General features: G+C 53.7%; 20 protein-coding genes and 1 non-coding gene across 38 annotated transcripts in view; 10 read left to right on the forward strand and 11 right to left on the reverse strand.

Moving 5' to 3' along the window:
• Positions 1-5,128: 5,128 nt before the first annotated feature.
• LOC117640720 (antichymotrypsin-2-like) lies at positions 5,129-16,197 on the reverse strand. 4 transcript variants are annotated; one of them, XM_034377544.1, is made up of 9 exons: positions 9,014-9,203; positions 8,800-8,892; positions 8,461-8,564; positions 8,191-8,379; positions 7,891-8,104; positions 7,586-7,800; positions 7,316-7,501; positions 7,064-7,202; positions 5,129-6,355 (listed from the first exon to the last, which is right to left on the reverse strand). In XM_034377544.1, exons 1-9 carry the CDS (start codon positions 9,081-9,083, stop codon positions 6,102-6,104), a joined length of 1,464 nt encoding a protein of 487 aa, XP_034233435.1. In that variant the 5' UTR covers positions 9,084-9,203; the 3' UTR covers positions 5,129-6,101. The 4 variants fall into 4 exon arrangements, with proteins under 4 accessions (XP_034233435.1, XP_034233437.1, XP_034233438.1 ...); XM_034377546.1 differs by lacking the exons at positions 8,800-8,892; positions 9,014-9,203 and adding an exon at positions 15,922-16,197; XM_034377547.1 differs by lacking the exons at positions 8,800-8,892; positions 9,014-9,203 and adding an exon at positions 10,723-10,869.
• On the reverse strand, positions 9,333-10,702 carry LOC117640721 (DEAD-box ATP-dependent RNA helicase 9-like). The gene has a single exon (XM_034377548.1). It carries the CDS (start codon positions 10,138-10,140, stop codon positions 9,463-9,465), a length of 678 nt encoding a protein of 225 aa, XP_034233439.1. The 5' UTR covers positions 10,141-10,702; the 3' UTR covers positions 9,333-9,462.
• A 2,338-nt stretch (positions 16,198-18,535) lies between the features above and the next one.
• On the reverse strand, positions 18,536-26,045 carry LOC117640369. Its single transcript, XM_034376836.1, has 3 exons — positions 25,826-26,045; positions 21,003-21,234; positions 18,536-20,163 (listed from the first exon to the last, which is right to left on the reverse strand). The coding sequence occupies exons 1-3, from the start codon at positions 26,027-26,029 to the stop codon at positions 19,838-19,840; spliced, it is 762 nt and encodes a 253-aa protein (XP_034232727.1). The 5' UTR covers positions 26,030-26,045; the 3' UTR covers positions 18,536-19,837.
• Positions 26,046-29,619: 3,574 nt separating this feature from the next.
• On the forward strand, positions 29,620-96,129 carry LOC117640037 (diacylglycerol kinase eta). 4 transcript variants are annotated; one of them, XM_034376229.1, is made up of 28 exons: positions 29,620-29,638; positions 38,322-38,432; positions 68,791-68,871; positions 72,054-72,179; positions 80,576-80,675; positions 81,853-81,989; positions 84,521-84,612; positions 84,915-85,045; positions 87,275-87,443; positions 87,535-87,637; positions 87,721-87,866; positions 87,962-88,141; positions 88,219-88,393; positions 88,465-88,533; positions 88,612-88,949; positions 89,031-89,991; positions 90,071-90,439; positions 90,531-90,696; positions 90,780-91,097; positions 91,184-91,283; positions 91,369-91,537; positions 91,611-91,711; positions 91,797-91,984; positions 92,067-92,331; positions 92,441-92,558; positions 92,646-92,741; positions 92,817-92,936; positions 93,027-93,326. In XM_034376229.1, the coding sequence occupies exons 2-28, from the start codon at positions 38,346-38,348 to the stop codon at positions 93,324-93,326; spliced, it is 5,205 nt and encodes a 1,734-aa protein (XP_034232120.1). In that variant the 5' UTR covers positions 29,620-29,638; positions 38,322-38,345. The 4 variants fall into 4 exon arrangements, with proteins under 4 accessions (XP_034232120.1, XP_034232118.1, XP_034232119.1 ...); XM_034376227.1 differs by lacking the exon at positions 29,620-29,638 and adding an exon at positions 29,758-30,295 and having other exon boundaries at positions 93,027-96,129; XM_034376228.1 differs by lacking the exon at positions 29,620-29,638 and adding an exon at positions 30,321-30,363.
• LOC117640755 lies at positions 86,672-86,775 on the forward strand. The gene has a single exon (XR_004587456.1). It is a non-coding gene; the product is annotated as a U6 spliceosomal RNA (small nuclear RNA).
• A 147-nt stretch (positions 96,130-96,276) lies between the features above and the next one.
• Positions 96,277-98,300, reverse strand: LOC117640040 (ZZ-type zinc finger-containing protein 3). Its single transcript, XM_034376238.1, has 6 exons — positions 98,038-98,300; positions 97,807-97,923; positions 97,537-97,731; positions 97,226-97,447; positions 96,870-97,130; positions 96,277-96,795 (listed from the first exon to the last, which is right to left on the reverse strand). Exons 1-6 carry the CDS (start codon positions 98,200-98,202, stop codon positions 96,535-96,537), a joined length of 1,221 nt encoding a protein of 406 aa, XP_034232129.1. The 5' UTR covers positions 98,203-98,300; the 3' UTR covers positions 96,277-96,534.
• Positions 98,301-99,499: 1,199 nt separating this feature from the next.
• Positions 99,500-108,643, reverse strand: LOC117640036 (proteasome activator complex subunit 4A-like). The gene is made up of 31 exons (XM_034376226.1): positions 108,259-108,643; positions 107,815-107,955; positions 107,620-107,721; positions 107,492-107,536; positions 107,192-107,408; positions 106,856-107,056; positions 106,620-106,774; positions 106,308-106,520; positions 105,919-106,198; positions 105,648-105,836; positions 105,334-105,558; positions 105,022-105,240; positions 104,783-104,940; positions 104,433-104,703; positions 104,118-104,348; positions 103,884-104,018; positions 103,621-103,794; positions 103,229-103,416; positions 102,993-103,125; positions 102,616-102,848; positions 102,208-102,503; positions 101,992-102,128; positions 101,825-101,913; positions 101,607-101,738; positions 101,373-101,521; positions 101,193-101,291; positions 100,883-101,088; positions 100,651-100,761; positions 100,442-100,561; positions 100,139-100,330; positions 99,500-100,059 (listed from the first exon to the last, which is right to left on the reverse strand). The coding sequence occupies exons 1-31, from the start codon at positions 108,459-108,461 to the stop codon at positions 99,925-99,927; spliced, it is 5,379 nt and encodes a 1,792-aa protein (XP_034232117.1). The 5' UTR covers positions 108,462-108,643; the 3' UTR covers positions 99,500-99,924.
• A 256-nt stretch (positions 108,644-108,899) lies between these two features.
• LOC117640038 (histidine--tRNA ligase) lies at positions 108,900-113,321 on the forward strand. Of its 2 annotated transcripts, XM_034376232.1 has the most exons (8): positions 108,977-109,135; positions 109,484-109,660; positions 109,770-109,979; positions 110,101-110,322; positions 110,403-110,609; positions 110,693-110,987; positions 111,082-111,356; positions 111,451-113,321. In XM_034376232.1, the coding sequence occupies exons 2-8, from the start codon at positions 109,553-109,555 to the stop codon at positions 111,694-111,696; spliced, it is 1,563 nt and encodes a 520-aa protein (XP_034232123.1). In that variant the 5' UTR covers positions 108,977-109,135; positions 109,484-109,552; the 3' UTR covers positions 111,697-113,321. The 2 variants fall into 2 exon arrangements, with proteins under 2 accessions (XP_034232124.1, XP_034232123.1); XM_034376233.1 differs by lacking the exon at positions 109,484-109,660 and having other exon boundaries at positions 108,900-109,135.
• A 336-nt stretch (positions 113,322-113,657) lies between these two features.
• Positions 113,658-120,322, forward strand: LOC117640039 (zinc finger protein 665-like). Of its 4 annotated transcripts, none has more exons than XM_034376234.1 (10): positions 113,658-113,788; positions 114,583-114,621; positions 114,698-114,999; positions 115,085-115,375; positions 115,469-115,783; positions 116,258-116,433; positions 117,646-117,752; positions 117,830-117,964; positions 118,055-118,273; positions 118,366-120,322. In XM_034376234.1, exons 3-10 carry the CDS (start codon positions 114,782-114,784, stop codon positions 118,375-118,377), a joined length of 1,473 nt encoding a protein of 490 aa, XP_034232125.1. In that variant the 5' UTR covers positions 113,658-113,788; positions 114,583-114,621; positions 114,698-114,781; the 3' UTR covers positions 118,378-120,322. The 4 variants fall into 4 exon arrangements, with proteins under 4 accessions (XP_034232125.1, XP_034232128.1, XP_034232127.1 ...); XM_034376237.1 differs by lacking the exon at positions 116,258-116,433 and adding an exon at positions 116,107-116,204 and having other exon boundaries at positions 113,661-113,788; XM_034376235.1 differs by lacking the exon at positions 113,658-113,788 and adding an exon at positions 113,996-114,182.
• A 291-nt stretch (positions 120,323-120,613) lies between these two features.
• Positions 120,614-128,369, reverse strand: LOC117640041. 2 transcript variants are annotated; one of them, XM_034376240.1, is made up of 6 exons: positions 128,243-128,369; positions 125,469-125,506; positions 125,199-125,319; positions 124,891-125,036; positions 122,581-122,640; positions 120,614-121,846 (listed from the first exon to the last, which is right to left on the reverse strand). In XM_034376240.1, exons 1-6 carry the CDS (start codon positions 128,244-128,246, stop codon positions 121,706-121,708), a joined length of 510 nt encoding a protein of 169 aa, XP_034232131.1. In that variant the 5' UTR covers positions 128,247-128,369; the 3' UTR covers positions 120,614-121,705. The 2 variants fall into 2 exon arrangements, with proteins under 2 accessions (XP_034232131.1, XP_034232132.1); XM_034376241.1 differs by lacking the exon at positions 122,581-122,640.
• Positions 128,370-130,752: 2,383 nt separating this feature from the next.
• Positions 130,753-141,787, reverse strand: LOC117640358 (facilitated trehalose transporter Tret1-like). Of its 2 annotated transcripts, none has more exons than XM_034376818.1 (5): positions 141,086-141,787; positions 135,299-135,351; positions 132,989-133,719; positions 132,427-132,663; positions 130,753-131,935 (listed from the first exon to the last, which is right to left on the reverse strand). In XM_034376818.1, the coding sequence occupies exons 2-5, from the start codon at positions 135,345-135,347 to the stop codon at positions 131,534-131,536; spliced, it is 1,419 nt and encodes a 472-aa protein (XP_034232709.1). In that variant the 5' UTR covers positions 135,348-135,351; positions 141,086-141,787; the 3' UTR covers positions 130,753-131,533. The 2 variants fall into 2 exon arrangements, with proteins under 2 accessions (XP_034232709.1, XP_034232710.1); XM_034376819.1 differs by lacking the exon at positions 141,086-141,787 and adding an exon at positions 137,675-138,252 and having other exon boundaries at positions 131,534-131,935.
• Positions 141,788-142,588: 801 nt separating this feature from the next.
• On the reverse strand, positions 142,589-150,176 carry LOC117640355 (E3 ubiquitin-protein ligase listerin). Its single transcript, XM_034376814.1, has 23 exons — positions 150,132-150,176; positions 149,524-149,706; positions 148,458-149,386; positions 147,872-148,373; positions 147,527-147,774; positions 147,278-147,425; positions 146,997-147,192; positions 146,722-146,921; positions 146,482-146,645; positions 146,100-146,400; positions 145,816-146,001; positions 145,621-145,739; positions 145,269-145,544; positions 144,948-145,158; positions 144,679-144,874; positions 144,394-144,598; positions 144,140-144,307; positions 143,908-144,054; positions 143,697-143,821; positions 143,397-143,617; positions 143,116-143,310; positions 142,855-143,022; positions 142,589-142,762 (listed from the first exon to the last, which is right to left on the reverse strand). The coding sequence occupies exons 1-23, from the start codon at positions 150,174-150,176 to the stop codon at positions 142,703-142,705; spliced, it is 5,193 nt and encodes a 1,730-aa protein (XP_034232705.1). The 3' UTR covers positions 142,589-142,702.
• A 148-nt stretch (positions 150,177-150,324) lies between these two features.
• LOC117640361 (NADH dehydrogenase [ubiquinone] 1 beta subcomplex subunit 2, mitochondrial-like) lies at positions 150,325-151,202 on the forward strand. Its single transcript, XM_034376824.1, has 3 exons — positions 150,325-150,547; positions 150,801-150,927; positions 151,010-151,202. The coding sequence occupies exons 1-3, from the start codon at positions 150,441-150,443 to the stop codon at positions 151,097-151,099; spliced, it is 324 nt and encodes a 107-aa protein (XP_034232715.1). The 5' UTR covers positions 150,325-150,440; the 3' UTR covers positions 151,100-151,202.
• On the reverse strand, positions 151,034-155,150 carry LOC117640356. Its single transcript, XM_034376815.1, has 13 exons — positions 155,103-155,150; positions 154,754-155,004; positions 154,562-154,679; positions 154,338-154,484; positions 154,080-154,258; positions 153,562-153,990; positions 152,892-153,084; positions 152,523-152,733; positions 152,253-152,427; positions 152,062-152,172; positions 151,840-151,988; positions 151,536-151,770; positions 151,034-151,458 (listed from the first exon to the last, which is right to left on the reverse strand). Exons 2-13 carry the CDS (start codon positions 154,769-154,771, stop codon positions 151,243-151,245), a joined length of 2,181 nt encoding a protein of 726 aa, XP_034232706.1. The 5' UTR covers positions 154,772-155,004; positions 155,103-155,150; the 3' UTR covers positions 151,034-151,242.
• Positions 155,151-155,265: 115 nt separating this feature from the next.
• On the forward strand, positions 155,266-161,250 carry LOC117640359 (RNA-binding protein squid). Of its 4 annotated transcripts, XM_034376820.1 has the most exons (9): positions 155,269-155,543; positions 157,670-157,710; positions 157,837-157,964; positions 159,374-159,520; positions 159,600-159,822; positions 160,090-160,158; positions 160,277-160,378; positions 160,756-160,853; positions 160,944-161,250. In XM_034376820.1, exons 1-8 carry the CDS (start codon positions 155,401-155,403, stop codon positions 160,821-160,823), a joined length of 921 nt encoding a protein of 306 aa, XP_034232711.1. In that variant the 5' UTR covers positions 155,269-155,400; the 3' UTR covers positions 160,824-160,853; positions 160,944-161,250. The 4 variants fall into 4 exon arrangements, with proteins under 4 accessions (XP_034232712.1, XP_034232714.1, XP_034232711.1 ...); XM_034376821.1 differs by lacking the exon at positions 160,756-160,853 and having other exon boundaries at positions 155,266-155,543; XM_034376822.1 differs by lacking the exon at positions 160,090-160,158 and having other exon boundaries at positions 155,270-155,543.
• Positions 161,251-162,004: 754 nt separating this feature from the next.
• On the forward strand, positions 162,005-167,900 carry LOC117640357 (ras GTPase-activating protein-binding protein 2). 2 transcript variants are annotated; one of them, XM_034376816.1, is made up of 10 exons: positions 162,005-162,187; positions 163,030-163,200; positions 163,295-163,478; positions 163,558-163,824; positions 163,914-164,286; positions 164,371-164,468; positions 164,551-164,713; positions 164,789-164,895; positions 164,977-165,132; positions 165,208-167,900. In XM_034376816.1, exons 2-10 carry the CDS (start codon positions 163,103-163,105, stop codon positions 165,550-165,552), a joined length of 1,791 nt encoding a protein of 596 aa, XP_034232707.1. In that variant the 5' UTR covers positions 162,005-162,187; positions 163,030-163,102; the 3' UTR covers positions 165,553-167,900. The 2 variants fall into 2 exon arrangements, with proteins under 2 accessions (XP_034232707.1, XP_034232708.1); XM_034376817.1 differs by lacking the exon at positions 162,005-162,187 and adding an exon at positions 162,722-162,861.
• A 994-nt stretch (positions 167,901-168,894) lies between these two features.
• On the forward strand, positions 168,895-178,450 carry LOC117640226 (SPARC). 2 transcript variants are annotated; one of them, XM_034376557.1, is made up of 7 exons: positions 168,895-169,079; positions 175,870-175,951; positions 176,256-176,457; positions 177,163-177,278; positions 177,381-177,730; positions 177,806-177,953; positions 178,030-178,450. In XM_034376557.1, the coding sequence occupies exons 2-7, from the start codon at positions 175,877-175,879 to the stop codon at positions 178,075-178,077; spliced, it is 939 nt and encodes a 312-aa protein (XP_034232448.1). In that variant the 5' UTR covers positions 168,895-169,079; positions 175,870-175,876; the 3' UTR covers positions 178,078-178,450. The 2 variants fall into 2 exon arrangements, with proteins under 2 accessions (XP_034232448.1, XP_034232449.1); XM_034376558.1 differs by having other exon boundaries at positions 175,873-175,951.
• Positions 178,446-180,365, reverse strand: LOC117640227 (histone H2A.V). Its single transcript, XM_034376559.1, has 5 exons — positions 180,208-180,365; positions 179,985-180,062; positions 179,281-179,394; positions 179,045-179,174; positions 178,446-178,968 (listed from the first exon to the last, which is right to left on the reverse strand). The coding sequence occupies exons 1-5, from the start codon at positions 180,208-180,210 to the stop codon at positions 178,907-178,909; spliced, it is 387 nt and encodes a 128-aa protein (XP_034232450.1). The 5' UTR covers positions 180,211-180,365; the 3' UTR covers positions 178,446-178,906.
• A 6,614-nt stretch (positions 180,366-186,979) lies between these two features.
• LOC117640053 lies at positions 186,980-188,434 on the reverse strand. Its single transcript, XM_034376272.1, has 5 exons — positions 188,278-188,434; positions 187,667-187,845; positions 187,401-187,580; positions 187,154-187,315; positions 186,980-187,067 (listed from the first exon to the last, which is right to left on the reverse strand). The coding sequence occupies exons 2-5, from the start codon at positions 187,750-187,752 to the stop codon at positions 187,004-187,006; spliced, it is 492 nt and encodes a 163-aa protein (XP_034232163.1). The 5' UTR covers positions 187,753-187,845; positions 188,278-188,434; the 3' UTR covers positions 186,980-187,003.
• An 18,785-nt stretch (positions 188,435-207,219) lies between these two features.
• On the forward strand, positions 207,220-217,612 carry LOC117640174 (cadherin-87A). Its single transcript, XM_034376464.1, has 34 exons — positions 207,220-207,291; positions 207,379-207,587; positions 208,027-208,173; positions 208,252-208,512; positions 208,597-208,789; positions 208,875-208,987; positions 209,078-209,275; positions 209,363-209,757; positions 209,857-210,130; positions 210,230-210,394; positions 210,479-210,602; positions 210,679-210,870; positions 210,968-211,065; positions 211,147-211,302; positions 211,414-211,546; positions 211,628-211,843; positions 211,934-212,091; positions 212,170-212,442; positions 212,514-212,694; positions 212,774-212,982; positions 213,105-213,302; positions 213,388-213,559; positions 213,649-213,851; positions 213,940-214,063; positions 214,151-214,265; positions 214,357-214,531; positions 214,607-214,782; positions 214,873-215,008; positions 215,086-215,210; positions 215,299-215,400; positions 215,506-215,608; positions 215,705-215,824; positions 215,920-216,071; positions 216,171-217,612. The coding sequence occupies exons 2-33, from the start codon at positions 207,417-207,419 to the stop codon at positions 216,067-216,069; spliced, it is 5,556 nt and encodes a 1,851-aa protein (XP_034232355.1). The 5' UTR covers positions 207,220-207,291; positions 207,379-207,416; the 3' UTR covers positions 216,070-216,071; positions 216,171-217,612.
• A 28,662-nt stretch (positions 217,613-246,274) lies between these two features.
• Positions 246,275-267,709, forward strand: part of LOC117639950 (opsin, ultraviolet-sensitive-like) — a 22,683-nt gene continuing 1,248 nt past the window's right edge. Inside the window, exons 1-7 of the mRNA XM_034376045.1 lie at positions 246,275-246,548; positions 261,446-261,576; positions 265,206-265,465; positions 265,992-266,131; positions 266,693-267,034; positions 267,175-267,229; positions 267,418-267,622. Coding sequence (XP_034231936.1) covers positions 246,355-246,548; positions 261,446-261,576; positions 265,206-265,465; positions 265,992-266,131; positions 266,693-267,034; positions 267,175-267,229; positions 267,418-267,622 — 1,327 coding nt within the window. The 5' untranslated portion in view covers positions 246,275-246,354. The remainder of the gene's footprint in view (positions 246,549-261,445; positions 261,577-265,205; positions 265,466-265,991; positions 266,132-266,692; positions 267,035-267,174; positions 267,230-267,417; positions 267,623-267,709) is intronic.

Below are 267,709 nucleotides of genomic sequence, written 5' to 3' on the forward strand. Positions count from 1 at the left end.
CCTTGAAGGGGATGTCCGGCAGCGGCCGCGGCGGCAGCGACCTGCCCATCACCAAGGCTGCAAAACGGAAAGCGGAAAAGCTCGTCTAAACCCGAAGCTTTCGAGGGTCCAGCACCACTGTGCGACATGCGGGCATGCAAAACCTACCTAAAATACAAAGTACAGGTTAGGGAAAAAAGAAAATGAGAAAAGTGACGCCTGGAATAATTTTTTCTAGTAAACTGCGAGAGAGAAAAACGTGTATCTTTTCATGTCTCGTGTGTACTCTGCAAAATTTAAAGAATATTTTCAACAATCATGTAATGGAAACTGTGACATGACGTGAATGGCCGAGTGTGATAGAGAATGTTTTCACGTTTGAATGGATGGCACCTCGCGGTGCAGGAAACAAACACAAGTGAATGCCACTGGGTTGCGTTTATTGACTAGACGGGAAGCGCGCGGGAACGAAGGGCAAGCGTTTTCGGAAGTGCGCGATGCGTGCAAGCGGAGCGGAAGACGGACGGTGAAGACAAGCGATGGAGTCAAGCCGAAGGCCGGCGTCAGGGGGCGGCGACGCTCCCCACGAACATGCAGACAGCCGGTGGGGGCGGCGGGGGCTGGGGGAGGACGGCGCCGGCCTCGAGGACGGCGTCGTCAGCCCGGGCGGCCCGGACGACCGCCACCAGGAAAGGGTGGTCGCACTGCACGGGCCGCGGCAGGTCCATGGACGGCGCCATCCTCAGGTTCATCCTCATGGCTGCAAAAGCACAAGCAAGGGGGTGAAGCGACCGGCCTCCACAGGCCACGTGAGAGGAAAAGAGAGAGACAGAAAGAAATGAAACCCGAGTAGCTGAAAAGGGACAACTTTATTCTCCTTATTGTGATACGACTCTCAAATGTGCAAATCTTAAAAGCTACAGTGGTCGTCGAGGCCGCGCTCGCGGCACTGCACTGTTATATCACAGTGTGGCGCTAGGCCTTGAGGGCCTGGAGCGGGTCGGAGACACTGCCAGCGAACACGAGGGCGCGGCCCGAGCGCAAGCGAAGCATGAACGGGTGGTCGGCGTCGAACTTGGGCGGCTCGGACTCGGGGATGAAGGCAGAGAGCGCCACCATCGCAAAGCCTGCAAGAAAAGAAAGGAGGAACGGTAACTCGGTGCACTACCCTACACAGCGAGCGCGCCGCAGGACGGCGAACTTCGAGGAAAAAGACTGCTTCAAAAACAAAACCAAAACAAAAATTGAGCTGACAGCAGAAAAGGCATTAAACGTAAAAGATTGAATGGCAATCTGCGCCGCAGTGGCGTGACGCGGGGCGCGTTTTGGAGTGGCGGCGACGCTGTGACTCGCCGCGTGACACGTGACGTGACGGCTTTGGCGCGATAAGATTTCAAGCAAGAAAGGAAAAGCCACAAGGCCTCGCTTCGGATACAGACAGATTACAGATTACAGTGGAGTGGGAGCGGGACAGCCAAACCGACACTAACCGCGCCAGGTGAAAAATGTTGAGTAGTGCACTGGGGAGGAACCAAGGACCAGGGCAGCCAACACCCAAACCGACAGAAGGCAGTCAAAAGAGCGGTGCTGAAATCCCACGTACACACGCACGCAGAAACACTCGCCGAGAGTCTGGCAGTCGCGCAGCGAAGAGGAGAGCAAGCGTGTCAAGGCGGCAGTGCGCAGGGAGCGCCCAGGCCGTAGGCAACCCAACGCACCGCGCGTAGCACTACCGCCGGCTGGGTAGGCAACCAATCCGGCTCGGCGAGGGAAGTGCCGAGAGTAGTGCAGACGGAGCGATCGTAGCGCCGAGGCGTCGCAGGTTCTGACTGTGTCTCTGAACCAGCAGCCTGATTCCGGGGGAGTCGCTTTCGTCGCTGTCTCTCTCGCAACTTCAGGGGATGCCCCATAAGTGCGCGAGAGACAGAGCGACGAAAAGGACTCGGAATGAGGCTGCAGGACTCCTCTTTGGATACGAACCCAACACGAGGGCGTTGCGAGCTGCGGGCTGAGGGGGCGCCGTGACCTAGCTGCTCGTCACAGAGTCCGTCACGCGGCCGCCGCGGCCACGTCGCCGGGCGAGACCAGCGACACGAAGAACAGAGTGACCACGGCCTCCCCGTGCGTGGCGTTCCTGTCGGCGTGGGCGGGCAGGGCTCGCTGCTTCCCCGTCAGGAGGTCCGCGATCAGGACACTGCTGGGCCGGTCGAGGCCGCCCACGGCGAGTTTGTACACTAGGCGCAGGAGCGCGGGGTGCCTGACGCGCACCCGCGGGATCGCGTTGCGGTTTTGAGCGAAGCCTGGAACAGGCGGCAGGGCTCCAGAGTCGGACGACAGTCGGACGACGGGCAGGGCAGGGCAGGGGAGAAAGGACACACAATGGGAAAGGCAGCAACTAGAGCACTGGCATGCCATGCAACGCAGAAACGCACCACTCCCAGAGACTGAAGGCTGTTCCCCATCCTGGTGGCGCCACAACCCTTGAGGATTGAAAACCCCGGCAGATATGTGGCAAGTATTGGCAGATGTGGGTGGGTGGCTGCAGTGGACACTGAGCCTCTTTGCATCAACATGTAAACACTCTCTTCAAGATGAGAAAATAAAAATAATCGAAGATAAGATGCAAGACGAGATAGTGGTGTGGCTCATTCAATTTTGTTTTAAGAGACAAGGTGATGGTCTGTCAAAATAAAATCCTTTATGACGATTTGCATTTATTATGAACGTAATCCAAATATTACCAAGACCTGCAAAAGGGTTTCGATGAGCATGGATTATGTACAATACTGACTTCATGGATCGATAGAAAGTACAGACTGGGAAAATAATACAATAAATATATTGTATGCAGAAGAGGCAAGTCTACCTACCCCTGTGCGACTAGATTGTAAAGCTAGTAGTAAGTATTGCATTGCATCTATCAGCAGTAAAATAATTTGACGAAGGTAAATCTTAGTTACTTGGACACATAATTAACATGCGAGATTTTAAAAAAAGAGTATGAAAATAGAATGGTGGACTGAAACTATCCTCTTTGGTTTTAATTATACATTCAACTTACAGGTGGGTTAATACGGTTCTTGGGGAAAACCACTCTGCACTGGTAACTTTAATCTTTGTACTCATAAGAAACAAAAAAAGTTGAAACAAGCCGAAACAAAAATTAAACAATTTATAAGAAACAACAAATAAATTATTAATTCTGATTTGAAGCGTAAAATGATTCCAGAACATTAGTAAAAAGTTAAGGCAAGGACAAGGCTTGGCGGAGTTTCAGAAGAACTTATTCGGAAGACGCAGGCTCCACAATGTGCCCCTGGAGCAGGCACACGTCAGAGGAACGCAGAATCACAAGGAATGGATGGTCCACTTCTAATTTCTCCAGATGGACGGCACTGCGGAAGCTTAGCATTACAGCTGCAACAAACAGCAGGCAGGGACACAGCGCGTTAGGTTCCACCCTAACAAATAAAAAGTCGCAAGGCACAGCTCAAGTACAAAAACATGTTCGTCCATCACAAACACACAAAAGATGCAGACAGCAACACACAAGACAGGAAGAGAAAAGAGCAAAACACTTTTAGACCAGCAGGCACAAATCTACAAAATGCGTGAGTGAGAGTAAGCGCCAAGGTAACACCACAAGGGACCAACCATTTGCTCTACATTCCCCTCCTCCTCCTCTTCGCTGCAGACGGCCGGCTGGACGATCTGCTGGAGGATCTACTGGAGGCTCTGCTGGAGCGGCTGTGCTGGCGCGGCCGGCCCCGCGAGCGAGGCCGTGCTGGCGACTTGGAGGCCTTGCGCTTGGCGGCGGGGGCGGCTTTGGCGGCTGACCGGGCGGGGCGTCCGCGGCGTCGCGACGCTGGCGGCGGGGCGGGGGTGGCGGAGGCGGCGGGGGTGGCGGCGCGTGGCTTGGCCCGGGTGGCCCTGGGCGGCGCGGGGGTGCTGGCGGCGGGGGACATGTGCACGCGGCCCGCCTTGCCAGCCGCCTTGCGCCGACCGCGGCCGCGACTGGGCTCAGGCGTCGAGGGCGTCCAGTCCGGGTCCGAGTCCTCGGAGGCCGTCGCCGAGGTCTCCCGGCCGCGTCGGCTGCGTCCGCGTCCTCGGCGGCGCGGGACCTTGGCGGGGGCGGGGGCGGCCTTGGGGTGGGGGGCGAGGCGACGCGCCCCTTGCCGGCCTTGCCGCGACCCTTGTCCTTGTCCTTGTCGCGGCTCTGGGCGTCCGGGTCCCTGCCGTGCTCGCGGTCCGACGCCTGCTCCCGGAACGAGGCCAGCCGGTAGGAGCCGTTCTGGTTGAGGCGCACCAGCCCCTGGTCCACGGCGGCCTGGATGCAGCCCGTCAGCTCGGCCCGCAGCGCGCCGCGGTCGCGACTCACGGGGTAGTTGCGCTGCAGGAAGTCCAGGATCTGCTCCAGGGAAGTCCCGCGCAGGTTCTTGTGCTCCAGGGACTCGAGCGCCTCCAGGATCATGTCCGAGTTGACGGCGGCCGCGTCGCTCTTCTCGCCGTCCTTGTCGGCGGGCTGGGACTCGTCCTTCTCCTTGGGCACGAGCAGCGGGGACGCGGGCGGCGCGGACGACGTGGACGGCTGCCCCTCCTCCACGGCCTGCCCGCCCTCCTCCTCCTCCTGCCCCTCGTCGTCCTGCTCATCCCCGTCCACTTGGTCCTCGTCCTGGTCGCGCTCCTCCGCCTCCATCGCCTGCGTCTCGTTCTCCGTCTCCATGGCTGTGGTTCTTCACTTCTTTAATTTGAATCTGGCAGCGCGGTGCCGAAAGGGTTGAAAAGTGCCGCGCGACCGGCCGGCAATGTGTGGCAAATGGCTGGGCGGCTGGGCCTGACGGCCTGCCTCCTGTTGCCCAGGGAACAGGGGGCTCTGTTACCACCTCGCTGCGGCCTTCCCTGGCTCGGCCAAGTCTAGTTGTCTCTCAAAGTCAAGCACCGCCCCTAGATCACCCTTCATTGGAGTGGAAAAGGCAATGCTGCTTTACTTGAGGCTGCCAAAAATCCAGGTGGGGTTTGCCACTTGTCTTAGAAGTGAAAAGAATGAATGGGAACCATGTCCAGCAGCGAGGGGAGAAAACTTCTTTTGTTTTTAAAGCATGCATAGCTTTAGGAAGTCACTGTGGCGGGTAGAAAAAAATAGCAATCGTCAGAAAGGTTTGAGTTTATTTCTTTGAATACGACTTGCACTGAGGCTCAGTCTTAAAGCTGTTTGTTGTACCCTTATTTTCCAATTAGTATAAATATGTATAAAATTACTCACAAGATCAATAATAAAACATGTGATTCACTGGTTTCACACCCTAGAGTGTCCACAATTCAAGCACATAAAAAACAACAAAAAAACATTCAAGACAACAAAACTTAAAGCTAATGATAATATTTAAAATCTGAAAATTGGAACAGAAAAGAACCTTATGATAAAAAACATCTTTGTCTAGCAAAATGCATCAGGGAATTATCTGCAATTGAACCATGTATTATCTGAGATCAATAAGTGGTTTCCCTGAGCAACTTTCCTCCAAGATAGCATAATATTCCTTCTGAGAACTTCCTCCAAAAGTAAGACTTAACAGCAGTTGGTTTGGTAAATAGACAACATTTCTGAAATGTAAAGATTAAAGTACAAAGCATTTATCTCTCTCATGAAGCATACATCATACAAACATGTGAGATTCTGATTGAGATTTTGATATTTAGGAGCATGGCACTACACATTCAAGCAGAGAGACAAAAGTACGACAGGTATTGAGAAAGATAAGCGAGAAAGCTAATACTGATAAAATTGTAGAATTGCTTACAGCTTGAACATATTAAGGTTTGTAGAGAATATTGACTAGCTGCATACAAAGATTCAAGTTTTTCCCCTGCTAATTTTATAAGTTCTAACCAAGCAATAGATATAAAATTTACCAGCAAAGACATGAAGTTTAAAAGTTAAGTGTTAACATTTTGGAACATTTACTTCTCAACAAGTAGTTAATAAAAAACTAAACTATTCAATAAATAACCGGCACCATGAGTTCAAATAAGTTAGCTTCACAAAGGAAGTAAGGACACTTGAGATTCTTGCAAGCAAGACATTGCACATATTGCACATAACACAGCAACAGAAAGGCAAATCATAACATTTCACAATGGCTTCGCTTATGATGGATGCGGTCATCATCTGACTGAGGATTGTCATTGAGATGTGAATCAACTTGCTCCTCAACATCATCCTCAACTGGGGCACAATCTTCACTCGGCACAGTGGGTTCAAAATGGGACCCAATAAAAATCAGAGAGTTGGAATGAACAAGCCTGAATAAAAATGGATGATCCACAAAAATTTCTAAAGGCTCCTCGACACAACGCTTCCTTCGGGCAACACAAGCTGGGAAACAGAACAGCAAAAAATATATTATAAGTCACACATAGTAAATCAAAACATTCATTCTGTGCATTGTAGAAAGAAGCCACTACTACTGGATATGATTTCCCTAAAAAACACAAAAAAAAAAAAAAAAAACTGACACACACCAAAAAAGAGAGAAAAGATGTTAAGAAAAACTTCCCCAATGAGGCAAACAATTTTTAACAGTGCATATCAACAGCCACTCACAATTTTAAGAAAAAATAAGATGCCACTAATTAATCAACCAAAGTTAAGTACAATACACAATGTAAAAATAAATAAAAATACAGAATATAAGAAACAAACACACATTAAACCCTGGTAATGAAAAGGCTTGAGATAATTAAAAGAAATGCATTTCAACAAACAAGCTAAACAGATTTATGTGAATTATGTAAGAAGATCTTCATTAAAAAAGAGGTAGGATGATGGAGGAAAAGGACAAGTTGGGGAATAGTTTGTGAGGACGCCCTTGTGATGACTTTGCTCATCTCTATCGGTACCAGTGACAACAGACTTGTAACACACTAGTGTGCATTGAAGCACCTGATAATTCAGCATTTTCAAAATCTTAAGCCATGCATAAATTACCCAAGTACCACTTATGTATTTCTAGAAAGTCAGGCGTGCATCCATAAAAAAGCAAAGCAAAGACTTAAGTTTAAAACAGGATGGAAGAAAGCTTACCAGTTGCTGCTGCAGCCTCAGTTCCTTCTTCATTGACATCCATAAAGGTCTTCTGAATTGCTTCACTAACAACTAATTTTTCTTCAGAAATTCCACTAAAATCAGCATCCCCAGGCTGGAACATCGCCTTCATTCCCATCTGATAAGAAACAGTCCAAAAAATGGCCACATGAGAAACAAGTTTTGTGTAATTTATGAAACATTAATGCTAATTTGCTTGTCTCCAGGGTACATTGAATGCCTCATATTTACCTTCTGGTAAACGTCTTTGATGTTAATGGTCTCTTCAAGCTTGAACTTTGGCATGCTGAGCTGAACTTTGGTTGGATAAAATTCAATGTTGGAGAGGTCAAAAGCTCCTTCACGAAGCTGCTTCTGCATCTTTTCCAGTCCATCTTTGGCGTCAGGAAGGATGATTTGTAAACAGACATCCTTATTCTGCAGGAAATCATACAAAATGTTTTAAATGACGGTTTTAAATTTCTGATGAAATTTTGGACAAGACAATATTGATTAACTTACAGCATAGCACAGCTCAACAGCTTTAGCTTTCAGTTGTGGTATCTCAGCATACCGCAAAGTTTTAGTCAAATGCATCATGGGCACTTTCACAGTCTTGGACTTGGAAACGAAAAAATCCTGATCGTAGGTTTGCTCACGGTCAAATGGTTCCTTCCACTTGCCAAAGAAATAAACAGCATTGACCAAAACCATGCTTGTAGCAGGAGTAACCATGCCTAAGAACAGTGCAAAACATCACAGCAAACATGAAATTAATGGCATCAATTTTGTTTCTTATCTAAGAAGGTGAGAAATTTTGTAATTACCTGGGGAGAGGAGATCCTTGATCTTATCATGAGTTTTTTTGAGGACCCAGTTATTAATTGTCTGTCTTTCGGATTCATGATTGTGCATGAAGTCAGCACTTTCAACGTCTGACTTGTGAACCTCAGTGACTGTTTTCGTATAATCTGGTTTCATCTTCGTAGTTTTGTCAAGATATATTCTGTTGGCTATTTCAAGTGTAACATTTGGGGTGTTCTGAAACAAGCCATAAATGAAACATTAGAGACAAAAAAAATTGGTAAACAGGGCTAACAGACAGACTATTGTACAAAAATACTGACTGCAAGAACTCCATGAAGAGCTCTGAAACCATCCTCCAAAGTTGCTTTATCTTCGGGGAAACGAAGTCCTTTAGTAATTTCATTTGCGGTTACACCTTTGGCTCCTGCATGTACCATTGCCGTGACAAGAGCGGCACTCAAGGGAGACACCAAAACATTTTTTCCAGGTCCATTTTTCTCAGCTGTGGTCTGTAAATATAAGTTGAAGGAAAATAAGAAACCACATCTCGTTTCAATCAGGGCTGCTTTAACACACATTGAGAGACTTACAAGGTAGAAGTCTAATGTGAAATCATTGACACCCTTGACAACGGCAGCTAAAGGCTCGGATGACGCCATAGTTGCAATAAATGGTACCAGGAAAATTAGAAGTCCTGAAAGAAAAGTCATAATTTTTAAGCAGTTCAACATTCGTTTACAAAGCTATGAGTCAAGGAACACCTGTAAGGCCATCGTAAGAAAATAGGCAACAAAAACTTCCAACAGCCAAAACAGCTGATCAAACATGAAGGGGAATAAACTGCGAGATAGTTCACTGATAGATGTGGCCCTGCCCTCCGTTGCGCCGGAACCCCGGAACGGAACAGAGACGCAACCTTGAAAACTCGCCTTGACATTCACAGTAAGGACGTCTAAATCTATTCGACGAAGTAAGGCGACGAGCGATTCTCAGATCCGCGTGAGAGTAAACGTAAACCGCACCTACAGTGTGACAGTCCCAGAGAGAGACGATGAACAAACAGACACAAAACAGTTTACACAGAGGTTAGGTCGCCCAATTGTTGCGCAGGAGGAGGCGACGGTAACAAGACAAATTGGGTACCTAAAGTGGTGCGGCTGGTGGATCCCAAGGTGCGCGGCAGACTACTGGCAGAGCGGACAGACCGTGTCATGCCCCTCGAGTGACAGAGAGTGTTCCACTTGACGAGATTTGATTTGTTTTCGAGAACTGCGGCCAGCCTTTGTGTGTACGCAGTGCGGTGCTCGCGCTGACACGTATGAGAATGTTAACGGGAGGAGGAACCGGGGAATGGAGAGGGAAGTTCAGGCGGAGGAGGAGGAGGGAAGTTCGCGGAAAGTGGCGAGGGGGTGGGGGAGGGGCAGCTCAGCGGTGACGTCATACCCCAAAGAATGCTTCACTTGGTCAGCCAATGCCAGCGGTGATTCAACAACGCGATGGATGGATAGATGGTACAGAGAAATCTGGTCGTCCCCTCCTACGAAGCGTGGCAACAAACAAGTTCACATCGCACCGGAAGTTCCTTCGGCGGCTCAGGGCCGTCCCGCGCGTCCTTGTCCCTGCACTGCCGAAATAACTTGACGCGGGTCGGGGCCGAAGGACTTGCCGAAGGACTTGCCGAAGGACTTGCCGAAGGACTTGCCGAAGGACTTGCCGAAGGACTTGCCGAAGGACTTGCCGAAGGACTTGCCGAAGGACTTGCCGAAGGACTTGCCGAAGGACTTGCCGAAGGACTTGCCGAAGGACTTGCCGAAGGACTTGCCGAAGGACTTGCCGAAGGACTTGCCGAAGGACTTGCCGAAGGACTTGCCGAAGGACTTGCCGAAGGACTTGCCGAAGGACTTGCCGAAGGACTTGCCGAAGGACTTGCCGAAGGACTTGCCGAAGGACTTGCCGAAGGACTTGCCGAAGGACTTGCCGAAGGACTTGCCGAAGGACTTGCCGAAGGACTTGCCGAAGGACTTGCCGAAGGACTTGCCGAAGGACTTGCCGAAGGACTTGCCGAAGGACTTGCCGAAGGACTTGCCGAAGGACTTGCCGAAGGACTTGCCGAAGGACTTGCCGAAGGACTTGCCGAAGGACTTGCCGAAGGACTTGCCGAAGGACTTGCCGAAGGACTTGACGGACGCGCGCGCGCTCGCGGATTTACCACTTCCGAGCGGAGTCGCCGCCAACGTATCGCCAACGGCGGGCATAGGCCGTGGCTTCATGCCGTGGTGGGAGATAGCGTGGATAGCGCCCCGAGCAACTGTCAAAAGCAGCAGTCAAAAGACCGCCGCCGTGGGCCACAGGTCAGCGTCGACTCGAACAAGTGCCTCGCCCACCTGTCTCTCTCGCACCCCCTGCGGGACGCCCCATGAGTGCGAGAGAGACAGAGCGACGGAGGTGCGGCTCGAAATCAGTCATTATGCACAGTGTAACGGTCGCGCCTTTACGGCAGCTCGTCGACGAGGACGACGGCGTGGGTCGATTCGAGTGGCGCCGCAGGCCGAGGGCGCCGGGGCCGAGCTGGAGTCAAACTTTGACTACCTAGCGCGGACTGCACAGGGGCGGCTCCAGAAAAACATTTCGGAGCGCGTCAAGACACAGTTTGCCCACTTCCCGGCGGAATGTAAGGGTTTGTTGCCTTCTGGCGACCTGACCTGATTGCCTCCTTGGCCTGTCTGCTGGAGCCGCCTCTGTGACTGCACTGGAAAGCACGAAGGGAACACGGCTGCTTCGCAGGGAAGGCGGGGAAGGCCACGATTAGGTTGTCGTTGTCCGGGACCAACCGCAAGGGAGACAGACAGTACCTGCTGGACTAGGACGACGAGGACGACGGGGACCTACACCGCCTCAAAGTGGAACTGCTCTAGCTGCGTCAGGCTGCTTCCGTTCCCGCTCGCCGCGCGCTGGTCGAACTCGAACTGACTGACTGGCGTCTGGGCGGTGCTGGGCCGGCCGGCGGTGGCGGCGAGGCGAGGCACCGGGCGTCGCGCGGGGCGTCCCACACCGCCAGCCAACACGCGGCGAGGGGGCGTCGGCGGCCGGCCAAAACAGCCGGGGCTCCGTCATCACGCCGGCCGCCCCGCCGAGGGCCCCGCCCCGCCAGATGCACATGCATCATGCCATTTCGGCAACGGCGTGGTGTTGAACCCGCGCAGCAGAGTCGTTTTCGTCGCTCTGTCTCTCTCGCACCCGGGGTGCATGGCACGAAGTACTCGAAGGACTGCTTACTCTACAAACTCAAGTGCGTACATAGTACACTCCACCTGGAGTGTACTTGGCAAGTGCATGCCGGTTCTGAGCACTCCGTAGCGCCTGTGAGGTAGGCCGTGAGCCCACACTGCAACACACCCGTGTGGAGACGGTGGCCTACCTCGCCCCTGTCGTCCCCCAGGCGCGAGGTAGGCCACCTTCTCCACACAGGTGTGTTGCGCGACGGGCCCATGGCCTACCTCACAGGCGCTACCGAGCCAGAGAGACGAAAGCACGGTTTGCAATCAGGCTTTTCAGCCAATAGAAACAATCAGGAAAATCCCGCGCTTTGCGGCCGTACACGTCGTCGTGCCATTCTCCGCCTGTTAGTCGGCGAGTGAGTCACAGTCACCACACCGATAAAGAAAGGGCCTAACGGGACGACAACGCGGCCCTACGATAAGGCGGGCAACGACCACCGCGCCAGACAACACCAACCACGACACACCCACGCACCGACATGGTGAAGCGAACCGCAAATTTAAACCGACAGTAATTATGAGTTATTATTAAGAAACGTTGTAATTCACGTTTGAAGCCGCCGTTCCTTTGGTAGGCAGTCAACTGACGCACCAAACAGGGCCAGGCCTGGCCAGACTGATTCCGAAGGTCGTTATCGTCGCTCGGTCTCTCTCGCACTCATGGCACTCGTGTGTCAGAATGTCAGAAGCATGTCTGAAATCCTGATGTTTTCTGAAAGTTTTCAGAATCTTAGCTTTCAGAGGTTTGCGAGAGCTAAGATTCTGAAAACTTTTTCTGATTTCTACAGAGTGTCAGAAAAGTTTTCAGCTTTCAGAGGAGTGCGAATTTTGATCAGGTTTTCAGACAGGTTTCTGACATTCTGACTACACGAGTGGGCGCGTCCCTTGCGAAGGAGTCAGAGCGACGAAAACGACTCTCGGAATCGGGCTGCTGATAAGGCGGCTACTCGCCGACGACGCCGTGACGGCACAGTGGAAGGTGGAGACGTCACCCATCGAGGCCCCACTGGGCCCCACTGGGCCCCACGGCCCCCGGTCAAGTGTTTTGTTTCCCAGGACACTAAGTCACGGAGAAGGGCAAACCGGACGCGGCGGATAAAAGAGACAGTGACAGGATAAGATAAAATCCAGGGATAATTGAAACACATATGTGTTCCTATCGGCAAAATATTGCCTGAACAAGACACTCATGCCGCCCCTGCCGACACGTTGAGCAAATATCCTGTGACAGTGCTCCTACACTAAGATGGTTAGGTTCAAAGAGGGAGCAATGCAATAGACAGGAAACCACCACCTAGCAGATGTGGTGGACCCCCCTGCCTCCAAGCAGCCCTCAATTTCCTCCCCTCCCCTTACAACCCGTCTCTAGATCCACCCTCACAGTATCACTCTTCTCAGTTTAGATTTCTGGTTTCTGGCCCCAGCAGTGGTCGCATTGAGACAGTCTTTTCCAAACGGAGAGACGCCACGCCGCTAGAAAGTCTCTCGCACGGAGAGGTTATCCCCCTCCCCCCGCGTGAGGCCGTCGCTACTCCAGTTCCAGACCTATCGAGATCATGGAGGCGGACATTGATGTCCGAAGCTCTATTTCGTGTCCGCATTCACTCTTTCAACTCAGACAGACAAAATTTTGTCGCAAATATCATCGCGTCGGTGCGACAAATCGGTTCGAAAATTGGACTAGTTGCGGTATGATGCAGAACGGCCGGCTGGAAATACCCGTTCCTTGAGGCTCTCCCGAGAAAAATGGAGGGGGGGGGGCAGTGGTGGGACCAAGGTGAGCCTGCGGTCACGGTCGTGACGGCTCGTCTCGGCGGCGCGACGAAGCCAGGCGGCGCGACGCGGAGCGCGAAAGGTTCAAATTGATGATCAACACGGGAATCAAGTCTCTCTATCTGCACAGTGAGTACTCTGAGCAAAATCAATCACACTATGCCGCCACCAAAACGCAGGAAAATGACACCACCGACACCGGCACTAACAAAACAAGAAAAACAACAATAACAACACAAAATCATCATCAACAACAACAAAGCTACTAAAATGACGACGACGCTAACGGCAACGACCACGACAAAAACAACAACAAGTGCCATAAACACACAGTGGGTCAGCGTGGCGACGCGTGACTGCGTGACCCGGCGTGACGATCCGCAAAAAAGCGCTTTGGGCGTCGCGTGTCCGCCACTATCGGTCGCCATCGCTCTGAACCGCTCTGAACGCGCGGAGGACGCGGCGAACGAACGGACGGACGGACGGACGGACGGATAGACAGACAGACAGACAGACAGACAGACAGACAGACAGACAGACAGACAGACAGACAGACAGACAGACAGACAGACACGGACAGACGGACGGACGGACGAACGGACAGACGGACAGATGGATATACGGACAGACAGACAGACAGACAGACAGACAGACAGACAGACAGACAGACAGACAGACAGACAGACCGACAGAGACACGGCGCTGGTACTTCCCCCTACGGCCGCCGCTCCCATCCCTCCCCTCCCCACCCACTCCCTGTCCGCCAGCCGCCAGCTGGATTTTGTTATTTTTGTCCGTCTCGTCTGATCGGCGCTGTCGCCGGTTCAATCCAACAAGTCGCAAGGCGAGTCGCAAGGCGCGCGAGGCCTTGGCCGGCCTCGGCGGAGCGCGAACGGGCTCGCCGGGCGCCACTTACGGATGCTGGAAACTCCCAGCTGTCCCGGCGGTGCCGGCGAGACTTGCTGAAAACATCATCACGACATGTGTCGCTGTCACTCTGTCTCACTCCCACGCCGTGCCGGTCGAGGGGGAATTCACTCCCGAAAATGGGCAACCGACTATTACCTTCCGAAAGTATTACAGCTATTACCTTGACATTACCTGCAATTACGCCATTACCTTGGTATTACGACTATTACCTTGATAATACACCCATTGCGCAGCAAATACACCATAATACATGACAATTACACAGCAAATACACCATAATTCATGGCAATTTCACAGCAAATAAACCACAATACATGGCAATTGCACAGTAAATACACCCTACTACAGTGCAAAGAGGGAATTTTCCTTTACTTTGGGTCACTATTTGCATCAGGGCATAGAGTATCTACGTGCGACGGTAGCGCTGCGGGTGGACAAATTGCGAAATATTCACAGTAAACAAAGCTGACAGGCAGAGGAAATTTTTGATTCATTGTGGACGGTTTGCATGTATGATGCAGTTTAAAACAGCAATGATATCACATCAGTTTTTGCAATTCCGTATATTGGTTGCGCCTTCCCTTGCAGTGAATAAAAAAATCTTTTGAGCTTCTCTGCCTACCCCTTAAATCTTACTAGCAGTCTGTGACACCTCATGTGTTTGGTACTTCACTGGATGTTTTACGCAGCCCTAAAGTGATTTTTTAATATTATTTGTCTAGTTACATTACTTGAATTACATTACCTGAAATTACTGTAAAATCTCAGATTTGTTGCATTCGTTTCAACAGGTGTGGGTCTGTGCACAAATAAATTACGACTGAGGGCATCATAACCTAAGAAAGCACATCGACCCACAATAAATTTAGTTTTATAAAAAGGAAGCATTTCAGAAAGCAGTAACATCTAAAAATATTATTCGAGTTCTATGATTAAGAGGTCTGACTAAGCATGTCCGAGCCTAAGGCAAGGTTAGAAATCCAACGTGCCTCTGGGCACCATGATTATAGATACCAGAAGATAAGTCTCACGTGAAGTAACAATATTTCAGCAAAAAGTAAGACGGAATGCATTATTAGTCCGGGACTCATCCCGGACTACAACAATTCTTGCAGAAAGAAACGCAAATTGCGTTACCCACTGATGGGAAGCAGCCAGAGCCAGGCTAGCGGTTTGGTTTGTGACGCTCGTCTCACCGCGACTCCAGCCTCCCCCACCCCACCCTACCTTCGGAGGGAAGGACACTTCCACGGCATGGGATATGTCTAAAACGCACATAATCAGCCACCGCGGTCTCTCCCGAGAGGCTCTCCGAAGCTGTCGCGAGCTTCAACGGAGACTTTTCGTTAAAAAAATGTGCCAATTACTCATCTAATACACCCTATTACACCAATTACAGCGCTAATACGACGCAAATACCACTATTACCAGTAATTACGGCCATTACGCAACTATTACCTAATACAGGCAGTATTACAGACCAATTACACACCCGACAACCGACTAATACCTGAGTGAATTCCCCCTCGGTGCCGGTCACGGAACTGGTCCTTCGCGTTGAGGGTGGCCACGGTTTCCGGGTTGGAGACGACACGAGTGTGAAGTCTGCGGCAAAACTTTGAGCCGATCTCTCGGAGAATCTGTCCGAGCCTTATCTGAGCATAGTCTGACCCAGGGTCTTTCTAGTCTTTCTAGTTTGTTATACGAAGAAATAGTATTTTTTTGTTTGCGCAGTTTTTTTTTAGTGGCTGTTAAAGTAAAATCTCGTTAGAGAGTGGCGAGAGTTACAGTGCGCACGCAGGCCGGGCGGCCGGAGGGACGGACACACGTGAACTGCCCGGCCCGACTTGTTGACTCGTCGGAATTGGGGTTGGCACGGCCGGCGCTAATGGGGCGGACGACGACAGCACACTGATTCCGAGCGTCGTCTCTCTCTCTCGCACTCATGGGGCGTCCCGGCGAGAGAAAGAGAGAGAGAGAGAGAGAGAGAGAGAGAGAGAGAGAGAGAGAGAGAGAGAGAGAGACGACTCTCGGAATCAGTCCGCGAGTCAGTCCCTCTCGGCTACACACCTGTTGTAAACGCCATGGCGCTCCCGGGCACGCAGCGTACGCAGCGGGCTCCGAATAATCCAGCAATGTTTTCAAACAACACAGCACACACACACTCACACCAACACAACACACACACACAGACGCGCGCGCGCGCGAAGCACTCTGACTGCGAGAGCGGTCGGTCGGTCGGTCCGCACACGCACACGGCCGCGCGGGGAAGGACCACGGCGAGGTGGAGTTCTTTGGAGCACTTTGCAAGCGTGTTTGCGGCGCGCGGCGAGGCACTGCTGGCGCTGTGTTGAGTTCGACAGAGTGTATGTGCCGCGTGGACCCCTTCCCCTCCCCTCTCCCCCCCCCATTCGGCTCCGCCGCGGCCAGCACCGCGTTCCCTCTCTTTTTTCCCGCGCTCCGCGATCTCCCCGCCATTACATCACCACCCTCCTCCCCGCTTCCCCTTCTCACCTCCCCTTATCAAATCCCGTTCAATTTGGCCCAGTCCCAGTGACTCGTCCACTGCCAAACCCAAATCAAGTCCCTGATTTTCGGGGGGGTTCTCGTCGTCCGACATGCTGGTACTACACGACGACGGGACAACGGTCCGCCCCGCCTGGAGGTTCACCCTGCCGAATACACGGACGCGAAGGTCAGGGCCGAACCCAAACCAACAACACGGCACAATGCCGTCCCCTTGCGAGTATTCGCGCAGGGAGTTTGATTTTTTCCCGCGCGTGTCACGCAGAATGTGGTCCGGAAAATGGTTAGGGCCCCCGTTCGACGAAAGGTCATAGCGTCATGGCATTGAGAGCGTTGACGGGGTTTTCGCTCGGTCGGCGAAAAATGCATTGACGCATTCCCCCCACCCCCTTTCCCACCAGTGGATTGATTATCCCTAAAGGAAAGTCGACAACAGCAATCTGTACCGAAGACGACTTTTGTCGCGGCAAGACCGTTCCTCTTCCTCCTTCTTGAAAAATGTCTCGACGTAGCGGCGCCGTCGTCGGATGGGTTATCAGCGGGCCGGCCAGGGTCAGGAAACCGGGTGAGCGAGCGCTCGAGAGTAGTTCGAGATCTCGAAGTGTGTTGACGGAGCGACACAGTTTTACAGTGTCAAAACAATTGGGCCTCACAGGAGGTTTGTCTGCATGCCAATTGAGGCAATGCAGCCCGGGCGTGAGATGAATGGAGCTGTGTGCTGTTGGGGAGTACTGTATTGTTGGCCCGGCTCAGGAAAAAAATACGACACTCCGCTGTCTTTACGCTGCAAGGTCGCCTGGACACCAGTGCATCAGCAACATAATTCATTTTGTGGTTGGGGAGTGAGAGAGAGGTTTTTTCGCAGAGAGAGAGAGAGAGAGAGAGAGAGAGAGAGAGAGAGAGAGAGAGAGAGAGAGAGAGAGAGAGAGAGATGGCGCACTCTGCAAAGCAGCTCGCTGCGCGTAGCTGCGCGGCCAAATGGCTCACAGCGCCGCCCGGTACGATGGGTTGCCTGTCGTTCCGGCGCCGGCCAAGCCGGTCATGAAGACTGCTTGCAGTGTTGCCACATAAGCAGGCAAAAATTTCCTTAGCATGCCTACATAAACTTCTCGGGAGCAAAGTCCAGAGATATTCGCGTAGGCAGGCTGACGTTGGCAACCCTACCGACGCGGGAAATTTTGGCTACTTAAGTGGCAGCACTGGCGGGCAGCGTCCTGGCAGAGGCGGTGGCTCCGTGGAGCTTATAGTGTGGGCTGGGGGTCACAGAGGTCGCCGCAGTGGCAGTGCCTGGCAGTGCCGAACGGGGCCTAAGGGCAGAGGGGACCAAAGGGCAGCGGCAAGGGCTCCAGCGAGCGGAGGAAGGGCCCCCGGAAGTTTCTCCGCGCTGACTTTACCGGGGATACAAGTTCAGCAAGTCCCGCTGGCCGGCATGGAGGTCCTGGTGATACACTATGTGGTCGTCCGGGGGCTCGTGCCGGCGTCCTGGAAAAGGTGGAGGGGGGGGGGGCACAGTGGGGCGTTTTGAGGTCCAGAGTCACCAAATGGGAGTCAAAACGAACGTGTTACCCCACCAACGGATTGCTCTTTGAACGAGGAATCCATGGTGGGGTCACACGTCTAGTCTGAGTCCTGTTTAGCGACTCTGGACCTCAAAACGCGTCCAGAGTTTTGGCCACCTCCACCGGTCTTCTGGCCCACTGTGAGAGGGAGCCACGCTGCTGCTGCCTCATTAAGACATTCAGCATGTACGTGGAACGCTCATTTACTTAGCCCAGCCCGGCCCCACTCCCGCACTCCCACACGCCCCCTCCCCCTCCATTCTTCCTCTCGCCCCTCTCACTCCCTTCACTTCTAATTGACTACAATTCAGCTTATTGCTCATCCGAGACTCGGCCCAGCCGGCCGACTTGTCTGGACCGGGCCGGCTGCGCGCGCGCGTGTGTGTGTGTGTGTGTGTGCGTGCGCGCGCGCGTCCGCTCAGCCCACCCGGCGGCATACTGCCCGTGGCAGCTCGTGGTCCCTGCTGTCACTAGGCTTAAAGAAAGATTAATTAACAAGGACGTATTGAATTTAAGTCCTCTAACAACCACTTTCTCAAAAATGTGATGTAGGTCTTTTCTGCGTAGGAGATGGCTCTGCGATACCAGAAGGGCGTTTGTCTGTTTAAAATATCGTAATTTATTGACTCTTGCTACATATACACTACAGCAAAAAAATAAATAATATATTATACAAAGGTACAAACGTTCACACCACAATAAGTGTCGCTGTAAAAAGTAAAAAAAATACACAATAAGTTTCTTCATGTTTGCCCCACACGGTAAAAAAAATTATTTGTTCAAACCCCTAACTTGAAACTTGAAACTTTATCGAAAGGACAAATCGTCAGATAGAAACTTTTTTTTTATGTGCCTTTAGAATTCATAAGGTAAGTCGGTCGTGGAAAAGCTTCAAGTGGTAAAAAACTATCTGGTCCCGTTGCAAAACGTCGTTTATCTAGGATAGATCGATCAAGACAGAGAGTCCACCTGCTTCCTAACATTGTTTTACAAGTGTCGTTTTACATACAAAAAAAAGTTAAGAGACATAATTTACAATTTAAAATATTCCGCAGCTTTTTCCCCCTAAAGGCTTTAAAGCCTAATTAGCGCGAGACACTTATGATTAGCGTTTATTCTTTCCCCTTTTAACTCGGAAGAGTTTCTTAAGTCATGGCAAATTCGGAGTCCCTGACTCCCTGACAACGCTTTGAGTTGTAAAGGCATTCCTACACAGAGAGACGAGTTCGACTAGTTTCTGAACCTTAATGGAAGTCTTATCTATACTTAAACAATAATTACATAAACCTATCTCCACTCGCTTCACAGTCAGAAAGCCGCTGTTTCCGAACTTCGAGCAGTTCCAATACTGTCACAGTACTGCTCGTAGATTATTTTCAAAAGTTGGTCGATTCAAGTCGAATCATGCCGTGTAGAGGACGGAAAACTCAACGGTATACAAACGTATCAACGACATTCCACAGATTTTGACGGTTTTTGACATGGATTTGAACATTATGTTCTGAGGCGTTCTGTTTAACGGCGGCGTTTTAGCACTCCTTGCGGCCTGCTTTACTCAGGGGCGGATCCAGGGATGAGAAGGGGGGAGGAGAGAAGGTGTAGTGGCTGTAATTACCCCCTTCTAGAAAGACCGCCCGAAAGGTAGTCAAAAACCACTGCTTTGCCCCTGTCACTAGGGTAAAGGCACCACATTTACCCCATTTACGGGGGGTGCCGATGAGGCCGAGGCCGCCCGAAAGGTAGGATATAAAGACAAGGTATCATCTGTTAAAAGGTCGCACTTCGCCCCTGTAAGAAGGCAACTTCTGCGTCTTCGCCCCCTCCCTGGATCCGCCCTTGGGGTCTTCCCTGGATCCGCCCGCGCCTGGCCTCTGTTCGTCCATACACCCCCCGAGTGCCGCCTAGAGGACGGAGTCCTTCCTGACGGCCGCCAGCACCAGCAGCGCGAAGGCGAGGCCGAGGCCGGCGCGCGCGCTGGTGGCCGCGTTGGCGCCGCCCCTGCACGCCACGCGCGTGTTGACCAGCCGCAGCCCCCGGTCCTGCAGCATCTGGTTGAGCGAGTGCAGGGCCTTGTCGTCCATCGTCTTGTTGCGTGACATCACCATGGAGTAGTGGTGCGACGCGGGCGAGCAGAACGTCAGCACCATGTCCGTGCCCACGGCGCGCATCACCTGCACCGTGCCGGCGAACTGCTGGTACGGGTACTCCTGGTTGTTGGTCAGCGAGCCTGCGTGCAGACAAAGGGGGCTCGTTAAGCCTACCAGTGTCTTGCGGCGCAGACGGCACAGGAGACTCGTCATGTTATGCACTCCAAGTGTCTTGCGGTCAAATGCCACAACAACACGGCATGTTAACGAATAACTCCAGAATAGAAATGGAATTCGACAAAATACCTATGATGTTCAGTGCGTGTTTAGAGGTGCGTTGCAAAGGCTGCACCTCCACAACATGGAGCATTTTCACTACAATATGGAGAACCTCCATGGGACTTTAAGAGTGTACCGCCGCTCTGTCGCTCTCGCACCACTACGGGACGCCCCACGAGTACGAGAGAGACAGAGCGACGAGCAGACTGTTCGCAACTTGTCTGGCTGCTGCTAGCGACCCTCTCTGTCGCTAGCTGCTGCCCGCGGCTACCTCCGCTCCACTCCAGCTCCGCCAGGTGGCGCGCCTGCGCGCAGGCCACGTGCCACACACGCGTGCAGGCGCGTGGCCTAACCCGCACGGCGCTCGGACCGAGCCACCGAGAGAAGGCGCTCTTGTTCTTTAGCCTGAAGGACGCACAGTGGGCCAGAAGACCGGCGCAGGCGGCCAAAACTCAAGACGCGTTTTGAGCTCCAGAGTCGCTAAACGGGACTCGAACCGAACGTGTGGCCCCACCAATGGATTCCTCGTTCGGAGAGCAATCCATTGGTGGGGTCAAACGTTCGGTTCCAGTCCTGTTTAGCGACTCTGGAGCTCAAAACGCGTCCGGGATTTTGACCGCCACCACCGGTCTTCTGGCCCACTGTGGAAATAGGGGGAGTGGGGGAGAGGGAGACGACAAGAGCACTCCCGGGAACGTACCGTTCTGCGACCCCATGGATATCCAGAAGCCCGGGTCGTTCTGGTCCACCAGGCTGAAGCGGTACTCGATCTTCCCCAGGGGCTCCTCCCAGAGCAGCCGCAGCTGGTCGCTCGAGTTGTAGATCTGCGAGAGGAACATGACGGGGCACAGCGCGATCTCCTGGTAGGACTGCGTGGCGCGGTCCTCGTCGCGGTGCCCGATGGTCTCCACGGCGTACCAGTAGCCCGCCAGCTGCAACAGGGGGACGGGCCACGTGACTTTCGGAGAGAGAGAGAGAGAGAGAGAGAGAGAGAGAGAGAGAGGGAGAGAGAGAGAGAGAGAGAGAGAGAGAGGGGGGGGAAATCGTAGGCGTGGGCCACACAATTGTATAATGCCCATCCGGTCATCGCTGCGTCGCTGCCCTCTGTGCATTTCCTTAATCTTGCCTGGAGGCAGCCGGACCGAGGGCTTAATTTGTTCTACAAGAGTCATTTAAACGGACCAAAAAAGAGGAGCGACTAGGCGACTGCTCTCGCTTGGGGAATCCAGGCAGGAATGCGACATCTCGTTGAAACGAACGTATGAAAATTAACGTTCCTTTTGAGCATTGTGTCATATTCGTTTGAAAAAGTATTAGCTAGATTCACACTAGCACGAATGTATGAAAATGATCGAAGGGGCGTGACATTCTGTCGGATTCGTTGACGTAATGCATCTTTCCTGGATTCCCACCAGTGCTCGCCAGGAAAAATGATATCTCATCCGTCACTCGCCGCAACCAGGCCAGAGATACAAGCCAGTGCATGCAAATAGCTTGTCTCCGTCGCTCTGTCTCTCGCGCACTCATACGGGGCGCTCCGCCAGTGCGAGAGAGACAGAGCGACAGAGCACTGTTCAGAACCGCAGCAGCCTGCTGGTGCGGCGAGCTCAAGGGTCGGCGGCGGCGCACAGTGGGCCAGAAGACCGATGGAGGCGGACAAAACTCTAGACGCGTTTTGAGATCCAGAGTCGCTAAATGGGACTCGAACCGAACGTGTGACCCCACCAATGGATTCCTCGTTCGGAGAGCAATCCATTGATGGGGTCACTCGATCGGTTCGAGTCCCATTCAGCGACTCTGGAGCTCAAAACGCGTCCGGAGTTTTATCCGCCTCCACCGGTCTTCTGGCCCACTGTGCGGCGGCGCGGTGCATGCATGCATTCGAGACGGGGTGACTGTGCGACAAGCCGATTCCGAGCAAGCACTGCTTTCGTCGCCGTCTCTCTCGCACCCGCACAGCGCACCCCATGAGTGCGAGAGAGACAGAGCGACGGGCTGCTGCGGCAGCCCCCGCCGCTGACGGACGGTCCGCGCGCCGCCCACGCTCATCAAGGCTCTCGTCAAGGACCGTGGCGGCCCGGCGGCCAGGCGGGTACTCATTGCGCCGAATCCCTGCCGCCTTGCCCCGCCTTGCCCCGCCTTGCCCCGCCTTGCCCCGCCTTGCCCACGCGCCGCCCGTTTAACGTTGCCGCCACTGCCCACGCGGGGAAGGCGGGGAAGACCCGCCACCGCCAACTCGCCGAGCAGGCAGGCAAACGCGACCGCTGCGCACTTTTCCGGCGCCGCACAGTGGGCCAGAAGACCGGAGGAGGTGGTCACAACTCTGGACGCGTTTCGAGCTCCAGCGTCGCTAAATGGATCCCAAACTAAGCGTGTGAACCCACCAATGGATTGCTCTCCGAACGAGGCATCCATTGGCGGGGTCACACGTTCGGCTCGAGTTCTGCTCAGCGACTCTGGCTGGAGCTCAAAACGCGTCCGGAATTTCGGCCACCTCCACCGGCCATCTGGCCCACTGTGCGTCAGTGGCGGATCCAGAGCAAGCTTAGGACCTGGGGGATTGAGAGCGCACACACACACACACACACACACACACACACACACACATACACACACGCGCGCGCGCGCACTCACACACGCACACCTGCCACATGGCTCACCGTCATGCATGTCGGTGTCACCAAGGCCCTGCACTCCCTGCAGTCTCATTCCAAACAGTCGTCGCTCTGTCTCTGTCGCACTCATGGGGCGCGCCGTGCGCGTGCGAGAGAGACAGAGTGACGAAGCCCCGCCCGGAATCAGGCAACCGCTCCGCATGGTCCGCCAGTGATGCGAGACTCTGGCGCCCCGCCCTGGACTGGAGCCTGCGGACTGGTTGCGAGAGTCGTTTTCGCCGCTCCGTCTCCCTCGCACCTTACCGGCACGCCCCAAGAGTGCGAGAGAGACGGGGCGACGAAGACGACTCTCGGAACGAGTCTGCCGGAGCCGCCTGCCGGGCGGGCCGCGGCCGCGAGGCGCGCACAGTGGGCCAGAAGACCGGTGGAGGCGGACAAGACTCCGGACGCGTTTTGAGCTCCAGAGTCGCTAAATGGGACTCGAACCGATCGAGTGACCCCACCAATGGATTGCTCTCCGAACGAGGAATCCATAGGTGGGGTCACACGTTAGGTTCGAGTCCCATTTAGCGACTCTGGAGCTCAAAACGCGTCTGGAGTCTTGTCCGCCTCCACCGGTCTTCTGGCCCACTGTGGCGCGCCTGGCTCCGCCTGGCCGTGACACTCGCTCTGATTGGATGCACACAACCGAGAGAGACAGCATTACTCATTAGTCTGGCGGCTCTGCCGCGGCTCTGTCGATCGCGACGTCGAGGCAGCAATTACAGACGCGCATAACTCACGTGTGTGGTGCTTTCCCGCCTCGAGAAATTTCCCGCGCAGTTCCAGTGTGCTAGCTCCCAACTGTCTACTCGCCACACACACACACACACTGGTAAGTGCATGCGCACACTTGCTGCGCACTGCTGGCCGCTTTGCGCGAGCCGTGGGGGTTGTACAGGAAAGCGACCATTGCTGCTCCTTGAGCAGCTCAAGGAACGAGGAACCCCAGCCGGTACACGGCGCTACACTACACACGCCACCCCACGTCACGCCAGGCAGCGCGGCGGCGCCAGCCGTCTGATTCCGAGCACTGCTTTCGTCACTCTGTCTCTCTCGCACCCCTACGGACCGCCCCATGAGTGCGAGAGAGACAGAGCGACGAAAGCAGTGCTCGGAATCAGACGGCAGGCGGCGCGGCCGGGCGGCAAGGCTGCACGCTCGGCGCTCTGTCTCTCTCGCACCTGCACGAGACGCCCCATGAGTGCGAGAGGGAGACAGAGCGACGACAACGACCCTCGGAATCAGTCTGCTGCTGGAGGTCTGCCTTAATGAAGACGCCGCACTGCTGCGCACTTCTGCGCACTGCTTGTAGGACGGGAACACTTCCAAGCCGGTGCGCTCCCAGATCGACTCGCGAGCGAGCACAGCCTGACGGCCTGACACGCGCTCCGCCGCGCCGATCTCACACGTCACGGAGCCGCGGAGCGATTCGGAAGGTCGGTCTCTCTCGCACCCTTATGGAGAACCCCGTGAGTGCGAGAGAGACAGAGCAACGAGCCTGGCACGCGCCAGCCGAGCGGTTCAGAGGATCGGTTTGTCGCTGTCTCTCTCGCACCCTTACGGAGAGCCCCATGAGTGCGAGAGAGACAGAGCGACGAAAACGACTCTCGGAATCGGGGTGCGAGACAGGTGCGCGGCGTTTCGGCCGCCAAGTCAGGGAAGCCAGCGCCGCGAGAGAGCGCGCGTCGCGGGGAGTGGGAACCTGAGGGAACCGCCACACAGTGGGCCAGAAGACCGATGGAGGCGGACAAAACTCTAGACGCGTTTTGAGCTCCAGAGTCGCTAAATGGGACTTGAACCGGACGTGTGACCCCACCAATGGATTCCTCGTTCGGAGAGCAATCCATTGGTGGGGTCACTCGATCGGGTCGAGTCCCATTTAGCGACTCTGGAGCTCAAAACGCGTCTGGAGTTTTGTCCGCCTCCACCGGTCTTCTGGCCCACTGTGCGCCACCGGAGCGGAGCGCCAACCTGCCGTCGCTGTCTCTCTCGCACCCCTACGGGACGCCCCGCCAGTGGAACGCAGACAGCGCGACGAAACGACCCTTCGGAGTCAGTTTGCAGAGGGATTCCGAACACCGCCGACTCGCCCTCGCGTCCCTTATACGAGCGAGAGAGGAAGAGTACCGTGAGGCTGTGCGGAATCAGTCTGATACTGCTGCCAAAGCTGAGCGGAGCACAGTGGGCCAGAAGACCGGTGGAGGCGGTTAAAACTCTAGACGCGTTTTGAGCTCCAGAGTCGCTAAGTGGCACTCGCATGGAACGTGTGACCCCACCAATGGATCGCTCTCCGAACGAGGAATCCATTGGTGGGGTCACACGTTCGGTTCGAGTTCTGTTTAGCGACTCGTGAGATCAAAACGCGTCGAGAGTTTTGGCCGCCGGCACCGGTCTTCTGGCCCACTGTGCGGGGCTGGGTACAGCTGGGCGAAGCCCGCCATGGACGCGTGGAGCTCGGCGTCGACAAAGCCTCCTGCCTCCGCGGTGCGGTGCGGCGCTACGGCGGGCTTGGTGGGACGGAAGGGCTCGGGATGGGTCGGGGCGTTTACATCCGACTTTACCGCCGACTTTACAGTGGCGCGTTCGACGCTCTTCGATGCGACGCGAGACGCGAGGCGAACGGGCCGATGCTGCCGAGGCATGGCGGCATGGTGGGGCACACATGCAGGGCACGTCGTAAAGGCCCATGTGATCAAAGCGACTCGCTGACTCGCTTCGACGGGGCGCCTCGCGACGGTCGTCGGACCATCGGCCGGGGACGGGGTCTGGGGTCTGGTCAATGAGGTCGGGTCGTCACTCGAAACGCGCGGCGCGCGGAGCTCTGCTCGGCAAAGGTGCCCGTCGACGACGACCTCCGGACACTAACCGCCTCCAGGTTGACGTTCTTCTGCTGGTCCAGCGGCTGGCAGAACCGTATCTCCTTGGGCGCGTTCCTGTTGCCGTTGAAGATGGCCGTGTTGGTGGTGGGCATGAGGGTGCCCTGCGCCGCCTGCACCAGCAGCACCAGCACCACGTGCGCCGCGGCCACCGCGCCGCCCCCGAGCCCCAGCACGTCCACGTCAACACGCATCGTTCGTTTTCGCGGACTCCCGGCACTGGACTGAACCAGGACGACGAGCACGGCGATCAAGCGGCCCTCGGGGCACCGCCGGCTCTGCGCCCCACCAGGCCCCCGCCGGCCCCCGCCCCCCGGCAGGCCGTCAGCGCCGGCCCGGCCCTCTGATAGGACCAACGACGCCAACCGGCGTGGACCGGCGACGGGGCGGGGCGCGGCGGGGCGCGGCGGGATGCGGGCGTTCCGACGCCGCGGACGTCGCCATGGACCGACTGCCGCGCGCTACCGCGCCGCAGCGGACCGGACAGCAGCACAGCGCGGCGGCCGCGGCCGGGACGGTCACCGCGTGCCCCGCGTGCACCAGCACCGCCAGCAGGCTGTCCGAGGGGCGGTCCCGTCGGTCTGTCTCTCTCGCACCCACACGGCGCGCCCCGCGAGTGCGAGAGAGAGAGGCGACCCACTCGGGACCAGCCAGCACACAGTGGGCCAGAAGACCGGTGGAGCGGCCAAAACTCTAGACGCGTTTTGAGCTCCAGAGTCGCTGAATGGGCCTCGAACCGAACGTGTGACCCCACCAATGGATTCCTCGTTCGGAGAGCAATCCATTGGTGGGGTCACACGTTCGGTTCGAGTCCCATTTAGCGACTCTGGAGCTCAAAACGCGTCTAGTGCTTTGGCCGCCTCCACCGGCTTCTGGCCCACTGTGCACCACTCCGGTCCATTGGGCGTGATTGGCCCGGCCGGCCGGGCTGAGGCCAGGCCCCCTCCTGTCGGCCTGTCTGCCTGTCGGTCCTAACTGCAGGCAGATTCCGAACAGTGCTTTCGTCATTCTGTCGTTCTCTCACTCATGGCGCGCCCCGTGCGGCGCGAGAGAGACAGACGGGGCACAGTGGGCCAGAAGACCGGTGCAGGCGGACAAAACTCCAGACGCGTCTTGAGCTCCAGAGTCGCCAAATGGGACTCGAACCGATCGTGTGACCCCACCAATGGATTGCTCTCCGAACGAGGAATCCATTGGTGGGGTCACACGTTCGGTTCGAGTCCCATTTAGCGACTCTGGAGCTCAAAACGCGTCTAGAGTTTTGGCCACCTCCACCGGTCTTCTGGCCCACTGTGCGGGGCACCGCCGTGTGGCCCGAAAGCCCAACCGGTAAGCGAGGGGCGAGCCTCCTCGCTGGTAGGATTTAGCAACCGTCTCGGTACAGTGACAAAAACAAAAACAACAACAAAAGCAACAAACCAAAAAGCACACGCAGCGACGTGACTCGGTGTCAGTCGCTGGAGGAACCTCTCTCTTTCGCAGTCACGGGGCGTTCAATGTAGGTGCGAGAGAGACAGGGCGACGAAACGCTGCTGTGCGGAATCGGTGTGCTGGGGGTGGGGCAGGTGGGGCGTACCACGTGGCCCCGGGTTCGAATCCATATCGCAGGCTGCGCTGCCTCCACCGCCAGCGGCCTGCACCTGGCCGGCCCCACCTGGCCTCACTCTTCTCCGGCGTCTCCTCCCCGCCGAGCGTCGCGGCCCGCGGCAAGGCCCGCGGCGTCGCCCAATCCGCGTGTCCTCCGGGGCCGCCTTATGTCTTATCGAGTCATCGTTCAATACGTGGTCGGCGGTCTTGAATGCGTTCCGTGTGACGTCAGAACGTCAGCAGGGCAGCCCCTCCGGCGAGCGAGACGCGCCTCCCACGCACGGGCGGCGCGGGACCGTCAGGACCGCGCACGCGACACGCCGCGACGCCGCGACGCCGCGCACGAGGAGGCGGGGCGGCGCCGGCCCAGACAGTCCGTCACGCGTGCGGGCCCCGGCGGCGGCGTCCCGGCTGCAGACTGATTCCGAGAGTCGTTTTCGTCGCGCTGTCTCTCTCGCACCTACACGGGACGCCACATGAGTGCGAGAGAGACAGAGCGCCGAAACGACTCTCGGAATCACTCTGCTGCAGCCGGCTGGGAATGGGAACAATTAATCTCTTATTTTTCTCTACGACGAGGATGTAGCATATTGTGCATGAATGCGGCGGGGGCCGTGGCGGTGTAGGCCGTGTAGGCCGCGGCCGTGGCCGAGCGGGGGCGGCCCGCGGCGACCGCCAGAAGGTCGCCGCCGAGGGTCAACGGCGGCGGTCACCGCCAGGGCCGAGGCCGCCGAGGCCGCGCTGCCAATTGCCGGGCGAAACATGAGAAATTTAAAGATCCGAATTCCTGTGCGGCCGTACATGCATGCATCTCCTCTTGGCGGGGCGGGGCGGCGTGGGGTGGGGCGGGGTGGGGTTCACAATGCCCGGAATGCAAAGGATGCTCCGGCGGGGATGAACAGAGCAGCCAAAGGCAGCCAGGGGAAGGGGGAGGGGGAGCAGGTGGAGAAGGCGCGCTGCGACCCAGTGCCCTACTTCCCACCAAACGCCTGCACCGCCCCCGCGGCCCCCGCCCACACGGCACCGCCCCCCAGGCCGCCGCCTCTGGCCGCCGCCCCTGGCCGCCGCTGGACTCCGGGGCTGCCTGCCCCCTGCACGTCGGGAAGACCCCCCTGGAAGCATTGTCCCACGGCTACACCGTCAGGGCGGCGCAGGGCGGCGTGCCGCCGTGCCCCGCCAACAGCAACAACAAGAAGGACGGCCTGACGGCCTCCACCGAGGCACGGGCCCTGCCCCTTTGCCAACGGAACCGGAAGCTAAATATTGACCAACGTAGCAGTCCGCGTCCTTCCCCCGACGGCATCCTGGGCTAGGCCGGCTCCGCCCCCAAGGTCCACGACCACGATGACGACGCCGTCCTCCCGAGGCCGCACCCAGTGGCTGGTACCCGGGGGGAGGCCGGCCTCGGGGCAGCAGCGATTTAAATTTAATCCCCTCCTTTTTGTTGCGGTTTAAATCATGTCCTGCGGACATGGACCGGACCATGCGGCGCTGCGGTAGCGCTGCTGTGGGGCGGAGCGCGCAGCAGGTACCCCCTCCACAGTGGGGTGGTTCAGCTGGTTCAGCTCGCCCTGCCACTTGCACCAGGACTGCACCGCACGCGCGACGCGCTGGCTGGCGGGCCGCACCAGCCCGCACACGCGTGCTAGGCCCGCCTGGAGTAACTTCCCCCGCCGGCCGGCCACGCCGCCACGCCCCGAGCGCCAACCCTCGCCTCGCCAGGCAGCCTCGCCTGTCCCACATTCTGCGTAAGTTGGCAGCGGCTCTGCCTGCTCTGCGGGTTGGGTTGGCTAGGCCGCGTTGGGTGGCGCGCGGGCCGGAACGGCGTTGGGACGGCGCGCGCTGCTCGGAGACCGCCCCGCTCAGCGCCCCGACGCGCGGTGCCTCGACGCCAGCACGACGCCAGGCCCCCCCGGCCAGGGCGGCCACGGCCAGGGCCCTCCCTACCTCGCGCCGCAGAGCCACGCGGGGCGCGGGGCGTCGAGCTCCTCGGAGCAGCGCCACCAGCGGGGACCAGCGGCGCCAGCCAGCCGCCGTGCCGACCAGCCTCCAACCTCCCCGCCATGGACAAGACCACCTCGGCCGCGGCCAGCGCCGCCGCGCCCCGGCCGCCGCGGCCCGACCCCAGCGGCGGCGAGTCCTCCGACAGCGACCAGGATCACGACGAGGCCCCCGGCACCGGGGCCTTCCGCCGGCACCTGCCCGTCAAGCGAGCCGTAAGTGTCAGTGTCACTGCCCCCCTCCATCCGGCCGCACTGTTGCTGCCCCGACCCTTCCCCTCCCCACCGCTGGTTCTTCCCCGCCCCTCGGCCCCGGGCCCCCAGGGCCCTGCCGCCCTGCCCCAAGGCGGGGCCTTTGTTTACGTTGTCCTCGATGCGGGTCGTAACTCCGCGGCGGCCGTTGCGATTTAACGATTACGAAAATTGCTTTTATTCACGAGATGCGAGCGCGCGGCCGCCATGATTGGCCGTAAACCTGCGAGCCAAGCCGCACTGGTTTAAGGTTATGAGGCGCGGCGCGCCGCGGGACCCTTCTACAGTTCACAGTGGACCGCTCGCCGCGACGCGAAAGCGAAACCCAGGAAATGGTGCGCGGCCGATTGGGACTCGGCAGTGGCGATGGCGCGAGGGTTCGTCCGGCCGGGGCTTTTGGTTTTGCTTGCCCCAGGACCGCTGACGCGGGAAGGTCGCCCTTGCGTTCCCGCCTTCAGCGTCGTCTGCTACTGCAGCGCGCGCTGCACCATATCGATTGTTAGGATGCACCGTAGTATTTGTAGGGATTAGTTTGTTTGGATGCGGCGGCGGTAGTTTGAGGAGACCGCCGAGGGGCGATGAACATCGACAATGCGGCACAAGAAGAATGTTTGTGTGACGGTGAGTGTTCATTCATTCGCCGCCGTGACTCAAGTTGTGTCGCTCGCAGAGAAGGCCGCGTTTGTTTGGTTGGTCTAGGTTATGTTGCCCTTGTGCTTGGCCTCTTATTGTTTCCATTTTGATTCTGTCGCGTTTGATTCTTCTCACAGCGTGGATAAAATCCATGGGGAAATTTCTGAATTTCGTTATTGTCTGTCGGTTTGGTAACATAACCGTTAACTGTTTCATTATTTCACATTGTAGTGTGAAGTCATCTCAGATCCGTTGCGGCTTGTCACTGGATTTGTTGTGAAATAAATCCAGCATTTTCCTTTGGAACTCAACCAACTGATATTGATTAAAACTATTAACGTGATTTAAACGCTGTTGATAAATAACCCTCAGTAAATAATCTTCCGTTTCTATATCGATGTCATAATCGTTCTCACTGTTGTTTGCTCATCGACGATGGACAATCCCTGTGATTGAGGTTTTCTGTCGCTAAAAATTATTGGGTTGGAAAGCCATATCCTGCTCTTTTCATTCAATGAATCCCCTTCAAGGTAGTTATCGAGATTATAAACTGGGTTGTGTGTTTTCTGGGCACACGTCACGAGCAGGGTTTGACTTTCTCAGTTCTTTTGTGAGCCTGCCGCTTTCTGAAGAATGGCAGACATTACTTTTTGACAAGTGATCTCACTGTGTGGAAAGCCTCAGCACCTGTGTGTAATTATTCCGTGATGAACACGCAGATGTTTGAATGGATTGTTCAGCTTGCGGCTTGGTGAATGTTTTTAGCCATACCCTCACTGAAAACTTAAGTGTGTACCGAGTACACACATTGAGCACATAAGTACTGAGTACACACTTAAGTTTTCAGTGCTGTCATTACAAGCCTGTAATACAAATTTCATGATCGAACACAACAGCTCATTAACGTCCACAGAGAGACAGCAAAACAAAAGCACGCTGGTCCAAATCCTTTGGAAGCCTGCCCCTCTGCTCGGGGCAATGAGTGCGTAGAATGGTGTGGTCTCTCACAGGGGTGCTGAGTGGGGCTGGTGGGGCCTGGGGCGGTCTGTTTGTGTGGCCAAAGCTGCAACCCGTACCCGCACAGCAGGCCGGTTCCGAGAGTCGTTTTCGTCGCTGTCTCTCTCGCACTCATTGGGCGTTCCGTAGGGGGGTGGGAGGGAGACAGAGCGACTGTCTCTCTCGCACTCATTGGGCGTTCCGTAGGGGGGTGGGAGGGAGACAGAGCGACTGTCTCTCTCGCACTCATTGGGCGTTCCGTAGGGGGTGGGAGGGAGACAGAGCGACTGTCTCTCTCGCACTCATTGGGCGTTCCGTAGGGGGGTGGGAGGGAGACAGAGCGACTGTCTCTCTCGCACTCATTGGGCGTTCCGTGGGGGGGTGGGAGGGAGACAGAGCGACTGTCTCTCTCGCACTCATTGGGCGTTCCGTAGGGGGTGGGAGGGAGACAGAGCGACTGTCTCTCTCGCACTCATTGGGCGTTCCGTAGGGGGGTGCGAGGGAGACAGAGCGACTGTCTCTCTCGCACTCATTGGGCGTTCCGTAGGGGGGTGGGAGGGAGACAGAGCGACTGTCTCTCTCGCACTCATTGGGCGTTCCGTAGGGGGGTGGGAGGGAGACAGAGCGACTGTCTCTCTCGCACTCATTGGGCGTTCCGTAGGGGGGTGCGAGGGAGACAGAGCGACGAACCGCTGTGCGCGGAGTCACTCTTCAGCCGTCCCGCGGACTGCCACACTGCCACGCCCCGCGGCCGCGGCCCGGGCCCGCCCAGCACCCACCCCTTCCCGCGCCCCTACTGCGCCGTTACCTCCTCCCCCTCCCCTCCCCTCCCCATTTCCTCTCCCCCTTTATCTCTCGCTTTCAGCTCGCGCTGTCCTGGCCCCGCCGGCCCCGCCCCAGCCCCGCCCATGCGTGCGAACGAGACGGCAATCTTTCCGTTTGACTTCGGCCCGCTCCGCTTTCGCGCGTCGACCCCGCGGCCCCGCGGTGGCGGCAAATCCGAGAGTCGCTTCCGTCGCGCTGTCTCTCTCGCACCCATTGGGGCGTCCCGCACAGGTGCGAGAGAGACATCGACGAAAACCTCACTCTGGCGACGCCCATCCTTCCCAGCGGCCGGCGGGGATCTGGCTTTGGATTTTCATAAAACAGCAAACGGAAAAAGAAGAAACGGTAAATGGGGTTGATTCTCCTTTTTTCGCGCGCTGCCCTCCGGGCGGAGGGTGGGCGGGAGGGGGAGGCGGGCGCCGGCGGCTCTGCGGGCCCTAAGTGCTGCTGCTTGTCCTCATCTGTTGCTCCGCCACGCCACCCCTTAACCCTCTCTGTCCGTCTGTTTCCGTCTGTCTGTCCGTCTGTCTATGTCTGTCTGTCCGTCTGTCTCTCTGTCTCTCTGTCTGTCTCTCTGTCTGTCCGTCCGTCTGTCTGTCTGTCTGTCCGTCCGTCTGTCTATGTCTGTCTGTCGTCTGTCTGTCTGTCTGTCTGTCTGTCTGTCTGTCTGTCTCACACACCAACCACGCGCTGCCAGTCGGTGTAGCCAGGCAGCACCACCGCGGCCTTCGAGGCTCTATATTGGACATGGAATCCATGTCGCTGCCGAGCTGTCGCAGGCCGATTCCGAACAGCAGTCGCACTTTCGTCGCTCTGTCTCTCTCGCACTCGTGGCGCATTCCGTAGGGGTGCGAGAGAGACAGCGCTGGCGGCGCTGGCGCGTGGCTCAGCCCGGCTCAGCCGTGCGGCGCTAAGTGCGCGTCAAACTGTAGACTGATTCCGAGAGTCCTTTTCGTCGCTCCGTCCCTCTCGCACCTATACGGGACGCCCCGCGAGTGCGAGAGCGACAGTGCGACGTAAAGGACTCTCGGAATGAGTCTGCTGCCCGCATGGCGCGCCCCGCGGACGCGGTGGACGATGCTGGACCTCATTACTGCCACATTGACGTGATGCGAGGCATTAGGGTGTAGCACACTGTAGGACACGCCCCGCTTGATAAAAAAAGGGAAAGGCCCCCTTCCCCGCACTGTAAAAAAATTCCGTACTTTTGTACGGAAATGGTACAGAAAAATATAGTACGGAGGCACGGAGAAAAGTACGGAACGTTCCGTAGTTGGCAAGTACGGACGCTCCAGGCAAATTATTGACCAGACATCGCCAGACATGTTCCGTACTTTTTTCTCACAGCGCGCGCGTGCTTTGTCTCTGCAGGCTCGACGCACAGTCAAATTGGAGCGGCAAAATCCGGAACGGCTCTCGACGGAAAACGCCAGGAAGCGAGTCAGGAAATGAATCTGAATTTGTTGGTCCCGGAAACGAACGACACAAGCGTCCTCCATCCCTCCTGGTTCAACAGGTTCAGCCATTAAAGATTTAGTAAAGGGAATTCCTAAAATTGACCAAATTATTTACTGTTACTTACAGAAATGGATTTGTCTCAACAAGGCAAACTAAAACTTGCAGGATTATGTTGTGGACTTGGATTGTGAAATGAGGAAGGCTCATAGCTGTTTTGCACCGCCGCAGTGGGCCAGAGGACCGGCGCAGGCGGCCAAAACTCTAGACGCGTTTTGAGCTCCAGAGTAACTAAACACAACTCGAACCGAGCGTGTGACCCCACCAATGGATTCCACGATCGGAGAGCAATCCATTGGTGGGGTCGCACGCTCGGTTCAAGTCCTGTTTAGTTACTCTGGAGCTCAAAACGCGTCTGAGATTTGGACCACCTCAACCGGTCTTCCGGCCCACTGTGCGCCATGTGAAAACTTTCGAAGCTCAGGACTTTTGAACTTCGCATCCAAGCCTTTGCCATTTCCGTGCCGTTTTTAAGGACGCCAGTTATGACTCAGCGATCCCGCGAGAAAGACAGAGCGTTGCGTTAGTGCGAGGGATTCCTCGCTGTGCCTTGCTTCGCTTGCTTGCGAGGAGGTGGTGGTGCATCGGTCATTCACCAGCCCGTGTGTTGTGCCGGCGTGGCGCGGCGCGGCGTGGCACGGTTAAAAATAGCCACCTAATGGAGCGGCGCGGGGTATCGCCGTCGTGGCCTCCCCGAGGGGGTAACCACTCGCGTAATACCCTGTACACAAAAACCGTGTATTACGCGTAATACACTTAGTCGTTATACCTTTTTCGGGTCAAATGTGCCAAATTTTTGCATTTTAAGGCCGTAATACATGTGTAATACCTCCGTAATACAGCGTAATACCGAGTAGTCTGTACACGATTTCTTGAAGTGTTTACCCCCTCGGGCCTCCCCCACCCTTCCCTCCCCCTCTTCATCACCCTCCCCTTCCCCTCCCCCGTTTCCTCCTTCGCTTCGCGGGGGCTAGCTAGTTTGGGCCTTTTGTGGCGGACAGCTGACTGGTTCCGAGAGTCGTTTTCGTCGCTCTGTCCCTCTCGCACTCTTGGGGCGTCTCCTACGTGTGCGAGCGAGACAGAGCGACGAAAACGACTCTCGGAATCGGTCCCCGGGCCGACGGGGCCGACGGGGCCGAGCACGCCGGACGCGGAGGCGCGAGGGAGGCGGCAGAGCGGCGTTCGCGGAACACGAAAAGCGGTGAAAACGGCCAAAGCGGCCAAAGCGGCCAAAGCGGCCAAAGCGGCCAAAGCGGCCAAAGCGGCCAAAGCGGCCAAAGCGGCCAAAGCGGCCAAAGCGGCCAAAGCGGCTCAGCGGTCCGCGGAAATTCAATCGAGACGAAAGGCCGCCCTGCAGACCGATTCCGAGAGCCCTTCGCGTCGCTCCGTCTCTCTCGCACCCGCACGGGTCGCCCCATGAGTGCGAGAGAGACGGAGCGATGAAAACGACTCTCGGCCTGCTGCCGTGAAAATGAGAAAGCGGGCGGAATGAACAGCCAACGCGCTCGGGTCCTTTGGGTAGCCTGCAAATCGTTTCAACGTGGAGAACGATTAATGTGCCCCCCACCCTTGCCCCCCACCCCCTACAGGAAATTGAAATGGCAGAACCCGTATTGCTTCGTGTGCCTCAAACCACGGAGAAATCGACAGGTAAATGGGACCGCATTGATTTTTTTTTTGGCTCTGGAACGACACTGGTCTCCGTAGATTCTGGAACGGAATCCCAGTACTTCGTAGATTTTACTAGCCAGGGGAAGGCCTTCGGCCTCGATGCTGAGCTGGATTCTGCTGGAGATGGAAATGCATTTTCATCAGTAGTAAATTTGGATGTGTTTATTTTGAAAATGAGCCTTTTTTAGGGGTTCCCAAGAACCCCTATTGTCCGAGGTCCGTGGATTCTTCCCCCCCCCCCTCTCCGATTTTCAAATAAACAACTCTAAACTATTTCAACCATAAAAAAAACGAAAATTCCAATTTTTTTCGAAAATTCATCGTGGAAATTTTCCGTAAACGCGAAAAACATAAATTTGCAACAATCGAAAACGAGAACCGTTAATGATATGAAAAAATGGTTCAAATAAAAAATGTGCCACTCCTCAAAACTAAACCTCCTGGCTCATCAAAGTAACAAGAAATCATATATGTTCTGAGCAAATGGTCAAAACATGAAAAAAAATCTCCATGGCAACGGCATGGTCCCATCGTACCACCCGTCAAAATTTGAAGTCGCCCATTTAAAAAAATCTAAACGCCGTGAAATTCGAAAATGCTAATGCTAACACATTGCACGGTGTCTCAACGTTGGAACATCTTTAAAGTCTGTCACTACTAAAAAGTTCGTAGCAGAAACGACACATCAAATTAATTTTCGTCGGTTGGCACCAATATGCTTGCCGTCTGCGCCCTTTCGAAAATCGCGAGGCTGAAAGAACGAACAGGCGCGCATTGAAACTGCCCCTCCATTGTTGCTGAGGTTGGATTGTTTGGCATGCTCTCAAAGGCTGCGGTTGTCTTGTCATGTTTTCCTCGATTTTCAACCAGTTATGGAAACGGGAACACCGTGCAATGCGATTAGCATTGGAATTTTTTTTTTTTTTTTTTTTTTGGGGGGGGGGGGTGATAGCCAGGAAGTATGCTTTTGCGCGAAGGATTGTGATTCGGCAATGGTTGGTTTCTCCTTGAATCGACGGAAGGCTATTTAATAATCTAAAACTAAATGTTCCAACCAATCCTAACCTAACCTAACGGGCTCGTGACATATCTTACTCTACTCGTGACAGATCTTACCCTACTCTCGACAGATCTTATTCTCAAACTAAATGGTCCAACCAAACCTAACCTAACCTAACGGGCTCGTGACAGATCTTTCTCTACTCGTGACAGATCTTACCCTACTCTCGACAGATCTTATTCTCAAACTAAATGGTCCAACCAATCCTAACCTAACCTAACGGGCTCGTGACAGATCTTTCCCTACTCTCGACCGATCTTATTCTCAAACTAAATGGTCCAACCAATTCTAACCTAACCTAACGGGCTCGTGACAGATCTTACTCTACTCGCGAAAGATCATACCCTACTCGCGACAGATCTTATTCTCAAACTAAATGGCCTATGAAGCGTGGCGTATAGGGTTTAAAAATTACCGGTAATTTTCAATCTGGACGGTAAATTACGGTAACATTGGTCATTTACCGTAATTTACGGTAAATAACGGAAAAATTCGATCTTATGTTTACGTGCACTTTTGCATGTAAACTGTTAATAATTTGTTTTCAAAGGGAATTTTAGACTAGCGGAGTGTTTTAAAAGGCATATGAAAGTGGTTGAGACACTTTTATTGCCAAATATTCATGCCTTTGTGCACTCTGAGTAAATTTCAGCTGTAAAAACATCAGGAAGGTTAGGTTAAGTCGAAAATTACCGTAATTTACCGATTTTCGCAGAGTAAATTACCGTAAATTACCGGTATTTTACCCATTCTTACTGGTAAGTTTACCAGGCTTTAAATCCCTAGTGGCGTACGACTATGGAGCTTGGACTATTGAGCTTGGACTATAGAATATGGACTATGGAGCTTGGACTATGGAGCCTGGACTATGGAGCTTGGACTATGGAGCTTGGACTATAGAGCTTGGACTATAGAGCTTGGACTATGGAGCTTGGACTATGGAGCTTGGACTATGGAGCTTCGACTATGTATACGCATATGAATATAGTAAAAATAAACAGAGGAAGATACCTCTTGTAAACTAAAGGTATCGGGGGGGGGGGGTCGGACAAATGAGCTATTCAAAATCCCAAACAGGGTGCTTCGCTTCGCTCAGCAAAAAAGTCAAATTTTGACATTCTCTTCCTTTTCTGAGGACGCTTGTGTCACGGTCATAAAAATCAGATTCATAATGTGGCTCGCGTGAGAAACGTTTTCAGAAGAGAATCGTTAGCCTACGGATTCTGTCGTCTCACTTCTCTGAGCACACTTAATTCTTATCCATCACTATGGATGGTAAGTTATGTACGAATTTGTGTATTAATCACGAGAAGTCAGGTACGATTTTATAAATACTCAAGCACAATATGGAAATATTGCCCCTAATTTACGTATAAAATTGTGCCATGGACAATGAAAGTGCATAAGCATTTAGTGTGTGCAGTTTCTCCTGTTTATATGTTCTTTTTTCAAAGTTTTTTTTTTAAAATGTATTTTAATATTTTTGGCGGGATGGCCGTGCGCCGAACGAGACGAGACTGGCTGGCGGGTTCTTGGCGGTCGAAACGGATATATCAATAATGGCGGCCTGGTGTGCCTGCACCGTATAAGTGGGGCGTGTCCGACTCTGTCAATAGCACGCCGTGTATCGGCCGGCCCGAGAGTCGCTTTTGTCGCTCTATCTCCCTCACACTCGTGGCCCGAACTGAGGTGCGAGAGAGACAGAGCGACGAAAACGGCTCTCGGTCCGCCAGTCCGGGCGGGACTATTGGCAGATTTGGCGATGCTGGCCGGCCTTTGTGTCGGCGGACGCCATCGGGCTGCTGGCAGACCACCACACTGGACGATGGGAAAACAAAAACAAATAAAAGGCATTCGGCCGGTTGATTGGGGCTCCGGCTTCGGCTGTGAGATTAAACGAGGACAACGCGAGTTTGAATGTGGTTTTTTGTTTTGGCCGTTTTCCAGGCCGTGGCCAAGGAGGGCTTCCTGATGAAGCAGACGTCCTCCTTCAGCCGCTGGCGGCGGCGGTACTTCAAGCTCCAGGGGACCAAACTGTACTACGCCAAAAATAATAAGGTAGGTGAACAACTCACCCTCCCAGAAACAAAACTCCACACTTACGCCGTACTTTTTGCAGACAGTAAGAGTTACAGTTAGACCAGTGTAGTACAGAAAAACTGTTCCCAGAAAAATTGCTTCTCATATAAGTCCATGTAAATAAAAATCGTCCTATGGCTGGCCCATACTGTTTCCTGTGACTTTTTTTCACAGTGCACCCCCTATACTAAGAGGGAATATACTTCACACATTTCTTGCACAAAATTTGAACCAATTCCACGTGCAGCCAAAACGCCTGTAGGTAGGCATGCGGCGACACGTGTGGCAAAAGACGGCAGAAATCTCGCACATTCTTGCACGTTTCCGACGTCATTGTACACAACATTTTACAGTGCCTCACCCCTCGTCCCTCCCCCCCCTCCCCAATTTCGGCGTGTTGCGCAACGGGTCCCTTATCACGCGCGGGGCCTAGCGGGCGGGGCCTAGCGGACGCAGGGCCCTCGTCACCGGGCCGCGCGCTCGTCACGGCGTCACACCGAGCACACCTTGTTTGGCCTGACGGCCAAGGACGGCCCGCGTGGGTACCGGCCGAGGCAGGGGGTACAGGCGCTGTCAAAAGCTGTCACCGTGCTGGGTACACGGTGAAAACGGAACCTGGTTTTCCCAGGAACTCCCTGGAAACCGCCTGTGTCTCTCATAGGCTTCCTGGGAAAGCCAGGTACCGTTTTTACCCTGTACATTCCGTCAAGCCCTATTACGCTACACCGTAAGTCCCTTTTAGGCGTGCGATAATATTATCGAAATTTTACCACCGCGCGAGCGCGGATCCCGAGGGGGTCAAAAGGGTACCCCCCTCCCCCTCCCCTTTCAGATAGCCGCCTGAAATGTATACACAAAACGTGTGTACTCAGTACACTCCTCGAGTCGCTACAAGCTTGCACTTCGAGGCGTGTACTTGCCTAAGCACTAACTGTAGTCAATTGGGTAACTGTAGTCAATTCTGGGGTAACTTGACCCAGTTTTGGGTGTGCTTGAGGATAGTTTGAGACGATATCGGGTTGATTAGAGACAGGCCATAAACCACATGCTTGGTTACTCTGGCCTCCTGCAATGCTTAATTTTCAAAAGCTGAGCAGTACTATTTCAGGACCAGGCTTGCCAATGTGTGGCGTTTCAAAACGGCTTGCCAATGTTGTGGACCCGCGAACTAGCCCAGACTGGCCCATGGCTTTGCAGTGTGTGGTACCGTGGACAGGTGACCCGAGTGCACACCCCCTCTGTGCCGGGCGGCGGGGCGAGGCGGGGCGAGGCCGGCGGGGTGATGGCACACGGCACGGCGGCACCCTTCGTGCCCGTTTAGCGTTTCGCTCCGCCCCTGGGCCATGCCCGGGCCCTGCAGACTGATTCCGAGAATCGTTTTCGTCGTTCTGTCTCCCTCGCACTCACGCGGCGTCCCTTATGGGTGCGAGAGGGACAGACAGCGACGAGTCCGAGTCTCGAAATCGGCCCGCTGGGCCCTGGCTGCGGCAAATTAACGTGATGAGGCCCGGGGCGTGGCCGCCGCCTCGGCCGCTGCCGCTGGAGTCAATATTATGTCTCTAAATGACGTGCGGCTTGCGGTGTAGTAGTTCGCCGGCCAGGGTGGACCGCCCCGCCCCGGCCCGCCCCGGCAATCCACGAGAACAGCGAGGACATTGCCACGCGCGCCAGCACACTGATTCCGCAATAGTCATACTCGTCGCTCTGCCTCTCTCGCACTCATGGGGCGTCCCGTCTAGGTGCGAGTGAGACGAAACGACGAATACGACTCTCGGAATCAGCCTGCTGGTGGTAGCAGAGTACCAGACGGTTCGGGGACCCTTACTTCTCGCGTCTATTCAATTTGCCCCGTGTCGTACTTTCCCGCCCTTTCCGTCGCGACCTTATTCGGCAGTGTGGTGCCCTCGTCGCTCCGTCTCTCTCGCACTCGCAGGGCGTCCCGCGGGGGTGCGAGAGAGACAGAGCGACGACGACGCCGTTCAGAAAGAGCCTTGCCACTCCGGCCGCGCGTCTCTTTATGGAGCTCGATTTCTATCGCTGATCGGCGAGATGACGTGGGCTGGCTCGCTGCGCAGGGCCCCACGCCTCCCCGGGGGGCACTGGAATGGGATTACTGGGAAGCGGAATGGAGCCGTAAAGGGGCGCGACGTGTCACACAGGGACAGTCAGGCCGCGCCGGACGGACAGGCCGGACGGACAGACAGACAGGCGGGCAGACAGACAGACAGACATTGGCGAGGGTGGCGTGCATGGTGCAACAAGAAGGCATCGGCGTGCCCGTCGGACAGTCTGGCCGCAGCGGCCGGTTCGTCTTGTCTCGTCTCCTCCAATCTGCAGCAGACTGATTCCGAGGAGAGTCGTCCTCGTCGCTCTGTCCCTGCCGCACTCATGGGGCGTCCCGTACGGGTGCGAGAGAGACAGAGCGAGACTCTCGGAATCAGTCTGCAGAGACCGGGACGAAGGGACGTCGGCCGCCTCAAGTGCAGTGCACACTGCATTCCCCAAGGCGGCCCGCTGCGCCTTGGCTGCGCACAGTGGGCCAGAAGCCGGTGGAGGCGGCCAAAACTCTAGACGCGTTTTGAGTTCCAGAGTCGCTAAATGGGACTCGAACCGAACGTGTGACCCCACCAATGGATTGCTCTCCGAACGAGGAATCCATTGGTGGGGTCACACGTTCGGTTCGAGTCCCATTTAGCGACTCTGGAGCTCAAAACGCGTCTAGAGTTTTGGCCGCCTCCACCGGCTTCTGGCCCACTGTGCTGCGCCTTGGCTGCGCCCACGCGTCCTGCGGGTGCCTGCGGGCCGCCCCGTCGGTGCGAGAGAGACGGACGGCGGGGCGGCGAAGGCTCTGCAGGCCGAGGCTCGCTGAGGCTGGCCTGTAATGGCGTACCCGATTGGCCGCTTTGTGCCCCACTCGGTTCCGAAAATAGCCTTGCACAAGTTTGTGCGCGTCTGTCGTCAAAATGGAGGCGGTCACATCTAGCGTCCCCTCGCTGTACCCCACCCGGCCTCACTCCGCCCCGCCTCACCCCACCCCGCCTCGCCCCACTGGTCTCGTCTCGGCCGCCGCGATCAGAGACATGCCGCAGCAGGTTCTGCGCACCACATGGACCTCGTCCACCCCCTCCCACACTGCCCCGTTGCGGCGCGTTGCGGTCAATCCGATGCGGGATGTCCAAGGCAGCGCCAGGCGCCAAAACGGTCACAAATGTCTGAAAAATCGTGTATTGATCAACTTTGCGGCAATACTGCTCCCAAACTAAGGTAGATTCGCACTCCGTAACAAAGGCATGCTAAAGGAAGGTCCAAAGACCAAATGCCCGTTGAGGGAGGACGGCATACCGCCTCGGATTAGACGCAGTGGCTGCTTAAAGTCGGCTCAAAACACGATTTTTCAAAGACATTTGTGACCGTTTTGATCATTTTTGCTGCAATACTGCTTCCAAACTAAGGTGGATTATCGCACTTTGTATCAAAGGCATGCTAAAGGAGGGGTCGCGTGGGGTTGCGAAATTTTTCCTAGGGGTCGCGGAAATTTTTCGCTACAAATTTGGGGTCGCGAACCGAAAAAGGTTGAGAAACGCTGGCCTGTGGGGTGATGACGAGCGTGGCGGCGCGACAACGCGGTGATGGCCGTGACCCTCGTGGTGATGACGGCCAGTGCGACGTGTGGACGGGGCGGGGCAATGCAGCAAAGTGGGAGTTTTAAAGGGGGTGGGACGCTGCGGGGGGTAGACGGGGCAATGGCGAGGAGGGAAAAGGGGGGGGGGGAGGGGGAGCTGCCCACGGCCTTCATAAACTGGGCAGTATTGTTTTACAGCCGCGTCCGTTGCAGTCCGCTGCTTCGCACGGTGGTGGGGCCCGGGCCGGCTGGCTGCCCGGCCGCCCCCAGGCGGCGCGTGGACGCTGCTGCGTCGCAATTTGAAAAAAAAAATGAACGAAAAAAAAAAATTGCATGATAAATGCCTGTGGTCTGCCTCTTCTCGTGCGCATCGTATACGCCGAGCCTTAACTGTACACTCGAGCTGAAACGTTTCGCCTAAAATTTCAGCAGACCTTTGCGCCCACCCCCACCGCCCCACGGCTGGCCAGAAGGCTGTTGGTGGCGGTCAAAATCCCGGACGGATTTCGAGCTCTAGAGTCGCTAAGTGGGATTCGAACCGAACGTGTGACCCCACCAATGGATTGCTCTCGGAACGAGGAATCCATTGGTGGGGTCACACGCTCGGTTCGAGTCCTGTTTAGCACTCTGGAGCTCTGCACGCGTGTAGAGTTTTGGCCGCCTGTACCGGTCTTCTGGCCCACTGTGCAGGGGAAGCTCCTCCCTCTCCGCGCCCGGCGTGCGTCGAGGTGCGTCACACGTAGTCGGCTCGTGGCACGCACTCTGACCTTCCATGATTCCAGCGGCGCGACAACTTCATCGCGCGGTTCGCACCCGCAACAAGGGTCGGATGGGCCGGCCCTTAAAGGTCACGTCGACACGGGTCGGGCCTGTCGGGCCGAGAGGAAAAGGGGGGGGGGTACCTAAGCAGCGAAGGGGCGAAGTGAGCGCCCCCGCCCACCTGGCGAGCGATTCCGAGGAGCGTTGATGCGTCGCTCTGTCTCTCTCTCGCACGTCCCCGGGTCCTGCGGGTCCTCCGGGACGCGCCGCGAGTGCGACAGAGACAGAGCGACGCGGAGGCAGCCTGCGGCGCCACGTGCCCGGACTGGAAACGGAGCGGGGCTGCTCGTCGTCTAGACCGCGAGGCAGCGTGCGCAGCGTGCGCGCCGTTATGTTGTTGTTGCTGCTGTTGTTGCTGCTGACGCCGTGTCTTGTTGTGCGTTCTGCTGTTGTTGTTGTTGTTGTTTTTTTGTTGTTGTTGTTTTTGGGGGCGAGGGGGAGTGTAGAGGGACGTGGCGGCGCCGTGCCGCGCGGCGGGCCTTGCGGTGCGCGGCGGAGCGGGCCTGCCGTGCCTGCCGGGGATTGCCGTTCTGAGAACACGGCAAGAGGGGAGGGAAGGGGCGCAGACACGCCACTGGGAATTTGTTTCCCAGGAAACGGGAGGGAACGCAGCGGAGCGCGCGTAGCTCGTGGTCTGCTGCTGCTGCTGCTGCTAGTGGCGCTCCAGCAGACCGATTCCGAGAGTCGTTTCCGTCGCGCTGTCGCTCTCGCACTCATGCTGCGTCCCGTAGAGGCGCAGAGAGACAGAGCGACGGAAACGACTCTTGGAATCCGATTGACGGAATTTGCCCGCTCGGCCAATCACTCTGGCGATGGCATTTCCCCTTGCGGTCGGTGGGAATGTGTTCCCGGTATGGCCTCATCATCGTCGGCCGCGCGGCCGCGTTGTTTGCGTATGGATGGCACCGTCCAAGTATCACGTGTGCTCTGCCTGTGATTTCCTCCATTTCCTAGAAAAGCTTGCGCTGCTCTCCCTTTTTCCCTTTTTCCTCCCTCTATGGGGGTTTAAAAACCGGGATGGTGTGAACGGGACCCATCCCAGCCACTTCGTCCCCCCCCCTTCCCCCCTTTCAGTCACTGTATCCCCCCCCCAGTGTGTTCGGTACAGGTTTCTGTTTCCTTTTCTCTTCTTTTTTTTCTTCTTCCTTTTTTCCCTTCCCATGTGGGGCTCGGGGGGGTCAAGAAAGGGGATACCGTTCGGAAAGCCGAGGCTACCCTGCGGGGCATCAGGGATTTAAGGATAAGGGGAATTTACGCCCTACAGGGGCCCCCCCTTCCCGCTTCCCCCCCCCCCCCTTCCTCTTTTTTCCCCTTTCTCTCCCTCATGGGCTCCCCCAGGGTGCGGGGAGAAAGGGAAAGGGGAGAAGGAGGAGGGAGAAGAGGGCGGCCCCCCGGGCCGCCTTACGTCCTACTCTCCCGGGGGCTGGCGGCGCCGGGTTTACCCTGGCCCCCCCCCCATCTCCTTGGCCCCCCCCCGCCCGGGCCGGGGGTGGAAACGCCCCAAAACCGCGGAAATTAAGCAGTTTACGCTGCTCTGGTCCGACGTCGCATTGTGGCCGCCGCACACGCAGCAACGCGCGGGCGTTTCTTTTCCCCTTCTTTCTCATGGTCCCCGCTCAGAGAAACATTTTTTGACGGGTCTTGTTTGGTGAACATTTGCGTGGCTGTCTCCCTTGTCCGCTGACAAGTTGTTGATGCAGTTTTAAAATGCGAAGCCGAAGCCGCCCGCCTCCGGTCCCCCGGCCTGCCTCGGCCCACTCCAGCGCTCCCTCCCCTCCGGTCCCCTCGCCGCCTCGCCGCATGGCGGCGTTCTTGGCAGCGGCTCCGGCCAACTTTGACTAATGGTTTGGATACAAGAGCGCGCCCAGGCCTCGCCGTGCCGCGCCACGCCGTGCAGTGCCGTGCCGTGCCGTGCCACGCCACCGCGAGCCGGATTCTCAATCCGTCATTCAAATTAAGCGCCCAGCGCCTGGAGTAACAAATAGCGGTGCCGCCGCGGAGCCGCGGCCGGGCTCTCCGTGCTCTCCCCGGCGCGTCCCCCAGCAGACTGATTCCGAGAGTCGTTTCCGTCGCTCCTGTCCCTCTCGCACTCACGGGGCGCCCCGTGTAGGTGCGAGAGAGACAGAGCGACGGGAACGACTCTCAGTCCACAGCGTCCCAGCGCTTCCCTCCCCCCGTCACGTCGCGTCCCTCCACTGTACAAATTTGTTGTCGCTCGATGGAAAATAAAATCGTTAATGACATTTTCATCTCTTGGAAGTGTGACAGTTTAATCACGAATTGATGAAATTTTCACCAAAGCTCTTACTTCATTGCATGGGCAACAATGTCATCATCCAGGTTTCGCGACGTTCTTGTGCAGAAAATTTGCGAAAATTCGCCTTGAAATTGTCATTACACGACAACCAATCCTTTCACAGCGTACATCACCAACATAGACTGCACTTTTTAATTGTGGTTTTACATTTATTGTTTGTGGGAGTGTTGTCGCTGTCGAATTCGGTCTCGTTTTCGCGCTGCGGGGCGCCGTTTCGAGATGACGAGGCCGATTCGGCGACGCGCGACGCGGTGCCGCTGCAGACTGATTCCGAGAGTCGTTTTCGTGACGTTCTGTCTCCCTCGCACTCATGGGGGTGTCCCCCGTACACAGTAAACTTCTTACGGATACATCCTATCTGTATTACGGACATTTTTGTGCAATTGCAATTACGGATAGATTTTGCTTGTAATACGGATGAAATCATCCGTATTACAAAGAGTTTTACGTCCGTAACATACAGACGAAAATATCCGTATGGTACGGACGTAAAACTCTTTGTAATACGGATGATTTCATCCGTATTACAAGCAAAATCTATCCGTAATTGCAATTGCACAAAAATGTCCGTAATACAGATAGGATGTATCCGTAAGAAGTTTAGTGTGTAGGTGCGAGAGAGAGCGACGAAACCGACTCTCGGAATCAGTCTGCTGCTCCCAGTTTGTATGGCGAGCGCTTTCTGTAATTGGAGCAGGCGGGGCAGGCGGGGGTGGGGCCTTGCCTCCGCCGTCCTCCGAGGGGCCCTCGGTGGGCCGCGCCGCATGCACCCCTCCCCTCCCCTCCCCCTCGACCATCCCCCCTCCCCTCTCCCCCCGCCTGGTGCGGGTGTCGCAAGCGGCCGCGCGGCGGACCGACCGGAGATGAAAAATCATTTACTCGGATCGCACCGGAGGGACCGGATCGTCGTCGGCACCGGAGGCGTGCCGGAGGCGAGTGCCGGTCGGCCCGCTCAGCCAATCACGTGCTCCAATTTAAATTTGCCGGCGGAGGGTAGCGTCGTCGCCGCCTCCCGCCTCGCCTCGGCCGCCGCACAGTGGGCCAGCAGACCGGCGCAGGCAGCCGAAACTCTTGACGCGTTTTGAGCTCCAGAGTCGCTGAATTGGACTCGAACCGAACGTGTGACCCCACCAATGGATCGCTCTCCGAACGAGGAATCCATTGGTGGGGTCACATGGCTTGATTGGAGTCCTGTTCAGCTACTTTGGAGCTCAAAACGCGTCTAGAATTTTGGCCGCCTCCACCGGTCTTCTGGCCCACTGGGGGCTGGCGGAACGAAACAAGACGATCAGCAAGCGGCGCCCTGCGGGAGAGTCGTTTTTGTCGCTCTGTCTTTCTCGCACTCATAAGATCCGTATCTGTGCGAGAGAGAGAGAGAGAGAGAGAGAGAGAGAGAGAGAGAGAGAGAGAGAGAGAGAGAGAGAGAGAGAGAGAGAGAGAGAGAGAAGAGAGAGAGAACGGCGAAAACGACTGTTGGAATCAGTCTGCAGCCGCGGTCGAGGCCTAGGGCGCCTGCGAGAGGCAGGGTAGGCCACGCGCTGCGCAGCCGTGCCGGCGGGCTGCCTATCCCGAGTTCCGCGGGCGCTAGCGGCCAAGTCACTCGCTCGGTGAAGTCGCTGGGTCGGAAAGATAGCCGGTGACCCCACTATTTTTGCAAACAAGGATCTGTTATATGCGTTTGAAAGGTCTTTAAATTCTTCATAAGATGGCTTAGAGTCTTCCAAAATCAATTATGGGGAAATAGAACAAAGTCGACCAGAAGTTTAACATTCTTAGAGCAGCTGGCACTTCTTCCCTAAGTGCCGTGCAAAGCTCCGACTCGGCGCGAAGTCACTAACTCGGTGTGAAGTCACTTTCTCGATGTGAAGTCACTATCTCGATGTGAACACGGCAAAAACGGAACCTGGTTTTCCCAGAAAGCCTATGGTGAAGGCATAGGCAATTTCCGGTGAGTTCCTGGGAAAACCAGGTCCCGTTTTTTCCGTGAAGTCATCTCGGTGCGATAGTCACTATCTCGGTGCGATAGTCACTATCTCGGTGCGATAGTCACTATCTCGGTGCGATAGTCACTATCTCGGTGCGATAGTCACTATCTGAGTGCGATAGTCACTATCTCAGTGCGATAGTCACTATCTCGGTGCGATAGTCACTATCTCGATGTGAAATCACTCGCTCGGTAGAGTCTCTCGCTGCGGCGCCATGCGGTGCTCGGCTGGGCCGGAGACATTCAATCATTCGATACGGTTCCGGGAATGCGACGCGAAACCCCCCTCCCCTCTTTTTGCCTCGCGCTCGTTGCCGAGGTGCCCTCGTGTCCAATTTGCGTCTTTCCTTTTATTATTTGTCTGTTTTTTTTTATTCGCAATGATCCGCCCCGTCTATTCCTCCCGTTAAACCTGAATTTTTTTCCTGCCGCTTTTTTATTCTTTCAAGCTCTTCTTCTTTTTTTTGTTGCCGTCCCGGTTTTTGCTGCTAAAGGCAGAGTTGGGTTTTATGAAACAAAAGTGACGGCGCACTCAGTGCGTTTGAAACTTTTTTCTTCTTCTTTTTCCCTTTTTGCTGATTGGTCTGTTTCTAACCACTGAACCGGTGCATCGCACGGGTGTACACTATTAACTTTTTAAACCCTACAAATTTGCTAGATTTGACTTTTTTAGACTTGTGGAGAACTTGTTGGGAAAAAATTGCCTTCAGTCCTAGGTATATTCGAAAAATTCGAAAACCTCATGCTGGCCGCAAGGGTGGATCCAGAGATGGGTTCAGGGTGGAAAGGGTGATGTCGCAGGGGCAAAGTGTGACTTTTTTGCCTACCTTTACGGGACGCCCCCGTCTCTCTCTCTCTCTCTCTCTCTCTCTCTCTCTCTCTCTCTCTCTCTCTCTCTCTCTCTCTCTCTCTCTCTCTCTCTCTCTCTCTCTCTCTCGCGATCCGCGCCTGGCTGGCCACGGCCGTAGCCATTGGGACGGGTAAGTGGCGAGAAGCCGCACGGTGTGGTCGCTCTGGATTGGCAGAGCCACTTTTGCCGGCTCGCTGCACCGGGCCACGTGCGGGCCGGTTTATATTTAGACACGGGGGAGGAGCGGCAGGGCACGGCGTGGCACGGCAGCTACTTATTACGCGACGTTTCCTTTTCCTGGCCGCTTTCGCCGCTTGACTTGATCGGCCGCGTCGTGTCGTCATCCCGCGCGGAAGGGCTGGTAATGGCCTCCAGCAGACTGATTCCGGAAGTCGTTTTCGTCGCTCTGTCTCTCTCGCACCTACTATAGGGGACGACCCATAGGTGCTGCGATTCCGAGCTACCGTGCTTCGTTCGGCCTCTCTCGCACCCCGACGGCACGTCCCAAACACGAGCGTGATGAGAGAGAGAGAGAGAGGGAGGGAGGGAGGGAGGGAGGGAGGGAGGGAGGGAGGGAGGGAGACAGAAAGAGAGAAGAAGAGAGGGTGAGACAGAAAGAGGAGCAGGCGGAGCGGCACTGAACGGAATCGCTCTGCAAGCGGATTTCGAACGGTGCTGCTTAGTTCTGTCTCTTTCTTGCAACCCTCGGGGGCGCTCCGCCGCGTGAGTGCGACAGAGATGGCGAAACCGCAGGCTGTGGCTTGCCGTAGACTGGCCGCCGGCCCGATGCGGGTGTTGACGGCCACCCTCATCGGCTGGTGAAAGGATCGGCTGAAAATTTCAACTCAAGTCCTCGTTGTCGAGGTAAAACTCTTGTCACTTGGACCAAAGTTAACTCGCATCATCGGTTTTTTTCTTCTTTTTAAACATGTCCCCGCTCTGTCCCACTCAAAATGAACCTCTGGAACCTGGAGGACCTCCAGGGGACCTCTGCTGACGCACGACAGGGCACGTGGTTGCGACGGCCCACCGCCAAAGTGACGTCATCCCTTTCGGTCATTCCGCGAAGCGTGCGCCTAACTGATTGTCGCTGTCACTCTCTCGTGACTCAGCGTCAAAGATGACCTTTCCCCACTGCGCCGCCGTCGGCTGCCGTCGTCTCAGGGCGTCCCGGGGCAGGTCATGCAGGCGGAAACCGAGTGGGAGGTCCCTGACTCCATCTCTCTCTGTGCCTGTCTCTCTATGTCTCTCTCCGTCTCTCTGTCTCACACAAACACACATAGTCACCACTCACTCACTCACTCTTTCACTCACTCACTCTTTCACTCACTCACTCTTTCACTCACTCACTCTTTCACTCACTCACTCTTTCACTCACTCACTCTTTCACTCACTCACTCTTTCACTCACTCACTCTTTCACTCACTCTTTCACTCACTCACTCTCTCACTCACTCACTCTTTCAATCTTTCACTCACTCACTCACTCACTCACTCACTCACTCACTACTCACTCACTCATTATTTCTTTCTCTCTTTCGCCCTCCTGGGGTGGCCCCTCAGGGGTGCGAGAGAGACGCACCGACGAACCTGCTGCGACGCAGGGCGGGTATTGCGGTCCAGGTGGCCTGGCTGCCCGGCTCGGAGCAAGTGCGCAGCGCCGTGGAGTAAGAGGGGGGGGGGGGGGCTGGCCGCACCGCGCTCGGCCATACACACCGCCGACGAGTTAAGCCCGCCTGACACAGCGCCTAATATCGCGCCGACGCCGTGCCGTGCCGTGCCGCGCGGAGGCGCTTAATGCCTGCGTGTCAATATAAAATGCACGAGGCTGTCGCCATGATTTCACACTAAAAGCAGGAGCACCAGCGGCGCCACAGCGTCGTCTTCTCGCTCGCCGTTTTAAAATATTATTTTTCTAAAAATGTAATCCGCGCTCCGAAACGCGCCGCTGCCTGCTTGCCCTGCCACCACCACCCACTCGCCCGCTCGCCACTAATGAATCTGTTAAGTTTAAAAGCTGCGAAATCGTTAATGAGGTTCGACCGTACTAAAGTGAAAACGGTTTTCGGCGTTGTTTTTGACGCGAGCTCCGACAGGGCGGGGCTCCAAATGGACGCGTTTAGGAAGCGGGCCTGCTGTGCCTTGCCGTGCCGAGCCAGGCCGTGCCGTGCCCTGCCGTGCACGCGCGGCGCGTGTTTTCATCTGGGCTCGGACTGCGTGGCGCTGCGTGGCGCTGCGTGGGGCGGACGCTAACGCCGACACGAAGATCGGGGAAAACTCCGACACTGGACCGGAAAACGGATTACATTATTCGCGTTAGAGTTTCGCTTCTCTGGCGTGTTTTTTTTTCCTTCTTCGTGCGCAGCGCGCAGCGCTCTTGGAAGCCGCCACGTGAGGCGAGCTCGCGGACTCGCGAGAGGGCGTGGGAAAGGAGGGGTGGGGGGAGGGGGAGGGCGCGAAATGCCTCTTTTCTCCCTCCCCCCTTTCCTCTGAGCAGCGCCGCTCGGATGGAGCCATTTTCCGCTAGATTAAAATGGGATCTTGTATCTCGTCGCGATGAGTCTCCCCCTCCCCTCTCCCTGGAGTGGCTTGCAACGCCGAACGCCCCGCTGGCCGCGCTGGGGCGACCTTTCACCTTTACCTCCCCTCCCCCTTTCTCCCTTTCGCCGCCCTGGAGACGTCAGCGCCTTGCGTAAGAGTGAAAACACCGCCGGAAGTGGTCCTGCCGTCTGCAGAACGGCGTCGCTCTGTCTCTCTCGCACCCGTACGCGTCGCCCCACGAGTGCGAGAGAGACAGAGCGCTGCTGGGAATGGAGCCAAGCAAACAACGTCTTCGTGGTCCAAGCACGTGGGGACTGCCGCCGAAAACACGGCGAAGCGGCGAAGGAAGACAAGGGTGGGGTAGGCAGGCCAAAGGCAGGCAGTCCGGGACGCGGGGGTTGTCGCCGACTTGGCCGCCGACTTGGCCGCCGACTTGGCCGCCGACTTGGCCGCGCTGTCGCACTCTGTGCCTGGAGCTGCAAGTGCTGTCGGGGATTCGGAACAAGAACAATGCTGTCGACGGCCGGGACGCCCCACGAGTGCGACAGAGAGGCAGGAACCCACAAAGCAGCTCTGTTGGGCACACTGCGCCACGCTCACCGCAGACTCATTCCGAGAGACGTTTTCGTCGCTCTGCGTCACTCGCGCCCACGGGGCGCCCCACCAGGAGCGCGAGAGAGACAGAGCGACGAAAACGACTCTCGGAATCAGCGAGCCGCGGTCGCGGTCCTTGCAGACGGAGATGTGTGCGTGCAGAGCGCCGCGGCGTGGCGGCGCGGACGCGGTGGGGGTGGCGTGGTGGGGTGCCACGCTGTGCGTACTACTCGGGGGGCGTGGCGGGGCCGGGGGCGGCAGGGGGCGGCAGGGGGCGGCCGCAGGGGCGGCGTCGCGGGGGGCACGGCAGGGCGCAGTCAGTCCGCCGCCAGCGGTGGAAGCGAGCGCAGGCCCGACCGCGGCCAGTGGAGGCGCCCCTCCGCCGCTCGCCGCGTCCCCCAACACGCCGCCAACACGCCGCCAACTCGCCCCGCCGCGCTGCAGCTCGCGGGCCTCGCTCCACGCGCACTGCACTGGTGAGCCGCGAAATACACCTCCTCGCTGTGTCCCTGTCGCCCTCATTGAGCAGCCCGCCGATCCCCACTGATTTACACTGTTGGAGAAAATCTGAGAAAATTCAAGTTTTAGGAAAAAAACGTCTTTGGAAAATTATTCATTCGGAAAAGAGTCCGCATCAGGACAAACAGTTTATGGAAAATATTCCAGGAAATTCTCACGGAGTTGGTTGACGAGAGGAGGGGCGGTGGGAGTTCTCGCGCGCTGGGACAGGCACAGTCCCGCGGCCCTTCGATGCGGGCCCCGCACAGTGGGCCAGAAGACCGGTGGAGGCGGACAAAACTCTAGACGCGTTTTGAGCTCCAGAGTAGCTAAACAGACCTCGAACCGAACGTGTGACCCCACCAATGGATTCCTCGTTCGAAGAGCAGTCCATTGGTGGGGTCACACGTTCGGTTCGAGTCCCATTTAGCGACTCCGGAGCTCAAAACGCGTCGAGAGTTTTGTCCGCCTCCACCGGTCTTCTGGCCCACTGTGCCCCGTCACGCCACGCCGCGTGCATCCGCGGGAATATACGCGACTTTGGCCTTTTCGAAACTTTTGCCTTTTGTGCTCACAACTCGCGGGGGAAAAATTTATTGCGTGCGCGCAATGTCGGCGCGATGTTGGGGCCGCGCCTGGCCGCGCCGCTGCGTCCCCAGAGCCCCGTGTCGTACGCAGGGGGCCGCACGTGCGCAACGTGCGCCGCCACTGGAAGGCGAGGGGCCGTGGCGGACGCGTGCCGCGCATGCAGCCACGCCACGCCACGCACGCCCCACCCAGAAAACTTGCCTCTTGTCCCTAGAGCATCGCGTGGTGAATAGTGAAAATACTTTCAAATAAATAAAAATAGAGTTCACCGGTGCTAGTTGCTGTAAATGTGTATGTTTCACTCTCGAATCGCAAAATATCCAGCCAACTTCAATCAAAATTCTTATTCTCAGTTTACTGAAATGGATTTCAATACCTATTCTAAAGCCATTCGAAACGTTGGAGCTAATTCGTCTCTCTCGCACTCGTGGGTGTCGTGGTGGGTGAGAGAGAGACAGAGCGATCGATGCTGTCTGGAGGCAGCCTCCGCACAGCGCGGCGCGGAATAGCGAGCGGTCAATGTCAGAAGCGCAATGCAAAATTAAGACGCGGCCGAACTGGAACTGGGGGTGGGGGGAGGGGGTTGGCCTGGCCGACATGACTCGCTCGGATGCGCCGAGCGGCGCCGAGCAAGATGGGCTGCGTAATTCATAAGTCCTCGGTAAAGTTTAAAAAAAGTAAATAATAAAGAAACGGTGCGCCGAGCTGCCGCGCTCCGGAGGCACGTCAGACTGCCGGAACCAAATAAATAAACGGCCGGGGAGGAAAAGTGGCCCGTCTGGCTCGTCGAAACGCCCGACCCGGACGGCCCGGAAGGAATGCCGTTTGAGTTTCGCTGTGGATATACGCCTCGGCGCGCTGCGGCGGTGCAGTGGGCCAGAAGACCGGTGGAGGCGGCCAAAATTCTAGACGCGTTTCGAGCTCTAGAGTCGCTAATCAGGCCTCGAACCGAAAGTGTGACCAATGGATTGCTCTCCGACCGAGGAATCCATTGGTGGGGTCACACGTTCAGTTCGAGTCCCATTTAGCGACCCTGGACCTCAAAACGCGTCTAGAATTGTGGCCGCCTCCACCGATCTTCTGGCCCACTGTGCGTGAGCTTCCGCAGGAATGCACGGCAAAAACCGGTCCTGCTTTTCCCAGGAACTCTGTGGAAATCACTGAGGGCAGTTATGCCCGGGAAAAGAAACTGTCTGTAATTGTTGTTGTTTTAAGGCGAAATTTCTTGTCGAGAAGGGCGGCTCTCTTGTACCGCGTCGCGTCCAGTCGAGTGATTCCGCTGCCCGGACTTCTCGCTCCGTCTCTCTTGCACTCATGGCGTGTGCCGTAGGGGTGCGAGAGAAGCAGAGCGAGGAGCTGCAGGCGGTGAGATCGCTCGACTGGACGCGACGCACAGTGGGCCAGAAGACCCCAGTGGAGGTGGTTAAAATCCCGGACGTGTTTTGAGCTCCAGAACCGCTAAGTGGGACTCGAACCGAACGTGTGACCCCACCAATGGATTGCTCTCCGAACGAGGAATCCATTGGTGGGGTCACACCTTCGGTTCGAGTCCTGTTGATCGACTCTGGAGCTCAAACAGCATTCCGAGGTTTGGCCGCCTTCGCCGGTCGTCTGGCCCACTGCGACGGCGGCCAAGCTATACCAGTGCTCGAAGCAGACCGCGCGCACTTACCATACCGCTCCACGGCAAAAAAGAAAAAGTGACTCCGAAAAGGGAGCGAGGCGTTGAGTGAATTTGATTCCGCGATAAAGGCAAGGATAAAGGAAAGGGACGAGCATTGAAGGCTGGAATTAGCTAGCCGCGGCTCAGCGAGGCCGACGCGGCCGACGGGGCCCACGGCGAGGAGAGGGCGACTTTCTGAAAAGAAAAGGTCACCTTGCGTCGCCGTGTCGCCGCGTCGCCGTCGCCCTGATTTGGTCCCCTTCACTGCATCAGGCTCATTTCGAGGAGTCGTCTCGTCGCCCTGTCTCCGTCGCACTCGCCGGCCGTCCCGCAGGGGTGCGAGAGAGCGAGAGAGAGAGAGAGAGAGAGAGAGAGAGAGAGAGAGAGAGAGAGAGAGAGAGAGAGAGAGAGAGAGCGACGGAAATCGCTCGGCTGACCCCCGCGCCTTCCGCTCTCTCTCTTTCTCTCCCGCGGTGGGTGAATGGGGATGGTGCAGTAGCCGTCCACGGTGCGCTGTGTGTCAAGTTTCGCTTTTTTTGTTTCAAACAACAACAACAAGAGTAAGAAGAACAACGGGCGGCTCTCATTTCCAAGTCGCGCTTAGCCGCTCTTATAGCGTAGTAGTCAGTCCGCCCGGCTGCCGTGTCTCCGCAGACTGGTTCCGGAGAGTCTCTCTCGCACCAAGTAAGGCGTTCCTCGCGACAGAGTGAGAGAGAGAGAGAGAGAGAGAGAGAGAGAGAGACGGAGCGACGAAAACGACTCTCGGAATCAGTCTGCTGCTTTCTCCGTTGTTCTGCCCCGCTGCCTGGAGGCTGCCTGGAGGCTGCCTTGTCACAGGCCGGGATGGAGACTTGCCAGAGCCTTGCCAGCCTTGCACAGGCGGGCTGCACGGGCCTCCGGGTCTCTTTTCTTCTGTCCTCTCTTTTTATTTTTCCCTCTCCCTCCTCCTCATTCTCCTCCTCACTCACTCATTTGTCGACTTTATCTCCGGAGCAGCCCCCCACCTGAATGTATAGCGCTCCTGCTCTCCCTTGCAGAATGACTCAGACAGTCTCTCTCTCTCTCTCTCTCTCTCTCTCTCTCTCTCTCTCTCTCTCTCTCTCTCTCTCTCTCTCTCTCTCTCTCTCTCTCTCTCTCTCGCACTCTTGGAGCGCTCCGCTTCGTTGCGAGAGAGACAGAGCGACAAGAGGGACTGTCGGAATCGGTCTGCCGCCCTACCGGGCCCGCCTTCGTCTGCGGATCCAGTACACTGATACCGAGAGTCGTTTTCGTCGCTCTGTCTCTCTTACTCTCATGCAGCGTCCCGTATGGGCGCGAGAGAGACAGGGCGCCGAAAGATTCAGCCAGCCCGTGACAAAGATTCAAGAGTGGAAGAAAACTAGTCCACACGCCGCGCCCATACTCTAAATGTTGTAGTATAGTAAAGATTCTCTATATTATAGTGAAAATGTTCTATTTTGCGGTGCTGCAGCTGACTTAAAACATACCGTCGAGAATTCACTGTACCTTAGCGTTATTTCGACGAAGTTCGTTTGTGTCATTGGAGAAAAAGTCCACCATAATATGCTGCTGCAGCCTTTCACCGCAAGACATTTACAGTGCACGAGTGTCGTATTGGATTAGATTAGCGCAGGGCTAAGAGTGCCACCGTCATTGGGGGGAGGGTGCCGTCGTCACGTAACCGGGAGTAAGCAGCCCTCGTCGGACCGAACTGGACGCCCTTACGTAAAGCACTCCATGTACGTCACGTGCGTGGGCAGCCCGAGCCGTTTTGGTCGCTCTGCCTCTCTCGCACCCTTGCGGGACGCCCCGTGAGTGCGAGAGAGAGGGCGGCTCTCGGTCTGCTGGAGGGGCACCGGCGGCACCCGTTGGCGTGGTCACGTGCCCCGGGGCCTCCGGTCGGCTGATTTCGAACGGTGCGCTTTGGACGCGCTGCTGTCTCTCTCGCACTCGTGGGGCGCCCCGTGTGGGTGCGAGAGAGACGGAGCGACGGCGGCGGAAGCGCTCTGCGGGGCGCCGCGCGTCCCGCGTGTGGGGCGCCTCGGGCGCGTCGTATGAGGCGCAGTCGGGCGCAGCGAAGATGGGCGGGCGTTTCTCGGAACGGGAACGGCTCAGCCGGAAACACCGTTTTCGATGCGATGATTCGATGACTCGAGGGGGGGCGGCGAGGTCGGCGGCGGCGGCGACGAGGTCGCGGTTATTCGCAGCGTCTCTCTCGCACTCACGGGGCGACGGCATGGGGCGAGAGACAGAGCGACGACGCGGTGCCGCACGGGCCGTCGCACAGTGGGCCAGAAGACCGGCGGAGGCGGCCAAAACTCGAAAGGCGTTTCGAGCTCCAGAGTCGCTGAATTGGACTCGAACCGAACGTGTGACCCCACCAATGGATTGCTCTCCGAACGAGGAATCCATTGGTGGGGTCACACGCTCGGTTCGAGTCGCACTAAGCGACTCTGGAGCTCCGCGTCTGGAGTTTTGGCCGCCTCCACTGCGCCTGTCGGAGCGAGGGTAGGCAATCCCGCCGCGCAGGAGAGTGTCGCGTCTTATTCTCTCTGTGCGCTCCACCGAGCTCACCGAGGCCCGGTCCAAGGCCGCGTCTTGGAGGTGCGGGAGGCAGCAGCAGACTGATTCCGAGAATCGTTTTCTTCGCCGATGTTTCTCGCTCGCACTCGTGGGGCGCCTAGTACGGGCGCGAGAGAGACGGAGCGACGAAAACGACTCTCGGAATGAGTCTGCGGCAGCGCCCCGCCGCGCTTAGTGCGATACAAGCCCGTTAATGCCCTGATGCTGTAACCGCACGCCCCGCCCCCGCCAGGCTTGCCGTCGGGGCGGCGCAGCCTGGGCGAACGAACGCATTTCGAGGTGTGCCAGAAGCAAGCCGCTTACTTTATCCTGCCGCGCTGCGCTTCAGACGGAAAGCGGCTTGCGGACGCTGCGGCCGGACAGACAGACAGACAGACGGACAGACGGACAGACAGACAGACAGACGGACAGACAGACAGACAGACAGACAGACAGACAGACAGACGGACAGACGGACAGACAGACAGACAGACGGACAGACGGACAGACAGACAGACAGACAGACAGACGGACAGACGGACAGACAGACAGACAGACAGACGGACAGACGGACAGACGGACAGACGGACAGACGGACGGACGGACGGACAGACAGACAGACAGACAGACAGACAGACAGACAGACGGACGGACGGACGGACAGACAGACAGACAGACAGACAGACGGACGGACAGGATGGGGGCGCGCCCCCCGGACGTACGCAGAAACACGCTGGCCGCGCTGCTGGCGCTGCTGGCCATGCCGGCCGGAAATGGCATTTGGGTAATCTCTGCCCGAGGGGCACTTCAGCCTGTGTCCTTCCCGTGCGGAAGCCTCAGCCGGGGCACGGCCGCACTGCCAAAATTTAGATTCACTTGATGACGACATCGTCGAAGGCAAACTCGACATTTTAAAATTATGACAATTTCGTCCCTTTAAAATATTGTGACGGTTTCGAAGCTTTAAAATAATGACAAAGCCATCGCGAATTGATGACAGTTTCATCACCACGAATTGATACGAATTGATGACATTTCCATCAGCAGGAATTGATGGCATTTTCATGCAAGCTCCTTTACTTATTGCATGGGCAACACTGCCATCAAGTGAGTTGTTCGATGGCTTTCTTGAGAGAGAGAGAGAGAGAGAGAGAGAGAGAGAGAGAGAGAGAGAGAGAGAGAGAGAGACCACTGTTAGAGAGACACGTGAGCTTAAACGTCCTTTAAGCCAATAAGGTCCAGTGTGTCCGCAAAGTGGCGCGTGCCAGAGTAGTGCTAGTTGCTTGCCGAGTGCCACTGCCAAAGCGGTGCTAAACGCGCCCAACGCGCCCTGTGTGCTCGGCGGGGCTCGTCGTCCCCGGGCCCCGGCCGGGGTGGCGTGTTTGCCCGCGCGCAGCCACTAGAAGCAGCAGCCCACGGTCTGCAGGGCCAGGACGTGCTGGTGGCCGTATTTCTGGACGTCGCCGGGGGCTGCCGGTCCCGGTCGGCTGCCGGGGCACTCGCTGTCGCTTTGACGTTTTTCTGAAAATATCAAGTGAAATGATTCAGCATCCGGCCCACTTCACTTTGACGCGTGGCAAGACCCTTTTTTTTTGGCCCCGCTCTCTCTTTTTTTTTCCTCTCTCGCTCTCTTTGTTTTTCTGGTTTGCGACGCTGCAGCCCCGGTTTTACAACCTTTTAGAACCTCGGACCACCACACTGCCGCGACAGTCCGAGAGTGTCTCCCTCCGCAGCACGCGACTAAGTCACGTCCTGCAGTGCTGCCTCCGAACGGCGCTTGTCTGTCTCTCTCGCACTCAGAGCGCGTCCCGCAGGGGTGCGAGAGAGGCAGACAAGCGCTGCCGGTCGCCGCGCCTCGCGAACAGATTCACCACTTTGTTGCGGTTTTTATGTCGGGCTCGTGTTCCGCGGCCGCAGCAGTGCAGCCAACGCCGCCCAGTTTGCCCGGCTCGTTTTTTTTTCGCGCCCGACAGCAATTTGTTAAAAATAACTATGGGTTCTCTCTCGTTTAATGAGGCGTCCCGCGCTGCCGGGGCGCGGAACCGCAAACCGACGACGACACGGCCATTCGAGGAGACGCGCCACAGTGGAATTGCCAGAAGACCGGTGGAGGCGGTCGCAAAATCCCGGACGCGTTTTGAGCTCCGAAGGCGCTAAATGGGACTCGAACCGAACGTGTGACCCCACCAATGGACTGCTCTCCGAACGAGGAATCCATTGGTGGGGTCACACGCCCGGTTCGAGTCCTGTTTAGCGACTCTGGAACTCAAAACGCGTCTAGCGTTTCGGCCGCCTGCGCCGGTCTTGTGGCGATTCCGCTGCGCGCCTTGACAGTGCACGGCCTCCAGCCCGGCCTGGTCCTGGCGAACCCTCATTGGTGCTCAACCTCCCCCACCTGGAGCTCCTGGACCTCCTGGACCTCGTGGACCTCCTGGACCTCCTGGACCTCCTGGACCCGGACCACCGCGCCCCGTCCCGGCCGTGGCCCCCGAGCCCCTCGTTCAGGTGGCTAATTGCTCCCACAGGCTCGCCTTTTGCTCGTGCACCTGCTCTGCCCGCCCGTCCGTCCATCCGTCCGCGTCCCCTGACAGCCTGTCACCTTTCCTCTCTCGACGTCACTTTAAATAAATTAAAGAGAAAAAAAACGACAAAAAGATAATCGGCGAGCGAATCCGCCTCGCTACGCTTCCCGCTCGTCGCTGACCGCTGCGTTCCCGCCGCTCCGGCTGCCGTTTGATTTCTTTTATTTACCTTTTTTTTGCCTTGCTCTTTTTCCTTCCGCCCGATTGTTCTAATTCCACGTCGTGCGTTCGCTCCACGTGGCCGCACCGCCGCGCCCCGCGGACTGATTCCGAGAGTACCTAGCGCTCTGTTTCTCTCGGCCCATCCGGGACGCCCCCGTTGAGTGCGAGAGAGACAGAGCGACGAGAGCGACTCTCGGAATGAGTCCGGACCGCGGAACCGCGCGCTCACACGGCCCCATTGATTATCGAGCCCGCTCCCCTTTTTATTTGCGTGACACGCAATTTGTAACTGCCGACAGGGAGGCAGGTAAAAAATGAAGCACGGAAGATGAGTCCCTCGGATAATCGCTTTCCTAGTCTCGCTCCGCTCTGCGCAGGTGACCTCTTGTTGTTGTTGTTGATCTTGTTGATGCTGGTGGTGGTGGTGTTTCTGCAGCAGCGGACTGATTCCGGGAGTCGTTTTCATCGCTCTGTCTCTCACGCTCCCATGGATCGTCCCCTATAGGTGCGAGAGAGACAGAGCGACGAAAACGACTCTCGTAATCAGTCTGCTGCCGCTGCTTCACCGACCGCGCTATCCGCAGCGACCGCGTTATCGGCAGCATTACTTGATTGCTTTTCGCTATCGGCCCGTCCCGGGCGGGGTGAGGCGGGGTGAGGAACGGCGGGGCGGGGTGAGGCGGGGTGAGAAAGGGCAGGGCGGGGCGGCCGCAGTCTTCCTGGAAGAGGCTCGCAGGGGCGGGGCGGCGGGGCGCGAGGCGGGCGGGGCGCTTGGAGTTGCTGCCCGCGCCCGCCCTGCTAGTCTTTGTTAATGAGAGAGCCCGGACCCTCGGCCCCGGCTGTTGGTGGTGCCAAAGTCGCCCCTCAACCTCCGCCCCCCCCCCCCTCTCTCCCTCTCTCTCTCTCTCTCTCTCTCTCTCTCTCTCTCTCACTTACTCACTCTAGCGCCGCGCTATCTTATCTGTTTGCAAGTTGGCGCGCGAGGCAACTCCCATCGCGGCGGCCGCCTGCCTCGGCCGCCACCGCCCCGGACCGTCCTGCAGACTGATTCCGCGACAGTCGTTGTCGTCACTCTGTTTCTCTCGCACCGATATGGGACGCCTCGTGAGCGTGCGAGAGAGACAGAGCGACGAAGACGACTCTCGGAATCAGCCTGCCATGCTGTGCGTGCACGCGGGCCGGGCACGTGAAGGTGTTGGGTGTGTTACTTTCAGACGCCACGTCGCTCACCCCGTCTGAGTGTGTGTATGTACGTGTGTGTGTGTCTGTGTGCGTAGCCGAGAGCGTGTCCGCGTCCTTGCCAGTGCTAATAGGGGCTAGGTGGTGCGCTTGGTGACGAAGAGCAAATACAAGCAGGTCGTCGCCGTCGTCGTGCCCGCCGCACGCCGTCGCAACCCTGCCCTCCCTTCCCCCCCCCCCCCCCCCCCCCCCCGCGAGCGCCACAGAGGTGGCCGCTGTTGATCTTGTCGGAGGCGCGGCGCGCAGTGAGGCAGAATCGGGTCAGATTGCCTGGAGACTGATTCTCCTCCAGAGTCGTTTTTCGTCGCTCTGTCTGTCTCTCTCGCGCCTGTGCGGGACGCCCCGTGAGTGCGAGAGAGACAGAGGAAAGAAGCGGCTTTCGGAGACAGTGTGCTTGCGAGGGGTGCGGACCGCCGGGAGGCAGAGGGAGGCACCTGTACGCGACGCCCCAGGAGCGTGAGAGAGACAGAGCGACGAGAACGACTCTCGGAATCCGTCGCGCTGCCCGCCCTGCCAGTCATCCGCCTGGCTCCCGGCTACTCCCGGCCTGCCCGGCCCGCTCGGCCCGCTAAAGCAAAAATAGGCCCGTTCGGCTAAAGCATAAACGGGCGTCGCGGCTGCCGTCGGCCCGACACACCGGCCGCCTTTTCCGCATGGCCCCTCGTGTGTGTGTGTGTGTCTGTGTGTTTGTGTGCGTGCGTAGAAAGGCGCGTTGACCCGTCTGGGTGCACGGCTTGACCACGTGGCGGCCGAGGAGAGCGATTCCTCGGCAAACAGATGCAGTGCTGCTTCGGCTGATTCCGAAACAGTCGGTCGCTCTGTCTCTGCTGCTCTGGTGGGCCGGCCGTGTACCGGACCGTAGCGGTGCGAGAGAGACATAGAGCAGCACTGTTCGGGATGAAACGTACGTACAGGTCGCAGCGACACCGCACAGTGGGCCAGAAGACCAGTTGAGCGGCCAAAATTCGAGACGCGTTTTGAGCTCCAGAGTCGCTAAATGGGACTCGAACCGACCGTGTGACCCCTCCAATGGATAGCTCTCCGAACGAGGAATCCATTGATGGGGTCACACGGTCGGTTGGAGTCCGATTTGGCGACTCTGGAGCTCAAAACGCGTCTCGAATTTTGGACGCTCCACCGGTCTTTTGGCCCAATGTGCACCGGCACCGGCTGCGCGACCGAAAAGCGCGACACCCGAAAAGCGAGAGGCGCATCTTGTTCGCAGCTGCGGTCTTTTCCCATCGCCATCCCCTGCTGCTCTTTCGGGTGGCCCAGGCCGAAGCAAATCTTAGCATCAGCCTCAGCGCCAGACAGCAGACTGATTCCGAGGGTCGTTTGCGTCTGTCTCCCTCGCACTCACGCAGCGTCCCGTATAGGTGCGAGAGAAACAGAGCGACGAAAACGACTCTCGGAATCAGTCCGCCGCCACACCCCCTTCCCTTCCAACAACAACACCGCCCGCTGCTTTCGCATGCACTTTGAGCCGCTGCAGCTGCAGGCACAGGCGGACCCCCGCAGCCCCCGCAGCCCCCGCAGCCGCGCTACATCAGCAGCAAGGCCAAACTACAGAGACTGATTCCGAGGGTCATTTTCGTCGCTCTGTCTCTCTCGCACTCATGTGGGACGTCCCGAATATGTGCGAGCGAGAGAGAGAGAGAGAAACAGAGAGAGAGTGAGAGAGACAGAGAGAGAGAGAGAGAGAGAGAGCGGTGGAAACGACTCTCAATTGGAGTCAGTCGGCAGGACTGCGGACGGCGCACCTTTTGTAACCACAGAGGTCCTCTGCCCGCCCTGCCGCCACCCCCTTCCCCCTCCCCTCCCCCGGGGCAGGGCGACCCAGGCTGTACATTTTTGGTCGGTACGTGCCGGCCGATACAGCCCCCCCCCCCCCCCCCCCCCCCCCGGGGTCCCCCTGCAGACGATCCGTTCCCTGCGGGCAGTATGTATAATCCATTATTCATCCGCCTGGCAGTGATTACCTGGCCGAGCGGCTGCGCCCTCAAACTACACCCCCTCCCCCTTTCTCTCTCCTCTCTCTCTCTCTCTCTCTCTCTCTCTCTCTCTCTCTCTCTCTCTCTCTCTCTCTCTCTCTCTCTCTCTCTTGCCCTCGCCCGCTGCCGTGCGGCCCGTGTCTGGCTACGCGGGTGATTCTCTTGGAAGGCCCTACTGTGCCCAGCTGCCGTGCCCGAGGCCAGAAGGCGAGGCCGGCCGGGTCCAAACGGGCGGCGTTCGCGTCGCTCCGTCCCTCTCGCACCGCCACGGCGTCACGGCACTGTGTCACGGCACGCCCCACGAGTGCGAGAGAGACGGAGCGGAGAGGGCGCCGATCGCGGAACCGCCCTGCAGCGGGCAAGCGGACCAGCTAGGGTTGCCCCTCGCCCCCGCGGGACTTGGCGACGACCGTCTCGCTGCACTCCACTGTTGGAGAGAGAGAGAAAGAGAGAGAAAGAGAGAAAGAAAGAGAGAGAGAAAGAGAGAGAGAAAGAGAGAGAAAGAGAGAGAGAAAGAGAGATAGAAAGAGAGAGAGAAAGAGAGAGAGAAAGAGAGAGAGAAAGAGAGAGAGAAAGAGAGAGAGGAAGAGAGAGAGAAAGAGAGAGAGAAAGAGAGAGAGTCTCCCCTTTTCGCTTTTTCCCTATTTTCGCAGGTCGCGGTCGCCGCGCTATGCCGTGACGGCCGTGACGTAATCGGGGAGGAGGAATCTTGAGCCGCGTTAATCGCTTGCGATGCAGTTTGGGCACGGCCCGACCCCTGGCCTTACACGCCCTGTCGCCGTGGAGATGTGTGTGTGTGTGTGTGTTTGTGTCTGTGTGTGTCTGTGTGTGTGTGCGTGCGTGTGTGCGTGTGTGTGAGGCGCGCGGGCGGAAACCTGCCCCCTCCCCTCCCCTCCCCGTCCAAACCGCGTCTGACGTCTCGGATCCCGGAATAGACATCCTCCAGCCGTGAAATAGACCGGCGCGGATTGTTTTAGCGGCGGGTGGATAAACTCGTCTCGGGCTGCGCCGCGCTGGCTGCGCTCAACAGTGGGCCAGAAGAGCGGAGGGAGGCGGTCGAAATCCCGGACGCGTTTTGAGCTCGTCGGTAAATGGGACTCGAATCGAACGTAGGATCCCACCAATGGATTCCTCGTTTGGACAGCAATCCATTGGTGGGGCCACACGGTCAGTTCGAGTCCTGTGTAGCGACTCTGGAGCTCAAGACGCGTCTAAAGTTTTGGCCGCCTCCACCGGTCTTCTGGCCCACTGTGCGCTCTGGCTGCGCTGGCGGGTGTTTGAACCCTCGCGGCGCTCCGGCACGGCGTGGCTCGCGTACCATACTCGGGGCCCACGCTGCGCCACGCTGCGCATCCACTTATCCCTCCTCGGCGTGCTGCGCCGCAGACGGCCGCAGACGGATTCCGAGAGTCGTTTTCGTCGCTCTGTCTCTCTCGCACTCATGGGGCGTCCCGTCAGGGTGCGAGAGAGACAGAGCGACGAGAACGACTCTGGGAACTAGTCTGCTGGTGCTGCTCGTCGGCATCGATGGCATTCACGAGGACCCCGCCACGCCACGCCCCGCCACGCCCCGCCACGCTCCACCACCACGCCACGCCACGCCCCGCCTCGCTTCACTATTTCTCCCCCTGGCTTGGAGGCAATCTAGCGCGGCGGGGGTGTCTCGGGCTGTTTCGGCCGGGGTGTGGTTTCGGCCCCACCAGAAGAAAGCCTCTCTCTCTCGCCTCGCCTCTTTTGGCCTCGCCTCTTTTGGCCTCGCCTCTTTTGGCCTCGCCTCTTTTGGCCTAGCCTCTTTTGGCCTCGCCTCCTGGCCCCCCTAGGCTAGGCCAAAAGAGGCGAGGCCAAAGGAGGCGAGGCCAAAAGAGGCTAGGCCAAAAGAGGCTAGGCCAAAAGAGGCTAGGCCAAAAGAGGCTAGGCCAAAAGAGGCGAGGCCAAAAGAGGCGAGGCCAAAGAAGGCGAGGCCAAAAGAGGCTAGGCCAAAAGAGGCTAGGCCAAAAGAGGCGAGGCCAAAGGGGCCTCGCCTCTTTTGGCCTTGCCTCTTTTGGCCTCGCCTCTTTTGGCCTCGCCTCTTTTGGCCTCGCCTCTTTTGGCCTCGCCTCCTTTGGCCTAGCCTCTTTTGGCCTAGCCTCTTTTGGCCTCGCCTCCTTTGGCCTAGCCTCTTTTGGCCTAGCCTCTTTTGGCCTAGCCTCTTTTGGCCTAGCCTCTTTTGGCCTAGCCTCCTTTGGCCTCGCCTCTTTTGGCCTAGCCTCTTTTGGCCTCGCCTCTTTTGGCCTCGCCTCTTTTGGCCTCCCGTTTAGGTGCGGGAGAGACAGAGCGACGAAAACGACCCTCGGAACCCAGTCCACTGTCTCTGCCAACTACTATCCATCAAAGCGATCGTCATATCAGCCGTCATGCTGTCACACCCATCTGCCGATGGCCGCTCGACTTGCTGTCAAAGCGAGCCGCCTGTAGTCTTCAAACTTCTCCGTCATCCTTTTGCCAATCTTCTGCCAACTCTATGTCGGCCCTGTCAATCGTCTGCCGATTCTTTCCCACACCTGCCTATCGCGCGCCCTGGCTCGCCCGCTCAGGCATCTGCCGACCCCCTCGATATCCCAGCCCCCCCCCCCCCCCCCCCCGTCGGGCACGGCCCCCTTCGCGAGACAGAGCGAGACTGACTCTGGATGGAGGTTGCCCCCAAAAACCAACGTGGCTGGCTCACAGACTGATTCCGAAAGTCGTTTTCGTCGCTCTGTCTCTCGCATCCGTACGGCGACGCCCCATGAGTGTGCGGGAAACACAGAGCGACGAAAACGACTCTTGGAATCAGTCTGCTGATCGTGCCTGGCCCAATAGAGTCGGGTTGGTTGGCTCCTGCCGTGAGGATTCGCGGGGAAAAAATCACCGTACTGAATCGCCTCTATTCTTCTTCGTCTTCTTCTCTTTTTGTACAGCCCTTTTTTGCGGGGATTCGAACCAGCGACAGACAGGGACTAAGCCGCAGAGCTGCCCCAGATAATAGAGACGCATTAGCGGAAAGAGGATGAGCGACTTGGATGATGTGATGGGGCTTATGGACGACTTTGGCTTTGGCACGCGGGACAGGCGAGGGGACAGCAAGGCGACGCACAGTGGGCCAGAAGACCAGTGGAGGCGGCAAAAATCCCAGACGCGTTTTGAGCTCCGGAGTCGCTAAATGGGACTCGAACCGAACGTGTGACCCCACCAATGGATTGCTCTCCGAACGAGGAGAGCCTCCTCATCTGCCTGTCTGTCTGCCTTAAGGCCTGTCTGTCTGCTTGTCTGCCTGTCTGTCTGTCTGTCTGTCTGTCTGTCTGTCTGTTTGCCTGTCTGTCCGCCTCCACATCTGCCCTTCTGCCTGCCTGCCCGTCGTCCCGCCCATCTGCCTGCCCTTGCGGCGACGCAATCTCTGTGATGAGGTTCGGATGTTTGCTTCCGGAGGAGAAAAAGCGCGCAGAAGGTCGCAAAGGAGGAGGAAATTGCCAGCAGAAAAAGAAATTAGCGCGGCGGGCGTCGCGGAGGCGTCGTCGCGAAGGCTTTGTTCTTGCGGGGTGGGGCGGGGCGGGCCCCTATCTCCGCGGGCAAAGACGTGCGGCGTGGCGCGGCGGGGCGGAGGAAATTTGAAGCGAAACGCTGATGCACGCCACCCGCTGTGCTGAGCTGTGGCGTTACGCTGCGCTGTGCGCGAGGCTGCTGCTGCTGGCTCCAGCACGCTTTGTGGAATAATTAGGCCGCGGGAGGCTGGCTCGCTTGCTGGCGGGCTGGCTGGCTGGCTGGCCGGCTGGCTTGCTGGCTTGCTGGCTTGCTGGCTGGCTGGCTGGCTGGCTGGCTGGCTTGCTGGCTGGCTGGCTGGCTGGCTGGCTGTCTTCTGGAATGCGATAAATTTGGAGGAGTCGCTTCGACCGCCGAGCGATTCCGAAGAGGCGTCTCATCGCTCCGTCTCGCGGGACGTGGTGGGACGCTCCACGAGTGCGAGAGAGACAGAGCGACGGAGCGTCGTCTCCTCGGAGTCAGCCTGCTTCTCGGGGCCACAGCATCCCTCGTCCATTAAACATGGTTCCCCCGGCGCCGTCCCGTTTCCACCACACCACGTGGTTTTTGCGGCCCGCCTGGTACACTGCGAGCTCATTTCCGAACGGCGGCGCTCTCGTCGCTCTGTCTCTGTCGCACTCCTTAGTGCCCTCCGCAGGGGTGCGAGAGAGACAGAGCGTCGCACAGTGGGCCAGAAGACCAGTGGAGGCGGCCAAAACTCTAGACGCGTTTTGAGCCCCACTGTCGCTAAATAGGACTCGAACCGAACGTGTGACCCCACCAATGGATTGCTCTCCGAACGAGGAATCCATTGGTGGGGTCACACGTTCGGCTCGAGTTCCATTTAGCGACTCTGGAGGTCAAAACGCGTCTAGAGTTTTGGCCGCCTCCACCGGCTTCTGGCCCACTGTGCCCGGCCGGAGTGCGTCACTCCAGGTGCCGTCCCCCAGCAGACTGGTTCCGAAGAGTCCTCGTCGCTCTGTCTCTGTCGCACCCCCGGGGCGTCGCGTCGGGTGCGAGAGAGACAGAGCGACGGCTCTGCGGCCACCGCGTCAAACTGCCACAACTCGTTGGGGCTGCCGAGGCTGCCAATACTCCGGCTGCAAACTCGGCGGGGGCGGCGCGGTGAGCGAGACGCTGGGCTTCGCGGCTTCGCCGGCCTGCAGACTGATTCCGAGGGTCGTTTTCGTCGCTCTGTCTCGCTCGCACCTCCACGGGACGCCCCATGCGTGCGAGCGGGGCAGAGCGACGAAGATGACTCTCGGAATCGGTCTTGCTGCTGGCGCCCTTCTTGGCTGGCAAAGCGAGCCGGCAAGCCAACCGAGGGGACCGCCTCCGTGATCAAACGCCCCACGCCCGCAAACTCTCTCCCACCACCGACCCCCGTGTTTCGTATTTTTCACGGTTGAAAAATGTGTCCATGGATTTTCTTTGGCGGCGTGCAAATATTACGTCACCTGTTTTAGGCCACTTTTTGATACCCCCTCCCCCCCACCATCACTCAGCGTCATCCCTGACGCAACCCCCTCCCCTCCCCCTATGATGACGTAGTTTTCTTATTTTTTGAGTTTTCGCAAGCGAGTCACACTGTAGGTGCAAAAACATTAGCAATATCTCAAAGTTTAATACAAAAAGTCTTCATTTGTAAAGACTAGTAAGAAAAAATCATAGTCATGGCACTAAAATCGAAGCAAAAAAAGGTCAAAATTGAATCAGAATAAGAACTTGGCTTGGCCGGTCGGGTGGCCGCAGCGTCGTCTACGCGAAGCCGACGCCACGCGGCTCTCAGCAGAAAACTACGTCATCTCTGCTCAACCCCCCTCCCCTCCCCACATCATCTACCATCACTTTCCGTTAGATCCCCTCCCCCCCCCTAAACGGGTGACGTAATATTTGCACGCCGCCTTTTCCCACATCGTCGTTTGCGTGTTACGCCCTCTGCCCCCCCCCCCCTTTGCGAGTGTTGCGAAGTGTCTGCTTCCGAACTCGTGGCACGCGACGCATTATTGTTGCATCGACCCCCCACCCCCTTTCACACACACACACACACACACACACAAACACACACACTCGAACTCGCGCTCCCGTAGTACGAGAGACGCGACTCGATGCAAAAGTGTCTCGCTCGACGGCATGCTAATGCTGATTCCGAGCGGGGCGCCCCGTCGCTCTGTCTCTCTCGCACTCGCGGGGCGTGCCGCGGTGGCGCACAGGTGCGAGGGAGACGGAGCGACGACGCCCGCGACTCTCGGAATCAGTCCGCACGTGCCCCAAAGCGAGGGCGAGGACGAGGGCCTCGACGACGAGGGCTGGCCGCGTGAAGTATGCATAGCACCCCCGGTATCCCCGGTGGCGCATCGGAGGGGGCGCGGCCCCGCGGTAGTGCGGGGGCGCCGAGAGTTAAGTAGAAAAGTTTTCCATGTGAGACAGATGGCGCGCCCGCCTCTCTGCTTTTTCATACTTTGGAGCCGCGCATTAGAATGAGCGAGATAGAGAGAGAGAGAAGGAGGGGGAAAAGGGCGCATGAATCATGTATGCAGGCGGACGCATCTAAAGTTGGGAGGGCTGCACGGTACGTGTGTACAGGTGTACCTACACTGCCGGACTGCTCGCCGCGCCTCATTAATGCCGAGCTGGTTTTTTTTTTGGTGGTGGTGGTTGTTGTTACTGTCGTCGTCGTCTGTTTCTCCACCGACTGCTCGTTTCTCACTAATTTCTAGGGTTTCCTCCTCGTTCTTTGTTGCACTGCCGACTGCTCGTCGCTGACTATTTCTTCTCTCCCTCTGTTGCAGGCTGTGATATTCGACGAGATCGACCTGTCAGACTCGACCGTCACCAACCTCGTCGTGAGGAACGTCGCTCACACCTTTCAAGTAAACAAACCTTGTTTCTTTTCGCCCTCTTTTCTCTTGATCTAACTTTAGTTCGGCGCTGCAGGCATAACCTTGGGCTTCGATCCCCCGCGGGTGGCATGGCCGCGCTAGGCCGCGCCTCCGCGGCGCGCGACGGCCCGGCCTGCCCAGGCCCGCCCGGCCCGCCCGGTCGAAGGGGTCGAACTCGGCGCGACGCGCGGATCCAGAAGGGGGCGACAGGACAATTGCCCCCCACTCCTCTCCCCTGACACCTGGATAGCCGTCTGAAAGTCAGGCAAAAAGCAACACTTTGCGCCTGCACAGTGGGCCAGAAGACCGGTGGGGGCGATCAAAATCGCGAACACGTTTTGAGCTCCAGAGTCGCTAAATGGGACTCGAACCGAACGTGTGACCCCACCAATGGATTGCTCTCCGAACGAGGAATCCATTGGTGGGGTCACACGTTTGGTGTCTAGAGTCTAGAGTTTTGGCCGCCTGCACGGGTCTTCTGGCCCACTGTGCCCTGTGTGTTGGCGAAAGGCCCCCCTCTGGATCCGCCACTGCGGACGACATGCCCACCTCGTACCGCATACACGATGCATGACACTTTGACACACACGCTTGCCCGCACGTCATGCCGTCTCTCTCGCACTCGCGCGGCGTTCGGTCCGGGCGCGAGAGAGACAGAGCGACTCTGCTCGGGGGCTCGCGCGCGTCACGCCGACAGCGCGACGGCAGTGGAAACGAAATTTTGTTGTTGCAAAGTTGCGCAAGGCGTGGAGGATGGAAAGGGGATGGGGGCAGGCCGCACGCGCGCAGCCCTGCTGCCTGCCAACAGACCAGCGCTTTTGTCGTCGCTCTGTCTCTCTCGCGCTCGTCGGGCGTCATGGCGGTGCCGGCGCGCTGCGAGAGAGACAGAGCGGCCACGAGAAGCACTCCTCGGAATGAGGCTCCAGCCACTGGGACGCCGGGATTGGGTCGGGTGCTACGCAGTGCCACGCCGCGCGTCGCTACGCCGGCAAATGGAAGATAAACTAGCGGTAATTGGAGCCCTGTTCACCAACTTGGCGGGGAGAAGAACCGCCACCAGCTGGCTGCCTCTGTGTGAGTGTGTGTGTGTGTGTGTGTGTGTGTGTGTGTGTGTGTCTGCGGTCGACGGATTCTCCCCCACTTTGTATCGAAAACATGGCCAGGGAAACACGTTTCACACACCGTGTCACGTGTCGCGCAATAACAAATTGCAAAGAGCGGCGTCGTACACACCCCTTGCCCCCCCCCTCCCCTCCCCCTCTCAATGTCTCTCGCGGATCAAAACGCTTCTTCTCTCTCCCACACCCTATTTCCCCCCTCTTCCCCCCCCCCTCTCTCCCTCTCTCTCTCTCCCTCTCTCTCTCCCTGGGGCGCTCCCAGTTCACAGAATGGCGGGCCGTGTTGTGTTTGTGTTCCAATTATAACGGCCCCGCGATTTGTGGCAGTAACATCAGACCGAGGGGGAAGGGGGGGGAGAGAGAGAGAGAGAGAGAGAGAGACGAGCGCGCGTGCCTACGTCCGTGCGTGCAAGACGGACTTGACAGGAAAAGTGCCCGATGGCCGCCGGGGTGTCATTTGGTCGTCGCTTGCCATGCACGCACGTTCCACGCCAACTCGACGACGCGGGGTGGGGTGGAGCGGGGCGGGGCGGGGCGGGGTTGGGACTCTTGGCGGCTTGTGGAGGATGGCGTAGACGGGGTAGTTGAGGCAACTTTGGAGACGACGCGGCGGCGCTGCTGCAGACTGATTCCGAGAGTCGTTTTTCGTCGCTCTGTCTCTATCGCGCCCGTACGGGACGCCTCACGAGTGCGAGAGAGACAGAACGACTCTCGGCGTCAGTCTGCCGCTACGCAGCGCTACGCAGGGAGACGCGGCAGACGTGGCCAGGTTGAGTGAGTAGGGAGTCGGTGCGCGAAGCTGCGAAGCCAAGCCGCTCACAGTGGAGGGGCGGAGGGGGAAGCGGCGGCATTTAGTTGCGAATCGGGATACTTAGCGACCGCAGAGTAGTTCCTTTGAGGCTGCGACTCGCCGGCGGAGAATGCAGCACCACCGCGTAACGCCGCAAACCACGGCGCGGTGCACTGCCGAAAAAGGAAAGTTGCAACTTGTGCGCGATTTGGCACAGCAGGAGAAACCATTCGAATTGGACTTCGAACCTGGGTGCGCTCTCTGGTAAGGAACGCTCTCTCTCCTCTCTCTCCTCTCTCTCTCTCCTCTCTCTCCTCTCTCTCTCCTCTCTCTCTCCTCTCTCTCTCTCTCTCTCTCTCTCTCTCTCTCTCTCTCTCTCTCTCTCTCTCTCACTCTCTCGCCATCATGCCCTTCCCTCCCCCAGCGCTACTACTTGTTGCCTGACCATTAAAAGTTGGGCGCGCCAAGCGCCACGTGCTCGGCTGGAGCCCCGGCTGGAGCGGCTGGAGCCTCGGCTGGAGCGCTGGCAAGGAGCAGCTCGCTCTGTCTCTCTCTTCCTCGGAGAAAACAAAAAAGACACGGCCATAGCCCGCCTGCCCCGAGTGTGCTGCGCCGTCAAGAGGTAAAAGCCTCATCAAAGTGGAGGGGGAGGGGGGAGGCGTCGGGGTTAACTCGGCGGCAGGCGTGCCCTTTGAATCTTGGCCGGGATGACGCGTGGGGCTACGCAGCAGAGTCGTCGCTCTGTCTCTCTCGCACGCATGGGGGTGTCCGTCTTCGGTGCGAGAGAGACAGAGCGGCGACTCTCAGTCTGCTGTATACGCAGTGCTATGGAGCGGTCGGGCGGCCCTTCGCCCTTTGCAGTGGCCAACCCTTCGCTGCGCTCCGCTGCCTTGCCCCTCGGCCCATGGGCTGTATCTCTCTCTCTCTCTCTCTCTCTCTCTCTCTCTCTCTCTCTCTCTCTCTCTCTCCCCCAAGCATAGGTGCAGCATCCCGCACGGGTTGCGAGCGAGACAGCCTGCAGAGCGTCTCCGCGTTCCGCCCAGTGCCCTTTCGCTCTGTCTCTCTCGCACCCAGGCGGGACGCCCCGTGAGTGCGAGCGAGACAGAGCGACGGCTGGACGCGTCAATCAGGGCGGACGGCTCCAGGAGTTTCCTCCGGTCTCCTCCGGTGTCCGGTATCGGCAAGCCGGCAGGGAATCCAGTTGGTACTTGGTAAGGTTTTAAGTGTTGCTGACGTTGATGCTGATGTGCTTGTTTACCTTCCAGGTGATCAGCCCCTGCCGGCGCCTGGCGTTGGCCGCCGAGTCGCGCTGTTTGATGGAGGAGTGGGTGTCGTCGCTCAAGGCGGCTTCGAACCGGACCGGCGGCGCCCGCCTCGGCAACGACTTCGAGGTGAGTTTCGGCATCCATTCCGCATCCATTCCCTGCCCTGCCGGGGGTTGGGAGGGTCCTGGATGACCCTGCAGGTCCGGATTAATCTCCTTGGCGAGGAGTCAATTGGCTGGCGCGGCGGCGGGGCCCCACGTCTCCAAGTCGGGTACACTGGTACAAAGCCCTTCGGAAAGGGCACCACCATAGCGCAGCGACCAGCCGCGGGTTAATTGCTCTCTCCTTTTGATCCTGTACGGATCCAAACTAAAATAGAAAGAAAAACGAGAGAGAGAGAGAGAGAGAGAGAGAGAGGAGAGAGAGAGAGAGAGAGAGAGAGAGAGAGAGAATGCGTCGCCGCTTTGCTGGTCATTATCGCAGAGCGCGTTACCGTTGGAATGGGCCGTTATAAACGGAACGAGCGGCCTGGCAGACTGGCGCACTGCCGTCAAATTAATAATCTGCCAATTTTTGAAAAATATTAAATTATCTTTTTTTTTGTTTCTTTAATTTTTTTTGGCTTTTGCGTTGCACTCCGGGGCGTGACACACCGACACAGCACCTACGTCGCGGGAAGGTAGTAAATCGAGTGACCCCTGTGGCCTGCGGCCGCGCCTGCGGCCCACAGTGGCAATGCAACGTCCTCTTCATCCTGACTTAGCAGCCAGCCCTTCGCCGCACCGGCCCAAATGGCCCCCGAAACGGACCCCGAAACGGACCCCGAAACGGGCCGAAACGGCGCCGAGGCCCGCCGCCGAACTGCCGAGCTCGCCAGTTTCGCACCTCTGTTCCGGGCCACTAGACAGCCAAGCCCCCCTCTGCCCTCTTCACCCGCGGAGCCAAACCCAGCCAGCCACCTGCGAGGGGCGGGGCGGGGCGGGGCGGGGCGGGGAAGGGTGAGGAGGCTCGTTGGCACGTCTCCATGGCTGGAATTTCATTTCTAGACCTCGTTCGGTGACTTCATAATGCTGCATCCCCGCCGCCTCATTCCTGGCCCCCATTGTGGTTCCCCCTCCCCCTCCCACTCCCCCCCCCCTCCCGGGGATGTCCCCCGTCGCGTCCTCGCACGAGAGCGCGGCTTTTGTTCGGTGTTATCATTCCCGCCCGCTTTCATAACCCTTGGTGCTCGCGCGCCCCGTCCTGCCACACCACGCGCCCCGCCCCGCCCCGCCCCGCCCCGCCCCGCCCCGCCCCGCCCTGCCCCGCCCCGCCCTGCCACGCCCCACACCTTGCGACCCGCTGCACACATAACTTTTCCGTTCGGCTGGCGGGGCGGCCGGGCCCTTGCTGGGCCCTTGGTCGGGCCGGGCCGAGGCGCTGGCGGTGGAGTGGTTGGAGGAGGTCCCCGGGGACTTGCTCGGAAGGGCCAGCAAGACTGATTCAGAGATTTTGTTTCGCGTCGCTCTGTCTCGCTCACGCTCATGGGGCGTCCCGTTTTGGCGCGAGAGAGACAGGGCGACGAGAACGACTCTCGGAGTCAGTGTGCAAGGGGGGGCTCCCCTGGGAACAACCGCCGCCGCCATGACGAACGCCGCGCGTCCCCGAAGCACGGCGCTGCCTGGCGCTGCGTGCAGGATGCCGCCGGAACGGCCCTGTCTCTCTCGCACCCGCACGGCAAGCCCCATGAGTGCGAGAGAGACGGAGCGACGACGCGCCTTTTCGGAATCCCTCGACGGGCGCTGCTGCCGTTTTGCGCGCGACGTGGAGTGTCGATATTCGGCGCGGGCTCGATGGCTCGATACTCCGGTGTGGCGTGCCGTGGCGGGGAGGCAGCGCGCTGTCCTTGCCCGAAGAGTCCTTGCGCCGCCACTGTACACAAGTAGCGTGTATACAGTGCACGGTGGCCAAAACTCTAGACGCGTTTTGAGCTCCAGAGTCGCTAAATGGGGCTCGAACCGAGCCTGTGACCCCACCAATGGATTCCTCGTTCGGAGAGCAATCCATTGGTGGGGTCACACGATCGGTTCGAGTCCGATTTAGCGACTCTGGAGCTCAAAACGCGTCTCGAATTTGGCCGCCCCCGGTCGTCTGGCACATCCACTGTGTGATTTGCGGGACGTGCCCGGCTTTGTTTCCTGCTTCCGTTCCGATGGACTCCGTTGTAAACGTCGATCATTAATCACCATAAAAATAAAGTGGCGTGTAGAGATGTGCGAACATGTTCGGCTCCGAACGAACACGAACGAACCGAACACATAATTAGTTCGATCGGTAACGAACACTTAGTGCTCGCACACGAAATGTTCGTAAAATTATTGTAAGGTGCGTTCGAGTCTGAACAACGACCCGATACACTACGCCCAGGTCTAAAAATCTCGTACGATCATACGGGATTTGAAAATTCGTTAAGGGATTCCCGTACTACTATACGAGATCCCGAGCCATACAGGATCCTGAGTTGGACGGGATCCCGTGAGGACACACGGGATCCTTTAACGAATTTTCAAAATCCCGTATGCTGGGACGGGATCCTGTACGCCAGGACGGGATCTCGTATGCCGGAAAGGAATCCTTTACCCACTAAAAGGATCCTGTAAAGTACAGATAAAGACGTGAAAATGCAACTTCTCCTGCAGTTAGAATCAAAAGATTGTATTATCTAGGGCGTTGGAACCGAGATCTATCCAAATCTGCAGTCAAAATTTGGATAGCTCCAGCGGTTTTCGAGATAGCAGAAAAAAGTTGTTAGATTTCAATAAAATTCAAATGGCACTGGTGAATTTTAGCCAATATACCCCATACAAATTTTGAGCTTAAAATGTTAAAAACTTTCCGAGTTACAGCATATCTAAATTTGAAATCACGTGCGTACTTCCCGGGATCTCGGCAGAGTGCAGGTTCCCGTACGACCCTCTCGGGATCCTGTGCAGCCCTCCCGGGATCCCGGCTACTTAAGAGATCCCTTATGACCCTCTCGGGATCTTGTGTGACCCTTACCGGATCCCGTAAGGTCTTAAGGGATCCTGTGCGACCCTCCCGGGATCTTGAGTGTTCTAACGGGATCCCGCAAAACCATACGAGATCTCGTAAAACTAGACGGGATCCTGCAAAATGATACAGGATCCCGCAAACCACACAAGATTTTTAGACCTGGGCGGACACGTGTGAACAAGCAGCGCAGAACCAGGATTCTATGCATGTCGCTCGACAAGTTTCGTGTCCCTTCTAAAAAAATTATAATGATAAAGACAAATCATAGCGATTTTTTTGCGGAAGCATATGAGAACTGAAATGAACCAATATTTACATTTGAGTCCACATTGTAGTATTTCTTGTTAAGAGCCTTCGTTCGAGCCTTGATCGTTCGGATTCGAACAACATTGTGTTCGGTTCGGTTCGTTCGAAAAAAATAGTGACGTGTTCGGTTCGGTTCGGTTCGAATTAAGTTTTAAATTTCCTGTTCGTGTTCGTTCGGATTCAAACACAGCCTGTTCGCACATCTCTAGTGGCGTGGCCGTTTTCTATAGTTTGTAAACTTGTAAACGGGGTTGTGGCCTCATGCGTATCGTAAAGTTTGTGCGACATGCAAATCTTTTGGGCGAAAGTTTGTTTCTTTTTCAGCATGTTGGCGCTGCCACCGCCGCCGCGCGTTCAATCACCCGATCGCCTTTTTTTTGTTTTTATGTGGTTTTTGTTGTTGTTTTGTTGGCCGTGATAATGGTATCGTGCCGAGGCGCGCAGCGTGACGTCGATTGAGGAGGCGGCTGTCGCTGCCTCGTCCTGCGTTTGACAGCGGATATGAGGAGGGACTTGACACTGTGGGGAGAGAGAGAGAGAGAGAGAGAGAGAGAGAGAGAGAGAGAGAGAGAGAGAGAGAGAGAGAGAGAGAGAGATGATTCGCGTGGGTGGAGAGGGGACGCGCTTCACGCGACAGGCGTCAGGTTGATTGCATTCACGCCTGCACTCAAGGCTAATGCTGAACGTCGCTCTGTCTCTCTCGCACCTTTACGGGAGGCCCCACGAGTGCGAAAGAGACAGCGTGACCGTGTTCGGAACCGGCCCGTTGTGAAGAGAGTGATGTGTAGGTAGACATGGGACACGTCCGGGAGTTGGAGCTGTGCCGCGCGGTTCCAGGTGCGCGCTTGGCGGGGCGGCGCACAGTGGGCCAGAAGACCGGTCTAGAGTTTTGGCCGCCTCCACCGGTCTTCTAGCCCACTGTGCGGGGGTGCGTTCCCCCGCAGAACTGGCCGCCAACTCCTCGCCCTGCCGTCGTCGCGGCCTGCTGCATTTCCCTCGCGGCGTCGTTGGCGGCGTGGGACTCGGCGGGAGGGAACTCGGGGACTCGACCGCCAGCAAGTTTGGCTGCCGTCCGCCCGCTGCCTCGCACCACGCACACTGTGGGACAAACAGACCGGCAGACGGGCAAGCAGTGGCGGATCCAGAGGCGGCTTATGGGGGTGGGGGGCAAAGTAGCACTTTTTGCCTACCTTTCAGGCGGCTATCTAGGGTCAAGGGGGGGGGGCAAAAACCCCATTGCCCCCCTGTATCCGCGCCTGCGGGCAAGCGGACAGACAGACAGACAGACAGGCGCAGTGCAGCGACACGGACGACACGGAGCGCCCGGCGTGGACGGGGTGGGCAGTGCGCAAGACTCCGCTGCGTGGCGGGCTGGCCTACCCTGACATTGACAGGCGCTCTGCCGCTCTGCTCCGCTAGAATGGTGTCTGTCTGCCTGTCTCTCTCTCTCTCTCTCTCTCTCTCTCTCTCTCTCTCTCTCTCTCTCTCTCTCTCTCTCTCTCTCTCCCTCTCTCTTTCTCTCTCTCTCTCTCTCTCTCTCTCTCTCTCTCGCTCTCCCCCCCCCTTGTGTGTATGTGTGTATGTTTGTGTCCTTGTGTGTGTATGTGTGTCTGCGAATAAAGCCATCCACACTGGCCGCGGCCAAATAGCCCGAGGCCGCCGTTTGGCCGCTTGGCGCGTTGCCTTTATCGGCAGTGGCGTTGACAAGCCGCGTCGCGCCCGGCCGCCCTGCTGCCGTCGCTGCTCTTGTTGTTGCTGTTGCTTTCACTGTTATTGTTGCTGTCATCGTGATTATCGGCGAGGTTGGCTGGCGATGGTGGCGCGATTCGTATTATTTCTGGTGGAGTCCAGCCGTCCCGGTATGGCGGGCCGTCGTTGATTAAAAAAGGGGATGCGGCCTTACAGTCCTTGACGTGCTCGGGGCGGCGCGCCTGGGCACGCCGCCGCGCCGAGTCAGTTTCGTCGCTCTGTCTCTCTCGCACTCGTGGGCCGTCCCGTGTGAGTGCGAGAGAGACAGAGCGCCGAAAGCGACTCTCGGAATGAGTCTGCTGCCGCGGTTCTAATCGGCCCGTTTTGCTCGCCGCGTTGCCGTGTTTGTTTCCATCATTCCGCGCCGCTTTGTGTGTTTGTGTTTTGTTGGGCTGTACTTCTCCGCCTGCAGAGCGATTCCGAACAGCGTCGCTCTGTCTCTCTCGCACTCACGGGCCGTGCCGTTCGGGTGCGAGCGAGAGGGGCGGAGCGACGAACCGCCCTGCCCCGCCTCGCCCTGCCACCCCGCCCCGCCCCGCCCTGCCCTGCCCTGCCCTGCCCGGCGCGCCGCCGCTGCGGTGGTTTGCACGGCGTGGGGTCGCCATCTCTCATACCGACTCGGTGTGCACGGACGACTTTTTCCCTTTTTTTGCCTTTTCATGCATCGACCCGACACAACCAAAAACGCCCGGCCTGTCAGGGGGCTGCGGAGGGGTTCACTCGCGGGGGACTTGGGTTCCGCCCCGCCCCGCCCCGCCCCGCCCCGCCATCCACGCGTCCCGCCACCGCCACACCCTGGCCGGCCTTTCCTAGAAGGCCCCCTGTGGCCGTTCGCGGCGTTCCGGCGTTCCGGACCCACGGCGCCCTGATTTCGCGCACCAGTCGCGTCAACCTCGTCCAGCAAGGCGTCCGCCTCGACGGCCGTCAGTGAATGAAAGAGAGAGAGAGGGGGGGGGGGAAGAGGGGAGAGAGAGAGAGTCGGAGAAGGGAGGGAGGGAGAGCTATTTTGTGTGTGTGTGTGTGTGTGTCATGATGTGTGTATGTGAGTGGGCCAGAAACTCGGTCTGCGGAAACGTCTCGATAAGGACCCGTCCCCATATCGGGGGTGCGATCTCTCCCCGGCCAGCGCGGCCGGCACGGGACGGAAGGAAGGCAGCGGTCTTATCCTTCATCCAGAGAGGCAGCCGGGGAAGGGGTGGGTGCTCTCTCTCTCTCTCTCTCTCTCTCTCTCTCTCTCTCTCTCTCTCTCTCTCTCTCTCAGTCACTCACTCACTGACACAAACACACACCACGCACACACGGACGAATGCAATTTCCGCCGTCCGCCTGTAACTTGCCCCTTAGCTCGTCCCGGTCATGGTCGGGCCGCGGACGGCGGGGCGGGGCGGGGCGGGGCGGGGTCGGTAGAGCTGTCCCCGATGACGGCCATTTTGATTGACGGGGCAGCGCAGGGCCGCCTCGATTTGTCAGAGTGTGGGGCCCGACGGCTCGGCGCGCGGAGGGAAGGGGGCGGCCCGCGGCCGCCACAGACCTGCAGGCGGATTCCGAAGAGTCATATCGTCTCTCTGTCTCCCTCGCACCCATGGGGCGTCCCGAAGGGGTGCGAGAGGGCAGGACGACGAAAGAGCGGGTCTCTCGGACTGGACGGCGGCTGCCGCGGCTTGGACTAAGCGAAGCACAGTGGGCCAGAAGACCGGTGGAGGCGGCCAAAACTCTAGACGCGTTTCGAGCTCCAGAGTCGCTAAATGGCACTAGAACCGAACGTGTGACCCCACCAATGGATTCCTCGTTCGGAGAGCAATCCATTGGTGGGGTCAGTCGTTCGGTTCGAGTCCTGCTCAACGACTCTGGAGCTCAACCCGCGTCTAGAGTTTTGGCCGCCTCCACCGGTCTTCTGGCCCACTGTGCGACGGACGAAGCCCACAGGCCGTGACCTAGGCCTCGCTTGCACTGGTAACTAAAGCGTAACTCTATGCACTGCAAACCTAACTGTCTACTAAGTACACACTTACAATGCGGCTTGCAAGTACACACTTCAACGCTGCTTAGCCATACACACTTACAAATGCAGCTTGCAAGTACACACTTACAACGCTGCGCCCGTAACTCCATGCGTCAAGCATGCGTTTGTAAGTGTGTACTTGCAAGCATGCATTTGTAAGTGGTACTTGGCCAAGCATGCGTTTGTAAGTGTGTATTGCAAGCACGCATTGTAAGTGTGTACTTAGTAGACAGTTGGTTGTAGGTGCTGAGTAAGCAAAAGTTACGCTTGAAGACGTTACGCTTGAAATCAAGCATAGACTAGAAATTCCCCATGCATTTAGATAGGGGGAATCTTGACGGAGAGCCTGTTACGCTTGTTTCAAGCGTAACCTGATTACGCTTGAAAACAGTGGGTAATACTACGCTTTAGCTTTACCAGTGTGCCTCCCTTGCATGACTGGGTCCTGACTGAGTCGAGTCCCCCGACCGGGTCGAAAGACCTTGATCGTGTGTGACCTAGACCGGCCGGCCCGGTTATGGCCCGGAACCCTCGACTCGATCGCAGAGGCAAGACACACCCTGCGCCCGCAGACTGCTTCCGAGAGTTGCTTTCGTCGCTCTGTCTCTCTCGCACCTGTGCCGGCCGCTCCAAGAGTGCGAGAGAGACAGAGCGACGGAAACGACTCGGAATCGGTCTGCTGCCATGGCTTGCCGCGGCACTCGGGAACGCATACATGCATATGCAAAGCAAAGCCAGCAAAGCCAGAGCGAGGGAGAGAGAGAGAGAGAGAGAGAGAGAGAGAGAGAGAGAGAGACTCGGAGTCAGTGTCAGTCTGCTCGGGGGCTGCTGCACGGGCTGGATACGAGCCAGCGTGGCGATTCCGAGGGCTCGTTTCGTGTCGTCGCTCTGTCTCTGTCGCTCCCAGGGGGCGTGTCGTAGGTGTGCGAGGGAGACAGGGCCACGAAACGGGCCTTCGGAATCGCCCTTGCAGATTCGGCACGATCCGCCGGCTAGCACGACCTCGCCCGGAGCCTCCGGGCCGGAGGGGCACTCTGTGACTCTGCGGCGCAGCGCGGCCCTAGCAGGCCCTAGCCCCGCCTGCAGGCCGCGCAGCTCATCACCATATTTGCTGTGTGTGTGTGTGTGTGTGTGTGTGTGGACTGGCACGCTTAGTGGCCTGATGGTTCTCGTAAAGCCACGAATGGCAAAGGGCGAAATGGGTAGAGAGGGTGGGGGGGGGAGCAGTCCGAAAGGGCAGAGGGCGCGGAAAAGCGCTTGGGTATGTACACGGAAAGGACACGAGGGGGAGGGGGTGGGGGGCTGACTGGATTTCCCGCGTAGTCACGCACCTGCGCGCGGCGCCGCCGGTTCTGCTGACACAGTGTTGCCAAAGTGTGTGTTTTGAATCGAAATAAAATGTCGTGTTTTTGTTTTCCTTTCTTTCCTCCAGAGCGGCGACCAGCATGACTTCCTGTCCGGCCAGCACCACTGGTACGCCACCTCACACGCGCGGCCCACCTACTGCAACCTGTGCCGGGACGCGCTCTCTGGTAAGGAACGCTCCCTCTCCTCTCTCTCCTCTCCTCTCTCTCTCTCTCTCTCTCTCTCTCTGTCTCTCTCTCTCTCTCCTCCCCCCCCCCCTCTCTCTCTCTCTCTCCCCTCTCTCCTCTCTCAACTCTCTCTCTCTCTCTCTCTCTCTCCCCCTCCTTGTTAATGGCTGTACTATTCCATACTCTAATTTTGTTAAGAATCTAGGAGTTCTATTTGATCCAACCCTCTCTTGGAATGACCACTGCATTTCAACAGCTCAAAAGATACTAGGCATTCTTGCCCAGTTGAGGCGCAATTTTACGTTCATTCCACAAAGAGTGAGAAAAATGCTTATTACCTCACTAGCTTTTCCTCATTTAGACTATGCATCAGTAGTATTTACTGATATGACTGTTATAAATAATATTAAATTACAGAGGCTCCAGAATGCTTGTATTCGATTTATAACTGGAACTAAAAAGTATGAGCATATTTCACAAGATCTAAAAATTCTCAAAATTGTGGAAAGGCGTAAATTAGCTGTCTCAACATTAGTGTGGAAAATTGTTAAAACTCATCAACCATCATACTTAGATGAGAATTATATTTCTACATCCATCTCAAACCATAGATCTACCAGATCAAGTAAGCAAATGTTCCTTGTTCCCAACCATAGATTAACTAAGTACAACAACTCTTTTCACATTCAATCAATAATGCTGTGGAATCAATTCAAACTCTATAACTTGTTACATCGAACATACAAGACTGTAAAGAATACAGTTTTTAACATCCTAATGTCGTGATTGTACTACAATACATTCTTTTGTGATTATAAGTATTATTATAAGTATTATTATTATTATTATTTTTCTAGTCACCTGCTGCTCAAAATTAAAACTACTGTAATGAGAGCGGGTTTATGTTACAGTGGGACTATTTAGTCCTTTTACATGAACCCTCAATAAAAACAATTTCAATTTCAATTTCTCTCCCCCCTCTCCCTCTCGGAAGGAGCCATAAAGCGGCAACATTGTCGGCCTGCAAAGTGTCGTCGCTCTGTCTCTCTCCCACGCGCCAGCCCGACGGGGAGTCCGGGAGGACGCCCCACGAGTGCGAGAGAGACGGAGCGACTTTCGCGGGGCGGCGCCCTGCCTGACCGTGGTCTGACCGTGGTCTGACTGGCGTGCCTTACAGGTGTCACCTCTCACGGACTGAGCTGCGGCATCTGCAAATGCAAGGCGCACAAACGGTGTGCCGCCAAGGCGGTCAGCAACTGCAAATGGACGACGCTGGCCTCCGTCGGCAAGGACATCATCGAGGACGAGGATGGGGTGAGCGTAGCACTAGCAAACTATTAAAAAGCGTAGCCCCAAATTACCAACGGCACGCCGAAAGCCAATTCGAAGCTCACAAAAATATTTTGGATTGGTTCAGAAAATTAGCTTTTTTTTTACGTTTTTTTCGGTAGTTTTGTTTGGAACGACGACGGAGCACTCAGTGCACAAATTCTCGCCAATCCGCGGCGAAAACTATCAAAACTCGCTGTTTTAGTCAGTTTGTTTTTACCAGTGCGGTAATTTGATTGGGGCGAGGGACGTCGAGAGCCCGCCCCCGCCTTGGCGCGCCTGTCCCGTCGGAGTATGGCGGTACAGGAAGGCATCGAGGCCGGGCCGGGCCGGGCGGCACAGGGCGGCAAGGGCGAGTGCTCGCCTGCGACCCTCAAACTCAATCAAGAGGTGGTGCTGGGCCTAAGCACGCCGAGAGTGCAGATCTCAGTCCGGGTAGCCGTTTGGTGCCGAGCTTGGGGCGCGGGGGTGGTAGATGGCGGCACAGCAGACTGATTCCGAGAGGCGTTTTCGTCGATCTCTCTCTCTCGCACCTGTACGGGACGCCCCATGAGTGCGAGAGAGACAGAGCGACGAAAGCGACTTACGGAATCAGACTGCAGGCACCACCGTGGCTCTCAGGCTGATTCCGGACAGCGTCTTCGTCGCTCTGTCTCTCTCGCACCTTAACGGAACTCGCCCCGTGAGTGCGAGAGAGAGAGAGAGAGAGACTGTTCGAAATCAGTCTGCAGAAGTGGACTCTGCCGCGTGAGTCCCTTGAACGGGGAGGGGGTGGGGGAGTCTTTCAATCGTCCCTTTGAGCGCGCCGAGCCTGCCGAGCCTGCCAGCCTGGCAGGCCGAGGAGCGCGGGCTACTTGAGGCGAACTTACTTTGAGGTGACGTCTGGGGGAGTCCGCGATGGGGGTTAACAGCGCCCTCCTTCTGCGCCCCGGCGTGGCCCGGCGTGGCCCGGCGTGGCCCGGCGTGGCCCGGCGTGGCCCGGCCGAAACTCATTTGGACCAAGCAAACAGGGGGAACGCAAAGGGCGGCAGCAGACTCATTCCGAGAGTCGTTTTTCGTCGCTCTGTCCCTCTCGCACCCACCGGGACGCCCCATGAGTGCGAGAGAGACAGAGCGACGAAAGCGACTCTCGGAATGAGTCTGCAGTCGCGCCCCACGGACCCGGTTGGGTATTTGTTTCCCACGCTTTCCCTCCCCCCCCCCTATATCGATGCCACCCTAGTCGCTTCGGACTTAAACCCAAAACCGCGGCCGAATGCATAAGTAATGCGGCATCTGGCCGCCCTGCAGAGCGGAGCAGACTGATTCCGGGAGCCGCTCTCGCCGCTCTGTCTCTCTCGCACCTATTCGGGACGGCCCATGAGTGCGAAAGAGACAGAGCGACGAAAACGACCCTCGGAATCAGTCTGCCGCGCTCCGAGGCTGGAGGTTTCAGCAGCCCGATGGATTGCAGGCGGCCGACCGGCCCGGCGCCCGGCCCGGGACTTAAAGTCTTTGCAAAAATATGCTGCCCGATAAAATAAAATAAAATGGAACAAAAAATACTCGACTGGAGAAACTTGAGGCGTTCCCACCCTGCGCTCTCCAAGCGGCCACCCCGCGTTTCCCCAAAGTGCGAAAAACGCGGAAAAACGGGGAAAACGGCCGCGGCTCGATGAATCGCTAAAATGTTTGCAAACTTGCAAAGTGTGTCGTCGTCGCCGCCGCGCTGCCGCCGTCGTTGGCGGAGCTTCGGAGCTTCTTCTTCATGTTTAATTAGTTTGCCCTCCTCGGCGACCCGGATAACTCTCAGCCGGGAAAATAATTGGAAAAGGGCTGGGCCGAGGGCTGTGTGTCAGAAGGCGAATAATTTTTAAGTGGCGTGCCACGCGCCACGTTTGGCGCGGAGTGTCCGGGGAGATGAGGGGCGAGGCGGGCGGGCGAGGCCGGCTTGCCTGGCATTAATCTTGCTCACCGTCCTGCAGACTGATTCCGAGAGTCGTTTTCGTCGCTCTGTCTCTCTCGCACCTGCACGGCACGCCCCGCGAGTGGGAGGGAGACGGAGCGACGAAAACGACACTCGGAATCAGTCTGCTGGCTTGGCCTTACCGTCGGCTGCCCGTCGACTCTGCCGTGTGCCTCCACTGCCTCCACCTCCAGCAGCGCAGCAGTGTGCCAGCAAGCGGCCCCCAGAGTCCCAGAGCCCCGGCCCGTCCGGGACTCAAGCGGTCCCGAGGGGGTTATCTTCCTTGATGGTCGAAGCAAGCCCAGCAAGCCGAGGCCGAGGAGGGCTGGACGCGCCGGCAGCAGACCGATTCCGAGAGTCTCTTTCCGTCCCGTAGAGGTGCGAGAGACATAGCGAGGAAAACGACTCTGGGGATCAGTTTGCCGCTGTGGCCGCTGCAAACGTGCCTTGTCGACCTCGAACAGCGTCGAACACCTACGGGACGACCCATGAGTGCGAGAGAGGCCGCATCAGTGTTTGAAACCAGCCTGACTCTGCTCTAACGCCGCGTTGCCGCCTTTCTGATTGGCAGAATATCGTGATGCCACACCAGTGGGTGGAGGGCAACCTGCCCGTGTCCAGCAAGTGCACCGTCTGCGACAAGACCTGCGGCTCCGTGCTCAGGTAACTACCGCGGCCATGGCCAGAAGACCGGCGCAAAACTCTACAAGCGTTTTGAGCTCCAGAGTCGCTAAATGGGACTCGAACTGAGCGTGTGACCCCACCAATGGATTCCTCGTTCGGAGAGCAATCCATTGGTGGGTTCACACGTTCGGTTCGAGTCCCATTTAGCAACTCTGGAGCTCAAAACGCGTGTAGAGTTTTGGCCGCCTGCGCCGGTCTTCTGGTCCACTGTGTACCGCTTGTCAACGTGTCCATTGACATTGAGACGGTGGAGTGACGGTGTTGGCTGGCCCCCTACCCAGGCTGCAGGACTGGCGCTGTCTCTGGTGCCGGGCGTGCGTCCACACGGCGTGCAGGCCCGCCTACCGGGAGCGCTGTCCGCTGGGCCCCGCCAAGATCAGCACGCTGCCCCCCACCGCCCTGCACAGCGTGGGTAAGTACACTGTCTCTCGTCCAGCCGAGCCATTCAGAAGATCGGTTGGTCGCTGTGTCCCTCTCGCACCTTTACGGAGAGCCCCGTGAGTGCGAGAGGGACAGAGCGACGAAAGCGCTCTTCGACCTTGTTGAACATTTGAGTGCCAACGACGTGGAGGCCTCTTTCCGACGAGAGGCAGCTGCCGTCTGATTCCGAAGGATCCCTTCGTGGCGCTGCCTCTCTCGCTCTCACGCGGCGCCCCCACGAGTGCGACAGAGACAGAGCGACCATCCTTCGGCATCAGGCGGCTGGCTGGGAGCTTCGTCAGAATAAAACGGCATGAGGGCAGCAGCGCGCCGGGAACGCGCGGGAACGCCAGGGCTTTTCCGAACTTAAAACAAAGCCCCGCCAACGCTTTGAGTAAAAAGTTGGTCGTCGCTTTGGCCGACGGTCGTCCTCTCAGCTGGGGTGAGTGTCGGTTCCAATCCGTCTGAATCTGCGTCTTCCGGCGCGGTGCTTAGCCCCGTCTGGATGAGAGAAAGACAGAGAGAGAGAGAGAGAGAGAGAGAGAGAGAGAGAGAGAGAGAGAGAGAGAGACAGAGACAGAGACAGAGAGAGACAGAGAGAAGGAGGAATGGCAATCAAACTTGCCGCACCGCTGCGCTGCGCTGCGCTGTGCAGGCAGACCGGCCAAGGCGGACCTCATTTCGCTTAAGGCACCTTTGCAAACAAAGAACTGGGTGAAAGGCCGCAATCGCTGCGATCCCGGCCACCGATATTCGATTAAATATTTGCTCTGGACTGATCGGTGCGCGCCGCGCGGGCCGCGCGGGCCGCTGGGACGGACGCCGGCAGGGCGGCAGCGGCGGCAGGGGTGCCGCCGGCCGGGCGCGGAGGGCGCGGGGGTCCCCCAGGAGGGGTCGCGGGCTGGGAACGGCGCCGGCTGCGACACAGACTAGGCCAGCGGCGTGGGGCGGGGCGGGGCGGGGCGGGGCGGGGCGGGCGGACACAACAGACTCAATGGTCGCGCTGACCTTTCTTGGGCGCCCCTTGTGTGTACGCCCCCTCCCCCTCCCCGCTCCGTCTTGATCAGACGACCGCACTGCAAGGCAGCCCCGCCCGGCCCGGCCCCGGCGCCGTCGTCGTGCTGGAACTGGGGACTTGTTTGCCGACGGCGTCCTCTGGCGACTGCGTCCTCCTCCGACGACGACGACTCTCGGAATCAGTCTGCAGGGCAGCAGGGCGGCGTCAGGCAGTCACTTTAGCGGACGGCAGACGACGGCAGCCAGCAGAGTCAGCCTGCGGGGTGGGCCGGCCCGCCCAACAGCCCCGCGTTCCGGGACGGTATCCTGTCTCCGTCAGGCGCTCTCGCCCGCAGCTCGGCGGCGCAGCGTGTGACGTGTAGTACCGTAGTGGCGGGGCTCTCCCTCTTCCCCCTTTCTTTCCCCCTCTCTCCCCTTCCCCCACCCCTCCGCTCCCCTCGGAGACAGACGATATAGCCGAGCAAGCGGAGCGCGTCCTGCCTGCGCCCAATTTTTCCCATTTGCGATGTCTCGACTGGCGCGACGGGCGCGTTGGGATTTATCGTGTGTATATGTGGAGCACTCTCTCTCTCTCTCTCTCTCTCTCTCTCTCTCTCTCTCTCTCTCTCTGGCGGTACATATACTAAAATTGGAACGATACAGAGAAGATTAGCATGGCCCCTGCGCAAGGATGACACGCAAAATCGTGAAGCGTTCCTCTCTCTCTCTCTCTCTCTCTCTCTCTCTCTCTCTCTCTCTCTCTCTCTCTCTCTCTCTTCCTCTTCCCCTCCCTCTCCCTCTTTTCCTGCTCGGGAAGAAGGGGGCAAACAATCGAGATGACGCACCGGGGGGTGGGGGGTGGGTGTAATCGGCCAGCGCCCCGTCCAAAGTTGTTGTCTTTCTTCTCGGACCGAAAGAAAGGGAGGAAAAAAGTTGTCGTATTTCTCGAGTCGCCTCAGTCGATTAAGTGCAAAATCCTTTTGTGTGTGTGGGTGTATGTGTTTACGCCACATCAAAATTCGCATTATTACAATTTAACTCCTGCTTGCCCCTGTGGACACTTTTTTGCACTGAGCAGGAGCAGCACGAGTTGGAGCTCCGCAGGAAGGCGAAGCGGAAGCTGTAGCATGGAATGATTTTGTTTTCCCCCTTTTTTCCTCGTTTCTAATTGGTTTTCATCTCCATCCGGGAAGGGGATTGCATTCCGCGTGGTTCTTGGTTCCAGGCACGGACGAGGCGTGGGAGGCGGTGCGTCCGCAGGGCTGCTCGCCCCTCCTGGTGTTCGTCAACTCCAAGTCCGGCGACAACCAGGGCGTGCGTTTCCTGCGCCGCTTCAAGCAGCTGCTCAACCCGGCGCAGGTGTTTGACCTCATCGGCACCGGACCGGGGCTAGGGTCAGTACCGCGTGGGCCGAAAATAGGGCCCCAACTTTGAAAATGGAATTAAGACTCTCTGACGCGGGGCGTTTTGCGTTTGTCTGCGCAGCTTGCGTCTCTTCCGGCATTTCGACCCCTTCCGGATCCTTATTTGCAGCGGTGATGGATCTGTCGGCTGGGTTCTGTCTGAGATCGATCGTCTCAACATGCATGTGAGCTTCCGGGTTCTCTTTCTTTGCCCCTCTTTATTTATTCTACTCTTCAAGTGAATTTATTTCGTCTGTCTGTTTTTCAGAAACAATGCCAAGTTGGAGTTCTGCCCTTGGGCACAGGGAATGACCTAGCCAGGGTTTTGGGTTGGGGTTCCTCCTGTGATGATGAGACCCTCCTGACTCAACTGTTAGAGCAGTATGAAAAGGCCTGTACCAAAATGCTAGACAGGTAAGTTTAGGAAAATATTAAATTGGCATCTAGGACATATCTTTGTAAGGGCTTTTAATATTTTATTTTTAAAAAAATATTGAAATCTTTTTTAGATGGAGCATAATGGCTTTTGAGAGAAATATATCCATTGGGACAGGCAATTTATCATTCACCACCCAAGTGTCTCCCCCAATGTCTACATCTGCCATGGCAGCTTATGACAATTCTTTTGCATACCACACATCAAAAATTCTCCAGTCAGACGACATTCCAATCATCATCAATGCTGCACAGTAGGAACACCACACCAGTATAATGTAATGTGGGGGTGGAGTCAGTATTTAAGTATTGTTTCATTTTTATTTTTTAGGTCTGTTTGTGAAAAGTTAAAATACTTTGCCTTACAACTACCTGACAGTAGCCCAGGTAAAGATGACAAAGATTTTGAACAGCAATGCAAAGTTGTTCCCGAGAAGCTTGATTTACTTCTGCAAACTCTTGGACCAGAAGGGCTTCTTCTACTCCGATCTGAAGAGGAAGATGATGTAAGTAAAATTTAAATTGTTTATTTGCTTGTATGATGTTTGTTCTATGTCTCATTATTTCTTGATTATAGGGTGTGCACGATGAGGAAAAGGCTTCTCTAGACAAATCGGAAAAGGATTATGGAAATCAACAACTGAGGGTAGGTTTATTTCTTATCTTTGTATTTAAAACTTTGTGCAGTTTGTGCATAAAACATATGATTTCTTCCATCCTGCAGCTGGACTCAAACAAGCGGCAACAGCTGTTGCTGAGGTCCAACAGCCTGAAAAAGGCTGTTCGCAAACTGGTAGAGCTGACTGAGCAGGCTGTAGATGACCAAAGCAAGCATACAACTAAACCTCCTATGGATACCCTCAAAGTTCATCACGGGACGGATTCTGGCTCCAGCTCAGATGGAAGTCGTTGCCCTTCACCTGCCCTTCTGGGCTCTCGGCTCACGGCCCTGTCCCCTCTGCCAGACCTTCGCAGGGACTCTGGAGGAGAAGATTTGTTTCCGATACCTGTGCCCAAAGAATTTGCTGACAGAAGACGCAGCTCTGCAATGTCTGTTGATAGGTAAAGTTTCATGCAACTCTCAGCTAAAGGAAAACAAATATTATATGGATTGTACAATTATTTTATCTTTCTTTTTAACAGTGTCACTGATTATTTGGGACGATTAAGTCATCGGAGCTCCTTGCAACCTCCTGATGGTGAAGAATCCAGACAGGATGTTCTCGATCCAGCTTCAAAAGTTTCTGGAGTCAATGAGACCCACATAGGAAGGAGTGATGCCCATGGAAAGGTGGAACCAAACAGACTCCCAATTCTACCAGAATTGAGCTCTGAGATGATTTGCAATACCACCAGCAAAGTGAGAAGAGCCGGGCTTGAAGGAAGCTTTCTTCAAGTTGCGGAAGATCCAAATCGAAGATTTAGTTTTGGTGGATTCAGTACTGATGGCACTTCTACCACAACAGAAACAGACACTGTTAAATTTGAGAAATGTAAACGTCCAAATAGAGGTCGGCACAGTGTGGATAGTGGTGAGGACCCTGTCTGGAGATGCTTTGCATTGGAGGCTAGTGAAATTGCTGATATCAAACACATAGACTCATCAGAAACGTCTGAGGAAAGTGCTGAAGGTGCCATAAGACTGACTAACACTACAGACGTGTCAAAAGATTCACCAGTTCTAAAACATGACTCGATTGATAGACATGTAATTGGGGGTCAGAATGGGTCTGAACATGGAGATGGCACTGACCCGTTAGTGACATCTGGAGAGGACAATGAATCAGAAGATGATGTGAAATTTGCAATCGGGCTCAGTGGTCATGCACAATACACAGAAGGTGATACAGATCCTGCTATCAAATGTACCTTGGCTCATTTTGTTGAAGGAAATGACATTGCTAGACGCTCCATTAAATGCCGTCACATAGCCACCAGGCGACCAGAGGCCCGCCGCAAGACAAAAGCCCATATTTGTGAAGAGAGTCACAAGACAACGTTAGATGTGCCTCTGCTTCAAGTCGATGAAAATTTTGATGAAGATGAACTTCTTCCAGCATCAAGTATAGGGAATTTATCTGATGAAATGGACCCCTACCTCAAGGTACAAATCTTTTATTTTCTTCACACTTGACAATATTTAAGTATACTTGAAAATTTACTTTGTTTTGTTTTGCCACCAGGGATTCAAAGTTTACTCACGGGATCCATCTCCTGAGGAGAAAAAATCTGAGCCAGAAACTGCAGAGGGCATTCTAACAAATTTAAGTGTCCCTGAGCCTTGTCGATCAAACCGCAGCCACAGTTTGGGAGGAGGCCCTACTCCTCCTTCGTCAGCTGCAAGTACAGGCAGCAGCACTGGGTGCCTCTTCCCTGAAAACGACCAAATCCAGATTCACATCCAAGGCTCCAACAACAACCTGACAACAGGTCATGATAGTGACACCAGCGCAGGCAGTGGAGGGGGGAGCACTCTACACATCCCCTCTCCATATCACCTCCAGCGTAAAAGTATTGCTACTTCTTCTGCTATTTATCAAGAGAAAGAAAGGGTGAGCTTTAAGCATTTTCCCCTATCCTACTGTGTAATAATTTAAAAAGTTACTATGTTGATTATCATTATTATTATTTCTGTTCTGCCAGATTCATCATAGTCCTTTAAAAAAACCGAATGCCAGGGGCTTTCCACATCCAGTAATCAGCGTTGTGGTAGACCCTCCTTCTCCCACCCAATCAGAAGAAGACAAGCATCATTTACCTGACGACAATTCATACCGGAGATACAGCTGTGACAGTGCTGGCGGCAAAGGTGGGTTTTCTTCACTTACTCAATCGTAGCTTTGTTTTTTACACTGGACTTCAACTTGAGTGTTGTTGAATTCTGGCGTGCAGCCTCACCACAGCAACTCTGGCGCTGCTCGCCCGCCGCGAGTCGCCGCATTTCCAGCGGCAGCCTCCTGAAGGTCCCTGCGGAATCTGGAGACCGCTCACTGTCCCAGGACGACTCCACACCGGGCCCACGACAACCATTCCGTGATCGCCTCCGCAGTTCGGTGGAAAGAGACCTGCAGGTCAGCATCGACCTCATGGCCTCGGTGTCGGCCAAGACCGGGGCCTCGTCCACCAGCAGTGCAGCAGAGTCGGAGGCAGTCCAGAAGGCCAAGAGTCTGCCCATCATCAATCCTCTTGTCCGGCTGCCCATGTGGCCAAGTACGTTTCTCAGTATTTTTTCTGTCTTTTGCTTCAACCTACTACTCACCTTTCAGTACCTTCAACCTTTTTGGATGTGTTTGCAGATGTGAGCAGTGCAGGAATGATAAGCAAGGCCCTCCTTGCAAATGCGGATGCTCTCTGTGCAGCAGCTTCCCCCTTGATGGACCCTGACGAAACTTTACTGTAATTAAAAGTTCAAGATACTTTTTGAGATATACACTTTTTTTAAACATGATCTTTTCTTGACTCTGGTGTAATTATTTTTCAGGGAGGGATTTTTTGAGAGGTGTGTTATGAATAATTACTTTGGCATTGGAATTGATGCAAAAATTTCCCTGGATTTCCACCACAAAAGAGAAGAGCACCCAGAAAAATGCAGATCAAGAGCAAAGAATTACATATGGTATGGTGTATTGGGCAGTAAAGAATGGTTGCAGGTAAGAGCTACATTTCAATCTTCTCTGGCATTTTCAAATGGGAGAATGTTTTCTAGAACTTATTGCCTTTCAGAAAACCTACAAAAACTTGGATCAAAGAGTTCAACTAGAATGCGATGGACAGAAAATTCCGCTTCCATCACTTCAAGGCATTGTGATTCTCAATATTCCAAGGTTTTTGCACATTTTATACACTTATTATGACTTTTTTTTTTGTTTTCTTTTTTGTTTTTTGCTGATAATTTGGTTTTGGTTTTAGCTTCATGGGAGGAACAAACTTTTGGGGTGGAACAAAGGAAGATGATGTATTCCTTGCCCCCAGCTTTGATGATAGAGTTCTAGAAGTTGTGGCTGTTTTCGGATCTATGCAAATGGCAGCCTCTCGGCTTATCAACCTTCAACATCATAGAATTGCTCAATGCCAAACTGTTCAAATTAACATTCTTGGTAAGGTTTTTACCCTCTTTGAGAATGTTGCTAAGGTTTATTCTTTTTCCTTTTAATGAATCTTGTGCTTTTGTGATCTCAGGAGATGAAGGGGTTCCAATCCAAGTTGATGGTGAAGCCTGGATACAGCCTCCTGGTATGATAAGAATTATTCATAAAAACAGGATGCAGATGTTGTGCCGTAACCGTGCATTAGAGAATTCCCTACGAGCCTGGGAGGAAAAACAGCGTTCACACCTGCCTCATCTAACTGCAGGACTCATTCCACACGATCGTTTAGCTCCTTTCAATGATGAGGAGTTCTCACTTCTCCTTGGCTTTATTGATGCTTCCACAACTCTTGTGAGGTACTTTGATAAATACATGTGTACTGTTGTTCAACTCCTATTTTAATGAAATGTTGCATTTTTTATTTACTTTGTCATTTACAATTGTGTCATTTATTCCATTAAACAGATGTGTGAAACTATTGACAATACGGCACCCTTCAATAGAAGCTGATCTCTATGATTTGGCGGCTAAAACTCATGACAGTTTAGAACATGTTCATCCAGGAGGAAAGCTTCTCACAGGAGTAAGGATTGGAATTTTCTGTTCTAAAGTGTATTTGCACTTTGACATGTTGGTAGTTTTAATTCTCACCCTGTGTTCCATTTTTCAGGGTGATCTACGCCCAGCTGTAACTGGCTTAGTTGCCAGTGCAAGGCAACTGCATGAAGAGTCCTGTCAACTGCTCAGAGAAAAGGCTCATAAACTGGTTGGTCATTTAGTATTTGTGTTGTCGTATTTTTTCAATGTGAATGCTTTACTGAATATATGTTCCCCGTTGTAGCGTCTTAGAGAAGATCTTGAGGGACAGCTGAGTTCAGCTCTATCTAACATGGAGGTTGAATTACGGAAGTGCAACAATGAGGATGGGTGTGTTACATTGCAGCCACTTCCCCCTGGAGAAGTAAGTTTCAAAGCCACATACTTTCTTTTTTTTCTGGTGGTATTTTACAAATGTTAAGGTATCTGACAGAGCAATGTCATCAATTTGCAGAATGAAAGAAAAGGAAAGGCTCGTGGGTTGTTCTGGTTACGTTTCCGCCGAGGAGAACGTGCATCTCATCCTGATCGTAGTCGGCAAACAGCTGCAGATGTGGCTACTTGGGGTACAGCAGAGGTTGCGTCATGGCTAGAATCTATACAACTTGGTGAGTACATTGATTCCTTCACATGCCATGACATTCGAGGGAAAGAACTTCTGACTCTAGCTCGAAGGGATTTAAAAGAGTTGGGTGTCACTAAAGTTGGCCATGTGAAGCGTATTTTACAGGCTGTAAGAGATCTTAACTCATGAGACTTGTCAGAAAAGAAAGGAAATTTTCATGTTGGCATTGACTTAAGCTTATAAGTGTAACAAAACTCCCAGAATTTAGCATTCCTTTGCCTGGAAAAAAAAATTAAATTAAAAAAAGTGTGTTTTCTGTTTACTTACTTGTTTTTAAAAGAGTGATATGCAATACTGTACCTTCTCTTCATAGCATTGAAAAGTGTCTTAAAAAATATGTTCACAGAGCTATGCAATATATTGTGCAATATATTATCTTGCAATCAAAGCAATACCCAAAATATGGCACTGCTGCAAATTTGTTCCAACTAATAAATTTTTACAGCAATCTTAAAAACTTATTTGATACATAGTTTTAATACTACATTTTTTACTCTACTGTATGTTCCATACACGGTGCTCTTCAGTACTAGTTGATTGTTATTCAAATTTTACATGTACTAGTTATTAAAAGATGTGTGTAGAATGTAATTCTTGAATTATTTTGATTCTATATATGTTGCCAACATGGTTTGTGAATTTTTACATGAAGCAATATTCTTCTGTATGGTCGTGCTCTGTTCAGTTCACGTCTTTGTAAAACTTAAAGTTTAAGATCGTCAAAAACGCAAGCAGAACGAACAAGAGATCAGTCATCAGGGCTGCAAATTAAGAGGAACATTATTTTTCTTCCTTTCTTAGTACTTAAACCTTAATTCGAACTGAAGCAATGTAGACCAATTACAATTGAGTTAGATTGTACATTAACTTATTTGCTGCGGCTGACCCTCAGAGGCCACTACACCACATGCATCATTCCACGGCATACTTATTCTGGTCCAATAGTTTGTTCATTATATTTTTTCTCTTAAAAAATTAAGACTTGAGTCATCTATGAACATCAAGGATGGATGCACTTGAAAACAAATCTGTGCATCTAGTTATACCAAAAAAAAAGACTTTTCTAAATATTTTAAATTTGTCATTCTGTCTTTGATCTTTAAATTTGTGCAACCTGGACCAGATGCACAAATGAGCAGCTACTTTTTGCTGTTATCTCTCTGCTCTTTGTTCTTATATGTACAGTTTTTCTAGCATAATGTTATCAGTATTTTTGTTTTGTAATCCTTAAACGTAACCTTCTTAAACATGTGATTCAAATTACTGTAATTTAATCTTCCCGAGTCTAGTTATCCTTCATGTAGTTACACCTTAATGTTGTGTATTGTGTCTGTGAATGTTTGGATGATGTGAGTTCACACAAGACATCTCCCATCTACTTGTACTTATGTTAACTCTTCCTTCATTTTATTTTGATATAAATCTTTAATGCACAGTACAAAGTAGTAAAATGAAAAATCAACATCTTTTGCAAATTTTAATGTGACTTAGAATGGAAGAGACAAATAGGTAGATTCTGATTTCTTGAATCTTTATCCCTCAAAATGCTTATCTTTGTTGATGCATTGTTGTATTTTGCATAGAAGTGTTTGCATAATAATATTATATTTCTTGTCATAGCAATATCTTATGAATCCCTTGTAGAAGTACTTTATGCTGACTGTTATGTGGTAATTATCTTCTTATGTTTAAGAGACATACATTCTTAGCTATTTCTTATGGCAAAAGATCATTACTTCTTGTAACTATGGTCAGGAATTTTCCTGTCTTTTTATTTGTTGCAAAGACTGTTCTTTCATCTGTGATAATCTTACTCTTGTCCCTCTAACATTTATGTTTTATACTTTGAGGTGTACCCTTGTCTTTTGTGTACTCTTCTTGTGTTATTAATTGCTCTATGCAATCGTAACTGGCAATTTAAAAGCAAGTTTTCTTAACAAGCCATATGTTTCCTCTATCTTAAATGGAGAATCTTCTTTTAAAATGGCTGTTCCCAAAGAATAGCATATTTCTATTATACTTTTGTTACCTCCTTTCCATTTTGCTGTATTTTTTAGCTTCTCTTTTTTACACTTTCGATTCTTTTAAAATTGGTAAGAGGATGTATATATATTACATACCCTATTTCAGGCATATTTTCAACACACACCCTCCTCAGCGTACCCTGGATATCCTAGGTACCCAAATATTTGATGGGCCGGGTCAAAATAGGGTACATAGTATATGGATGTCCTCTAAAACCTCTAGAAGTTCCAAAAATATTTTTGCATAGGATTTCATTTTGAAGTTTTCGCAATTTAAACAGATTGGTGACTGCGTCGAGTTCTCATTCTGCCTGGATTCTCAGTAAAATTAATTATTTTTCTCTTGTGTCATCATTTTATTCAAAATCTTTACATCACATGATGAGTAGCAGCCGAAGATTGATTTCTCTTTACCCGCTGTGATACCTAGGATCAAACAGTTATTCCTAATCTCTTTTGTTTTTCTTTCAAATCAGTATTACAAGCAAAGGGCAGAACATTTAGTCCTTTTTGTGCACCCTAATATATATTGATGATGTACATCACATGTTCCTCTCTAGTTGTCTTTTCAAGGCATATTAAAACTTATAACCAAGTGGTCTGAATAAACCTGCTTCATGCATGGTTAATTTGGATGCAACCCAAAACTATACTTGTATCAAAATTTAGAGTAGGTCATAGACCTCTATTATTTTGCAGTTCAATGTGTGTTAGTCTTTGTTGACGTTGATCATGAGGCTATACATCATTTTCACACTGTTTTTGAAATTATTTACCATTGCACTTTGACAGATTTGCATGAAGGCACAAAATGCATTTATGAATCTTACTCACATCAGTACTGTACTCGTTATATGATCTCAAGCCTGACTCGTGTGTGAAAATATAGAGATACAATAAACCATCAAGTTGGTCTACTTATTTATAACTAGTCTGCACAAAATGGACACATGACAGCGTAAGTTTCCTCATGAAAGTTTCTGAATACTGGCCAGCCTGACAACAACACTGACTCAAAAGAAACAAAGAGTTGAACAAGAATAAATATAAAAGCATTGGAATTCTTTTCTAGGTGTATTTCATATTTTCATCTCAAAGCATCATGCAGATAATCAAGTAAAAGAGTAATTGCTAATTTTGAATAACCAACATATTTTTTCACAATGCAAGAAAATTGGTCATCACAGATCAGAAATAGAAAAAAGTTAAGATTTTAGAAATATTAACAATACTCAGGACAAATTTGACAATTAAATAAGCATACTTAATACTACTAAAATTATATCACAGCATTTGTGGTTGCCATGATAACATCAGTGAGGCAGAAAATTGGGATCCAGATAGTTATAGCTTTGGGAAAATGACTGAGGTAGGTAATCTGGATCATAGGACACATCACTACTTGATGGAGTGACCTCGTTGATGGCCTCCAATCGGTGGGACAGAGGGTGGTGTGTAGCAGATTCCAATTGACTTACAACACAATCAGAACAAAAGTCTACAGACGTACTTGCTGGACAGTCAAAGCAATGCCAGCGTGTACCAGTAATAGGCTCCTCCTCACAGATGTCACACTGGAAAGAAATACATATTTAAACATTGATACTCCATAACTTATACTTCCAGGGAGCAAGCACAAAATAATTACCTTGAATCCAGAATGAATCCCACTGTGCATGTTGCCACTTTCTTTCTCTTTCTTTACTTTTTGTAACAACTGCAACTTTCTTTGTTCTTCACACAGAGACGCATCCATGATTTCTGTCTTGATGGTAGGTTGATTATCTACTATGTCTGGCAGCTCCTCTTCATCATATTCAGGCATATACACAGGTAAATCTTGATGTTGAGGGAAAAATGTAGACGGACGTGTAAGGAAATGATTGGAGCGTTGTCGACTGTGTGTACCCTGAAAGAAAATTAGCATGAACGAAACATGGTTTTCTATGAATCACTGGTTTAAGTAATGTTCACAAAATTATATTAAGATGAACTGATAGCTACTTTCTTCTGAGTATCAGCGGAAGCCCTTGGAGCACGGCCTGGCACAGGTAATCCAGCTTTCATCAATTTGAGGAAATATTTCTGAACTCTACTTGACACTTGCATTCGTGTGCGATTCCCAAGAGCTTCAGCAATTTTTTGAAATCTACGTGATTCAATTTCTTCAGGAGGATATTCAATGAGAAGTTCCTCTAATCGTCGTTGCTCATCAGCGGTCCAAAGCTTAAATTCAGAAATAAGTAGAAATAAAATTCAAATTAAAAGAAAACAGCTTCCATTATGTAACAATATGGCCACGAACAAAGAATTACCTGGTTGAATGTTTCAGGTTTACTTTGAGTGAAAGTGCGCCCACGAACAGTAACTTCTCCACTTTTCTCAAATTCCTTTAGCTTTTTACTGGCATTTGGAGCATTATTGTTGACAACGTTTCTCCTTGTTGCTGGTCGCAAAACAAGGGTGCTGGGTGCCGTTGCATTATACTCAGTCCAGTCAATGTTAGGTACCTTCAAAACAGAGATTCCAAAGTAAATACAAGATGAACACCAAGAGACGTATAAAAGATGCATGAATAATAATACCTCAGCCAAAATTTGTCGAGTAGGAACTCCCAGATCTCCTCCCTCCTCAAGTATTGCAATGAAACCCTCAGGACTATCAAGTGCTTTTTGTTTAATACTCTGAATGGTGTCCAAGTCCTGGACAAGGGAACAAACAAAAAAATGTATAAATAAGAGGTTTGCATCGATAGAGCGTTAGTTATACCACGGGGAAAAGTGCTTTTCTTGTCGTGTGCAACTTTAACTATTTACCTGTAGCGCCCGCGATCGTTGCGCTTGAAGAATTGCTAATGTTTTCAACAACGACAAGTAATCCTTGTTCCCTTTCAGTGCTAAGTGATCAGATTCAAAAAAGAATTCATCTGGTTCATCGTCTTCTTCTATTCCATTTGGAATCACGTCTCCGTTTACATCCATCCTCAACGTCAAAGAGAAACATAACCTAAACTGAAATATATACTGCCGACAGTGGGCTGGGCAGGGCAGGGGGTAGTCACAGATCGGGAACGGTAGGGGAAGGGGAATTACCTTACTGCCGCTGAAGGCAGGGAGTACTCCGTAGGCTGTGGACGATGGGTTGCCTACCTTTCTGGCTTACGCCCAAATAATTTCACTGTTTGGCTGGGAAAAGACTGTTTAGGCCCGAATAGTGCTCTAAATAGAGTCAGGAGTCTCGAGGGAGTGTTCCAACACAATATACTACAATTTGGGTGATTTTAATTTTTTTGCCCAAAACGTGAAAAAACCATGATGTATTATAGCCTTGGCTTTTTTTCGATGAAAATGGTCGACCTGCTCCGATTTGTCTGAAAGTGATATGGAACCTTCACATGGGTCTAAGAAACAGATGCCCCGTGCCCAATGGCTCTTGGCGCATTCCATTCGTGTGAAAAAGGCTTCGTCCCCCACGCTCTTTCAGTGGTGATGCGGTGAAGACGCGTCGCACGATGGGTTGCCTACCTTCCCGGCAAATTCTAAAATATGTTCTATGTTCGGTTTGTCGCCTGAAAAACATTGTTTAGGGCCGAAATGACCCTTGTCATGATGTTGAAAGCCATGAGGGAGTGCTCCAGCACAAAATACTCCAATTGAATTTTTTCCACTTAAAATTTTTTGCTTAAAACGTGAAAAACCATGATGCTTAGCTTTTTTTTTTGACCACCGCCGATTTGTCTGAAATTTTTATCGAGCGTTGCTATCGGTCTAAGAAACAGATGCCCTGTGGTCTTCAGCGCATTTCATTTGGTGTAAAATTTACTTTTCCTGTAAAAACACTTGATGAGTTGAACAAGCTGTGGACGATGGGTTGCCTACCCATAAGGCGCAAACCACTCCAGGTTTTCGCCAAATAAGGACCATTTGGGGACTAAATGGCCCTCGAAACACTAGTTTCAGGAGTCGGGTGGGAGTGCTCCAGCACAACATACTGCAGTTAAGGCTAATTTAAATTATTTTTTAGGCTGGGCACGGTGGGTTGCCTAACTGTCCGGCGTATGCCCGAACTATTCCAACTGTCTGTTAGGAAAAGGCTGCTAAGGACCAAGATGGACTCCGAAATGGTGAAGCCTTACAGGGAAGTGCTCTGCGACAACATACCTAAGTTTTCACGATTGAAAAGTTTTTAAGGTAGGTAAGAAGTGTTTCTTGTCTATGACATGAAGGCAGTTTGTTTTGTTTATTTTTTCTTGGGTATTGAAAAGATATATGGCAAACATTTGGGTAAAATTGAATTAAAAAGTATATTTTGCTTCAAAAATCTTAACATATTATTTAAGTGCACAAGTCCAACACTCAACAACCTCACCCATTAAAGCTAACAATACCAGGTGAGCTAGAAGCACCAATACATTGCAAGAAGTAGGTTTGGCATTACTATGCACTTGCAAAACATTATGATGCTTCTGACACTCCTGGTACATAAATTATCATACAAACAAAAGAAGCGTAATGCATTGTGTACTGACAATGATGATTCAATGAAAACTATTTTATTTCTCGAATAAAACCATTTCTGAAGCGATTTAAAGAGAATATGAAACAGGAAACAAGAGAAAACAGGACAAAGTGTATCTGTATGCTGCATAGACGTTAAACCACTGACAAATTTGACACAATACTGGATGTCACTTACAATGATGATTACACATAATGGGATGGCGGGAGGACCATGTTGCTCAATGCATTTAATTGCTCCTCAGTAAAGCATCGCCTATGTAAATGCCACTGACCAATGTGAGTACGCTGGAAACTACTCAAGGTGTCTCGAATGGTTTTCTGTGAAGTAAAAAAGTATTAACGTTATCATAAAATGTACCGTAAGAAACTAAGTGAGGGCGTGTAGAGTCCTACATACCGATATAGGATGAGGGTCATTAAGATGGTCTCCCAAGATTCCTATAACCTCAGGGACAAAATCAGGCACATCATAAGGGAATGCTCTAACATATGCACACAAACCAATTATGCCACCATGTCGCAATCGCAATTTGGACGGATCCGGTGATTTGCGTGACAGCCGAATACTGGCTTTCTCCTTGAACCTCTCCTGCAACAAGCAAAATTCAGTTTATTGCAGTAAAATGTGTAGAAAATTTTTACAACATTTTGTAGATAGGCAGATATACTCCATGCTAAGTAGATTTGATGAAGAGCTAACCTTTAGTTCGGAGGGATTAGGAATAAAGTGACAGTGCAACATTCCACTGAGTACTTCTCCAGCTTTGAGTTGAACTTCGACCCATGCATCATCCAAGCGCAGCACAACTAAATCAATTACCTTTATTTTGTGAATTGGAGCAGAAATAAACTTGTTAAAATGAAACACCACGTTTACAAATTTAAACAAATTAAATTTCAGAAACTAACCTTTTGAATCCAATTGGGTTGAGAACAAAATATTGGCATATTTTGAAACACCAGGACTTGGAGAAAGCCAAGACATGACACTCTCATAGACCAAGATGGATGATTGTCAACCTTCAAATTTAAAAATAAATTTTTTTGAAAAAAATGGGGTGGATGAATGGAATAAGTGGGTGCATTTCCAATATTTCAATTCAAAGAGTCCACAAGAAAGGACTAAATGACATTAAATTACCTTGTAGATAGCTTCTAAAGCAGCAGGCACACAACTTGGCATTGTGAAAGCTGAAGCAAGAAGTGCTAAATTTCTTTCACACACTTGTCTCAGCTCTTTATCCTTTGCAACATTTTCTAGGAGAATGCTAAGTTCAAGAAGCTCATAAAAACAAGGGAACATGGCTGCTGGAGAGTCTCTCAACATTTGCTGCATGCAGACCGAGACTGTATGAAAAAAATAACAATATAGTTTGAAAAGTTATAAAAGAAAATAACTTACTTCAGATGACTTTAAGAAAAGGAAACAACTTTGTTATGTCAAAACTAACCTGTTTCAAAAAGACGCAAGGCATCATCCTGTTCAGAGCTATCAACATCTACTTTTCCTAACTGTTCTGTGACTTTGTCAATTTCAGCATTTGATTTTCCTGTTGGCAAACAAACGGTAAAATCGGAACCAAATAAAATAGTTTAGCTGTAAAATTATTCAAAATTACAAATTTACTTGCCAGCATTGTTAGAAGTAACAGTGATATTGAGGGATTTCAAAACCTCTAATTGTGGTATCACAGATGCAAAGAAGTCAGCAATGTGAGGTCCTAAAGTCTGATTGGCACCAGGGAACTGGAAATCAGTGTGGAAAACTTTCCCCAAAAGCCTGGAAACACGAGTTTAAACCTATTAAGAAATATTTCAAAAATACTAATAGAATGGAACAACAGACTTGGAGACTGAGGCCCTACCTTCCAACACTGTTACGAACATTCTTTAGATGATGAGATAGGAATGGTTTCACATAATCTAACGCCCTATGTGACAAAGATATAACACGCCAATTTTTCATTGACAAAATACTGGCAATCAAATCAAGACGCCTGCACAGATCGAAAACAGAAACTTAATGAATATACAATACTGGTTTGAGAATAAATTTTTAATGAAGACAAGAAGATCAACTAACCGACAGCCAAGAACAGATGCATCCTCGCGCAACGGATCATCCATTAGTATTTCTATGAGCCAGTGTTGCGTGTAGGGGTCCCGCTTCCGCTGTAAATTTTAAATTAAACAATCAATTCAAGTTATTTTTAGCTTCCATGCATGCACTTCTATAACACAATTCCTTACCATACTGGGAATCAGGCTTAGAGAACGATCATCTACAACACACAAATTTTCATGGGCTGCCACAATCACTGGGGCAAGCCAGTCCCAGAGGGAAACAAGTTTAGCATAAGGCCAGCGCTTTGTCCCATGAATAATGCCTGCAATACAAAATTTTGTTTAACATTTTTCTTGAGTCAAAGATGAGGTAGTCATTGAACAATGATGCTATATATTCACCTGCTAACAATGCAAACAAGAACATTTGTTGAGTTTCTAGCTTTTCTTCTAACAGTCTGTCAATATGTGGTTGAAACAATGGGAGGTATTTGTCTCCAGTATTACGGAACAGCTTGCTGAACAACACGAAGCAATCATCAAAAGTTGCCTTTTCTAGTGCCATGTAGGACACAAGAGATGCTACATTTTTCTCATCCTGGAAAAATTTGTCCACTTCCATCTCTTCATTAGATAATATATGAGATGGGTCATCAAAGGGGGCTTGCTCATTGTTGGGAGATGGAATTTCTACTTCCCTGTCATTCAGAATAAAAAAATGATGAGTTGAAATTCAATGTCTAAAAATACAAACACCCCTTGAAAACAAAGGGAATTTCTGTAAACCATGCCAAGTTCCTGGTTACTCACTCTGGCCACTTGATGTAACCGAGATTTTCCTTATGAATAAATCTCAGAGCATTCCAATCAGCAGCAGACGCTGGACAGTTGCCCTTGTCATATTGAAGCCATTGGCCGTTGACCCTGTTGTCCCCAGTCCCCTTTGGACCTTCAGGGGGAAATAAACTTTCTCGTTTGTAAGACACAAATTTGGTCTTTGGTCTCTGCTGCTGCAATATCATTGCCAGGCCTAAAGGAGCAGCCTAGAATCAAATGATTTCTTAGTTAGGTTTGAAAGTATGGATTTGAAGATGCTGCTCAAATGCTTGTGACAAGAGGAAGAAGAGTGTAAAATCAAACTTTACAAAGACAAAATGTAAGATGTAGGGAATAAGATGTGTTCTTACTTTTCGAATGTGAATATTATCACTAACTAAACATTGGAGAAGGCACTTAACAGCTTTTGCACAACACTTCTCATTCACAGTGTAAATGAGACGTCTCAGGCATCCCACAGCCAGATAGCTCTGTCTCCAATGTCTGAAAAAAAAAACAGAAGAAAAAAACACACAAAGGGGTAAGGAAAATGCAAACTAAAACATTTGGTAGGAAATAAGAAGAAAAGGTCAAAATAGTAGCTTACAATGAACCAGACTCCGTTGCATCAGCCATCTCAATTTGAAGAGCATGCCATTTTTTCAGCCACATTTCATTGGCTTTGTTTTCCTCCTCGCGAATAGCTTCTACGTAGGAACGATCGAGTAAAGGCTCTGGTGATATCAAGTTATCACCACAAAGTTCCAAAATGGATTCAACCACCTTATCAGAAACCTGTAGTAAAGTAAACACTCCACATATATTAATAAAGCCATTTCAGGACATGAATAATTGATTAGTTCCACACAAAAGTTATTATTTTTAAATATAATAACACAGTAATGTATTAAAAAATGCGGATAACAAGCAAATTAAAACAAAAATATGTATGCTTTTCAGAAGCACACAAGCAAAGAAGCAAGGAAGCAAGCAACCTACCTCTCGCTTTACATGTTCAGTCTGACCAGAAAGCATTGCTTTAGTTATATCTCCAATTTTTTTAATGACAGACAGCTTTTCTGTTGGCTTTGCATGAACAAGTGCAACCCACAAATCACTTGACACCTTCCAATTGTAGAATGTGCTTGAACCAGCCATAACAAAAAGAGTGCCCTAAAACAAAACAAGTGGATAAATAAGTACTTCTGGAGAAGAAAAAAAGCATATAAAGATTTGCCGTATGTCAAAATTTGAAAGCCCACCTTGAAGAGCTCATGTTGCTCAACACTATCAACTTTCAAGTTTGACAAAAGGGATGGCTGTAGCATCATCTGTACAAGAACACCATGGTAGTGATCCTCAAATTCATCTAATAGAGCTTGAGCCCAAATCCGAACCTGAACAGTAAAGAATAAGGACACAAATTACAACTAAAAGTAGGAACAGGAAGGTATAAAATCTAGTACAGCTTTCAATCTCAAGGAAAATGAAAATACCTTGCTGTAGTGACTTGTTGCAAATTTAAGAACACAATTCAATCCTCTGGCGTGAGTTGCAGTAAGAGGTGCCGATGAGAAAGCACATCGCTTGACAGCATGTTCATGTGCGCCAAAGAGAAGAGTAAGGCGTGGGAGGTTTGGAAGGGCAATGGGATCCCTTTCCCAGGGAGTCATATGCCTGTATTCCCTCTCTTGTTTTACTGAAAGAAAGAGAAGTTTCCTCCAAATCTGAAATAAAAATTTAAGTTAATAAATAAATAAATTTATTACAGATATGAAGAAGGTACTACTAGCAGATAAGATTTCACATGCCTCAATAACAACACAGCAAGAAATGGTGTCATCTTCAGCACTCGAAAGTATCTTTTCCTGAAGTCGTTCCATTAATGCTATTAAAGAGTGTCGCATATTTGAACCATCTGGCATGGTTAATTCACCTCTCAGCCCAGTCTCAACTTTGAAGCCAACTAGATCTGGTACTAAGGTTTTGTCAAACGGTAAAGGAGTCTCATTCCAAAATGGCAACAGAAGCTGACATTCCAAAACTGCTCTTAAGATGCGAAGTGATCTCTGGAGAGCCTCCCTAGAACAGTTAACATGAATGACATTTACTTCACAATTCACTTCACAACATTAATCCTACAATCAAAGAGAAATATTACTTGGAAATCTTGTCACTGCCACTCATGAAGGCTTCAATTGTCTGAAGCTCTGCAGGCAAAAATTTGTTGATCAGTTCTTGAACAGAAGCAATCGCTTCCTTATCGGGGATGATCCACTCTGTTTTCATATCTTTGACAGAAACAGATTTTCCCCAGTCCTAAAAAAATATCCTTATTAGTAAGGGAAAATAATTAATTTTTACTCAACTGGTAAAACCAATTAAAAAGTGAACACTTACACGAATGTGGAGGTAGGACCCTGGAGAAGAATCATACGGTGCTTCAGAACTTCTGAAGTTAGAAATAATCATTTTTGATGCTAGTGTAACGATTCTTTCCAGAACTTGAGCAGCAAGTAAATGTCCATCTAAATTTTCTAGATGCAGGGTGAACTCCAAAACCCTGGACAGGGTAGGCATATAAGGCACCAATTTTATCAAGGGGCCTGTAGCCAATAACTGTAAGACCACAGAGAGAATGTTAAGTTTTGTTACAAATGGATTCTAATTTCAGCAAATAATATTCCAGTAAAATATTTCATGCCCGCATACGTCTTTCAGTAAACCAAGGTGGTGCATTAGTTCACTACTCAGTATTTCCTCCTTTTGAACATTCTCCGATTCTGTCACATTTAAAATTGCATCTGTCACTAAAGGAAGAAGAACTTTCCAAGTTTCTTCAGCATTTACATGTACAAAAGCTTCAACAACATGACCAAGCATTGGCCCTGGAGTAATGTTGTCAGTTATAAAATGATGCAGCTTGTTCAAAGCAGCCTGTTATAAAAAAGAAAAAAACATAGGACATAAGCAAATCAGAACATACCCATTTACAAATTTTGACATAGAACAATAAAGGAACCCGCCTTGAAAAACTCTGGAGGTGTTTGTAGAAGTGTCAATCGAAAAACAGATACAGTCATAGACTGGACCCGAATGTCAAAGGAAACAAGGGTTGAGGATGATGAGTAACGCACTAACGATAAAACTCTATCCACCATCAACATGAGGCAGTCTTTAAATTCGGCAGTTGAACGACAAATTTCTTCCTCTTCCTGAGGACGTACAGAAGGTCAGAAAACAAAATAAAACAAAGAAAAATTGAAAAAGACAGCAGATCCAATAAAAATAAATTACCTGCGTCATATCTTTATGCAAACCAATCTCTCCTGAGCAGTCTATCAGAGGTACAAACTTGAGCAGTCTCTCTAGAATTAGTATTGAGCATCTAGCTTTCATTGGATCATTGAAGTCAACCATAGGTATGATTGTGGTCAGAAGATTTGAAATTTGCAAGGGACCATCAGGATAACCCAATCGAGCTCCCTCTACCATTGGACGCACAACTGCACTCAAACAAGCTAAGGCAGCAGACACCCGCATTGGTTCTGTTTCACTTGTAATGGCAGTCACCAACCTGAAAATATGATTAATAATAAAACACCAGGGAAAGAAACAAACCTTTCAAGTCTGGAACTCACATTGGCCAACTGTGGCAGTTACAGTTCATTAAAATATAGAAATACCTTTCAAGAATTGGTGGGATGATGATGTTTGGACGTAACCAAGCCAAGCAATACAGGACACGCCTAAAGGCACTAGTGAGAGAGGCCAGATGGCCAATCAAAACTTGGTTAACAATAGGACACATTGATTCCACAAAGGCAGTGACGTCATCCTCTGTTAGACATTTCTCTTTTGGAATGGGAGCCTGCCACTTTAGTACCTTGGTCCTCTCACTAAAAATTTAATGAAAGTAGGATTTAACAAACAAAGGATTTGAGGTAATTGCAAAGAGTTTAAAAACCACACCTGAGACAAGGGATCTTCACACTTACTAGAATAGCCTTTTCACAACAGCATCAGGCAGGGAAAACACAACGTTCCTCAATTTACCAGCAGCCATCCAGCTTGCAGTATTGGCTGGATTGAAATATGACTCGACAGCCCGCAGAAGATCTGTCAAGTGATTCTGAGCAGAACTGCCTCCCCCCTAAAATGGTAACAGTCAGGTTGATAAGAATATCATGTGTAGTAGGTAGCAAAAACTTCCTATGCATTAAAAATAACTTACCAAACATGCGACAATCCAAATGGATGAGTGTTGTATATCAAGGCTTTCTGAGTAGGAAGATCTTGGTTGAGTTGAGGATTTGTAGAGAACAGGTAGCTTCATACTTCTCATTATGCGTGTGAACATCACATCCATGTGGGGCTCCCAATCAATGCGGCCAACATTGTGTTTAGCAAGCCTTGCCATCAGGCCCATCAAAGTCTAGGCCAAACAAAACAACAAGTATTTTAGCATGCAACAGTAAGGCACAGTCATTGGCATTGTAGCAATTTTGTAAATTAACAAGTGTTCATAAAAGTACTTTGTTTTTTTTCAATTAAAAGCAAAATTACTTACAATATTGACACTTGTAGAGTTGTTGCATGAATCCCACAACATCAACAAATCATTCATCCAAAGATGATAGCCTTGACCATTCACAGCATGATATGGTAATGTGGGCAAGAACAAACAGAGCTCACTTAAATGGGTGGATAAACTCTTCTTGTCTAGAGGAGATATGAGTGGCATCATGGTTGCAAGAATTTCTGCAGTAGAGTCCACTGTGAAGAATCTACACAAAGCATAGATGAAATTTGCTGCATTGGAATAGGTGAAGATTAAATTGATAATAAAAGCATCCAAAAATAAATTTACCTGTTGGAGCCTTTGATAAAAGTATGCAAGACATCCAAAAACTCTCTGTAACATTTTTAGATTGTTATATAGGTTAATAAGAAACAAACAGAAATATTTTACAAGACCATCAATGTCAAGTCGTTTACCGTGGAAAGAAGCGAACAGGCTGCTTGACAATGCCTCGATAAAATTCATAAAGAGGTTTCCATGGCAGTTGAATGTCATCAGGAGAGAGAAGTTCTTCATGCCTGACAGAGCAACAGGTCATTTAACGCTTTCAGTTTTTCCAGTATTGAGCAATTTAGTTTTACCAGTGTTGGTGTGCTCACTGTTTTACTTACTTCAATAGAGTCAGATAAGTCATAATAAGTTCTGAAGCAAGTAGTTCCTCTGTTCCATTCATAACAATGGTGTCGAAGAGAAGCTTGATAATTGACACATGATCTTTCTTTGAGATGCGGAGGCCATAAATACTAATAAACCTGGAAGGGAGGGACGCAAATCAAGCATGAGAGGAAAGATAATTTAAAAACTAGAGCCCTAAAATAGATAATGACAAAAATAACAATAGGGACCTGAGCCTATTGCACCTGACTGCAAGAGGATACATATCACAAACAATTTTGAAATACATGATAAGAGAGTGGTAGACGTAGCAAATGTTATTGGTTTCTTTTCATAAAAAATTAGAAACATGAAAGGTGTTTTAAAAAATTACTGGTGCAATCGAAGGGGAATAACACAGAAACACAATACAAAGAGTTACATGAAAGAAATCTACTTACTTGTTCAAACGAGCGGTCCAAAAGCTGATGGCAGCCCCCCCATGCAGAATCGCTTTCCCTAAATTGGCTTTAATTTGAGCAAATATTGTTTGAGATTCCAAGTTTAACATGTCAGAGTCGAAATATGGCAAAAGCCTGTCTAATTTCTTTTCCCTTTGATACCAAAAGGACTCCATTTTACCAGCCGGCGGACTGTCCGCCATCCCGAAATATCACTGCAGCACAAACGCTGCACTTTTTCGCGAGGGAATAGTCACTTCTAACGCAATGTCACCCAGCCAAAAAATACCGCAACTCATCAAACGATTTTCACAGCAATCGCCGTCTCACTGTTCCCCGGTCTAACAACCTCATCATCTCCTCCCAGCCCAAAACCACAACAGAGGTACGTTCCTTAACCCAATGTCAGTACTCGGTCAGAAATTCCTCCACTGACCACGACTTCTGTTGCCAACCTAACCATTCTCATTTGCTTTCGTGAAAATTCGCGGATGAGCATCGAATGGATTGATCATTTAATAAAATATAAAAATTAAAAATTTTCAGTTTTTTATTGTCTGATCTTCTTACATCAATTTGTGATTAATTACGGCTACTCGCGCTTGGTGGTCAGCCTGGAAAAGGTATGAGAAGGTTAGCGAGTTCCTAGAACTGAAAACTAGATCTAGACCACGGCCACGGAGCAGAAGCATCGTGCAGTGCACAGCTGAGATTCTGTCCATGTGCTTTTGTTGAACATATTTCAGTAAATATTTTCCCTGTTCCTAAGTTTTGTAACATCATGGGTGATGTCGCCAAGGAAAACTTGCAAGAACAAATTAAAGTGCAGGGTGATGTAGTTCGTCAACTGAAAACTGCCAAGGCTCCAAAAGAGAAGGTAATAACCAAGTCTGGATGAAATCTCTTTCCTGATACAATATTGCATCATCTGTTTTACGTATTACCAACCTTTTATACTCCCTCTTACTGATTTAAGTCTGGAGAAATTGGAGGTGTCATTTTAATTAGAAGTTACTACCACCAACTGCCTTTTATCTTTATGTTAGCTTAGTATGTGAATTTCATTGTCCTTGCATCAATTCCTCTCCAAGCCCCTACTTACTTTTTGAGCTTAGATTAACATTTTATGAGGTACTTTGCATTTTTCCCCATGAGGAGATTTCCTTGAAGAACAAATCCTCCAATCTCATTCATTTTGCACAATTTTTGTCTTGGTGGTTCTCAGATGAATTGACAGCTCCGCGTAATCTCCTTTTAAAACCAATAACTGTGGGCATTCAAACATCTCGTCACAATGCGACTCATTAGTTTGACTGCTCGCTTGGCTTCGTTTGGGATGAGGGTTGGAAGGTTTCAATCTTCTTGTGCTCAATATTCTAATTCAGCTCTAACGGTTCATCAGGTTGGTGATAGGTTCTCCAGCAATGGCTAGACCATTGCTTTCATTGTGTCAGGGTTTTCTTCATTTTTTACAAAGATACTGACAAACTATCTTTTGCTTAACCTTGTAGATTGATGAAGAAGTTGCAAAGCTATTGGCTCTGAAAGCCAAAATCACCACTGATGATGCTCCCCATAAGTTTACCCTTAAAACCCCAAAGGGTACAAGAGACTACAATCCTCAACAGATGGCACTGCGTCAGGAAGTCCTGGCTAAGATTGTTGATGTCTTTAAACGCCATGGCGCTGAGACTATAGATACTCCCATTTTTGAACTCAAGGTATTTACTACTTTTTATGTCTCTTGTGAGAAATGAGTCCCACATAATGCACCAGTTTGTTCTTTTATCTTTGTCACAACAGCCACACGATTACGTATATTTTTTTGTCTCTGGTTTGCAGGAAGTTCTTACTGGAAAATATGGTGAAGATTCTAAACTAATTTATGATCTGGCAGACCAAGGAGGGGAACTTTTATCCCTTCGGTATGACCTCACAGTGCCTTTTGCTCGCTATCTGGCTATGAACAAGATTTCCAACATTAAGCGATACACAATTGCCAAGGTTTATCGCAGAGACAACCCTGCCATGACTAAAGGCCGTTTCAGGGAGTTCCTGCAATGTGTAAGTCAATACTTATTTTTTAATGAACTATAATTTTCTTATCTGGTAATAAATATTTTTGTTTTTCTCTCTTATTCTAGGATTTTGATATCGCTGGCCAATATGATCCCATGCTGCCTGACATTGAATGTGTCAGGATTGTATCTGAGATTCTCAATGATATGCAGTTGGGGTCATTCAAAGTAAAAGTGAACCACCGTCAAATTCTTGATGGAATGTTTGAGGCATGTGGAGTGCCCAATGATAAATTCCGCACAATTTGCTCATCTGTGGACAAACTTGACAAGGTGAATAAAGCTCCACAAGCAATCAGACTTTGTTTAATCTTTAAGTTCTCTTCAATGTATTTTATTATTGATCATTTTTTCAGACACCATGGGAAGAAGTCCGCACTGAAATGATTCATGAAAAGCAGCTTGATCCGGAAGCGGCTGATAGGATCGGTGAATATGTGAGGCTTAATGGAGGATTGGAATTAGTAGAACAACTCCTGGCAGATCCTAAGCTTAAGACTTCCAAGGCTGCACAGGCAGGACTTGAGTCCATGAAGCTCTTCTTGAACTATGCAAAGCTTTACAAGGTGGACAACATCACTTCATTTGATTTAAGTCTTGCTAGAGGTCTGGACTATTACACTGGTGTAATTTATGAAGCTGTGTTGCTTGGTGAGTTGTAACTTATTTGCTTCTTGACTTGAAGTTGGCCTGAACTGTTCCTACAGAATATTCAACTTTATTTTCTGTATCCTCTTTTTTTCAGGTGACGGTGACGGTGATGTGGGAGTTGGCAGTGTTGCTGGTGGGGGCCGCTATGACAATCTGGTTGGAATGTTTGATCCAAAGAACAGAGCAGTTCCATGTGTGGGTGTTAGTATTGGTGTTGAACGCCTCTTCAGCGTGATGGAGGCTAAACATGCAGCATCAGGCTTCAAACAACGAACCACTGAAGTCCAAGCTTTTGTTGCGGTTGCTCAGAAGAATTTAGTCCAGGATAGAATGAAGATTTGTTGTGAACTGTGGGATGCTGGTCTCAAGGTAATTTACAGTTTAAGTGGTATTGGAGTGCAAGATATTCTGTTATATTTCTGACAAACTTGAAACTATGATCACATGTACTCACATGTTACAGGTTGAACACTCTTACAAAAACAACCCCAAATTGCTGGCTCAACTGCAGTACTGTGAGGAGTCTGGTATACCTTTAACAGTGATTATTGGTGAATCAGAATTAGCTCGTGGCATTGTCAAGCTCCGAGAAGTAGCTACTCGCAAAGAAGTTGAAGTTCCAAGAGACAAACTGGTGGAAGAAATTTGTGCGTGGTTACAGACCAACAAAGCGTCATTCCCAGTTCTTCCTACTAATGGCACACAGTGAAAACTATTAATCACAATGCAAGACAATATAAATTTTTATGAGCGAAATTTTGTATTTGATGCATTTTGTCCAGTCTTAGTTGTGATATACCTTTAAAAGACTGACATGAACTGATTTTTAAATTTTTAATTTGGCATTTCTACTTAGTGAGCCATTTTTTTTTTCATTTCCTTGTAAAAATCTCCAAAAATGGTCTTATAGCACTTCCAGCTTCTATCTGGACTCTGTTAAAACCTACAAAAATCTATGAACAAGCCTTCAATGTGTGCACCAAAGATCAACTCTTGCCAAAGGTCTCCCTACTACCTCTGTTATCAGTGAAATCCTAACTTTCTGTTTGATATCTTTTTGCCTTGTGGAAAAGATGTAAGAGAATTTCGCATATTTGATTGCTTTGTATGCTTACACTATTATATTCATGATACCACATTTCCACTCCTTCTTTACTCTTGTCAAACATAGGCAACAGGAGGTTGCTATAGGTGTTGTCTGCCTTCTTGGTCAGCTAAACCGTATATTGCAATAATAATAATAATTTTCTTAGCTATGCTAAGTCAAAATTACATACTTTCATCTGTGATTTTATCTAAAGAAAGTCTTTGTTGTCTAAGTTTTAGCTGGCATCGCTTGGAATGTGTGCATGTGTATTGAATAGAATAGCATTAATAAGAGCTGATGTCTTACATGTAAGATTTTGTTCTGACCTGTGATCATGAGCTGGAGTGGATCAATGACAGTATTTATTTACTATTTGGCTTCAATTCTGAATCCCCTCGACAATGTAGAATATTGAGGAAAAAGATGATCCACACTGTAACAGAATAAAGTTGCCTAGATAGTGCATATTTGGTGGCAGTGTTCCTGTAATTTAATCTTACTGTTCATATTATTTCAAATTAGTTTTGTGCTATTTCTTTAAAAATTAAATTTATCCTACCTATTCTGCAAAAAAGTAGTTCTAGTTTCTGGGTACAATGTCAACTTAAGTGTCCTTTTATATATTATTTGTATTTTTCCAATATTGATGAAAGGGTGGTACGTGGTCTTCAACTTTCAGTAGCGCTCTAGCTTTAAGTAAAGTGATACTTATGTAACTGGCAGACCCAGTGAATATTGGTGATGTGAACTCCAAGCAACTTTAAATGTATAATCATGAGAAATTAGTTCATATTGCCGAGGTCACAAGAACTGAATACTCATTATTTAACTCTGCTGTGAAGGTAGATTCTGTCTCAATTTCATGTGGTTGACAAACCAAATGGTGCTAAGTTATTTATTCCAACATAATACCTCCTCAATCTACTGTATGCACTCTTTGCTAGGTTATTATATATTTTATTTCTGTCGCACTTGGGTTATGGATGCTCTGCGCTCCTATGCTTATTTGCAGCTCTGGAGTACCATTTTTGTTGAATTTGGAGTGATCTGGGGTAGGAATCAATGTTACCCAATTCTTCTTGTATTCATGATTCATTTATCAGTTAAGAGGATTGAAAATATAACTATTTATTTATTTAATTTTATTGATTTTGTAGTTAGATAATTTTGTCTCATCACAAATGATTAGTTGTTGACCTTTCCCCAACTGTAAAAGTTTGCTAATAAAGCCCCATATTTTTTCCTGATATTTTGAGTTTGATTTTTATCATGTCTGGTCTGTAAGGACCCTCACTAAAACACAAACTTCAGAGAAAGAAACGCAAAATACGAAAACTGCTCAGTCCCGCCTACCGGTGCCGGATATAGACGCTGTAGTCGGACGCGGAAGTGGGGCTGCATGCCGACACGCTGCTGGAATCAAAATAAAATAATGCTGGGTATAGAATCCAATGATTTCAGCATATTTCCAAGGCATCATACCAAGGGAACTTGATTTTTGCCCTCCTCCTTGCAATTCATCCTTAATTTGAAACAAAACTTCCGCCAGACTGTCGTTGCATGCACTTCACGATCATTATGGCTGTTGGCAGCATTGTGACACACGCGACGTTGAAGAGAGAGAAGAAGAATGTTTTCAATGGTGGAATGGCGGACGCTGCGGTAGAGCGAGATAGGCGTATGTGGAAACTCTTCTGCACCTTGTTTATCGAAGGTACAACCGACTTTTTTGTGAAAGTAGTTTGTTTACGATGCCGGAACGGTTTTGCGTCTGTAGATAGGCCCACTTAGCTTCCCCTTGTCTCAGTTTGGGGGTGCTGTTTATCCGACAGTTTGGGTCCTCTCTTTCCTTGCGGCTTGACCCTGGGCTTAGGAGCATTGTTTGGTGACATAATATATCGCCGCATCCCCTCCGTGGCGGCTAAACACATTCGGAAATGTTCAGCCATGGGCGCCGTGTCCCGTTTTGTCGGTTTCGGCCCCATTAATTTGTGTTTTTCATGGGCTTATGGTTGAACGAAGCGAGGCATCACGGCATTTCCACCATACCCCCACCAAGCGTACAAGCCATAGGGTGGTCGGTCGGACTGTCGCCTTAGTTCTCGTAGGTTAGGAAATTCCCAACCGCTATGTTTGCTTTATTTACGACGCTTTTCAGAAAAACATTGAAATAAACTTGTCGCGGTTTTGCCTAGCATTCGATCTTTTACAGCGAATGCTCGTTTTATTGCGAAATTTATATTTAGTAAATGATGTGGTCATTGATGACAACCTAAAATCCATCTTCTAGTTTTTGCCTAAAACGATCACTTTTCCTATTTCACCTCTAGACTCTCAGTCTTAGCAATTACGAACGACGCTGTATATAATTTCGGTCTTCTTGGGTCCTAGAAGCGTTGAAAATTGAATACTTTTACATTATATTCTTTGAATTAACATGTTTTACGTCTAATGTGGCTTGGGCTATGATTTTTAATTCTTTCTTTTATCTTTCTTTACTGATCACAGCTTCATAAATAATGCGTTAATTTCTACTCAGCAGGAAAGGTAAGAATATTCCTCAAATTTCTTTTTTGGTTTATATTTTTATCAATATTTTTAAAACATCTTCTTTGCATCACAGGTTTAGTTGGTTCCATCCGAACAAACCATTTTTGATTTTCTCTAATCTAGTTGAAAGGCAGTTGCCTTTTTACCAACATCCACGATGTTCGACCCAAGTATGCAACAGCAGCAGCCGCAGCAGCAGCCGCCGCCACAACAGCAGCAAGCACCTGGTGCTGCACAAATGTACCAAACTGACAAAAGCAAAGAAGATAAAGGGAATCCTGTAGACTTTCCCTTCTGTTACAATGTTAATATGGTACCAAAAGGACAGGGTGATGACAAAGCCTGTTACAGATTTGATGTAGCTCAGCCATTTGGGTAAGCTTGTCACTTTAAGGTACCTTCAACTTTTAACCTAATAAGATCGAAACTTGAGATTGACAATTTTGTTCTGTTTCTTCAGGTACAATTATGCCCTTGTCAATCAAATGTCGTTAGCAGCAGCTGCATCTACTGCTACGTTCAAATGTGATGTGTGTGGACTGGTGTTTGGCCATTTAACGCTACTCAATCACCACAAGCGCATTCACACTGCCAACGCAAATCCTGCTGCAGCTGCTGCTCCTGGTAACTCACAGGTCGTCAATTCTGCTCAACAACCATCTGCTGGATCTGTTGACAGACAACAACACACCTGTGATATTTGCGGTGCGGTATTTAGCATGCCTGGTGAACTCAAAGCCCACAAGAATCAGTAAGGATCAAAAAATTCTTTTTCTTTTCTCTCTGTTGTTGTGTCAAGTTAATCAAATTACTTCTTTTTCTCTTTTTTTTTTTTTTCTTTCAGGATGCACAAGGCTCCTGCTGCGCCAAAGTGCTGTAATTCCTGTGGTGTGGAAGTGCCTTGTGACCAGCATAATAAAAAGAAGGGAAAATTTGTCAAATGTGGAAGTTGTCTGGAGTCTGCCGCCCAGCAGCAGCAGCAGCAACAGCAACCTGTCTTTCCTGGAAATGGTACAGCTGAAAATTCTGGTGGAGAGGCCTCTGAGGTCTCATCAGCAAAACCTGGCCATCATCCTGTGAAGCGCAGGGGTATGGCAACTGTGACCAAGTGTCAGAAATGTAATGGATCCGGCATCATTTTCGTTGGTGGTGCAAGGAGGTAAGCTTTTATTTTCCAAACTTTGCTCAGAATATGATATTAAAATGAAAACTGGTAGGGAATCTAGCTTCTGTTTTTGTTACTATTTACTTTAATCAATAGTTACTATGGTAGAGAGATATTTACTGTTTTGGTTGGTCTAAAAAGAATTTTACCCAGTGCATCCGGAACATCTATTTGTTTTAATATCCTTTCTCTTGTCTCATATGATTATTGTTTTTGTTGTTTTTTTCTGTGAGGGAAATTCTAATTTGCTGTAGTTACTTTAGCCTCTCTTTTTTGTACTAGTTTTGTAAATTTCTTAAAACCGAATTTGTTGATAGAGAGCTGATTGAAAAGCCAAGGCGACATGTATGTGATACATGTGGTGCTGCTTTCGCCCGATATTCCTCATTGTGGAGCCACAGGCGCCTTCACACAGGTGATTTTTTTGCAATTCTCTCATTGTGTACCTCTGTTTCTCCCTGCCTGCAGCCATGCGGTGGACAAACCATTCCACTGTAACGTGTGTGACGGCACCTTCAGTCGCTACTCATCTCTGTGGAGCCACAAACGCTTACATTCTGGTGACAAGCCATTTAAATGTGAAATTTGTGGCCTTGCCTTCGCCAAAGCCGCCTACCTCAAGAATCATGGGAGGGTTCATACAGGCAAGGATTCAATTTCGAATTCCCTAGATAGAGACTAGTTCTGCTTATATTTATTAAAATAACTGTCCACCTTGCTCAGGTTCAGTAAATTGTGTTTCTGTCTCATTTGGCTTTGCTTGGGTTCTTCCTATTCATGACTTTGGAAAGGGGCTTAATTAATTAATATTTATGCATTTACATTTTTCTTTAAGATCCTCCTACCATTCACTCAAATGTCTTAAATTTTGGTTTTTATCGGGTATGGAAAACAGCATTTCCAATGTTCCAAGACCAATTAACTGTTAATGAAAGGATTCAATTTAGAATTGCCAGTCAGATTAATAAGGAGGCTCTGTGTTCCATCACAACATTAATGGAGTAGTCATTTGGGAATGGCTCATTCCCATTGCATCTTTTCCTTTCTATTACTTCAAATTACATTTGTTTTGTGTATTTGTGAACCTAATTGATGTCTTGCCTTTCCCTTGGGTGCCTTTTGGGCTTAATCTATTAAATATCTGACTTAGTATATCTTTGAACTATTTGGCATTCAGTCATTTGTCAAGGACACCATTGGTTTTTGTTGGTTATCTGATAGGTTATTTACCAGAGATTTGCAATATTTTAAATGGAAGTGCACCCATCACAAGCATTTTAAGCTCACTAGAAACTGTTCTTCATGGCAATAATTCTTGGTTTCAAATTTATTGCTTAGTACCAATGGGCTGAAAAGGACAACAAAATTTTATTGATATTAAGATTAAGTAACCCCTAGCTGTTTGGTTTTGAATCTTACAAACCAATGAACACAAGACCGAATTCATGAGGTGGGAAGCTGGCTGAGGCTTAAGAGACGAGCGAGGACAGAGGTTCCTCATGTGGCTGTAAATAGTTTTGGATTTGTTTACTTAAGGATTTTAACTTCTCTTAAAAGAATTAAGTCTTGCTTCTGTCCTTCAGCAACCAAGGTTCAAATTCAGGACGTTTGTTGCTGCCAATCTTCTGATCTGAGTGCAAAAGATTGGCTTTGGGCAGTTTCACTTTAGTTGCTGGAAAAAAATTTGTTTAACCAGAAAATGAGTTAAGATGGTGGTTTCCTCTTTATGGATTTCCTTTTTCAAAATTTAAGTTAATTTGAAAACTAAGAATTTTATCTGTACTACTCTTTATCATTTTATTTGTTTGTTGTTTCAATTTTTGAAGGATTTCTCTAAATCTTTGTTACTCTTGCAGGTGAAAAACCTTATAAATGTGGAGTGTGTGGAATGCAGTTCTCTCAGAGTCCACATTTGAAAAATCATGAAAGAATTCATAGTGGTGAACGCCCATATCAGTGTGAGGTAACGGCACTAAATCTTTGTTTCACTTGAAGTCATCTTTCTCTGTCAACACCATTATAGCATCATCTTATCCCTAGGTTTGTGACAAAGTGTTTGCACGTCATTCTACTTTATGGAACCATCGACGTATTCATACAGGGGAAAAACCCTACCGATGTGAAATTTGTGGATCGTCATTCAATCAAGCCACACATCTCAAAAACCACAACAAGGTGAGGAAAGGGTGTATAAACAGTGCTAATGTGTAATGATACTGTCAAGTTGTGCAGACTACATTCATGTACATATTCGTATTCTTTCAGGTGCACACTGGAGAAAAGCCTCATCGCTGCGATATTTGTGATGTTGCTTTCTCTGATCGATTTGCCCTGAAGAGGCACCGTGGCATCCATGAAAAGTACGGCCGCACGGCCCCAAGCACCCCTAGTACCACACCTAATGGTACACCCCAACAACAACTGCAATCCACTGATCAGCAGGCTCAACCTGAGCAAGTAATGGAACAGTTATACAAATGTGAAGTGAGTACTAGTCTCATAAACTCCTCAGCTTTTTGTGTCTATCTTTTGTTTCTTTTCTTCATTTTGACTAAATGCATACTTTTCATTTTCAGGTTCAGGTCTAGATTTTGATCCAGGACATTTTGTAATAAGGAAAACAGGATTTCCACTTTTAGCCATAATTATGGAACGCCATACCTCTGCAGGCTCAAACATACACTTTATTTGTCGCCCTCTGTGCACTGTTAAGAAGTGTGCTGTGACTGCTGCTGATAGACAATGTCCTCATAGAAATGGGTGTTGATGATTGTCCAAGGAAAGCAATTTTGGTTAATGGTGTATATGGAAGGTTCTGAACTATTGTCACAGTGGACTGTGATATCATTATCAGATTACTGATTTATTTGTAACCATGGGACAGATAATAAGCTCTGGAATGTAAATTGATACATTACCTGTTGGTCCAATAAACATTGGTTCATATTTTATACTAAGAGTCTCTTTTAAAGTGTAATATAATGGATTGCATTCATGTTTGTTAAAGATGTGAAACCATGCCACTTCAATTGGCTTCTTTGAATAAAATCTGTTGCACTCATGTTGCTTCTTTTGCATTTTAACTGCAGTTTGAGGACATTGTTGACCACTTATTTTGAACTATGGATTCCAAGGTTTGCGAAGTTTCAGCCTAGAATAATTTCTGGAATAGAGATGAGTGAAGAGAGGATTTCCCTCCAAATCTTGCCACTATGATTTCTCCACTATCTTATTGCCTGTAGAGTGCTAATTCAGATTTTTATTTTATTATTTATTGAACTCTATTTAATTATTAAGGTTTTATGCATAGTATTGAGAGTTAATTTTTGTGTCTTGCACAAAGAAAGATATAGTATTTTACGTGTGAAACATAAAACTATTAATTTTCAAACATTTAACTGGTTGATTTGTCTGCTTGATGGACTCAGAGCCAGTTAAATTCTAGCTTTAGGTAGATGCAATGCACAGAAATACCAGCACCCATATGCTCTTTATAGGATTAAAATTACCCCCTCAGCATGCAAAGATATTTGCAATGAAATTTGTGGGTAATGTGATAATTCACCCTTTCTTCTTTGAGCTTCACATTGTGACTGAATATGTCTTTCCATTGTTTTTCGTTTTTAAGTGTATTTGTATGGAACTTCTTTAAAGAGCTTATCTGCTGTTGATTATTTTTAACTAGGGCAAAACGTCCTAGCATACCTTGAGCAGTTAATGATTTTCTTTTCCTCAATTTTATACTATACAATGAGGTTGTTATGCCTCTATCTTGATTTGAAACGGCATTTGGATCTTATTTGGTGTATTCTTTATCTCATATTGATCTTGATGCTGAGCACAGTTCTTTTCATTGCGTGGTTAGTGTCTGTCTGAGTAACTTCTGTATTGATTGTTCTCACAATTGTGCTGCCAATGAATGTTGGCTGATAACTAGCAATAGTTTTAGTGTTCTTTTATTTGGTTTCTTTTGTTTTTAAGGACAGTTCAATGTCCTGATTAGTGTACACAAACCATATCCTTCAGTAACTATGTTTTATCATCAATCATTTGGGGATTGTATGCAATAGTCTGTTGTATTGCTGACTTTAAAGCACGGTAGACTGCTCATAAGCTTGGTGTGCAGAGGGCAATAGATAAGTGGTTTGCAATGTGTTTGCTTTCAGATTCGCAGTGTATTTATTCTGTTGTATAAACAATATTGTGCAATATTAACAGTTGTTGGCTATGGCTCCTACAGAGCAGTGTGTTAAGAAAACAGTTTATATTTTGTACAAAGCATCACTAAGATCTCTAAATATCGCTGTTTTAAAAGAAGGCATCTGTATATAAGTAAGACACTCCCCTCCCAAGTAAGAAATAAGTATAAACCTTATGTTATTATGCTATGTACATTTGATTTTTATCTAGTGATGGACATATATAGGCCAGTTGTACTAATGATGAATCACAGACATAAAATCTCTATCAAATTCTTCCTGTGTAATGTCCTTAAATTAAAAAATTGATAAATAAACGAGTTTGTTATAAGTACTTGTCAAAGAATACTTATGAAAATTTTAGTGTTAACAAGAATCTGTCAACACAGCATTTTGCATCATGCTCATATTATCCTATTTGAACAGGACCACACAGTAGCAGTTATGAGCTTCACACGAGCATCTCTTCAGAATCTGAAAATTTCCTGAGAGTGTAGACTGCAAACCTCAGTGGGTGGCAATCACTCAGAGGCCCATGATGAGCAAGACTCTGATGACAGAGAAAAAAGTATTCTGAGACAATAGTGAGGAGGCCTGTTTTGGTGTTGTTTCCTTCTCTCTTTCCTTTTTTTTTTTTTTTGTTGTTGTAGAAATTTGGATTTAATTAAGCAAACCATCCATTTTTCACCCTTGGGCAAGACATAAGTTGGTAGACTAGATATTTTTCATTATTTTTTTACTAGATGAAGGAGAGTTGGCAGTGGCCACACGGCCTAGATCCGTGGTGGTCACCTTTACACTTTGACTTTCTAATTCAATTATTTATCAGACTTCAACTTGAAAGTTTGTTGTCAAACTGGCTTCCTTAAAAGGTGATAGAGTTCCTCTTTATGAAGTGCGTATCATGAGAGCCTCAAAACCCTCATATGTGGTTGAAAGTAATTTAGTTCAGCATATGGGGTAGAAAGCTAAGGTCTATAACTTAAAAAACATTTATTTATAAAGCAAAACAAACAGAAACATTGTATACTTCATTTATTGTATTATTAATGAATTTCTAGTTGCTTGAGAATTTTATTGTACTTGTGGAATGCCTGATCACTTCATTAATAATGTTACTTTTTTTTGTAAAAATAAAACAAATTTTCAGTTTGTTTTCATTAAAGTTTTAGAAATGTTTATTTAGTTTCATGGATTTAATTTTTGCTATGTTATGTACAAAAGATAATAGACAGCCTAGATTAATCAAACATTGTTTTTGTTGTTGTCAAACATCCTTAACTAACGCCTCAGTTGAAGTCGTAACAAGCCACTGAGACTTCATTGAGTCATATGGCTTGTTCTGCAGATGGCATAGAAATCACAGACATAAGTTACAGTTTATACTCAGCCACTGAAAACTGGTTACTTTCTAACGAGCACCACCTGCAGAAATCTTCAAATTTGCTGTGCAAAGCAAATTTGGTTCAAGTTCAAAGCTGAGGTACAAACCAATTAAGCTGAATTTGCTCTCTGGGAAATTCTTAATATTGATTGTAACCAAATGCTTGTCAGTTGTTGTTTCCAGTAGAAAGTATAGTTAAACTGTTCTTAACTAGTGTGGTTATTAAACAGAAAAGTTTTCTCTGTGATGTGCAAAAGCACTATAAGAGGACTGTTTCTTATGAAGATCATTCATAACTGGGGACCCAACTGGGGACCCTACATTAACAATTAACTAATTTTGATGCTTGTTCCGCCTCTTCTGAGTTTGACTCTTGCTTCTTGGGTTAGACTTTACTTTGATGACTTTGTCGTTGCTTCGCACAAACGGGTAGTGGTTATCTGCGTTGTCTGTCCCAGGAGGGTGCATCCGCATCTGCACAATTTAAAGTTGAGGTAAATTTCAAGTAAATTACTTAGAGCAAAATATGGTCAGATCATTCATGACCAAGGGTGATCAACTGATCAAATTGCAAATTTTATACAAATAATTTCTTAAATTTTGCTTACTTACCACGATTTAAAAAGAATTTTTAGAGCCAGCAGTTCAGACCAAACATGCATTTTTAGCAGACATCACAAAAGAGTTATATGAATTACCACCCAATTCATGCAAAGACATGAATGTTAGTCACTACACAGGATGCTTTTGTGAGAGGAAGAGATATGAGAAACATTTGTTTATGGTACACAACAGGCTTTCATAAATAAGATTGTCAGGGACACCATCCAACTGAAAGAGTTTCTAGAAGGGTTGTAACCAATGACCAAAGGTACACAGAAGTAGAGTGCAGTATAATCGACAATTGAAAAATCAATATAAGAAAATATTTGATTCATGCAAAAAGGAAAGGTCCACTAATGAATTTCAGCTTAGACGGAAGTGGAGCCACCGCAGATAGTGAAAAATATAATGACATGCTATATCCACAAATTTACTTTTGTTAGAACATATCCAGAACATGATCAAAGGGAGCTGCATACAATAGAAATACCCATTTCATTGGAATGCTTTTGGTCAAATATTCAAGTTTCTGATAAAGGTTAAAGTTATCCAAGATTCCTTCAAATAATTACAAATGTACATTTTTTTGCAACGTCTGGTCTTACCGTCTTCCGACCCCATTCAGAAGCACTGGCCTCCTCGTTTGTAAAAGCTTTCATGTATTTCTAAAAAAAGGAAAGAGAATGCAAGGAACATTTTACAACCATACGCAATAAAATGAGTTGAACTTCCAACTGTTCATCATCAAGCCCATGCAGAAGTATCAACAATACGCTAAAGTAAAAAATCAAGAAATATTGCGACCTTTAAAAGGGAGAAAGGACCTTTTTAACTCAATGTCAACAGCGGTAAAGATTAAAAGTCATCCAAGCAACTAGCAACACCTTTTTTGACTTAATGGTTGAAGCATGTTGTATATAAAGCATCTGAGAACGATAAGGATAGAAGAAACAGGGAAGGTCGAATGCAAAACGTCAGAGAGTTCTACGTCAATCAACCATAGAGAAAGGCGCAACCAGTCGGACACTATGGGACTTCCCTGAACGCGCAGAATAAAAAGGGACAATACGAGACAAGAAAGGCGACAAAGGAGGCACACGACAGGAAACACTGCAGAGACGTGCAGAGCGTGGCACGCACGGCTTGCTGCAAGCAACTGCAAGCAAACAGGGAATGGGATGCACTGATGCACTACGCACTACACAGCCATGACACAGCCTTGACACAGCCGACAGAGACAGAGAGTCCCACTGCTCGCCTGTTGTTCTGTTGGCAGGATTCTGATTGACCGTTGAGGCTGCACAAAACTCCAACATTCACAAGAGTCAAGACAGTGGACAGGCGAAAAAAAAGCACAGCGTTCTTTCCAGAACGGAGGAAAAATGAAGTGGAAAAAAATGAGATGGAAAGTGCAAAGAAAATGAAAAGGGGGGATGGAGGAGAACACGGATTGAGTAGGTAGTAGGTGGTTACCATATGGAGGACTAAGTTAGAGGATTTCAGCCGGGAGGTCGGACGCGTCAGACGCGTCAGGGATCGCTGTGCTCTCAGCGTCTGCTGACTTGGGCTTCACCAATCGCTTCTGTAAGACAAACCAGGAGGTGTTAGCAGCGCAGAGGCGGGGGTGTATGGCGCCGGACCGGAGCCGCTCGGGTTGGTTGGTCAGTCGGTCGGTCGCTGTGGGGTAGAACCAGTCCGCGAGCAGAGGAACCACCGCCGGAACGCCCCAGAGCGCCTCATCCATTTGGAGGGGGGGAGACAATTACCCTCCTTGACCCCTAGATAGCCGCCTGAAAGGTAGGCAAAGAGCAATACGCTGCCCCTGTAAGTAGGCAAAAATGCTACTTTTCCCTCGCTTAGGCTGGCTAGAGCCCTACATCCCCGAAGGGATAATGCAGGGCTCTACCTCAGGCCGGCTCTGGATGCTCTGGATCCGCCACGGGTTGCCCAGGGTGCCCACCCTCCGAGCAGCCAGGCGCTCTGGCGGTGCCTGCTGCGCCGCGTCGCTGCGTCGTTGGGTCGACAAGTTTGTAAACGTTGGGAGACGATGTGGTCGTTACGGCACTGCGGGCGGGAAAAGCAAAAGCTAGCGTCGCAACATTATTCGTCGTTCGATTTGAGTTCAAGTTGAAAGTGTTCGGGGGCAAAGGCGGAGGGCACGGTTTGGTCGTCTTTCCGAGTTTGATGTCGATCCGGGGCAGCTGGGATACAGCATCAGTCCAAACTGTCAAGTGGAGTCACAAACTGCAATGAAACTTGTTACTTTTCTTAACACTACGTCACTAACGACTGGACTACGGAGTTTACCCGCCATTCGGGCCAGGGAATTCCCTTTTAAGGATAATGAAGGAGTTCATTCGAGTACACTCCAGCCAGAAAACTATACGATCTAACTAGAATCTCACTAGCTCAGCCACTAGCAGCCCCTAATTTCGATCACTAGGCCCAACTATTTGTAGCTCTCATGCAGAACTCTCGAACTCTCAACAAATGAACAATATAATTAATTGAAGCTTCTGCTGACTGCGTTAGATGCGCGTGAACGCGGTGATGATGGTGAATAAGTGTTCAAATTATGATGATTATTATAATTAGTAGAAGTTGTAGTGGTGCTTTTCGCAACCGCCCATTTTTGTTTTTGTTTTTAAGGAAACCATTTACTGTACGTCGCGTCGTTTGCTACACGAACGGGCCTCTCTATTCCCACAGTCACTGTTAGAAATGTCACGCTTTACGATTTTAGGGCAGGACAGATTTTCCGCACTGCAAAATTTAAGTAAAACCAAACAAAAACACGTGTGTATGCACGTGCATGATATATTAGATTGTTATTACGAAAACCAAAACTCGCGTTCTGTTCCCGCCGCTCGTGAAGCAGACCCTTTTCTAACAGTGTAGCCTTGCGGGAGACGCACCATGATGCGCTTCTTCTCCTTGCACGCGTAGGTCGTCTCGTCCACGTCGTTGTAGCAGTCGCTCTTGTAGTCCTCGGGCAGCGGGTTGCCGTCGTGCTCGCAGAGCTTCTGCAGGGGCCGCGCGCGGACGATCATCTTGTCGAAGCCTGAAGAGAACAACAACACTGTTAGTGCCAGGCTCTCAGTAGTGTGCAAGAAAAGGTTTGCTCGTTATTGCCAGTACAACAATAGTAAAAGAAAGCAAACCATTTTTTTTGTCGAAACGAAAATAAATAAGAAATAGGTAAGCAATCTGGGGCGTCTCTCACCGGTTGGCTTGGACTGTGGGCAGTAGAAGACGTCGGGGGTGTTCTTGTCGAACACGATCGACTTCTTCATCATGTCCTTGGCCTTGGCGGGGTCCTTGGCCAGGACGGCGACGACCGCCAACTGCAATGAAAACGGGAGAGTGTCATAAACATTGGCACGCGCGAGTCTCCGCCTCTCTCCCTTGCACAAACAGGGGACGGGGGACGCCCCATGAGTGTGAGAGAGACAGAGTGAGGTTGAACTGCTCTGCACTGCAGCAGCGCACTTACCAGCAGCATGCACACGGAGGCGACGGCCCGGGACATCTCTGGAACAGAAAGGGGAGCGCCCTGTAGGGTGTACGCACGGCCAGCCTGCCGTCGCTCTGTCTCTCTCACACCCCTACGGACCGCCCCATGAGTGCGAGAGAGACAGAGCGACGAAAGCAGTGCTCGGAATCAGACGGCTGGCCAGCCTGGCCAGCCTACCGCCTTCGGGGACATGCAGGGCTCTGCCGCCTGTGAAGTCGAGGGTAGGCAACCCCACGACGGCCGAGCCGAGCGGGCGTGCCTAGCGCCGGCCCGGCAGGCGCTCGGCGGAGCCGTTGTTCCGCGCGAGTGGTTTTATGTCTCTCTCTCTCTTTGGCGCCCCTCCGGCACGCCCCGTGAGTGCGAGAGAGACAGCGAGCCTGGTCTAGCGCCGCTTTAATGAGGTAACGGTGCTTGCCCGGTATTGGCACCGGCCGGCAGTACTCCTTGCGCGCCTTGCGTGGGCCTGCGGGTATTGCTGCATTCTAAGCCCCCTCCCCCCTCTCTCCCTCCCTCTCTCTCCGCGGGCCGTACCGCCCGCCGCGACTTCGCGATCGGCTGGCCTTCAACAGCTGGCCGGGGAGTTGGCCCAAAACCGCGACACGCTCACTTAGTTTGCGAGGCTCTCTCGGCGAAATCCAGTTCGTTTAGCTTACCGTGTATGAAATACAAACAGCGTTACGTTATAAATGGACGATCCCTAGCGGGATCGACAGCCGGTCCGCGTTGCTGCGGATGACGCAAGGCGTGCTTCATGCACGGCAGCAGCGAGGCAGCAGGCTGATTCCGAAAGTCGTTTTCGTCACTCTGTCTCTCTCGACCCAACGCGGGACGCCCCATGAGTGCGAGAGAGACAGAGTAACGAAAACGGCTCTCGGAATCAGTCTGGGCAGGCGGCAGGCATATCCCTTCACCGGAATGCCGCTCTGGTTCGCACGGACTCGACTCCTGGACCTCCCCGACGGGACGCCCCAACCCAACACCTCGCGGCTCGCGCTTTGTGTCCGCGGTCTCGGCCCGCGGGGAAAGCTCTGCCGTCTCGCGGCTGCGGTCAGCCCCAGCCCGCCCAGGCCGAGACGTTCCACAGTGGGCCAGAAGACCGGCGGAGGTGGACAAAATCTCGGACGCGTTTTGAGCTCCAGAGTCGCTAAACAGGACTCGAACCGAGCGTGTGACCCTACCAATGGATTGCTGTCCGGACGAGGAATCCATCGGTGGGGTCACACGTTCGGTTCGAGTCCCTTTAGCGAGCGACTCTGGAGCTAAAAGCGCGTCACCACCTCCACGGGCCTTTTGGCCCGCCTCGGTGCGTTCCACACTCGACTCTGTCCACGCTGAGCCAGCCCAGACCCCGCGAGGAAGCCGTCCCAGTCTGCTGTTACGCGGACCGGACTATGCATGGCCGCACTCTTGTGCACACCCAGACCCCGCGAGGAAGCCGTCCCAGTCTGCTGTTACGCGGACCGGACTATGCATGGCCGCACTCTTGTGCACACACAGCATCCCGCGACGCGTTTCGGTGCCGCCCGTCGCGCCCGTTCCGCCCGTCCCGGCCTCCTTGGTCCTTGACGCGTTGCCGCGTTGCACGTTACGTGTTTCGTGCACGGCGCACGCCCGTCCGCCCAGCCGGAGGCGGAGGCTCACGCAAACAGTGTGCCAGAGTCAAGCAGCGCTCATTTTCAACTTTTTGGGCGCATCCGCTAACTGCTGCGATTGTTGCGCTTTCCAAGCGGTGGTTCGGTATTCGGCTCGCACCGAAAGACAAAGATGGCGTGCTCGGCGTCGCGGGGACGCAAGACGAGAGACGAAAGCAGCGAGTTTCCCTTGCGGTTCCGCTCCCACGCGCCGACATCCAGTCCGGCAGCGTCACGCCCGCGCGCCGCGCACCGCACCGCGGCCAGGACTTCCAGGACCACCAGGCACTCCACTTGGTGGACGAGGTTCATTTTACCACGGAGGGCGACGGCCAGCAATAGCAATCCGATCTGCCTCTTGCATTCGCGTCAGGCGCTATGCTGCCGACTCTGCTGGTGGTTACTCCGTAGCAGTGCGCTTTGAAATTCGCACTCCATGTCTTCCGACTTCAACCTGCACTGCAGAAGCCACAGCCAGGGACCGCGGTTCAAAGGTCCTCGAGGATCGGTCCCCTAAGTTTGATGGTTCGATCCCCGTGACCCACGACCGAATCCGAATAAAAAGTTTGCAGCGCGCGCAACAGGTTCCCGCTACGTTTGAGTTTATTTTGGCGCCCGTTGCCGTCTCCTGCAGAGGCTGCGGATCCAGCCAGACGCACACACACACACGGACACACACACACACACACACACACACACACACACACACACACACACACGGGCACGCACTCGCGGAGTGGGCGGAGCGGACCGCGCAAGGCTGCCCGTCCACGGTGAGTCGCGAGTCCTCGACGGCGACAGCCGCGACCAGGGCGCATCGCACGTGCACTATTAATGCATGCGACACACGCACACCACTACACGCACACGAGCACACACCCCGGCGCGCTCTCAGCCATCCGAGTGCTGTGAGTGTGCTGGCTGCGCCGCTGGACGGTGCAACCATCTGCCAACACCACCTGTCGGCGGACGACGCTGAGCTGCGCGGGCTGCGCGGCGCGGCGGCTGGTCAAAGACGGTCATAGACCTCGCCGCGGCCCCGGCCTGCAGCAGGCCGCGCCTCGGCGAGCCAGGGCCTCAGGCTCGCGGCCTCGTTGTAGTGGCGGAGCTGCGCAAACTCACCCATCGCGGCCGTGTAGGCCCACAACACAAAGTGGCGGAAGTTGAGGGCGGCGTGGAGCCGTGCGCGTGCTCTCGGTCCGGGCCGGGCCTTGCTACTGAGGGCTCGCTCGGCGAGGCGGCAGCGCGGCAGGCGGCAAGGCTGGGGCCTCAGGATCGCCGTCGTCCGCGCTGCCCAGGTGTGTTTCTAAAGGGGAGGGGGGCGTTGGCGCGCAGGTGAGGGGGGCGGGCGGCAGCCAGGCCCGCTGGAGGGGGCAGGGGGCAGGGGCCCGGAGAGCAGGCGGATCGCGTGGAGTAGGGAGCGGGGAAGGTCGGTCGGACTAGCCCGGCCCGCCGCCGTCAAGTCATCGCCGGAGGACGGCGTCCCGTCAGACAGTGGGCCAGAAGACCGGTGGAGGCGGACAAAATTCTAAACGCGTTTTGAGCTCCAGAGTCGCTAAATGGTAATAAAACCGAGCGGGTGACCCCACCAATGGATCCCTCGTTCGGAGAGCAATCCATTGGTGGGGTCTACACGGTCGGTTCGAGTCCCATTTTGCAACTCTGGAGCTCAAAACGCGTCTCTAGAGTTTTGGCCGCCTCCACCGGTTTTCTGGCCCACTGTGCGTTGCGCAGTCTGGCGCTACCGCCAACTACCTGGTCGCCGTTGTCTAAATTTCTCATCATCGCGGAGGGCTTCCCTCGCTTGTCGCGCGCTGATTGGCTGGGCCGGGCGCGGCGATGAGAACCGCACGAAAGTGCACCAAAAGGCGCGCTGCTTCGTGTGGCGCGTGTCCTGCCGGCACACTGGAAGAGGCGCCGGCGCTTCGCACGCCGGACAATCCAGATTCCAGAATCCAGTGACACTACACTGGCGCCTTTCTCCGCCTTTCTCCTCCCGCCCGCCCGAGGAATTTCTCATAGTTGGCGGGCACAAAAACAGTGCCGTGGTCAGAAAGGGCAGCACGAAGGTTGAAGGTTCCCCCGTGCCCCTCGAAAAATGCCATGTTTCGTTCGTTTGCACCCGCAGCGTCCGCGCTGGCCGTGTCCTCGGCGGGGCCCTTCGGCGCCGCGAGGATGAGGGGCGTCAACGTGCAGACCGTGGCGGTGGCCGGGCCCCCGCTGCAGCTGCAACCCTCGGGTGGGGGGCTGAGACGAAGCTGCAGATTGATTCCGAGAGTCGTTTTCGTCGCTCTGTCCCTCTCGCACTCCTACGGGACGCCCCACGAGTGCGAGAGAGACAGAGCGACGAAGCGGCGGCTCTCAGTTTTTTCAGTCTAATTAGTCGGGTAATTGAACTCACGCTTTGGATGAATGTGCAACCGGCAGAGTTGAGCCTCGGCCGCACGCAGCGGGCCGACGCCGTGGCCGTGCAGTCGGAGGGGGACGAGGAGGTCGAGCAGCAGGACGTCGGTAAGGTGCTGGCTCTGTCTCTCTCGCATTCGCTGTGCGTCGCCGTTAGGTGCGAGAGAGACAGAGCGACGCCACTCCGGAGGGATGCTTTTGCAGAGCACCCGCTCCGCGGGGGTGCCATGTGGGGGTTGGCGAGGCTGCTGCTCACGGGCTTCCTGATGGCGCTGGCCGCGGGGCTGGCCGTGTGCTTCGCCACGCAGCTCTCGGCCGTGTTCAGGGCGCTCAAGACCTTCTGCTGCCTCTGCGTGCGCGGCCAGGGGCGCAGCGAGGGCGACGCGGGGGCGAAACCGCCGCCGCCTCCGCCAAGACCCCCAGCCCCTACAGTGCAGTCCGCGTCCACCTCGACGGGGAGCAGCGAACCCGGAGCCAGGTCTCGGCACTGTGAAACCAAACGTGGACAACTCCACATTTGAAATGCAGAGGTGTGGAATTTTCAGTCTCCACACTTGGAAGTGCAGAGTTTGCGGCCTCCACACTTCAAAAGTGGAGTTGTCCACGTTTGCACCGTGCTAAGAGATGGCTACTTCACACTTGAAGTGTGGAGGCTGCGTACTCTGCACTTCCAAGTGCGGAGACTTACTCCACACCAGGAAGTGTGGACTTGTCCACGTTTGGTTTCACAGTGTGCCCGCTCTATGCACGGCCTCGGCCACTGCTGGGCGTCTAGAGCGATTGTCTTGTGTTCCGCAGACCCGCGGATCCCAGGCGAGACCTCCTGAGGGCCTCGGCCGCGCGCTCCAAGGCCTCCAAGCCGCAGAGGCTGACGCCGAGGTCCAGGCCCAGCACGGCGCGCCGCCCGGCCGCCAAGCGGCTTGGCGTCGACGACAGGAGTGCCCTGCTCTGCCCGTCGTCGGCGTCGTCGGAAGGCAGCTCGCAGGAAGACACGCTCTTCGACGCGAGGGGCGCCTGGCTCCGGTCCCTCTGAATCCGGCAGACTGATGCCGAGAGTCGCTCTGCCTCTCTCGCACTCATGTGGCGTCCCGCACAGGTGCGAGAGAGACAGAGCGACGAGAACGACTCTCGGAATCAGTCTGCGAGGTGTCCTGTCTCAGTGTTGGCCAAGAGAAACTCTCTTTGTTTGTGGGAGTGGGAAGAAGGTTGGCAAAGCAAGAAATAAAAGATTACCAATCACTTCTAAAGTTTAATACACCAATATGGTGTGCTCTTTCTTCCTTGTTTAAATAAACCCATCCATTGTTACAAACACCGATAAAAATTGTAAATTGCTACCCTTTGCAGATCACAGAACCGCTTTAAATAACAAGAATGTACAATAAATTTACAAAAGAAGGCAGTCTATAAATGCTTAAACGTATACAATAAATTTACACATTAAGGCAGTTTATAAAATGCTACTGCTAGGAAAGCAGTTTTCTGAAGGCACAACTTGAACCATTTCTGAACAAAGATGTGCTATAAATAATTATGGCACTAAATGCGACGTATACCTAGGAAAACTATTCTGGCATTATTATCGAGAGCTAATTCAGTCTTTTCTCTGCAGCCTTATGAAGTCTAAGCATCATACTGCTGCGGCGTCCTACTAGAATATGGAAATATTGCCGAAATGTTCCCATGGTGCACGAAATTTTCGGGTTCGGACCACGGATATGCAACGTTCATTACCGTTTGCCTGGGCGATGCCATTGAGGCTTGAGCGCCTGCTAACCGAGAGTAGGCAACCCAACTGACGCGCTGGCTGCGTCAGCCGATTACTATTACCATTACGGGCTAGATCGGCAACCGAACGAACCAGGCTTCCGCGCTCTAGACCGCGCTCCGCGCTGCGCCCGCGGTCGCCGTGGTGGCAACCCAACCAACAGCCGGCCCGCGGCGGAGACTCTGAGCTCCCTCTTCCTCCCCCTGTCCTTGACGACGACCTCCAGGGCTCCTGGCGCTTCATCACGCCATGATCTTGAGCGGCTCGTCGGCCTCGTAGGCGCCCTTCTCGCGGGGCAGCCCGTTGAGCTCGTCCTGGATCTGCTGGAAGGTCTTGCGCTTCGTCTCCGGCACGAAGGTGGCCACGAAGGCGGCGCCGCCGACGCACGACGCGGCGAACGTCCAGTACACGACGTGCATGCCGACCGCCGTGCCCACCACGTGGTACAGCTTGGTGACGACGAGCGACGCGATGGACAGCGAGATGGCCGCCGAGCACGCCGCCAGCCCCTTGAGGTGCGCGGGGAACAGTTCGCCCAGCAGCGCGGCGGGGATGGGCGCCAACCCCAGCGGGTACGCCACGCCGTAGGCCAGCAGGCCGCCCACCGGCAGCCACGTGGGGGCGTCCATCTTCGGGTCCACCCACTGTAAAGAGGAAACGGAAGCAGAGTGTTAGAGTCCGGACCGAGAGTGCTATGGATGGAAGTAGCTGCCGCACAGTAGGCTAGAAGACCGGTGGAGGCGGTCAAAATCCGTGACGTGTATTCAGCTCCAGAGTCGCTGAATAGGACTAGAACCAAACGTGTGACCCCACCAAGGGATTCCTCGTTCGGAGAGCAATCCAATGGTGGGGTCACACGCTCGGTTCGAGTCCCATTTAGCGACTCTGGAGCTCAAAACGCGTCTAGAGTTCTGACCGCATCCTCCGCCCTTCCGGTCCACTGTTTGCTGAGCTGCCTTTCAGAGGCGCGGGGCGGGCCCGAAATGCAGACGATCATTTGTGGTCCAGCCATTAATCGCAATCGCAATCGCCTTGGGGTAGGCAGTCCCGTCACGCAGCCGCGTGGAACTGGCTGCCGGGCTGCCTTTCGCAGGCGCCTGCGGCTGTGCACCTAGACGATGAAGATGATGATTACCTTGAGGAAGAAGTAGAGCCCCGCCGTCGACAGCGACAGCGCGGACAGGCCGCAGGACGCGAGGAGCAGCGGCCGCCGGCCGGCGCGGTCCACGAGCTGCGTGCACGCCATGGTGGCCAGGAACATGACCACGCCGATGGCGATCACGTACTCGTCCGAGTAGGGCGACCCCGTGCCGTGCAGCGTCGTGGCGGCGTACGCCACCACGGCGGAGTTACCAGACATCTCCTTGAGCACCTGCAGCAACGAGAGACGAGTGATGCTAACTGGTCCCCGCTTACAGGGGCAATGGGCGGCTAAAACTTTAGACGCGTTTTGAGCTCCAGAGTCGCTAAACAGGACTCGAACCGAACGTGTGACCCACCAACGGATTCCTCGTTTTGAGGGCCATCCATGGTGGGGTCACATGTTCGGTTCAAGTTCCATTTAGCGAATCTGGAGCTCAAAAGGGGTCAAGGAATTAGTCCGCCGCAGGGGCCTTCTGGCCCTCTGTGCAATCGGGGCCGATTGTCCGTTGGCGCCCCTCCACTGTCATCACAGAGTAGTTGTGCTGCTCTCTTACCTGGAGGGTGACGACGATGATGAGGGCCTTGCGCGGGCCGCGGCTGCAGATGACGTCCTTCATGGAGGCGCCGCCCTTGGTGTCGCCGGCCTGCAGTTCCATGGCGCGCGTCATCTCGCCGAGCTCGGCCGCGACGGACTGCTCGTCCGTGCCGCGCAGCCACCGCAGCGACCGGCGGGCGTCCTCGCGCCGGCCGCGCTGCAGCAGCCAGTGCGGCGACTCCGGCATGAAGAAGAAGAGCACCGCGAAGATGGCGGGCACGGCGCCGGACACCAGGGCCAGCGAGTAGTAGCTGACGTATGGGCCGACGCAGTACTCCAGCAGGATGCCGCAGTACAGCATGGCCTGCAGCAGCGTGCCGAGCGCGCCGCGCACCTCGGTGTCGGCGATCTCGCCCAGGTAGATGGGGGCCACGGTGAAGGCGATGCCCACGCCCAGGCCGCCCAGTACGCGCGCCAGGTAGAGCAGCGGCGCCGTCTTGAAGAGCAGCAGCAGCCCCCAGGACGCGATGAAGGGCACCGCCGAGCCCAGCAGCGTGGCGCGCCGCCCGATCCTACCCATCAGCCACCCCGTGGGCAGCGGCGCCAGGATGTTGCCCAGGTTCTTGAGCGACACGATCCACGAGCCCTCGCCGTCCTGCAGCTTGAAGGGCGCGTCCGCCGAGCCCAGGATCTTGAGGGCGGGGGAGGGCCAGGCGATGCAGCACCCCGCCGCCATCACCGACATGGACGCTGCGGGGCAAACGGGTTCAGTGAACAACGGCCAGTCGCAGTCTTTCCGGGACGGTCGCCAAATCTTATTCTCTTGTGCCACGAGGTGCTTGGCCACGAGGTGGCTTGGCTTGACCCGCGTGGCCCAGGTCCAGACCCCCAGCCATGCGGGTCGAGTGACTTTGGCCTGCCGGCTGCCCGAGTCCAGTGTAGCCAAGCCAAGCCAAGCTACATCGGCGATCCGGCATGCCGAGGACCGCGGCCAGTTTACACTGGTACACTGGTACACTGGTACACTGGTACACTGGTACACTGGTCCACTGGTACACTGGTACACTGGTACACTGGTACACTGGTACACTGGTACACTGGTACACTGGTACACTGGTACACTGGTACACTGGTACACTGGTACACTGGTACACTGGTACACTGGTACACTGGTACACTGGTACACTGGTACACTGGTACACTGGTACACTGGAGCACTGGTTCACGCCCTCACGACGCAGGCACCGCCGGCGCCTCGCAAAGCGTCGCAAAGCCATCCGGACTGCAGACTGATTCCGAGGGTCGGTTTCATCGCCCTGTCTCTGTCACACTCATGGGGCGTCCCGTATAGGCGCGAGAGAGACAGCGACGAAAACGACTCTCGGCATCAGTGTACCGGCCGGCCTCGAGTTGGCGCCGGCCGGTGCACCTCTCGACCCCGGCACCCCTCGCACCCCTCGCCAGCACCGGCCGGTACGCGTATAACGCACAACACCCGCAAACCGTGCGTCGTGTCGCGTCGTTGGCGAGCATAGTCCGTCCTTCCACGCATGACGCGCCGTGACGGCGACGCGGTGGCCTTCAACTGTTTCGTAATCCCCGCCGGCGGCACAGCGGCACCGCACTGCGAGGTTTGACCGCGGACCGCGTCGTAGCGCCGAGGAGGAGGGCAGGGCAACCACCCGCCCTCGCTCCGAGCTCGCTCCCTGCGCCACTCCGGCCAGCAGCCGAGCCATTCCGATGGATCCGGATGGATCGCTGTCTCTCTCGCAACCCTGCAGAACGCCCCGTGGGTGCGACAGAGACAGAGCGGCAGAACGGTCCTTTGGATCTGCAGGTGGCGGCGGCGTGGTCGGCGAGGAGGTATGGGGGTGGAAACCCGTTGCGGGGTTGTCACCCGACTTAGCGAGAACTCGAACCATCGAGTTCAACTTGCGGAGTCACCTAGAGCTCCGCGCCGAAAAACTTACGATTCCGCGCGAAAATCTGTACAGACATGCGCAACTCTGTGTCTCATCCTCTGCACAATCTTCGTATAGAATCTTGCTTGCTTGACTGCTCCTCACGCGCAGAGCTACGGCGGCGCGACTTCCCCGTACCATGAACATGAACATGAACATGAACATGAACATGAACATGAACATGAACGTGAACGTGAACATGAACGTGAACGTGAACGTGAACATGAACATGAACATGAACATGAACATGAACATGAACATGATAGGCTAGATCACGAATGATCCTCTGCCGATTCAGGCCGGTCCCAGGTCGCGTCAAACTTGCCGCACACGATGTGGGCAAATGTCAAAATCCGAAGCAGCCTTACCTATGACGGCCGCGGTGTACTGCGGGAGCTTCTTGCCCGGGGGCGCCATGGTCCTGCAACAGCGACAAGCAACAAGGTCAGTGAGTCTCAGTAGGCAAGTCGGTCATCGGAGCCGCGCAGATTCCAAATTGAATCCCCTTGGCTGACTCCGCAGGGCGCCTCGTCGCTCTGTCTCTCTCGCACCCCAGCGGAACGGCCCGCGAGTGCGAGAGAGACAGAGCGACTCGGTTCGCCATCAACCTGCTGCTCCTTGGCCTTGGCGGCAAGTGGAGCCAAGTGGCTAATCCGAGGCATCTTTTTGTTTCTTCCGGCCGGCGGCATCATGCCGGCATGCCGCGGCAGTGGTCTAGCAGACTCATTCCGAGGGTCGTTTTCGCCGCTCTGTCTCTCTCGCACTCATGGGGCGTTCTTACGTGTGCGAGAGAGACAGAGCGACGAGAACGACTCTCGGAATGAGTCTGCCGGCCTAGTCCAGCCCCACGGCACCAGCGGCCACCCTGGCCAGGCTTCTGTCAGTCCCGACTGCATGCCTGCATGTTTGTCTACCGGTGCAGCAGTCTGTCAGTCTGTCAGCAGGACTCTAAGCGCGCCTAGATAATTAACATCGGTCCAGCAGCCCGATTCCTGGAGTCGCTCTGTCTCTATCACACCTACACGGGACGCCCCGTGAGTGCGAGAGAGACAGAGTGACGAAAACGACTCTCGGAGGCCGTCGCGGCAGCAGACAGGCGGCTCCACTTCCCTGCCTCCAAGCTCCACGGCGCCGAGGTGGCCGAGGTGGTGCGCGTCGACGGCGGCGTCCCCGCCAACGCCCTACCTCAAAACGGGAGTTTAAAAGTGGCCCACGGTCACTGCCCATCCCGACTCCGGAGGCTTTGGGGCGTTATATAAGCTTCGCTACGCGTGTGGCTGCGCCAGCACCGTAAATTGGAATTTTCTGACGTTCTTTTCCGGACCAAAACTTGGAAAACACCAACTTTTTCAGCATCCGCGTACGTAAACAGTTGAAATGGAACTGTGACACGGTGTGCAAATTCTGTCTCGAAATCATCCTCTGATAAATCGTTTCTCGCGTAAGGATCGAAGTTCATTTGCATGCATCGTGCACGTAGTGCACGTAGTCCAGGGGGCAACATTGTCACCAAATTTATATCTGTGTATTGTGTCGTGCCAAACGTTTCTGCCCGTTATCGCATCAATTCGTCTCCTCCGGCTGACCGCGTGGGTTGCCACGTGATATCGGAACCGGTCAGAATTCACAGACACACACAGACGCAGACACACACACACACACACACACACACACACACACACACACGACTAGAAGGGAAAACGTTCCCTCTGCCTTCTTGACACCGTTCAATTAATTACATTAACCCCCCTCCCCTCCCCCAAGCACCACATCTACCATGGGGGAGGTAGCGCCCTGCACCGGGGAAAAATTAAAATTAAGTTTTAAATTTAAAAATTTTAATTTTTAAATACTTTTGTACAGAAAATGTACGGACGAATATAGTACGGAAGTACGGAAAAAGTTCCGCCAAGGCAAGCTTAGCAAAGCGGTCTTGCCGTGGACCGGCCGGGGAGGCCGGGCAGAGAGGGGGCAAGAAGGGTGGGGGTGGTGAGGAGTGGGGACTGGCGCGGCGAGGCGGCGCGGCGTGGCGGCGCAGGACGACGACAGACGACGACGACGACGACGACGACCAACACGACCATGCAGTCCCCTCCGAGCCCGAGCGCGCTGAATGGATGGATGGGTGGATGGGATGGGATGAGTGGGATCGGATGCAGAGCTAGAAGCGGTAGCAAGACCGCTTAAAAATTAGGTTGATTTGGCTTGATCCCGTGGAGACCTGTTGTGCACACCCACGCGGTTACGCGACGCTGTCTCACCTTCCCTGGGATAACTTTATTATCAGCGTCTCTTTGGTTTGGTTCATGGGCATGGCCACGCAGGGCACGGCGTGGCACACAACACGGCACGCCACGGCACAGCACGGCACGCCACGGCACGGCAAGGAACGGCACGGCAAGGCGCACATACCATCGGGGCACATGGCAACTCATCCCTTATCTGTTGTGTTGCCTTTCCTAAATCAAGTTGTCTGAGAGTGTATAGTCTAAGGAGCGTCACAGGAGCGCGTGGCAGAAGCCAAACCGCGCGATATGCCGGCCGGGCGGCGCTGCGACGCGCAAACGCGCACTCAAATTGTAATCGGCCGAATCGGCCACGCCGTTCGCGTGCACTCGCGCGCCAAATCGCCAAAGCGGAGAGCGAGTGGCCGGCCGAGACTTCACTTTTCGCAGCGAAAAATGAGTGATCTGACAGAGGCCCCCCCCCCCGGCCGCCTCTGGATCCGCCACTGCCCGCCTTACGAACGATCCCCAGTCGTCGCGTCTGGATGACTCGGTCCCCTTCGGTCCCCGCGCGGCTGGACGGTCGACCGACTCGGTCGACGACCGGTCGCACTGTGACTGGGTCAGCACCGAGTGTTCACTCTAAAAAACAATCTATGTGTTTTTCCATTCGGGGTAAACAATTTGCAAAGGCGTTACGACACACTGGAAGTGGCGACGCGACGCGACTGACTACAGAGGCACGCGGTGTGGCGAAACGCGTCGTCCTCGCCCGGCATGCCCCGGCGTCTGTCCGTTTCAGATAAAATTGATGCTGTGTTTGCCAGGCTTGGCCGGGCTGGGCTATCGGCAATAATAACATGAGCGCAGGAAAAGCGCATTGGCCGCGTGGCCGCGACCGGCTGCTAGTGTAGGTGCTTTCTGGGCGCCACCTCTTGCCCAAAGAACGCAAAACGCCCATCGTAAGGTCAGTGAGACGGCCTTCAGTCCAAATTTCGACGAAAATGGTGTCGTTTTTGGCCCGTCCCGTTTATTTTTTGTAAAAAAATGACGGAGGGACGGGCATATAGTATGATCCCTGCTGTGCGTCCGTTCGTTCGTCCGTCCGTCCGAGGACTTCCCGTGGTCCGATCTTGACCAAATTTGGTATGGAGCCTCCTTGGGTGACCCTAAGAACCGCCCGGTGGCAGCAAATCCGATCCGAGCCCCGGGGGCGCTGCTGCAGGTGCATCATGGTCTACATGGGGTCGAGGAGGATCTCGGCAACGGATGCAGCTAGGAGGGCATGTAGGGGTATTTTTGGAATCGGGGCGACGAGAGAAAACCAATGGTGCCAGTTTTGAGCGAATCGGAGAACTTCGGACCCGGGTTCAAATCCCAGCGGAGTATTTTTTGAACATTCTTTTTATTCGAGTTTTTGCATTGTTTTTGATGTTTTCGAGGGTGCTGATGACGAAAACGACATTTATTTTAACCCCAGACTCAGGTTTAATTCCCGTCAGGGTCAAACATAGGCGAAATTCGTACGTTTCTTAATGTACGGGACGGGCCAAAGTTGCCGATGTATATCGCTACTTTTCCTGTTATTGGTCATTTGGAACGGACCGTGCTGCAGGTACGTCGACCTGGTCTCTTGCGGAATCTGCAGGTTGTCAACAGCTGTGTGTGATACGGTGGACATCACTGGAGCACGTTTCAGTTTTAGGCAGTTCCGGACCGACTGGTGGATTGGCACGCGCAGGTCCCTGGGCGCAGAACTGGCGCAGAACTGGCGCAGACACGACCCGAAAAAAAGGGTCGCTTTTCGACTTCGAGACAGGCCGGCCCTCGTGGTCTGGGACGCTGCTTTCAACCGTTTTTCATTTTGATGGTTCGGGCCAAAGTTGCCGATATCGCTCCCGCGATCCGAGCTATTTGTAACGCACACAAGGTTACACAACCATGCAACAGTGTGCCCGGCATTGACTCCCGCCCTAGTGAGAATGACATCAAGTCGTGTCAGAATGACATCGAGTCGTGTCATGATGCACGCAGATCTGCGAGTTCTAAAAACCGAGGCTGTTTTTCCACTTAGCTATGCTGCTGCAGAGGTAATCGCTGCTCGTCAGACTGTTGAAACTTGGTGCGGAATTCAGGGACCCCGCGCCGTGAAGGGTCTCGACATGCACCTGCAAGGTCTTCCCCCAAGGGACAGAAAATTGTCACATTGACGTCAAGTGACTTGAATTTGACCAATTTTTGTCAAGCTCAGATACAGTGACCTCAAGTGATGTCAATTTGACCTGGTACAATCCTATGCAAAACAACTTGAATTACAAGATAAAGTCCAAATTGTTTCAAGTATTTGGTTTAGAGTTAAGGGAACTCAAATGTTGAACAATTTAATAGCTGAGAGAAGATTTAGTCACGATGACCTCTGTTTGATGTCATCTACGAACGCATTAAGGTTGTGTTATTTTAAGCAAATGGCGCGGCAAAATCATCCGTTCAATTTTTTTCTGAACATTCAAACTTTGTCCTGCGTGTTAAGATCGCATTTATAATACCTTGATCCGAAAAGTATCTGTATTTTGGTAACCCGCTTAGTACTCATATTATCTGAATATCTAAAATTTTGCACATTTTCAAACTTGGGTTGTCTGACAAGAATTTCCAGGCAAATCATTAAGTTTCACGCTCACACTAAAAAAATATTTATACATTACAGGCCCATACAGGCCTCAAGAATTTCAAACGACCTGCATCTTAGAATACGAGTCACAATTGTGGGGCTACATCGTGGGAGCTCCATCAAGGCTTTGAAGCGTTTGAGCCACGGGCGAAAACATTTCTTATGCCGCCCTCAAAGTAGCGCCTAGCTGGGAGAACAGTGTGGCAAGGTAGAGATACGCACAGCTACCATGTAGCTTCGTGGCGTAGTGGTAAAGAGCGCGCCTACGGAGCCAAGGAGTCGGGTTCGAATCCCGGCTACGGCGCAGCGGCGTTCGCCATTTGACAGAGAAAGCATACAGTAGGTGATATTCACCAAGTCAGGTTTCATCGGAAGGGAGAGTCGGAGTAGGTTGCTAGTCCAAACAAATAATTTTAACACCACTTGACACAATGACATCAACTTGATGTCAAAATTAACTCAGTCTGATGGTCCAGTATGATGTCATTTTGACGAACATAAATTTGACCTGAGTTTGACATCATGTGACGTCAAAGTGACAATTTTCTGTCCCTTGGGCGGCTGTCGCTAAGTAACCCAAACGGCCCAAACCGCGGGGGCTTATCGCACAAACAAATGCATGATAACCACATGGTGCCATACGGACCACACTAAACACTAAACCAACAAGCAAATACTAGGATGGTTGCAATCCAACGTCAGTCTTTTTTTTTCAGTTTCGCGGCTTTACACGTCACTAGCCGTGCACGCGAGCGCCAGTTTCTTAAGGAGATTTAAACCTTACATAACGCATGGACAAAAGGTACCGATTAGTTCGAAGTTTAAGAAATGAAAACGAACTGAGCACGCGAACAAGACAGACTGGGTGGACTATACTACTACTGTACCGCCTTGTCACACGCACAAGGACGCACACCATGAAACTACCCCAACACCCCACCTTCAAGGTCAGTGAGGGAATTCCCAGTTCTGTGGCTGCAGCCGGCACCTCACAACGGTGCGATCCACGGAGCTTTTCACCAGGGGGTGACTCTTCAAACGTTTAAACAGACGACATTTTCCAAAATGGGGAATTCCCTGGCCTTCCCTCCAATTTGAAGAGCAGACTGAGAGGAAGAGCCTGAGGAAGTTTCGGCGAAAGTGTAAACTCATATTCTGTATCTGAATGTACTTTGAAAGAACTAGCAAAGCTTTGTCGATTTTATTGGCTATAAGAAAAGAACTGAACTTGGGAGAGACAGCTTGCGCGCCCCGCTTACCTGGCTTCACTTGATCAGCGGCCGGCGGCTGGTCAGGTCTCGGTGTAACGGCGTGTCACGGCCGCGAGCTCCCCGCGCCCTTGAAGAAGGGCTTCGTCCTGTGGGTCCTCGTCGCGGTCCTCCGCGTGGCCCTGCTCGCCCTGCTCGCCCTGGGCGTCTCGCAGTGACAGTGTGCCGCGCGGCCCTCGCAGGGGACTCTGGCTCTGCCGGTTTCTCGTCGCGGCGTCGCGGCTTGGCTGGGCTTGGCGGCCCCCCGGGTGGCTGCTGCGCGTGGCTGCGCGCTGCGCGACGTCGTGGAGACTCCGCTGCTCCGCTGCCTGGCGGAGTGATGCGTGATCCCGCTCCGCTCGACTGGGCGGTCAGATTCAGATACCGTCCCGACTCCCTGCCGCGGTAGCGTCCACCGTCAAGTGGCTTGGCGTAGCCGTGGAGCGGCGTAGAGTGTATAGCGTAGCGGCCGGGGTGTTACGTGTGTGGCGCGTGTGGACGAAGGGAAGGGGAGGGGAGGACAATGAATGATTATGTAAATGGCACAAGTGTGGGGTGGGGGTCAGGTGTGATTGAACCAACTGGTGCTACCCCTATCGGCCCATCGGGAGGCCGGCGCCAAGCCCGGCACCAAGGCAGGCAGTGTAGGGGTAGGTCATGCACCCCGGCCCGGGGTCACCGAGGACAGGCGCGGATGCGCCTGAAGGATATGCAAAAAGTCACACTTGAGTAGGCAACTTTTGTGACCCCCCTCCCTTCCTTTTTTCTGAACCCGTCTCTAGATCCGCCCTGGACTGGAGACAGACTCAAAATGCGCGCCGTCTGAAAGTCGCGCGGTGCGACGAGGAGGAGGGACGGGCTCCGCGAAACACAATCTGTTGTGGTGTTAAACTCAATGGGGAAAATATAGGTGCGTATTGGAGCTGACCCAACTCCTCTTCTCGGTTGCAGCAGTTGCCCCCGACGCTATAAAAGCGTTTATGAACCCAGTCAGTCCTGAACGGGAGCTCATCAGTCATGCACATGAAAATTATCCATCGGACGGCGGCAATTTCAAACAGAGATTCATCTCCAGAAACTCATTTCCACTCAAGCTCTAACTCCCAAACCTCCCAAACAGCGACAGTCTGGGCCTTTTTTTCTTTTCGGCCGGTGGTGGGCCGGAGGGGCTCGGCCGTCTGGAGACACAGCGCGTGTCCGTCTTTCGCACGTAATGAATACCTGCGTTGATGAGCCACACTTTAATTGAGCAGGTGTACGAACTAACGAACAGCAGCTCTAGGCATGTATCCGTGGATTCTCCGCCTCGGACAACAACTGGGTTGCGTAACCCTCCCGAGCTACGGCCTAAGCGCGGCAGGACGGATGACGACCACGCCAAGGGTCTGTGGCATGTCATTGGCGTACGTGCACGCACATGTGTCCGAAATATACTTCACAGAGACCGTGAGATTCGGACGGTCTCATAAAGAGGACTTCCAATGTTTTAAAAATAAATAAAAGAAACATGACCCATTGACAGAATATAGGACAACTTTACTTACAAACGAATCAACAGGTAACAACACAGATTTTTCTTTTACCAAATGATTCCATTTACATCTGTTAGATTTTATAAAATCATTTGATCTAGAATAAATTGCGGCAAATTGGGCAGGTGGATTTGTTGCTTGTTTGGAACCACTTGTACTGTGGGGAAAAAAGAATACAAGTAGATTCTCTATATTGTTCTATCTAATTCAGTTATAATAATTTTGTAAATTACATTATTAGGTACTTACTAAGCATGTTGAATGGAATTTTTTGCGGCAAGTACGGCAAGACAGCTTGGGCAACTGGAAATTTGATCCAGATAGCACACAGAAGCAGATGTAACACTCCTCCACACCTTCATATTTGCGCACAACATTATTTCTCCACAACGCCAAACCATCCCATAGAGTCCCATTCTAGAGAGAAAACACACATACAATAATGAACAATAATAACTGGCAGTACCTCCTTAGTGTAATGTCAATCCCTAAACATATAAGCTGCTGTACCTGGTGAGTGAGGAACATAGTAAGTTGCATCAACCACTGTCGCCAGCGAACAGCGGCTGCTGCATTTCTCTTGCCAATCTCCACAATCATTGGGGTCAGAGGGTGATTTGTGGGTAAGCGAACTACTAACTCCATTGTCAAGTCATCAACAGTATATGTAGCTACTACTTCACGTACATTTGAATGAACACGGACCTGCAACATGAAAAAATCAAGTTACCATTGGAAAGTTCTTGAATAATCAAGGTGAGATCTTCACATTAATGGGCGTTCACACTAACAGCCATGTTCTCAACAGCCTTGTCCTGCATTTTAGCGACAGCTGACATTTCTGCAGCACATATGGAGGGGCTAATGTGTTGTGAGACAACACGATCAATAATTGTAGCTAATTTAGGTTCTGTGTTAGTCCACCATTGACGAGCCAGAGCAGGTAAGCAGCTCAGTGCACCATACAGCACACTGCAAGCCATATGAGACACCAAGACACTACTCCAGCAACCTAAAAAATAGCAAATAACATAACTTTACGGTATTAAGTTGAATAATTGCAAGGTGTTCAAGCACATAAATACACACACCTCCAAATGACAAGTTTGGCTGTTTTGTAAAGCAATCCAGAGTAATTTTTAATTTTTCATCAAACGCCTCTTGTGGCAGTAATCGAAAGACACTGTTTAGCAAAGACTCTACATAATTTTCTGACCTGTAAAGGAATTTTTCAGTGTGATTCCAAGAATTACATAACGAACTATTCAAAGAATGAAGTCATTATCATTGACGATAACTTACGCATTTTTTAACCAGATTGCATACTGACTCTTCAACTCAGTTTCAGCTTCTTTGCACATTTCCAGCATTAAGGACCACACAAGCAAGTACCCTGAAGTGTATGTGTATGAATCAGTGAAGGGTTGAACAGTGCAAGAAGTTCCCAACCTAAAGAAACAACATACACTTAAGTGTCAGAAAGGGGGAAAAAAAACATAACTGCATCAAATAAACACAATTGAAATAAACCTACTTGAATTCACTTAGAACAGTAGAAACAACAGTTTGTGAAGAAGCCAGAATATCTTCAAAATGTAAGAGGCTGATGCGGTCTTCAGATTTCATGCACTCTTTACCTTCTTCTCCTTCCGCTAAATCTGCTAAACTTGCTGCATCTCTTTTGACCATATAAGGAACAATCCTGAAACATAATAAATTATAAGTGCCAGTTCTTCTTTTGCTTCTAACAGTTTGAGAAATAAAAACACATTATAGCAGTTGACTTACTTCATGAGTAGATGATATGCAGTGAGTCTGACAGAGCCCAGGTTGTGTAGAAGGAAATGGGGTGCAAATTTAAGCAGGGGTTCATAAACCACTTCTGCATCCTTAGAGGGTTGGAGGAAAGCTATAGTTGAATGCTGAAGTGCCTGCCCAAGCCCATCTAGTACAGCTATAAGGGGTGGAGATTCTTCTGAGGGCTTGATGTTTTCTGTTGAAAGAGAATTGATTTGGCGATTCACTTTTTAATTACGACTTAATTCGTTCAAACATGATTCAGCATTAACTTACCAACAATATCAGTCCACATTGCAAGAATTTTGTGCTCACACTCTCCTGCAAATACGTCCCTCCATTCCCTGGGAAGCGTCTCTTTCAAAGAACCTCGCTGTGCATCAGTCAATTCAATGCTACCACTTTGCAGTTTTTGAAGATTCACATTGAAGGTCACAAACAACTTGCAAACTCCTTGAAGGAAAGCACAGACCTGAAAAGGAAAGCATAATGTATCCCTTTCCTTTTAAAAAATTCCATTAGTTCAAAGGACTATCTATATTCACCTTTCTTGAGAGTCGAGAAGAATTTCCTTGGTCAACAGGCTTCTCCATGATAGTTTCATAAGCACAATGAATCCATGTTGCAATGGCAATCAATACTTGATCCCAATTGGAACCAGCTAAAAGTTGAGGTGCACGAGAAACTACTGCGTTCAAAAATTTCATAACTCGGATAGTATCATGCACCACTGCAACGGCACAGGTGTCAATAGTGCTGGTAAAAAAATTAGAAATGCAATTAATTTATCACCCTTAGACCAAAAATTGGAGATCTCACCAGATTTTTGTGAAATAAAACGTAGAATGACAATTGTTGACACTCACATATTACTAACAAGTCGCTCATTGAAGCGGATATGGAGTTTGTACACAGCATCAAGCCAAAACACTGCCTTTGCCAATGTCACTTTACTAAGAAGACTTGTGGCAAGCAGCTTTTCAGAAAATGCATCAAGTGGAGACAAGTCAATGTCCCGGAGACAATCATCTTCAACAGATTTACGACTAGCAGGTGTTATTGAAACACATATTTCTGAAGAACTGAATGCATTGTCATGCCACATTTTGTGAGCCCTTTCATATGCAGCTTTCTTTTCAGACCTAAAAAAATAAGGTTTGGCAATTAAAGTAGCTTTGAATGTTTAATTAGTAAGGGAAGGAGTGGTAGTTAACTCACCCTGCCAAAAGAAGATCGTGAACTTTTTCTGCTCGTGTTGGTTGGAGGGTGGAGATTATTTTTTTTATTGAGTCCTCGGAATCTTTAGTGAGCTGATGGAGAGCACTTCCAAGCTCAGTCTAGATAAAAATGTGTTAGTTGTGGCATGAACCTTCAGTTAAATTAAGCATACCATGTGCAACAATTGCAACTTACAGTGGAGAAATGAAGTGCAATGTATCTGACATCGCAGAAGAGAATAAACATGTCTAGAAAGACATCCCATGAGAAAAAAGTTTCATCTTCGCCATCATAAAAGTTTTCGAATGATGATACTGAACTTAACTTGCTCAATACAGATGCCACAATTGCATTCCAATACCCAGCACCAACAAGTTCAGTCTATGAACAAACAAAAAGAAATTATTATAAACAAAATGTCATAAAACCAATCAAATTTCCTTCTTGGAAAAAGAAATTAGTAAATATTTATGTATTACCAGTGAACTCTGCGGTATTGTTTGAGAGCTATCAATGCCTGAATGGAAGGGTTCAACACAATCAGCTAGGGACTCAAGACCTTGTCGATGTAGCACAGAAATACTCCTGAGGCCTGAGGATTTGTTATCACTGCCCTCACTGTCATCAGGGCTATTGGAAAATAAAGCTGTTAACAATTGAGAGCAGACTGTCTTCCTCTCACAGTCTCCATCTACATCAGAGAAACTGTCAGTTACAATCTCCACAAACTCAGCCAGTTGTGAGGCAGCGTGACCAAGGACACTTTTGGGATGCAGAGGCCTAAGAGAAAGAAAAGGTGTTGGTATGAGAATAATGCTTACTTGTTTCCAAAGCCACAACACAATGGATTTTGAGACTTACTTTCCATACAATAAAGTTAAAACAACATCAACTAAAGATGCAGATAATTGAAGAATAGTTGAACTAGAATGTCCATGCATACGGACCAAAGCTCTTGTGCCACTCTTCCACAGTTTGGATAATGCTTCCACATCAGCAGAATGAGTGGAATCCCACAAACAGATCTAAGAGATACAAGTTGTCTTAAAACCACTGATAGACAACATTGACAGACACCTTTTTTTTTTTTGTGATATCTACCTCGAATGCCAAACAAAGGGCTTGCTGTGATGAGGATGAAGTACGAAGGAAAGATCTCTGTTCTGAGTAAATTTTGGTTACAATTTTTGAAGCTGCTCCAGTCCATGGAGGGAGTACAGAGCTTGAATGCCACATGTCATTCAAGTTAGTCACAATCACTCTAATAATCTCATCTAATGCAGAATTGCAAAAAATGTGATCTGAAACAAAACAATAAAAATGAGACATGATTTTAAAACTAGAAACATTTTAAAAACAATAAATTAAACAATAACCTTCATTAGCTCCTATACCACATCCAGACAGCAACAGATCCCAAGTTACAACAATATTTTCAGATGAACAAGCCTGTTCAGTTAGTGTCCTTAAAACCTCAGACAAATGTGGACTATGAAGCCACAGAGAGGCTGCACCATTACACATGTTACTCTCTTCCAAAATCCATGATAATTGGTTTACATCCACACCATCCTAAAATATCACAATAATAATGATAAAGTAGTGAACAGTTACACAGTATGGCAATAAATAAATGAATACTCATACAAAGACCGACCTTCAACAACTCATCAAATAGAAGGTTTTGTTGCTCTGCTGGTAACTGATTTAAAAGAGGAATACTAAGAGACACAGCAGCACGGCAAAAAAGGATGCTATGAGGTTTCAACCATTTTATAAAATGTTCTGAGAAGAGATTTTCTTTTCTGTACAAATGAAAAAGGATGGTTGAGTTAAAGCAAACTTAAAAGCAGTATTGTTTCAAATTAAATCATACAGATCTAAAACACTAAGTTATGAGGCTTACTTGGCGAGATTGACAGACTGTGCCATGTCAGCATAAATTGAGGAAGTATTAAGCAATTTTACAAGAGATACTAGTGGAGGTAAATAATCAGCAGATTCTGATTTCACAACTGACTGCATGTAGCAACAGCATAATGCTTTTCCAAGAGCAAGAAATTCACAATGAGTGACTTCACTAGATACTGTTTGGCTGTCTGATGTACTGATTTCCTCTTCAGCACCTTGAACTTTCAAATCAGCAAATTTAACCTGAAATTTTATTGTTTTGAGATTTTAATTTGCAAAAATACCTATGTAAGTGACACTTTGACACTTTGCAAAATGCAAATGCTGTGCAAAGACTCACTTTAAAAGAACGGCCTTGGCCCTGTCTCTGCAACATGGATGAGATGAAATCCACCTGGGACTTTAAGATGTCTTTCAATGCAGCCTGCACTTGCTTTGGAGATACAGTGTCTTTATTTTCTTCAGTTTCAGGTTCCTGAGATGAATCTTGACTATCTACTGGACAAACCACTAACTGTTCTTCACCCACAGCCATGGTTTGTAGTGCAACTGATAAATCAGAGCAGAAGGCATGCAATAACTTCCTTTGAAGAGAGCCCTCTGAACAGCGACCCCATGAATGAAGTAATTTGGAGACACTGGAGTAGAGAGAATCACTCGTATGTCCACGTCTTACAATAAGGAGAGTTTCCTTCAAACACGGAAGCAAGTGCTGTTGTAGTAGCTCCAGACCGAAAACCTCATCCTGATTTAACTGAATTACATATTGAAGACATTCCACAAAAGCTTTAGAAACAGCTTTACTTTCAGAAGAGCTAAGCTGAACACTTCGTTGAGAAAACCTGTTAAACATGGAAGGAATTGATTGGTATCCAAAAATCTAAAAACGTAAAGGTATTTTAAAAATTAAGAGAAATTATTCTTACCCTTCTCTTATGCTGCTGAAAAATTTGTTGTGAAAAGTGTGAGTATCTTTCACAATGTTGCTTGGCATCTTGCTCAGAAATGGAAGGAGGGATGGGAATATTGCAGCAGCAGACCCTCTGCCACCTTCTCTACACACTCTCAACAATTTTGGTAGAACAAGCTTCTCAAAAGAAACTACCTCTAAAAGCCCATCCATGGCTACCAAAGAAACTAGGGCAGCTTCCCATACAACAGGAAGAACAGTAGCATCACTTTCATCAAGGGAGCCGAAAACAGCCTGGCCTATCCGCTTTTCCTCCCCTGCCACCAAGAACTTTGAATGTTGACATAGGGCAGACAATGCACTGAACCATGCACTCCTCACTTGTGGAAACTGATGCTTGCTGAATTTCCAGAATTTTGAGTCTGAAACTAGCTTTAGGTTCAGTTCTTTGGCAGCCTCTAACTGTTCAGCAGTTAGCCGTGACAAATAGAGCCCATATCCCTGAAGACTACTTATCACAGTACGAATGTATTTAGACTCTATTTCTTCTGGAGTCATCGTTTTAGGATTACACAAAGTTTGAGGAGTGTGCACAACCAGGTTTTCATAGATATAGTTCAAGATTTCTTCTTGACAAAATGCAATAGCTTCAGAGAGCTTGTTGGGAGGAAAAGCTTCATTAAAGGCCATTGTGGCAGCAGATGCTGCAGGAGCGTAAGTATCACACTGAGCAACAAACCAGGGTCCTGCCAGTTGCTTTAAGTATGGTGCAATGTTGCGCTTTACTTTCGAAACAACTGAACGGTGGGCTATATGTGCAGCTTCCCTCACTCGATGCTCGACATCCAGGGAGAGTAGGGAATACAGTCTAGGCCAAAATGGTAAAATTGCAACCACCTGGTCTGGTTCAGAGGAACTACAAAGCTGGGAAAATTCTTGTAAAGCCTGAAAAACAGAAGACAGCAAAAGAAGGGTTTAGATTACGAGGTAACACCATCATGCAGGGAAGTCCCACTTCTTCAATTTAATTTTTGAGGTATGCAAGGCTCTGAAAAAGAAAGGAGTCAAGAGTGGTTACTCACTTTAAGTTTAGTTACTCCATCTTTTTTATTCATTTTCTTGAGAACAACTTGGAAGTTGGGATCGAGATGAGAGTCAGCCATTTGCTCATCCACGCCCATGCTTTCCTTCAGAGTGGTGAAGCTCATGAATGGGTTGATGGGGGCAGTACCCAGCATCTCTGCACTGCGCCCACTGCTTGACGGCTAGAACAATCAAGCAGTAAGCAACAAACATTATCATGCATCAACAATATTGTGGAGACAAGAATACAATGACAGGCGGTAAAACTAGCACTAAAGCACTAGGGCACCAAAATACACCAAGTTTCCTGGGTCGCCAAGAGAAATTAAACATTAAATAAGAAGTTTCAAGAACTTTTTTTTGTGGACAAGTATTGGTGGCAAGCAGTTCCAGGGCATGGTTGCAGAAAGCTATGTGACACTCTCTCCAGCAGTTAAGCCTGCTCTTTCACCATGTCTTTAAAAATGTGGGGATTTTTTTTTATCAGTCGATAAATTAAAACATCAAGGGCAATGGTTTGATATTGTTATCCAGCTCATCATACGTCATACAGCATAACCTATGAAGGATAACCCAAGCACTGACAGCACCGAAATAAAGTACTCACCCTGGCATTGTTCTTGGTGCGTTGCGCACCTTTATCTTTACCCATGTTGGCTGCGTCAAAATAGAAAAAAATACGATGTAACAAAGAAGTTTCTTGAAAAATATCAGTCAAAACAACATTTCGAAAGACATCACAGGACGGCCATCTTCACCTTCACCGCCTTGTCACACTTTCTCCATGTTTTTATTTTCTTCTGCTTGTTTTGTCGTTTCGTCTGTAGCAGTCTAACCTCTCAGCCCCAGCTGATGTTTTTCGGGTGAAAGGGTCACTCGCACATTAAAGTGAGATTTAGTCCTCGAAGGAAGCAAAATGCTGGTCTCCAGGGGTTTGCCTCTCCTCGGCCGCGCCCTTGTCAGCTCGGCGAAGAGCCCAGCTGTCCACCGAGTGGCTATTCAAGTGCGGAACTCTGGAGGAACGTGAGTACTACGTTCAAGTTGTTGAGTTTTCAATCGAGTATCAAGTCGAATAGGACTCATTTTAATGTTCCATCAATTATTTCTTGGATGACATGTTGAGATATACTTTCCTGCTGACTTGAGACATTCGAATCTGTGGCTTCACTTCTGTGGAATATTTGTTTTGAGAACTTAAGTGACATTTGGTTTTGATTAGTGATGCTCTTTTGAGGTATCATGCCAAACTACAGCTTGTTGGTTTGTTTCTTTCCAGATTCCGTTACCGTGGGATCGGTGAGGCCCCAGGCAGTGAAGCGCAAGAAAGAGCAGCTGATATTGCGTACACTATCTTTTGGTGGTGGGTCTGTTTCAAGTGTATAGTGAGCTACGACCACCTTATTGTAAGTTTTTGCCGATTTTGTGTTTATTATACAGCTATGTTCCTGAAAAGTTTGGCATATAGAGTCTTATTTTACATTTCAGGGAGAGTATGATTGGCCCGACGCATCTAAGTGGACTGACGAGGAACTTGGAGTCCCCCCAGATGATTATGAACCCCCAAGCCGTTCTTAGATTTTGTAATTAAATACAATTATTGTAAATTTTAGCCGGGCTGATAATAATGTACATATTTTCTGGTTTCACGCAACACATTAAATTTATTCAATGCTCGTAGGTTTGTTTAATTTCTGTTGAAAATAATTTCATATTTATCATTACACGGGTCTCCTTTTGTTGTTTGCAAAGATTATATCAAGTGCCTTCTTGAATGCACGGTAGTCAACTTCATCCCTCAGTCCTCGCTCAACTCCAAAGGATTTCTGAACCGCTGCCAATTCCGGCATTGACAGGAGAGTCAACATGTTTCGTAAGGCCAGTGCTTTGGTAAACTGCTCTTGTGTCACTGATCCAATGTTTTCATGATCGTAATCCTGTCAATTTCAATCATGTAATATTATCGTGTAACACACATTTTGAAATTGCCAATCCATATAGTTTCACTGCTTACCTTGAATATGTCCTCCAAGTTCTGGTGAGGTTTCCTAGCTAGTTTTTCCAATGCGCGTCCTGCAAGGGCCCTTTCTTCATAGTTCATGAAGTTCCTATTTGTTTCATTCGGAGGGACGTGTTGCAGAGGTGTTATGAGAGGAGCTCTCTGCAGTTCGTCCACTGTGAGTGCTTCATCCACAACAGCATTGAATCGAACATAGTCCACCCATCCAGGTCTCTTCACTGCTCCGAAACTGTAAGAAGTCCTTTAATTAAATTTCTATAATGAATAGTTTGATACAAAGTTAAACTGAGGAACTTACACATCACACAGTGTTGCAATCTCTGTTTTTGTGAGGCCAAAATTTAAGACATTCAGGACCCGTTCAAAGTCCTCTTTCATGATAACTGAGTGGTTGAAGTTGTCATAATCGTGCAATGCATCCTTAATTCGGACTCTTTCTCGCACAACCTGTAAAGGACAGTCATGGGGCATATAGTTTGGTCTTGGAATGGGAAAGCAAAACAATGTTGACTCTCTTTACCTTGGCCTTTATCTTTGCAAGTATCCAAACTATGTCTTTCTCGCGGCGTTCTGGATGGTCGTTCCACTCTTTCCAATTCACTAACTTACGGTTTTCGAAGAAGTCATTGTACTGGAAAAGAAAAATAGTTACTATTCCTAAAAACTTTTTTTTCTTGGTAGAAATATCTGCATTTTTGGTTGTGCTTTTACCAGTGGCTCTTCCAGTGTTCCAGGCTCCACTTCTCGCAGGAGTCTGTAGTAATCCACCCCCATATCATCACTGAACCGCTGCTCCAAAGCATACAGATGTTCTTTTGGCGGCAGCAACGAGTTGAACACCAAGCACTGGCGGAACTGGGCCCTGGTCACGTGGCCTTTGTTCAATCTGCGCAGGGAGAATTTGTCAAATGTACTCGGGAATGAATGTGTGGCGCACAGCCAGCACAGCGCACGGTCAGGGCTGGTTGGAGGTGGGCGTACGGATCGTAGTCGTGGAAAATGGGCCTCAAGTTGATGCGCCTCTTCCGGACGCGGTGCTTGAGCTGCTCGACGGCGTCCTCGCAGAGGTCCACGACGCGCACGCACGCCTTGAGCCAGGGCAGTCGACCGGGAGGCTCCACATCCCGCACCTCCTGGCCCGGAGAGTCCACCTCGAACGTGGGGGTCTTCTCCAGGGTTCGTGCCGAGAACACTGCCGAGCGAGACCAAACAAAGGTAGGGAACGACACAATAGTCTGGCCTTCCCTTAAGGAGTTCGGTTCCCGCTCCGTCTCTCTCGCACTCATGGGCCGCTGCTATGGGTGCGATGAGAGAGGCGAGGACGACTCTCGGAGACGGTCTGCAGTATACCGTGCTCGATGTCGTCCGTGAAGGCGGTGTGGATGACGCGCTGCTCGTCATTGGGGTCGGTGTACATGATGGTGACTATCTCGATGTCCGGCTCGGCGAGGTACAGCCTCTGCGTGCCGGCCAGCCCCATGGCGTCCAGGCAGCGCCTGAACTGCTCCTTCGTCACCCGGCCGCTACGCAGGGGGTCGAAGTCCTGCGCCACGATCGAAATATGTTACCCATCCTTTGTCCTAAACTAGAGCACAAGTTGGCGTTACGGGAAGGGTGTCTGCCCTGAAAGATGGGGAAAACGTCTCGCTTGCCGTTGGAAGTAGGCAACTTTCGCTACATTGCCCGCCAACTCTGGAATCCGCCACCGAAAAGCAAGGGGTGGATCCAGAATTGCCCCGAGGGAAGGACAAAGTAGCACTTTTTGCCTACTTACAGGGGTAATGTGTCGCCTTTTGCCTGCGTACAGTTCGGGTAGATCTCGAGGGGCAAGAAGAGGGCGGGCGAGGGCGGGGGAGCAAAACCTTGGCATCCAACCGCAGGCAGCAGACTGATTCCGAGAGTCGTTTTCGTCGCTCTGTCTCTCTCGCGCCCATAGGGAACGCCCCATGAGTGCGAGAGAGACAGAGCGACGAAAACGACTCTCGGAATCAGTCTGCAGGCAGGCGCCGCAGGCACGCACCTTGAAGAACTCGGCGACCCTGATGCGGTGGCGCCACACGTACTGCTGGATGCGGCGCAGCACGCGGTGCAGCGACTCGCGGTCCGCGGGCGGCTTGGACACGGGGTGGAAGATGGCCTGCGGCCCGAACACCGTGTCCAGCGCGATGTGGCCCACCTCGGGCCGCGGCAGCTTGGGCAGCGCGGCGGTGATGCAGCGCGTCGGGAAGCGCGCGATGAGGTCGCCGCCGACGTCCAGCATCTGCTGCTCCGTGAGCGTCTTGGTGATGCGGTCGATGACCTCCAGGAAGGCGACGTAGTTGACCGTGTAGCTCGACTTCATGAACTTCTTGAGCAGCAGGTGGAAGTCCACGTCGGCCACGAGGAGCCGCAGGTGCGCCAGGATGCGCGCGAAGTGGCTCACCGTCACCACGCCCTCGTTCTTCGTAAGCTGAGGAAGGTCAATTCATAGTATCACTCGACCCTGTGACACGATTTTAGTGTTTGGAAGGAACTGTACTGTCAGATTGGGGGGTCTACCAGTTCATAGTCTTGGAAGTAGGGTCGGAGCACAAGCTTCCTCATGTTTACAGCTGTTGCTATCTTTGTAAGAAGTATCTTAAGTCTTCGTTCCTCTGTGACACTGAGTGCGTTGACGTGAAAGGGGTCTTCCCATTCGTGTCCAGAAACCAGCGGGAGGTTCTTCTCAAAGTCCGGCACTGGAAACAGGGTAGCTAATTTTTGCTCCAAAGGGAATGACCTAGCTGGACACAACCTGAGAGTAATGGATGTATGTACCATTGTCATGAATAACTGAACAAAACTGGCCATAAAATATGCGTCCATCCTGAACTCTAAAGTAGTCAGTGATCTCTGCTATTTCCTGGTCTGATAGTCCGATCTCCCCGCGCAGTACTCCAGACAAGACGCCAACAAAGTTGGATTCTGCAAAGGTACAATATCAAATAATAAAATTGGATCGTACTCATCGACTTGATACAAAAATTAAAACAATTGTATACCTGATGTGAGATTGTTGCCTTCTGGATCAAGAGGTTTGAAGTATTTCCATAGATCTAAGTTGACCCGGAAAACTGCTGCTCTTATTTTATTCAGGGCTCGCCACACGTCGGTTAGCTCCTATACAAGATTTGAAAAATTTGAAAAACAAAATTAGGATGAGTACAGGATGCAAAAGATTACAACACCATTACCTTCTTGCACTGCCGCATTTTTGTTTCTGTGTATTGAAATTTACTCTGAAATTTAGAACCAAATAACTTTAAAGGGATTGTCTGTCAAAACAGATGTTTTTGTTCTTTCACATTATTTTTGTTTCCTAAACGATTTGGGTGAGACATTGTTGGGGGTTGTTGAGGGTGCCGCCGATTCCAAACGTTCGAAAAATCGGTCCCCGGAAGTCCGCGATCTTCGATTCCGGGCAGCGAATGAGGCATATCCGGAGCTAAACAGGAGAGCAACCACGCCACAGTTTTAATTGGTGTGGCTTGCGGTTGATTACTTTCAGTTCCGAAAATTTTCAGTCTATTGTGGAGTGCTTACAGATCCGTGGGACAAAGTCTTGAGGACAAGCATGTTGTTTTTTGTGTTGTTGTGGCGGCGTCGTGGTTTCTGAGTGCACTTTATAGGTCAATGTCGAATGCCCCCTCGGAACAGCCAATGGGAGGCCGGCGAGTTTGAGAGCCGCCACGGGATTGGCCGACGGCGAGGTTTCCCAGAGTGCACTGCCCGGCTGACCTGGCTGGTGACGCAGACGGCCTCATTTGCCCCTCTTCCACTTCGGCTGCCCCGTGAACGGCAAGCGACACTTTACTCCGAGTCGTCACTTCACACGCCGAAAATGGCAGAAAACCAGGACTACAACAACGGTTTTAACCAGGACATCACTGATCAAGAGTATCAGCAGGATGACCAAATGAACGGAGGAGGTGATGCTCCTCAGGACAGCGGTAGCGCGGAGGCCCCTGGCAAGGATGACGAGAGGTAAGTGAAGGGACTTGTACGCCATCTTTCAAGTACCTTTGCCGTTATCGCGTCTTTTTTATACCGGCCGGAATAGTGTTATTCCGTTAACGTTTGAACCATGGGCAGCAACTCAAGCTCACTGATACTACAGTTCAAAACGGTCTATTTTCCTAAGGCTAGAACTCAATGTCTCGTGTAGGCTTCATTACCCAAGCGTGTTTTTCTCTGAGGGCGTGACTTGTTTGTTCCTTTTTTTCGTTCATCACATTCTCTTATTATTCTTGGTTAACTGTCTGTCGCCTTTTTATACACTATTTATCGTTTTTGAAAGGAAGTGTTCTTTGTGCATGTAGTTATCGCCGTTCCTTTCTGGTATCGATTTTTCTATTTTCTCAACATGGCGTCTTATCCGAGACCGCTTGGGTTTTTAGCGTCGGTCAGCACTCTGGTAGCCTGTGCCTGTGGTCCCACCAAGGCGCATTAGTTTCTTACTGCGTGGGGCTGCCACTCGTCGGTCAAAAAAATGTTCTATTTTCAGCTGTTTTGAAACTTGGTTAAGTGAGAAGCCCTTGTAGGAATGTTTCCTTGCCGGTTTTCAATTTTGTTCCACGTTGGCGTGGCGGCCATTTTATTTTAATGTGTAACCTACATTCAAAGATTTAGATTAGTTCCTAATTTCTTCTTCTTTTTTTCCTACAAAATGTGTTCTTGATAAAGTGTGAAGTAGCTTTTCAGAGGGGAGTTCTCTCTGCTTGCATTACATTCTCTTCTTACTCAGCTGTCCCAGAGTGGATGTTTACATTAAGTAAATTTTCAAAGGATTAACGAAAGTTTCATAAGTTCCTTAGCTACTTCTCTTTCAGCAAGTAAATCAGTTACGAAGTATTATTTTGACCTGGTGCCTTGAGTCTAAGAAATGCCTCCATATATTCTTGATTTTGGTCTTGGTAATATCAGTGGTTGTTTACATTACAGGTCTAACGTTGGTGCATTCTTGGTACATCTTTTCTCGGGAATTTTATTTTAATTTATTGGGTTGTTTTTTTTCTTTGTTCATTTGTTTTGGGTCAGTTCATTAAATTTGTGGAGGCGTTTTATGGCATTTGGCACCAGTTTAGAATGATTCATCGAATGTAAATAACAAATTTTAAATTTTGACTCATTTTTCCTCCAGTCCATGCTGATCATAAACAATGTCCTTTCAGATTCTTTTTTTATATACCAAACTTCATGTTAAAGTATATAAAGTTATTAACACTAAGTTTTTTCCAAATCAATTTGTAGGCTCTAGCTTAAGCTTTTATTTTTCTCCTGTACTTCCTTTCCTTCAGTTACATTTTGCTCTTGTGGATTTCAGGTATTAAAGGTCAGCCCAATTACAAAATTTTTAGCTGTTCAATAATTTGTGTAGCACTAAGATTTGGTGGCAGTTTGATTTTCTAGTAATTATGTTCATGAGTACTGATTTTAATCTTAACTTAAATAGTCTTTCCAACCTGTGCCTGCTCTCAACGAATTCAACTTTGTTTGGCTCTCAAGCCCATTCTGTTATTTAGTTTTGGTGTCAGTAAGTACGTCTAACGTCGTTGGTTGTCTTCAAGACAAAATGTTCCTGAAGAAAGGAGGCTCTCGGTTCTGGAGCGGTGTAGACTAACCTGTCTTCCTTTCCTGCAGGTGACAAACCTCACCACAGCAGTCGGGGAGCTGACCGCGGGGAGCAGGCCCATGGTATTTATCCCTGGGTTACTTTCTTGTGGTCTAAGTGAAATCCTGTCTGGTCAGTTTGGGCCATTTTTTTGCTTTGCTTGTTGGGCCGCCTAAATCAATTTGACCAGAGTCACTGACAGTCTTCAATTTAATTGTCACATTTCATAATTTTGTCATCCAGCATCATTTCTCGTAACAACTTGCAGATGTTTTTTCTTCCTTCTGGAGATATTGCAGATTCCATTGAGCATTGAAGTTCAGTTTGCTGCCGTTCCTAAGGATTGCTCTTTCATTGACTGTACAGTAATTTTCTTGTTTGATACACTCTAGGAAATTTCTAGATTAAAGAGTAAAGCCAGGTTAAAGTAAAGCTTCCTTGGCTAGACGTAGGTCTCAGCTCCATGACCACTCTTCTTATAGTAAATCTATGGTTTCAGGAAACTCTTTGTTGGTGGTCTCAGCTGGGAAACCACAGATAGTGAGTACTTTCTTACAAGTAAATGCAAGCTAGTCTGGGAGGGGAGGCGTGGGCTTACTTTCTGAAAAGTCTTTCCTCCTGTTAATTCTCATGTTTCCTGATTCTAACTTTTGATTTTTCTTTCAGAGGAGCTCAGGGAACACTTCGGATCTTATGGAGAGATTGAAAGCATCAATGTCAAGACTGACCCCACCACCGGACGATCAAGAGGATTTGCCTTTATTGTCTTCTCACAGTCATCAACTATTGATAAGGTAACTTTTTTTAACTGATCAGTGCGCTTAAAAGTTAAACGGGGTCAGGAGTTCTTATGCATTTTTACAAAAGTAGGCTTGTTCCAATTCTGTTCGCAATGATGGGTTCATCCAGTTCTGCTGCTGAAATGCCTTGAAGAAACTATTACCAATGCATATACTGAGTGAACAGCTCTAGTTAGTGTTCCCTTGTGATTTGTCTTAATTTCAATGTATGGGCGGATATAAATTAATTGACCAGTTCCCAAAGATAAGTCAGTTCTGCTGTTGACTACGATGAGAGAATATCATGTTACCAGTAACTTTCCTCAGAGATCTGCTCTTTCTCATTGATGCACTCATTGTGTTTGAGCTAGAAGTATTGTTTCGTGTGATGTTGTTCATCCACAGCCAGTTTTGCTACTGAATAGCTATGATGAGCCCTTCTTTGCTGATGAAACAATGGCTTTCTTATTATTTGGTGTAGTTTTAATTCTGTTCACGATGATGGGTTCATCCAGTTCTGCTACTGATAGCCATTGAAGAAACTTTTACCATTGTACATACTGAGTGAACAGCTCATTCCCTTGTTATATGGCTTTATTTAAATTTGTCTGCGGACATAAATTGATTGTTCTCGTTGCCACTAACTTACCTCAAGAGAGCTGCTCTGTCATACAGATGCAAAATTCTTTTAGAACTAGAAGTTTTGTTTCGTGTGATGTTGTTCATCCACAGCCAGTTTTGCTACTGAATAACTATGATGAGCCTTTTATCCTGATGAAGCAAAAGATTCCTTAAAATTTGGTGTAGTTATTCTAATTCTGTTCGCAATGATGGGTTCATCCAGTTCTGCTGCTGAAATGCATTGAAGAAACCATTACCATTGCATAAACTGAGTGAACAGCTCTTATTAGTGTTCCCTTGTGATGTGGCTTAGTTTTATTATTTGGGTGGACATAAATTAATTGACCAATTTCCAATAATTGATTGAGTTCTACTGTTGACTTTGATGAGAATCACTAACTTTCCTCAGACCTGCTTTTTAATACAAACATACAAACATAGATGCAATCATTGCGTTAGAACTCAGAAGTTTTGTTTCTTGTGATGTTGTTCATCCACAGCCAGTTTTGCTACTGAATAGTTATTATGAGCCTTTTCTATGCTGATGAAACAATAGCTTACTTATTATTTGTTGTAGTTCTAATTCTGTTCACAATGATGGGTTCATCCAGTTCTGCTACTGATAGGCATTGAAGAAACTATTACCATTGTATACACTGAGTGAACAGTTATCTCTGTTTCTTGTTGATCTGGCTAGGAGCTCTATTTTGACTAAGCAGTCCTGTTAAGCTCGTTTTTAGAATCTCTGATAGGCTAGCAAGATCATGATCTGGTATTTAATTTGTTGTTCCATTTTGTTCTAGGTATTACAAGCTGGTGATCACATAATCAACAACAAGAAGGTCGACCCCAAGAAAGCCAAAGCCAGGCATGGAAAGATCTTTGTTGGCGGTCTTACTTCAGAACTCAGCGATGACGAGATCAAAAATCACTTCGCGCAGTTCGGCACTGTAAGTATTATCCTGTAGGCATTGATGAATGTTTTTATTTGCCTTAGTTCCATGCCTAATAATGCCCTTGTGTCTACAGATTGTTGATGTTGAGATGCCCTTCGACAAAACCAAGAACCAAAGAAAAGGCTTCTGCTTCATCACATTTGAATCAGAACAAGTAGTAATGGAACTCCTGAAGAACCCTAAACAGTCCATCAGCGGAAAGGAAGTGGATGTCAAGAAGGCGACACCCAAACCCAATGAGATGGGAGGCATGCGTGGAGGCCGAGGGGGGCGTGGTGGACGGGGGCGCGGCCGAGGTAATTATGGGTGGCCCCTTGAACCTGGGGCGTAGGGACGAGAGGGTACTGGGGGATTAGATCGGGATGTGCTGATTCTCTATCAAGGGACTAATAGCCTTGACGAGCTGTTCATAAGCTCTATAAGTTCATATTCTTAGAGAACTGCACCATTTAAAAGCCATGGGGATTTTTTTGCTCTTTGATTTACCAAAAAGCTGACCATCATACCAAGGTTCAAAGTAAAGAAAGGCCTTCAGCCAGACTAATTGTAATCTTTTTTTCTAGGAGGCTACGGAGGCCAAGGCTGGGGAAACCAGGGCTACGGGGGCTATGGCTATGGCCAGGGCTATGATGGTTGGTATTTAACAGTAGATTAACTAATCCTCATGTGCTCATGAAGTCCCCCCCTCCCGGCCCCAATAGAGCTCTAAGTAGATGCGTCGGTCTCACTGAAATGTTATGCTTGTTGCAGGTTACGGCGGTGGCTACGACTATTACGGTGGTGGTTATGGTGGTGGATATGGAGGCTACGGTGGATATGACTACAGCGGCTACAACAATTATGGAGGCTACGGTAAGAAACTTGGTATATTTCATGGGGTTGAAAGCATTAAGGGGTCTTAAGGGAAGCTTTGCCACCATTTGTTTCTCATATGGTACCAAATTCTCCTGAGTTTCTCACTTCTCACACCAGTGTATTATTTATCATTTTCATTTTGCCCACAATTGCTTAGATATTTTTAATTAGAAATCTTACAATTTATTTATTACTAGTAGTAACTAGTTTTAGTAATTAGCCTATCTTAGAGCAGATTTGGCTGAAGTTTTAAGTAAAATTAAAGTTTAACATCAATAACCATGTGCTTGCTTGGTGTATGTCTTGGGTTGATTGTAAAGCATCTAGTTACTGCTTCATGGCTAAATATTGCGACTTTGTGGTTGGTGTTGCAGGAGGAAGTGGTGGCTATGGAGGCAAAACAGGCAGGGGTCGGTCTGCGACGAGGCATCAACCATATTAAGGGACGAATCTTCATCATCATTCACTCATGGTGGGTCATTAGTGCTTCAGGGCATTACCCCAAAGGAAAGAAGGTACTCTCAAAGCAGTGTTTCTAATGTTTATTTTCTTTTTGTTACAGCATAAATCCTTGGGTTCATCATCTTCATTTTCATTTCATGTGCGCCATTGTCATTCCATTGAAAGCTGGCTGCCTCCTGGAGAGCCTGGCGAAGAAGTCTAAATTTTAGGACAAGACAGTGACAGATAATGATGCTGTGTACAAGTGGAATAACTTAATTTCTATTTTGATTTCTGTGAGAAAATTTTTTTTATTATTAAGTTTTAGTCTGTGTATTGTAGTACACTCATATTCCATCTTGCCACATGGCATATTAAATGTACAATGAAAACAAGTAAGATGCTTTTAATAAATTACTTATACTGTATTTATTGTATTTTTCCTACGGCAAGTGGCCTGACAACCTGCGGAAGCAGTCACTTAGGTTTAAGGTTTTCTATGATGTGCAATTATTGTGCTGTTATGTGTTATCTTCACAGAACGGCCTTGAGCCAGTCAGTAAACCAATGTAATCAGTGTCAGAAATTTATGTTTATGTGCTGTTGAGACATGAGGTCTAGTGGCATTTATTATTATTGTAGGAATTTTGGAAATAAAATTTCTACTGTACATTTTTGACTGAATCTTTCTTCCTATCCTTGCCCAAGCGTCAAGTACGCTTACATCACTACAAGTTCCATGCACTTAATTTTTTGTGAAAAACATAGACACTTGATGGAAACTTCATGAAGATTATTTCAATTTATTTCTATCGATGGCAACGAGACATGAATTTCAAAAGAAACATTCATTGTTTCGGTCACACGCATTGCGCAAGATAGATCTGAAAAAATGACAGCAAATGCTCTTTGCCAAAACGAGGACTGCGAGGACTATTCAAAGAGCGCGCGCTATGACGTAATATCCATGATGCCGGGCCGGCACCGGCTCAAAACCGTAAAAACGGACGAACTACCGATCACAGACAGTTTTTCATACAGATTTATTTCACTTTCAAAAATTATTGGTTCAAAGAAGTAGCAAACTTCAACTAATTTTCGGAAAGACGAATTTTAAAAAGCGACCACCGCTTGTCGGGTGGAAACTTCTCGGCGTTTGGGAACGCGCCGCCGCCATCTTTCATCTTCTGCGCACCTCGCCTGCGCAAAACACATGGTGACACCAGTGTGCTTGCAGAGAGTGCACCCATCACTTCGATTGCGTAGGCCTAACAAACGTAGCAAATTTGTTACTCATTACATTCTGTAGATACTAGTTTTAAGTTCGCAACGCAGACACCCCTTCACCCGTCTGACAGCGGAAAGGTGAGTGAATGAGAAGTACTTTCCATTGAAATGAGTGTGCGCTTGGTGCGGGTTGGGTTTCGCTCATGAAGGACTCGTACCTACGCGCTCGCGCTCGTCCTACGGCTTAGCGTTGGTGCGTCCACCGCTGCTGGGGCACCAGGGGCACTCGCCCTTGCATCGGTATCGTTCATTTTCACGTGTGTGGGCCACGCCCAGAGGACGGAGGCGAGTCTGGGAGCGCTTGTCTGGCCGAAAAGGGCAGGCGTGCGAGCAGTTGCCCGCCAAGTTGACGACTCGCGACCCATCCCGCCATGCTGCCCATTGTTCGTACGCAGGCCGATCCGATTCATTGGGCCTAGTTCTCCTTGAGACTCGGCTGCTCGGTGCCGATGCCAACAGGGGTTGAGGCCTTTCGGGGCGCGGCCGAGGGTAGCGACAGGTACCCGGTACCGCCCTCCCCGCGGGGCTGGCGTCGGCTTGTCGGCCTGGTGTTGCCGGTCGTCGCTCCCTCTCCCTCTAGGCTGGCCGCGGGCAGGCACAGCCAGGCCTCTCAGTGTGCAGGGCCACCTCGCGGTCGACTCGTTCTCGTCTCCGTCTCGTCTCGCGCCCAACAGGCGGCACGCTCCACCCTCCTGCCTCTTCTGGGGGCGAAATCGATCAAATTGGGGGCGGCTCTGATTCTGGGTCATTTGGTGTGTAATGTGTTATCAGTGGAGTGTGGAGGTGCGCCGAGTTGGGGGCTGGATTTGGAATTTTGGCACCTGACAGATAGCCTGATAACTAATCCATTCGTACCAAAGCTTATCTAGTGAATTGCTGTGCGTGACTAGTCTTTAACGCTTTATCTTGATCTGTTTCAGAGACTGATTCCAGTCTTCTTCCAAGGCTCAATTTATCCTAGTGGTTTACCGTCCTCATAGAAGTACCCAGGAAATGGTCATGGAGGCCCCTCCAACTCCGCAGTGCGTGGGACGGGAGTTTGTTCGCCAGTACTACACACTGCTGAACAAAGCTCCAGCACACCTTCACAGGTAATTTGTCTTGTTGTGTTTTTCCCTTTCTGCATTCTTAGATTGCCATCTTGTCAAATGGTTTATCTAAATTATTTTTGTTTCTGGTGTGCAGATTCTACAACAACAACTCATCCTTTGTCCATGGTGGCCTGGACCCCCCTAACCGGGAGACCAAACCAATGGTTGGCCAGCGACAGATCCATCAAATGATTCAACGACTGAACTTCCGTGACTGCCATGCTAAAATCAGCCAAGTCGATTCTCAGGCTACCCTTGGGGATGGTGTTGTGGTCCAGGTAACATTGACTTACAGCTGGTGACAAGTCTAGTTTGTTGTCTTTGTTTGGTCTGTTGTCATTTTCTTTGTCTGTTCAGGTGACTGGTGAACTGTCCAATGGTGGCCAGCCTATGCGACGCTTCACACAGACCTTTGTACTCGCGGCTCAGTCTCCCAAGAAGTACTATGTGCACAATGACATCTTCCGCTACCAGGACATGCTTGTTAGTGATGAGGACCTTGACCATGACTCTGGACGATCTGATGGTGAAGAGGATGTGGAATCTGGGGTGGATATCTCTCAGCCTATGCAGCAGCCGCCATCCCAGAACCCACAGTACTACCAGCCATCTCATCCTCAGCAGGTAGTAAAGTAGCTGGGTCTACCTATGGTACTGTTCTGCTATCATGCACATGCATCCTTTTGCTGACACTTTGACCCCCTTTGTTGCAGCTGATCGGAGGTGCACAGCCTCAGATTATGCAGCCCACCGTCAATGGTATGGTACATGTGGAGGAGATGTCATCTTTGCCACCCGTTGCTCCTCAGCCCATCACTCAGGCTCCAGTCCCGACTCCAGTTCAGCCCTCTTCAGTCACTGCCACTCAACAACCAGTCCCTAGTGCCCCTCTTGTGCAACCCATTCCTCAAGCTCCTGTTGAGGAACCCAATGTTATGCCTGAGGAGTCTACTGAGGATATTGACGAGTCGGCTGATGCTCACGGTAATGAGCAGGAGGAGGAAGCTGCATCCTTGGGTGCTACTCAGGACGAGAAAGATGAGTCTACCCTGAACGAGTCATTTGAAGACCAACCCAGTGAGGCTGGTGAGTTGAGTGCGCTGCGTGACGTGTTAACTGTGACTTTTATTTTCTCTCAGGAAAGAGTTTAAAGGCATTCTTTAATTGCAGTGCACAACGAGCCCAAGACCTACGCCACTCTTCTGAAGGGATTCAGTCAGACTGCTGGCTACTCTGCCATCTCTTCAAAGACATCGCCAACATCTCCGGTTAATGTCTTGCATCTTAATCTGTCAATTCCGTGAAACATGAAGCACCTTTTGTACTAACTGCCTCAAAACCACATTCCAGCCTCCTGCCCAGCGTACGGAACATAGCTCCATGGCATCTGGACCACCAGCTGCCCACCGACCTGGCAATGTCCGACCGACTCGTGGAGCCACCAATGTGAGGGGCATTGGCCGTCCCTCCATGGACAGGCAGGGTGGCCGTCCCCCATTCAGTGACGACTCAGGTGAGCTGGTGTCCAAAAGCGTTTTTGTGGTGGCTTGAGCTCATGAGTGCGTAGCTTCATGAAGAACTTTTCCAGATGGTGAACGCCGCCGATCCGGTCCAAGCAACACCGCTCCCTACCCTGACCACAACCAGCTGTTCTTGGGCAACCTTCCCCACCACGTAACAGAGGAGGAGCTGAAGGTAACACTGCCTTCAATGACTCCGAATGTGTTGCAAAGCAACCACTGTACATGTCGCTCAATTATTGTTCCTTTATTTCAGAAACTGTTCGCTATGTATGGAAATGTGGCAGACCTCCGCATCCACAGCAAAAACAACAACCTCAAAGGAAACGGCCCTCCTGGCAATAAAGTACCCAACTATGGATTTATCACATTCGAAGATGCTTCATCTGTCAAGGCTGTACTGGAGAAGAGGGTAAGTTTCGTCGATGCAGGTCCTGTGTGAGTCTGTGTGAATTTCAATTGACCCCGACTTGTCCTGCTGCCACAGCCGATCATGTTCGACTCCCAGAAATTGAATGTGGAGGAGAAGAAGCCGCGCAACCGCAACGACACTGGCAACGGTCCGGACGGCCGGGACCGGGACGGGCGCCCCGGGCCGCGCGGCGACGGCTCCATGGTGGGCCGCGGCGGCGTGGGGCCCAGCAACATGGGCAACCCCAGGATGGGCCAGCCCGGCTCTGCCCCCCGCGGCGGCTCCGGCATGCGCGGCGGCCGCGGCGGAGGCAACTTCAACCGTGAGCGTGAGGGAGGTCCTGGCGGCCAGGGCGGCCCCGGACGTGGCGGCAACATGAATGGCAGCAACCGAGGCGGCTACGCTCCCCGCCGTCAGTAAACCAGGTGCCGGGTGGCTGCAGACGACTCGCGGCCCACACCGGATCTACTAACAACAACCAATTATTTTCCTTTTAATTTTTTTTCTCCGTTCTGATACGAGCAGACTCGTAGGCGCCGAGTGAAAAAAAAACAAAACAAACAAACAAACCAAGACTGCATCGATGAGAGTTTGCACAAGTGTTAGTAACTCTAGTCGTTTAGGGGACATGAGCATTTAGACCTGCTTAGTTTCAGGGTGTCCTCTCTTGAAACTCCCAAGTTACTGAAATTGGACATTTTTCTCTGAGCTGAGACCTGTTTTAATGGAAGAAATCGTAGCTGATCTATTTTTAAGTGATGGATTCATTTCATTTGAAGTAAGATATTATTTTTAATGTGTCTCGATCCTTTTTTGTTTTTCTTGCTTAGGTGATGATAACTTGCTAGCAACTTGCAATTTATTGGCACCAACAACTCATGCAATTAGTGAGTTCACCACACTAGCATGATTCAAAATACACATTGTAATGGTAACTACTTCATTTTGTTGCCTTGCTGTCTCTTGAACCATTAATAACCTGAACTGCTCTTCTAAAGCAGGTTTCGAGAGCAGTATTACCTGTTAGACTGATAGTGGTACAAAAAGAAAGGGCGCCGACCTTTCCTGGCTTCATTCACTCCTGGTGATGCCTATTGCTGTTTTGTCAGATTTGTGGAAATAATGTACTTAGTGAGTGCCAAAGGTATTAAAGGTTTGCGTGGCTGGCCTAGTCCGAGTTCCTGTTTGGAGGTTTTGTCCAGGAGGGGAATTCTAGAGCTGCTTGGAGCAGGTGGCAGCCATGGGTCTTCAAAAAGTGAACAAAAAAAAATTAATCTGTACTCATTTATACTGTTGTGCCATCCATTGATACATGTGCACGTAAAAACTTGGGACTGCAATGGTATTTTTTTTTTATTAGTGTTCTCAGTGGTGAGAAGTAGACAGTATGTTGGTTATTGTCACAGTATTGGTTACCATAGAATGCCTTTTGAATTCATATCCCTGCCTCCAGTGAGGCAAAATATATTTTGGTCTTGGACCAAGCCTTGAATATTAGTCTGTTGCAACCAATCCTCACATTCCATCATATTGTGGCTTATATGTAACAAAGTTACAAATTGTATTTATTGTGAACAAGAAAAAAATACCGTTTCAGTTCCGCATTGAACTGAATGGTTGATGGGGAGGCTTAGTGGACCATCCCAGGCCAGCTGCCCCACCTCTACTCATTGTACTGTACTACCCTGTTGGCATTCTTTGGTGCTTTTAAATCTAACCCTAGCTTTTTTTCCCTGTAAACTGTAATGCGGGCCTCTTATGTGTTTTATAAGGTATTTTTGTACGTGTGAATGATGCTGACTGTGACATAGGCAATGAAAGTGACAACAGGGTAGTGGGGTTCGAGGCATTGATCTATTGATGACTTCAGTAGCTGCACTAGTTGTATGGTAAGAATTTTGTTAAGTTATTGTTTTAATTTAAAACAGATTTGCGGTTGAAGACATTCTTAGATCAACTAATCTAGCCCTTTTAATAGTGGTGTTGAGCAGTTGTGGAGGGGACCTGGACGAGTATTGGTGCTGAATTACTGGATCTGTGGTTGTCTGGGGTTAATTTCCTTTTTGTTATGCACTCTAAAAAAAAATATATTTATGAAGTCTGTTTGGCATTATTTCATGCTTCTTTTTATTAAAATAAAATGCTACTTGTTTTGTTTTAAAGGTCTAACAATTACTTCAGTGGGTCTTGCATAATGAAGGAAATTTTATGTTTCATTTCTGTTTTTATGTTTTCTTTACATGTGAAGTATCAAAGTTCTGTTGGTATTCTCTCTTTTTTTTTATTATTATTTAATTAGTCACTTTTGGCCTATCAGTTTAAAATGGTATAAAATGATCTTGAAATACTTGATAGATTGGTGTCTTCTTGGTTATGTAAAGGGAACTGGATATCTCTCAACTGATGGAGTTCTACTTTTTGTGAGATGAATTCCTGTGTTATTAGGGTCAACAATTTCATATCAGTTCGAGTGTTCTATTGAACGTATATTCTGTTTTGAGTTGGTGTACCAGTGCAGCTCATTGTGCTATCCCATCAATAGCTTTTCTAAATTTAGTTTTCATTTTATTTATTTCTTTAGAGCCTATGTGAGCTGCACTGCATTGGTTTTTAACTCCTCAGTTCTTCAGTGTCCTACCTAATACTGCAATTGCCTCAGGCATTATGAAATGCCTTTCCCAGTCTATCATGTTATTGTAGTTGATTTTTTTTTTAATTTCCCTGTGATAATTAGATGAAAGAAATAAAAAATGTTTCCCTTTTTGTAACAATTTGCAGTTTCTTACCCAGCCTTTTAACCCTTCCAATGGTGCATGAATACCGGTTGTCACAGACTTCAGTTTTTGCGAGGGTTCAGGGGTAGTGTCTAGACAATTCCTTTGACTCAGAAGGGAAAGAACACACAGTCCGACTTCGGAAGGTATTACATAACCTTTCAAACTCTCGCAGCCGCAATTGCGTGGGCAGTGGACAGACGGATAGACACCCCGCGCTGTGAGCGAACCCACCCATACCGCACGAAGGGTACGCTACGCACGGGTGCTGGAGAGGGGATTTTTGCGGTGCTGCAGAATGACATGCCATGCAACTGACAGACGGCGTTGTGGGGGGCGACTTGATGTGGCTACGCCCATGCCCGAGGGGGCGGGGGCACGGGGGCCGGGGGTCCCCAACGCCACGACCAGGCCACGGCCTGCCATGCCACGTTCTGCACGGCACCTCGCACGGCACAGGGCTTTGGCCTTGAAGCGTTGGGCACTTGGCTGGGCTCGCCGCCTTGGGCTCGACTTGCATCGCCTTGCCGGTGCCGGCAAACGCATGCCGCCTCTGTCACGCAGCAGCTCACTGGTTCCGAGAGTCGTTTTCGTCGCTCTGTCTCTCTCGCACCGATTGGGCGTCCCCATTGGGTGCGAGGGAGACAAAGCGACTAAAACGACTCTCGGAATCGGTCTGCACTGCAGTGTGCAGCCCTCGCGTTACAGGGACGCGGCCTGCGGCAGCCTGCAGGGGCCGCACCGCATCTGGAGCGAGCGAAGAGGAGCGAGAGAGGCCCGCCTTCAGCTTGCAGAGTGATTCCGAGTGTGTCTCTCTCGCGCTCACGGGGCGTTCCGTAAGGGTGCGAGAGAGACAGACCATAGGCCTGCCGCCTGCCGGGACGCGCGCGGAGGGAAGGGCTTGGGGGGCAGGGCTTGGGCTTGCTCCCTCCGCTTGGGGGCCCACGGCGTGCCCGCCCGGCCTACAGGCCACAGGGCCAGAAGGCCAGGGCACAGCCGCAGTGGTGTGGGACTCGCAGGCAGCGGCAGCTCGCGCTCGCAGTCGCAGTCAAGACGCGTCGGGCACAGAGTGCACATTGGAGTCGCAAAGGCAGTCAAGCCGCGCGCGTCCAGCGGTCCAGTGTTCCGTTCTACCAGGGTGTCCTCAAAGAGCGTCCGGGCTTGAGGAGAAAGGTACGGTTGGCAAGGTAGCGAAGAGGCTGTGGCGTTATCGGGCCGACGAAAGAGGCAGCCCCTCCAGGACGCCCTGGGCCTCCAAGGCTGCAAAAGGCATTGCCGGGCGTTGCGCTGCGTGTCTTGTGTGGGTAGTGGGGTTGTCGCACGTTACAGCAGCTGACTGATTCCGAGAGCCGTTTACCTCGCTCTGTCTCTCTAGCACCTGCAAGGAACGCCTCGTGAATGCGAGAGAGACAGAGCGACGAAAACGGCTCTCGGAATCAGTCTGCAGTGTTCGTGTCCGGCTGGTGCAGCACTGCAGCGCTGCAGGCATTCCCTTGGTGTGCATCGCGTCGCTACGCGTCGCCGGCAACAGGTCCTGGGCCCGGCACGCGGCACAGCGCGGCACTGCGCGGCACGGTGGATGTGATTGCCACCTGTCGGTTGGCAGAGTCTCTCTCTTCCTCTCTTTCTATTTAGCGCCGCAGGGCGCGCGGTGCCAGCTTGCTTTGCACTTCGCCCTGCGCGCCGCCGGGAATCTCAACGCACAAGGGGTGGCAAAGGCGAGCCGCAGGCTGACTCATAGAGTCGTTTCCGTCGCTCTGTCTCTCTCGCACTCATGGGGTGTCCCTTGCAGGTGCGAGAGAGACAGAACGACGAAAGCGACTCTCGGAATCAGCCTGCAGAAGCTTTGAGGTTTGCGGCACGCCGCACGCGTGCGGCTCGAGGAATGCCCTGCTTGGCGTGCTCGCCGTTCGTGACGAGTGTAGTAGATGCGCGGCTGTCCGGGGCCCTCGGGGCCCTCTAGGGGCGCCCCTGGCTGCGATTGAGTGCCCCGTGGGCTGCGCGTACTGCACGCACCACCTGAAGGACCTGCAGGCCGATCCGAACAGCGCATTTGTCGCTCTGTCTCTCTCGCACTCATGGGGCGTCCCCCGCAGAGATGCGAGTGCGAGAGAGACAGCGACGGGACGCCCCGCGTCGCCCATTACTGACGCTGACCGACGCATGAGAGGCTGTCGGTCGGCCGAGAGTCCTTCATGTCGCTCTGTCTCCCTCGCAGCTGTACCGGGTGCCCCTTGAATTCGAGAGAGACAGAGCGACGAAAACGACTCTCGGAAGCAGCCTCCGTCTCTATAGTGTAGTCTCGATGCGGCTCAGCTTGGAGGCGCCGCGGGGCGCGGAGCGGAGTCTGTCGTGAAACCGATCAGTTTCCTCCCTCGCCCCGGGACTCTGAACTCTCCGAAAAAGCTTGCCGCTGCGGGCTGCGCACACAGGACCCTGCGTCGGTACAGTCTGCTTCAGACTGACTCGGTGCCGCGCGTCTGGCTTGGGTCGCTTGTTTACTTTTCGTTCTATTTCTGCGGCCCCGCCCCCGCCCCTCCCCTCTCCCCCGCCCTGCCGCCCGCTTCCCACGTGCGTTTTGGGTCGGACTGTCAAACCTAAACTTACCCGCCTCGGCCAGGCAGTGCCGGAAAGGCAGGCCGACGGGGAAGTGTGCGAAGGAAGGACGTCGTCGCGAATGTTCCACGGCTGGAGGCTGGAGCGGAGTCCGCCAACGTGTCCTTATCGGAGTCCTTCAAAACGAGTCGGCAGGCTACGGGAGGCGAGGCCGCGCCGGGCTGCCGGGCTCGGCGTGGGTGGCAGGCCATGGCAGGCCAAGGCAGGCCATGCCGTGCTTCCGGAGCGATAACGACATGGGCTGCTGGGCCTGCTTGGCCTGCACGCTCATTCTCAGAGTCGCTTTTCATCGCGCCGTCTCTCTCGCACTCATGGAGCGTCCCGTCTACACTCTAAATATGGGGTGCCCAGAAACTGGGCGCCTTTGTCGCCTGCCCCACTTTTTTGGGTGCCAAATGTCGCCCAGTTTCTGGGCACCTTTGTCGCCCAGTCTCGGGGTGGACTAATCATGCAGTAACCGGCCCTCTCCCATGGTAGAGCATGCACAGATGTCTAGTTCCTGGGCGACTAAGGTGCCCAGAGTCTGGGCACCTTTGGCACCTTAGTCGCTGCTGAGCCATGGGTGAAGGCAGGTTCCTTAATGGTTTGCCCACCACGAGACTAGGCGACAAAGGTGCCCAGAAACTGGGCGACATTTGGCACCCTAAAAAGTGGAGCAGGCGACAAAGGCGCCAAGTTTCTGGACACCCTACATTTAGAGTGTAGGTGCGAGAGAGACAGCGACGAACGCGACTCGCGGAATGAGACTGGTGCGCGGCGAGCGGATAAGGGCGCACGCGCCGAACGCTCTGCTGTGCACCTTGTGCGAAACCTGGCCAAGTCAATTCGATCCAGGATCTGGCTGGCAAACCTCCGGCCAAGCCAGGGAAACTCGGAAAATGCAGAGAAAATAGAGGGAAAGTTAACGTTCGGAGAGCCCCTTCACTCCAAATCGAAAGGCGGTAATATTTCCACCCTTTACTGGCGGTAATTGGCTATTGGCGGGCTCCAGGTTTTACCGCCAATACGAAGGCGGTACAGAAATTACCGCCCTTACAGAACCGTTTGTACCGCCTTTGGAGAGCTTTACCGCCGATTTCTTGGCGCACTGAGAGAACGTAAAAGGCGGTAATATTTTGTACCTCCTTTTTCGCACCATCTAAATGGCATGCAATGGGCGGTAATACTTTGTACCGCCTTTTTCGTTCAATTTGTAGGGTGCGTAATTGGCGGGCTCCAGATTTTACCGCCAATAGAAAGGCGGTACAGGTTTTACCGCCTTTTCCACACCATGTGTACCGCCAATAGATTTGTAGTGTTTGAGGTTCGAGGTTCATCAAGACGTGGACATTGGGGGATATCCAATGCGGGAGCTGGGGAGATGCAGACAGCCGCCTGAAAGGTAGGCCAAAAGTGCTACTTTGCCCCCTGAAAGTAGGCAAAAGCGCAACTTTGCCCCCCGCCCCTCCCACATAGGCCGCCCCTGGATCCGCCACTGTTCAGTTAAGTGTAGTGTAGTAGCGGGCATTAACGAAATTCGGCCGGGAAAGGTATGAGGGAGTTTCACTTGACCGACCACTGATAGGGCGCCGAATTTCGTTTGGCCGTTTTGTGACGGACTGTACTGCGATTGAATGGGCCGCGGCGGTGCGATGTCTGACGGCGCGGAAATGCGAAACGGCAAGCGGCGGCCCCTTTTGCCTTTTGTGGGGGCTGCAGACTGATTCCGTGAGTCGTTTTCGTCGCTCTGTCTCTCTCGCACCTGTAGGGGACGCGCCATGAGTGCGAGAGAGACAGAGCGACGAAAACGACTCACGGAATGAGTCTGCTGGTGCGCGCGCGCTTTCCAGCTGATGTGGCCCCGTCCGGCGTTTCAGCGCGTTTTTCAGCACGCAGCAGGTGGGCGCGAAGCGCGAAGAAGGCGTCGTCGCCTGGTGCCGCGAGCAGTTTTCTGTTTTGCTTTTACCTTCCTGCCGGCCGTTTTGCAAGAGGCGCTGTTTCCATTTTGTGAGCAGGGGGTGTGTGCCACACTTTTAGCCGGACTCCCCGCACTTCCGGCCCCGGGGTCGCGAGCGTCGCTCTGCCCCTCTCTCACTCGCTCGGGGTGCCCCGTGAGTGAGAGACGGAGCGGTCGGTGCTCAGAATCAGCCTGTTGCCGGGCCGAGCCCTGCGCCCTGCGCACAGTGGGCCAGGAGTCCGGTGGAGGCGACCAAAACTCTAGACGAGTTTTGAGCTCCAGAGTCGCTGAATGGGACTCGAAACGAGCGTGTGACCCCACCAATGGATTCCTCGTTCGGAGAGCATTCCATTGATGGGGTCACACGTTCGGTTTCAGTCCCATTTGGCCACTCTGGAGCTAAAACACGTCTTGAGTTTTGGCCGCCTCCACCGGTCTTCAGGCCCACTGTGCTGCGGATGCGTGTTCACTCCGTGCTTCACGAAGCGTATTTCGAGGGAGCCTTCCCTTCCCCTCCCCGTCAATCCAGCCAAGATAGATAGAGTCGCCTCGGGGAGCGCTTTTCGGACGGCCCCCTAGGCGTATGCGTGCCACATCACTGTGAGCCCGCGTTGCGAAAGACGAAAATCGTGTCACATGATCGTCTCGGGTCGCCGGGAGGGCAGCAGGGAATCAGAGTTGACCCGCTGGGCGCTCAGCGGTCTGATTCCGAGAGTCGTTTTCGTCGCTCTGTCTCCCTCGCACCTTTAGGGGACGCGCCATGAGTGCGAGAGGGACAGAGTGACGAAAACGACTCTCGGCATCAGTCTGCAGGCCGAAGCCCAAATCCACGCGGAAGAGCAGGGAAGGGCACGAAGGCCAGGCCGGCTGGCCGTGGAACGAGGGGGTAAACACTTCAAGAAATCGTGTACAGACTACTCGGTATTACGCTGTATTACGGAGGTTCTACACGTGCATTACGGCCTTAAAATGCAAAAATTTGGCACATTTGACCCGAAAAAGGTATTACGACCACGTGTATTACGCGTAATACACGGTTTTTGTGTACAGGGTATTACGCGAGTGGTTACCCCCTCGCCGTGGAAGTCCACCCGCGAGCAGTATATTAGGCCTCTAGTGTTGCCACATAAGTTGGCAAAACTTCCCACGATGCACCACTGTCGAAATGAGGGTTGCCAAACCTCAAACTGCCCTACAGACTATATCTGGGCTTTGCCCTCGAAAAAATTGCCTTGTAGGCAAAGTCCAGGTTGGCAAACCTGTAACTGTGGTGCGGATTTTTCGCCTTCTTTTGTGGCAGCATTGCCCGGCACGAGAGACAAGCGCGCGCTCTGCGGTTCGTCAAATTCTTCGTCCCTCCCTGATGCTTTCCAGGGCTTTCAGGCTTTCAGGCTTTCGGGCATTCAGGCTTTCAGGCGATAAAGAAGGAAGAGCCCGGTCGCGACTTTCAGGGCTACGCGGACTGTGTTCCCGGTTGTGGTCGGGATGGTGGAACAGGGCACCGAAATCGGCGTTGGAAGGCGCGCCGGTCCTACATAGAGTCCCCAAGCACAGAGACTCGCCCTGTTTGAGAAGAGCAGCCCGCTCGTTTTTCTTTCTTTTCGGCTAACAAGGGAACCTATTCAGGGGGTACACTCAGATTTCGACCAAACTTTTTTTTTCGTAAGAATAACATATAAGATTAAGAATGCACCCCAAAGTTGGTGCCAAGATACATATCCACACCCCTCCTGACTTTTTTAAACCAAAAAAAGGGGTAAAATGGCCCATGATTTTACATGCAACGAGCTGATTTTCGGTCGTAATTGGGCAGTCGCACCAAATTTGTGCAAAATATGAAAATATATGAAACAGACCAAAATTTTCTCTCATTTTCGTCACAAGGGTACCAAACATTGAAGGAAATGACAAAAAACTCGACTTCAAATTTTCCGATTCGATGTCCGAAAATGACCCATACAATGCAAAAAGGCTTATTTTACCCCTTTTTTAGGTTTTAAAAAATTGGTAAAGGGTGTAGATATATATCTTGGCACCAACTTTGAGGTGCATTCTTAATCTTGTATGTTATCCTTACGAAAAAAAAAGTTTGGTCGAAATCTGAGTGTACCCCCTGAATAGGTTCCCTTGTAAGTGCGTGGCCGCATGCCGAGCATGGCGAGCAGGGAGCGAATGATCCGCAGCAGGCAGTGTGCTAGCAGTGTGGCAGTGTGCTGCCAGCCAGCCGCTCCGCCCATCGACGCCGCTGAAATCTGGAATTCACCGAACAGGGGAGGGCAGGTCGAGGGGCAGGCATGGCAGACTCTGCCTCTCTATCGAACGACTCAGCCCGTGAAACGAAACGAAAAACGAGTAAACAGCACCGTTCGGTTTTTCTTGCACAGGCGACCCACCCCCTTTCCACTTCAGCCCCGCGTTGTCCAGCCCCCACCGTGGCCTGCACATGACCTGCCCCGGCGCGGCCGGCGAAGAGCCTCCCCCTGCTCGGCCGCGTCCGCGGGGCCGCTGTGACGACGTGGTGGGTGGCTGCCGGGCAAGGCCTGGCAAAGCGCGAAGCTGCAGCTGCAATAGTGATCCACCGGCGTCACACTGCAAACTGCCGACAGCGTTCGTTCAGCGCGCTCTATCTCACTCTCGCTCTCTCCGGCCGGCGCAGCATCCCCTTCGGACAGGCCGTATCGACCACCTCGCTCCCACCCACAGCGGGGCCGGCTTGGTTCCCCCGGCCTAACCCCGGCCCCCGCGTGCCCTCGAGTCCCGCGACTTGCACTGGTTGGCGTCGCTCTGGGGGCTCTGCCGGCTCTGCGATGCCTCTCCGTACTCACTCCGTGCTGACGTTCTCCATGCATGCGGCGGCGAGGGGCGGAAAGGGGGGCAGTACACTGAGAGTCGTTTTCGTCGCTCTGTCTCTCTCGCACCCATACGGGACGCCCCATGAGTGCGAGAAAGTCAGAGCGACGCAAACGACTCTCGGAAGCAGTCTGCAGAAGGGGGGAACCGCATGGCAGTCGCCAATCAAACCAATCACGGACCAATGGGCGGGCAGGCCGACAGCGGCGCTCTGATGAATTAAACACGCCAGGCGCGATGACGGCCTCGATGGCCTAGACGGCCTGGTCGGCGAGCACAAGCGCTTCCTCGTTGCAATGCGGACTGCAGAGCGATCCAGAAGAGACGTTTCGTCGCGCGGTCTTTGTCGCATGCGAGAGAGACAGAGCGACAAACGGGTACTAGCAGCCAGCCGGCAGTGCGGCCGGTTGGAGGCCTAGGGTAATGTAGGGTCCTACGGGCACGGGCGGCAGACGCGGGGTAGACAACCCTTCCGACACGCCCAACCGTGTTGCTGCACGGCACTTGAAAGGCGGAATGGCCTTTCCCCTCCGGAAAAATAACGACTGCTTTCTGTTGCAGCAGCACCATGAAGCTGCAGGTGTTGTTGGTGGTGGCCCTCGTGGCCCTGCTGGTCGTCGATTTCGGCGCCGCAGAAAAAGTGGTAAGTGCTCGTGCGCACAGTGGGCCAGAAGACCGGGAATGCGGCCAAAACTGTGAACTCGTTTTGAGCTCCAGAGTCGCTATATGGGACTCGAACCGAACGTGTGACCTCACCAATGGATTGCTCTCCGAACGAGGAATCCATCGGTGGGGGTCACACGCTCGGTTCGAGTGTCATTTAGCGACTCTGGAGCTCGAAACGCGTCTAGAGTTTTGGCCGCCTCCACCGGTCTTCTGTCCCACTGTGGTGCGTCACCGAGTCCCTCCAACGATCTCACCCTGGCTTTCTACTCCTTCCCCTGCAGCACAAGAAGCACCGCAAGGGCAAGCGCCACCGCACCAGCACCACGACGGAGCAGCCCGCCGACGCCGCGGTGGCCGCCGAGGCCGTGGTGGCGGCCCAGGCCGAGCAGGACGTCATGACCATCCTGGCCGAGGACGAGAAGGAGGAGGAGAAGGAGGCGCGCCAGGAGGAGGACGTCAGGCTCAACGAGGTCGTCACTGTGGGTGGGTGCATCAACGGCTGTCCGAAAATGAGTGCCCGAGACTCTGCCAGCGCGGCCTGCTGGCTCATTCCGAGAGTCGTCTCCGTCGCTCTGTCTCTCTCGCATCCATACGGAACGCCCCATGAGTTCGAGGGAGACAGAGCGATGAAAGCGACTCCCGGAATCAGTCTGCTGCTGAGCAGCTCCGTCCTGAAAGGCTTCTCTTATCGAGGCGGGTCATAAATACGTCCCATTCTATCGGCTTCGGTCCCTATCGAAGCCTATCGCTTGATTCCGAGAGTCGTTTTCTTCTCTGTGTCTCTCTCGCACTCATAGCAGCTGTCCCCTATATGTGCGAGAGAGACAGAGCGACGAAAGCGACTCTCGGAATGAGTCTGCTGCAGCACGGCAGCACGCCCTTACTTACTCCCGCCCGGTGGGTAGGCAGCCCAACGTGCCCGCCGGCATGGCAGCCGCACTGTCATGGCTGCCTGCCCACTTCCGGAAAGGGAAGGGCGGCGTTCCGATTGGCTGCCCGTTTTTCCCTCGCTTTATGCAAGACCAATGGCCTGCTCGGAGCGGGTGCATTTCCCATTTTTAAATCCATCCCCCAAAGCCTTGCCTCTGCAGTTTCCTTCTTGTATGGTTAAATGCATTATATTTTTAGTTAGAAGTTGATTTTTTTTTTGGAGTTTGTATTATAAGCTTTTGTGTTCTGTTGGCACAGATCCATGCCATGACAAGTACTGTGGTGCTGGCAAAGTGTGCCAGCTCTCTGCAGCTGGTGAAGCCGAATGTGTTTGCATTCCAACCTGCCCTGTAGAAGTTGACCCACGAAGGAAGGTATGGCATGGCATACTTCACTTACCTTCGTTTATTTGAGAGTTCATTATTTTATGATGTCTGTCTAAAAGTGATAAGATAACATTTTTCCCCCCTCTGTAGGTGTGTTCCAACCACAATGAAACCTGGGGATCAGACTGCGAAGTCTACCAAATGCGCTGCTTGTGTGACCAGGGCTCTGAGATGTGCCGTGGAGAGAAATACAAGCATGTTCACATTGAGTACTACGGTGTGTGCAGAGACATGAAGGACTGCTCCCCTGAGGAGATGGCTGACTTCCCCCGTCGTATGAGCGACTGGCTTTTCAATGTCATGAGGGACATGGCTGATCGTGAAGAGCTTTCTCCTTACTTCCTGAAGCTGGAGCGTGAAGCTGAAACCAACCTTACCCGTCGTTGGACTAATGCTGCCATCTGGAAATGGTGTGATCTTGATGGTCACCCACATGACAGGTAGGTGATATCACCCATCATTCTTCTGTCATAATTTGCTTGATGGAAATGTTACGCTTGTGCTACATGTTATAGGTCTGTGTCTCGACATGAACTGTTCCCAATTCGTGCACCTCTTATGGCCTTGGAGCACTGCATTGCACCATTCCTGAACAAGTGCGATGCAGATGATGATCACATGATCTCTCTCAAGGAGTGGGGTAAATGCCTTCAACTTGAAGAGGTACAGCCTAAGAGTGATATTCTTTGAAATTAACGGTGTGCCCTTTGAAAACTAACGAATTGAAATATCTCGACAGGATGATTTGGAGGAGAGGTGTGATGAAGTCCGAGGAGAAGAAGAATGATAACTCAGTTTCTGACAAGAACTGAAATGCTGCTCACCAAAAATGTAACTTAACATCACTTGGTTGGTGTAGAAGTATTGTGTTCACTGCCATTAATTTATTCAGTATCAAACTATATTTAAATGACGTATTTGTACCTCAAATCATGATTAGATCAATGTAGAGCAATGAGGCTCTAATGGAGTATATGACAAATGAAAATAAATAGACAAAACAACAGTTTATAAATAAAAAAATGGTTTTATTTGAAATCCATTTACAATGTGGCTCTTAATTTGGTTATGGATATGAATGAGATCGAAGTAGAAGAGCCAAGACGTCTCAAACCTCATGATGCAAATTTTTGAAGTTTCATTAAAACAAATCTATTGAAGTCCACATTTCATTCAACCACAATATACATGAAGCTTGAGTACACACCTAAGAAGGGATGTAAATAATGAAAAATTCACAAATGATAATGACATCACGCGTCAGTCACACTACACACATACTTGCCAGAAATCAGGCACATAAGAACCAAGCTGCTTGGTAAGCACAAACACACCTCACATTCATTTGACTCTCATATAAATTCAAACATTCTGACACACAAAATATGAAATATAAAACACTAATAAGGTGAGGATAATAAGATATTTAACATATCCTCTACAGAACACATTTCATGCAAACTCTGCCCCTTTCCAAATAAATATTTGTCCGAAGTCAAATTGATGATTCCAGATTCTGGATTCAGCCAAACTGAGTAAGGTAACCGTCACAGAATGGTCGGAAAGGGGAAAAAGCACAAACACTGGTGACTTGTCCTCCGAATTAGGGAATAGGTTTAAGCAGGTTTCTGCGAACCCTTCTTTCCAATCAGGGACTTGTGGATGTGAGGGATGACACCTGAAAAGAAAGTTAAGAATGAACAGAAAATAATGATTCAAAAAAGGATTGAAAGAGAGGAAGGACAAATACGTACCACCACCCGCAATGGTGGCTTTGATGAGGGAATCCAATTCTTCGTCTCCTCTGATGGCAAGCTGCAAGTGACGGGGTGTAATACGCTTCACCTTCAAATCTTTGGAGGCGTTGCCAGCCAACTCAAGGACCTGCAGAAACAATATCGGAGCAAGTGTCAACAAACAGAACAATGCAGGGATCAACTTGACACTCTGAAGATGCATTGCTGTCAGAGAGAAGAGGTTCAGAATTTACCTCAGCAGTCAAGTACTCCAGAATGGCTGCACTGTAAACAGCTGCTGTAGCGCCAACACGTCCATGACTCGTTGTCCTGTTCTTCAAATGCCTGTGGATACGACCAACAGGGAACTGGAAACACACAGAACAAGTCTCTGTCAGATCTGGCCACAGTTAACAAAGATGACCCAACCCCAAACAAAAATGGAGGGAAAAGACGACACATACAGGTTAACTTTGTTTACAAAGAATTTTCGGGGGAAAACTAAGTCCGACTACGAAGCGCCGGGAAAGGAAACGATTCCAGGAAACTAATTACCCAGCAGCTAAGCGCGCACAGGGTGGAAAAACCGTATATGCAGAGAAATGCGACACAGAAAGTCCGAGTGCTGAAGTCAGCTAAATCGGTAGGCAACACAGAAGCTATTGACACGGATAAAATTCAAAATAGAACGATCGCACATTTATAGAGGACGAAATACGCAAGGGACAGCACACGAATCAAAAGTAAACTCAACAAGACATTGACTCAAGAAAATTAATAAACTTTACGCCGGCTAGGCTGTTGTCACAAATCCATTGCCTACGGACTAGCTCGGAGGCAAACGATCTTGTAACTCAGTTCTGACGTAAAGACCCACCAAAGTTGACGAACGCAAGCGGGACGAAAGTTAAAACTCTCAGATTTTCTAACCAATCGTCCAAAGAAATTTTAGGCTTACCTGCAGACCCGCCCGCGCTGAGCGAGAGACGGCTTTGGCCTTAGCCTTACCGGAGTCCTTTCCAGCTTTACCACCAGCCTAGAAAACACGACAAATATCATTTAATACTGGTCCTTTCGAACCCAAACTTCGCCAGCAGGCGTAAAAAGTCTTCCCGAATCCGAATGCACAAAAATCCGGGACCGATGGCAAATATTTCCGGGAAAATTATTGGATAACTAACCATTGTGCAACTGTGTTCTACGAGGGACCAAGCAACGCAGAGCGGACCCGCCAAATGCGACGGAGCGGCGACAAGAGAGTAACGGACAACGCCGAAGCCTGCTCGGGTCACGTGACGCGGCTCGGCCAATCGGAGCGCGACTCGGCCGCCGCCGGTGGCGCTCTCTAGCGGCGGGACCGCGAAGCAGCCTTTTTAAAGATGGGCCGCCGAGCTTGGCGTCGAGGCAAGGTGGCGCGCCTAATAATTTCTTGGCGGGAAGTGCAGCACTTTGCACTTTTAGACGAGTCTAGTTTCTTTTCGGCGTTCGCGGCGAATTTACGATTGGCTCGAAACCAAAAATAAGACCTATGGCAAACAGTCCTAGATCAAGAAAAGATTATCGTCTTCCCTGTTGTTTTTATTTTACGGCGTCTTTTACACCAAGGTCTCTGAGCAACTGCTCTGCATTTTGGAGAGCAAGACGGGAAAAATAAGACGATGACCTGCGTACGATCGACTTTACGTAGCGGAGTTGGTTCAAGCTTACTCGAGTCAACGTGCGGGGGTTTTTACTTAATAGTTTTTTACAAAAGAAAAGCGCACGGGACTAATTAAGAATTCGATCGCTCTACTTCAGGATTTAAACAAGTTAAATTCCTGACAGTGACAACCCTTTTAGGAACATGAACGACACTAAAAAACCTTTCCCCAGACTCGCAGTGTGATTTGTGCGAACCGAAGGGCCGCAAATTCCTCTCCAAACTCCTCGATCGCGTGCCGGTCATCGCAAGTGCGCCTCGCTGTCGTGGTCGAATCCGCGCGCCCTTTGGCCGATTTAAATGCTTCATGAATGAAAGCCCCCTTCCCTTCCTCAGCCCTGCCCCACCCCTCGTCTAAAGGGCCGCCCCTAAGCCACCCCTCGCGGGCCCGTTGACCCTCGTCAAGGCTTCCAGCCGACTCTAGCTCGACATGGACATGCAAAGGGTTGACACGTCGACGCCGAGGACGCCGACGACGGAACGGAAGCCGCAGCCCGGCCAGCCCGCATAGGGCCGTAGGCCGTAGGACGCGTCCCATCGCCGGCGTCCCCATTGCGGCGCGGTCCCCGCCACCCCCAACTCCCCCACCCCTCGTCCCGCGTAGCCGCGTAGCGCGTAGCCGCCGAGATGCAGCGCGCGAGACCGCGAGACGCTGCCGACACCGACAAGTGCAGCGCTCTGGCGGCGTGCGGCTGAACTCGGCCGTCACGAACAGCTGGCGAACAAGGCATTATTTCTTGGCGGCCGCTGCGGTGGCTGCCGCAGCGGCGGCGGCTGGGCCCGTACGCTGCAGCCGCGGTGGCGGTGGTGGCCGGCCGTACAAGCCGCGGCCCCCGCGCCCCCCGTGCCCCCCGACCCCCTGATGGCTGGCGTGCTGGCTGGCGTGCGGGCCGGCCGGAGGAGCGGAGTAGGAGTAGGAGTACCCGGCGGTGTCTGCAGCTCGGCTCGGCTCCGCAGCTCCTCGACCGTACGGCCTAAACGCCAAACGCCGCCAGTTTGAGTTTAGTTCCCCGGCGACGTCTCCGCGAGGCAGACACACACGACCGCGTCGCGGCGCCTCCACACTCTCGCCGGCGACCCCCGCCGCCGTCGTCCGTCGTCTTGGACCGTCGTGGACCCCCTCGCCGCCGGGGGCAGTGGTAGTGCAGTGTGGTGGTGTCAGTGTGCATTGGGATAACAGTGATGACAAAGGATACGTCGTCTGCAGCTCGCTGACCGCGGACTGCTCGACGGTGTGCACGACGCTGGAGCGGCCGGAGCTCCGCGAAGGGCCGTCCCCGTCCCGGCCGTCCGGCAGACGGAGGCGCCCGCTGGAATAACGGGTAAGTCCGGCCGGCAGGCCTGTGGCTGCCAGTGGCCCGGCAGCATGCCGGCGGGCCAGGGCCGCCAGGGCCTCGCGGTGCTCGCCGCGCCACCCATGCCACACCTGGAATGTGAGTCGCAGACGAGGAGAGCGCAGCGCGGATGGATGGGCCAGGTAGGGCCGCACAATGGGCCAGAAGACCGGTGGAGGCGGCCAAAACTCGAGACGCGTTTCGAGCTCCAGAGTCGCTAAATGGGACTCGAACCGAGCGTGTGACCCCACCGATGGATTGCTCTCCGAACGAGGAATGCATTGGTGGGGTCATACGCTTGGTTCGAGTCCCATTTAGCGACTCTGGAGGTCGAAACGCGTCTAGAATTTTGGCCGCCTCTACCGGTCTTCTGGCCCACTGGGCCGCCCCGCCGGCTGCGGTGCTGGTGCTGCGTGCGGCACTCCGGCACGGCCCAGCGAGTCCGACCAGGGAGACCAGGGCGGCGGCGTGGCGGCCACACCTGTATGACAGTCACCTGCAGCGGCAGCAGCGACCCGCGCGGTCCAGCCGGTCCATGCGGTCCATAGACTCGCGATGACCCGCGCCGCAGACTGATTCCGAGAGTCGTTTTCGTCTCTCTGACACGCATGGGGGGGGTCCCGTGTCGCTGCGAGAGAGACAGAGCGACGGAGACGACTCTCGGAATCAGTCAGCTGCTCGCCGGAGGCAGATGCGGTGTCAAACGTCAAACCCATTCGGCCGCCGCCGACGTGGTGGTTTGGTTTGGACCGCGGCTTCCATCGACAACTGGGAACGGCTGCCCCTCCCCCTCCCCGCACCTGTTTTGCGAAACACGGGGGGGGGGGGAGGTGTCTAACTGTGAAGGGGAAAAAATAAGGCACGTCCGCGTGCGTTTGCGTGCGTTTGCGTGCGTTTGCGTGCGCACGCCACTGCAAAGTTTTGCATGGAGCGAACAGGTTGTGGGTGGGAATGGATGGATGAATGGGCGGGCACGACCACAATAGAAAAACAAATTAAACCAAAAGCCGAAGCGGAGTGGATGGAGCCCGCAGCGGGTGGAGTGGAATGGGAAAGGGTTTTGCAAGAAAGGTAACAGGCTAATCTGTGCCTCAACGTCTCAAGTCTCCCGACAGCGCGCGCCTTGGAAAGGAAAGGCGTGCTGCTCCGTTTTCTTTCTCGAAACACTGCAAGGCAAGTGAAACAGGTGTTGTCAAAAATTGCGATCAGGGCTGGGCGCGTACCCAGGATTTTCCTTTACGTAGTTTGGTGAGGGGAGCGGGTGCTTTTGCATTGCACATTGCCTGCCTTCGGAGTTCTTTGAGGAGGTCATTCCCTCTGGGTTGGGTGCACTGCCACAGCTCGTCGCGCTGTCTGTCCCGGACTCTTGGGGCGTTCCGCGTCGGTGCGAAAGAGACGGCGAGTGACGGAAAGGACTCTCAGAATCAGTCTGCTGAACAGGGTACGTAGGTCATGACGGTCGATGCCACCTCGAAAGGTTGTAGCGCATGCTTGTGTGCCTTCCCTGTTTTTCCTTCCAGTGTGCGTCGTGATGCCTTCCGAAATGGATGCACCGGGTAGGGCCGCGGAGCCATGGCGGAGCCTAGCCGCGGACCGCACACGGCGAGGGAAAGGATAAAGGTCTTGCGTGTCCGCCGAGCCAGCCTGGCGCGGCCCGGCACAGGCAGGCCGTGACTGTGTGACCCTGGAGTCCTGGAGTCCTGGAGTCCCTGCCTCCAGCGAGCTGCCGGAGTGCCTGGAGTCTATCTGCCGCCGCCGCCTGGCCGCCTGCGCTTTGGACGGGGTGAAAGGAGATGAAGCGAATCCGTCTTAATCTCAACGCAAAAAAGAAAAGAAATCCGTACTGTATCTACGCCAACCATCGCCCTCCGGTCGTCTGAAAGCCTCTCGATTCCGATCTGCGCCGCGGCCAGCATCGCCTCCTCGGCGGCAGCGCGACACGATTCGAAACGGAAGCAGAGAGAGAGAGAAAGAGCACCGCGGTGATATCGAGACATCGAAGCCAGAAACCGCAAAAATGCCTCGGGCTTTTTGGAGTGGCGGCTGAAACGCAGACAAAGAGGGGAAACAGAGCGCGCGGGCCAAGCGGATCGGCAAAGCGCGCCAAGCGCCGTGGCACGCCGTGGCCGTGCCATGCCGTGCCGTGCCGTGCCGTGCCATGCCGCGGGGCCAAATAATGACCGAAAGGGGAAGTCATGCTTGTTGTGCCTGCCGGCCAGCCCGGCCAGCCTCCCTCCCAGTGCAGCGTCATTGTCCCTCCGTTGTTTAAACCGCGGCCACTACACTGCCGATTCGTGAGGCGCCAATTAGGGAGCGGCAGGCGCATCCTCTCTCTCGCTCGCACTCGTAGGACTTCCGGTACGGGTGCGAGAGAGACAGACCGACGGCCGCCCTGCGCGGGTTCACCCTGCTGGGAGTTCCGCAGGAGGCTCACCGTCTCTCTCGCACTCGTGGAACTTCCGGAATGGGACAGACCGACGGCCGCCCTGCCCGCTGGGAGGGCCGCCCGGGAGATAGGCAACCCACCGGGTGTCTTCGCAAACCTGAATGTGGAGCAGCGGCGAGAAATTTTGGTGCAGGTTTGAATCTGAATGTCTATTTCCCATGTGGTTCATCGAGCCTGCCTAGGGAACCCTCAGAAGGTAGGCAACCTCAACCAGTTGCCTGGTGCCTTCGCCTCGAATCTGGGCACACTGGACGTGGACACCTACAGTACAAAGCCTCCACTGGGTAGGCAGCCCACCAGGCCGTCGCAAAACTACTAAATGTCGTGCCTGATAGAGCGTCCTCTGCGTAGGCAATCCACCAGACGCAAGTCTGTGCCCGAGAAAGCTTCCTCTGAGTAGTAGACAATCCGCCCGGCACCTTCGGTTAGGCGACCGCAGGGCGTGACAGGTGGGCGCGGCCCCGGAAGGCGCGCGACCCGCGAGCATCGCGACAGCGGCGACAGACAGCCCCACAGGTTGACCCGGCTTCCGTCATTGCGATGCGAATGTGAATGTGAAGGCGCGCGCGGGCCGCAGGGCACCGCAGGGCACCGCAGGGAGTAGGACGACGACGACGGAGGAGGAGCAGAGCTGCTGCTTCAAGTGGAGTGGATGCGAGATGTGGCAACGCCATGGCAACGCGCTCGTTGCGCAAGGAGAAACATCTCCATCGGCCTGGCTGCAGTCTGCCTCATGGCCCGGCGCCCGGACTGGCCGGGTAGTACTCGGCGGCGCGGGGCATAACTCACGCGGCCGTGCCTCCCCTGGTCCCTCCTAGTCCCCAGTCCTCGGTGTCATTGACTCCCCAAAGCCGGCCGGCTTCCTAGAGGCCCTCGTAGAGGCCTGCCCCGCCGCTTGGCCACGCTTGACCGGGCTCGGCGGCACGCTGCGGGCTGATTCCGAGAGTCGTTTTCGTCGCTCTGTCTCTGCCGCACTCATGAAGCGTCCCGTGTAGGTGCGAGAGAGACAGAGCGACGAAAACGACTCTCGGAGTCAGCCTGCTGGACTTGCTTGACCGGTCCGCGGGCCACGCGGCCGCGCCAACAACCTCGCAAGTGGCGGCCGGTGACTCGAGGGACTTGGGGGACTCGGAGAGTTGCGGGGGTTCGCGGCGGCCGGGCATAATGAGGATCATCGGACCGTAATGGGCCGCGCTGGCGCTGCTGGCGCCACCTAGCGGCCGGGCCGCGAGGCGGACAGGTGGAGAGGGAGAGGCGCCCTTCCTGTATGCAGGGTGCACGGCCTAACTGGACCGCCCCACAGTGGACCAGAAGACCGGTGGAGGCGGCCAAAACTCTGGACGCGTTTCGAACTCCCGAGTCGTTAAATGGGACTCGAACCGAACGTGTGACCCCACCAATGGATTCCTCGTTCGGAGACCAATCCATTGGTGGGGTCACATGTTCGGTTCGAGTCCTATTTAGCGACTCTGGAGCTCAAAACGCGATTAGAATTTTGGCCGCCTCCATCGGTCTTCTGGCCCACTGTGCGCCCCGAAGGTGCCCGAAGACGCGTTTTGGCTTGTCGTGTGTAACTGGGCGGGGGCGTGGCGGCCAGCGGGCCGATTCCGAACAGCACTTTCGTCGCCTCGTCTCTCTCTCCCACACCCCTGCGGGACGCCCTATGAGTGCGAGGGAGACAGAGCGACGAAAGCCCCGACGACGTCGCCGACGACGTTATCCCCGTCTTCCTTTGTCTGCGCGTTATCGCTGTGGGAGTGCGGCCGCGACGACACTGCAGGGACGACGGCGTCCTTCGCCTTGGACTTGGCAGTGACCGCCGCGACAGCCGCAGACCTGGTGCAGTAGTGGTTTGGCCATTTGGCAGTGGTGTGGCCGTGGCCGGCCGGCTGGGCGTCGCGGAGCGGAACAGGCAAGCCGAGCGTCTTTCCGGCAGTGAGAACGCGGCAAAGACGAATTTAAGGCGTCCGTCAGCGTGCCCACTGACGAGCGTCATGCGCGGCAAATCAGGAAACCGAATTCGGAAATGAAGTTCCCCATGCAAGCTAGGGCGGATCCAAGCATCGCCCTGAGGAAGGCGGGCACTTCTTGCTGTACACTCACAGGTTCACAGTGTTGCAGTTGCACACGGTAAACCGTCGCTAGGCGGTTTCGCCTAGCCATAATTGTTACATGACTGGTAAGTCACAGTAGCACATTGGCGCCTAGTGGATGTCCAACTCGACTAGGCGGTTTGGAAAACCGCCTAGTCGCCAGTCTGAATTTTTCATACCGCCCGGCCGTCCTCCCGCGCGCTGGTCGGAGCTGGCGTTTCTGCCAGCAGCCTCTACCACATTTCGCCTAGTCGGGCAGGCAATGATGTGCAGTCGGGCGGGCCGTCCCCCGGCAAGCCGGGTGGGCAGTCCTGTTCACGTGACCAGGCTGGCTGAGTTGGTACATTGGCTCAGGATACAAAAGAGGAAGTAAACAGGAAATTAAAAAATTAGGTTTATTGACATCTAAATAATTTTAACACTTAAATTTTGTCCCTCTATTTTTAAATGACTCCTCTTCATCGGAAGCCTAGAACAAGGAAAATAAATTTACAATCGAACACCAAAAGCAGAAGTTAGCTCAATTTATATAAAATGGGAGCAACTTGTACTTACATATTGCTAAAATAGACCACAAAATAAGATGGAAAGTTGTAGGTTGTCTGGGCCAATTTGATTCCATGAAAGTTGGTAGCTGCTGCGGCAAGTGAAAACAGTAAACTGGTGTTCAGTATCCTTATCGAAGGCCAAGTTTCCTGACTTCTCTTGATCGGAAGTCTAGAATAAGAAAAATAAATTACACTCAAACACAAAAGACAAAAGTCAGCACATTTTTTATAAAATGAAAGAAACTTGTACTTACATTTTGCTTGAATAGCCCATAAAATAAGAAAATGGATTGTTGTAGGTTGTCTGGGAAAATTTTGAATCCAAGAAAATATTATTTCTATGTTTGATTGCCGCTGCGGCAAGAGAAAACAATGAACTGGTGTTCAGTATCCTAATCGAAGGCCAAGTTTCGTGACTTCTCTTCATCAGAAGCCTAGAACAAGGAAAATAAATTTACAGTCAAACACCAAAGACAAAAGTCAGCTCAATTTTTATACAACGAGAGCAACTTGTACTTACATGTTGTTAATATAGCCCACAAAATAAGAAGATGGAAAGTTGTAGGTTCTCTGGGCCAATTTGATTCCATGAAACAATAATTTCATTGTTTGGTAGCTGCTACGGCAAGTGATAACATTAAACTGGTGTTCAGTATCCTTATCGAAGGCCAAGTTTCATGACTTCTGTTCATCGAAAGCCTAGAACAAGAAAAATAAACTACAATCAAACATCAAAGACAAAAGTCAGCTCAATTTATATAAAATGAGAGTAAAGTTAATAACATATTGCTAAAAGATAAGATAGGAAGCCTTCTGCCCGCTCATGTATTTAAAAACATATTTGAGGACAAACTACATTATCCTGGCTAGAGTAAAGGTTAGTTTCCTGTTTTCAGAATGTTTACTTTTCAGGTTAGTTGCAAACTTATTTATCAAAGGTAAACCATTTTCTAAAACCAAAGCAAAGGCTCTCGGATTAAAAATTCAGATTGTGGCAAATTGAAGGGTAATATTAAGCAAAATAGGAAGAAACAGGACCGAGGCCAAAGTACGCTTCTATACATTTCACAAGATTTTTCGCCTTTCAAGGTTTTATTTTTATAAAACGAATACTACGAGTTTATCACTTACCTGCCCATCCTTTGTGCTCTCAAGCCTTGCGAAGTAGGCCACCTATGGCCAGTAAGTTGTTCACTTCAAATAGTTTTTCGATGAGACCGTGAATACATGACGAGTGAGTGACGCGCGCGCTTCAGGGAGAGAGACGCTGGAGCGGGCTGGAGCGGGGAGGAATCCGTAGTTGGGGAGGGTCCCGCCAGAGGGCGACGGCGCGGCGGGGCGCTCTAGGCGAAATCGCCTACTGGAGTTACCACAGTCGCCTACAGCCGCCCACTGGCAGCAGTTACGAGGTCCCGTGAAGATAAGCGGTTCTTCTTAAAATGTGGTAGACCTAGCAAAAGTGATACAAAATTCCGCCTACTCGACCTGACACAATGTGACAGTGCCGGCACATTCGCTAGCCGGGCTTGGCGTCTTACAAAACGCCTAGCGACGGTTTACCGTGCACTCCACCTTGAGAGGAGGGAGTCTCAAGGCTCCACGGAGTGCAAAAAAACCCGTGGCGGGCGTTGCTACCTTTGAATCCGCCCTCGCATGCATATAGCGCGGCCAACATTAGCGAGATAAGCAATGACAACTGTTAAACTCGCAGACATAGTCTTGGATTTTTGTCATTTTTTGCTGCAGTTCCGCATAGCGGCGCTCAAGCGAGGCTCCCCGGGACTAGTCCAGCCGCAGGACTCCGCAGGACACGCCGCCTTGCCGGCAGCACCCTTTTCTTTTTATTTCCCTGCGCGTGCAGAATTCACGGCCAGCGCGAAGGCGGCGAAGGGCACGGCGCGGCCCGGTCCTATGTAGGCCGCCAAGTACCATTTGTCATGGAAGGAGGAGGGCAGCGCACCGGCCCTGTCGTCTTCGTCGCTCTGTCTCTCTCGCACTCATGGGGCGTCCCGTATGGGTGCGAGAGAGACAGACTCGCGGCCTCCCTCCGCGGCTCCGCGGAGATGATCGTGAAAGACAACGGAAGGAAAGCGCGCGCTGCTTCGTTGTTTCGTTCCTGAAAGCGCGCGCGACGTTTTATGCGCATTTTTTCGCTCCGTTACTTTGCAGTAAAGATCTGTCGGTGTATATTTTACGGTGGCTCCCCAGATTGGCCGCCAGCAGACTGATTCCGAGAGTCGTTTTCGTCGCTGTCTCTCTCGCACCTAGACGGGACGCCCCATGCGTGCGAGAGAGACAGAGCGACGAAAGCGCTTTCGGAATCAGTCTGCAGGTGGTCGCGATTGCAGCGATGGTTGTCGCGGGGCGCACGACCATTGGCGCACCACACTGGAGGGTGACGGATGGCCTGACGTGCTTCGAGGCTTGGAGTAATACTGTTAGGGAGTCCTAACTAGAGCTGCACCTTTCTGTTTGCCAACGCCCTGAAGGCTTGATTTTCAACTTAGAGACTTTCCCAATAGCTCATCTTGTCACAAAAAGAGTGAGGATTTACGGGATGCAAACAGTTTGGAGCTAACCCATACCGTTTCGGAGTTCAGGGCGTTTCTGTGTGTGGCACTAGGTGTCCGGCGAATCGTAGAGAGAGAAAGAGATAGTTTCTGAACTTTGCCACCATATAGCTCCTGACTGGGGCAACTTAGAAGGTTCTGGTTTTGAAAAATGGATTTAGAAGGCGAAGGAGATGGACGGGATGTAATCAGCATCGATGAATTCGGTCGGTTTCATGGAGTGCCGTTCCGACCGGGTGGTTTTCTCTCTCTAGCATTCGTCAGGACAGCTCGGCCCACCGCCGCGCCAGTTAGGACTCCCCACAGTATTACTCCAAGTTCGAGGCACGCCGCCAGATGGCGCTTCGATTGGAAAGAGATGGAAGGGCCGACAAAAGCAGCTTTCTTGGGGCCCAACCGCCCGACGGCCCAACGCACTGGTGTTACGGATTAAACACTTTCTCGGTCCAATCAAGACGGTCCGGTGGCGAACCTCGAAGACAAAAGCCGGCTCGGCTCACGGCCTGCTGCCAACAACAAACCCACCGACGGAGAAATCCGAGGATGTAATTAATTAAGAGTGTGACCGCACTGGAGGCGCCGCGCGAAAAGAGAGAAAAAAATAAACAAAAGCAAACCGACAACGGGTCTAACGGGATGGCGTTTCAGCTTCAACGGCGGGAGCTCCGCGAATCGACAAAGAAATGGACGAAAATGCAGGCCAGTTAATTAATGGAAAAGAGATGACTGCCTTTAAAAGAGCCCAAACTGGGGTAACTGGAGACAAATTAGACAAATTAAGGATAACTTGGGACAAATGTGAGGAACTTGAGACAGATTTGGGGTAACTTTTAACCCGCGTGTTTCTGTTTGGTCGTTTGGTCACTGGCTCCAAAAAAAACCGTGCACTTTTCTTGTTTACGTCTACTACTTTTTTTTTGGACGGAGCTAACGAGGGAAGAGTCATCACATGAATCTTGATCAAGATTAAGATCTAGTGTCTCATGTTGCTCATGTTACCCGGCTGCGCCTAAAGTTACCCCGGTTGGCGGCATCGTGAGCCTGATCAAACCACGTCGACCCCAGGAACACGGAGGAAGAAAATTTCTTTTAAGCTATTTAATAGCCCATATCCAGCAGACTGATTCCGAGAGAGGTTCTTGTCACTGTTTCTCTCGCACCTTGAAGGGACGCCCCCATGAGTACGAGAGAGACGGAGCGACGAAAACGACTCTCGGAATCAGTCCGCAGCTTGGGGTGCGTGCCAATAGTGCACTGCAGTGACTTGTCGTGGGATGGACTGTTGCCTGCTTTCCTGCGAATAATGACTGTTCGGATTCCGATGCCAAGGCTGTCGCATGGCTGTCGCATGGCTGTCGTCCAGTCCGGGGCAGTCCAGGGGGTTGGGAGTGAACCGAGAGCTCGGATTCCAGGATGGGTGTATCCAGCACGCGACCTGGCAGGCGAGGCAGGCCTGCCCACGCAAACGGGGCCGCGGCAGTGGTCCGGACGGCCAGGGGGGGGCGGGGCGGGGCGGGGCGGGGAAGGGCGGCGGCGGTCCAGGCGTCGTCGCCACGACGGCCAGCGCAGCGCAGGGCAGGGCCTTGCTGCTGCGGCCACACCTGTAGCAACAGTAGGAATCGCTTTGCAGGAATGCTGCAAGCCGGCGGAGCCGGCGAAGCGGCAGACTGATTCCGAGAGTCGTCTTCGTCGCTCTGTCTCTCTCGCACCTGTTACGGGACGCCCCGCGAGTGCGAGAGGGACAGAGCGACGAAAACGACTCTCGGAACCAGTGTGCAGGCGCGAAGCGGCGGCGGCGTTGCCGGATGCCCGACCATTATTGTGGCAAAAAAGGAGGATTTCGAGCTGAGCGCGAGTCGGCCGGCACGGGGAGGCACGCGCACGCGGCACGCGCCGCCTACAGTGTAGCGTTAGCGTGGGGCTCTTGGGGGCAGGGCCAGGCAGGGCGGTGCGTGCCGGCCCAGTGCACGCGCCGTGATTGCAGGTATTGTAGCGCCGCGTGTGCGTGTGTGTGTGCGTCCGTGTGTGTGTGCGTCCGTGTGTGTGTGTGTGTGTGTGTGTGTGTGTCCGTGTGTGTCTGTGTGAGTTGGCGTTCGCGGTTCCTCTTGATCGGCAGTGCAGGGCGGGCGCGGGCAGCTCCGCCGGCCTTGCTTGCCTTGCTCGCCTGCCTTGCGAACACCGACATTATCTTTGCAAATCACACCATTGGCAAGTCGGGACTTCGGGACCACGCCATTTCCCTGCCTTTGTTGGCGTCCCATGCAGTGCAGGCTGTGCAGGCCTTTACAGTGCAGGAGGGAACGACCCAGCGGGTCGGCCCTGTAAGGGCTGAGCGTCCGTCCTTAGAGGATGCTAAAAGGGCTCGGTCTGCGAAAGGAAGTCTCTGTCTCTTGAAGGTCTCCGCGGTTTGCTGCGCTCCGCGAGCCATTTAATTCAGGTTAATTAAAGACGTTTAGGTATTTAAGCCAGCCAAGTGCGTCTCCTCTGTAAGGCGAAAGGTCTTTGAACCTCCAAGGTGCCCTGTGGTGCACGATTGGACTCGAATATAAATTCCGAGCGAACGTTACTTGTCGAATGAGTGGATTCGTTATCAGCAGACTGATTCTCAGAGTCATTTTCGTCGCTCTTGCACCTAGACGGGACGGCCCACGAGTGCGAGAGAGACAGAGCGACGAAAGCGATTCTCGGAATCAGGCCTGCAGCGTGACGATTTCGAGGTGTCCGTGTACCGTTGATGAATATCGCAAGGCTAAGGCATGAAGTTTAGTACGTAGTGCTGAGACCCCCCCCCCCCACACACACAGACTCACACACACACCGACGCACACTCACACGCACAGCGTCACTCTTTGTTTCGTCACCGCTCGCGGCTCGAGGCTCATGGCTCAAACTTCCCATGGAGTGCCTTGCAGGTACTCCTGCCTAACCCACCGCCCCAGAAGCCGACGGCCGGCACGCCCGGTTACCGTTACGGCCTTGTGCTGTACACCAGGAACTGGGACAGCCACCTGCGACTGAGTGTGTGTGTGTGTGGGGGGGGGGGGTGTCCCGCCCCCTCTCAATACCCGAACCGAAGACTCGGCCCGACTTGGTGCACCGCCTGACCGGCCTGGCGGGCCTGACCCCGCGCGTTGGCGGTGCGCCGCCGTCGCACAGTGGGCCAGAAGACCGGTGGAGGCTGCCAAACCTCTAGACGCGTTTTGAGCTCCAGAGTCGCTAAATGGGACTCGAACCGAACGTGTGACCCCACCAATGGATTGCTCTCCGGACGAGGAATCCATTGGTGGGGTCACACGTTCCGTTCGAGTCCCATTTAGCAACTCTGAAGCTCAAAACGCGTCTAGAGTTTCGGCCGCCTCCACCGGACTCCTGGCCCACTGTGCGTCGCCTCCTCCAAGCCGGCCGTGTCGCAGGTCGAACACCTCGCGCCCAATTAGCAGTGTGGCGCGGGTGGCCGGCCTGATAGCGGTCCAGGCCGGTCGCTGTCTGTCTCTCTCGCACCCGCGGGCACGCCCCCCGAGTGCGAGAGAGACAGCGACGCGACGACAGCACGAGTCACCGGGCCGGCGGCCTGCAGCAGAGCGTCGCCTCGCTTTGATTGGGTCCCGCTGCCCCGGGGCCAGCCTAAGGCCAGCCTGCCTGACTGCCCGACACTATCGGATGCATCTCCATCACTGCGGGCGAGGCGCGGCCGAGGCGAGGGCGAGACGGATTAACTGTTTAATGCTTTACGATCGTGAGGCCGAGAGAACACAATCCCGTCTCACCTTAACGAAGGAACGAGGGCCCCTCCGAGGTGCACGCCGTTGCCTGCTGCCTGCCTTCGCCGTGCCGGGGCTGCACACTGATTCCGAGAGTCGTTTTCGTCGCTCTGTCTCCCTCTTCCTCCCCCTGTACGGGACACCCCATGAGTGCGAGAGAGGCAGAGCGACGAAAACGACTCTCGGCATCAGTCGGCGGGCTGCGCTGGGGCTGGGTCGGGGCTCGCCGAGGTGTTGACACCTGCCTATAGCGGGTAACCAAAACCACCACCTCCGCCGCCGCAAGGTACACCGCGGGAAGCAAAGTCCCATCAACTCTTCGCGTATAGATTCGGCCGGAGAGAGAGAGATTGCCACACAAAGGTCCGTTCCGTCCTTCTTTGTGTTTTCGCTGATTCAGATTTATATTGCGGTTTGCGCGGCGCCCCGGTGGAGCCGTGGAGCCAGGCCAAGCCAGGCTGCATCCTCGATACCGCCAGCTGTGCAGACTGATCCCGAACCACGACGGCGTCGTCGCTCTGTCTCTCTCGCTCTCACGCGGGCGCCCCGCAGTGGTGCGAGAGAGACAAAGCGATCGAGCAGCACACTGCGAAGCACTCGCTCTCCAGCGCGCCGGCGGACGCGGCGGGGCCGACGTGTTGCGGTACCCGCCGTCACCCTCGTGGAGCCTACGGCCTACAGCGCTTTCTGCTTCGCCCAACTATGCGATACTTTTCCCGATCGAGTCCGAGTCCAAGGGGGGAAGGGGAGGGGAGGAGAGGGAAGGCCGCCCAGCTGGCCAGTCCAGCTGGGAAACAGCGAGCCGGCTGCTCGATTTCGATTTCGCCCGGTGCATTGTCTCACCTCAATTTTCATGTGTTTGTCTCTCTCTCTGTGTGTGTGTGTGTGTGTGTGTTGCGCCACACCTGTTGACGTTCCTTCCTCCCCCGCGTCGTCCATGGCCGCACCGCGGCCGCGTGGCTGTCCGTCCGTGGCGCGGCGTGGCTTGGCCCGGGCGGGAAAAGGTTTCCACGCTTTCTCGCCTCACATGCCCCCCCGGCCCGCCCTGGCCTGGGCCTGGGCCCGCCCCTCGCGGCGTCCGTCCGTCTGTCTCTGTGTGACTGCGCCTGGACTGCGCCGCACGCGACGCACGCGCCCCCGCACACACTTATCCAGTCCATTTGTCGGCCCGCCGCGGCGTGGGCGGGCCAAGGGGCGGACGCAGTGGCGCGGCGTGCGTGCCGGGTCGCCGCCAATGGTTGCCGCGCTAGTTTGCCTCTTTCGGCTGGATTCCGGGCGGCCCCCGCGGCCACAGCCCGCATGGCGGCACAGCGCACAGTGGGCCGGAGGCGGCCAAAACTCGAGACGCGTTTTGAGCTCCAGAGTCGCTAAGCTGGACTCGAATCGAACGTGTGACCCCACCAATGGATTCCTCGTTGGGAGAGCAATCCATTGATGGGGTCACACGTTCGGTTCGAGTCCTATTTAGCGACTCTGGAGCTCGAAGCGCGTCTGGAGTTTTGGCCGCCTCCACTGGTCTTCTGGCCCACTGTGCGGCGCGGCCGGGCGCGGCCCACCCAGACCAGCGCGGTGCCCTGCATGTCGGCAAGCCGCGGGCGCAGTTTTGCTTTCTCCGGCGAGCCGCTCCAAATTTTTCAGCGCCGGCGGCCGGGATCGAACCCGCCAACCCAACCCGCGCGCTCGAGCAGTGCAGCAGTGCTGTTGAGCGCTCGTCTGCTACAAGCACGCCAGCCGCGAGCCCGGGCCGGGCGGGCCGCACCGCAACACGCCGAGCTAACAGTGCATGTATGGTAATTGGCTGGTTTACAGGCCAGTGCCTCGCGGCCAGAGCCTCGCCTGCGTTTCCTGACTCTCTCGCGCCTTTGCGCGACGCCCCGCGAGTGCGAGAGGGACGGGGCGACACGTGCATTCGGAATCAGCCTGGGATCCCTCCGGCGTTGCATCGCCACGCGCCGCCGCCTATGCAAGCGTCTTTTTCGGCGGACCCTTCCCGACGTCGTGTCGATGACGTCACCGTGTTTATGAATGGCCGCGCCTCCGTGCCGCACTGCCGTACGCACTCTTTATAGTGCTTTCTCCCGACTTGGCTTGACTAGGCGGCAGCCTGGGGCCTGAGGGAGAGGGACGATTTGGAAACTCATTGCTGCTGAGGCGCCAACCCGCCTTGTTTAGCAGGCGTCTCTCTCTCTCTCTCTCTCTCTCTCTCTCTCTCTCTCTCTCTCTCTCTCTCTCTCTCTCGTGTGCGCTGCGCAGAGGCACGTGCATAACTAGACACCGACATACATCAGACAGCGCGAAAGAAAAGCTCCATGCTGTATGTACGCGCGTCCCAGTGTGAATGTGAGAGAGTTGGCAGGTAACCAGTAGTAATACGTAGAAAAGCATCGACTAATGATTCGACATGAAAATTTTCTCCAAAGTTTAAGTATAAACGGTACCTGGTTTTCCCAGGAACCCCCTAGAACAGTGGTTCCCAACCCCGGGGTCGCGACCCCATTTGGGGTCGCGGAAAAATTTTGTGGGGTCGCGGCATGCTACCTGGGGTCGCGTGGGGTCGCGAGTTGGCTCCTTAGGGTCGGTCAGTACCAAGCTTGGGTGTCAAAATTAACACAGCAAGACAGCTATGAATTGAAAATTAGAGTGTCTCATTACAAATTTCAGCCCTCTATTTTAAATACACTCAAACCCTCTAAATTCGGCCAAAATTCAAAATGTGACAGTTAATTTTCGACCCCCCCCCGAAAAAGATGGGGTCGCGGGGGGTCGCGTAATTCTGTTTCTGGGGTCGCGAAAAATTTTGGAAGCCGTCTCGGGGTCGCGGGCTGAAAAAGGTTGGGAACCGCTGCCCTAGAAATCGCCTATGTCTTTACCGTAGGCTTCCTGGGAAAACCAGGTACAGGTACCATTTTTACCGTGTAAATAATGAACTTTAGCTGTGTTGGAACCCTTGGGCATAGCCCATAGGGCGAGTCAGAAGCATGTAGCATCGTCGAGTTGGAACGCTGGACGGCCGAGTGGACGGGCCCCTGCGGGGTGCGCTACCGCCTCTGCAGACTGATTCCGAGAGTCGGTTTCGGCGCTCTGTCTCTCTCGCACTCGTGGGGCGTCCCGTACAGGTGCGAGAGAGACAGAGCGACGAAAACGACTCTCGGAATCAGTTGGCTGGTCTGCGCCTCTGCAGCGCTTGTCTCCGCGCCGCAGGCTGGCTGGCTGGCTTGGCTGGCCAGTTCGCTGGTGCAGCAGGATCCCTGCTGACAATGACCCCCGAGTCCCTAGTCCGAGCCTCCAGGCACGCTGCGCCGCGCTGCACCGCTGCCTTGGCGCCAGTTTTGGTCAGCGCACGTCGCGGGCACCGTTAACACACGACGGTCCCACATCGGCCCCGCCGCGCCCCACCGCGCCCCGCCGCGCCCCGCCCCGCCCCGCCCCGCCTTTAGGGGGCCGCCATTCCGCGCCATAGTGCTCTCGTCTTCGTTTTGCTTCGTGTACGCCAGCCACGCCAGCCCGGCCGCATGAGCACCTGAGCGTGGCAAAGCCCCTCCCCCTCCCCTTCCTTCTCCAGCTGCACCTTGACACTGCCTCTTCGCTTCATTACTCCGCAGTGCTTTAGCGCGATGCTTCGGCCGATTCCCGCCGGGGAAACTAATTAAGATGGACTTGGCCTGCCGGCCTGCCTGCCGTTCCGTTGGGGGCCTCTCTGTCTCTCTCGCACTCGTGCGGCGTTCCGTGTCGGTGCGAGGGAGACAGAGCGACGGAACGACTCTCAGTGTGCCGGGCCCGGCTTGGCGAGTACTACTACAGGGTGTGCCGCAAGCCGCACTCGGCCGTACCGCACCGCCCTGGAGTACCCTGGGGTATCCTGTGGCAGTGCAGGCAGCGCATGCAGCGCTCACTCACAGTGCAGCGGCGCCGTGTTCCGGAGAACAGATTTGCAGCACACAGGTGTGCTGCTGCCCGGCTGGAGTCCTGGAATCAGTCCGTTCCGTTTCAAGTGCGGCCGCGACCTGCACTGCAAGCCGCCCGCCAGCCCGCCAGGCCAGTCGTTTCCCACTGAGTCTTTGCTGGACTCTATTTGCTGGAGTGTTTGCTGGAGTGTTTGCTGGAGTGTTTGCTGGAGTGTTTGCTGGAGTGTTTGCTGGAGTGTTTGCTGAAGTGTTTGCTGGAGTGTTTGCTGCAGTCTTTGCTGGAGTCTTTGCTGGAGTGTTTGCTGCAGTCTTTGCTGGAGTCTTTGCTGGAGCCTCACTGGAGTCTTCGAGGGGGCCACCACCCCCGTAATCCTGTGTACAAATTGGCTGGTAATCTCTGGTAATCCATGGCGTAATCACGTAATCCTTGACAAAATTCCGTCATTTTTCAACGTTTTTAGTCATTTTTCAACGTTTTTGAGCTATTTTTCAACGTTTTCGAACCAATTTTCGAAAATTTCACGCGTAATCCCTAGTAAATTTCCCGTAATCCCGTAATCTTGTGTACGCCTGAAATGAGAGTGGTGGCCCCCTCGGGAGTCTTGCGGCAGTCTCGCTGCAGTCTGCGCTGGCCATCATTGTACGGTCCGGCCCCCTCGGTCACGCTCTGATATGCATCATGGCACACCACCGGAGGCAGACATGGGAAAAATCATCGAAATGGAAGAAGACAGGAGTACTAAGCCCCTCCCCGCGGGGGCCACTCGGGGCCACTGTGAAATAGAATGGGGAGTTGTATAGCGCAGTCCAGCGGGGCCTGGCCATTTCGCCTGGAGCGCCGGCCTCCCGTTTTGAGCGACGTGTGTGTGTGCGTTCGTGCGTGCCTGTGCGTGCGTTTGTGTGTATGTATGTGTGTGCATGTGTGTGTACGATGCATACTTTCACGGACCAAAGCAAGGCGAAGGAGCGCGACCTGCGTTTGTGGTGCGTGTCGGGGCGGCGTGGGGCCGTCAGTCAAAGCACCCAAAAAAACCCCTTAAAAGATAAAGAAAAAGTACTGGTCAAACTGGAGCACACACCACTGCGTGTTCTCTGACCCAGCCGCTCACCAAACGCAACATGTTTTTTGACATGAATGTTTTTGCGCGCGCGCTCGCGTTGCGAAAGTGCCCGATTTGGACATGCATCGATTTGTCCCAGGGGATGCACGACCGCGAGCACGGCAGCACGGCGCGCCCCGGTTGCATGTCCAGCCTCGCATCACGCAGCGCGGGCAGCGCACCGACTCCGCGAGTCGTTCACGTCGCTCTGTCTCTCTCGCACTCGTAGGGCGTCCTCCATAGGTGCGAGAGAGACAGAGCGACGGTGCGGCCGGGCCGAGACTACGCGAAAGCACTGCGGGCAGAGCACTGCGAGGCTCTCTGCGGAGCCATTTAGACGTTGCGTCATTTGAACGAAACGAGAACCCGAGCGGACCGCGCGCTGGTGGGCGGAAGTCACGACCAAGTCACGATGGGGCGTAAGGTGGAGTGAGTGACTGATTCATTGGGACACGCCAGGCCGCGCCAGGCCACGCCTCCCGCAAGGTTATCGGCGTGACTTTAGGCCCATCGCCCGACCGCGGCTCGGCCGGCCCGGCCTGGCGTGGAGTAGCCTCGCGGCCCTCACGGCGAGGGTGTGCTCTTGCACCGTGTGCTAACGGTGACCGCTCTGCCCGCTTCGCCTCGCTGCCAGCGGCGGCGGCTGGTTCCGAGAGTCTCATTCGTCGCCCTGTCTCTCTCGCACCCACACGGGACGCCCCATGAGTGCGAGAGAGACAGGGCGGCGCCGCCCGCTGGGATAGCGATCGGGAGACAGAGATGTGATACCTCACGGACACCCCTCTCTCAGCACACTGCCAAGAATCGCGACGTTTGGCTGGAGTGAGCTTTTCTTGCTCAGGGAGTTTCCCTGGTTTCTACCTTTACCGCACTTTTGATGTCATTCGACTTTTCCAGTCAGGAAGCTGAAATCAATGACTCCTGCAGGCGGCACCGTCTGATTCCCAGTGGCCTGGTCACGTCGTTGGCTCTGTCACACCCGTACGGGACGCTCCATGAGTGCGAGAGAGACAGAGGCCTCGGAATCGGTCTGCGAGCCAGACCATCCAGGCCGCTGTAAATCAGGCCGGAACAAGCACCTGATCTCATAAATCGAAGCCCTCTCCGCGGCACCGCGCCACGCATTGCGACATTAACGAACGAACGGGACCCTCCAGCCGGTCCACTGCAGTGCTGGAGTCTCCAGCGCGGCTCCGCGCCGAGCTAAAGTTCAGCGAGGTCGATCTGCCTCGGCCGCCGCGCCCCGCCCCGCCCCGCCCCGCCCCGCCCCGCCCCGCCCCGCCGCGCCGCGGCTTGCTGCCACGCCCCCCGCGGTACAGCGCGGCGACTCGCGGGCCGAGTAACGTATCGCCGATGAGTTATAAGCCCGGTAGCCGCGCCCGGCCCGGGCCAGGACCGCTTCGTCTCTCGCACTCACGGGGCGCTGCGCTGGGTGCGAGAGAGACAGAGCGGGGCCAGACTGCCGCACTGGAAGGACTGGAAGGCGGCCAGCGCGTGATTGCCCGAGCCTCACCGAGCCTCGGCATGAGCAACGGCGCCAACCATTCGTCCGGACCTTTGTTGTGTTTCGTCTCGATCCCAAGCGGTCTCTCTCGCACTCGAGGAGCGCGCTGTCGAGCCCTCGGGGGTGCGAGAGAGACAGAGCGACGACAGCCCGGGCTAACGGCAGGCTGGACACCTCGCCATGTGTGGCGGTACGCCGGTACACTGGGAGACGGTGACACCGCGGCCGTCCGATTGCATCTGCATCCAGGGGCTGTCTAGCGGGCCGATCCAGTCGCGTCGTCGCTCTCTCTGTCGCACCCGTGGGGCGTGCCGGCGTGCCGCGGGGGTGCGAGAGAGACAGAGCGACGACGCGACTCTCCGGAATGGCTCAGCTCCGTGCGTCCAGTGGGTCGCGACGCCCGGCTCTGGTTGCACGCTGTAAGTAGACGCTACGTCGTGGCGCCGCACCCTGCCTGCCTGGCCGCCTGGCCGCCTGTCAGGACGAAGACTCCTTCGCTGCGAGGCTGGCCGGCTGGCCCACCACAGCAGCCTGCCAGCCGCAAAGGATCGAGCGCTAAAATGGCCAAATCGAACGAACGCTATTTTTGTCTCGGTGGCGACTCCGCTCCAAGCGGGCAGCAGGCTGATTCCGAGAGTCGCTTTCGTCCACACGGGACGCCCCGCGAGTGAGAGAGACGGACACGGTCTGCAGGCTGGGCAAGGCAGGCTGGGTAGGCAGGCCGTGCCTGGCAGGGAGGGCACGAGGTGACCTTTGCGTGTCGTGCTCGCCAGTGCACACTCCACTGCAGTGCTCTGCAGGCTGATTCCAAGCAGGCCTGCCCCTCTCGCTCTCGCGGGCCGTCCCGAGTGGGTGCGAGAGAGACAGCCTGCTGCCTGCCTTCCTAGCGCCTTCCTGGCGCCGCGCCGCTCCGTTGCAGGATTTCCGCTATGAATCCGCTCCGACGCTTGTAACGAGTGCACCGGGCTTCCTGCGGGGAGGAACGAGATTTAAATCTCGCTCCGGCCTGGAGCATATCGGCGGAGAAGCGGTTGGCTTCCAGTTGCCAGTGCGGCGGCGGCGGTGGGGCGTTCGCAGCTCGAAAAGGAAAGAAACACGAAGACAATCGCCGCGGGGCCGCGGTCGGTGTTTGAGGACCCAGCGAGCTATGAAGTCTGCTGTGCCGACTGGAGACTGGCGGCCGTCGCCGTAGGCCGCTGGAGGCCGCCTCGCTCCAGCACGGCGCTCCAGCACGGCGCTCCAGCACGGCGCTCCGGCACAGCCAACGCCTTACTGTAAACCAAACTAGAACGGGCCCTGCCCTTTGTCTTGCGAGGCAGCTGCAGCAGGGAGGGGACGGCGATGGAGCCGTCGCCGCTCTGTCTCTCTCGCACTCATGGGGCGTCCGGTAGAGGTCGCGATGCGACAGAGACAGCAGAGCGACGAGCGGCGACGAGGCGAGGCACGGCCTGCAGCGCGAGCAGCGCGGCCCGAGCGCCTGCGAGGTAGGCAGCGGAGCGTCCCGCGCGCCGCAGAGCCTCGCCGGGCTGCACCCTCGACTTCGCAGGCGCTCTCCGGCTGACGAGGCGCGCGGCACACAGCGTATGCGGCCAAACCCCTAGACGCGTTTCGAGCTCCAGAGTCGCTAAACAGGACTCGAACCTAGCGTGTGGCCCCACCAATGGATTCCTCGTTCGGAGAGCAATCCATTGGTGGGGTTACACGTTCGGTTCGAGTCCCATTTAGCGACTCTGAAGCTCAAAACGAGTCCAGGATTTTGACCACCTCGCCCACTGTGCGGCGCGCGCTCTCTTGCTCTCGGCGCGCAATCGCGCTTTCTGACAAGGAATTCGAAGAGAGAAATAAATCGAAAACGCCCGAGCCTTGATGGGCTTTCAGCGCGTCACCACCCGCCGGGGACGTGAGTCAGCAGATGGCGACTTCTGAGAAGGCGTTTTAATTCAATCATGTACGGACCGGCAGGAGGCAGCGACAGCCGATGCCATTGCGATAAGTCGCGGAGAGACAGCGATGGACGGACAGACAGACAAACAGACAGACAGACAGACAGACAGACAGACAGACAGACAGACAGACAGACAGACAGACTGGCGGGCGGATAGAACCGAAGTGTAGTCTGCTCGGTGGCTGCACGACTTTTCCTCCGGGTGAACGACTCCATGACTCCGGGACTTGGCCGCAGTCCGGCCCGTCATGCTTAAAGTGATCCCAGAAGCGCCCCCCCCTCTTGCACACCAGTCGGCCCGCAGTGGCCAAGTCCTGACTCCAAGAAGTCCAGATTGACTCCAAGAAGTCCAGATTGACTCCAAGAAGTCCAGATTGACTCCAAGAAGTCCAGATTGACTCCAAGAAGTCCAGATTGACTCCAAGAAGTCCAGATTGACTCCAGGACCGGATTGACTCCAAATCCGGATTGACTCCAAATCCGGATTGACTCCATGTCCGGATTGACTCCATGTCCGGATTGACTCCATGTCCGGATTGACTCCATGTCCGGATTGACTCCATGTCCGGATTGACTCCAAGTCCGTCTATCCACGAAGCGTACGTGCCGAAGTCCCGACTTGGCAACCGGAGCGCCGGACAGACGGACTAACAGACAGATAGACAGACAGACCGGTAGACAGACCGACAGACAGTTTGGTTTCCAACAAGTTTTTATTGAGGGACTTCAAACCACTAGCACAATGTCAGGGATGATGTAGGGCAGTGTTCAAATGACAGACCGACAGACAGACAGGCCGACAGACAGACAGACAGACAGACAGACAGACAGACAGACAGACAGACAGACAGACAGACAGGTAGAAACTGCAACGTGAGCCTAATTGCACCGAGGCCCAAGCATCCGGCCGGTGTATCGAAAATAAAGACGTTACGTGTCACGGCCTCACGGCACAGTGTGCCAGCGAAGTCGCGCGCGCCGCGCCGCCACACTTCTCAGAGATTATGAAAAATAAAGGCCGTCATTAGCAGTGGCGCGCGAGGCGTGTCGACGTGTCGCGTGTCGTCGTGTCGCCGCGTGTCAATGCGTCGTGGGAGAAAGGCAAAAGGCAGGGCAAAGTGATGTAAGCCCGATCGCCTGCCGCCCCGCCGCGCCAGACCCGTCAGCGCCGCGTTGCGGGGGCGGCGGGGGCGGCGGGGGCTTTGTTTCGATATCGTCGAGTCCTAGTCCAGGCCGAGCGATCCAGCAGGCGAAGCGAGCCGCCTACGGCCCGCTTAATATCAACCGCGGCATCTGACTGGCCGTGAAAGTGTCTTTAGGTGTTGTTGTTGTTGTTGTTGTTGTTGTTGTTGTTTCTGCTGTATGATTGGAAAAAGAGAGTACGTGCGCCACGCGTGACGGCCTGCACCGGCCTGCACCTTGCCGGCGCTCCCTCATCCCCGCCGCCGTCATCCGGCAGACTGATTCCGAGAGTCGTTTTCGTCGCTCTGTCTCTCTCGCGCTCACGGGGGAGTCCCGCCTAGGTGCGAGAGGGACAGAGCGACGGAAGCGGCTCTTGGAAGCAGAGTGCAGCACTGCTGCTTTACCTGTCCAAGCGCGTCGCGACGCCGCGACGCCACCGCGGTCGTGGAGAGTGTGATGCCGATGCATCGTATGATTACCGCACCGCACCACGCACCGCGGCGCCGCGCCTAATTGATTGATTTGTGTGCGTGTGTGTGTGAACCTTTTAAAAACAATGCGGCTGCCCTCTCACGCCTTTCGGGCCCGTGGCCTCTGCCCCGGTCGGCCTCTGCCCCGGCCGCGCCGCGCCGCCGCCGGCGCCGGGGCCTTTCAGACTCACTATAGCGCCGCGCCGCCTGACGCCTGATGTGATGTGAAGCTCCCCGTGCCGGCCGTGCCGCACAACAAGCGGCACTACTTTCTCGCGTTGTTTTTGCCGCCGTTGGCGTCCTCGCTGGAAAAGGCAAAAGGCAAAGGGAGGCGAGGGCAAAAAAGTGGAGAGGCGAACAGGACTGCACAATGTTAAGAAGCGCGCGGCGGGAAAAAAGAAAAAGAAGCGTGTGTTGTTGTGTTCGAAGCGGGCCTCCTCGCCTGCCTAGCCCTTCGCCAACTGCAGGCTATCCTTGTGTCGGCTCCCCTTGGGTCGGCTCACCTTGGGTCGGCTCCCCTTGGGTCGGCTCCCCTTGGGCCGGCTCCCCTTGGGTCGGCTTCCCTTGGGTCGGCTCCCCTTGGGTCGGCTCCCCTTGGGTCGGCTCCCCTTGGGTCGGCTTCCCTTGGGTCGGCTCCCTTGGGTCGGCTCCCCTTGGGTCGGCTTCCCTTGGGTCGGCTTCCCTTGGGTCGGCTCCCCTTGGGTCGGCTCACCTTGGGTCGGCTCCCCTTGGGTCGGCTTCCCTTGGGTCGGCACCCCTTGGGTCGGCTCCCCTTGGGTCGGCTTCCCTTGGGTCGGCTCCCCTTGGGTCGGCTCCCCTTGGGTCGGCTCCCCTTGGGTCGGCTCCCCTTGGGTCGGCTCCCCTTGGGTCGGCTCCCCTTGGGTCGGCTCCCCTTGGGTCGACTATCCTTGGTCGACTCCCCTCAGCTACACTGGCTACACTCCCAGCTCTTCCAGCAGCTCCCCCCTCCCCCATGGCCTTGAGACTCCAGGGCCAGGCAATGGCATGCATGACGGTCGTTCGTGGCGCTCCCCATGAACATGAACGCCACGAAGGCCTTTGCCGCCTTCGCCGCTTTCCGAAGAGAAAGGAGCCGAACGGGAGGAGGAGCCGCGAGCGTGCTCTCCCATGGGCCATGGCGGCCGTGGGCTTTCATTACACTGCCCGCTTGTTACACGCCAAGGCGAGCCAAGGCTTGCCGCCTTGCCGCCGCGGGCATCGCCACCGGCCGATGAAAGTGAGCATGCATGCATCGGCCGTGCGGTCATGCAGCGACCCGCCCAAGGACCCGCCCGCCCCCCAGTGGGCTAGAAGACCGGTGGAGGCGGTCAAAATCCGGGACGCGTTTTGAGCTCCAGAGTCGCTTAATGGGACTCGAACGGAACGTGTGACCCCACCTATGGTTTCCTCGTTCGGAGAGCAATCCATTGGTGGGGTCACACGCTCGGTTCGAGGCCCACTTAGCGACTCTGGAGCTCAAAACGCGTTCACAGTTTTTGCCGCTTCCACCGGCCGGCCGGCCCACTGTGCGCCCATGCCGCTCCGCTCTGTCTCTCGCGCACCCTTACGGGACGCCCCACGAGTGCGAGAGAGACGGGGCAAGCCGATGTCCACTATCGTCCCGATGTACGGTCGGCCGGCCGGTCGAGGCGGAATGAGACTGGCATTCCGTTCGGAGACTGGCAGTGACCGGCAGCGGCGCACACGCGATGCGTTACAGTGCTACGCCGGGGGAACTAGTTTTTCATGCCATTGTGTTATTGGCTGGCTGGCCGTGCATAACACTTGTAACACTCCGCGGCCCGCGAAAAGATCAACATTTCCTCGTCGGGTGGCGTTGGCTTGCTCGAGCAGGTTGAGGAGGCATGGAGTGCCCTTTGGTGTTCGCCGTTGTCGGCAGACTGACTCGTTTTCGTCGCTCTGTCACTGTCGCACCTTCACGGGACGCCCCATGAGAGCGAGAGAGACGGAAACAGTGCTCGGAATCAGCCCGCCGAGCGCCTTGCCCTCCTCGTCCCGGGAAGGACAGAAAGACAGGCCGCGCGACAGGACGCGAACCCGCTTCCTCGAGCGCCGGAAGCCGAGCCGCTAACCACTCAGCTACGCCGTGCCTGTCGGCCCTGGCGGCCTGTCCCCGTTGCCGATGATCACAGCGACGCATGCGCGGGAGGGTCCCCTCCCTTCCTCTCCCCGCCAAACTTAATCACAACGTGAGTCGAGATTCAAGCCAGCCGTGTCCAAAACGCGCGGTAACAGTGTAGCTCCACTCATGCGTCCGGTTTGCGCGGGGCTTTGGGCTTCGCGGAGGGGGGGGGGGGGTTAAGCGGCGTCACCAGCCAAGCGTCTTCTTGCTAACGGGACACCCGGCGGGGCGGGGCGGGGCGCGCCAGGTATGTATAGGAAGTGGAAGTGGGAGGAGTCGGCGTGAGTCGGCGCGTCCTGAACGTCCTGAACGTGTGCCCCCGGGCGCGGGGCGCGGCCGCGGGGCGCCACCACTCCACGCCGCCGTCGTTCCGCCACTTCACCCACTTCATCGCCTCCGCCAGCAGCAGGCTGATTCCGAGAGTCGTTTTCGTCGCTCTGTCTCTCTCGCACTCGTGCGGCGTCCCGTAGAGGTGCGAGAGAGACAGAGCGACGAAAACGACTCTCGGAATCAGTCTGCAGCGCGAGAGGCGGCGAGAGGGAAGTCCACGAGGCGGACGGGTCACAGTGGGCCAGAAGACCGGTGGAGGCGGCCAAAATTTTAGACGCGTTTTGAGCTCCAGAGCCGCTAAATGAGGCTCGAACCGAGCTCGAACCCCGGGCCACGCGCTGCGCTATGGCTGGCTGCCGTGCCCGCCCTGGCCTGCCCCAGCCTGCCCGTGACCAAGCTTGGCCGGGCTTCGAGGCTTTGAGTGGCGCTGGCGCTGCGCTGTGTCTGGCTGTGTCGTGAAACGGACAGTCGTGTGAACGTTTTCACTTGCACGCGTTCCGACCCGGCCTGTGTGAGTGTGCCCGTGTGCGTGCGCGCGTCTGTGTGTGTCTGTGACTGTGTGTGTGTGTGGCCGTTACGTTAGCGACCGCCCTGCGCTGCTCTGCGCCGACTCCCACGCCTTGCCGCCAATCCCAAGCGTGTCGGTGGTCGCTCCGCGGTTGGTGATGACTGCGCCGCCTGCACTGTGTGTGCGAGAGAGACAGAGGCACGCACGTGCCGCCATTTGGGGGTGCGGACAGCGGATAGAAGTGAGCCAATCGTCACGCCGCTCTGTCTCTCTCGCACTCACGCGGCGCTCCGCAGCGGTGCGAGAGAGACAGAGCGACGTGACGATCCTTCGGCATGAGGCGGCAGCGCGACAAGGCAGGGCAGGTCGGCGACGAGAGGCGGCTAAGGCGAGGCGCCATCGAGTCATTCAATTCCCCTCCAAGCGAACCAGGGACTAACGAGCTCAACCTTATTCTGTTCCAGGGTCGCCCTCCGCCCCTCCGCCCGGCACGGCACGGCACGGCACGGCTGGCACGGCACGGCACGGCACGGCACGGCACGGCTGGCACGGGACGGCTGGCCGGCACGGCCGGCCGGCACGGCTGGCACGGCACGGCGGCACGGCACGGCACGGCACGGCCGCCTTGCAGGCCTTTCGGCCGCCATGCCCCGCCGCCACCAGGCCGACCGGGCCGCGTCGGCGCCGTGGCTGCCGCTCGCCCTCCTCCTGCTGGTCGCCACTCAAGGTAAGCTTCGCGTTCAAAATTAAAAAGTTTTGAATTTTTGCAGTGTGTCCACTTCATTTTATTCAAACTCGGGTTCCTCCTTTCCAGATGCGCTTGCCAACCGGCCGCCGCTGTTCCTGGCCGACATGCAGGGCCTGGTGCTCTTCGAGGACGCCCCCGTCGGCGACGTGGTCTACACCCTCAAGGGCGAGGACCCCGAGGGCTCGCCGCTCCGCTACGGCATCGTGGGCACGGACCGCTTCGAGGTGGACCGCACCACCGGACAAGTCCGGGTAGTCCGCCCGCTGGACAGAGAGGTGAGCGAGCACTGCAACGCCTGCAGTGCAGACTCATTCCGAGTGTCGTCTGCGTCACTCCGTCTCTCTCGCACTCGTAAGGCGTCCTCTGAAGGTGCAAGAGAGAGAGACAGAGCGACGAAAACGACTCTCGGAATCAGTCTGCTGCATACGCGACGCGCACGGAGCGCCGGGAAGGCAGACAACACTTGTGGCAGCGCGGTGGTTGGTTCGTCCAGCCTCCGCAGCGCCCGCGCAGCGCTGGGGTCGTGGCCACCGGTGGCTTCCCCCCCCCTACGCCCCCTCCCCCCTTTCCCAAGTCAAAACAATAACAGTCCCACCTCCTCCCCTACCCCTCCCCCGACCGGCATCCGCTCAAAATTGGGTTAGAATTACTGAAGCTGGTTACAGGATGGAAGAAGGTTTGCCTTGATGTTTATCGTTGTGCTTTCTGTTTCAGATTAACGACACTCTTAGGTTTTATGTCACTCTGGAGGATGAGCTCGGCGATGACAATGTCATTCACAGTGGGAAAAACAATCTGGTCCAGGTTGAAGTCTCCGTCATCATCGCTGATGTGAATGATAATCCGCCTGTTTTTCTTGGGGTATGCTCAGCTTCATCATGTTTCATCTCACTATCTAATTGTTTATTTACATAATAATGTTTTAAAATTATCTTTCAGACTCCTTATGAAGTTTTAGTACCTGAAGATGCAAAACCCCAAACTGTTGTGTTCCGAGGAATACAATTGCAAGATCCAGACCTTACAGGCGAAACCCTGGAAGTGGCTTGCGTCGAAGATCCCCAGTTTCAAGGAGCATGTGAGAAGTTTTCGGTTTCAGTTGTGTCAGCCAATGCCAGCCATTTCTCTGGCGACATTGTTTTGGAGAAGCCATTGGACTACAATGAACGTCAGTTTTACCAATTTGTTCTGGTGGCAACGGTAAGAAGAATAGCAGCTCAGAATTATAAATGTTTTTGACCAATTGTTTTATTATATTATTTAATAACATTCTCTGTTATGTAGGATGGGACATTCAATTCAACTACAAGTGTTGAGGTAAAAGTTGAAGATGTGCAGAATTCTCCTCCTGTTTTCCAAGGATCATTAACTGGAGTTCTGGAAGAAAATGATCCAATCGGTACCCTTGTTCTCAAAGCTCAAGCCAGAGATGGAGACCGCGGTCAACCAAGGCCGATTTACTATGAGCTTGTTAATAGTAAGTGCTTTTCCTCAACATTTGTATTTTTTATTTCTCTCATAATTTTCTAATTGTTCGGATAACAAATACAATGTGGTTTCAGATCCCCTGGAGTACTTTTTGCTGGATTCTCACACTGGAGAGTTGAGAACTGCTCGTCCTCTAGATAGAGAGGCTTTAGAAGACACCACAGGTGTTTTGAAAGTAAAAATTAGGGTAAGGCCTCTTTTCTTTACTTTATTGTAATGTTTATTCTTTAAATTTTTTTTGTCTAATTTATATTTTATTTGAAACTTGGTTCTATAGGCGAGAGAGCTAGTTGATGGTTATCCTAGTGAAGATCCTTACACCAGTGCTACAGCTGAAGCTACTGTCACAATCCGTGATGTTAATGATGAGCCACCTACATTTGACCGGAAAGAGTATAGTGTTTCGATTCCGGAAAATGCAGCCAATGGAACACCTTTGCCGCACTTGGATATGACTGTGACTGACTCAGATGTTGTATGTACCCCATTTAACTTTACTACTTCAAATTTTCTTGTTATGTACAAGAAGATATGTCTATTGTAATCTTTCTGTTTATTTCAGGGCACAAACTCTGAATTTTCATTGCACTTACAAGATGTTTCTGGTGCTTTTGCTGTTGAACCAAGCAAAGCAATAGGTTCAACATCAGTCAACATAAGAGTTGCCAATGGTTCTATGGATTATGAAAACCCCAACAACCGTAAATTTATTATTTTGGTGGTTGCTGAGGAGTTACACACAGAACCTAGACTATCATCTACTGCAACTGTTACTGTGACTGTAACTGATGAGAATGACAATGCACCAGTTTTTGATTTGGAAGCATATTCTGCCAGTGTGCATGAGAGTGCTTCCCCAGGAACTGTAATAACCACCATCACTGCTCATGATCGAGACCATGGTCGCTATGGTGAAGATGGTTTTGTCTATCAGTTGATTGGTGATGGTGCCGAAAAGTAAGACATTTTTCTTTCATTTCCCCTAAATTTAATTTGAAAAAGAACCAAAAATATAACCAATTGTACTAATTTTTGTTTTGATTTTACAATTTTCAGATTTGTTGTAAACAGAAAAACTGGGGTGATTTTGGTTGCACCTTGCGAAAACCCTGGCTCAGGATCTTGCTTGGACTTCGAAACGAAACCTGTCTACTACTTGAATTACAAGGTTACTGATGATGAGGGATCACAGGGAGGCTTGTCTGCTGTGGTTCCCTTGAAAATCTCTCTCCTTGATTCGAATGACAACACTCCAATTTTCACCAGTCAGAATTACAGTGCTGTAATTGATGAGGGAGCGTCTGGCTTTGAACCTCCTCTTGTTGTTGAGGTATTTTCTTTTGCCATGCACAAAAGTTGGTCGGTGCAAAATATTAAATAAAATTTGGTTTAGCTGACTGTTAATTTTTCTATTACTATGTTATTTCAGGCACGAGATGCTGATAAAACATCCGAGGTTACCTACTCAATCAAACAAGGCAATATTCAGAATCTTTTCTCCATTGATTCTCTCACTGGGGAAGTGAAAGTCTCAAATCCTACTGGTCTAGATATGACAAATATTCCTACTGATACAATTGACTTAACTGTCCAGGTAATTTTTTGTGATGCATGAACTCCTACAACTTTTGACTCATATTGTATCTAATTTAATTATAATGAAATCATTATTTCTCAGGCCTCTGATGGAAAATTCAGTTCACAATGTATCGTCCATATTAATGTTTTGGATGTGAACAATAACCATCCCGAGTTTGAACAAGAGACATACCTCGCATCACTACCAGAAGATATTGATATTGGTGAGTTCTGGAATCATGTACTCTTTAAGATCAGTTAAGTCGACAAAATATTAAATATGAATTCTGCTTGTTTCAGGCACAATGGTGGACACTGTAACAGCCACAGATGCAGATGCGGGAGTCAATGCCCAAATAAAATACAAAATTCAAAAGGGTGCATTTGATGATTTTTCCATTGATTCAGACTCCGGGGTTGTGAAAGTAGCAAACCACTTAGACTTTGATCGCCGACGCTTGTATAACATTGAGATCATAGCTGTTGATGGAGGTAGAGAAATTAAAGTTTATATTATTTGAGTTTTCTGTAATGCCACTGTTCCTAGAGCTTAAAGCATCAAAGTTTTGTTATTTTTTTTTTTTGCCAGGTATTCCGATGCTTAGTGGTACAACCACATTAATGGTCAATATCCTCAACACAAATGACAAAGCCCCTTTCTTTGTGCCAGCCACTCAAAATGCTGCTGTAAGTATAATAGTTTTGTTAAAATTAGAAGTGCAAAATAACTGTACTTGATTACAAAATTACATGTTTACAAATTTTCAGGTGACTGAAGATACTCAGCCTGGCACATTATTCTACACTCTTAACGCCACTGACCTGGATGTGAATACACCTGAGGCTTTGAACTTTGCTGCATCAGAACCAATCACAGCTGTTGACAAGCATGGGAAACCAGTGAATGATACTGAGGATTTCAAGGTGAGCAAATGTCTTGTGTTTTTGAACTAAAATCTGCAGACTTATTTGCTTTATAAACCAATTCTAATTGTATGTTTGCTTTTGTTTCTCCTCCAAACAAAAATGATACAGGAATTTTTCAGTATTGACAGCTCTACTGGTGAAGTTTTCGTTGCAAAGCCTCTACAGCGTGATATAGCAGCAGTTGTTAGAATCACAGTTTTGGTCACAGATATTACTGCCCCAACTATGCAGCAAGGGAAAGGTAATGCAGTCACACTTTGATTTAATCCCACTGATTTGTGTTGATTGTGTACTCAATGAAATTTATTCCTTTTCCAACTAGGCACATTGGTGGTAAATATCATTGATGTGAATGATTTCCCTCCAATGTTTTCCAAGCCTTGGACGAGAGAGGATCCTCACTACAAAGTTGAGCTCATTGAAGAGCAGCCCATTGGGACAACAGTGGGAACCTTTACAGCCACAGATGCTGATTCCAACATACAAGGATATGCCATTGTTCCTCCATCTGCTTATTTTGAAATAAATAATGTCACAGGTAAGACAGGCCTTTAAAATGTCAAAAGAGTCAATTGTAGTAGCTGAAATTGATTAGGATTGAGATAAAAAATTGACTTGTTGCTTTCAGGTGTTGTCCGCACCACCAGGCGTATAGACTATGAGGAAAATAACAGGCTAAACTTCACAGTTGTGGCTTATGATTCAGGTGCACCCCCACTCTCATCAACAGCTGATGTAACAGTTAATGTTGTCAATATCAATGATATGGATCCTGTATTTGCTCAGGTAGGTCCCATAGGGGGCTTAAATTTACTGTAAAATTGTCAGCAAGGCCATCTTATTTATTACATTCATTCATTACAGCCAAAGTATGAAGCTGCAGTCAAGGAAAATGCCCCTGCAGGCACTGTAGTTGTTAAAGTGAAAGCGACAGATAAGGACGATGGCTTGTTTGGTGTTGTCACTTACCAACTCATAGGAGAACACAGCAATGACTTTTTAATTGACCGAGATAGTGGAGAGATCACTGTTGCTCATCCCCGAGTGTTGGACCGAGAGACAACTCCTGAAATAACAATTCAAGTAATGGCTAGTGATGGTGCTCCTCCTGATACTAGGCGTACAGCAGCAGTTCCGGTAGGTCCAGGGCCTCTGAGAATATAAGTTTAGCATCAGGGCAGTATCTAATCAATTTTTATCGGGCACAGGTGGTCATTCGTATTTTAGACATCAATGATAACCCCCCTGTCCTAACCCAGCACAGTTATAGAGCAACTGTTGAAGAGACGGTGTCTCTCAATGCACCTTTAGTCCAGCTCCGGGCTGAAGATCCCGATCAAGGAGAAAATGCTCATGTGCGGTATTCAATTGTGTCTGGTAACAGTGGAGGTAAGTGAATCCTATTTTTGTCTTTCTTCCTCATTTTTAAATGGGACATATATTAAATACCTAGCCTCTTTTGTTTTAGGTGCATTTGCTGTAGATCCAGAGACAGGGGTTTTATATGCATCCTCTTCTCTGGTGGGTGCTGAGCGCCACTTCCACCTCTTAGTAGAAGCAAGTGATGGACATTTCATGGACCGCGCAGATGTAAATATTACAGTTCTTGATGTGAACCACAATAAGCCAGTATTCTTCCAGCCAGGATCCACCAATGCCTCCATTGGTATTCCAGAGGTAAAAATAAATTCAAGAAACGTTTTATTTGAATTGAACGTGATAAGAAAGAAATATTATAATACTGAACCTGCTCTTTCCCATCATTTATTTATTGTGGCTTTTTAATTTTTTTAATTCAGAGCAATGCAGAAGTGGGTTACTCAGTGATGTTCGTGAAGGCCAATGATGGTGACAGTGGTGAAAATGGTCATGTCACTTATCACTTCAAGGTTGATAATAAAAATGTTCAAGAAACAGATGAGTTTTATATCAATGAAGAATCTGGAGAAATCGTCACCAAAGTGCTCCTGGATAGAGAAGTGAAAGATAAATATGAGGTAGTGAAACACTGGCCTTGATTTTTTTTTCTTTCCTCAAACCTTTTCTTTTGTGCGTCATATTAAACATTTCCTTTTGTTATAGTTGGTCCTAGTTGCTCGTGACCACGGATCCCCCACTAGCTATGAAACCCTGAGAGTACTCACCATTAATATCATCGATGCTAATGACAACTATCCTGAGTTCCCCCGCACTTCATCAACAAACCCATATCATTTCAGTGCTCCTGAAAATGCACCAAGTACTGTGAAAATAGGTAAGCACAGTGTTTTAACCAGTTGAGGAATGGTTTACTTATCAAGTTATATTATTTAACCTTATGTAACACTTCAATTTTGGTTCTAGGTAAAGTGGAAGCACATGATCCGGATGAAGGGCTTTATGCTAGAATATATTATTATATCATTCGGTCTAGTGGCCCTGGCCTTTTTACAATTGAACGAACTGATGGAACCATTTACACAAATGCCACCCTTGACCGTGAAAAGGAGGACTCCTTTGAGCTGTATGTCAAAGCTAGTAATGATCCTGATTTTTACATGTCAAAGGTAATCTAGTTACTATTTTGTGAAAAATTACCATTGCAATGCTCAACTGTCTCAGATTTAATTTTTGATCTGGTCTTATTTTTCTCAGGAGGAAATGAGTGGTTTGAGTGATGATGAACTCCAGCAAGACCCCACAATTGCCCATGTTGTGATTGCAGTACTGGATGAGAATGATAATGCACCTCAATTTGAACACGCAAACTATTTTGCAGGTATACATAGTTATAGTTTGACCTAATTCATTTTGTTGTTTATCTATATGTCTTCAACAATTCAGTTTTCTTTTCTTCAATTTCCAGGTGTCAATGCCATGGCTAATGTTGATGAGCTTGTGATTCAACTCACAGCAAAGGACCCTGATTTGGGAGCGAATGGTTCCATCATCTATTATATTGCAGCATCCAATCTTTACAAGTGTGTACCACTGGGTTCTCAAGTGTGATTGGCTAGTAAGTTTTTTTTTTTCAAACAACTCATTTTCATTTAACTTTTTTTTTTTTTTTAGGTATGGGTCCAACAGATCATCTGGATCAATAGTCCCGAGTCCATTTAACATCACACAAAGTGGTCAGCTTCGCACGTCCAATTACATGGCCGAATACAATCAAGATCGATTCATTGTTGATGTGGTTGCTAGAGAGCAAGCCACACCTGAGAGGGAGACAAGAACCAAGGTTCATGTAAGTATTGACATCAAAGTGAGTTTTCTAGTTAATTCTGGGCTCTGTAAGTCACTGCAAGTTTCTCTGTTTTAGGTGTGGCTGTATGAACCTTCACAACTTGTTCGAGTAATTTTGTCACGACCTCCCAGTGAAGTCAATGCCCAGCAGGCTGAAATTGTGGCTGAATTGTCAAATGCCACCCAACGACTGGTTGTTGTGGATGGCATTGGTCCACATGTTAATAGCCAGGGGCGCCCTCGACCAGATTGGTAAGTTTTTCTTCTTCAAAAATGTCAGAAATAAAAAAAAAACATGTTAGTTTGGAATCAATCTCATTTGGTTTTTTTTTCCATGCTCAGGAGTGACATGTACCTTCATGTTGTCGACACTCCATCCAACACAATTTCGGCCATTCCAGAAGTACTGAAAGTTATTGATGCAAAGTATGACTTTTTGAAGGACTACTATGCTGGTTTTGCTATTGAAAATGTTGTGGTAAGATTTTTCTTTGTGATTCATTTTATTTTACAAGTTGAAAAACGGTTGCAAATGAATGTTGTTGTTTGTTACAGCCTGCTTATGTGACGCCAAAGGAAGAATCCATCGACTCAGCTCTTGCTGCTCTCATTGCTCTGCTCATAGTTCTCTTCGTCGGATGTGTCACAGTCGTTGTTGTTTGTTGCTGCTTCAGACACTGGTCAGTTAAAATTAATGGGAGTACCCTTTTATGCAGAATAACTTGAAGGATAAGATTGTTATTCCAACAATATTTTTATCTATTTCAGGATTGTGTCACAACCATCAGACATGAAGAAAAAGGATGCTCTCATTAAAAAAGCCATTATTGATGACTTAAACACCACAGAGAACCCCCTATGGATTGAGCAGTGAGTTTCTACAAAAATAAAAAAGAGAAAAATAACTTGAAACCATAAATGTATGGCAATTAAAAGGGTCAATATAATTTCTGAAATGATCTTGAACTTTTACAGGAAATTGAAATTGTATGAAGAGCAAGAATTAACCATGCAAGTTTTTTGTGAACCCGATCATAGTGTAGATATTGAATGCAGAGACAGTGCTGACTTTTCACATGTAAGTTATGTTGTGTCATATGCTTTGTTTAAAAGCATTATTTTTTTATTTTCTGGTTGGAGTTTTGTCATTTTGTTTGTCATTGTGTTATTTTAGGTTGACAACACCTATGCAACAATTCAGCACCCAAACAGAAGAGGCTCTCAAGATGTTGCAGATGATGGAGGCAATTATGCAACATTGAGAGGAACTGATAATCATGGAAATCATAGAGACGTAAGATCCAATAAATTCCATTCGAACCCCTTACAATTTGTACCTCGATCTGTGTTTGAAGAAAAATGCATGTTTTTTTGTTGTTTCTTTTTCAGATGTATGAAGCTGCTCTAGGTTTCCAAGGCTCAACATTCCAGGTGCCTGATCAACTTCCTGCTCTTCCTCCACCTCTACCTGGCTCAGCAGGGGGGAGTGTAAGAGCACACCACCACGGACAACCACATTTTGTAGCAGAGCTAATATGAGCGTATGATTTTTCAGTGGCCAGGCACCTTCTACTTAATATTAACTAGGGAATATGTTTCTTTAGTAAGCTTTTAATTTGTTCCTCTCTTCGCTTTTACAGAGAAACGTATTACTTAATAATTTCTTCGATTGATTCTGCGACTGATTCATTTAGAATCTTTCTCTCTTTTTGGATTTAACGTCTTTTTTCCGTCCAACGATTCTGTCCTATAGGATTGCTGTCCAGTCGGATCTGCTTCTTTATGTGCCAATTTGTGCTGTGTCATAAAGATGAATTGTTGTGTCAAAACGTGGTTGTGTTCAGTGTTGTGTGTTTTTTACGATTGTTACATAAATTAGTTGTTGGAGTAGATAGTTTTTGAGTCATACTGAAGCTTTACCTAATGAACTCTTTGTTTGGAAACCAGAGGAAGATGTGATGCATGTGATACATTTTCAATATCTTGTTTCATGTTGACATGTGTATTACTGTAATATGCAATTTTGATTTTAACTTTGTGTTGTATAAAGTTGTGTACATAAATGAAAGAAGTACAATGGTACTTTATGAACAAGCATCACCCATGCAAATGCTGTGCATTTGACTATTTTCTATTTTAATGTGTAGCCTGAATAGTTAAAAAATACTTATTATGATCAGTATTCATCAGTTATTTTATGTGATGCTACCTGTACCCAGTTTTTGGTCTGTTTTGTTGTTGAATGTTGTAATGTTTTTCTTTTTAATTTATTTTAATTAATATGAGGATGCCTCTGTTTCCCCTGTTCATTGTTAATGCCCATAAATTTTTTTGGAGAAAAGACTGACAAGAGTGGGTGCCAGATGGATAGAGGAATGTAAGTAATAAGTTATCCCAGAATTAATGTCAATGGAGATTTATGTAAAATAGAAAGTCAAGCATGAAAGAATGAATAATTATGTGCTGTAGATATGATAAAATGCATTGTGACCATGAATCTCTTGCTGAGGAGATAGTGTTTTCCAATTACTGCTCAGTAATTATTATTAGTTTTAGATAGATGTTCTATTTTTGTAGATATGGTAAATAACTAAGATATTTGACCAGTTATCCATTACTCCAACAGTCAAAGAAGTGATGGGTCCATGGACGTGACATTCCAGTTTGCTGCTATTGTAATGAAACTTTAAAATGTCATTTTTGAAACTTATTTTTATGTGTCGAGCAAAACTTTTTAAATTTGCCATATTATGCACTTTACAAATGGTGCAGGTTTGCTATTTTCATACTAGGAACAAACTGTAATTAACTAAATTGGATGAATATATTGTACAGTTAGTATTTTGATTTTAGTTGGTGTTACCTAACAACCTACAAGTCTCTCTGAGGCATGATGTAAAAAACAGAAAAATTGTGATACCTTTCAAATTGTCATGCAGACAACCAAGAAGATATAGTATATTGTTTCAATGTGCCGCTCAGAAATGAGGGCCTTCATTTTTTTTTTGAGTGAGTACTTCAAATGTCTGTCATTTGTTACAGTGTTTACATTTGTTACAAAAATAGATATTTGTACACTATGCCGGCTTGTTTCATTTCCACCTGATACGCAATTTCTTTTGATGAGGATTATTGTGATAAAGTTGTTTGCAAGAATACAGAGCATACAGCCTAATGCCCCGAGTTAGTACAGTGTCAGACACTGCTAAAAGGAAAGGGATGATGGGAGACATGGCCCCACCCGGCACCAAAGCCCCCCCCCCCAAAAAAAAAAAAAAAAAAAATGGGGACAAAAAGGAGATGCATGAATTATTCTTCGCACCCACTTCCCCATTTACCGGGGGCGGTGGACTGTTCGACCACCTGCCCGGTGTGGGCGCCGGGCGGGCAAGGCTTTGCTTTTCGGTGTAATCCCCGGGGTGCTCATCTGATAATGGGCTGCGGCGTGAGGCCCCAGGCCTGGCTCTTATCCTAGCGTCGCTCTGTCTCTCTCGCACTCACGGCCCGTGCCGGGCGTCCCGTGCGGGTGCGAGAGAGACGGATGGTGGAGCGCGCTGTTCAGGATCAGCCTGCCGGGAGTTGAGCCACTGAGGCAACGGCGACCGCCCTGCGCACCGCGCCACCCCCGGGCAACACGTCTGGGCCAAGGCAGGCCATGGCAGGCCGTGGGCTGGGCTGGGCGACTTTTAAATCGCCTGATCCTCGCCGGGCCATGCCGGGCCGGGAGGAACCAAGTCCTTGGTCCTTGGGCAGGACGTGCTGCCGTTGCCGCCGCCGCCAGATGCCGCCTATCTACTTTCGTGTCCCTGTCTCTGTCGCACTCGAGAGAGAGAGAGAGAGAGAGAGAGAGAGAGAGAGAGAGAGAGAGAGAGAGAGAGAGAGAAAGATAAAGAAAGAAAGAGAGAGAAGGCACACGGGGAAAAAACTCGAAATGAGACGCCGGGCGGCAGGGAATGTCTCGGAGGGCTGTCCGCCGTTCCATAGAGCTGCGCGCTGGGCGTTCTTTCTCGTCGAGTTGCCATTTATTGTCCAATAACAAAGTCTCGTCCCCGCCATAGCACCATCTCCTCGGCATCTCGCCCTCCGTGCGCCGTCGTGCCGTCGTGCCGTCCCACGCGCGGCCACGCGCCCCGTGCGGAGCCTTCTATGACATTTCACATCGGCCTTGGGACTTGAAGCCATCCGGCCGCTTCGCCCGCTTCGCCCCCTCGGGGCGGACGAGGGGTGGACACCCCCTGGTGCGGTCCAGCTGTTGTTTTAACAGTGGCGCGGCTACGCGGCTACGCCGCAAGGATGACACCCCCTGCTAACTTGGCTCGGCTTCTGCCTTTCCCCAGCTTCTCCAGCTAACCAGGTTGGCCGTCCGTCCGTTTTCCAGGCCACTGCAGGCCACCTGACCGCCCCCTGGTGGGGCTGGAGGCGGGGCGGGGAGGGGCCCGTGCCTTGGACCCCATTCAGCCTATTGCAGTCTGGCCGCAACAGACCCACGAGACCTCGATGCGAAGGGTGGCGTGCCCCTCCCCCCCCTCATTCTTTGCATGCGTGCATCTCATTGGGCGTAGTGCGGCTGAGGCCTTGCTTCGGCTCTCGCAGAGGGCTCAAGGGATGCCGCTCCTCAAAAAGGGGAGGGAGGGGGGGGTCGCGGTCGGTATGCGAGCTGGCACACTCTTTTCATGTCGAATTTCTTCATAATGTGCATCCCCACCACCACCACCCCCAGCGCGCATCACCCCCGCGCCCTTCTCGGAGTGGTACAGGAGCCCTCTCGCTTCGTTTCAATATCCAGCGCTTCCGCCTCGACGGAGTGCTGCTCCCCCCGCGGCCGGGGCGCCTGGCGGGTAGGCAGTGCCGTCGAGCAGGCCTGTGCTGCGGGCTGGCCCACCCGGCACCCCGCAGGCGGTGGAGCGCCTGGCGGGTAGGCAGTGCCGTCGAGCAGGCCTGTGCTGCGGGCTGGCCCACCCGGCACCCCGCAGGCGGTGGAGCGCCTGGCGGGTAGGCAGTGCCGTCGAGCAGGCCTGTGCTGCGGGCTGGCCCACCCGGCACCCCGCAGGCGGTGGAGCGCCTGGCGGGTAGGCAGTGCCGTCGAGCAGGCCTGTGCTGCGGGCTGGCCCACCCGGCACCCCGCAGGCGGTGGAGCGCCTGGCGGGTAGGCAGTGCCGTCGAGCAGGCCTGTGCTGCGGGCTGGCCCACCCGGCACCCCGCAGGCGCTAGGCGCCAGGCGCTGGTGTCGCTGCACCGCGTGGGAGAGGCGGGGGAGGGCTGTGGAACTGCAGCGCCCTTTCGATATATTTCCCTTCCATCTCACGGCCAGCACGGCCAGCACGGCCAGCACGGCCAGCACCAGCCCCGCCAGCCCCGCCAGCCATCGATCACAATACCCCGCGATATTAATCTTCACTCGCTCGCCCGACCGCGCGACAGCCCTGGACCACTTGGTGCCGCGGGCTGAATCCTGACGGCGCCTTCGTCCCTCTGTCTCTCTCGCACTCGCGGCGCGTCTCGTCGGGGTGCGAGAGAGACAGGGCGACGGGGCCCTCTTCGGAATCAGTCTGCAGTGACTGGTCCGGAGAAGGTGCCGCGGGCCGGACTCGGCGGGACTCCCAGACCGTCGCCGTGGTTGTTTGTCGTGGACCGGAACCGAACGCCGCGGCCACGCCGCGCCACGCCACGCCGCGCCACGCCACGCCACGCCACGCCCCGGGCGCTTTTAGCACTTACAGGGTCCAGCGGCGAAAAACGCTCCCCTCCACAGCAGGCCGATTCCGAACATTGCTTTCGTCGTTCAGTCTCTCTCTCTCTCTCTCTCTCTCTCTCTCTCTCTCTCTCTCTCTCTCCACACACATTCATGGGGCCTGTCGTAGGGGTGCGAGAGAGACAGGGCGGCGACGAAACACTGTGTTCGGAGACGCTCTGCGGCGTCGCCGTGGCGCCGCGTCCCGGAAGAAGGGAGGAAGAGGAAGGAGCGCGGTGCGAGGAACAGAGAAAAGTTGAAGGCGAAGGCGAAGAAGGCCCTCTGCGTCGTGCGGCGTGCAGCGCGGCGCAGCGCGGCGCACCCATTCCGCATTCGCCGCAAGTTTTCCACGAGCGATGGAGTCTCTCGGCCTGCCTGGCCTGCCCGGCCTGCTTGGCCTGCATAGCGTGCACCGCATCGCCGCCCGGGCGAGCACCCGCGCGCACTTCCCGGGAGGGCCTGGTGCGCGTCCCTCGTCCCCGTCCCCACCGCCCTCCCCCGCAACATGTAACATAATGTATCAGCCCCATCCCGCCGGGACGCGCGGCAGTCCCGCGGGGCGCCGCGGGGCGGGGCGAGGCGCGGTGAGGTGCGGCGGGGTGCGTCGGGGTGGGGCGGGGGAAGCGTGCCACTCCGCGGGGGTCATTTTCAGTTGGGCCCCGCCGCGCCGGCTGCACGGCTTTACCGCCCCGTTCCAATCCCGGGCTGTCGATCCAGCTGCCTTTTCCAGCAGGCTAGGCACTGTTTGTTTTGACGGACCTGGTCGCCGGTCCGTCCGTCCGTCCGTCCGTCCGTCCGTCCGTCTGTCTGTCTGTCTGTCTGTCTGTCTGTCTGCCCGGCTGCTGGCGCGGTGCGGCACGGGGTCGGTAAACAACGGTGCGCTGTCCGGCCCCTTGTCCGGACCCCCGCCTCCCACGCCTCGCCCCCGGACCGGCGACGGCACCGGACCAGAAATGCGCATGCAGGCGGGGCGGGGCGGGGCGGGGCGGGGCGGGGCGAGGCGGGGTGGGCCAGGGGGTACCGGACTACCCGGAGGCCGGATGCATCGACACGCATGGACGCTTCTGGGTCGGGACCGGGGCAGGCCGGGGTCGGGGGTCGCACGCCGCGTCGGCTCGTCATCGCAACAAAGTCCGAGAATGCGGAACAATGCCTCGTTCCTGGTTCAAGTGCCCGGGGCCCGCAGACTGATTCCGAGAGTCGTTCTCGTCGCTCTGTCTCTCTCGCACTCGTGGGGCGTCTCCTCGAGGTGCAAGAGAAGCAGAGCGACGAGAACGACTCTCGGAATCAGTCTGCAGGGGCGAGGGGAGCGCTCCCGGCACACCGCACACGAGCACGCGGGGGAAGCGATACAGCTCGGGGAAAGCACGACGATCGCGAACCGAGTTCCGGCTCCGTCGCTCTGTCTCTCTCGCACCCACACGGGGCACCCTACGAGTGCGAGAGAGACGGAGCGACTTGCGCTGCTTGTCTACGGCTCGGCGATTACTTGGCCGCTAATCGCAATGTGCAGGGATGGCACACGTTCCGCCCCCACCCCCTACCCCATCCCTTCCACCTCGCGAGCGCTCACGCGACACAGTCAGTGCAAGGAGGGGGCTCGCATTAATTAGTGGAGATCGAAAAAAGGAGACAGGGAGAGGTAGAGAAAGGGGGGACGCGGGTTGGGGTTGGAGTCCAAGAGATAAACCGCGCTGCATGTTCACTAAAGGCACATGCACGGTCAGGCTACCCGACTTGCTCGGAGGGGAGGGGAGGAGAGGGCAGGGGAAGAAAGGGAAACCGTATCCCTCTCGTCCTCGTCATTTAAGGCGAGTCCCTCGAACGCCCCGCTCCAGCGGCGGCGCGGCAGACGGCTTCCCTCCCAGGCTGGCGTAGCCACGCCAAGCCGCGCCAAGCCGCGCCAGGCAGTGCGGGGGCGCCGTGTAGTTATGCAACCCTTTCTGCTTCTCGACGGGGGCACCTGCAGGCTGATTCCGAACTGTGCCTTCGTCGCCCCGTCTCTGTCTCTCTCGCAGCCGTGTGCGAACGGCTCTAGAGTTCAAGGGAGACGGAGCGACATTTTTCGGAGCCACTCAGCCGGCTGGGCACCGGCAGGCCGGCGGCGGCGTGCGCTCGCGACGCTGTGCACTGTATGCAGACTGATTCCGAGAGTCGCTTTCGTCGCTCTGTCACTCTCCCACCTATGCGGGACGACACGTGAGTGCGAGGGAGACAGAGCGATGTAAAGGTCCCTCGGAATCAGTCCGCTGCCTCATATAGCGTCGTCAAACACTCCAGCATCCAGCACTAACATCCTGCATCCAGCGTCGAGCTAGCTCTGCCTGGCCTGCTCCGCGGGTGGCAGCAGGCAGGTCACAGTGGGGGAGGGGGCGGTGTATCAGTGGCCACCGCGGCAATGGGGCACTCGTAAATAAAACAGAGAGAGCGGGATAATAGCGGAACAAAGGCCAAAGGGACTCCGAGGCCGGTGACGACAACGTCACAATCCCAATGCGAATCCTGGTGGCGGCCCGCGCCGCGCCGCGGGGCTTTTCAAACTATTCCCGGGAGAGGAAAATGGGGAACGGGGTAGCGCTGCGAGCGGGAAGTTGAGGACAGTGAGGACAGTGCGGACAGTCAGGACAGCGTGACGACAGTCAGAGGGCGGGGGCGTGGGCCAGAAGACTGGTGAAGGCGGCGAAAACTCTCGACACGTTTTGAGCTCCAGAGTCGCTAAATGGGACTCGAACCGAACGTGTGACCCCACCAACGGATTCCTCGTTCGAAGAGCAATCCATTGGTGGGGTCACACGTTCGGTTCGAGTCCCATTTAGCGACTCTGTAGCTCAAAACGCGTCTAAAGTTTTGGCCGCCTCCACCGGTCTTCTGGCCCACTGTGGGGCGGTGCCGTTATCACCGCTCCTCTTCCGTTCGTTTGACAAGGATACTTTTCACGAAATGGAAATGGACAGGCGCGGGGCGGTTCTCTTTTTGGCCGGTCCTTTTAGTGTGCGCGAGCACGGCGCGGCACGGCGCGGCACGGCGGCGGTGGGCACTTCCCTGCCGCCGAGCCGTTCCGCTATCAGCGATACGGCGATACGGCTCCGCGGACCGCTCCGTCTCCGTCGCACTCGCGGGGCGGCCCGTCGGGCTGCGAGAGAGACAGAGCGGCGGGGCGCTGCCCTTGGCGCTGCCCTTGGCGCTGCCTTGGCGCTGCCCTTGGCGCTGCCTTGGCGCTGCCTTGGCGCTGCCTTGGCGCTGCCTTGGCGCTGCCTTGGCGCTGCCTTGGCGCTGCCTTGGCGCTGCCTTGGCGCTGCCTTGGCGCTGCCTTGGCGCTGCCTTGGCGCTGCCTTGGCGCTGCCTTGGCGCTGCCTTGGCGCTGCCTTGGCGCTGCCTTGGCGCTGCCTTGGCGCTGCCCTTGGCGCTGCCCGGCGCCCTTGGCGCTGCCCTTGGCGCTGCCCTTGGCGCTGCCCTTGGCGCTGCCCTTGGCGCTGCCCTTGGCGCTGCCCTTGGCGCTGCCCTTGGCGCTGCCCTTGGCGCTGCCCTTGGCGCTGCCCTTGGCGCTGCCCTTGGCGCTGCCCTTGGCGCTGCCCTTGGCGCTGCCCTTGGCGCTGCCCTTGGCGCTGCCCTTGGCGCTGCCCTTGGCGCTGCCCTTGGCGCTGCCCTTGGCGCTGCCGTCGGCTGCCGTGGGGCACTGCAGTGTTATCGGGGCGGCGTCGCCGCGGTCGTCGCGCCCCGCTGGTCCAGGGGGTGTCTGAGCGGCGGCGGAAGCACCGCGATGGCGGCAAGGCCTCCTCGACGTCGACGACGTCCTGCCCTGCCGTCCGCCAGAGGACCAGGCCGACGAACACTGTCTCCCCGTCTCTCTCGCGCCCCTACGGGGCGCCCCACAAGTGAAAAGGAGTCAGCGACGAAGCGCCTGGAGGGATGGCCAGCAAACCTAATGAGTTACCGACCCTGGCCAACCCTGACTAGGAGGAAAGATGCAGGAATCGATCGGGCAGCTCGTTGGTTCGACACAGCAGACTGATTCCGAGAGTCGTCTCTCTCGCACTCACTGGGCTTACCGTATAGGCGGGAGAGAGACAGAGCTAAGACTCTCGGAATCAGTGTCCAGACGTGGTCCCCGAAGACGAGGCCCAGGACCTGGCCGAGGCGGTGCCTCACAGTGGGGCAGAGGACCGGCGCAGGCGGCCAAAACTCTGGACGCGTTTTGAGCTCCAGTGTCGCCAAACAGGACTCGAACCGAGTGTGTGATCCCACCAATGGATTCCTCGTTCGGAGAGCGATCCATTGGTCGGGTCACTCGTTCAGTTCTAGTCCCATCTAGTGACTCTGGAGCTCAAAACGCGTCCCGGATTTGAGCCGCCTCCACCGGTCTTCTGGCCCACTGTGTGCCGTCCAGATTGCAGCTGTGCTGCCTGGCTGCGTGGTCGGCGTGGGCCCGTGGGCGCGCTTCAGGCTTGTTAGCAGGGGTGGCGGTGGCAGGGCGGGGTGGCGGCGGGGGTGGCGGCGGGGTGCCGCGGCGGCCGAGCGCTGCGCTGCGCCATGCTTCGGCCATGCTGCCGCGCTCCGTTCCAGCCAGTCGCCTCAAAGCCCCCGCCGCCGCAGGACGCCAGGACGCGTTGCTCGCCGCCCCGCCATCTGTTGCGCCTCCACTTGGCGCTGGTCAGTGACGCCCTTCAGGCAGTGCCGTGCCGCGCCGTGCCGCGCCGTGCCGTGCCGCGCCGTGCCGTGCCGCGATGCCCCGCCAGGACGCACCGCCGCGGGTGACTTGGCGGCGCCCCCGCGCGCTGAGGCCGTGTGCCACCGGAGCCCCGCGGACGTCCCCGTCGCAGGATGTCGCGGCCCCCGCGGCGTGAGGCCGGGCGCCGCTGGAAGGCTGATAGCAGCATGGGCGCGACCAGCGCGACCAGCGCGACCAGCGCGACAGCCTCGGAGGACGGCGGCGCGCGCGAGGCGGCCGAGGCCGAGGTTCGAATACTGACACGCCGGCCCATCCTTCATCTTTATCGCTGACGTGGGCCGCGTGCGACGACGGCCAAAGGACGGCGGCCTTCCCGAACCTCGCCCCCGTGATGGACTAGCCGAGTGCCCCAGCAAGGATCGCGTCGTCGGCGTCCTGCACCGCGCCGCACCGCGCCTCGGCAGGTAAGGCGGTAACGCTACACCCTCGGCGAAACGGTAGCCGGCGATGCCCGGCCATGCCCGCTGAGCCGTTTAGAGGCGCGTACACTACAAGGACGTGACCGCAGGGCCCCGCGGGGGCATCGAGGAAACGGTACACTGGCAAGCACGAGCCACGGGCATGGCAAACGATGCGTAAAAATTGAAATAGACTTCTTTCTTTCGTGGTTGTCGGGGGAGAGAGAGAGGGGGGGGGGGGTCGGCGGAGTAGGAGAGCTTATAGGAAAATAATGAAATGTAATACCTCTCTGGACAGCACTTTACTTATACACGATTATGATAATGCAAGATGATGATGATGATGATGTCAAAGGCTCACGACGTGGATGATGATGGCCATCAGTGGTGGTTCCAGATGTAGCCTGAGGGAGAGACAAAGTAGCACGTTTTGTCTTTTTGATGATGATGATGATGATGATGTGCAAGGTGCCCACCATACAGGTGACTATCGAGGGGCCATGCTGTGAGTGAGTGAGTGAGTGTGTGTGTGTGTGTGAGTGAGAGAGTGTATGTTTGTGTGTGTGTATGTTTGTGTGTGTGTATGTTTGTGTGTGTGTATGTTTGTGTGTGTGTATGTTTGTGTGTGTGAGTGAGTGTGAGTGCGTGTGTGGGCGCGCGCTGCGCGCGTGTGTGCGAGAGAGGGAGAGAGCTTGAGAGAGAGAGAGAGAGAGAGAGAGAGAGAGAGAGAGAGAGAGAGAGAGAGAGAGAGAGAGAGAGAGAGAGAGAGAGTGAATCGTCCTTCTACCCCCGCTCTGGATCGGCGCCCGGCGACAATGGCCCAATGGCGATGGGGATGATAAGCACCCTCCACGCCGCCATAGTGTGCAGTTAATGTGGAGCAGCAAGTTGGCATTCCCGCTTTGAGTCGAGCGGATGTCGGTTCGGGGAGGCGGGCGTGTCCATTCCGCGTCAATTCAGGGCGCATGCCGCGCACGTCAGGCTCGTCAGTACCCTGCTGTCAATGCCAGGTCGCGGTGAAAATTAATTTCAGGTCCCGTGGTCACGATCACGGGGCGTGTGATGTAAGACCCGAGGGGGGGGGGGAGGGGAGAGAGAGGGAGAGAGAGGGAGAGAGAGAGAGAGATAGAGAGAGACAGAGAGAGGGGGAGAGACGGAGGGAGAGAGAGAGGGAGAGGGGCGGAGAGAGAGGGAAGAGAGAGAGGGAGAGGGGAGAGAGAGAGAGAGAGAGAGGGGAGAGAGAGAGAGAGAGAGAGAGAGAGAGAGAGAGAGAGAGAGAGAGAGAGAGAGAGAGAGAGAGAGGGGGGGGGGATGGCAAGCCGCAGCGCTACGAGACGGCCCGCTGGCTTCCGCACGTCCTCTTCCCTTCCGCACTTCCGACCGCGGTTACTCGTTCTAATTTGGGATTCATCGACTGACCCCCTGAAGTGCCGACGCGTCCGACGCAGCAGCCCTGCATGGCCAATGACAGAGAGCAAAATAGAAGGAAATAAAAAAGGCGACAACAAAACACACACACACACACACACACACACACACAAAAAAAAAAATCATTAAACCCATTCAGCTTGCTAATCAAGCGCTGGTGCCCCGAAATTCGTGTCACACTGCATAGCAGTCGGAGGAAGAAGGGGTCACAAAAGGTCTGGCCGAAATATCGAGTTCAATTCAACTGTTGAAAACCCTTCCTTTTTTTGGGGGGGGGGGCAAAGCCCCTCTGCTAATTGGTCCGTTACCTTTCGCTCTGCATTTGGTGACCCCACACTGGTCGAACAAAGGGCTCGGGCTCGCGTTGGCGGGGCATGAATGAGTGATCGCAATGCCTATGACGGGCCGCTTTGTGCGAGGGACAGGGCGCACTGTATGTGCCCTCGGCCGGAGTTAGCCCTTGCTGACACTGCACTGCGAGCCATGGCCGTGCCATCCCATCATCGGTAGGGCCTCATCATCCGAGTCCCGGACGCAGTTTCGATTCCGATACGTTATCGGAACCCGAAAAAGAAAAAAAATGGAGCCCAAAATGAAATGGGTTTCTTTCTGAGGGCAAGGGATTCGGGGAGGAAAAAAAGGGGGGGGGGGTATATTTCCCTCCCCTTGGTCAAACCGATTTGAGCGCGCTTCAAAGAAGGGCGCCCTCGTAACGCAAGCCTGACGAGATGCTCCATCACCCCGATACGGAAATCTGACACAGCCCCCGCGCCGCGAGGGTCGTGCCCGAAACGGAAGACGACTGTGGATGCTCCCGTCTGGACGCATCAGGTGGAGTCTTTTCTTCCGTCTCCAGGAAACGAAGAATGGAAATGAATGTTTGAAACGATATTGTCAAAAAAGTTGTTATGTCCGTTTCATAGACCATGGTCATTATCGGTCATTATGGGACACGAAATATTGGGACACAATTTAGAAAATGTTGGCGAGTTTTCGTTGAAAACTTCAGTTGATCCATTTTAACGATAAAATGCATGCCAGAATGCCCAACCAAAGTTTAAGAAGCTGAAACTCAGTTTAAAAAAAAATCAAGTTTCCCACCACGTATCGTGTAAGCCAGCTTTGTTTTCCGCGCGTTCTGCCCCATTATGGAGAAAGGCTACTGTCGCCCCAATTGTGTCGCCCGCGCAGTTTTTCATACGACACGTAAACACGCCAATGCACAAATGCATGACGCATGAGTATGGTGTGGTCGGCGCGCGAGACCCGCGCAATCGAATCGCCCGAAAACAGCGTCCTGAAAACGGCGAAACGGTGCGCGCAGCTGCCAATTGCACTTTTACACTAGAGCACGCTCCACGGTGGATTTGCCACGAGACTGGTGGAAGCGGCCGAAACCCCGGACGCGCAATGAACTCCAAAGTCCCTATGGCACTCGAACAGAACGTGTGGCCCCGCACTCGGCCCCACTAATGGATTACTCTTCGAACGAGGAATCCATAGGTGGGGTCACACGCTCTGTTCGAGGCTTGTCTCGCGACTCTGAGGGTAGAGTGTGTCTTCTCTCTCTCTCTCACATGCACACACCCCTCCCCCACACCATTTGGAGTATGCTCCGACATGCACACGCCCACACACAAACACACGAAAACAAACATATAAACACACACACACACACACACACACACACACACACACACACCATTTGGAGTGTACTTCGACAAAGGAGGCGTGCCGAGGCGAGCAGGAGTTTATACATATTCACCAATTTTCTGCCCGAGTGCGCTAAACTGCTTCACATCGCGCACACACTCGAATGGCCGCTAAGCTTTCGCAATCAGCGGCGGCCTTATTGGCTTCCAAATCTGTCGAATCCAGTCTTTCCTCCTTTTTTTTTCGCTCTCTCTCTCGCTCGTTCCGCGGTGGGCGTGTCTCTGCTTTTGAGGCGCGGCTCGCGGGTGGTGTCGTCTGCCCCTCCGTCTTTGACTGACAAGGGCGCAGGCCAGGCCTGGGAAGGTGAGAGAGAGAGAGAGAGAGAGAGAGAGAGAGAGAGGGAGAGAGAGAGAGAGAAGGGGGGGGGGGGGTCTACACGGGCCATGTGCCCCCGGCGTCCCCATTACGTGGTGATGCCGCCTGGAAGTCTGGCTATTATTTCTGCCTGATTTTGCTGCTTGGAAGGGGGCTAATGAAATCCAAATAAAAAAGAGGAGAAGTAGAAAAAGGCGGAAGAGTGGAGCGCGGGGGAGTTAAAAGTGAGGGAGGCTGAGTGAGTCCCGCCCGGGGCACTTTAAAAACAAGACTCGCGTTTCGTTCCCCGATTCGGGCAACAAGGCCAACGAGGCCGACACGCCGGCCGTCGTTCCTCTTCATCGCGATGCCCCCGAGTGCCCTCGGCGTGCCCTAGCCCTCTCTGTCTCTCTCGCTCCGCCTCTCTCTAACTCTGTCTCTCTGACTATGTCTCTCCAACTCTTGTCTCTTTAACCCTGTCTCTCTAATCCATTCTCTCCAACCCTTTCTCTCTAACCTTGTCTCTCTAACCCTCTCTTTCAAACCCTTTCTCTCTAACCCTTTCCCTCTGACCTTTTCTCTCCAACCCTTTCTCTCTGACCCCTTTTCTCTAACACTGTCTCATTAACCCTGTCTCTCAAACTCTATCTATAACTCCGTCTCTCAAACTCTATCTCTCTAACTCCGTCTCTCAAACTCTATCTCTCTAACTCCGTCTCTCAAACTCTATCTCTCTAACTCCGTCTCTCACACTCTGCCTCTAACCCCGTCTCTCAAACTTTGTCTCTCTAACTCCGTCTCCCCTTCCACGACAGAAATGCTGGGACTGGTTGGGGGCACTGGGCCACTGGGCTCCGCGCCGATGCGCTCGTCCAAGTAGTTTTTGCCACTGGGCGACGTGGGTGTGTGCTGCCGTGTGTTGGTGTGTGTTTCGTCGTGTGTTGGTGTGTGTGCGGGGGAGAGGGGCATTGTTCGGGGCGAATGCACCCACCGGACAGGATTTCAGGGTGGGGGAGGTTAGTGTTGGCCGCTATGGTGGGCGGCAGGGTCCAGAGGGGCTGGGTGGAGCGGAGTGGAGGAAGGGGAGGGGGGAAATCGAGGATGGGACCTGTAAAAGGGGGGAGGGGAGGGGGTCGAAGTGTCACGTGCCTGACTTCCTTCCTTCCGGTGGCCGCGACGTGTCTGGCGTCGCCAAGCGCGATCCGCGATGCACCGCTGCACCAACAAAGAAAACGAAAGTAAAAAAAATAAATAAAATTGGTTGGACTTGAAGCGATGATGACGCTGTCGTACTTCCAGTACTTCAAATACTCATCTCCTCACTTCCACCTCAAATGGCAAAAAAGGGAGGAAGAAATAAAAAGTTTTTCGGATACGGTTTTGCGTTTCCATCCGCGGGCATGCAGCCAGGGTGCATCCCCCGCTGTCCGTACCGACCGGGCCGACCAGGCCGCATTGTCCGCGCCACACAAAAGGGCCCGAGGCTCTCTCTGTGTGTGCGGTGGTTTTGCTGTCGGTCTCTTGAAAACGCCAAAAAATGAACAAAAATGCTGCCTTTGACTAGGACGTCGCTCCACAGAGACTTGTTGATGTCCCTCGCGCGGTGGTCATGGGCGGGGCGGGGTGGGGTGGGGTGGGGCGGGGCTGGGTGAGGCAGCCCCCAGAGCAACGCCTCGCCAGCCCCACTAACGAGGGACCAATAAACACGCTAAAAGGGTAATTGAGCGACGTGCCAATTTGTGGTCGTTTCGCCGAGCGTGCCTCACGCGCCGACCTGCCCGCCCCGCCCCGCCCCGCCCCACCCCGCCCCACCCCACCCGCCCCCCCGCCCCGCCCCGCCCGCCCTACCCGCCTCACCTCACCCCACCCCGCCCCGCCAGCTTGCTGCTGCACAGTTTATATCCCGGCCGCGACTACACTCCTAGACGTTGGGGGCCTCGTCGCGGTGCTCGCGGGGCCGAGCCCGGCAAGCAGCGCGGCAGCCCCTAAACGGAGGCGAGACGGCACAAAGGCGGTGAGCCTCCAGCGAGCCCGCCCTCCAACCCTCCAGCCACAACAACTCCATTTTCGCGGCGCTCCCGGATTTGCAACTCAAGGGCCTCCCCCAAGCCGCACAAAAAGTGTTCCCTCCTGGGGGCCACGGCGAGCAGTGGGCCACCGCCACCCGGCGAGGGCCTCGGCTCGGCCAAGCCGGAGGCCATGCTGGACGAGGCAAGCAAGCCGAGTGGGAGGTCTCTCTCTCTCGCACTCATGGGGCGTCCCGTGTACGTGCGAGAGAGACAGACCGACGGGGCCTGCAGTCCTCGGCTGCCCTGCTCCGCCCTGCCTTCCCTCCTTGCCAGACTGAAGACTGAAAAGGGTGCTGGAAGTCGCTGTCAGCGTGGAGGGATGCTTGAAGGCCTTTGAAGTGCCCAGACGGCGCAGGGGGAGTGGGAGGGGGCGGCAGCATGGAGGTAGGCTTGACAGAGACGGCGAGAAGGCGGACCAAAGTCCGCCAAAGGACTCCGGTTGTTCCGGACTTGCCTCAAAGGAGTCACATCTGAGATAATCCGGCACGCCCCTCGAATGGACAGTGGAAAGGAGCGACCAGGTGTCCTTCCGGCTGTCATCGGAGACCCCGCCGCGCCCCGCACCCCGCGCCCCGCCGCGCCCCGCCGGCCCGGGGCAAAGCGCAAAGCTTTGTCCAGAACTTTTCCCGGGAGTCTTCCATCACGCGTGGGTCGGCCGAGTCTGTCATCACCGTGGACGTGGAGTCCGTGGACGTGGAGTCCGTGGACGCTGTCCGGCCCGGCCAGCCGGCCGGGGCTCCGGGGCGACATCGGAGAGGTGAGGTAGTTGGAGAACACAATTATCCCCGGGCGTGGCAGGGCAGGCCGCCGCGCGTCGCGTCCGCCTGGCTACCCCTCGCCGCGCCAGGCGCCAGCAGACTCATTCCGAGAGTCGTTTTCGTCGCTCTGTCTCTCTCGCACCCACACGGGACGCCCCGTGAGTGCGAGAGAGACAGCGAACGGAAACGACTCTCGGAATGAGCCTGCTGGGCGCTTCCAGCTTCCAGCCGTCCGATTGAATCTCAGTCTCGGTGCCTTTCTTTCCCCTGGAGGCACGGCACCGGCCCGTCCTCGCCGCGTCGCCTGAGGACTCGTTCGCCATTTTTCAATTCCAACAAACGCAAACTGCGGGGCTGGGCGGCTGGGCCGGGGCCGTCCGGGCGACCCTAAGCCCTTATCAACCCGTTGCCTCGCTTCTTCCTGGACCCCGTTGCTGAGCTAACTAAGCTGAGCGCAGTCAGGCGCGGCACGATGCCCACGGCGGCCACCTCGCCGTGTGTGATAACAGTGTAGAGGGACAGTGGGGCAGTGGGACCGCAAAGGCTGGCAAAGGCTCTCGTATCCGAACAGTCCTCTCGTCGCTCCGTCTCGCTCGCACTGCAAGACCGTCCCGCGGGCGTGCGAGAGAGACGCAAGTAAAGCAATATAGTGAAACGCGGGCCGCGTTGCGACAACGGCGGAGCTCCCCGTGCAAACAGGCCGCCTCTTGGCTGCTCTCGCCCCCCCCCTCTCTCCTCTCTCTCTCTCTCTCTCCTTCTGAATCGGGCGGCAGAAGCAGGAGGACGACGCCGCGCCAATCCGAACCATAGCAACGCGATCCGAACGGTGCCCTCGTCGCTCTGTCTCTCTCGCACCTGCACGCAACGCCCCACGAGTGCGAGAGAGACAGAGCGGCGACTCGCCTTCATCTGCCTTTTTCCGTTCTGGAACAAAACGATCTCGCGCGCAGGGCTGCCAATTTCGCCTCACCTTCCTCTGCCCAATCGACTCCTGCTTCAGTGCCCCATTGCCCCCCTTCCCCTCCCCTGGGGGTGCGTCCCTAGTCGGTGCCGACTTCCTGCACCGCCTTGGGGCGAACGCTGAATACAACGAAAAACGGTCGCCAGTCGGGACGTAACCGTCCGAATTGACAGTCGTTTACAAGGGTGGCGGTGGCGGAGCGACCCGAACGGGCCCAAAGACCCCACGGCCCGATGGCGCCCGAAGGCCGGAACGCTGAAGGCCCGAACCCCGAGGGCCCGAACCCCGGAAGCCCCGAAATCATGAATAATAGACCCGGTAATCACGGCTGCGCAGTCGAGGGTAGAGCGGTCGTAATCATAGGGTCGTAGGTTCAAATCCAGTCTGAAAAAATAAAAAAAAATCTGTTTTGAAATGATTTTTGACCCTTTTTTTGCTGGGAAAGCCACTGTTTGAGAAACACTGGCTAAGATGGCCGCCTGTGCTGCGGCTTCCGATGCTGCCAGTCGCTCGCGGTTCCTTTCTTTTTTCATTAGGATCGTCCATCACTCAGACACACTCAGACTGAGCCTGATGGAATCAAGCGGGTCGGGCGCGTTCGATCACAAAAGTTGAGCAGACCTCCCTGTGGTTCCCTGTGGTCGGGAAGGGCGGGACGCCTCCGCGCCTCGTCGGCGGTGGATGGTCTGCGATGGTCTTAGAGAGGGGCTCTGCACTCTCCGTCCCTGTGAATGCCGTAATTTATTACCAGTTGTCACTCTAGGCACTTTACGGCGTTTCTGTGTTGCTCAGGGACAGAGTGACGACTCGCGGTCAGGTCGGTCCGTCGTAACATTGAGTTTGACGCCGCTGTCCCACCCGGAAAAACGGGCAAAATCAGGCGCCAATTAGGCGTTTACTGGGCCAGGGCACAATGGAAATTGTAACCGAGTCCCGGGGAACCGGGCCCGGCTGCACAGGCCCATCGGGCCTGATTGGGGAGACAGCAAATTTGGTAAATTTAAAAAACGGCCGTTGCACATTGTGAGGAGGGGGGTTGCGCTGTCAGGCGCCTCAGGCTGAGCCGTGCAGAGACTCCCCCCGTCGCGAGGGGCTCAGCCTCGCGGGGCCCACGGGGCACCCCCTTATGGTGGGGCCCGAAGACAGGTGGGGGCGGAAACCCCCTCGGGAAACCAGCGGTGCCCGTTCATTTTTCGGTCGCTTCTCCCCGGGAAAACGGGATCCAATTGGGCGCGCACAATGTTCGGGTTTTTTGCCAGCGACTCGGACGCGAATCGGGAAATATAACGAGTTTTGGTTTGGGCCGCCGGCTGCGCGGCCCTCTGGCCTCTCTGGGCGCACTGCGAAACTTTGGCCCTAATTAACTAAATCGGACCGGAGTTGGCACACTGTGAGCGCAGCGCGTGGATTAGCAAGCTGCAGGCAGCCTGCAGGCTGAGTCGCGCTGCAGAGACAATGGCGCAGCCCCGTCGCGATGGATGCTAGCACCTAGCGCGGGCCCAGCGGGGGGCACCACACCTTACCTCCGCACAGTGGGCCAGAAGACCGGTGGAGGCGGCCAAAACGCCACTCGAACCGAGCGTGTGATCCCATCAATGGATTGCTCTCCGAAAGAGGGATCCATTGGTGGGGTCGCACGCTCGGTTCGAGTCCTGTTTAGTCCAGCGACTCTGGAGCTCTAAACGCGTTTAGAGTTTTGGTTGGCCGCCTGCGCCGGTCTTCTGGCCCACTGCGCGCTGTATGCAGGCAAAAGGCTACTTTGCCACTCCCTCTGGCCCACTCTGAATCCGCCACTGGGACGTGTGCGTGGGAAGGAAGCCCTGTTTGGGCGGTCGCAATGCGAAACCTTTTTTGCCGGCTCTTTAGTTCTCGGACAAGCCTAGGCCTTGGCAAAAAAAAAAAACAAAAACGGTGAAAATGGTGCAGAATAAATAGCAACTTGAGCGCGTGGCCTGAGCCTTGAATGGGAATGGCGGTTGCGAACGGGTGCGAGGAGCGGTGTAGGCGCAGCAAGGGGTCCCCAACCGAGCCGGCGAGCGTACACTGTCAAAACTGACTTTTTTGACTTTTTTGTGACTTTTTGATTGTTTTTTGACTTTTTTGTGACTTTTTTGAGTATCTTTTCTGACTTTTTGCAACTGTTTTGCCTTGGAACTATTTTCACTTTCACACGTTTTAATGACTTTTGACTTTTAAATGACTTTTTGACCTTTAAATGACTTTTGACTTAAAAAGTTACTTTTCCACCAGCGTTCATTGATTGGCATTTTAAAGGCTGTTTCGTGACTTTTTGGATACTTTATAGTGGTTTTCTGTTACTTTTTGACTTTTGTGACTTTTTGACTTTTTTGACTTTCAGTGACTTTTTTAATGACTTTTTCACCCGTGTACACCGATTTTCGCCGGTTGGGGACCCCTTGAGGCGCAGAATGCCGCGTCGGCGGGGCCTCAGGTGGCGGCGCTGCGTCGCGCTGCGTCGCGCTGCGTGCTGTGCTGATTCCGGGCGCGTCGCCCCGTCTCTCTCGCACTCGTGCGTTCGTGCGGCTCTCCACGTGGGTGCGAGAGAGACGGCGCGACGGGGCGATGCGCGGGTTCAGCCTGCAGGCGGAGAGGGGCACAACAGCTGTGTCTCCGTCATCACCTCCGTCATCGCCTCCGCAGTGACACGCGTCGCGCGGGTCCATGAGACACGTCTCTGACGCGCGTCTCTGTCACGTCTCTGTCGCGTCCCCGAAAGGTCCCCGCGTCATCTGCATTCCCGGCCAGAGCAACCAACGCGCTCGAATGAAGACGTAAAAATGCGCTTCAGTTCGCCAGTGTCGGACTTGTGTTGCGACACTGCCCGGGGGAAGCACTGTCCACTTTGAACAGTCATGAGCATTGCGTCGTGCTGTGACAGCGTCAAAATCCTTCTAAGTCATTCCGCCACAAATAGCCCAAACGCAATTAATATTGTGACGAAATAAGTGCCCGCTGTCGATGTCAGCCAACTCAAGGCAAATGGGACACAACGAATGTCCTCGCCCGACCATAGCCGCCCAGGACCATAAGCCAGCGTCTCAATGTGTCCCCAGTTTGTCCCAAACTAAGTAAAACAGCCGATGTCTTGCGAGGCGGCGGCAGACTGGCAGTGGGAGGCTGGCAGCGGGGGGGAGGCAATTCCCCCCTTCCCCTCCGGGGCGCTGCGGGGTTCGCGATGAGTCCGCAGAGAGAGAGAGAGAGAGAGACAGAGAGAGAGAGAGAGAGAGAGAGAAGAAGGGAGAGGGGGGCGCCCAGTGTGGTCCCTGACCCCACTGTGTTTCGGCGGCGGCGTGCGGTGGCGTGGAGGGACAAGGGCCATTCAGTTATAAGGAAGCAAGGATGGGAAAAGGGGTTCCTAATTTCACGTCCTTATTTGGGGATTAACTTATTTCTCCATTATTATTGTATTAAACCTGGGCGGTGGAAATAGGCTTTCCGTCCGGAGCGCACAGTGGTGAATCCCCTGGAGAGGTCGCTGTTTTCCGGAACGCTGGCCAGCGCTGGCCGACCCACTGGTGGGTCGGCACACACTTAAATGGGTGTGTCAGTGGCTTAGTTGCATATGAGCAGGGCATATGACCAGACTCGGGACTCTTTGCTCCGTGGCTTAGCTTCCAATCCGGACAGAAAAATGCCGGGCTTAAACCACCGAGAAAAATCCTCCCTTTTGGCGTGGGCGCCGGCCTTCGGGGTCCGGAAGATTTGTGTTTGTCTGGCTGCGCGACAGTCTTATATTGTCCTTCCTTCGAGGCCGGCTTTCGCTTGCTGTATCGCTTGCTGTGTCGCTTGCTGTATCGCTTGCTGTCGCTTGCTGTTTTGCTTGCTGTATCGCTTGCTTTGCTGTATCGCTTGCTGTGTCGCTTGCTGTGTCGCTTGCTGTGTCGCTTGCTGTGTCGCTTGCTGTGTCGCTTGCTGTGTCGCTTGCTGTGTCGCTTGCTGTGTCACTTGCTGCATCGCTTGCTGTATTGCTTGCTGTATCGCTTGCTGTATCGCTTGCTGTATCGCTTGCTGTGTCGCTTGCTGTGTCGTTTGCTGTGTCGCTTGCTGTGTCGCTTGCTGTGTCGCTTGCTGTGTCGCTTGCTGTATCGCTTGCTGTGTCGCTTGCTGTGTCGTTTGCTGTGTCGCTTGCTGTGTCGCTTGCTGTGTCGCTTGCTGTGTCGCTTGCTGTGTCGCTTGCTGTGTCGCTTGCTGTGTCGCTTGCTGTGTCGCTTGCTGCATCGCTTGCTGTATTGCTTGCTGTATCGCTTGCTGTATCGCTTGCTGTCGCTTGCTGTTTTGCTTGCTGTCGCTTACTGTCGCTTATTGTCGCTTGCTTTCGCCGGCTTTCGCCGGACTGTGCCCACTCGACTCAGTCAGCCTGCCTCTATTACGGCGATTCACCCTGATGAAACACATGCTGTGCTGCGCCAGGCTGCGCCCGGCTGTGCCAGGCCGTGGCCAGCAGAGACCGGAGTCGGGCGGGTATTCTGCCGGCCGCTTGCCCATGAAACAAGGGGCATTGGGGGGGATAGGTAGCGCCTAGCAGGCAACGCGCCGCCACTCCACGGACGCCCAAGTGTGTGACGGAGATAGCCGAAGACGGCTGGGCATTTTTACCCATCGGGTGCCGCCCGCTGGCTGGGGTTGAGTCTGCACGCTACAGACGCAGCATCCGCGCTACGCCACGCCATGCCTGCCGGGAGCCGGGCGATTTTACCCATCGGGTTCGGCTGGGCTGAGGCGGGCAGCCGACTCGGGCCGGGCGGGCATGGGCGGGCGCTGTCTTGTCGGGCGGGCCACGGGCGGGCAAACCGTGCGGAGCGCATGGGCGCGCGGCAGGCAGAATACCCGCCCGACTCCGGTCTCTGAGCATTAGGTCAGCGCCGAGGGAAAAACGGCTGGGGAGGGAGCGGCGGTGGCAGCGTTGCTCGCAGCGGTGAGCGGAGCGTCGGGCGGTCGGGCCGCAGGGAGCACTGGCCAGGCTGTGCCCTGTGCACGACACAATCTGCCTGATTGCCGTGAGGGCCACAAGTGCTCCCTGCGGCCCGACCGCCCGACGCTCCGCTCACCGCTGCGAGCAACGCTGCCACCGCCGCTCCCTCCCCAGCCGTTTTTCCCTCGGCGCTGACCTAATGCTGCCCCAGCTAATCCGGGCCGCCTTTAGGCCGCCTTCAGGGCGCCTTTAGGGCCCCTTACGTAAATCAGGGCCAACTTGGCGTTGCAGGACGAAGGGCTTCGAGAGGGATACATTGTAGGCCCTTCCGAGCGTTTGAGGACGAAGGGCTTCGAGAGAGGCTAGACTATTTTTTGACCCTCAGGGGCGTTGGAGGACGAAGGGCTTTGGGAGAGGATAGTCTACACTGCCCTTTTGACCCTTTCGAGCAGCGTTGGAGGACGAAGGGCTTCGGGTTAGGCTAGACTACCTTCTTGGCCTAGGCCCTTGTGGGCATTGGAGGACGAAGGGCTTCGGGAGAGGCTAGACTACCTTTTTGACTCTTCGGAGCGTTGAAGGACGAAGGGCTTCGAGAGAGGGTAGACCAGCTTGTCAGCCCTTTGGAGCTCCGCGAGGACGCGGCGACGCGGCACTGAACCGGATTTTAGCTTTAATTACATTCAGTTTGGGCATTTGTTGCGCTAGGCAGCCGGCATACACAATGGACCGGACCCCCGTCCCCTTCCCGCCCGGCAAAACTTTCCCTCCTCGCTATTTCCAATAGTATTTGTGTTGTCTGAGTCCCTCCCGTCGGCGCGTACTGGATTACAAAAGTTGCGGCCGAGCCGGTGTTTCCGCACGGGAAGTCACACGTACTGTGCAGCGGCAGACGAAAGAGGCAAAGGCAGCAAAAGCAGCAAGAGCAGCCCGCTGCAGCCGGCGGCTTCCGTTTCGCTCCGATGTGCATCTCCTCCCTCAAGGCCTCCACAGCCTCCACGGTCTCCACGGCCTCCACGGGCCCCACGGCCTCCACGGCCTCCACAGCCCCCACGGCCTCCACAGCCTCCACGGTCTCCACGCCCTCCCAACCCTCATTTCTTGCTCTCCACTACCCCACCTCTCGTCGCGACCCCGTCAGCGTCAGCTATAGACATCTCATTAGCTACGGCCACCCCGTCAGCTATAGACACCCCGCCAGCTACAGACGCAGCCGCGCTGCTGTGCATCAAGATGCAGTTGCCGAACATTTTACGAGTGTATGAGTGCTGTCTCTTTGGTCGGTCACCGCGCAGTGCCAGAACTTTTCCTCCGCCTCTAAATAATTTCCTGGCCTCGGGCCAGCTCGCTTTTCCTCGTACTTCTTTTTCTCACGCGGTCGACGTCGACACCGGCACACCACCAATGGCGTGGGCGTCTCTCTCTCTCTCTTTCTCTCTCTCTCTCTCTCTCTCCCACGCGTGTGTTTTTTCTGGTGTACAATAACTGCGGTGTGAAATCGAAGCCGGGGATGCTGGCTGGCGCTGCCCGTCCGTGCGTGTGAATCAGCAGCCCGCCCACTGCAAACAAAAGGAAGCTGCGGGTCTTCCGTTGCGGGGAACGGGGGAGGGGGGGATGTTGACAAAAAAGGAGGCGGGGGAGGAGGGGAGGAGGGGCGCTTAGGCCTCCTCGGGTTCGGCAGCGCCAAGGCTACGCCACGGCTTCGGACGTCTCAATCATTTTAGAGTTGCAGCGCATGACGCGCCGAACGCGCGCAGCCCGAAAATAGTAAAAACGGTAAACCGGGGAGGAGGGGAAGCAGTGACGCGCGAGTTACAGCAGCTGAGCAGGACACAAGAAGACACATCGACTACACGCGAAACGGCTCCGACTTTATTACGGGCGAAAGGTAATAAAGCCTTGCCTTACCCGGGGGCGGGGCGGGGTGGGGGTGGGGGTGGGGCGGGGGTGGGGGTGGGGCAGGGGTAGGACGGGGTAGGGCTTGGCGGCGGGGCGCGTAAGCGCCGGCCGAGCCAAGCGAAGTGGATGAAAGATTTGAGGCACCAGCGCAGAGAGCGCAGCTCAGCCGCTGTGGAGGGACTTCCGGCAACTTCTCCCCAAACGGCCACACCACGGGCTCACGGCGCCTCACGGCGCCTCACGGCTCTCACCGCGCGCCCTGGCCGTGGCGCCTTGGCGGAGGCCGCTCTTTATCCATCTTGTTTGCCTTGTTGGCAACACTGCCCGCTAAGCCCGTCGCGAGGGAGAAGCGGCCTCGTCCACGTCCTACACGAGGTCCTCCAGCGCCCCGGCCATGCATCCGTGCAGGGGAAGTCCCGGCAAAACTGGCTAAGGGCAGGCATAAAAACCGCGCCCTCCGAGGCATAACAGCGCATAACAAGTGTTTCACGCCCTTGAGGGCCGCAAAGGCAGTGTCTTTGGAAGGGCACTAAAATTTTGCACAGAGGTTTTCTACGCGTCCGCCTGCGCCGGTCTTCTGGCCCACTGTGTGCCCGGGTGCTCGGTCATCCCGGTGACCGGTCCGGCTTGAATATTCAGCTGCTCACCCCGAGTCCGCTCCGCGGCCGCCGCGGCCACCGCGTCCCTGCCGACGCACAGTGCGCCCCACTCACAGCCGGCATTCACAAGTCCGAGAGGCCCTCGCCCCCTGTCCCCGCAGACTGAGAGTCGTTTTCGTCGCTCCGTCTCTATCGCATCTGTGCGGGACGCCCCCATGAGAGAGGCAGAGCGACGGAAACGACTCTCTCGGAATCAGTCAGCGGGCATTCGGCATTCAGGACGCATGGATTTGCAAATCCTGTTTTCGGCCGTCACTCATAAACGCCGCCCGGGAGTTTCATTCCATCCCGATGCGTGCTCTGCAAACTCAACAGTGTACTCAGTACACTCTCTTTAGAGTGTACTCATGAGTACACTATCTTTAGCGTGTACTCATGAGTACACTCTCTTCAGCGTGTACTCACAAGTACACTCCCACGAACGTGTACTCAGCTGCATGAATTGTGCCGACATAAGCACACTCTCGTTAGAGTGTACTCAGGTAAGCACACTTTCGTTAGAGTGTACTCAGCTAAGCACACTTTCGTTAGAGTGTACTCAGCTGAGCACACTCTCACAGGAGTGTGCTTATGAGTACACTCCAAATAGAGTGTACTGAGCACTCTGTACAGTTTGCAGAGTGTGCTGCGCCCCTTCGGTCTCTTGCAACCAACGACTCAGGAGGAACGGACCCTCGTTGTCTGTCTGTCTGTCTGTCTGTCTTTTTCTGTCTGTCTGTCTGTTTCTGTCTGTCTGTCTGTCTGTCTGTCTGTCTGTCTGTCTATCTGTCTGTCTGTCTGTCTGTCTGTCTGTCTGTCTGTCTGTCTGTCTGTCTGTCTGTCTGTCTGTCTGTCCGTCTGTCTGTCCGTATGTGAGTCCGCTGTGAGCCTGCTTGTCTGTCTGTTTGCGAGTATGTCTTGTCTCTACATCTGTTTGTTTGTGCCTGTCTGTCCGTCTGTCTAGGATGTCTGATGGATCAAAGCGAATCATATGAATTTCAAAGTTGGTATCCCCATCGGCGCGGGGGAGGGGAAGGCAGGGGGTGGGGGGAGCGGGGTCGGAGAGAGAAGAATAAATGAAAGAATATGTAAATAACGGGAATACATCCATCGCAGCATCGCAGCGGGCGAAGCTAGCGGCTCCAAATAAAGGAGCCGCGCTGACTTATGTGAGTTCTGCTCGACCCATTTCGCCGCGAGCCACGCCGCCACGCCGCGCGGGTCGTCGTACCGAGCGTACCGAGCGTACCGAGCGTACCGAGTGGCAGGCGGAGCGGGCGGAGCGACAAATTAGTTTCCCGATCGTGGACACGTTTGTGTGTGTGTGTGTTTGTGTGTGTGTGTGTGTGTGTGAGAGGGAGAGAGAGAGCGAGAGAGAGTGAGAGAGAGAGAGAGAGAGAGAGAGAGAGAGAAAGGGGAGAGGGGGGACAGTGAGGGGGGAGGGAGAGGGAGAAAGAGAGTGTGTCTATGCATGCGAGTGAGTGTCAATGTGTGAGTGCACGCCTTTGTGTCTGTGAGTCTCTGCCTCTGCGTGTGTGTGACTGTGTGAGCGGGCTGGAGTGACAAGTGTGAGTGTAGTGTGAGTTTGTGAGAGCGGGGTATTTAACGGCAGGGTTGAGCAATTAGTGGTGAGGCGATCCGGGCGACCGGCGCTGCTCGAATTCCGGGCCGGATTCGTAATGAGAGCGCAGCGTGCTGCGATTGGCTGGGCTGGGCTGGCTGGCTGGCTGGCTTTCGCGACCGAATGGCGCCGAGATTCGCACCGCCAGTGCCGTGGCGTGCAAGGCCGCCCCGCCGCCAGGCCGCCAGACTGACGCCCACCCCTTATTGAGGATTCCCGCTCACCAGGAATGCCGTTGACGGCGGCGGCCTGGACGGCCTGGAAGCGAAGGCTTGCACACCGATTCCGAGAGTCGTTTTCGTCGCTCTGTCCCTCTCGCACTCATGGGGCGTCCCGTTTAGGTTCGAGACAGACAGAGCGACGAAAAAGACTCTCGGCCTGGACGGGGTGCTTCGCCGCCACACTGCACTGAGAAAACAAACGCGGCCAATTCCGCACGTGTGGTGCGGACAGGGACTTTGACCACGTTTGGTGACGCGGCCGAGGTCAGTCTCGTCGCCGCATCACCAAACGCGGAATCCGCCACGTTTGCGCCACGTTAAAGGATAGGGCCTCGATAAGCTTGACCACGTTTGCGCTCCGAATTGCGATGACCGCATCACGAAACGTGGTCAAATCTTAACAAAATTTGACCACACCACTTCGTGCGGAATTGGCCACGTTTGTTTTCTCAGTGTGGGCACCGCTGCTGCCGTGCGGCCGTAGGATCGTCAAAACCGTGGACAACGGACTCCATGACGACGCCGTTGATCACGGCAATAAAGAAAGGGATCCTTTTGCCGCAGCGCTTCCACTCCACTCTGTTCCACTGCAGTGGCTTTTGAGTGACTCTCTCGCTCTCTTTGTCCGCACAGGCCGGCTCGGCTCGCTGGACACAAGGACCCCCGCGAGGACCTGCGAGGACCTGCAAGGACCGGACACAGGGCGGCACAGGGCGCCAGGCCTCCGGCATGGGCTTCTGGACCTGTGGGCAGGTACGTGAGGACACTGGAAAAACAAAAGCAAGTACTGCGCACTGTGAAAAAGAAAGAGAAACAAGGACAGGGTGAGGGCACTGGAAAAAAAGACAAGAAACCCGGGAAATCAAAAATTAAGATGGGAGAAAGAAAAGAAGGGGGAACCGGGGGTAAATCAACCAAGGTATGGCCCCCTCAAAAAAACAAAAAAGGGAAATCAAACTGGAAAAAAAGACCCAAAGGGATGTAGCAGTGCGACAAGGAACATTTGAAACCTCATGTTAATGGTCAAGAAAGAAGGCAGTTAATTGTTTTCCCGGGGTGGAAACCTTTTTCCTCTGCGCCCTTAAAACCAACGAAAACCCCACCCCGCCCCAGTTGGCTTGAAGGGGGCCAAGGGCCCGGCCGAGCTTTTTCCCGTGAAACCCCTTCAACGTATCAACACCCGGGGCGGCTCGGGACAACTTTATAGGGAGGGATGGTTCGAAAAGCGGGGGCGTTCGAGGAACTCACTGCTCGCGGGGGACGAATTCCGCTCTGTCACAACAACAACACTCCCTGCATCCCGGGATTTTTGGATGCGAGAAAAACAGAGCGAACCGGACCTTTTTTGCTGATCTTGTTCCGCAGGCAGAAGGATTTCTTTTCCCGGGTGGTTTAGCTTGGAGTAACTGGACGACCCGCCAGTCCGCATTGGTCCGAGGCTCGGCTCCCCCCACTCCTTTTTTTTCCTTTGACGAGTCGAGTTTTGCCATGGAAACGGCGATTTTGACAGCAAATTTCAAAAATTTGGCCCCCAAATTTTGACCAGATTTCAACATCAGAATCAGCGTTCAAAGTTCTACTAGTCTGCAAAATCTCATTAAAATCGTATAGAAAAATTCCGAAATGCATAAAGGGCCACACAAATCAAATCTCGAGCCGGCTGAGTCCTGGGTATACTATAAGGCTACTTCGTGCCTAAAAAGACTGGACACTGGAAATCAACAAAAACAAGTATCGGGAGATGAAGAAAAACAACAACCGGGCGGTAAATCAACAACAAGGATATGGCACTAAAAAAAAACAAAAACAAGGAACGATCACTGAAAAAAGGACAGGGCACTGTAAAAGCGAAAACAAGGAGAGTGAGCCTTTGTTCTGAGGGCAAGTGGAAGCAGGCCTGTCCGAGGACGGACCTCTCTCTGTACCCTTACCACGACCCCACCCCGGCCGAGTTAGGCCGAGCCGAGCCAGGCCGAGCTCCTAGTGAAACCCGCTCAGGTACCATCGACACCGGGGCCGGCCGGGGCACTGTAGGGCACTGAGGGCGACGCGACGCTTCGATGAGCTCGCTGCTCTGGGAGACTGATTCCGCTCTGTCTCTCTCGCACTCATGCATCCCGTATAGGTGCGAGAGAGACAGAGCGACGACTCTCCGATCAGTCCGCAGGCAGAGGCGACTTCTCCGGCGGGTTAGCCGCGAGCTAACAGGGCGACACCGCCAGTCCAGCGGACTGATTCCGAGAGTCGTTTTCGTCGCTCCGTCCCTCTCGTTCCCTCACACGAAGAGCACGACGAGCGCGAGAGAGACAGAGCGACGAAAGCGACTCTCGGAATCAGTCCGCTGTCCGCTGTCCTCCCCTTAGGTAAACGCCGCTCTTGGCCCGCAGTTTGCTGCCGGGCGATAAGGTCGAGCCGTAAATCGAGAGCACACACAAATCAAACGCCCGGACTGACTTTTAGTCCACGAGCTGAGCCCCCCCCGCCCCGCCCCGCCCCGCCCCGCCCCGCCCGCCCGCCCCGCCCCGCCGCGTCGGCCGGCCTTGGCGCGGCGGCCCTGTTCCTGTTTCAGCAAGTTTTCCAAAGTTGCGGTGGTCGGCCGCTCCCGACCTGGCCTCGCCTCGCGCGGCGCGGCGGCGCGGCCGCCCTCCCTCCTGAAAGGGTGAGGTGAGCGCAGGTAAGGCGGGCGAGGCCGGACCATTGGGCAGCACGATGGACGATACGCGCCTGCCCGCGGTGCACACAGTGGATTTGTCAGAAGACCGGCGCAGGCGGCCAAACGCGTTTTGAGCTTCAGAGTCGCTGAACAGGACTCGAACCGAACGTGTGACCCCACCGATGGATTCCTCGTTCGGAGAGCAATCCATTGGCGGGTTCATACGTTCGGTTCGAGCCTCGTTTAGAGACTCTGAAGCTAAAAACGCGTCCGGTATTTTGACCGCCTCCACCGGTCTTCCGGCCCACTGTGCTGTGCACACCAGAAAGTCGTTTCTTGACTACATTCGCTTGTTGCAAGTTTATTATCTCGGTTCAAAAGACGGCTTTTCAGGCTGTAGCTGGGCCACCAAATAAGCCTTCGCACCAAAAGGAAACGGCTTTCCTCAGGTTATAATTGATTCACATTTCCTTGGTGCTTCACCACTGTCCCCATCATTAAGTCCACGACGCGGACGAGCGGGAAGACGGACTTGGTCCTTTGGATTTGGATTCATGCAAATGTCTCCCCCCCTCCCCTGGCGACCCTGTCCTCATTGCCGGAGAGCATCGACGTGTTCGCCGCAGCGTGGCAAGCAGGCCGGGCCGAGGGATGGGCGAGAAAGGAAGAGGGGGAGGTTCCAACTGTAGAACAACATCCGCGTTGCCCCCAGCAGGCTGGATCCGAACAGTACTGTCCTCAGCCCTCTCTCTCTCTCTCTCTCTCTCTCTCCTCTCTCTCTCTGACTCACTCCTTGTGGGTTGCCCCGAGAGTTCGGGTGTCTCCTCTGCGGGCGTGCCAAAGTAATTCACTTTAAAAATAAATAAGTAAATAAATTTAAACTTAAAAGTCGAAAGCAGATTTCCATCACGGTGCTTGAAAGAATGCTTGGAATGACGTACCCCCTCGGCTGCGCCTCGGCTCACAGTGGGCCAGAAGACCGGTGGAGCTGACCAAAACTCTCGACGCGTTTTGAGCTCCATGGTCGCTGAATGGGACTCGAACCGACTGTGTGACCCCACCAATGGATTGCTCTGCGAACGAGGAATCCATTGGTGGGGGTCACACGTTCAGTGTGAGTCCTGTTTGGCGACTCTGGGGCTCAAAACGCGGCCTTCTGGCCCACTGTGCGGCTGCGTCCGCCGAGTCCTCGACGCCGCTGCCGCGGCTGCCGGTAGCGGCCGTGGCGACGCGACCGGGAGTTTACACTTGTCCCGCATTCGCCCCATTCGCCTCGAGGGAGGGACAACCCGCAATCAGGAGCGCCAACTTGAGGAAAGTTTTCTGCGACGGAGTGTTTTGGGCAGACTCTGCATTCCTGATGGGAGGTACCCACTGCGTACGGCATGAAAGAAGCTGACTGCACGGTTTGCGTTGCAGGGCCGTCGCGCCGGGAGAAGGTGATGCTGGTCCTGCTGGCCGTGCTCTCGCCGACCTGGGTGGTGGCGTCCCCGGGCGAGGGTGGCCCCGGAGGCTCCGACGCCGTCCTCGACGCCGTGCTCGACACCGGCCTCGGGGTTGGCGCTGCTGGCGCTGCTGCCCTGGGCCGGCTGGCGGCGGCGTGCCAGGGTCGCTTGGAGGTGGACGCCGCGCTGGTGGCGGGCCGCCTGCTGCCCGGTGCCGGGTGCGCGGCGCTGCCGGGCGCCGTGGAGGAGCACTGGGAGCGCTACTACGCCCCCGGCGTGCTGGAGAACGCCACCGAGGACGCCACGCTGTACCGCCGCCTGCTGGTGGGCCGCTTCATGGCGCTGCACCCCGTGCGCACGTGGGTCGAGGTGGGGCCCTTCACGCCCGCCGACCTGGACGTCGTCCACGACCACTGGCTCGGCTTCCCGCCGCAGAAGCCCTACATCCACTACACCCTGGCCGCCGCCTACACCGTCATCATGACTCTCGGCGTCTTCGGCAACCTCCTCGTGCTCTACATGTTCTGCAGGTAGGTGGTGCTGGCCGCGCTGCGGGCCGGAGGACCGGCGGGGCGGCCGAAACGCTAAACAGGGCTCGAACGGAACGTGTGACCCCACCAATGGATTCCTCGTTCGGAGAGCAATCCATAGGTGGGGTCACACGCTCGGTTCGAGTTCCATTAAGCGACTCTGGAGCTCAAAACGCGTCTAGAGTTTTGGCTGCCTCCACCGGTCTTCTGGCCCACCTGGTTTCCCACGCCCGAAATCGGCCCCTTTTCCCTGGCTGGGCCTGGTGAACTCGGACTCACCGTGTCACGTGCCTCCCGGACGGCGGTTCGCGTTTGGCGCTAAGCCCCCTCGGTGCCTTCGGCGCTGCGCACTTGGCGTGTAACTTACGTAAGTCTTCCGCCTTGGAGGCTTGGAGGCGCGCGTTGCACAACGCACCGCAAGAGGCCGTGCCCGATTTCGGCCGCAGTGCTTCCGTTGCTCTGTCTGTCTCTCTCGCACTCACAGGCGCCCCTCATGGGTGCGAGAGAGACAGAGCGCCAAAAAGAACACGAAACGCTCACAGTGACGTCATTTTGATGCCAATACGCCAAGTTTTAGTTAAAATTTCGACAAAAAAAGCATTACTCTGACGTCATTTTGCCTCCCTTTGACTGCTTCGTGAGTGCTTCGTGTTGATGGGGAGGCCTCGGTGAGGTCCAGCGCCACCAGGAGGCTGCTGCATTGCTGCATTCGCAAGCACCGCGATCGAGGACACAGACAAAGCCGATGGCGACGAGAGTGGCGCTGTTGAGCGATTCCCGCACTCCTCGCTCAGTCTCTCTCGCGCATAGTTTCTCCGCGGCACGCTCCGTGAGTGCGAGAGAGACAGAGCGAGAGATGCGGGCAGCGGAACCGCTCGACTGGGTATGGAGAGCGGTGCGGCCGGTACGGCGACCATTGTTCTCGGAGAGGAGGCTCATCGGGTAGAGGAGCACCGACGGAACCGAAGGGATCTCAATTGATTAACTAATTAATTAAATAATTAGGAAGGAGAGGCAATCGAGTCCCGCGGGGGCCGCGATGCAAAAAAAAGAGTTTCTTTTAACTGGAGGTAACGAATTTTAAATTACATTTTTAAATAAAAAGTGTCGCGGTTGGGGTTTGAACCCGAGGCGGTCCCTTGCCGAGAGTCGCACCGCTCAACGATAGCGCGGTGCGTACTCAGCAGACTGATTCCGAGGGTCGCTCTCGACGCTCAGTCTCTCTCACACTAAAGAGGCGTCCCGGGTAGGTGCGAGAGAGACAGAGCGACGAAAGCGACTCTCGGGTTGAATGAGTCGGCAGGGTGGTGAGGTCGGTACTCAGGTGCAGGTGTGGTGTTGCGAGTGTCGGCGCACTGCCTGGCTGCGTGGCTGCCTGCCGGGGCCGCCGGGGCCGCCGGGGCTGCTGGGCGACGAACCGTGCCGTGTTCATTTCCCTAAAAGCACCGCCAAGCTCCGCGAAGCACTGCGAAGCACCGCCGCGCAAAGAGGAGGCCGCGACGCCGACGCTGAGGAGTGAGGACGAGGACGCCCCCCGCGCCGCATATGAATTGCCGCCTGCCAGCCTCGGCGGGGTGGGGGGTAGAGGGGGGGGGGTCGGGGGCGAAATTAAAAACTGTTGAGGCGTCAACGTCCGCAGAACGCCGCGTTTGAGAGCAAGGGCTCGCGAGCCCGGCGGCCTCGCCTGGCCTGGCCTACGCAGCGCAGGGCGCGCGGCGGTCAGCCTGCGAAGTCCGGGGTAGGCAGCCCGCCGCGCGCGGCAGCCTTCGCGAAGCCTAGCGCCCGGGCGCTCCGCCGCGCCGGGGAGCTCGACGTCACGGGCCTCGCAAGCGGGGGCGACGCACAACGCGCACCAGGGCAGTCACGGAGCCAGGAGGAGATTGAGAGGGGGAGGAGAGGGGAGAGGGTGTAAAGTAACGAAAACTGCTTGTTTACAGGGACCAGGTGTATAATTGTTTGCTAAACTTTATGGGCCTTGGAGGGCGTCCCGCCCAGTTAGATCCGCGACCCGCCGACGCAGCGCGCAGCGGGGACCGGAAGCAGGCACCGGGAAGTCGAAACCGAGGCAGCGTGCGCGGTAATTCGGGCAAGATGCCGGAGAAGCCTCCGCTCCGCCCTCGGCTCCGCCAGTGCACCGTTCGACGGAATGCTCGGTCCGTTGTTGACGACTCACAATAGGGGCCGGCCGACTCCAGGAATCGCTTTCTCTGCCGTCTAGTCTCCCGATGCGGCCCTCTCGTCTCTCTGCCCCCGCCCCCCGTCCGGCGCGCCCCGTGGGTGCGACAGAGACGGAGCGACGGGACGACTCCTTGCGGGCCGCGCCGGGCCTGTCCACCTCCACTCTCTCTGAGCCCTGACGTCACTCCGAGACGTTTCTTCCTCGACGACGACTGTCTTCGGCAAGGCTCACCCCCCGGTCCTTCCCCTCCCCCTCCCCTCTCCCTGAGGCCGCCAACAAGAACAAACCAACTTCCCCGCATAACATTAAATATCCACCGGCAAACACACCCACCCGAAGTCGCACACAATCACACACGCCCACACACGTGCACATCATACCCACCTACACACCCACACACACCCACCCACACACACACCCACACACATCTCACACCCACACGCACGTATCTCGCGCCGCACATATGCCGCCGACGTCGTGCGTAAGTTCGGTCGGGTCAAGTCAGGGTGCGCGCCGTGTGCTTCAACCTTTCCAGGAGTGAAAGGGCAATTTTAAACCGAGTTAAACCAGGGTTGCGGCGAGGGACGCTGTAGTTTTGGTGGGGCGGGGGTTCGGCAGGAGGCATGGGGCAAGGGTCAGGGCCGTGGGCGGGCCAGTCGAGCGATAATGCAGAGGAGCGGTTTGTCGCTCAGTCTCTCCCGCGCCGTTATGGAGGGCTCCATGAGTGCGACAGAGACAGAGCGACAGAACGAAGCTTCTGAACCGCTCGGCAGGCAGGAGGCAGGCCTAGCTGGGGATAGGCTGGGCAGCAGGCTTGGCAGCGGGCCGGCAACACGTGGGTTTAACTCGTTTTGAAAGGGCCGGGCCGGGCCGGGCGCCCGGCGGCGGTGTGAACTGTGCAAAAGCAAAAGCCCATCGTCCGTTTTCCCCCGTCCTGCGGCTGTCACCACACTGGGGCCTGCGTCACGTGCGGAGGCGGACAGGCGGACAGGCGGACAGGCGGACAGACAGGCAGGCAGGCTGGCAGACAGAGGCGCGTTCCCCGGGGTGGTTTGGCTCCGTGGGCACGACGCGCTCGCGCTCCCCCGTCGCCCCAGCAGACTGATTCCGAGAGTCGTTTCCGTCGCGTTGTCTCTGTCGCACCTGTGCGAGACGCCCCGCGAGTGCGAGAGAGACGGAGCGACGAGAACGCCTCTCCGTCTCCAGAGAGCGAGCGAGCACTGCTTTGCCGCCGCCACGGCCGCCGCCGCGTGCCGCGCCTGCTTTGAACGGCAACACACCCCACCCAAGGCGGCGCGCCCGGCGCGAGGCGCGCGAGGCATGGACCGAGGCTGCTCAAGGCGGACAGGCCAACTCCGCCTCCACCTCTAAACACTTAACGGTAAATACGGTTTCGTAATTATGCGGATGTAGAGGAACGGGAGGGAGGGGGGGGGGTGTCCGTATGATTGCTAGGCACGGCACGAGCGTGAATGAGCACCACTGTGCTCGCCAGTGTGTGTGTGTTTGCTGTGTTTGTGTTTGTGTGTGTGTGTGTGTGTGTTTGTGGAATTTTTCTCCCACGCGCAGAGTCGTAAATTAGACTCCAGGGCGCGGAATGAGGAGTGGGGGGTGGCGGGGCCGAAGGGGGGAGGGGGGGGTGAGGGGAGAGGGGGGCAGACGGGGGGGACGCGGGGAGACGCCTACACTGCCCGACCTACACCCGCAAACGGGAATTCGCGAGAGGCCTTTGTTTTTGCGGCTCGCCGCGGCTTTTAGCGTGGCGCGGCGCGGCGTGGCGCAGATATGAGGGTACGGAGCGCCCTTGTGTGCGCAAAGAACTGTTTGTGTGCGTGTGTGAGTGTTGTGTGTGTGTGTGTGTGTGTGTGCGTGCAAGTGTGTGTGTTCACACGCGCGTATAGCCCTCGGCTGTGTACAGTATGTGAGGTAAATGCGGAAAGGAAACACACGTGCGATGGTCGTCGGCGACTCCCTGCGAAGGGTCCGAAAAACTCTCATTTCCTCCTACCCCCCCCCCCTTTCCCCCTTTCCCTGTTATGGTGCGTATCGAGGCAAGCGTCCTGGATGTGGAGCCCACTGCCTGCAGCGAACGAATTCCGGAGAGTCGTTTTCGTCGCTCCGTCTCGCTCGCACTCATGGGGCGTGCCTTATGGGTGCGAGAGAGACGAAGCGACGAAAACGACTCTCGGAATCAGTTCACCGCTCTCGCAAATCCTCTCATCAGCACGCCCGGCCCGGGCCACATCCGCCCCCGGCCGCCCCTAGCCTTCCCAGCAGACCGATTCCGCACATCGTTTCGTCGCCCCGTCTCTCTCGCACCTAGGCGGCACGCCCCGTGAGTGCGAGAGAGACAGAGCGACGACAGAGATGCGTGGAATTAGTCCGCAGGGCCGAGCCGGCAGCGCCCCAGCCCCGCAGCCCCGGGGTCGGGCTGCCCGAGCTATGCCGAAGGCGGCGGAGGCGTCACGCATGCTCGCTCCCTCTCTCTCTCTCTCTCTCTCTCTCTCTCTCTCTCTCTCTCTCTCTCTCTCTCTCTCTCTCTCTCTCTCTCTCTCTCTCTCTCTCTCTCTCTCTCGTTGTGGTTGCTGGTTGCCCTCGCTCGCAGCGCCTCTGCGTAGTGGAGTAGTGTACGTCCCCCCGACGCGAATCAAGGCTGGATGGATCCAGAGACGAGTTGGGGGGGGGGGGGCAATACAGTTAAGGGTGCCTGCTTACGGGGGAAAAGTGAGACTTTTCGCCTTCCTTTTATGGGACACCCCCGCCGCCACCCTGTCCAAGCCGCGGCGCACAGTGGGCTAGAAGGCCGGGGGAGGCGGTCAAAATCCCTGACGCGTTTTGAGCTGCAGAGTCGCTAAATGGAACTCGAACCGGACGTGTGACCCCACCAACGGATCGTTCTCCGAAAGAGGAATCCTTTAATGGGGTCACACGTTTGGTTCAAGTCCTGCTCAGCGACTCTGAAGCTCAGACGCGTCTGGAGTTTTGGCCGCCTGCGCCGGTCCTCTGGCCCACTGTGCTTCTTGAGCCTCGGCGGCCTCGGCGCCGTGCTGTTCCCCTGCCGGATGCCGCGGTGCTGCTCGTCGTTCGCGCCGCCCTCCGCCTCCGCGCTCCTTAGATACAAAACTAATTATATTTTCTGAGGACAGGACCGCGCGCGCGCTCGCTCCATCCAAAGCGATTCCGAACGGCGGTTTCGTCGCGCTCGGTCTCTCTCGCACTTATGCGGCGGCGCGTAGGGGTGCGAGAGAGACAGAGTGACTTCGGAATCGCCCTGCTGTCAGGTCCTTCGAGTCAGTGAGGGCGCTCCGGGGGCTCCGAGGACACCTCGACTTCCGCCGCCACTCGCGGGCACGGCGTGGCACGGCACGGCAGGGCACGGTAGGGCACGGCAGGGCACGGCAGGGCACGGCAGGGCACGGCAGGGCACGGCAGGGCACGGCACGGCAGGGCACGGCAGGGCACGGTAGGGCACGGCAGGGCACGGCAGGGCACGGCAGGGCACGGTAGGGCACGGCAGGGCACGGCAGGGCACGGCAGGGCACGGCAGGGCACGGCAGGGCACGGCAGGGCACGGCAGGGCACGGCAGGGCACGGTAGGGCACGGCAGGGCACGGCAGGGCACGGCAGGGCACGGCAGGGCACGGCAGGGCACGGCAGGGCACGGCAGGGCACGGCAGGGCACGGCAGGGCACGGCAGGGCACGGCGTCGTCGGGCAGAACCGCCGGGAACCGCGAGACCTCCAAGGGCTCTTTATAACCAGCCCTGTATCCGCTTGCCATCCCTCGGCTGCCAGCTGACGGATTCCTAGAGGGTGGTGTCTCTCTCAAACTCATAGCGCGTCTCGTCCCGAATGGCTGCTAGAGAGTGAGAGAGAGAGAGAGAGAGAGAGAGAGAGAGAGAGAGAAGCGTCCGGAATCCTCGGAATGAGGCGGCGCTGCGCCGCGCTGCGCTTGGCTGCGCCGGGCGTCACCATCAGTCAATGGATGACAGGCCGGGGACGAGGAGGGCGAGGCCGAGGACAAGGACGAGCACTCCGCCGTCAGACCATTAACGTGCGCGACGTCCCGGCCCTGGCGTCCCCGGGATTGGCCAGGACCACGCACCCTGCCGTTCTTTCGTTCTCTCGGCGTGACGCGGATTGCAGAAACGATCCGAGAAAGGGGCGGGCGAGGCGCGGCACGCCCATCCTGCAGCGGCCCTCGAATCAGTGACCCGCGCTGGCCCGGGCCCACAGTGGGCCAGAAGACCGGTGGAGGCGGACAAAACTCCAGACGCGTTTTGAGCTCCAGAGTCGCTAAATGGGACTCCAACCGATCGAGTAACCCCACCAATGGATTGCTCTCCGAACGAGGAATCCATTGGTGGGGTCACACGTTCGGTTCGAGTCCCATTTAGCGACTCTGGATCTCAAAACGCGTCTAGAGTTTTGTCCGCCTCCATCGGTCTTCTGGCCCACTGTGGGGCCGCCCCGCCCCGGCCAGCTTCAGCACCGTCGCGTTGGGGCAGCCAGCACCCAACCCATTCCAGCCCTCGGTACTCAGGACGGCCCCGCCGGGCCCGGCCCGCCCGGTCCCTGCCGCTCGCTGAAGCCCTCGGCGCCAAGCACCATCACCCCGACCCCCCGAGACCTGTATGTCAACAGGGCAAGACCCTGGACATCCCGCTGGTGAAGGGCCAGGACCGAGAGTCGTTTTCGTCGCTCTGTCTCCCTCGCACCTTTACGGGACGCCCCATGAGTGCGAGAGAGACGGAGCGACTCTCGGAATCAGTCTGCTGCCGACGACAACGACGGCCACACCGCAACCGCAGCACCAGGACCCGCGCCAACGGCCACACTGTCAAACCGGTGGAGAACTCCACGCTTTCCGATGCATGCAGTCCCCACACTTCGAGTGGGAGTAGCTCACAGAGCCCCTGCCTCTTGGCGTGGGGCAAACGACGAGAACTCCACACTCGAAAGTGTGGGAGACTGCAAACACTGAGACTTAAAATTTTCACACCCTCCGCGTTTCAAGTGTGGAGCTCTTGGTTCCTCTCTGTGAATGGACGGGGTAGGTGGTGGGGCCCGGCGTTCACAACCCGCTTCCAGGGAAGTGTTTTTTTTTCGCAGTTCGGTGGGATTGGCAGGACTGCAGCCGCGCGAGTGGCGTTAACAAGGTCGGGGCGCGGCGCACAGTGGGCCAGAAGACCGGTGGAGGCGGCCGAAACTCTAGACGCGTCTGAGCTTCAGAGTCGCTCAACAGGCCTCGAACCGAGCGTGTGACCCCACCAATGGATTCCTCGTTCGGAGAGCAATCCATTGGTGGGGTCACTTGATCGGTTCTAGTCCTATTTGGCGGCTCTGGAGCTCAAAGCGCGCCCGCCTCCACGGTCTTCTGGCCCACTGTGCGGCGCGCGGCGGCGGAGGACCGCTTGGCTCGTCGCTTGGCGAGGCCAAATTGGCGTCCCGTCCCGCCGATTTGCCAATCAGATGGTCGGGCCCCGGGGCGGCACTGTCAAAACAATCAACTCGGGAACGACGACAGATTTATCCGGATCTTTCGTCAGCTGGGACCCTCAGACTCAGAGACACCCCAGAAAATGACGGATGTGACATCCCGTCATGATGAGGCTGGGTCGGGCCCGGGGGGAAAGAGGGGGGCGGCGGCTCCCACACTGGTCTGTGTATTTTTCACACTGTAGTGGATCCAGTTCCGGCCTGAGGGAGGGGTGCAAAGTGCGGCTTTGCCCCCTGCCTTACAGGCGGTTATGTATGGGCCGAAAAGGGGGGGGGGGGCAATGGTCTTTTTGTCCCACACTGGATCCACGCCCGTTCACTCGCCACACTAGAACAGGGGTCTCAAACTGGCGGAAGACCGCGGGCCGCACCGGGAGAAAAGAGAGAGATGGGAGATCAGGCGAGTAGGCCGGGGAGGTGTGAAATCGGCGCTGACCGGCGCTGGCTTTGCTCGCCTTCGTCCAAACGAAGCGAGCACATCGTCCATCTCTCTCGCTCTCACTGACTCCTATGGGAAAGACAAGGATAGATGCCAGCGGGCGACACACCGGGCTCGAACCGGCGGCCCGGCGGCGACGAGCCAGCGCTCTGCTGCCTCGGCTCACGTCGGCCGCGCGAGCACACTGTCTGTCCTTGTCCCTCCCATATAACCGTGGGAGTGCGAGAGAGACAGCCTCACTGCCGGCCGCTCGACTCATTCGACAGCAGGGAGACGAGCCAGCCGCCGTCGCCGGCCCGGCCTGGACTTGTGTCTCTCGCCTACCTTTCCCATTGCGGCCCGCTGCGGGCCGCACTGCGGCCCGAGAAGCGCCTGAGCGGCCCGCGGGCCGCGTGTCTGAGACCCCTGCACTAGAAGGACTGCCCTGGCATGCATGGGGCGATAGACGAGGTGCTGGAAAAAGGAACACTCCTCCAGGGCTGCGGAAACCGAAAAAGAAGAGGGATGATCTCACGGTGGTGCCAGCTATGGGAAAAGGGGGGGGGAGAGGGACCGCGCGGCATTGGGGTAGGTAGGGCACTGCTGCGTCGGGGTGGGGAGGGGAGGAGGGGAGGGGACGCTGGAATCTGGCGAGGGCGTCATTTGCGAGACCCGTTCATGCATCCGCTGGCCGAGGCTGGCCATGGAGTGCCAGACACTGCCAGGCAAGCCACTGCACTGCCACATTTACCTCAAAGTCGAGTGACCCTACCAATGGATTCCTCGCTCGGAGAGCAATCCATGAGTGGGGTCACACGTTCGGTTCGAGTCCCCTTTAGCGACTCTGGAGCTCAAAGCGCGTCCCGGATTTTGACCGCCTGCGCCGGTCTTCTGGCCCACTGTGTGCTGGCACGGTTTCCTCGGTTTGTCGTCATCGTTGCTGCTGTTGTTGTTGTTGTTGTTGTTGTTGTTGTTGTTGGCGGACGTGCGGCGGTGCGGCGCCACTCCGTCATCGCGAGGTCGCGTAACCTGACCGGCCTCCTCAGCGCGTCCGGGTTCCCGCCGGGAAATGAGTATCGGAATCCGATGAGCCGATTAAATAGCGGGTGTCTTCAGTCTTCCCGCGGGACCGCGCGGGACGCCCCGGAAACTGGTGGGATATTGGACGGGACGCGGTCCAGGCCGAGTAGAGGCCTCTCCTCTCCGGCTTCGAGAGTCTTTGTGTTCCTGGACGACAAATTTTTATTTTTATCGACCCGCACGCTGCGCGCTGCGCCCCGCCATACTTCGCCCGCCCCGCCCCGCCTCGCCCCGCCCCGCCCCGCCCCGCCCCGCCCCGCCTTGAGCACTGCCAGCCTCGCATGCTGATGGCCTGGGCGCCCGGCCGGACGGCGGGGACGGGACGCGATGGGAAGCGTCAGTAAAAGAGTATCGGCCCGCGGATCTCGGCTCGAGATCTCGAATCTCGACTCGAGACGGGGAAGAAAAGTGGGCAAGCGGCGATAGCTCGCCGTACCGGTGATGGTCTAAAATTGGAGGTGCGCTTCGTCCTTCGTTCTTCGTGCCCGGGCAAGTGGCGTGGCGGAGTCCCGAGAAACGGGGCGCGTCCCGTGCAGGTGCCACGGGACAGGAGAACTAGTCCAAGACCGCCGTCGGCGACGACCAACGACCTGCAGACTGATTCCGAGAGTCGTTTACGTCGCTGTCTCTCGCACCTGCCCGGGACGCCCCATGAGTGCGAGAGAGACAGGGCAACGTAAACGACTCTCGGAGTCAGTCTGCAGAGCACGATGTCGGCAGCGTCGTGGAGAGCGTGCGCCGTCCCCTCGGCGAGGCTAGGCGAGGCCTGCGGCCTGTTGGCTGCTCCCCACAGTGGCCCCGTCGTTCCCTCTCTCTCACTCTCAAGGGTCGTCTCGTTTGCCGTGGAGGCGCGAGGGAGACAGCGAAGAAGGACAGTGTACACATGCGGTAAAACCACGGGGCCGCCTGCGGCGAATGTGTCATCGGATATGTGAAGCGTGGGGGCAAAGTCTCGAAAGCTCATTTCCATACGCTGCCGCTCTCTCGCTCTGTCGCCCTCTCCCTCACACGAACCCTCGCTGCCACACTGCCACGCCCGCGGCCAGGCGCGCCCCTCGCTGCCGCCAGCAGACTCATTCCGAGAGTCGTTCTCGTCGCTCGGCCTCTCTCGCACTCGCTGGCCTCACTGGGCGCGGGAGGGCCACTGAAGCGACCCTCGGAAGCAGTCTCCCGGGCCCGCGGAGCTACCACGCCAAGCGGGGGCTGCTCGCAGCAGCAGACTGATTCCGAGAGTCGGTTTCGTCGCTCTGTCTCTCTCGCACTCATGGGGCGTCCCCTATGAGCGCGAGAAAGACAGAGCGACGAAAACGACTCTTGGAATCGGTGTGCAGGGCAGCTCGTCCCAGCTCGTTCTGTTCTCTCGACCCAACTTACTTTTACTCGGCCCAGGCTGCGCGTAGAGCGTAGGGCGTAGGGTTGACTCGGCGGTGACATGCAGTGCGGGGCACGTCAAGTCCACCGTAAAGTCAAGCCTCAGTCGGCCTCGTCGCACCCTTACGGTACGCCCCGTGAGCACGAGAGAGACAGAGCGACGAAAACGACTCTCGGAATGAGTCTTCAGGCCACCCGGCCCGGGCCGCCCCACTCCAGTGCACTCCAGCGCCGTTGACGCCGTTGGCACGCTGATCCAGCGAACTCCACGCTCCGCGCCTCCCTCCCCTGGCGTGGCCCTGGCGTGGCGTAGCCCTGGCGTGGCCCTGGCGTGGCCCTGGCGTGGCCCTGGCGTGGCCCTGGCGTGGCCCTGGCGTGGCCCTGGCGTGGCCCTGGCGTGGCCCTGGCGTGGCCCTGGCGTGGCCCTGGCGTGGCCCTGGCGTGGCCCTGGCGTGGCCCTGGCGTGGCCCTGGCGTGGCCCTGGCGTGGCCCTGGCGTGGCCCTGGCGTGGCCCTGGCGTGGCCCTGGCGTGGCCCTGGCGTAGCCGTGGCCCTGGCGTAGGTATGGTTCCCTGCTTCCTGGTGTTGCATGTTTCCGGATTTCGTTATTGTGCACACCTTTTTTGCTTCACGCCGTTCGCCCCGTTCGTTAGGCAGAGTTGCTGATGCGTTCCGCGTCGGCTGTCGAAGCGACTACACCTCGCCGAATGACGAACCGACCGCCATTATTCTTCTCTCTCGCCCTGCGGACTGATTCCGAGAGTCGTCACCGTCGCTCTGTCTCTCTCGCACTCATGAGGCGTGGGTGCGCGAGAGACAGAGTGACCCAAACGACGGAATCAGTCTACCCATGGTGCGTTCCCTCGTGGGGCCGCCTGGTCCGAAGCACCGTTCCGTCGCTCTGTCTCTCTCGCCCCTGGACGGGACGCCCCATGCGTGGGAGAGAGACAGAGCGACGCAATGAGCCTCCGTCATCAGGCGGCTCACAGTGGGCCAGAAGACCAGTGGAGGCGGCCAAAACTCCGGACGTGTTTTGAGCTCCAGAGTCGCTTATCAGGGCTCGAACCGAGCGTGTGACCCCATCAATGACCTCCTCGTTCGGAGAGCAATCCATTGGTGGGGTCACACGTTCGGTTCGAGTCCCATTTAGCGACTCTGGAGCTCGAAACGCGCCTGGAGTTTTGACCGCTTCCACCGGTCTTCTGGCCCACTGTGCGGCTGGTGGGTTCTCTGCTGGGGCCCCGCCCGGGCCCCGCGAGCTCCTCCCAATACGTCGTGCATATGGAGGGCGCCCTCTGCGGTCCGATGCACTGTAACCGCTGCATCATTAACCCCCCCCCCTTTCGCAGCCCTTGACTCCCTTTCCCGCACTCTATTCGTTCGGAAAAACGATGCGGCTGGAAGGGCCCACGGCGACACGGCGAGGCGCAGAAGGCAGCCCCGTCTCTCTCGCGCCCCAGACGCCCCACGGACTGCGAGAGAGACTGAGCACACCGCTCGGAATCGAGCAGCAGGAGAGGCGGAGCAGTGCTCTGACAAGCCGCGTTCCCTTCCCGATCTGCAGACTGATTCCGAGAGTCGTTTTCGTCGCTCTGTCTCTCTCGCACTCATGGGAGCCCCGCATAGGTGCGAGAGAGACAGAGCGACGAAAACGACTCTTGGAATCAGTCTGCTGGGAAGTAATGGTTTCAACTCTGCTGGAAAGGGAAAGAGTGGTACTCTTCGCCCTGACTGCCAGAACGCGCTCTCTCCACTCGTCCGCCCCTAAATGGCCATCGACGACTACACTGGTGGTCGTGAGCGAGTGTGCGGGGAGAGCCTCCTACCTTTGCGGCAATCACAAGCATCCGATCAACCGCCATTTGCTGCCAGCTGCACATTAAATATCATGGGACTTTTTTTGTCCCAGAAATGACGCAATTTAATGCACTTTTTAAAGATATTTTGATACAGTTTTGAGTCTACCAGGTGCCTAAGGTCTAGGTTAGGTTTGTTTTAAGTGTACATACACGGAGCACAGTGGACCAGAAGACCGTTCGAGGAGGTCAAAATCCCGGACACGTTTTGAGCTCCTGAGTCGCTAAACAGGACTCGAACCGAGCTTGTGACCCCACCAACAGAGCGAAGAGGCACGGCCTGCGGCCCGAGCGCCTGCGAGGTAGGCAGCGGAGCGTCCCGCGCGCCGCAGAGCCTCGCCGGGCTGCCTACCCTCGACTTCGCAGGCGCTCTCCGGCTGACGAGGCGCGCGGCACACAGCGTATGCGGCCAAACCCCTAGACGCGTTTTGAGCTCCAGAGTCGCTAAACAGGACTCGAACCTAGCGTGTGCCCCACCAATGGATTCCTCGTTCGGAGAGCAATCCATTGGTGCGGGGTCACTCGATCGGTTCAGGTCCCATTTAGCGACTCTGGAGCTCAAAACGCATACGGGATTTTGACCACCTCCACCGGTCCTCTAGCCCACTGTGCGCATAGGGGCAGGCTCGCGCGAAAAGCCTCTCCGCCGCCCGTTTCGCAGACATTCAATTTATGTGACGGTCGTTACCGCGCTGACAAACTTCCCCTTCAGGCCCCCTCCCTGCTCTCCCCGAACGCATTACCCCGTAAGTGCACTGCACCGTAAGTCGCTGCAGAGCGCCAAGGGCACCAAGGGTGCTGAATTAAGAAAAAACGGGAGCAGAACAGAGGCGGGGGAAGTGCTTTGTGCCAGACGCGGCAATCATGCATGACCCAACTCATCCCCAGTGCTGGCAAGTGTTGACAAAGCCGGCGCAGATCGTGACCCATCGACTCGTCACGCACGCCGGCAGTGTCCCGGTCTCGTCCATTTTCCGGTCGTCGGGCGTCAATCGCTTCGACGAATCGCTGATTGCGTTTCGAATTATTTATAAATCGATTCCATTCGTGCACTGGAAACTAAGTGTGTGCTCCGATACACACTTTCGAGCTAAAAGTGTGTCCTCAGTGCACACTCGAGTTTTCAGTGTCGTTCACAAGAGACCCAGAGGCGCCCGCTTCTCTGAAGAAATAAAGTCAACGGCTGTAAAAAAGTGATTTCTCAATTTATTGACGGGAAAAGAAACGATTTTGCTAAGACCTAGATGATTTGTTTGACGTTCTGGTGTTGCCCAAAGATTAAAGTCCGGCAGATGATAGTGATGCTTCTTTCAGAAGTCATCAATCTAGGTTCCGGCAGTCAGTCACAGTGGGCCAGAAGACCGGTGGAGGCGGTCAAAATCCCGGACGCGTTTTGAGCTGCAGATTCGCTGAATGGGTCTCGAGCCGAACGTGTGACACCACCAATGGATTGCTCTCCGAACGAGGAATCCATTGGTGGGGTCACACGCTCGGTTCGAGTCCTGTTTAGCGATTCTGGAGCTCTAACCGCGTCTAGGGTTTTGGCCGCTTGCGCCGGTCTTCTGGCCCACTGTGACGCCATTTCGTGAGTGCGAACATCACGACGGCAACACAATTACCGCCCCGGGCCCAATGTCAGCGGGACGTCGGGCTGCGGCGCTGCGGGGCGCTGCGGGGCGCTGCGGGGTGATGGTGTCACTGGCACGGACGGGCCGCAGTCACTCCGGACAGGAGTCGACCCGGAGAAGCTCCCCGAGCCCCGGTGGTCCCCTCCAGGGTCCCTCCAGGGCCCCGCCACACAGTGGGTCAGAAGACCGGTGCAGGCGGCCACAACTCAAGACGCGTTTTGAGCTGCAGAGTCGCTAAGCAGGACTCGAACCGAGCGTGTGACCCCACCAATGGATTCCTCGTTCGGAGAGCAATCCATTGGTGGGGTCACACGTTCAGCTCGAGTCCTGTTTAGCGACTCTGCAGCTCAAAACGCGTCCGGGATTTTGACTGCCTCCACCGGTCTTCTGGCCCACTGTGCGGCGGCCTCGGAAGGAGCTTAGGTGGAGACGGCCGCTAATTAAGTACACTTACCTCCTCATTGGTTCCGGGCAGCCGGAGGGGGGGGGGGCTCTACCGAAACAAACAGCGCTGGAAACTTTTTTCGGATTCGGAACACGAAGTCAAGCTTAAGCCGCGGTCAGGCCGAGGCCGGCATAGGGTGGTGGAGCGCCTGGCAGGCAGGCAACATCCGGAGCCCTCAACACAGCTGCGCCTCGCGAGTCGAATCCCTTCCCCACGCGCTGCGACGCGCTGCGACGGGCGAGCGCAGCCACAGAGGCCGGAAACTCTTAGAGCTCTGTGTTCACCCTACCTGCTGCTAATTGACTTTCAGCATAATTTTTCTCGTAAAAAAAAGACAAACAATCTTAACCCAAGGCCTTTTCCCTCTTTCATTTTTGTTTTTAGTGCTGGTCCTCTGTAAACTTTGGCCATTTATCTTTGTAGGTGCCGGTCCCTGCGATCACCTGCTAATATCCTCATCGCCAACCTGGCCATCTCGGACTTCTTCCTGCTGGCCAAGATGCCCGTCTTCATCTACAACAGCCTCTACTTCGGCCCCATCCTGGGCCAGATCGGTGAGTGTGACGACGGTGTGGCGCCGGTGCGACCCGCGCTGCCGCCTCTTTCTTCTTTTTCTTCCCCTTCTCCTTTCCACGCCCCGAAAAGGCCTCTTTGTCCACTTTTAAAAAGTTTGGCGCTCCGTTGTTAATCGAGTCAATGATGCTGGCATTGTTCCTGCCCGGCACACGCCAGCAGCGCAAAGCAGCGCAAGCATCTAATTTCCCTCGCCGAACTTTCCCCGACCCGAATGCCGGGTGGAGGCCGGGGGGGCGGGGCGGGGCGGGGCGGGGCGGGGCGGGGCGGGGCAGAGGCCGGGCCGGGTGACGATCAGAACCATAGACCATTGGAACCAGGCCGGCAGCCGGCAGGCGGAGGCAGTCAGGCCGGGCCGCCAGGGCCGCCAGGGCCGCCAGCACCCAATCGGGGAGAATGAATGGAATCGTTCGTCTGATTCGATTATCTCGACGCCCCGTGCGTACCATGCGAATCTTGTCGCGCGCGAGTCTGTGTGTGTGTGTGTGTGTGTGTGTGTCGCGACAGCAGGTGGCGCCGCCGGATAGAACTAATCGCAGGACAGGCGTCCGAGGCCCCGCGCCGCCCCGCCACTCCGTTACACTCCGCCAGGCACGTGGGGAGCTAACTTTAAATTGCGGTGCGCGCTGCGCGCTGTCGGGGCCCGGGTCGCGGGGTGCAGGTCACGGGGTAAGGTCGAGGCGCACGAGGGCCCCCTTTCTCGGAGATCAGATTTTGTGACGTGTGACCGTGTTGCTTGTCTGGACGAGGAAGAGGAAGAGGTAAAGGGGGAGGGAGGGGTTCGATGTTCGATGCATGTTCGGTGTTCGATCTCCACCGCCACCCCCTTCGATGGCTGGCTGCTGCAACGTTAACTGCGGAGCTGACGTCTTTTTGCGAAAAGTTTGCGAAAAGTTGCACCTGCAGCCCTGCGCAGATCGCCACATCAGCAGAAACAACTCCGGCTTGCCACGTGAGAGAGCGAGAGAGAGAGAGAGAGAGAGAGAGAGAGAGAGAGAGAGAGAGAGAGAGAGAGAGAGAGGGGGGGGGAGTAGAGAGCGCGAGAAAATAAATAGTTGACGAGTTGGAGGGGCGGCGCTGGGAATGATGCTACAGACTCATTCCAAGAGCCGTTTTCGTCGCTCTGTCTCTCTCGCACTCGCGGGCGCGTCTCAGCGAGACAGAGTGACGAAAACGACTCTCGGAATCAGTCTGCAGGGATGTAGAGGACCGCGGCCGAGCGGGGCGCGGGCTTTGGCGCGGTCACGACAGCAGACCGATTCACGAGAGTGTAGTGTTCGCCGCTCTGTCTCTCTCGCACTCATGGGGCATGCCTTTGCGGCTGCGAGGGAGACAGAGCGACGAACGCTGCCCTCTTGAATCAGTCTGCAGGGCTCGCGGCCACTCTGCAAACTGTACAGAGTGCTCAGTACACACGCAAAAAAATATAAATCAGACCCGTGCTAATTTTTTTAACAGATCGTTTTTAGCACGGGCGCTAAAAAACTAGCACAGCTACAAGCGACCTCAGGTGCGCGCGGCCAGATGTTTAGCTGGTTACCTGCCAAGCAACCACTCTCGCAAAACACAAATTTGTGGCGGATTTAGCCAATTTTGTTTGTTAATACTGCTAGTCGTGAGCTGCTAACTATTGTTTGCAAGCCTTCAAAAATTTCTAGTAAACAAGCTAAATGCGATCTGACGAGACCAGTTGATGTCATCGTCGTCCAGTCGCCGTCGCGGTGGAGGAGATCGCCGCGAGAGTGCGCTGCGCGCGTCGCGCCGCCGCTCGCGCGCGGTGACGGTGTAGCATGCGTTTTCACCTAGTCTGGGCGCCATCGTTTCTACAATTGCCTGTCAGGAGGAGGGTCGGTTCCCCTGCTGGACTTCACTTCACTCCAGCAGGCGTCAAGAGTCACTGACGACACCGTCCCGTTAGACCACAAGGAGTAGACATTACTCGTAATGATGGTTTTATCTTTTCATCTCGGAATAACTAGGGGGCAGACAACTTAAGTAGTTCATCAGCAAGATTTAATTGGTTCACAGCTAGGGATTCCTTACAGTTCCAGCTCGGACGTTAGACCCGGTGCTAGAATCGCCCAGCTAACACTTTTTAGCCACACAGTTAAAAAATTAGCTGCGCCTATAGAGCTAATCTTATTGGTGCGGGTGCTAATTTTTTAGCTCTGATAAAAATTATTTTTTTGCGTGCACTCTATTTGGAGTGTACTCATAAGCACACTCCTGTGAGAGTGTGCTCAGCTGAGTACACTCTAACGAAAGTGTGCTTAGCTGAGTACACTCTAACGAAAGTGTGCTTACCTGAGTACACTCTAACGAGAGTGTGCTTATGTCGGCACAATTCATGCAGCTGAGTACACGTTCGTGGGAGTGTACTTGTGAGTACACGCTGAAGAGAGTGTACTCATGAGTACACTCTAAAGAGAGTGTACTGAGTACACTGTTGAGTTTGCAGAGCAGGTCGCTTCCCGGAAGCTAGATCCCCGTGGCCCTCCTGCTTTTTCGTGGTCCTGGTTGCTTCCGGGATACTCTCAGCGTAATCGAAAACCAATTCCCACCTTGCCCCGTGCCACCGTGCCGCCGTGCCAACCCTCATCAGCATCAAGCAGATCGAGAGCGCCGTCCTCGCTGCGGCCGTCCAAGGCGAGCCATGTCGACTGCTAATAACAGTGTCGGAACGACGTGGTTACTCTTCTTTGTTGTTCTTTTCTTTTTTGGCCCGCCAACGTGATATTTAGTAACCGAATGTATGCAGCCTCCCCTTGGCAACCACGAGAGATACTCGGCGGTTGGGTTGGCAGCAGCGCGCAGTGTGGTGGCTCAGTGTGCGGGAGAGAGACAGAGAGACAGGCCGGCCCGGCTGGCTGCGCTGCTGAAAGGGCCCTTCGCCCTTTCACGGAGACTTTAGATCTCTAAACAATGCCTGCCTCCCCTTTCCCCTTTCCCACAGCCGCGTCCGGCGGGAGGGCCCCGGCCAGCCCCGCACAGTGGGCCAGAATACCGGTGGAGGCGGACAAAACCCTAGACACGTGTTGAGCTCCTGAGTCGCTAATCAGGCCTCGAACCGAATGTGTGACCCCACCAATGGATTGCTCTCCGAACGAGGAATCCATTGATGGGGTCACACGTTCGGTTCGAATCCCATTTAGCGACTCTGGAGCTCAAAACGCCTCTAGAGTTTTGTCCGTCTCCACCGGTCTTCTGGCCCACTGTGCCCCGGCCGGCCCCGGCCCCGGGGAGGGTAGGCAACCCTTCTGCGGCCGGCTCGCAACATCCTGCGACTTGCGGACCGATTCCGAGAGTCGTTTTCGTCGCTGTCTCTCTCGCCGTCGTGGGGCGTTCCGCATACAGGTGCGAGAGAGACAGAGCGACGATAACGCCCCTCGGAATCAGCCTGCTGAGACCTTGCTGAAACAGCTTATCGATTCTCGGATAAAACACGGCGCGGTAATTGAACGCCGTGTCCGAGACTTGGCTGGGCTGGGCGGGGCGGGGCGGCCGCCCACCGCGACACGGCCTTTGCGGCAGCCTTACGGGGCAGCTTTTCGGAACAGTCTTTCGGCATATCGCCGTCTTTGTCTGAACTTCCTCTCTCTCTCTGCGGCAGGCAACGACGTGTACGGCTTCCTGGGCGGCCTGACGGGGGCCGTGAGCATCGCCAACCTCGCCGCCATCGCGCTGGACCGCTACCACGTCATCGTGCAGCCCCTGGACCCGGGGCGACGCATCTCCCGGCTGCGCGCGCGCCTCTCCGTGCTCGTCACCTGGCTGTACGGCGGCGCCCTGGCCACGGGGCCGCTGGTGGGGCTGAGCCGCTACACGCCCGAGGGGCTGCTCACCAGCTCCAGCTTCGACTACCTCAACACGGTAAGGCGGCCACGGCCACGCGCCACGCGGCCCTGCTCGCACCGCACAGTGGGCCAGAAGACCGGTGGAGGCGGCCAAACCTCGAGACGCGTTTTGAGCTCCCAGAGTCGCTAAACCGGACTCGAACCGAACGTGGGACCCCACCAATGGATTCCTCGTTCGGAGAGCAATCCGTTGGTGGGGTCACACGATCGGTTCGAGTCCCATTTAGCGACTCTGGAGCTTAAAACGCGTTCAGAATTTTGGCAGCCTCCACCGGTCTTCTGGCCCATCGTGCACCGCCCGAGTCCCAACCCCATCACGACACCTCCCAGCAAAAGAGGCCCATCTTCTCCCACACAGGAGGCTTATTTCGCCGAGAGCGCGTCGATCAGTACATTAGCAGACTCTTGCGAAAAGCATAGCGGAAGCCGGCGAGTGCTGACGTTGAGAAAAAGTTGGACAAAAGAAAACGAAACAACCTCCACGATCGCGATGTTGGCTGCTAATGGTACGTTCTAATGGTGCGTTCGGTTGCTCGCCACAGGACCCGAGGAACCGCACCTTCATCTGGTGCTTCTTCTTCGCGGCGTGGGTGGTGCCCTTCTGCATCATCACCCTCAGCTACCTCGGCATCTACCGCATCGTGGAGCGCGCCACGCAGCGAGGGAAGGCCGGGCCCAGCAGGTGAGCCGGTGCGCGCCGCGTCCCGCTCCGCCCCACCCCGCCCCTTGTCATGAATATGGCGCTACGGCGCTATAGCGGGCGTGCCGACGTGCCTACCCCAAGGCGACCCCCACGCCCCCCAGGAATGTGACCAGCCCCACGTAATATAGTGCTGTCTCCGATGGCGCGCCCTGCCGCCCTGCGCGGCCCCGCCCCGCCCCGGCAGAACGTCTTTAGATCCATATACGTCCGAGCAACCACCCCCACCCGCTTCGCTCCACGCCTGGCCTGCCGCCGCCCCCTTGGCGGCCCCGTCCTGACATCCCCGTTCCGGAGGCCCGTCCTGGAGGCCCGTCCTGGAGCCCCGTCCTGGAGCCCCGTCCTGGAGCCCCGTTCTGGAGGCCCCGTCCTGGAGGCCCCGTTCTGGAGGCCCCGTCGTGGAGCCCCGTCCTGGAGGCCCCGTCCCGAAGACCCCGTCCTGGGTCCGTCCGTTGAGGCCGGCTTCGGCGCCACTCGCGGGTCGCGGCGTCGCGGGTCTCGGCCGCTAACTTGATGTTGTTGTTGTTGTCGCCGCTGTTGCAGTGACACTTCTCGCACCCGCAGGCACTGCCGGGAGCACGACAAGCGGCGCACCGAGGTCCGCCTGGCGGTGGTGGCGGGCGTGGTGGTGGCGCTGTGGTTCGCGTCCTGGACGCCGTACGCCGTGGTGGCGCTCATGGCCGTGTCGGGCCGGCCGCCCGGGCCGCTCGTGTCCATGCTGCCGGCGCTCTTCTGCAAGACGGCGTCGTGCCTGGACCCCTACGTGTACGCCGTCACGCACCCGCGCTTCCGCCGTGAGCTGGCCAAGCTGTGCGCCAGGCTGGGCGCCTGCAGGATCCTGGGCGTCGGCCTCGCGCCGCGCCGCCCCGCCAAGCTGCGCGGCAGGTAAGGGTCTGGCCCTTGCTCTATCTCTCTCGCACCTATACGGGACGTTTCATAAGTGCAAGAGAGATAGAGTAACGGCCGCACTGGCGTCGTCGCGGTGGTCATGTAGTGCTCGGGGCTCACCGCTTTCTGGTCCGCAGGAGCCGGGCCTGGCGCGGGGACAACTCGCTCACCTCCGCGGCGGCCGTCACCGGAGTCGCTGCTCGACGGGTAGCCCTCGCCGTTTGGTTCTCTCTGCAGGCCGCCAGTCCCTGCAGACTGATTCCGAGAGTCGCCTCCGTCGCTCTGTCTCTCTCGCACTCATGGGGCGTCTTGTATGTGTGCGAGGGAGACGGAGCGACGAAAACGACTCTTGGAATCGGTCTGCTGGCCGACGTCTTCAGTGTGCCCTTCGCTTGCAGGGGAGCATCTCGAGCGACGACGTGGCCGTCGAGGAGGAGGTGGTCCCCGTCATGATGGTGGACTTCCGGAAGGGGCGGCGCGGCCGCGACCACCGGGGCTCCTCCGTGTGCTCCAGCAGCAGCCTGCGGGAGTCGGTGCAGGACAGCCCGCCCCCCGTGGGGCCCTCGCGGAGCGGTACTTCCCGAGGTAAGTTCCCGCACGCCCTGCTTCGCGCAGCGCTGTCTCTCTCGCACTCATGGGGCGTCCGCCAGGGGTGCGAGAGGGACGGAGCGA

The sequence above is a fragment of the Thrips palmi genome, unplaced genomic scaffold (genome assembly GCF_012932325.1).
Source record: "Thrips palmi isolate BJ-2018 unplaced genomic scaffold, TpBJ-2018v1 HiC_scaffold_12, whole genome shotgun sequence".
NCBI lineage: Eukaryota > Metazoa > Arthropoda > Insecta > Thysanoptera > Thripidae > Thrips > Thrips palmi.

What these genes read in the sequence shown, in the direction of transcription:
- LOC117640720 (XM_034377544.1), bottom strand. Translation starts at nt 9,083, where the DNA reads ATGACACGGTCTGTCCGCTCTGCCAGTAGTCTGCCGCGCACCTTGGGA. An exon ending in CACCAGCCGCACCACTTTAG is followed by an intron (nt 8,893 to 9,013) that starts GTACCCAATTTG and finishes GTCACACTGTAG; the next exon opens with GTGCGGTTTACGTTTACTCT. An exon ending in TGAGGCTGCAGCAGCAACTG is followed by an intron (nt 6,356 to 7,063) that starts GTAAGCTTTCTT and finishes TCTGTTTCCCAG; the next exon opens with CTTGTGTTGCCCGAAGGAAG.
- LOC117640721 (XM_034377548.1), bottom strand. Translation starts at nt 10,140, where the DNA reads ATGAAGCCACGGCCTATGCCCGCCGTTGGCGATACGTTGGCGGCGACT.
- LOC117640369 (XM_034376836.1), bottom strand. Translation starts at nt 26,029, where the DNA reads ATGCGTGTTGACGTGGACGTGCTGGGGCTCGGGGGCGGCGCGGTGGCC. An exon ending in AGAACGTCAACCTGGAGGCG is followed by an intron (nt 21,235 to 25,825) that starts GTTAGTGTCCGG and finishes CCCCTGTTGCAG; the next exon opens with CTGGCGGGCTACTGGTACGC. An exon ending in ATCCATGGGGTCGCAGAACG is followed by an intron (nt 20,164 to 21,002) that starts GTACGTTCCCGG and finishes GTCTGCACGCAG; the next exon opens with GCTCGCTGACCAACAACCAG.
- LOC117640037 (XM_034376227.1), top strand. Translation starts at nt 30,266, where the DNA reads ATGCGGCACAAGAAGAATGTTTGTGTGACG. An exon ending in TCATCGAGGACGAGGATGGG is followed by an intron (nt 81,990 to 84,520) that starts GTGAGCGTAGCA and finishes TCTGATTGGCAG; the next exon opens with AATATCGTGATGCCACACCA. An exon ending in GGCACCGGACCGGGGCTAGG is followed by an intron (nt 87,444 to 87,534) that starts GTCAGTACCGCG and finishes TTGTCTGCGCAG; the next exon opens with CTTGCGTCTCTTCCGGCATT.
- LOC117640040 (XM_034376238.1), bottom strand. Translation starts at nt 98,202, where the DNA reads ATGGATGTAAACGGAGACGTGATTCCAAATGGAATAGAAGAAGACGAT. An exon ending in CTCGACAAATTTTGGCTGAG is followed by an intron (nt 97,732 to 97,806) that starts GTATTATTATTC and finishes TCTGTTTTGAAG; the next exon opens with GTACCTAACATTGACTGGAC. An exon ending in CCGCTGATACTCAGAAGAAA is followed by an intron (nt 97,131 to 97,225) that starts GTAGCTATCAGT and finishes ATTTTCTTTCAG; the next exon opens with GGTACACACAGTCGACAACG.
- LOC117640036 (XM_034376226.1), bottom strand. Translation starts at nt 108,461, where the DNA reads ATGGCGGACAGTCCGCCGGCTGGTAAAATGGAGTCCTTTTGGTATCAA. An exon ending in GCATCTGTTCTTGGCTGTCG is followed by an intron (nt 101,739 to 101,824) that starts GTTAGTTGATCT and finishes CGATCTGTGCAG; the next exon opens with GCGTCTTGATTTGATTGCCA. An exon ending in AACCCAATTGGATTCAAAAG is followed by an intron (nt 100,562 to 100,650) that starts GTTAGTTTCTGA and finishes CACAAAATAAAG; the next exon opens with GTAATTGATTTAGTTGTGCT.
- LOC117640038 (XM_034376232.1), top strand. Translation starts at nt 109,553, where the DNA reads ATGCGACTCATTAGTTTGACTGCTCGCTTGGCTTCGTTTGGGATGAGG. An exon ending in CAGCTCTAACGGTTCATCAG is followed by an intron (nt 109,661 to 109,769) that starts GTTGGTGATAGG and finishes TTAACCTTGTAG; the next exon opens with ATTGATGAAGAAGTTGCAAA. An exon ending in CTGTGGACAAACTTGACAAG is followed by an intron (nt 110,610 to 110,692) that starts GTGAATAAAGCT and finishes TCATTTTTTCAG; the next exon opens with ACACCATGGGAAGAAGTCCG.
- LOC117640039 (XM_034376234.1), top strand. Translation starts at nt 114,782, where the DNA reads ATGTTCGACCCAAGTATGCAACAGCAGCAGCCGCAGCAGCAGCCGCCG. An exon ending in AACGCCCATATCAGTGTGAG is followed by an intron (nt 117,753 to 117,829) that starts GTAACGGCACTA and finishes TCTTATCCCTAG; the next exon opens with GTTTGTGACAAAGTGTTTGC. An exon ending in ATCTCAAAAACCACAACAAG is followed by an intron (nt 117,965 to 118,054) that starts GTGAGGAAAGGG and finishes GTATTCTTTCAG; the next exon opens with GTGCACACTGGAGAAAAGCC.
- LOC117640041 (XM_034376240.1), bottom strand. An exon ending in CCTCCGTGTGCATGCTGCTG is followed by an intron (nt 125,320 to 125,468) that starts GTAAGTGCGCTG and finishes TTTTCATTGCAG; the next exon opens with TTGGCGGTCGTCGCCGTCCT. An exon ending in CTGAATGGGGTCGGAAGACG is followed by an intron (nt 121,847 to 122,580) that starts GTAAGACCAGAC and finishes TAAATTGTGCAG; the next exon opens with ATGCGGATGCACCCTCCTGG.
- LOC117640358 (XM_034376818.1), bottom strand. Translation starts at nt 135,347, where the DNA reads ATGGCGCCCCCGGGCAAGAAGCTCCCGCAGTACACCGCGGCCGTCATA. An exon ending in GTACACCGCGGCCGTCATAG is followed by an intron (nt 133,720 to 135,298) that starts GTAAGGCTGCTT and finishes TTTGCCCCGCAG; the next exon opens with CGTCCATGTCGGTGATGGCG. An exon ending in TCATCGTCGTCACCCTCCAG is followed by an intron (nt 132,664 to 132,988) that starts GTAAGAGAGCAG and finishes TCGTTGCTGCAG; the next exon opens with GTGCTCAAGGAGATGTCTGG.
- LOC117640355 (XM_034376814.1), bottom strand. Translation starts at nt 150,176, where the DNA reads ATGGGTAAAGATAAAGGTGCGCAACGCACCAAGAACAATGCCAGG. An exon ending in GCACCAAGAACAATGCCAGG is followed by an intron (nt 149,707 to 150,131) that starts GTGAGTACTTTA and finishes TGATTGTTCTAG; the next exon opens with CCGTCAAGCAGTGGGCGCAG. An exon ending in CAGTCTGTCAATCTCGCCAA is followed by an intron (nt 147,426 to 147,526) that starts GTAAGCCTCATA and finishes TCATTTGTACAG; the next exon opens with AAAAGAAAATCTCTTCTCAG.
- LOC117640361 (XM_034376824.1), top strand. Translation starts at nt 150,441, where the DNA reads ATGCTGGTCTCCAGGGGTTTGCCTCTCCTCGGCCGCGCCCTTGTCAGC. An exon ending in GTGCGGAACTCTGGAGGAAC is followed by an intron (nt 150,548 to 150,800) that starts GTGAGTACTACG and finishes GTTTCTTTCCAG; the next exon opens with ATTCCGTTACCGTGGGATCG. An exon ending in TGAGCTACGACCACCTTATT is followed by an intron (nt 150,928 to 151,009) that starts GTAAGTTTTTGC and finishes TTTACATTTCAG; the next exon opens with GGAGAGTATGATTGGCCCGA.
- LOC117640356 (XM_034376815.1), bottom strand. An exon ending in AGGCAACAATCTCACATCAG is followed by an intron (nt 154,485 to 154,561) that starts GTATACAATTGT and finishes GTACCTTTGCAG; the next exon opens with AATCCAACTTTGTTGGCGTC. An exon ending in ATTGCAACACTGTGTGATGT is followed by an intron (nt 151,771 to 151,839) that starts GTAAGTTCCTCA and finishes GACTTCTTACAG; the next exon opens with TTTCGGAGCAGTGAAGAGAC.
- LOC117640359 (XM_034376820.1), top strand. Translation starts at nt 155,401, where the DNA reads ATGGCAGAAAACCAGGACTACAACAACGGTTTTAACCAGGACATCACT. An exon ending in ACTTCGCGCAGTTCGGCACT is followed by an intron (nt 159,521 to 159,599) that starts GTAAGTATTATC and finishes TTGTGTCTACAG; the next exon opens with ATTGTTGATGTTGAGATGCC. An exon ending in TGGACGGGGGCGCGGCCGAG is followed by an intron (nt 159,823 to 160,089) that starts GTAATTATGGGT and finishes CTTTTTTTCTAG; the next exon opens with GAGGCTACGGAGGCCAAGGC.
- LOC117640357 (XM_034376816.1), top strand. Translation starts at nt 163,103, where the DNA reads ATGGTCATGGAGGCCCCTCCAACTCCGCAGTGCGTGGGACGGGAGTTT. An exon ending in CCCATTCAGTGACGACTCAG is followed by an intron (nt 164,714 to 164,788) that starts GTGAGCTGGTGT and finishes GAACTTTTCCAG; the next exon opens with ATGGTGAACGCCGCCGATCC. An exon ending in TAACAGAGGAGGAGCTGAAG is followed by an intron (nt 164,896 to 164,976) that starts GTAACACTGCCT and finishes CCTTTATTTCAG; the next exon opens with AAACTGTTCGCTATGTATGG.
- LOC117640226 (XM_034376557.1), top strand. Translation starts at nt 175,877, where the DNA reads ATGAAGCTGCAGGTGTTGTTGGTGGTGGCCCTCGTGGCCCTGCTGGTC. An exon ending in TCGGCGCCGCAGAAAAAGTG is followed by an intron (nt 175,952 to 176,255) that starts GTAAGTGCTCGT and finishes CTTCCCCTGCAG; the next exon opens with CACAAGAAGCACCGCAAGGG. An exon ending in AAGTTGACCCACGAAGGAAG is followed by an intron (nt 177,279 to 177,380) that starts GTATGGCATGGC and finishes CCCCCTCTGTAG; the next exon opens with GTGTGTTCCAACCACAATGA.
- LOC117640227 (XM_034376559.1), bottom strand. An exon ending in TGGAGTACTTGACTGCTGAG is followed by an intron (nt 179,175 to 179,280) that starts GTAAATTCTGAA and finishes TTGTTTCTGCAG; the next exon opens with GTCCTTGAGTTGGCTGGCAA. An exon ending in AGCCACCATTGCGGGTGGTG is followed by an intron (nt 178,969 to 179,044) that starts GTACGTATTTGT and finishes CTTTCTTTTCAG; the next exon opens with GTGTCATCCCTCACATCCAC.
- LOC117640053 (XM_034376272.1), bottom strand. Translation starts at nt 187,752, where the DNA reads ATGAAATTATTGTTTCATGGAATCAAATTGGCCCAGAGAACCTACAAC. An exon ending in GTGGGCTATATTAACAACAT is followed by an intron (nt 187,581 to 187,666) that starts GTAAGTACAAGT and finishes TCCTTGTTCTAG; the next exon opens with GCTTCTGATGAAGAGAAGTC. An exon ending in ATGGGCTATTCAAGCAAAAT is followed by an intron (nt 187,316 to 187,400) that starts GTAAGTACAAGT and finishes TTCTTATTCTAG; the next exon opens with ACTTCCGATCAAGAGAAGTC.
- LOC117640174 (XM_034376464.1), top strand. Translation starts at nt 207,417, where the DNA reads ATGCAGGGCCTGGTGCTCTTCGAGGACGCCCCCGTCGGCGACGTGGTC. An exon ending in ACCAGAAGATATTGATATTG is followed by an intron (nt 210,603 to 210,678) that starts GTGAGTTCTGGA and finishes TGCTTGTTTCAG; the next exon opens with GCACAATGGTGGACACTGTA. An exon ending in AAGTGAAAGATAAATATGAG is followed by an intron (nt 213,303 to 213,387) that starts GTAGTGAAACAC and finishes CTTTTGTTATAG; the next exon opens with TTGGTCCTAGTTGCTCGTGA.